Source organism: Ochotona princeps, chromosome 18 (assembly GCF_030435755.1).
Source record: "Ochotona princeps isolate mOchPri1 chromosome 18, mOchPri1.hap1, whole genome shotgun sequence".
Taxonomy (NCBI): domain Eukaryota; kingdom Metazoa; phylum Chordata; class Mammalia; order Lagomorpha; family Ochotonidae; genus Ochotona; species Ochotona princeps.
This window is the reverse complement of record NC_080849.1, coordinates 35,743,341-36,031,698: the sequence shown is the minus strand read 5'-3', so window position 1 is coordinate 36,031,698 and position 288,358 is coordinate 35,743,341. Positions and strand designations below refer to the sequence as shown.

General features: G+C 39.9%; 1 protein-coding gene across 1 annotated transcript; it reads left to right on the top strand.

The window, feature by feature from the left end:
- The first annotated feature begins 46,628 nt into the window (after positions 1-46,628).
- On the top strand, positions 46,629-268,195 carry CDH2 (cadherin 2). Its single transcript, XM_004579582.3, has 16 exons — positions 46,629-47,123; positions 74,701-74,812; positions 208,642-208,868; positions 210,568-210,714; positions 212,390-212,545; positions 213,800-213,944; positions 217,197-217,369; positions 227,196-227,333; positions 227,988-228,173; positions 230,654-230,907; positions 232,840-232,982; positions 235,470-235,703; positions 236,012-236,245; positions 238,100-238,239; positions 256,457-256,621; positions 266,781-268,195. Exons 1-16 carry the CDS (start codon positions 47,064-47,066, stop codon positions 266,985-266,987), a joined length of 2,721 nt encoding a protein of 906 aa, XP_004579639.2. The 5' UTR covers positions 46,629-47,063; the 3' UTR covers positions 266,988-268,195.
- Positions 268,196-288,358: the final 20,163 nt, after the last annotated feature.

Sequence of the window (288,358 nt, the reverse complement as noted above, 5' to 3'; positions counted from 1 at the left end):
ATGGAGTTCTGCAGTAAAGAAATGTAATTTATTCTAACCTAGTGTTTTCCCAAACTAAACTGGAATTGGTATTCTTTTCTTTCTAAGAATATGCATAAAGACTTCCTAATAAATTAATGTGTCATAAAGCATATTTAGAAGGCATGGACTAGGCATGCCAAGATAGGATTTTTATATTTTTATCACAATGGAAATATGATCCAGGTCTAATAACATTTATCAAATGTTTACCTACATCTCTCCTTATAATGAAATATTTTAGAAGCTTCCTTTGCTGTATTCACATTCCTTATAATCTATCTTAATCAAATTGAAGGATGGCAGATAAAAATAACTCTTTAAGCAAAGTCATAAATGTCATACATTTATAAAATGAACATAGCTTCAATACCTAATTTAACTCATTAAACAACCAGTAAACTGTTGTTTTCAGGTTAAAAATTCAAACAGTACACCTATAAAAGCAACCAGGAAGCAGGAGATCTGGAGGGGCCCCCTAGATGTTCTGACACAAGCACAAACATAAAACAGGGCAGGCAGTGGTCTGGGTCAGGCAGCAGCATCCACCAAGAAATGTGAGAAATGGAGCCAGGGGTGGGCTGGAAAGGGAGACCTAGTGTTCATGATGCCACTGAATCACATGAGTACTTTAACCCCACAGGGGATCTCCAGTCCCAGAGAATTTCACATGAACCCATGGTTCAACGGTGGAAAGCATATTGTAGGATTGGGCCACAGCCATTGAGGATACCAGAGAAAGAATGAAAAGCATACCTAGACACACGTAAAAGACAAGACTATCAGATCCTCTAACCCAATAGATCTCAATAGATCTCAAGCATCTCGTTGTAAGAAGGAAAGAATAACAGGTGACACAACACTTCAGGCCAAGTTCACATTAATTCTGCCATGAATTCTAGGTACATTTCCTTGTATTTAGTATTCTTAAATGATACATATTTTATATTTCCACCTTAGATTACTGAGAACTGATACTGTTACGTGATTATTATATATCTAACAACACATTCTTATAGGTGTTATTTCCTTTAACCCTCAGAAATATTTCTAATTCTGTATCACCAGCTGAGGATAGTGAAACTCAGAGTAAATTCAAGACCACACACACACAAACACACATACACACACACACACACACATACACACATCAAGAAACAAAATCAAGCCTCACAATATTGTCTGAGTCCAAAGAGCACATTCTTAGCCAAGCTACCAGCCTGGACAATGTTCTTGACCTTTGTCCTACAGACAATGAAAACAAATTCATCTTGGAATGCAGCTATGCTCATCTTTGCTCATCACCAAAGGACACAATAAATACAACCCTGTACTCATCAGGTATATCGAGCTTTTTGAGAAAAGTTGTCTCAACAGAACCTGATAACTGATCCATTTCTAGACCTTAAGTCTCCCTTGAAAGCAACACTTACTAATTCAATGACTTGCTTAACATCTTCATTAGAACGCCTAATATGCATCTCATTGTTCACAGCAGATTTCATTATATCCTCACCAAAATTTACTTCAGTCTCATCTGCTCTTCTCTGTCTTCATATTACTGTTCTAGTTCATTCGGGCATCACTTCTCTTCATTAATCACCAGATAATATCCGGATAGTGGTGGGAGAAAGGGATTAACAACATTCTTACATTTATTTTAATTGTCTTTATTTATTTCCAAGGAATTCATTAGAAAAGAAAAAAACTACTACTATTTCAAAAGTTTTTCATAGTTTTGAAAGAATGACAGAGAGAGCTTCCATCCCAACAAAACATTAAATCAAATAATTATTTTATTTGGCTTATACCAATTCAAATACTCTCTCCATTGATTACTATGATTGCTTTGCCAGACATACTGAATCAGCTAATTATGTGGAATTACAGTTTTCTAAATTTAGAAATACAGCCTATTCCTGTAGTCTTCTTATTCCTAGTCTCAAGTGCAAAGCAAAAATTTTACTGGGCATTCCATAAATAGCATATTAAACAAAATACCATATTAAAGCAGCTCCTGTCCATTGTTTATAGTCTTACATGTTCTATCCAATCTGATTTATGTGATAGAATATTTTTATTTAAGTGTTTTTGCTAAAGGATGAATGATCTTCAAGGAAAGTAAAGGTTGACACATTTCTGTTTAATCGACTTGGAGGTTAGCGCTGTGGCAAAACATGTAGTCATTGCCCATTATGCTGGCTCCACTTTTGAACCATCTCCCTCCTAATGGCCTGTGTAAAGCAAGTGTGGAAGATGGTCCAATATTTGGGCTCCTGCCACCCACCTGGGAAATCTGAAATTGCCCTAACTCTTGCCGTTGCATTCATCTGGGAAAGATATCTCTCTCTTTGTCTCTCCCTCTCTTTTCCAGCAACTCTGATTTTCAAATAAATAAATAAAGCTTTAAAAACTGAATTTGACAAGAAATTAAATATCTAGTTTCGTCAGATGATTATAATAACACAGATCCTTTGAGGTTTTACAACGAGCAAGATTTTAGAAACATAGGAAACTACTAAGGTGATAACTTTTAAAAATGAAACTCGATAAAGTCACTATACACAATCACTGTAAATGTAACACTCTCTGTTGGGATTAAAAGTAACAATGTCATCAAAATTGTATCATACCCTGTAAAACTGTGTGTCTGTGTGCGTTCAATGACACACTGAAATTTTATTTATTTGAGGACCGTATGTATGGTAAGACATGCCTTTCTATGATTTAATTAAATCAAGTTAACACACTGTGCAAGCAGGTGCGCGTACACACACACACACAGCTGCTGAGATTCCTGTAGTGTCCGAGTGTGTTCTTTCCATCTATAGTACCTCCAGCCCATGACGCACTTTCCACCACCCTCACCCGCCTTCATTACCTAGCACTTACACAAGAGTATGTGTGTCTTCACACTAACAAGAAAATAAATGTCCAAAAGTAAGGCTAGGGCTTATAGGTTTTTATATGCCTAGAATGAAATTATAAGTATTTAGGAAATGAGCTTTAATAAGTAATGAAAGAAGGAAAAATGAGGGAGGAAACAAGCAAGGAAAAAAGAAGGGAGACAGGAAAGGAAGGGAACGAGAGGAGAAGGATAGAAGAAAGGAAAGAAAGAAGCAAGGCAGTTACTGTTTTCACTAAAATTAAAATCAGATTGTTAAAGCAGCTCTTGAGAAGATGACTTTTTAATAAATACTTTCAAATGGCTAGGATCAGTTGAAATATAACAATAATACATTTAGGTAATTAGTGGGGTGAGCTTTATGGTGCAGCAATTAAGTTGCCGTGTGGGCTCTTACACCTCACAACAGAATGCCTACCCTGAGATCCGGTTACTCCACGTCTAATGCCACTGGAATTAGTGATGGCCTCAATGCTTGGAGTCCTGCCACCTCGTTAGAAGACTCGGATGAAGTTCCTGCCTCCTGGTTGCAGACTATAACCAGCCCTAGCTACTAGCAGGCATTAGGAGTCACTGAGTGTTTGAAAGATCTCTCTGTCTCTCTTCTCCTTTCTCTGTCACTGTTTTTGAAATAAATAAAAAAAATCTGTGAAATTAATATGTAATACAAAATAGTCATGTGCCAAACAATCTTATAACCTCTTATAAATATTTAATCTGAAATGTAAAGACTTTAATGTTGACTTTTTAATAGTATCAGATCATGTTGGACAAATGGTAATATTTGTGAAAGCTGAAAAATATTGTTTTGTTATGCTAAACTGATTTCTGAGACCAAAGGAGCTTCAAATAAACACGTGTTCAATTGTCTTTTAATAATGCATGGGACATTTTGTAGTTTGGAAAGATTCTTGAAAATAAGTTCTTATATCTATTTTAGCTTACTAGTAGGCAAAAACATGAAATGCAGTGCTCAATCATTATAGCAAATAATAGTAAATATGAAACTATTATTAATTATAATTTCATTCAGTATTAACAGTGATTAACTGCTAAAATGACAATGACGCATGATCATCAAGCTCTCTTCAATCGAACATAAGGAAAAGATCCTAAAATATGCACGTGAAAAAAATCAATTGAAATATAAAGGAATGCCAATGAAACTCACAGGAGACCTCTCACTGGAAACTCTATAAAGAAGAGAATGGAGTCTCATAGTCCAGATTCTAAAAGAAAAAAATTGTCAGCCTAGGATAACATAGCCAGCAAAGCTTTCTTTTGCCTTTGAAAATGAAATAAAATTCTTCCACAGTAAAGAAAAGTTAAAAGAATTTGCCTCTTCCAAACCTGTCCTACGAATGATACTTCAAGATGTTCTCTTGACAGAGAAGAGAAATAGCAACCAACAAAACCAAAGGCAAATGTGAGGAACATCCCAGTAAAATGACAACAGAAGACTAAATCAATGAACAATCCATTCCTAAAATGAAGCGACCAAATTATCACCCATACATATTAACCCTGAATGTAAATGGCTGAAGCTCAATCAAAGTTCATAGATTAGCAGACTGGATTAAAAAACAAAACCCATCTATTTGTTGTCTAGAAGAGACAATTTCACCAACAAAAGTCAGCGGAACCTGTATCTCATGGATTTTGATGTTTTTGTTTTTGTTAGTTTCATCTCTTCAAAACACTTTCTTCTGATTATATTATTCAATGACTCATAGATCATACAGTAGCATCATTTTCTTCAAGAAGGTTCTTGATTTTCTTTTTCATTTCTTCAGCAACACATTAGTCATTCAGTCGCATGTTATTTAACTTCATGGTGCTGTTAATTTCTTTTTTCTTCCTGTTGTTGATTTTATTGTGTGGCTTTTCATTTAACGGGATGTATAGTAGCTGTGTAATGGAGACTGTCATATCTAGTAACATGTTATTTAACTTCATGGCATTCTAAATTTCTACTTTTCTTCCTATTGTTGATTTTGTATTACAGCTTTTCATTTAAGGTGATGTACAGTAACTATGAAATGGCGACTTACATATCCAGATGTGAAGATACAATGTAGTATGCATTTCTACTTCCAGACAAAGATGGGCTTACAATAAAACTGTTTACAATATCTTGACAATAGGATGCTGGACTCTGCCATTGTCCATGTATGAAGAACTACACTTTAGTAATGATGTAGAGGAACTAGGTGGGGGGGACTGGGGAGGGGGTAAGGGAAATCCCAAGAGCCTATGGAATTGTATCATAAAATGATAATAAATAAATAAATAAATAAATAAATAATTTTTTAAATGACCATAAATAGATATTCTGCTTTGATTATAAACCTAAGAACATAATGACACCATTAAATTTTACATTTTTAACTTATAGGTTACCTTATTAAGAATACTAAATTCAAAAGAACCACTACTTTTTGAAAATGCACAAGTGGGGCCCTGAAGGATGGCTCAATTGGCTAACACTCCACCTTCAAGTACAGCCAACCCATATGCACACTGATTCATGTGCCCACTGCTCCACTCCCCATCCAGCTCCCTGCTATGTCCTAGGGAAGCAATAGAGCATGACCCAAAGCCTTGGGACCCTGTACCTGCATGGGAGACCCAGAAGGAGTTCCTGGCTCCTAGCTTAGGTTTGGCTCAGGTCCAGCCATTGTGGCCCTTTAGGGAATAAACCAGTGGATGGAAGATCTTTCAGTCTGTCTTTGCTTCTCTCTGTAAATCTGCCTTTCCAACAAAAAGAAATAAATATTTTTGGAAAGTGTACATTTGGATAAATTTTTATTTGTGTGTGTGTGTGTGTGTGTGTGTGTGTGTATATATATATATAAAATCATCACAAGTAATGAATTCCACTATAATCCCCAAAAGTTTCCTGCATCTCCTGCGATCCTCCCTTCCCATCCTTTCATGCCACTGTTCTTTTCCTCGTTCCTTTATTTCAGCTATTCTAGTTCTGATTCACATTTCTATCACAAGCCTGCCCCTTCTTCCCCTTTTCCATGCAAGCACCAGGGAATCAGGAGATCTCAAGATTCATTGCCTGCATGCACACGTTCCTTTGCCAAACTCAAAAAAGAAAGAAAATTTTCCATCTCACTTGAGAACTTTGGTGTCTTTATTAGAGCATATTGGTCTATTCTCTTTTACAGAATTTGATACTAGTTATTTGATTTTACTTAAAATGTAATTTAAAACAGGTGATAATTTTGTAATGGTAAGGTTAGGAAGTTTATGGCTGCATTATTGTTACGACTTAATGAAAATTTCTCAACTTCCACCCATGGTAACTTGAAAATACCTGACTTACATAATACAGTTAGAAAATGCCTAAGCATTGATGTATACTTTTCTCTGTGCTGTGCAACAGGACACTAAAAAAAATGTGAGAGAAGCATAGATTTACCACTCCATTGTTTCCCAAGCTATGCAGCATCCCCGTTTTCCATCCAGCTCCCTGCTTGTGGCCTGGGAAAGCAGTTGAGCACAGCCCAAAGCCTTGGGACCCTGCACCTGTGTAGGAGACCCAGAAGAAGCTCCTGGCTCTTGACTTCGAATCAGCTCAGCTCTGACTGCTGCAGTCAGTTGGGAAGTGAATCTGCAGATAGAAGGTCTTCCTCTCTCCTCTCTGTATATCCGACTTCTCAATAAAAATAAATAAGGCTTTTAAAAAAAAGATTGCTCCACAAAACCTATCTCAGAGAAGGCTCTAGGAAGTATTCACATAAGTGAGCCACTCTAGATGTTACAATGCCCAGGTACCTAGATTCGAGTCCTCATTCTGATTCCAGTCTCCAGTTTCCTACTAATGCAAAACCTGGGACATTGAAACCTATGCTGGCTTTCTGGCTCCTGGATTTGGCAATATAATTAGCTTGAAATGTTATTAGAAAAATGTTTCTAGGGGAAACATTTAACTTAGACGTTAAATCAGCCACAGCCTACATCCAAGTAGGTGGGTTCCAGTTCTTGATCTGCTATGGATTCCAGCTTCCTGCTAGTGCAGTATCTTGGAGGGAGCAGTGAAAGTTGCCAGGACCCTACTACCCACAAGATAGATCTGTAATAAACTATCAGTTCCTCACTGGAGTTGAGCTAGGATACCTACACTGGCATTTGGCAAGTGAACCACTAGATGGATGGGTAAACTGCTTGTTCTCTTTCAGCCTCTATCTTTTCTCTACTTTTACCCCATCAATCAATCAATCAATCAATCAATCAATAAGTTTTTGTTAATTCTCCCCAAAGGCAAATCTGGGAGCCATGGAGGATACCAAAAAAGATAATTTCTCACGAAGAATGAATATAGGATCTGAGCAATTAATTTTCTACATGACCACAGTGAGGTTTCCACAATTTCTGACCTATAGAGTATCACTATTACAATGGACCGATGATTTCTTTGTTTCTCTTCAACTGCTATTTTCCTAAGGAATCCTTTTATTGGAAATATTCTTACGACATTTCATCATTCTTTGTTGGCTATGACACTGGAAGTGGAAATATGATTTTGTGTGAGTTGTTGGACACCAGGAAGCCATGCAAATCTGTGGAATGAGAGATTCTTTGGACCTTACACTAAATACAGATACTGCTTGGGACATTGGTCTTTTTTGTTCAGGCTTGGGTTGAATGTGTTCTCCACGGGAAGAATGCTACCTAGGGAAGATTGTGTGTCACAAAGGTGGATTGGAGCACACAAGAGCTGTCTGTTACAGACTCTGTTTCTTTCTGCTTGTGAACAGAGCCAATCCTTAGGTTTGAACTGAGCACAAGATTTTCTAACTTAATCCTGTTTCCTTTATTTTTGCAATTATCGGTTTGCTATACTTAAACATACATTAAGATAGCATTCCTAAAGGACCACCAAAGCACACTGATTAATGTATGAGGCTGTTTACAAGAATGGTAGAATTAACAGCTTATTTGAATGACTCAGACTGAAGTAGGTTTACAGGCAGAACACAATTGCTTTTCTGACAATATACAATGAGTTCTCAGGATAAGTCTCCATTCAGTTTCTCTGTGAAACAAATATTTTAGAAATAGCATTTCATTAGCATTGATAAAAGTGAACACTGGAAGCACTTGTGTAAAAAAAATAGCCACTGAGAAATCTAACAAGGTGGTTATAGGAAGTTTTTCAACATATCTAAATTTTTGGTAAATTTACTGACTGTATATATTTATATACAAGAGCGTTCAAAAGGCTCATGGGAATGTGTAATATGAAAATTTTATGCATTGATTTCATTTTTTTTTCATCAAAATGAAAAATAAATTTTATCAGGACTGGCATTGTGGCATAACAAGTCAATCCACTTTCTGTGACACCAACATTACCTATGGGAGCCAATTTAGTTTTCAGTTGTTCTACTTCCATTCCAACACCCTGCTAATGTGCCTTACAGTGGAAGATGGCTCGATTCCTGAGGTTTTTGCACCCATATAAGAGACCTTGATGAAGTTTCTAGCTCTTAACTTCAACCCAGCCCAGCCATGGTTGTTGGAGCCATTTGGAGGGTGAACCAGCTAACAGAAATCTCTTTCTCCCTGAGTGCTGCTCCCTCTTATTCTCCATCATAAACAAACAAATAAATAAATATTTTTAGAATAATAATGTAGCTTCTAATTCCATTTCCCACAAACATTTAATATCATTTTCTATTAAATACTCTTGCATGTATTATGTACTTTTTAGTATATATATAGACATGATATGTGTATGTATATATGTATGCACACATATATAACATTTTTGAAAACTAGATAAACTTTAACTTGAAAAATTTGACTACAAATAAGTAATCTGTAGGAAAGAGACTCAAATTTACTTAAAATTGATTCATAAGTATATACCAATGAGTAAGATGAAATACTTGCTTCTTTGGAAACACTAAGGAAATAAAATGTCACAACACAAATACAGAAAATATAACCCTCAGAGTTAATGTTACCAATAAAACAATATTAAGAGACTGTCATTTGGCTCAGCAGTTAAGATGCTCACATCTTGTATCAAAGTGCCTGAGTTCACCTTAACCTAAACCCAGAGATCGGGAGTGTTTGGAGAGAGGGGCCAAGGAATGAGACTGCATATGTATTTATACGGTTCTCTTTTTCTCTATTTCTCTGAATGTCAAATAAGTAAATAATATTTTGTGAAAAAAATCCTACAAATGTTATTTAAAAACATTAATATTAAGCAGCTTTAGAGGTAGAACAAAGAAGCTGAAAACAGGGCTTTCTACATTTTTTAAATGATAATGTTGTCTGACAAGTCATTGCAAGCATTGGGCAGTCAAAAATCTATGCCTATACAACTCTGGACAAGTCAGTATTATATATTTAGCATTAGGTGAAATTGCTTATTTATTTGGAATGCAAATATAAAAAAGCCTGGTATATACTATTTTTACAGCTGAATAGAATAACAATTAAAAGAACTAAATATTTATAAGAATAGAGCTAATAGAATGAAGTTTTTGAAAATACATAATTTTATGGTGAAACAAATACAGCATCCTTTCAGTAAATATGGTATGTTCTATTGCTCTTTGAACCCAGATGTAATGAGGAAAGTGTGTTTTAATTTTGATCTTGCTAGATCATTTGTTTCAAGAACAAAGGAAATGATTCAGGATTGTAGAGAGGGTAAACTATTAAAGATACCTATGGTTGAAGAATCCTTTTTATTAAATATCACATTTCATTTATTCTTTTGCAAAAATCCTGGATAGGCTGTGAAGGGCAACATTTCTAAAACTGAATGAGTACTAAATAATTCAAAACCCAAGAGTTGTGATCAAACAGATCTGTAGGCATTTATAAGTACTGCTGAGGTGAAAGTGCCAACCAAAGCAATTAAACTGAAAACTCACGTCTGATGGTAATCAATGGAGGAGCTGGCTCTGGACCTTCATGTCTGCATCATCTTTGTTTATTGCAGTAGTTAGGTAGCAGAGAAAAACCAACCCATTCCTCCAAGACAGATAAAGGATGTTTCCTTCCATTTAGGTTTTCCTAAATTAAATTGAAATCTATAGGAGGTGATCCCACACTCAGAACTTAAGCTGATTTTTATTAATGCTGTTGGCTAATAATGAAGATAAATGGTAGGTACATTTCACTTAAGTTGGGATCTACAAATGTAACATTGTGGGAGACTTGGGAGTGATTAATTATATTCTTTCCACAAAAGTTCATTGAGGGACTTGGGTTACGCTTCCCTCTAATGATGTTCCTTTCCCAGGCATCAGTATCACTGACGTAGGAGTTAAATACTTGGCCTTCTCTTTAGTGCCCACATGTGACTTACAGGCATGACAATGAATGGTTCAAGGAGAGCCTATCTTGAGTGTGTTCTTTATATTATACAATATGTATTATAGTAACTGGTAAAATTTAAAAATTCCAACAGAACTCGTTGTAACAGTCATTTGCATGATAAAAACTTCTGTTCACTGCTCGTTTCTACAATTTTCTATGTAACTAGGGAGTTAAAAAAAACTGTTTTGTTTCAACCACAATGGCTGGGAAAAAAAAGCTTTGCAAAATCCATTAGTCCACTTTACAGCCTTGCTAAGTACAGTGTTTGAAAGCTAGTTTGATATTTCTTCGATGATTGATGACTCTGTAGTGCTTGGGGTCAGTATGAATTTTTCTTGGGGTAATAAGATGTAGTATATCGAATTCTGAATCTGAACTGACCAGATACTGGTTTATATTTCATTGTGTTATGCCTCTTACTCCCTATAACAGAGTATATTCAAAAAATTCACTCACGTTATGGATCTAGTTAAAGCTTTGCTCTATATGTGTCATACATTGTAGATTATAAAGCAAGAGTGGTGTGTAAAACATCAAAATTTCTCGATGTCTGCCCTATTTTCTTGGATGGATGCTTCCACAGCTGTGTTGTTGAATGTGGAAGACTGCTCTCAGCTTCAGTCAGTCGATAGGTACTTCAGTACTTTCATATCCTCTGAAATTGCCATGATTCCAATCACTGTTGAAATATGTACAAAATGTAATTGCACTGTCAGTACTGCCAATGACCCCGCACTCAAATTTCAAGCATGACAACTGTGGTTTGAATCCTGATCTTTTAATAAAGAGATAATGATAACAATTTACAATAAAATCATGCCATCAATATGAAATTCCATCTTCTCTAAAAGAGTTGCCCAGATGTATGTCCGCAGACCTGCACAAAATTTCTTGTCTTATTGGGGGAGCATTATGCAAACACAACATCCAGGATCTTTCCTAGAGCCTCTTTCCTGAGGTCAGGGGAGGGATCCATCACCCTTTTGCTGGTTTTGCTTTGGGATCTTTTCACTTTGTTCAGACAAAGGATCGACAACTCTTGAAAAAAAAAATCCTTGGGGAACAAGTATAGAAACTACATAATGGAATATGACTCCTCAGGAATACTATTTATAACAGCTGAAGGGCCAGTTCTCTCCGTACCATTGAAAATCCAAGACTGGAGAAGCCCGTGGGAAATTAAAGAATGCTACAAGGTAATGGTTATGGGAGATGGGTGAAGGCTTATTCCCAATGATCCCGTAACTTCTCTGACCTAAAGAAACTATTTTGCTATAGTTTCCACAACACAGTACACTGAAAAGTTGTAGAACTTGGGGAAGCACAAAAATAGTGTTCCTTTGTTAGAATCAGGAAGAGAGGACAAAATAATGTTTGAGCATCTCCACTGTGAAAACGTTTGTAGGAGTTGTGTCTGTAACTGAATCTTTTTACTTGTGTGAATTGCTATGAGTGTTTTTACAGATTAAAAAAATCAGGTTTTTATGGTTTTATATAATCTGCTCCCATGTAATAATAATTAAAATAACAGAAACAGTTACCGATAGCCAGTTCATCAAATATCTGGTGTTATGCTAGGCCATTTAGATACATTATATATCTAACTTTTGTTAGAACTACACAAAATAGAATTCACTTTTTACCAAAGCAAAGAATGAGGCTCCCCTCAGGCTCCCCACTGCCTTTGCCAAAAGTTTCAAGTGATTTCCAACATGGAGTAAAATGTTGTTTGGGTTTACATTCAGGTCTGCCTGAACCCAAAGCCTATGTTACTTCCATTCTATCAGATGATTAAATTAAGGAGACTATACAGCTGTGTTCCTACAAGTATGGTTAGCATTGCAAGATCCAGTCATAGTGGTGCTCAATGGGTATCTCTCTATGAAAAATTGGAGTGGGAGTTTCATAATAAATAAAAAATAAATTTAGGCATTATAAAGTAAATCAAGACCTTTACAATGTCTCTCTTCTAAGAATTAATGACTTATAAATTGTCTAATGAAAAGATGAAAAGTGTAGTTTATTATATATAGCAAATAACTTCCAATGGCATATATTTGTGAACACTTACAGGTGCTAGTATTTATTATAATTTTCACATCTATTAATGAATTTATCCTATAGGAAGATAAGAAGGAAATATCATTATAACCCCCTGCCTCCTTCTAGGTAAAGGGAAACTGCAACCTCTTTATAACGTAATCTACAAAGATATTCTGAGGATATCTCCTGGGGAGACTGGTGGAACATTTTAGAAAAGGGTAAAGGAAGAAAGGGTCAAGACTGGGGTGAGGGGCTCACTATGAATAGTGTTTTTCAATAGTGATAAAAATTACACAGAGTGTAATATATCGTTAAGCCCTTCAGTAACAGTTGGAATTTATAGAAAGGAAAAATTTTCATATCCACATATAAAACTGGACAGCGGTAAGTAAACAACAAGCACACATAGCTTGTAAAATTGGTGTGAATGGCATATATTGATATAAAGATCATGGTGAAAATATCACATTTTTGTTTTAAAGAAATTAAGAAACAAATTTTTGGTACGCGTGACTAAGAAGAAAAGAAAAGGCTGTGAGGAAAGAATACAGATGGTGAAAGCTGCTGCAGTGGTGTAGCAAGTTAGGTCTCCACCTGCAGCACCACAGTGCCAGCATCCCACATATGCGTAATTCCCAGGTTTGGCTGCTCCATTTCCAGTCCATCTCTCTGGTAATAGTCTGGTAAAGCACAGGGTGGCTAACTGCATCAGATTTGCCTATCTTGTGGAGCTGCAGCGATTTGGGAAACCATCAGATAGAAGGGGTGTGTGTGTGTGTGTGTGATTTTTTCCGTTGTAACTCTGCCTTTCAAATAAACAAATCATTAAACAAATACAGATAATGAAATACAAAAAAAATTTAGCATATTTCTCCAGATATCCAAAGGAAAGTTTGAAGCAACATCAGAAATTTTATAATTAGAATTGGGCCAGAGGTAAGGGACATGCTAGTTGAAATGACAATGGCAAATGATACTCTCTAAACCCACCCCAACTTTTACTTTAAATGGACCATTTTTTCTCTAGCACTTTGCATGGGCTGAAGTTGGGAATGAGTCAGGATTATTCCACTTTCACTAATTTTTCCATATTTTGTTGGATAAAACCATATTTTATTCACCCAAGAAACCATGGATTGAAAATATACCATTAGTTTAAAAGCCACATGAAATGAAAATTAATTATAACAATCAAACTAAGATAAATATGTTTCACTTACCAATAAAACAAACTTGATTTCCCATGGAGATTAAAATGTAGCCATAATTTAGTATATTATACAGGTGAAATATTACATAATCCAGTACCCAACTAGATGCTAACTTTAGTCACCAAATTACTCTGGATTTCTGAAAATCTGATTATATGAACTGGCATCAAATAAGGATGGAAAAGTCAAATGAATAATATGAAATAATTAGAAAGAAATTGCAAAGTTTTGCAAACAGAGCATAGGTTTTTTTTGTAAGATTTACTTATTTTTATTGGAAAGACAGATTTATGGAGAGAAATAGAGACATAAAGAGCTTTCATTTGTTGATTCATTCCCAAAATGGCTGCAGTAGTTGTAGCTGAGCTGACCTGGAGCCAGGAGCCAGGAACTCCCACCAGGTCTTCCACGCTGGTGCAGAGTGCCAAGATTGGACCATCCTCTTTGGCTTTCCCAGGCTACAAGCAGGGAGCTGGATAGCAAGTGGAGCAGCCTGGAAACGGGAGATTAAGGCGCTTGGAGTTGCAGGATTAGTCAGTTGAGCCATGACATCTGGTATAAAAGAGCATAGGGTTTATACTGAAACATAATTTTATTAGCTTAAACTCTAGCCCTATGTGATGTATGTCACATGATAAAAGCTATTTAATCTTTTCATCTCCAACTGCATACTCCATAAAGTATTAAATGAAGACATATTTGCTGGATCACTAAGGTTCCTGTGAAGACGGAATAAGATGTAGTATGTGTAGTACCTTCCACCCTGTCCACAGGAAATCTTCAGTAGAATAAATAGATGCCTGCCAGCTTCCAGGTAAATCATTAATATTAATATAAAAGTTATAAGATTACTTAAATCTCACAGTAAATTAATTTCCTCTTATTTCCTTAATGATATTACCATCTATGTAGCAATAAGGTGTCAAAGTATGAGAAAAATGGAGGAAAACATTAAAATCATGAGCAAATTTGAGGGTAACCTGCATCTAGGTTAGCTTTAAAAAAGTATGTTGATTACACCAGAAGTAAGGGCTAACATGGTGTATAAAATATTACTCTAATGGGTCAGGAGTTCATGATTCATGGGAAATAGTTGGTGTCATATTCATGCAAAAAAGGAAATATTTGTGGCCACAATTTCAAATATGGTGGTTTTTCTGAGGAATGATGTGATAAGAAAAATGGGTTTCATGCTCTTGCTCTAATTTGTTCTTCATGTCTTTCACTTTTATAATGACATTTAGACTTAGATTTTGTTCCTCCCTAGAGATATAATAAATTGGACTCTTACCCTGCGACTGATTACATTTGCCTACATTAAACTCATTCTCATCTTTGTTGTATTTGACTTTAACTTATAAATGCTCTTGTGGACTATTTTTTTTTTCCTTCAGTAATGTGTGTCACCATGTTAACTTATAGCCAAAATGAGAAATAAAGAAAAAAAAAAGTTTAGGGAAATCAGATGAGCAAAGGTCTGGAAAGTCAAAAGCACATTATACAAACTAATTTCCCTCTCTGAGAAAGTGCTTTTAGGATAATAAGGAAGGCCATTTGTTGAAAAAATGCAGTCTTTAAAACAGCTTATAATTTTAGAGGAATGTCTTGTTTTCAATTGTACCACTGAAACAAAGTTCCAGTATTACACTTTATATCATTAAAAAAGCTAGCACAAACTTGAGCATACTTTTAAGCTTCAATTAGTACTTTCAAGCTACTTTTAGTTCCTACTGCAGTGTCACAAATCATAATACTTTTGGGACCTATGTTTCAGCATAGTGGGTTGGGCCATCACCTGCACCTGGCTGCTCTACTTCTGATGCAGCTTCCTGCCATTGCTCTTAGCAAGGTATTGGAATACAGTCCAAGTGATTGGACCCCTGCATCCATGTGGGAGACCTGGAGAAAGCTCCAAGCTCCTGGCTTTGGGCACGCATAACCCTGGATGTTATTAGCATTTGGGGGGCGGGAACCAGAGCATGGAACCAGTGGATCTCTCTTCCTTTGCATCTTTCTCTCTGCATGTAATTCTGCTTTCAAATAAATAATTTCTCAAAGAAAGAATAATACTTTGTTTATATGCAGTTTGATATATGTTAGAACTAGTTAGTCTTCAGTTTCCTATTTAAACCAGACAATTAATTAGAACAAATCAATATACATCAAATAAAGTGCCTGCTTGAATTAGTTGGCCATTTGGTCTATGTAACAAATCTGTGTTGCATTTCACAACAAAATGAATGGAACTGGAGGCCACTCTGCTTAGTCAAAATAGGCCAGCCTTAAAAACAAATACTATATGTTTTTTTTTCTGAGTTGTGGTAACTGATATAAAAAATACAAAAAATATTAATGTATAAGTGAAACTAACATCTTGAAATTTGATTGTTGTGTATAGCCCTTGTCTATACTTCTGAGGCAGAGTGGTTTTTCTGATTACCACTTATTAATTTCTTTATTTAGTGGAGGATTAAGTTTATGATTATAAATAAATTGGAAGTGTGCCACTGCAATAATCAAAAGGAAAACAAGAAAGGGAGGAGGAAGGATGGTTGGAAGTAAATGAGGGAGTGAGGTTGAGTGCTATTTTGTTCTTAAAATTACACATATGGGGCCCGGTGGCGTGGCCTAGCGGCTAAAGTCCTCACCTTGAACGCCCCGGGATCCCATATGGGCGCCAGTTCTAATCCCGGCAGCGCCACTTCCCATCCAGCTCCCTGCTTGTGGCCTGGGAAAGCAGTCGAGGACAGCCCAAAGCCTTGGGACCCTGCACCCATGTGGGAGACCCGGAGGAGGTTCCAGGTTCCCGGCATCGGATCGGCAGGCACCGGCACGTTGGGACTCACTTGGGGAGTGAATCATCGGACGGAAGATCTTCCTCTCTGTCTCTCCTCTCTGTGTATCTGACTTTGTAATAAAAATAAATAAATCTTTAAAAAAAATTACACATATGAAATACATGCGAAATGCTTCCCTGAAACACGATGATTTTATTGTTTAGAAATGTTTCATACTCATTAAATACTTGACATATACAAGTCAAACTGTTTCAAGCAGATTTTAACCAGTTTTCGAGAGAGGAAAGAGAAAAGATTAAAAAATAATAATAATAGAAGAAAGAAGAAGTGCACACAATTCTTACTTTTGTAGGATGAATGAGATAACCATTGTAATCTAGCAATAGAATTCCAACCAATGGACAGGGGCTTCCTTCCATTTCTCTCACTTTGCACGCTAAAACAAGATAGGAAAATTGCAAGAATCTTCTAATAGTTCCAGAGTTACTGGTTCCAAAAGGACATTCAGAAAATAGAATTGTATAGTTCTATTCTTATACCAAAAAAAAAAAAAAAGACATATAAGCTTTTCTCAAGCATCCAAAATTTACCTTGGTCACCACAGTTTTTTGGAAGTTTATTCATTTTTATTGAAAGGCAGATTTACACAACAAAAGAGGTAGAAAGAGAGAGAGAGAGAGAGAGAGAGAGAGAGAGAGAGAGAGGTTTTCCATCTGCTAGCTCACTCCACACATGGCCACAATGGCCAGGTCACCATGTATTTAAAGTGCTTAAAAACCAAAAGTATTTCTGTATGCTACTACAAGAGAAGAAAATGTAACGATGTTAAATCAGAAGCCCATTTGGGGAGGAAAAGCAGATACGAGATTCTAAATTGAGAAGCCAGATATGAGGAGAAAGGTTTCCAAAATCAACATTTCAAACTTGTTACAGCAGTCAAACACGATCTCAGGGAAGGTATAAAAGAGAATTATTTTTGTGTTATGACATGCATTGCTTCCCAGAGGAAAGAAGGAGAACTCTCTGCTGCTTATTTCAGTCTTGGAGCAGAAAATAAAACAAGAGACTTCAAACAGATCATTGGAAAAAAAAAAAAAAAAACACCTTGATATAAGTACCCTGCAATTGACAGAAACAGGAAACTGTGAGACTCCCACCCATTCCACAAACCTCTGTGAGGTGCAGGACAGACGGATGGCAACACTGGACCAAGGATCCACATTTCTCTTGAGACAAAAGGCAGTCATCACAGAAGAGAGCTGGAGGTGGGGCAGGGTGAATTCATCTTTACGGAGAGAAGCTAACCCAGACGCTCTCAACTTCAAAAGAACAAGTAGTGAGCCAGAGGGGAGAATGAGAATTTCTCAACAACCCTCTGATCAAACAGACTGAGAAGAAATCAAAATTAACAGGCCAGAAGAGGAGGATCTCAAAAATAAAGACTGCTTACTATACCAGCCTTCAACAACAGCACGTGTCCCACTATCACAGGCCAAAGCTGGAGGAGAGAATTTTGATTATTGACGTTTTGAATTTTATGTGAATTCTGGCCTTTCTCTTTTTTAAAATTTTTATTTTTTCTCTTTTAAATTTTTATTGGAAAATCAGATATACAGAAGGTAGAGAGACAGAGAGGAAGATCTTCTATCCATTGATTCACTCCTCAAGCAGCCTCAATGACTGGAGCTGAGCCAATCCAAAGCCAGGAGCCAGGAGACGCTCTAGGATCTCCCACACGGATGCAGGGTCCCAAGGCTTTGGGCCGTCCTCGACTGCTTTCCCAGGCCACAAGCAGGGAGCCAGAAGGGAAACAGGACCACTGGGATTAGAACTGGCACCCATATGCGGTTCTGGTGCATTCAAAGTGAGGACGTTAGCAGTTAGGCTACGGAGTCGGGCCTGAACTCTGGCTTTTCTAATTTCAGATTCTATGGTTATGGACTTTTTTTTTTTAAACCTAAGTGCTTTTGAAATGTCATGAAAATTTTCATTGGCACAAGTTTGAAGAGGGTAATGAAGTCAATATGAAATGGTAATTTTCAATGTTATTAATGCCTTTAAAATGTATTTATGTGATACATCAATGGAGAGGACATCAAATACAAAAAAACTCAACAGAGATGTACATTTTGTAATAGACATATCATTCTTACAGCTGACAGAATTTATGTCTGAGCAGAATGAAGACTCATGGAAATGTTGTTGGTAGATACACAGTCTTCTATACTATCTGGTCATTGCAACTTATTATAGTCTTAAAATATGCTTACAGTAACACAAACAGATTTTAAGAAACTAACTTACCATATACTTTTTTTTATTACTACTACAAAAGTCCAGAATTGTCAATATGGATCATAACTGGGTAAGTGATGTTTCTACAAAAAACTCAAACCAAATAATTATTTCAGGTGTATCTGTGAAGCAAGCAGGAGATTTCCATAAGAAAATAAACCATGTAAATTAGGAATGTCTTCCTCATATTGCCACAATGATGCAATTCATGGCACTAAAATTAATTGCCTCTTTCTTGATTTCTAGCTCAATATTTAAAACAATTTGCTTTCCTTTTTAACATTTTCTTGTAAAATCTCTAAAACATATAATCTGAATTCTTATTCATAAATTTAACAAATATTTATTTGGTCCTTATGTTTCCAGGAACAATGTAAGATGATGTCATTCAGTAGCAAAACAGCTCTCCATATTTCAAATATAGTAATTGAGAAATTTAGCATTGAGTAATTTAATTTTGCTACTAATACAAACATTTCAATTGTTTTTAGAGATGGAAAAAGGAAAAATGGAGGTTACATAATGCCAATAAGAGCTTCATCTCACTAATAATATATGACAAAGTTTACTTCAGATGTTAACACCTTACTGTTTAAATTCACATATTTCTTTATGCCATCATAGTCTTAATTTTTAAAATACCACTAAGCTTTTCAAAACCTTTATTAGTAGTATATTGCTTTTTTGTTTGCAATGTACTGTTCTGCTTTTTACAGTGATGTGATCAAGAGAGATGATTCTTCCAGTTATTTCATTCTTATGATTAAATGATGTTATTAAAAATCAACATTAAAGTGGATATAGATTCTGTTGGCTCTTGTTTGCATTAACTGAAGCACAATTTTTTATCAGTATAAGTATCTGTAATGGTTCCATTTTATATGATGTTATGAAAGCAGTGAAATCCGCAGGCTCCATCATAAAGGTTGTTCATGCTGTAAACATCTAACATAGTACTCTACATTGTATGTGGAGCCAAGCATCACTTCCTCAACTTGCTCTTCTCTGTTCTCAATGACAAGTCATCTGGCTATTGCATCTCTCTGAAATCCATGCTTGCTGGAATCTAGGTTACACTGTGTCATTTGAAAGGTTTGAGAAGACCAAGTAGAATTCATTGCATTTCTCCTACCTTAGTGGTGATTGGAAATGGGGTCTTCAAGCAATTTGAGGTTTTACGGTGACCTCCAAATATTTCATGGTAAACCATCTTCTTCGGTTATATAGATGATGATTATCACTAATTTTTACATTCTGTGGCTTCAGAATCCACATTGCTCAGTAAGCAGTAGTGAACCTGAGAGTTAAGAGATATTCAAACTTTGTTTCCCCAAGCATTTCAGTAGTTAGTAAAATACCTAATTAATGCTTCCTATGAAATGCTTCATGTGTTAAACAACTCTAAGTGTTACGCTTTGACAGGTATGGCCATCTGAGAAAGTGTTTGATGATCACAGTGGTCTAACAGACTTTGAAAATAAGAACTGGGGCAGTTTATCTGCTAATAACATTTAAAAAGATAAAACAAAGTATCAGCACCAGCAGAGAAGAGATATTGATGGTCCCTGATACTCAAATATTTTAAATGAATTAAATTATCAATACAATCGCCTGAAACAAATTGTCTAACAAAGATTCTTTAAAAGAGAGATTGGTATAACAAAAAATTCTGTTGTAAATGATGACCACAAGGACTCAAATGTAGCCTACAAACTTTTGACTATATCACTTCTTTCTATCCAATGAAATTAAAGAGTTCAGAATTTTAAATGCTAAGCTCAAGGCATGAGCTTTCTAATATGTATCTGAATCTTGTAGTCAAATATAAGATTCATATGATTGAAACCTAGGATTAAAGTCTGATGATGCACATTCAAGGCACATTAAATTCATGGCCTTTCTTGGTTATTCTACCTGAGAATTAAGGCATTGGCTGGGAAAAAAAAATAAGTCTATTAAGGGAATCCTAATGGATCTGAACCTCCACATTCAAAAAAACCTGCTTCCAATTAGAAGGACCTCATCTTGTGTTTGAGGAAGTTGTAAGGCCTTCGCTGGAATCAGTTATCTTGCTTGGGGTTACTAATTTTCAACACTCTCATTGCATTATACTCACTTACTAGAACTTAATCTTAGAAGACCAAATATAAAGCTTGATTGGTAGGGCTTTGGGAAAAGGTAAAATGTTTTGCTAGGTTGTATTGGCAGAAACCTGAAAAAAGATACTGGGAATGGATTTTAAGGGTCCTAAACCATGACGACAAAAAGGAATATTGTATGAAACCACAATTGTTAATGTAATTATGCCTTCCAAATACTCAGCATCAAAACCTTAAGTCTTAAGCATTTGTAAGATGTAATTACATTAATAAGAGATTTTGATTCTTAATCATATGATTGCGACTCACAAACTTATTTAAGAGAGTGAAACCAGGACTAAATGGTGGACAAGGCTAAATAAAATTCATGTGCCAGATCCTCCAGTTAAATACAGTGCAGACTGTTTCCCACCTGCTTGCTATGCTACCCAGGAAAAGCCGAGGATACACTCTCCATGTTAGTTCTTGGTCCCAGCTAGCACTAGGAAGGGGTGATTCCCAGCCCCTGTAATTTCTCCCCCTTCTAAATACCGTCTTAACTGAGAATGACTCAAGTTAGTGCCACCAAAAATGTAACTGCTGGGTTCCTATCACATCCACACTTCAACAAATGTCTAAGGCTAAAAAATAGACACTCTTAGAGAAAAAGCAATGGAAGCAAAGGAAGGAAGGAAGAAAAGAACAGAGGGGAGGGAGGGAAAGAAGGAAGAAGGGAGGGAAGGAGTCATAAAACGTGGAACTGGATGAGTGTTTCTTTTAATGTCTACAAGATCTTCTGTTTGTGCTTGTGGCAAAGTGTAAGAATGCAAGACATACAGATGAAACAGCTACAGGTGATAAAGAAAAGCTGTGACTAGCAGCTTAGATAATGAAATGTAGACAATATCGTGCATGGAAACACAAACCCTTGCATGCACTGAAAAATCTTTAGAATTAATAGGAAGCTATTAGTCTGCCAATAATTGCTTGGGATGGAGGTTCAAGTATCAAAGCAATTGTTGACTACAAGAGGCTGAAGGATGTGAGGACACTTGGTACACACACACACACACACACACACACATTTTTAAAAGTACATGGAGGATGGGATTGAATGATAATTTTAGAGTAAAACGTTAAAATCCACACACGTTTCATACTATAAATTTTCCATGAATTTTTCTGGATCTCCTGGATAGTAAGTTCATTTCGGCTAAAGCCCCTAAATGTGTACTCAGCTGGATAAGAATCATACATTACAGACATACAACTTGTCAGCTTGGGGAAAATGCAAAAAGCAAAGGCGCACAGCCTAATCTGTGTCTGAACTACTAGTAAAGAGACAGCCCTACCAGCTGCCCAAGAGTGTCACCTGACAGGCTGGGCCTTTGGAAGGAGAGGACCCTACTCCACTAGAGCCTGCATGCTGTTATTTGCCATGGTTGCCTGAGGCCCCTGAGCAAGTCGTGAATGGGCCACTGAATCTGCTTGTGCAGGGGCCCAGATGGAGAAGAGAGATTATGGGAGCAGTGTTCCCAAACACACAGATGTTCTGGCTTCTTGTAAGCTCTCAGAAGGGCTGTCCACTCAGACCCAGCCTGTATTTCCTCTCTTCTCTGAAAAGGCCCAGAGGATGCATAACCGAATGCTGCTGCTAGGACTATAGAAGCATCTGACTTCCAGGTGATTTAAAAAGCAAAATGCTGTATAACAAAGCTTTACTGCAGCAAAAGACAAAGCCATCCTTTCCGAATGATTCCTTTCCAGGAGGCCTAAACTTTTGCTTAAATTTCAGAGCAATGTTTGTACTAAACACTAGCAGACTGGTACTAATTTCCACAGTAGCAAACCCTAGTTATATGTATTGGTCATCTTCACATTGGTCAACTTGAGGCAGCTACTTTATAAAAAAAATGAGTTTATTTTGCTCATGGTCCTGGGGGTCCATGGCCCAGGATGACAGAAGTTTCCTTGGTGCCTTGGTGATGATGTGTTTGTCAGCAGATCTTCAAGTTGCACTGGGGAACCCAGGGAAGGTAACAGAGGACCTGCCCACATGAGGCATCCGTCTCCATAGGAAACCACCGTGATTCGATCTCAGAGACTGCATTCTAAGGACTAACATAATTAAGTCATTTCCCAAATTCTCCACCTCTACACATCACAGCCAGGTTAAGTTTCTTCCTCTTCATGCATGAGCAAAAGACTGTGGCGTTTAAACTGATATACAAGGTCAGGAGCTAAAATCCAAGCCATAGCAGCGTAAAGTACTACTACTCTGCTGAATTCAGCCAGGATGCCCTGATTTTACTGCTAGTGAGAGATCATGCATGGAAATCAAGGTTCACTGACTCGAATTCATGATTACTTAGTAGAGTATAAACAAAGTCTTTTAGGTAACTTCTTAGCTTTCAGGATATTTCCCCTCCTTCTCTTTCACTTCTCTGCAAGGGTTGTATAAATTCTGGGTATGTGTTGGGGGAGAGCAGTTAGCAGGGTGAATGTACCTTCTTAGAACAAACCAAAGTTCTCAATAAGCAACATCAGTACCACTCGGAAAGTGAGACATGCAGTTGCACTGGCCGCATTAGGCCAAGGCTTAGGGGATCTCGTTCGAACCAGGTTTCCACGTAACTCTATTAACTCTCCCCATGACATAGATTATTTTGCTGTGCTCCTCTCAGTCTCATTCCTTCTCGCTCACAATAAGGAAGCAATTTTGACATTGTTTTCTTTGGCTTTAGCCTGTGTTTTTCGGGCAAGTCTGTGCCCAGTTGGGTTTCAGCCTACCCAGGCTACGGTAAAGACTAGAAGCCTGTGTGGAGCCTTGGCAGATGCTCAGAGATCCTGTGGCACCAGGGTATATCTAGAGATGCCAGCCTCGAATCATGCCTAAAACTCCTGGGACTAAGCATGCTTTGGGTGGTCCTAAGGCCTTGGCACTTACCTAAAGACCCCATAAGCTCGGTGCACAGGTAGAGCCCCCCTTTGGACTTGGCGGACTCCTAAAGGCTGCTTGGACTCTACAGATGCCTGAAGGCCCCCAGCCTCGGCCTAATGCGGTTGGCAGGAGGCCAGGGCCCCCAACGCACTTCCCTCCCCCATCTACCTTTTGTGGTAATTCAGTACTTTCTGGTAATTGGTTCACCTCTTCCTCTCTCCTCCCCCCTACACCTACCCTTACCAAAAGCCTATTTCTTAGAAACAACTTCAGAATGTGAGTGGGTTACATAGTGCCACCCGGAGATATATGTGTCCACCAGACATAAATGTGACATTTAGGCTGATTGGCTAGACTGATAATACGTTATATGTACTCATACCCTACAGAAATACTGTTACAGGGCCCGGCTCAGTGGCCTAGCGGCCAAAGTCCTCACCTTGAACGCACCGGGATCCCATATGGACGCCGGTTCTAATCCCGGCAGCTCCACTTCCCATCCAGCTCCCTGCTTGTGGCCTGGGAAAGCAGTCGAGGACGGCCCAAAGCCTTGGGACCCTGCACCTGCGTGGGAGACCTGGAAGAGGTTCCTGGTTCCCGGCTTCGGATTGGCGCACAAGGTTCTCACGAATTCCACTGAATTTTGACATATGGGTCTGATTGTGTCAGATGAGCTTCTCAGCCTGTCGTGATCATGGGCTTCAGAAGAAGTGTGAGGATGGTCATGGTGCCGAGTAAGCAAGGGATGCCACGCTGGCAGCGGCACCAGCTCAGGAGAAACCATGGATTCTAGCATCCCTGTCCTAATCACCGCATTTTCCCTAAGACCGCTGATGGAAAAGAAGACAGTGAAGTATAGGGATGTGTGGAAAAGCAGACATATTCATTAAAATTTCACCTGAACCGGAAACACTGTAAATGCTTCTCAAATCTACCCTGTGATTCTAATCACTTCACACTAAAATCCTGCTGCTGCTAAAAATAGTTCTTGCAAAACACTCCTTTTATCGTGTGATTTTCCTCTTTAGATACATTCAACTGGTGTCATTTTAACTTAATTTAGGTAACTATTTCAAAATTTATGTTTCCATGTACATGTACAATGCTGGAAAATTAATAGGTTTTAAGCCATCTCTGACCTGAACTCACTTTTTTAAATGAAACATTTTTCCTACACATCACCTACTCCCATTACCCTCATCCTGATTTACATCATAAAAGGGTTCGTGTTAAAAATGAACTTTTACTATAGAATTCTATCTCCTGACCTATATGCTCAGGAGACCTCAATTTGTGAGTTTATCCTGACTCCAGATTCCAGTATCAATTTTATATTTGACAAAGAATACTCAAAGAACATCAGATATGACATCTACCATCAGAAGCAAGCCAGCCTGTGACCCATTAGGATCTGTTGTAATAGGGTTTCTGTGGGGTTGGTACTATGGCATAGGGGATTAAACTTTTGCCTATGCCAGCATTCCATATGAGCAGAGATTCAAGTTTCAGTTGCTCCACTTCTCATCCTATTCCCGCCTGGTGAGCCTGGGAATGCAGCAGCAGATGGCCCAAATAGTTGGGTCCCTGCAACCCATGTGGAAGATCCAGCTGTGTTCTAGGCTCCTGCTTTGGCCTGGCCCAGTCTCTGCTATTGCAGCCACTTGTGAAGTGAGCCAGTGAATGAAAGAGTTGTTTGTTATCAATCAATCAGTCAAAATATTAAAAACAAAAAAAAAGGGGTTTCTGGTTTATTTCCAAAAATCAATCATTACCTCATTCCTAATTGATGTTTTCGTATTTAATTTAGTTTTTTTTCTTTTTGCTAAAATTCAACACGTTTATTAAATATCCAATGATATTGTTTTAATTTATTGAGATCATTTTTCATTCTAACAATGTGTTTCCATTGCCATTTGCGAAAATCAAAATCATTACAGTATTGCTATTATGATATGACCCTGAATGTATTCTATTTGTCATGATTTCATAAGGTTAGAAGACATAATCCTCTTTAATAAATTATTACAGCACCTTGGATATAATTAATCCTATCTAAATTTATAGTATTAAATCATAATTTGTACTTTGTGTAATACAATATTCAGTTAAAAGGTTTTTTTAATTACCAGTGATATATAAAGGTGGCTCCAGGGGAAGACAGGTTTGGAAACAGAACCAACCCAGCAATTGCAACCACCAGCTGACTGGGGTGATGGACTGTGCCGGGCCCTGTACTGGCAAGTGCACACAAGAATTTGGTCTGGGATCACCCCAGAGAAAGTTTCTTTGGGGATCTCCCCAATCAAACTGCCGGACTCAGAACCCCAACCATGGAGAGAAGTGCAGGTTCCATGACCTGCCATGGAGTGCAAATGCCAGAGCCGAGCCTCCTCAGAAGCTCAGATGGAGCAGTGGACAGCACATTCAGTGAAAATCTGGGCAAACGGAGACTCTAAGGTGGACCACATCGTGCTTGGAATGGCAAGATGAGCAGCAATTCAGAACTGCTGAACTACCAAAACCACTTGAGCAAGACCCTCGGAGCATGCCCCACGTCGGGGACCTGGGATGGGTGGGAAGCTGGGTGGGACTTCTCCCTTTATCTCCCTCTTTACTCCAGATACAGAAAAAGAAGAGAATGTGGAAATAATAGTCTTATCCACTTTCCTGTAGCTTTGAACCTTTGTGCCCTAATCAACCATGTAAAGATTGTCAAAAATAAAAATGCAATTTCTATTTTTCATTTTTAGTTTTTGTATTTAGTACTTCACTCTATAAGGAAAATCTAAAAAAAAAATAATAAAAAGGGCATAATAATCATTTAAAATATCTCACACCAGACGTAGTCAAACCTCTTTCAGTTTTAGATGATTTGATTCAAAAACATCACTTCCACCTGCTGTCCCACGTATCACAGAGTATTGACGGTGATATACCCTCTCTGCTCTACAGTAAGCACTTCTCTGTGCATGACTGTAAGGGGACGGGAACAAGACAGTGATGCCCCGGGCTTACTTTCTGGTTTTCTGTGACTCCTTTTGAAACCCTTCTTCTCTCACTCACTCTCCATCCTGGCAGCCTTTCAGATTGTAGAAAGATCCACTTGTTCAGGATTACCCAGATAGCCATGCACTGAATTAGTTATAAAGAAAAGAACCTCTGTGAATAACCAAGGGCCCCCAGATAGCTTCATGGAAAACATCAGATGCAGACTAGCCAAAAACCTTCTATAAATATAATTTATGAAATGTATACATATCTAGGATAACAATGCTAGTTCTTACTAAGTTCTTTTTTAAAAATCTGAAATAAAAAAACTATTGTGCTACTAAAATATAAACAATGCAGATTTCATAATACAGAATAACTATTTTGAGTGTTCATATTTTTAGAGTATTTGTATTCAGTGCATTCGAAAAAGAACCAAGCTTTTTTTAAAGTATTTAAAAATACTACACCTATGGAGAAGCTAACGGTAGTTCATTTTTAACCTACAATGATTTTTTTACAGCCAAATAATAGGGCTTTGAATAACAGAACTACCATAATTAACTCAGTTGTCAATGAAAGCAATTTTTCTAAGGCATCCATTCATAGTTTGAAATATTTCTACATTCTTCATATTTTTGTTTTTACTACAGCACTATCTAAAAGAATACATGTCAGCATCTCAATATTTTTGTTAATCCTCTATTTACGAGACTATTAAAATCATTCCCATGATGGTGGAAAATAACATCATGGAACTACTAGTGGGCAAGAACATTTGCACAAACCAGACCTTAGTATTTGCAACACCAAACAGCACAACTACAACTCCTTCTGTGTCAACAACAACAAAAGATCATTTTCTGACTTAAATTGCTGTCTGAAGAGCAGCTTTCTAACCCAAAGACCTCTTTATCTATTCTGTATTTCATCTCTAAGAAAAAATAATACTGGGCCCGGCGGCGTGGCCTAGCGGCTAAAGTCCTCACCTTGAACGCACCGGGATCCCATATGGGTGCCGATTCTAATCCCGGCAGCTCCACTTCCCATGCAGCTCCCTGCTTGTGGCCTGGGAAGGCGGTTGAGGACGGCCCAAAGCTTTGGGACCCTGCACCCGTGTGGGAGACCCGGAAGAGGTTCCTGGTCCCGGTATCGGATTGGCGCAGCACCAGCCCGTTGCGGCTCACTTGGGGAGTGAAACATCGGACGGAAGATCTTCCTCTCTGTCTCTCCTCCTCTCTGTATATCCAGCTTTCCAATAATAATAAATCTTAAAAAAATCTTAAAAAAAATAATAATAATACTAAAACAAATGAATCCACTTAAATTTAAAACTAACAACCAATGCATTCAGTAGCCGCACTAGTTTCAGAAAAGCTTTTCTTAATGTTGTTAATTATAAATTACCCTCTATGTACACATTTATTTAACAAATCACAGACTAAGGTGTTGATTTTTTTGTTTGCTTCTTTATGAGGAATGTCTCATTTCTTAAATAGTATTTTTTTGAAATTTAGAACATAAACAAATCGAGATAAGATATTTATAGCAATAAACGGAAAGTACATAAGTTCAAAAATACTCTTGGAAGAACACAGTACTTCACATTGAAACTATGTAAGATATCACGTCTTCTACGAAGGCAAAAAGACTGAGGGCCTGGCCAAGATAACACCTCTTCAAATTCTGCTGGGAAGGAAGGGCTGGGTTGTTGTTCAGGAATGGAGCTGGAACTGACTGGGAAAGGCAGACCCAAATGAGCATGTACAGAGGACATGGCAAGAATGCATGCCGCTGGTGCGTGTCATTCCCGACACATCAGCCACCACAGCACTGGCCTTTTAACACCAGAAACAGAGTCGTGGGTGGGTGTGGGTTTTCTCTTGGGAGAAGGGAGGATAAACTCCCAGGTGGGGAATGCTGCCTCAGGAATCAGGAGAGCACAGTTGCACTCCAGGGTAGAAAGAGAAAATGCTGCTAATGTGGCAATCTCCTAAGCCTCTCGCTAACCTGGAAAGCAGTGGGCAGTTCAGACTGCAAAAATAAACCATGGTAAACTGGCTAAAAGCACAACTCTATTAAATGAATGCATGGACATTGCATTGCACCCCAAACGCTTAGCACCCTGTGCAAAGCTGTTGATCAAACGTCTAGCATTATTTTGAAATCAGAAGAGTGTGTCATTTAGGTCCAGAATGTTCCTGAAAGAGAGAATAGTGTCTGGTTAGGAGATCTGACCCCCATAACTTCCCCTTTCTCGTGATGTTTGTGCATAATAGTAGTGGAAATAATTGGGGTTGCTAATTTTTTCCCATCATTACATTCTTAAAAGGAACATCAAATCTTTTTTTTATTTTTATTTTTAACTAGAGTTAAAAATTTATTATTCTTTTCTAACTAAATTCAATGGTCACTGATCCCTGGTTAATCTATAAAGGACATGCTTATCACCATGAGGCCTTCTTTATTGTACAAAAAAATATTAATGATGAAAGACTGCTTGGGGAGATTGGTATTATTCCCTAAACAACCCTCACCATTTTTGCTATAGTGATTTCTACCACTTTATGAAGTATTTGTCCTCTGGGCATCTTAGCTATCAGCAAAATGTCCCATATGTCATACTGCAGACTTGGATCCTTGGGGGAAAAATTTTCCTAATTCACAGAATGTTTATTTATGAAAGGGGTTTCAGTTGACATCAATTGGTACAAACTTTTGGTTTCCCCTGTTTAGGGACCTGGAAAGCCCAGGTTGACAAGAAATCAGATCCAGTGTTCTGTTGCCAGGGAGGGCTCAGGTCTCTCCCGTGAACCCCCCCAAGCACTCCCTCCCTCCTCACCAACTGTTTTGCGTTTGCACTGTTCCTCAAATTGCCCAAGGGCTTCAGTGGACACAGAGGGTCTAGTGCTTGGGTTTAACTTAGCATTGATACAGGTTGATTCTGAGCTAGACACTGCCCAAGGCAGCAACAGTTGCAAGCTAACTAAGAAACCAACTCTGCCACTGAAGTGTATAAGGTAAACAGGGGCAAGTCCAGCTCCACCATTGGAGGCAAAACCAGCCACAGCCAGTGAGGGACCAACTGCTGCCAGACCTATAGGATTGCATCAAGGCTTCAAGACCCTTGAATTAATCTTACAGTACGCAGGCAAGCCATCCGTTTGAGAGGTGGGGATTAAGTTATGGTATAAATGAAGTCCTCAAGTGTTAAAATAACGTGCCCATCCAAAAGCCAGTGTGCTGAAGCTCTAACTTCCAACTCAGTGTTTAGGAGATAAGCAAGTTAAATAAGATCATATAAGATCATGATGGTGAGATCCTAATTTGATAGGATTGGTAGTATAATAAGGAAAGGAAGAGAGAGCAGGTTTCCACACTACCACACCATGAAAAAGCCATGCAATTAAGCAGGCAGAAGGTTGTACTTACAAGATACGAAGACAGCCCTCCAAAGGACCTGACCATGGCAAACCCCTAGAACTATGAGAAGTGACTTTTTGTTTAACTCATCCGGTCTCCCCTTGTCTACAAGGAATATGTGCTCAGACTTCCAATAAGTGCCTTTAAGCAAGGACAGTGCTGACCCCATTTATGAGTGTACTCTATTTTTTCCCATACATACACACTCAAGTTGAAGTTTACAGATGAGCCACAGTAAGAGACTAACAATAAATAATGACAAATTTAACTATTAATATTGTGCTATTACAAAATTATGTTAACATAGTCTCAAAATATTGTATAGAACTGTACTGTCACCTGGATCATCACTGAATACATATAACTGAGATGACAGATAGTAAAACTGCAGATGGGGGAGGGGGACCATTGTAATTTGTTCTGGAAATGCAAGTAAACAATGAAAAACACTCTCATGTGTTTTGCTCACTTGAAAGTCCCTCCAGTAGACTGTAAAGTTGCAACTGGTGGTGGGCAACATGGTAGTGGGGATGTGAGGAAGTAGCAGAAGAGGAAAAGGAAGGAACTGGGAATAGAAACAGGCACCACCCCAATGAAACATTTGGGAAAGAATATCACAAATTTCAGTATCCATGAAGAAAAGCCCTCAGCCTCCCTCCCTTCTCCATCATTCCCTTCAGCTGACCACTCCAATCCTATGGATTCCTGGACATCCCCTAATCCCAGAGCACAAAGACACTGAAAATTTCAGGAGTACCTCCTAGTCTTCAACCTATAACAGTTCCAATAGCTACTGTAAAATATGGCTATAGAGAATGAACTAAATATTCAAAAATCTTCAAATAAACATAGCATGTTAAAAACCCAAATTTGTTAAGAAGAGTAACTGCATAGGTGTATGTTGATAAAATTTATATTAGTTATGTAATTCATTAAGGACAGGAAGCAAGAAATAAGTTGGGAGAAGCAGAACCAACAGACAACAGTCTCTTATTGCTGTCTTGAATAAAAAGCAAATAGCTATGAATATGCCTGCATAATCATGAGATTTAAACAGAATTAAATGCAGGATGTTTACTTTCTAAAGCAAGGAGAGGCAAAAGTAGACAAAATATTGAGCACAAGAGAGGCCAAAAGATGAACAGACAACAAAACAATCTAAGTGAAACCAGCACAATTAATAAATGTAGTTTAAATTCTACTAAAAAGATATAATGTGGTGCTGGCAGCATGACAAAGTGGATTAAAATGCCACTACAATGCCAGCACCCCGTATGGATGCTGGTTCAAGTCCAGGCTGCTCCACTTCTGATCAAGTTCCCTGCTCATGAGCCTGGGAAAGCAGTGAAAGATAACCCGATTTTTTTGGTCCATATCACTCATATGGGATGCCTAGACAGAGTTCAAGGTTCCTGGCTTCAGCCTGATGAGGCCCCAGCTGATGCAGTCTTTTGGGAGGAATGAACCAGTGGATTAAATACTTCTCTATATATAATTCTGACTTTCAAATAAATTATTTATTTTTAAAAAGTGAAATGCATGGCTGAATAAAAAACGATTCAGTGAATTATTTTACTTCTAGGACAGATATCTATATAACAGATGTAGCAACTTCCACAGCTGAGAACTAGAGAATACAGACAAAGAGAGTGCGAGAGAGAGAGAGCGGACAGAGGCATCCTCTATCTGCTTGTAATCAGAGGCACTGTATTTCTGCTACAGACCACCTGGTACGGACACTCGTTTAGAATACTGTCTCGGAGAAAAGACACAATGACCCACTTCTGAGGCAAGCAGCTGGTCAGGGAAACTAGAGCAGCGTCTCTCTCCAGAGCTAAGTTCAGATATGCAAGGGAACCCACCATAATAAAGGTACCTTCTCCTTTCAGAATAAAAGCCACTCATGCTTGCTGCTTCTGACAAAAGAATCAGATTCCCTGTATTTGAAATTCCTTTCCTACACATGCCCACGTGCAGGTGTCGCCTGGTTCTCTTCATCCATCCTATGGGAATCATGATGTGGAAAACTGGGTCAAAAAATGATGCTGTGCTATCTACGAGTGGGTCCATGTCACCCACACAATCAAGAGGTGTCTTGTTACATGAGATAAAACTGCAATCACTCATGGTTGTTGACTTCACCAGAAACTTCCTCCATGTAAACTGCAGAAGAATCGTGTATGGAAATCAGTACCAGACCCAAAGTATAGCAGTAGTCCAAAGAAGCTGGAATTTGTACCAGTGAAACTGACAACCATGGAATGCAAGTTAGGAATTTTCCTGTCATTAGAAACAATATTTAACTACTTGAAAGGGAAAAAAAATCACAAAAAATGTCCAAACTAAAGTGGTACACAAAAGTGAATTATTGGAAAGGCAGAGTTACAGAGAAAGAAGGATAGAGAGAGAGAGAGAGAGAGAGGAGAGAGAGAGAGAGGTAGAGAGAGAGAGATCTTCCACCCACTTGTTTACTCGCTAAATGGTCACAATGGACAGAGATGAGATGATCCAAAGCCAGGAGCCAGGAACTCCCTCCGGGTGTCCCAGGTGTGTGTAAGGACCCAGGGTCTTCAACTGTCTTCCTCCACTGTTTTCCTAGGTTCATTAACAAGGAGCTGAATCAGAAGCGGAGCAGCTGGAACTAAAAACGGGTGCTCACCCACGTGGGAGATCCAGAAGAGGCTCCTGGCTCCTGACTTCAGATCGGCTCAGCTCTGGCCTTTGCGGCCACTTGGGGAGTGAACCATTGTATGGAAGATCTTCCTCTCTGTCTCTCCTCCTCTATGTATATCTGCCTTTCCAATAGAAATAAATAAATGTTAAAAAAAAAAAACCACACACTGGTGCCCATATGGGATGCTAGTATCATCATAGGAGGCCTAGCTTGCTGCACCACTGCTTCAAGACTTAAATCTCTTTCTGTTGTAAAGAATGCCAGAAAACTTTGATTTTAAAAAAAGAAAATAAGATTAATTTGGAGTAAGAGAAATTGAGCAACAAAGTTAGTTCAACAAAAAATTTTAAAATGCATCCAAGTATTTTAAAAAATAGAATAAAAGGAAATATCTAATAGTATGATTAGCAAAGATGAAATAAAACCATAAGTGCTGAAGACAGTATACCAATCTTTTTAGAATACAGTATACCAATATTTCAAAATATGTTCCAATTCTACTGAGCACAACTGTAAAAGAAAAAAAAGCCAACACATTTCATAGCAAGTGTGAATTTTTAAAATCGTAGACTAATGGGGCAGGTGTTTGGGCCAGCCGCTAAGGCAGGTGTTTGGTCCAGCCACTAGGGCAGGTGTTTGGTCCAGCCGCTAAGGCACCACCTGTGATCCTATTTTAAAAGAATAGAGTAAAATTTAACTGTCAAAATTATTTACAACACCAATGAGCACAGACTGTGCCAATACCAAAACTGGAAAATGTACAGCATCATACATTTCAAGCGGTAAAGCCCGATCAAGACAATCATTAAATCTGGAGAAAAGAATCAAACACCCTTATTAAAAGGAATTCACCAATGCTTAAAGACACGACACAAGTAAGAGATATAAATCAAGACAGGAGACACCCTGATTCATTTAACTAAACACAACTTAGCCAATGAAAATTCTTACAAGTTTCTATTGTAAGATAAATTTTTTTAAAACCATGGCCATGTGAACAACTTTAAATGTGGAAATCAAATCTTATTAGGAATTCTAATTCAATGTAACAAAAATGTAGTCTCAAGAATCTATTTCAGTGGGAGGAGGAGAAATCATTGAGTCTATAGAACTGCATCATAAAAATTAAGAAATAGTTTAAATGATCTATTTTTTAAAATGTTCATTAATACGTGTAAAATTACAACTATGTTCCAGAGATTAAAAGTACCTAGTAATAAATATCAATGTTTTACATATATTAATAACCAAATTAATTTGTAGTTTAATGTTATCCAAATGAAAATCAAATATTATTCTAGATAAGCTAAAAAAAAAAGAGTAATCTGATAAGGGTAAAAATGATTTTTAAAAAGTAACAGAAGATGCGGTGAGGGCATTCTAGTACAGTATGTGCATTATAAATCTATAAAAATTAAAATAGCATGAAACTGATGCAAATACAGCAAGACCTTGATCAATGGTCAGAAAAATACAACCCAATCTGGAGAGTTTAATATGTGACCACATAACAAACCCGTGTGTGAGGGCAGAATTACTCACTGAGTGTCCTTGGGACACTATGTTCTTAATTAATGATGGGGCTGAAGGTGGAATTGACTTTCAGTCTTTGCATCTTTTATCATTAATGGCAGACACAGAGTAAGTGCAAACTGGGAATCATTAATTTAAGCCACTAAGTTTTAGGGAGTTTTTTGGACAAAGCATAATTCAGCTTATCCAGACTGACGGCCGTTCTCCATGATAACGTCTCCACTAAAATCTAATGTTATCTCACTTGAATCTATGTAAGCACAGGCTCAGAATAACTGTTTTATTGTTTAGACAGGTTCAGTGTCTTATGGAACTAGGGTGCAAAATCCCATGTGGCCAGTAGGTGTCACCATCCACTTTAGCTGGGCAGGCAGAAACGCCAACCCCAAGGCCTGGACTGGAGATGGAGTGAGTTGGGTACCAACACATGAAGGCAAGACGAACACTTCCTTTCATTAGAAATCGACTTCAAATAATAATTTTTTTAAAGTTGGCTTCCTACTTGCTTGGCTGCGCAATTTTGAAATTGTATGTACTTGTTTCCTGCAATTTGGAATTTTTTAAGTAATATTAAATATGTCATTCATTGTTCCATTAAACTTGATGGCTGTTATAAGATTATTGAAGTCATTACTAAATCGCTTAAGTAGCTCTAGTAGTGTCTAATTTAAGTGGTTGTACAGACATCTACAGTTCAACAATAATTTCTGTTGCAACGAAATAACCTAAAATCCTAACCCATTTCCAAACTGCCTAAAAGGTCAATGGGAACCCAACAAGAATAGGGTTTATTGGCCATTAGTCTTCTTAGTTCTGTATGTGTTCTCACTTGTGCCAAACCCTCACCGATTTAGATTTGTTACAGCAAATAAAAAAGTAATCATGGAGAAAACAGAATGAGTAGTTAACAGTGAGAACGTTTGTGCAATAAACAGCAGAGAGTCTGCTTTATGAAAGTACACTGTACCCTGAGCATGTTGTTGGGATAAAATATGTTTCCTATTTTACAAAATTAAAGCTGGTTCTTGGGAAAACTTCCTGAAAAGCACTTCTTTACACCAAATCACATCAAGCGCATCTCTCCAAAGACAAGGTAGTCAAGGATTTTTTCCAACTCAGATGCATGCGCCTGCTCTAACCCGATAGGTTTGTCTGAGAACCTATCGGTGTTCTGTGATGATAGATCGCTCTAGAAACATTTGCTTGTTGGACGAACTGGAAGGCTTTGGTTCCCAGAGCTGTCAGCTTGACAATTTTTATAAGTGGTAAATTCAAGTGAGATGAAATTTCTAAAATTAAAAATACCTTCTGTCAAACGTAAGCAGTAGGCTTGCAGGAGCCTTGGAGGCCTGAGGAGTATGTTCTGATCCGTGAGCTCCTCCTAACAGCCAGTTCAAGGAGCAAGCCTGCACCAGCTCTCCTCCGGGACGTCCCGGAAGCACAGGGGGACAGCAATGTGCTCGTAAGCATCTTCTTGTCACTTCTGCAACCTGCTCCCTCCGCACGACGTCGTCTTGTTTGTTTTTCAGATATTGTCTGCTGACTCAGAGTAAATGGAGATTTAAAAAAAAAATACATCAGCCAAGGGAGCCCAAACATTATACAAGATTCAAATCAAAGGCAGGTAGAAAGTGTTCGATGAAGAAGACTGTGTTCCAAAACAAATATTGCTTTTTTTTTAAATGTTCGTTTTATTTTTATTTCTTTGGAAGAGAGAATGGGAGAGAACTCTAAGCTACCATTTAAATGACCACAACAGTCAGGGTTAGGCCAGGCTGAAACCAGGACCTTGGGAAATCAATGCTTCATGGTGGCAAAAACCCCAGTCCGTCAGCCAGCCTGTGCGGGTTGCCAGGGCGCACATTAACAGCAGGCCAGTCAGTGAAGTTGGGACTCCAAAGCAGGCATCCTAACCGCTACACCAAAGTGCCTGCCCCCAAAGCAAATATTTCCAAATGAAAACTGAATTTGGGAAAATAATACCTAGGGATGCAAAATAATTTTTATGTTCAGAATTTCACATAAAGACTTAAAGAATTTGATTTTCTGGAAAAAAAAATCTGATAATGGCTGTTTAAACATATATGGATTTTTCCATTAGTGGAAAGTCTAAAACTCTGATTTTAAAAAAAAAACTTTATTTATTTTTATTGGAAAGGCGCATATACAGAGAGGAGGAGACACAGAGAGGAAGATCTTCTGTCTGATGGTTTGCTCCCCAAGTGGCCGCAACGCTGCAGCTGAGTCAATCTGAAGACAGGAGCCTCTTCCGGGTCTCCCACGTGGGTGCAGGGTCCCAAAGCCTCAACTGCTTCCCCAGGGCACAGGCAGGGAGCTGGATGGGAAGTGGAGCTGCTGGGATTAGAACCAGCTCCCATATGGGATTCCGGCACATTCAAGGCGAGGACTTCAACCACTAAGCTTTCACGCTGGGCCCAAAACTCTGATTTTTAAAGCACTCACCTTGAGAACCTAAACAGCAGCAAATCTATTACATTTCTCTGTGACAAATAATGTGACCGTGCTGTATTGGTTGCAGAAGCAGTCGTCAATAGACTAAGCGACAGGAAGGATGACAGGAGGACCCCTGAAAGGTTTGTAGCGAGCACGCAGCTGCACTCACCTCCTGATTTTTAGCCAACAAACACGTTCCGCAGGTGGGAACATCTTTTAAGCTTTAAGCCAGGATCTTGGGTTAATTTGACCATTTTCTGCCAACCAACTGGAAGGATTTCATGATGGTGGAAATCTGAAGAGGCTGCCTTCTTTCAAACAGGAGCTATATGAACTCTTCACCACAGCTGGTGCCAGGAACTTCCTGGTTAAAAACCTGGATGGGGTTTCCCACTGTCTGTGTTCCAACTGGGAAGCGCCACCTCCTCCTCCCGCTGAGCTAAGGTCCCACTGTTTCCTTGGCCATTAGCCCTACAGTCTGTGCTACTCTCGAGTTCCACGGTCCCCTACGTTATGACATTGCTCCCAGATTGTATGCTGATTCTCAGATAATTCTCCAACGTGAACACAATCTCCCCCCCCAAAGAACCTCTTTTTAAGAGAAAGTATTTCTACTTAACTAAAAGCAAGCCTTTCCCTCCTATATGTTTATAAATGTGTTGCTAGCAAGCATCTGGCCTATCCAATTTTACTGGGAGATAAAACTGGATATTCTAAGCAGTGAAGATGGATTTTTTTTTTTTTTTTTGAAATATAACTTCTGGTGCATAGGTAATTCTGATGCATGTGTTATGTGGGTCCTAATAGGCTGATCTGTTGCATGGGTTCCCAGCATTGCAACTTCACCATATGAAATCACCATGTGAAAACAACTTCTGCAAATATCTGTGAGATGAAGTGCATGGTATTTGTAGAAAAACACAAGTGAAGAAATGCAACTTCCTAAGACTTCAAATGAATAATAGAATGCTTCTACTAAGTGAAAGAGAAGAGCAATTAAATATTAAATCATGACTGTCAAGAGCAGAGTATTAGTATTAGTATTAGTGGGAAAGCATTCGTGGGAATGTATTAGAGGTGAAAGCAACAATGACCTTCCCTACAAAGACTTTGTCTTGGGCCAACACTGAGGCACAGCTAGTCAAACCATGGCCTGCAGCACCAGGCATTCCATAGGAGCACTTGCTCGAGGCCTGGCTGCTCCATTTCCAATCCAGTTCTTTGCTAATGCAGCTGGGAAAGCAATGAAAATGTGGCCTAAGTCCCTGCATGCATGTAGGAGGCTAGGAAGAAGTTCTTGGCTTCTGGCTTCAGCCTGGCCCAGCTCTGGTCATTCGGGGAGTGAACCAGCAGATGGAGGACCTCTTTAGAACTCTCTCATGTGCATGCATTCTCTCGTGCCCTCCCTCTCTCTTTGTAACTCTGGCTTTCAAATACATAAACACTTTTTTTTTAAAGGATCCTATCTCAATGTTTGGGGCAAGGGCCAGCGAATTGATTCATATAGAGAATGCACCTCACCCAAATACTGATGATTCTTTCTAGGGCATATTAACAACTACACACAATATGACAGCTCCATTATGCAAAGCTTAAGGCATGTGTGCTAAATCAAACAACTGTAGCTAGTGAAGTATTTCTTAGCTACTAAAAATTCCTAGTTTGGATCAGCAATGCAAGTACATTGTGTTTGGACCACGCAAGTGCAAATGTTGTTTTATAACTGCAAACACATTAGGGTGAGTGTACCCTTGTGGATCACTTCAAAAGAATGTGTAAGATCTTAAAAATGGTTTTCCTAACTAATATGTGAAGGAAAAATCATTTTATTTCAAGGTGAAAAATATGGAAACTGAACAAGAGCTTGGGACCAGGTGATCTGTATAGCTGGCACTTTCTGTCACACAACATGAGAAAAGCACAGTCCTACATGAACTTCAGGAAATGCTGAATGACAGGGAGAACTCCAGCTTGGAATCCCACCTGATGTCTGCCATAGACAAGGACCTCCACTGAGCCCGTGAGTCATCGGGAGGGGTAGATGGCCAGCTCGGACTGCAACAAAGAACCAGCACTTGTCCAGCCTTCAGAAAATGATGCAGGCCTGCAATAAATTACGGATGAAAGCAGAGTTCAAGATGACCTGAGTCGGTTTCAATCCAGGAATTGTGTTGTACCCATGTCAGAGCAGGGGGACAGTTCGAGGGGTACAGACTGGCATGGCGTGCCTGATGTAAGTTCGGGAGTCACTTTCCCCATGGCCTAGAAACATGGGAAAGTGGGCGTTTGGAGAGCTCTGAACTCATGATCGAAGCACGGCTGCCACAACCTGGGACGACTGATTCAAAGCTGGGATGATCAAATGATTCTGCCTGACAGACAAGAGCTTCTCCCCGAGAAAGCCTGGACCACAAAAGAGACCCAAACAAATACTCAAAGAAAAGTAAATGCAAAGAAAATAAGGTAAAACAGAAATTGGCAAAAAAAAAAAAAAACCTTCTGAATAACATGTTACAAGCTAAGAGCAGTCCTTATATTCATGAAACGAGCAAATTTCTATTAAAAACACACACACACAAGGGAAACATCAAAAGCTCTTGGAAATCAAAATATATTCACAAATTCCCAATAGAAAGGTTGGAAGATAGTGCTAAAAAATCTCCCAGAAAATTAATTTAAGAGCAAGAAAGACAGATAGCAGAGGAGGGGGATCACCAGAGAGTGGTAAGCAGGAAAATGAGAAAGATAAGAAAAGTTAAAGACCAATAATTTGGAAAGGCTTACTCCTTAAATAAATCAGGAGTTTTAGGAAGTATGAGAAAGAATATCAAAGAGGCCAATTTCTATGTTGCTCAGTGAAAGTTTATACTATCCAGTAAGATATGAATTGTACTTATTTTGACTCTAAAACAGGCTACAGAATACCAAAAAAAAAAAATTCATATCATATCTACCCTTACAAAAACAAGAGGGGAATTTTTGAAGTACAGTTGGATATATAACGTTTGTCAAAGTAGCAATTTTGGGACTGAAGCCGGCAGCACACATTTCAGCAAGTATTTCATGAGAAACTCTTGCTGTTGAGCTGTCCTTCTCGAGAGCTGTGCGAACGCTGGGGGAGGACAGGCTGAACCATTATTCCATGGCAATGCCCTCCCCCCGGGCGGCTCTTCCTATCAGCATGGATGCCGAAAGGCTGTCCCCACGCTCCTGTCCAAACTCCATATCCTGTTTGCCTGCGTGACTGACTCCTTCACCTGGCAAATATTTATTGAGCAATTATCAATATGATGACCTTGCCCAAATCCTGTCGCTTGTTATAGTCCATGTTCTGTCACTAGACGCAGCCTCTTCTGCTCTTAGATCCCATATGTCCAAGTTTCAGTCCTCCTGGACATCCCATGGATCTGCCTGTTCCTACGTCTGTCCCTCCCTATCCTCCCCGCCTTCAGAAAATTGTGCAGGGCTCCACCGCATTCTCTTACCCAACTTCAGCTGTCCTGCATCCCGGGAGTCTCCAAGAACTTACAATTTCATATACTTGGAAAAATGAACTTGGGAAAGCAAAGTTGCCATGTCTATCATCGGTAACTCTAACAACTTCAGAAAATGAGAATACTCTCATTTCTTGAAAATATGCATTTTGAAAAATTCTCAAAGATGACTGAAAAGAACAGCCCTCCCAAAAATGTAATGCTTATTGGGAATAACAACTCACTCCTCTGAGTTACATGAAAAATGGATCATGGTGACAAATAGTATTAAGTCTGAAGTACATGGAATATTGATTTAAAAAAAAAAACTTTAACAATTTAAAAGGAAACACAAACCACTTCCACCCAGCTAGTACTGCACATCCAGGAGCTAGAAGCATAACCCATGAATGATGAAGGTACACGTTAATAAGATAATTTCCCCAAATATCTACCTTTTCCATGGGAAAGGTGATAATTTAGCAAGCATTTGGCGGTTGGTTGATTATGCCACATCGTTAAAATGTGACTTAAATTTAAATAGTGGACATTTTTTCTCTTTTAGGCTGACCACACAGTCTTAAAGAGGCCACATATTTTTCAAAGCCTTCTCTCTAAAGAGCTCAGCAGGCTTTGCTGACATAGTCCCTCCAGTATTCTTGTGAGAAAGTGGCATTATTTCTGTTCTATCGACGAGAAAACATGTAAAGAAATTAAACAGCAGGCTTGAGATTGTGCATCCGGCTATGGATGACTGGTCCCCAAAGCCCAACCCAGGATTTCAACTGCCTCAATTTTCATGGGAGGGAAGGGCAGAGTTAGTGTAAGCCTAGATACTAAAGAAATTTTACCACGCTCTCACCACTGAGTTGCATTTCACAACTCTGTTGAAGGGGGATCTTGGGTTTTTTTAAAAGCATATGAGAATTAAAAGTTTGGCACAGTAAACACTACCATCATCTTCAGCGTGCTTTATTTTCTCAAGATCTGTTTGCTTTGAGAAATAGGTCTTCTAACTCCTAAGTAATCCAAAGTGTGGCTGTTAACCCACAAGTATTCTTGCTTCTGGAGCAGATTCCTTGGACATCATGCAAGTCACATTTCCCCGAAATATTGTTAGACTTAAAATAGGACTTGTGAAATCAACAATGCCAACTCAATTCTGGGAACGCATATGCGCAAAGTACTTCAAGAAACAACAAATTCCAGCGCACAGGACGGAGGTCCGAGGGAGAATGAGTTTTAGTGTTAGTCTTGCCATTATCAATTTATAATACAACTGTCATAAAACTAGTTTTCATATAAAATCTGTAAATTTATTTTTAATACATTGGTTTTTGTGAATACTTCCATATGTCCAGATTTCTTTTTCTGTTCATGACAGCCACTGAACTTTCATTTCTTTCATCCATGTATAGATTACTTCCTCAACAACTAATGTTTACATTACAGATTAGGGAGTGTGTCAAATGTGAACCATCCACACCAAATTTTAAAAGAACTTTAAAAAAATTCTTTCTGAAAGACAAGGAGACACATACCAGAAGAGGCAAGTGGGGCAGAAGGGAGAAAGGTGGACCCCCATTCCCTGGCTGCCTCAATTCCCAAATGCCAGCAAGGCCCTGGGCTGGGCCCATCTGGTTGAGCTGAATTAGGGGCCAGTCCCTTCCATGGCCCTTCCATGGCTGGAAGGGACCCAGCCATCCGAAGCATCACTGCTGCCTCTCAGGGTCTGTATTGGCAGGAAGTGGCACTCAGAAACCAGTGGGCAGTCCTAGGTTTTTGATATGGTAACACGGTGCCCCAGCTGACTGTTTAACCACGCAGCCAAATCTACGTGTCTCAATGAAATTCTGATTAAAACCCATTATTACCAGAAATGCCCGGTGGGTTCTTTCCTCAGCTCAGTATAGAAATAAAAAGTCAGGAATCTGTTGCAAACAGAAAAGTTTATTTTTGAAGGGACCAGGTGAGCAGGGAAGGGAGGGGGAAGGAGAAGCACCTCCCGAGAGAAAGCCGGGAGGTGGGGTGCCTCTCGAAAGAGGAGGGAGAGAGACACCAAAGGTTTGAGGAAGGGTCTTGGGATTTTAAGCCTTCCTTGACCCCTCCTTGTTGGGCGGGGAACCTACAGGTAAGAAGTTCCCCATTGGTGGTCTTTTAATTAATCAGAAAATGGGTGGGCAATGCTGGTGCCGCCCACCTGAAGGTGTGGCCAAGACCTCAGCAGGCCTGGATGGTCTCACCCATGTTGCACTTTTTTTTCCTTCCCACTGCAGACAGATCTCAGGGAAGTGAGAACATTCACGGAGATTCCTGAGCTACTCTGTTCTGAAACCACTATGGAAATGTGTGAATTCCACATGCAGAGAATGAAAAGCCTAAAGACCCACTGTGGCCCACTGTATTCATCTCAGACTTCACTGAGAGATTCTGCTACCATCCATATTTCAGCAATAAAGGAAAACAGTGACTTGAAGTCACAGCCCTAGCAGAGTCAACGCGCACTGAAAGCTTCAGGTGTCCGTTATAACCTCCTAATGTTCAGACATGGATTCCTTGCTTTTTTCTGAATTGGTAGGGTTTCTTGTAACCTAGGGGCTACTTCTCCCTGCTAAGATGCTCATCAGCCAAATTTATAGTAGGTGCTTCTGGGCTTCAAGTTACTCCACTATTATATTTCCCATGAAAGCATTGAATTTGATTTCAAATATTCATATCCAAATAAAATTGGACTAATTTTTCTAATAGCCAGTTTTCCTGCCTCTAGTTATGGTCTAGGGCAGAGGGCTGCACTGTACTTAGCAGCTAATTGTTTCAAACACGTGGAATTTTACATTTCAGAGTCACACTAAGATGAAACAAAACCTTGGAAAACACAGAATAGGGTCCAAGAAGGTCCTTTCTTTCTTGGAAAGAAGAACCAAGACATGTTTCTGACTCCACACATGCTTTGAAGAGCAAAATACTTGAGAAAACAGTGGGCAAATTCCTAGCTTCATATTTTCTCTCCACACTTTTTTTTAAACCTGTTCATCCCATATACTTAAATGTTCTAAAGTCAAAGGAATACCCCAGAATAAGGAAAATGGCCCAAGTAAGACTGAAAATAAGAATCCCTGGTCCCATCCTGATTCCCTACTTGCAAGCTTTGTATATATTTTTAAAGCCTTGGGGTGCCCCTATCTGTAAAATGAAGGAGTTGCAGTGACCATTACTAAACGTTCCTATAGAACATTCCATCACTCTATGAATGGGCTATGACCCAGGGAAGGTCAACTTTAATGTACGAAAACTAACTGAAGAGAAAAACATGTGAGGCTGCTTGCCAAAGAATAGGTGACAACCTTAGCTTGCCCTTGAGTTGGGAGAGAAGGATGTCGCAGGCCCACCTAGGAGGTGTGGACAGGTGGCTACAGGCGAGGCTGCCACTGTCACATCCTTGTGTGAGGATTCTTTCCACACAAACACCCATGTGATCATTCATACTTCACGCTGTCCTCCAAACACAGAACTAAAAGTCATTAGGATCTTATTGGAAACCAGTGTTTGCAATGGATCACGATATGTATGCGAGTATGAAGATTCGCCACGTGTGCAAGCGCTATCACTGATTGTGCTCAGTGTACCTGCACATGCCGTCTTGCAATGAATCCGCAGCAATGCACAGGGCAGACATCAAGGAGGAAATGGATTTTTGATATATGAGCCCAGCCCTAATTTATATGAATAATTTGTTTTCTCCTTCTACCCTACCCTTCTAACCACCTGGTGGTTTCTCAGTGTAACTGCCAAGCCCCTGTTACCCTTGCCATTCTGTAAGCTGATGGAAAGCCTGACTACAGACAAGCAATGCTTTGGGATCTAGTCACCATCTTGCCAGAGGACTAAGAATGGTATTTTAGGGTGAGAGTTGGAGTTGTAGTTACTTAACACCAACTAAGGCACCAAGTCTCCATCCACCAACTAATGCACCGAGTCTAGGTTAGTTTATTGCTTCTTGACTCAAAGGTGATTTGGCCAACCAGGAGATCATATTCAAAGCAGACATATTCCAAAACAATTCCCCAAATCACTGAATAGTGAGAGGCATGCAAACTGGATTCGAGTCAGTTAGTAAAGCCATAGTTAGTATTTAATTCATAATTGAAATAATGTTCACAAGCCTCTAGTAAATAATATTCAAGCAGTTCATGCTGAATGTTCTTTAGCTTAATGAGAATGGGAATAACACTGACTGCTACTGCTGAGGGCTCCGAGGAGCAACTGAAGGCTCCACGCCCATCAGCACAGCTTCATTCTCCGCCCTTGAGAAGAGGTCTAAAAAACAATCCCACTTTCAAAAACAACATCTTCCCACATAGGTACTATCATCATGCATGACTCCTCATAAATGGAAATTATAAATACCCTACTGCAAAGATAACTTTTACTCTGATTAGCAATAGCATGACAATAATATCTAATAAAAAATGAAGAGAGACAAGCGCCTCTGATTACTATATTAGCCAAGCTTTCAGCTAATCTTTTAAATTAAATTAACATTGCCTTTCTTCTTCTTTTGAGAAGAAAACCCAGGAACATTTTTGAGTTTCATAAAAAAGTGGCTTACAATATTATGTTTTAATTAAAATTGAATAAGCCTTCCTATGAATATTAAATTTTTAAAAGCCTAGTGAGCGATAGGACATTATTAAAAGCTGCATCGGTTATGTCCAAGAAATTAGTACTTGATTTTTCGAGCCTCATAATCAGATTCTCAAACGATCACTACCTTGAAACTCAAACAGCGTTAATATTTTAGCTACTCAAAGCTGAAGAATAAGCACTAGATTATTCACTCAAACTGTAACGAAGTTCACCAGCCTCCCCTCCCCCACCAGGGGTTGAAAACTCATTTTTATTTACCTGTAAAACCTCAAAAGTTCCAGAGAAGAATTTATTACCTCATTAGAAAATCGCTCCCCAGCCCGCCCCTCCATCTGGTTAAAGCTTGTGACCCAAAGTCTCATTCTTGAAACTGCTTGCCAAGTTCGTGCCAGAATAAAAATCCCTTACTTGATGCTCTGTATCAATTATTTTCTTTTGACAATCCCATTTTCACCGCTAATTCCAGCCTCTCTCTCTCTCTATTTCTCTCTCTCTCCTGACTTTGTTTTTTAGGATGGTGGTGCTGAACGGCCTCCAAGTCCCTAAAATTGCCCCAACTTGGGACTAGCATTAACGAGCACTCTTACAAAAACCAGATATCCCCAATGAAACATCAAGCACTCTCAAACTCTCAGCGAGGACAAAAGAAAACTAGACACAAGAACTTGGGTGGCTCCAGTGCATCCTTAACGGTAGGAGCTGGAGAGGCGCGAGCGAGGAGGCCTGGGCGATCCCCGGCCCAGCCCGCAGGTGCTCCGGAGAGCGCCTGGAACAATGGCCAGCCAGGGCTCTGCTGGAGCCGCCAGTTTGCTGTGTGGGTGTCCCTGGCCAGAAAAAATACCCTATCTCGAAAATGCGACAAAATAGAGGAGCGTGCGTTAGGTTACCAACCAAGCCCGCGTTCCCCCATCTGCACCCCCGCCCCAACCCCTGATCTCCAAGATTTCCACCAAACATGAACCTGCCACCAATCAAGTTCCTTCGCAAGTTTATTTTATTTCCCGCAGCCCCTCCACCTGCCGGGGCGGTGCTTTCCGCACCCCAGGATTCCCTCCGGCGGCCCCCCGCGGGCTGCAGCAAAATTAAAAAAAAAGAAAAAAGAAAAAAGAAAAAACGGGGCGCCTTGGGCTGGGCGGGGGCGGGCGGCTGCCGCGGATCCGGCCGGCTACCGCTCAGCTCGGTGGCCTCCGATTGGCCACGACGCGGGCGGGGAGGCTCGGCGGAGGAGAGAGGCGGAGGCGAGGGCGACGGCGAGAGCGGCGCAGCAGCGGCGGCGGCGGCGGGAGGGGACGGAGAGGGGAACGGGCGGCGCAGCCGGGGCAGCGCGTGCGGAGAGCGCGGGAGAGCGGCGGCGGCGACCCCCAGGTCCAGCCGGCTGTGGCCGAGCGGGGAGCGCGAGGGAGAGGCTCGGGGACAGGGCCCCGAGCGGCGGCAGGGCGCAGGGGCGGCCGCCGCGGTCGGTGCGCGGGACGGAGCTCCGCGGTGGCGGTGGTGGCCGCCGCGCCAGCCCCCCTCGCCTGAGCCGCGCGTGGCCGAGGCCGGAGAAGACTCCCAAGTGGCCGTGTCGGCGGCGGGGAGGCGAGGGGGGACGAGAAAAGAGGAGCCGAGAAGCGGCCCTCAGCTCGACCACCCCCCCAAGCCCACGCAGCGGGACCGCTGGCCTTTGTGGGCGCAGCGCGCACCACCCCGAGCGCCCCCTCAGCCTCGTCGTCGTCGTCGTCGTCGCGCCCCGCGGCCGCCCAGAAGCGAGCCCGGGGGTGAGGGGGGTGGGGGGTGGGAAGCAAACACCACTAGCCCGTAACCTGTCGTTGCGGAGCTCCCGAGGAGCGCCACCCGCTCCGCCTCCACCACCGCATCACACACCGGCCAAGGTCCCCGCCGCTGCATCCCTCGCGGCTTCCGCTGCGCTCCGGGCCAGAGCGGGGCCGCCTGCGCGCGCGCGCACACACACAACACACACAACACACACGCTCGCGCCCTCCCCGGCTCCTGGAGCCCTCGCTCTGTGTTATTACTCCTAGTGCGAGTCCCGCGGACTCCGCGGCCCGCTATTTGTCATCAGCTCGCTCTCCATTGGCGGGGAGAGGAGAGCAGCGGAGAAGGGGGTGGGGAGGGGAGGGGAAGGGAAGGGGCTGGAAACTGCCGGGAGCCGTCTCCTCTCCGCGCCGCTGTTGGTGCTGCTGCTGCCGCCGCCGCCTCCGGCTCCTCGCTCGGCTCCTCTCCGCCTCCATGTGCCGGGTAGCGGGAGCGACGCGGACCCTGCTGCCGCTGCTGGCGGCCTTGCTTCAGGTACATGCGGGTCCCCGCGGGCCGGGCTGCGGGCCGGGTGGGGCGGGCGGCGCCGGGTCCCTTTGTTCCCCGCGCCGCTGCGGGGCCGGGCTGCGCACCCGGGAAGGGAGGTGCCGCACGGCGCGGCCGGGGAGCTGCGCAGGCAGGAGGCTCGGGCCAGCCGGGCTCCCGCTCCTCTCCCGGCGGGGCTGAGAGGACCCATCGCGGGCCCTTTCTGCTTCTCCTTTAGGGACCGGGCGAGCTAGGCGATGGGGCAGGAGGGGGAGGCAGGAGGAACCTCGGGTTTCGCAGTTTGCTCAGCTTTTGGCCCTTCGCGTTGCACTTTGCTCCGATTTTTCTGTTGTTTTGTGGATTTCTGCAGGGATGGGTCTCGAGTTTGCTGTAGGAATTCTCACTCTGGTGTCTTAGTTACGGGACTTGCCTTCACCCCACCCCACCCTGGCACCCGCGCGCCTCCCGGCGCCCAAGGGCTCCACAGTCCTATTGTCTTTACCCAGCCTAGAGTTGTCTCTGTTCTTCTGTTAGCCTCACAATTGTCTGTATGGTCCCACCTGAGAAGAAGGCATTGTTTCCCTACACCTCCCCCCCCACGCCCCAACACCCTTTGCCCCGCGGAGTCTGTCGGCCTGCCGCGGGGCACCCCCAGTCGGTGTCTCCTCAGGCCCCGTAGCCCGCGGGCGGGGAGAAGTTCCGTCACACGAGTATTTATTGCTCTCCATCCGGCTGCCGCTACCCTGTGTAAGTCCCCAGGCCGCGTTCGCCTGGAGCCTCCCGCACTTTTCACATCCTCAGGAGAGCTCCAGCAAGCCTTTTCATCCTAGACGCCTGGAAGCACCTGCTCCGGGCGGGTCGCTGCTTCTCTCACCCCGCCGATTGCCCAACTTTCCTTGCTTGTCCGGAGTGGGATGCCCCCAAGGGCCCTCTCGGCCCACTAGCTGGGTCCCCAGAGGTGACACCGTGCAGCCTGGGCCGCGCGATTTTCCATCTGGGCGGGGGCCAAGGCGAGGTCCCGAGCTGGTCCTCGTCAGTGTTTGAGTCCCGGGAAGGCTGCAGGAGAGGGGCGTGCCCACTCTCGCTGCGGGACAGGGAAAGCCAGCGAGATCCCCCACCTCCCTTCCAGGCGCACCGCTTTGGGGGCAGTGATGGGGGGGAAGGGCAGCCGACTGTAGCCCCGAAAAGTGCGGGCTCGCGCGTCTTGGAAGTGCCCACTGCGCTGGGGTGGGAGGGGGAGGTGAGCACAGATGGTGCGTGTCGGACCCCTCCCTGGTCTTCACGGGTCAAGGCTTGGCGCGCTCCGGCCGCAGGGGCTGGGGGCCTGCGGGCGCCGGGGACGGGACGCGGCTTTCGCCCGCTGCCCCCTAGAGGGGTGTGGGCCGCGGCCGCGCCGAGCCCTGTCCATGGTGCGCCGTGGTGCGGCGCGCCCTGCCTGGCTCGCCGATCCCCGCCCCGGGTGGTGTTCTCCTGTCCGGCTCGCCTAAGCTCTGGCTGGATGCTTGGCAGCCCTTGCGCCTCGTCCCTCTCTCCTTTCTTAGGTTTCTCCTTTTGTTCTTAAGTCTCCTGCTGGGCTGGCTTTCTCTCTCCCCTTCCCCCACTCGCCGGTCCCCCCCCCCCCATCTCTCTCCTGATTCTGGGATTTCAAAACTGTTCGTGGGGACGTGTTCGGCCTCTGCAGTTTTGGGGAGTGGATGGAATTTCTTCTAACTTGGAGGAGGAGACCTGCCAGTCACTTGCTAACAAAAGTACCTCCTGTTATAAAACCGCCCTTTATTCTCCCAGCTCGTACTCCTCATTCTTTTGCCTCTCCTCACTTCATGTATTGTTTCTTCTTTCACAGTGGTTTAATAAAAGAAAGAAAAGGTTAGGCTAAGAGGGAAATGGGGAAAAAGCACCACTTGCAGTTTTTGAAGTTAAAAGGAAGGCAAGGCTTGAGAGTTTGGGGCATCTCATGTTTTCTTTTTCAACAAATATATTTTGAGAATATTTAAAGACAAAATGTTTTTCGGCATTTTTTCGACGATCCCGATTCACATTAAAATCTGAGCGTTAGTTATTCCCACTAACTTTCGGATCTAAATTTAAGTTTTAATTGGATGCCGCATCACGGAGTTGGGGGCAGGGGGGAGATATTTTTTGGTCTTTCCTAAACTGTAGGAAGCCCAGATGTGTTAGGGCGGGGGCAGTCTCATTTCCTGTTCGTCATCTGCCTTGAGGTCAGGTGTGGATTTTGGATGTGGTCTTTCTGGCCTTAGCTTTTAACCCAAGTCGTTTAGAGAAGTGAAATCACGGTGCTCATCTGTCCATTGTTCCTGAGCAGTGTCTCCTGTGTGGATTTTTATAACCCTTCCCGAAAGGGGACGTAACTTTGTCATGCAGGCTAATGCCTGAGTGCCAGTCACACCTTGGTACTGAGTGATGGAAAGGTCATTATGAGTGGAAACCGGGCGGTTTGTGCCTCAGGAGCTGTTTGGTTAAGTGCACCCTGTGGATTGTAGTTTAGATTAGACCACTTGGAGCTAACGGGCTGATTTACACCCTAGGGCAACTAAGCTGGATCTGCAAGGTGAACGTGGTTCCTCTGCAGTCGTCTGCTATTGAAAGTCTGTGTGTTCTCGTTCTCTCTCTCTCTCTCTCTCTCTCTGGCTCTCGCCTGCAGTTCCAATCTGGACCAAGCAGCCACGAGTTTTTAGAAAAGGGAATGTGTTGGTTATTAGTGTCGACACAGGGCAACCTTGCTTTCAGAGCAGTCTAGTTAGGTTGTTCTGCTACCTGCATTTGTGTGATTCTGGTTAACCCCTTAGGATGCTCAGCTTCCTTCTCATTTTAATTTAAGGTATTGATATTGTCCTTTACATTGAAAGTCAGTTGTGAACATTAAAATTCACTCGTTAAGGGATTTCCTGTTTTATCATGATGTTAGAATATTTTCCTTTAATTATACAACTGGCATTCAAAGCATTACTTGAGTTGATCATTAGAAAAAAAATATCAGTTACTTTTACCTCTGACCCTGTAATTAATAGCTTACAAACTTGCTTTTCTGTTTCATATCCTCATTGCATAGCCATTGTTCTAATTTAAGTACCTGTGATTGAATTATGACATGCCAAGGGCAGTACCTTGATGTACCTAGCAATTCTTGTTTCTTATTCTGAGCACATAAGTCCTGGCTGAAAATAGGGATGACAACCGTGGGGGAGGGGAAATATATATATATATATATGCCATATCTGTGTTTCAGTTATTACTTGCCAATTTTATGTGTTAACATTCAAGACATAAAACATATAAAAAAAAGGTTTGCTTTAGAATGTCAAAGTCTTGGATTGAATCATTGTCTTTAGCATAAAACATTGATTCTCAGTATTTATAGGACTTCCCTACGTCACATAACGTAAGTTCTTAGGCAAGTAAGAAGTATTAACTTGGTCGCTGCTCCCCGTTAGTCTCTAGCTGCACTGTGATGTCTTGGTCGTGTGGACATGACTGATTTGTAGTACATTACAAACCTACAAGATGTGATCTGAAAAATAATTTTTTATACATTCCAAAATAATTGATGGACATGTTTTACAAAGATGTTAACATTTGCGCACCTACACATTTAGGCCTCAATTGCAAAAATATACTTGGAGAATATATATATACACACTTTTTTTTTTTTACTTTATACTTGTCAAAATTGACCTATGACCACCTTCTGAAAGTTCAGAATTAAAATTTTAGGAGGGAATTATTTTTACATGGCTTTGTTTTTCATGGATGGAAACTGAAGTCTTCTTGGACATTATTTTGGAGATAGTATCCCGTGTTGAATTGTCCTTAATTTCTTTTTCGCTAAAAATTTTCACTTCTGGAATCTGTTGCTCCTCATTAAGCTTTAGGGTTATTAATTGGGAAATGTCAAGACATGCAGCAGCAGTTAATCTCACTTTGAAATGCTTTTTTTGGAAGTCTTAACTAACTCAAAGCCCTATCCTGATTTCAAGGAGATATTCTTAAGTCAGAAGAGTAAATTTTTAAAGAAAAATCAGAGCTGTTATTTAAGAAGTGCAGTGTTTGTGTATACACTGTACCATTTCGCCCAAGTTAGCATTATTCAAATTTGTTCTTTTGGCTCATGTACAAAAAGTAATCAAGTTTAAGTACTGCTTAGAGTTGGCAGTGAATTTTATCAGCCATTTTAAAATATGATAGATTTGGAATTTGGGTTCTGTCATTTGAATAAGTAGTTCATATCTGCCATCAGTACACCTCCTAGAACTTAAATATTTGCAAGATACGAACTGCAAGTTCTGAATACAATTTGTATCAATAAATCACACAACATTTTTTTCCAGTATGAATTTATTTAAACAATTTTTCCAAACACTGTTTCAGTAATTTGAATATATAGTGGTCTGTGTTGAATTCTTCATGTGTGGGAAGAGGTAAATAATGAGCAATGTGCTAGGAAAGAGGTATAGTTTATTTATGCGTTAGTAAGAGCTGTATCTTCCGCATGTATATAGTAATAGGTGTAAAGTTAGGATGGGACTGTTTAAAACACAGGAATTTGAAGGTTATGATATATATGTATATATATATATATACACATATATATCAGATTTTGGAAATTTAAGTTGTATCCAAACTATTTTCAGTTCTTGCTGTTCATTCTTAAGTAGTAGTGCGTTTGATTGCCTGAGCTTCCCTCTGTAAGTTGTAACACCCAAGCCCTGTGTTGTGTGTGCATACACACACATGCACTCTATATGTTGAGGACAGCTATCTGTATGTGTCCCCTACAACCTTCAGTACAGGTTGATGTGAAGTGCCAGTTCCTGGTTGATTGGTTTCTTTCTATGTGGCATGAAAAGTGGGAACGTAACAACTTGTTCTGTGCCAGTGAGTTGCCCTTGTCCACTGTCTAGGACAGAGTAGTGTCAAAGCCAGGAATTTGGGGATTTAGATATGGTCTACTGCTTTTAACTCTCTCATGACCTCACTTTGCTTAGGAGTGAAGATGGTTGAATCAGTTGATCTCAAAGCTTTTTCTATGTGATTTGGGGGATTGCTTGAAAATATCCTCAATATTTCTCCCTTTTCAACAGTTTTGAATCACTTTTTTCAACTTAAAATATAAGAAATTTCAGGTAGTCCATGTTTGAGGGGGATATGGGTGTGTTTATTACTAAGAGCTGTTCAGCTATAATTTGTTGAAAGGCATCCGTACTTTCTATATGCTTGACTTTAAAGTCAAGTTTTGTTCGTTGGCTGTTACTTTTATTAGCAGAAGTAAGCTATTGTGAGGTGAGGAAGGGTAGGCTTAAAGTGTGCTGTTACTGAAAGTAAAAATTGCTTTATTTTGTGACCTCATTTTTTTTTTTTAAAGAAAATAGTCTGTAAGAATCACTGAATTGCGTGATATGGGTCAGCATTGAAAATAGTGCTTTGTCCTAGAAAACATCCACACACACACAAAGATGTTCGTTGGAGCATTGTTTATTCTTGCAGATGATTGGATTAGTTTGTGTTTGGAAGTCCATCAGAAGTGCTTGATATTCAGAACCCCTACTGGATGGAAAAAAAATTGAGTTCTACTTTCAGTTCAAGAATATTATTCAACTGCCCATGTTTTAAAAATAGTTATGCAACAAGCTACAAAGGAAAGCTACAGAGAAGGGCAGGTGAAATCTGTGGGACTTCAGACTGTGGATTGAGGATCAGTTGGACAAAGACTGCAAATAGTAGATGCAGCTGAGGAATAGGATCAAGAAGAGATGAAGATAACCTGAGATAGCACTGGAATATTCTAAAGTTAAATTTGGGACAACCAAAGCTAGACAGGCTGAGCCAGAATTAGGTCCAAAGGACCACATTGTGTTGTTATCTTGTGAATGATAAATCTTACTAGTTGGTTAAACAGTTGTGAAATTACTTGCCTTCTCTTCACTGATTGAATATTTTTTTTTTTTGTCTGTTCTGATTGGAAATGTTGTCTAAAGTGAGCCTTATTAAGATCTGGGACTTAGGCTACAGAAAAAAACATTTAATATCAGAATAAAATGTCCTGGTCTACTGACTGCTTTGATTAAATGAACAATGTAATTTTGTTTTTTGCAAGTAGCACTGAGAAAATTAGTTGTATAGCGCTTTTAAAACATTTTCAGCCACTTAAAAGAAGGCAGTATTATAAATGCAAGAAGTCCTAAGAAGCGCATGGAAAACATGTACTGTTAAAAAGAACTATGCATAAACTTCAAAACTGCACCAAAATAAACCTTTAATTCCATTTTTTCATGAACATTAAATTCCTCTCCTGGCACACCACATCATAGTAAATTGGAGAGATGCTTGACATATGATCTCTCCTTAGGACTTTTTATTCCCCTTAAGAAAGGCCTATTAAATAAATAAATGAGTAAAAGGGGTATGATAGTATACTTTTTTTTTTACTGCTTACACATTGTGATTTAAGGTTGGTTTTTGTTTGAATTTTTAAAAAGTGACTTACCTACAGAATTAGAACATATAACAAGATATACCCATTATGATACATTATTTAATGTTTCGGTGGATTCAATAAGTACTCACCAACGAAAAACAGCTAAGAGGTGTGCAGAAGTTGGAATATTTGTTATTCTGCACATTACTGGAACTACTAATATAACATGTTTTCTTCCAAGTCAGGTTTGAGTTTGTTCGACTTTGTTCTGTTGGATTGTTAGACTTTCATATTCCTGTTTACGGTAAGCATTGTCTTTCAGGAACTGTTCTCACGTTTTCTGTTTTAACAGACATTCCACAATGTGTTTCATATGTAGTAATTGTCATTCGGTATGTAGGAATATGTAACGTGGCGAAGCATGTTAAAAAGAGAAAAGTCATTGCTCTGGGTGTTTGCTGCTCCCTCGAAATCTGTTTTCACACTGGTGTCTCTGCTAGTGGTTAACAGAACCCGCCACCACCCCCCCCTCATGAGTAGGTGTTTTTTTAATTTCAAGGAGAGAAATCATTTTGTATTTTCAGGTCATTATTTCGGTTTGTGTATCCTGTAGATGTGTGGGTTTATTCCCGTTCCAGAGTGGATGAAGCTGGGGCTTGGGCATCGTGTGAGAACCCGGAATAGAGCCGTCTGTGTCATGGCTGAGCGTGGCTTGACGCGAAGCACGTGGTTTTCTGTGTGCTAGGCTGCAGCTCTCCAGTGGACCACACAGAGCAAGGTTAGCAGCTGAGATGCTCTAGTTACTCTTGGTCTTCAATTTTTGCTTAATTTTGTCAGATGAAGCTCAGAGAAGTGTCATGATTAGTTAGGTTTTTCTGTCATTGTTCTGTATGTTACTCTTGGAGAGAGAAGAAAACACTTCGGGAGGTGATTCATAGTCTGCTTTTTAAATTTCTTTAACGGACAATAATTGCTGAGGTGCTCAGAAATATTTGTGTGCGTTTGGATTCTGGAACTTGAGAAACTTGATAAGTATATCTCAGGCTAAGGACTAGGCCTGGTTTTCTTTCTTTCCTCTTTTTTTTTTTAAGTTGTATATTTTTCACATTCTTGACTGTGAAAATAAATGCAAGAGATTCTAGGACCAATTTTTGAAGTGTTTTCATGTTTAATGGCATATTTTCCATGCTTGGCTAGTACAAGTTATTTCCCCCCACAGATGAAGTTATTTGACTTCTCTTAAATCTGTCTGTCCACTTCTCCAGGACACTGAACGTGTGCTTTGGAGTATTTTGTGGAGCTCCGACTGCAGACATGGCTTTGTTTGCCCCTGAGATTGCCTTCAACTGTTTTATTTGTAACTTGACCTATTGTTGGTGGGTGGATACACTTCACTTGACTGTAATCTTGCACAAAATATCTGTTAGCTGATTGGAAAGCTATTAAAGAAAACCTGTAATAAACTGCTAAAAAATCATTAATTTTATTAAGTTTAAAGGGGATTTAATACACTTGCCTGTTTAACATAAATCTTTAGTGAACCAAAGACTGTGACCACATTTTTTTTTTTTTTTTTTTTGCTTTTGTTGTCTTAAAAGCAGAAGTTCAAAGTCTGAAGTTCATTCTTCATGGTTTTCTGGTCCAGTAAGTAAAATAAAGCGTTTTTTTCTTGCAGCCAGAATATTGGCTTTTTGCAGCTCCTCTGGCATCTACCTTTTACAGAATAATTAGTTTCCAGTATCTTGCTTCAGATCATCCAAAATGCAGAAAACAAAAAACATACATCCATCCACTTTATGGATATGTCGCGTGCATACAGGAAATTTCACATCTGAGGGAACAGGCTGCTGAATGTTCCTAAACCAAGCATGATGTTTGATCAGCAGTGCACCGGCACACTGCGTGCCACAGCCCAGGAGTACCCCGACCCAGTTTCAACCATCTGCAATGCTAATTGTTTAGTTGGTTTTTCACAACGTACCCTCTGTTTTGTTTATTGTACTTTATGAAGTCACTTTCCTTTTGTGCCTGGCATCTCCCAGGTAAGCCGTAAAATCTTCCCTGTATTTGTGTCATACATATTTGTTATGTCACAAATTGGGAAAGACTGGTAGATACTATGGAACGGGGAAATCTCTGTGGCTATCAAGCCATATCATGGAAAATTTAAAAAGAAAGGAATGCCTGGGAAGTTAATAAAGTTGAAAAATGATTTTAGCAAAAAGCAAAGATTGTTTCGTTGTAACTAAAGGGTCCTTGAGTGTTTATGGGGTCAAGGCACTCAACACTTGTTGAGGACTTTCCTAGTGTTTTTCTGTTGTCCTGTTCATTGGCAGTCCGGCTTCAGCTGACAGACAGAGGCGTCTGAAATTCTGTAATTTACTGACTCTTGTGCCACTTCTCTAACCAAAAGCAGGTTGGAGGCGAAGAACTCTGTTTGACCTCAAGTTTTCCTACAGTAGATTAGAGTGTTAACGGATCCTAATGTTTTCAGCAATGTTTCTTAATTCTTTCTCTGAGCTTCCCAGTGACCCACTTTTCAGGAAGGCTTTATCCAGTATTTACTTTGGTTTTAATTTCAGAAAGCTTTCATCAAGGGCTGTATAATATCGCAAATTTGTAACTTGCTGGCTTTTCAGCGTTTATTTGGGTACAGTTGACCCTATTGTATAGCCTTTTCAACACCTGAGAGTTTACCATGAAGGATATAGAGTGCTCATACATTAGAAAGACCTGTCAAAAGATTTTTTTCTCTGCTTATATTGATTATTTGGCAAGTTCAGATTGTAGGTGGAAGATTATGCCTAATGATGAAAACCAAGGGCTGCAGCTCAGCAGGAAATCGCCCACCAAGGAATTGTCTGTTTCAGGACCAACTCTGATTTATTTGTGTTTTTACATATGTCATCTTTATTTTATTGTATTTAAATAGATGGTGCTGTTTGTGTGGTCTGCAAAGGTAGAATTGATATATACCTTCCATTTTATTTGCTCTTGCCACAACATTGTTTTTCTTCCATAAAAGTAATTGTTTACACATAGTGATTGTGTTTTGAGCATTAAATTTTACTTGCCCTTCTGTCTTCTTGTTTGACACATAACTGAGAACATTTGGGGAGAATATTATAACCACTTAATTTAATTTATGAATCGATTCAGAGTTCAGTGCCTTGTAAATAGAAGTGAGTTAAATTGGTGACATGGTGTATGACCTTTCCCTTTCCCATCTGGACAGGAACTGTTCTAAAAGGAAGTACAGGTAGATTTACATGTAGGTAGTAATGAATTATGCAGATTGCATGATAACTTCACATGTCAACATGGAAGGTTAGTTTTGCAACATAGATTGCCTTTTCAGTTTTGATCCTGCTTGTAGAAATAGCTAAGATGTCGGTTCCTTATTTTCCTGGGCTTTCACTGTCTTTAATGAAAATACATGGATCCATATCTATAATGTGTATCAGGAATCTTACCACCTTGAGACAGGTATAAATTGAGGCCTGTCATTCTGCATAAACAGCTGTCTCAAACCTCTTGTATATCAGATTTTGCTCAAGTGTTCATATTATCACATTTTTTTTAAAGATTTATTCATTTTATTACAGCCAGATATACAGAGAGGAGGAGAGACAGAGAGGAAGATCTTCCATCCGATAATTCACTCCCCAAGTGAGCCGCAACGGACCAGTACGTGCCAATTCGATGCCGGGACCAGGAACCTCTTCCGGGTCTCCCACGCGGGTGCAGGGTCCCAATGCATTGGGCCGTCCTCAACTGCTTTTCCAGGCCACAAGCAGGGAGCTGGATGGGAAGTGGAGCTGCCGGGATTGGAACCGGCGCCCATATGGGATTCCGGGGCTTTCAAGGGGAGGACTTTAGCCGCTAGGCCACACCTCCGGGCCCTATTATCACATTTTATTTAAAATTTTTACTTACCTGAAATTTATTTTTGTATATGGTGTGAGGTAAGGAGTCTTGTTCTGTTTTTTCTCCTTCAGATATAACTTATGTGCATGGAGTAACACATTAATCAAGTACAAATTTCTGTTTTTTCTGAACTGAACATATAATAAGTGTGGTACTTCCTTCAATCTTCAGTTTCTTTTATCTGAGTTACAGCAGCTTACCAGTCTGGAGATGCAGGAAGGCAGCATGGAGAGTTATTGGGACCTTAGAGCACAACAGTTGGGGTTAGAGTCCTGGCTCTAACATCTGCTTGTTAAGTGGAACTTGGAAATATGTTGTATGTGGTTTTTAGCTCTCAATATGCCATCTGTGAAATGGGAATATTAAATGGCATCTATCATAGGGGTTGTTATGAAGAGTTAAAGTGGATTTGTATATATATTATGTATCTGTTTATATTTGTATGTGTAATATACATGTATATAAACATAATCTTGTTCTTTATGTGTTTTGGGGTAAGATTCTAAATTTATCAAGATTTGGCGGACAACGTATTACCCTGTGTCACATAGTCAAGGGTGTGTAATTCATAATAAGTTTGAGATTTGAATGCACACAAGGTAGTATGTTTTGCATTTTAGTTGGGTAACTTGTAGCCCTCCATGGATTGCCTCCTTCTGGGTTCATTAGACAACTGTTAGTAATCTGGAAGTCTTGGGAGGACTTACATTTTAAGTCTTTGACAGTCCTCCCTAAATCCCAACAAATGTTATTTAGGCTGACAACATCTTTAGCATTAGAGAAAAATAATAATGTACGCTATTTTATTGTACTGGTGATTTGTGGTGGAAGTAACGGGCAATCAGAAGATGTTCTGGTGTGTGTCTCTTGCTTCAGTGCTTTAGTTGTTCAGTTTCTGGATAGGGATGTGAACGTTGTGTGTGTGTGTGTGTGTGTGTGTACACATATGTGCGCGCACACATGTGCTGAGGCCGGCTTTGAAATGGAGTTACTCAGTCCCCTGCTAACTTTTCACATGATACTGAGGACCCAGAAGAGGAGAGAGTTGAAGATATTATATCATACTGGTTGATGACAACATGGTATTTGCAAAAACAAACTGAATAGAGGCTGATGATTTATTGAGAATTAGATGCAGGAAATTTTGCTTTTAGCTTACTATTATTCTTTCCTAATAATAGCTTATAATTTTTGAATAATTACTATGTGTCAGGCATTGTTCTAAGTACCTTGCATATATTAACTCATTTGTTCTCAAAAGCATACACTGTTTTACTTAGGAGAACACCAAACCATGGATAGGTCAACTGATGTGTCCAAACTTATTAGGTATAGTGATGAAGCTGGAATTCATATACAAGCAGCCTGTGTTAGAGGCTATTCTTAGATTTCATACAGATTTCAACTCAGGTTAGAAAAATAAGTAGATTGATACCCCTATTTTCTGGTGTATGTATGATGATCACGTTTTTAAAAAGCCATTTTCAATAAAAGCATGCTACGTGTACATCAGTGTATAAAACATATGTATATACTTTAAAGACTTATAAAATAAGTTTAACAGCCAGCCAGATGAAGAAGTAGAATATCTCCAGTACCGTGGAAATGCCCAGGGTACTGCTTCTATTCCCAAACTGCTATCCTGGTTATCCTATTTATTTATCCATTGCTTTGCTTTGTTTTGTAGCCTCAACATTTATGTATATATTTGTTAAGTACACACACACACACACACACACACGGAGATTTGTGATTTCTCTGTGCATCATGCAGAAAAGTATGATACATTCAGCATGTGTGTAGATACCATAAATGTGTCTGTTATTTGCCTTTATATCTCTAAGATTAATTCAGTTGAATTGTGAGCTGGAATTGGTTCATGCGCACTGCCGTGGAGCACTGTATGCTATGAACATGGCAAAACTCATCTGATGTGTTGTGGATTTGGAGTGGTTTCAGACTTTCACTCTGATCAGCATCACTTTACGTGCCTTGTGGACTAAGTGTCAGACATTCTCTGGGGCCTTTTCCCAAATTTTAAATATGTATGTGAATCACCAGGAAGCCTGTTGAAATGTATAGTTCTGACTCTGTCTCCTGAACTTCTGAGTAAATAAAACCTAAGAACTTCCATGCCTGGGAATCTCCCAGGTGATAGGATGCTGTTTCTCTCTGGGGTATGGAGCATGTGGTAGAATGGATGGGTGCTAATCTGAATATTCATGGTCACTAGCCAATGCAAGAGTGTTTCCCATAGTAGTCTACCAGCACTGGGTACCTATTTTCTTATCCATAATTTAATTTTATTTTTAATTTTTTAAAGATTTATTTATTTTTATTGGAAAGGCGGATATAAAGAGGAGGAGAGATAGAGAGGAAGATCTTCCGTCTGATGGTTCACTCTCCAAGTGACCGCAATAGCTGGAGCTGAGCCAATCCGAAGCCAGGAGCCAGAAGCTGTTCCAGGTACAGGGTCCCAAGGGTTTGGGCTGTCCTCAACTGCTTTCGTAGGCCACAAGCAGGGAGCTAGATGGAAAACGGGGCCGCTGGGAATAGAACCAGCAACCATATGGGATCCCGGCGTGTGCAAGGCGAGGACTTTAATCCCTGCGCTATTGCGCCGGGCCCTACCTATAATTTTATGATACTACTCTAATTAGGCATCCAGGGTTTTACAATGTGGTCGGACTTCAAAGTATCTCTTTTTGGATTACATTTGAATGGTCATAGTTGTGAATGAGTTTGAGAATGTCTTCCAATGTGTGTTGGCCTTTCCTTCTTTGAAGTGTCTGTGCAAACCCCAAGCTATTGCATCAAGCCAGTAAGTTGACTGTAACTCACTCTTGGTGGTTGCTGCCTGTTTCCTTTGCCTGTCATATCCCTGCAGGGTTGTGTGAGGTTGCATTTCCAAGGATTGAGAACCTTTCTGAAAAATGACTGATGTGATCACATCTAGCATTTATTTGGTGTTTACCATGTCACAAGTCAAGTGTTTTGATTGCATTTTCTCAAGCAATCTTCATATCAGTCCACTCTAGGAGGTAGACATTCATGCCAGGATCTGTTTTATCAGTGTTTGAATGTGGCCTTGCTTGAACTGTGCGGTTTGACTAGTAACTCCCTGTTAGCTCTGCTGGTTCCTTGGAAGTCTGTAAAAGCATGGACTTAGTGGGAGTAGGATAAATGTGTTCTAGACCTTGAAGGGTTTCAGCCTGAGGGAGAATTTGCCTTTGGAATCAATACTCAAAGGATGACAGAGTGTTCAGGCAGAAAACTCTGGCTTTAGGATTGGAAAGTTCTAACAGATTGACTCAGGATAAGCTGGCATGGAATCTGGTGATTTTTCTCAGTGCTCACAGAGCTCCTTGGTGTTGGCTTGAAGAAATTGTCTCATTGTGGTTGGTGGTTCTTTCTATGAATAGCCCTGTTTCTCCAGATCTTACACCTGCTTCAGCCAGACCTGTACTAACCCAGTAATACAGGAATATCTGTAGTTTTCTGCTCCCAGCACTTGGATCCTCAAAATACTTAAAGGTCCTCTTGATTGTTTACTCTTAGATATTCAACACTGAGCCATTTCAGTAGGCTTGGAGATCTGATGGTGGTTAGTGACACTGTTTGACCTTCGTTCCTCCCATTCTTTCAGCTTTTGCTTTGGAATGTTACTGAGACAATGACTTATAGATAATTTTGTTGTCCCTGAGTGGACCTAAAAGACTAGTGCTTTCTATGCATCTCAGTGCTGTGAAAATAAGAATCAGCAGTTAAAGACCAAAGTAATCCTTCATTACTGATAAAGACAAAGTTGGATGATGTGACTTAGATGTATCACATCAGAGAACTAGTTGCTCCTTCGTCTGTCTGACAGTGCTGGGTTCAGGACTGACCTCCGGCTGGGAGACAGCATATTAACAGTGCTGATCCTGGCTGGCTTAACCTGGCTTTGGGTAGAAGAAAAGCACTGAAGAGGGAACTGGCCTCTAAGCCCACTTGTTCATCAGACTTACCAGAAGAGTTAACAGAGATATGTTTAACAAGAATTCCACTGTCATAGTCTCCAAATTTTAGATTAACCATCAGCTTTGTCTCTCCAACCAGTCTGTGCTCAACCAGAGAAGTGCTTAGCCCGTCAGAGGTAGATACATATATGTTGGACCACCTTGCTGCCAGCATCATGATGTGTCCATCGATAGCTTGATGCTTTAAACCTAATGGGGCATGTAAGATGAACACAGCAATAGCCAAACAGCTTGTAGATTTAGCAAGTGAAGTCCACCCCTTGGAAGAGTTATTTCAGGAAAATTAGTTTTCCAGAGCTTGTCCTTAGTGTTGCGGAGACCATCATACAGAGTGGGGCTGGCTGAGTGAAGGACTGGGAGGGTAAGGCCTGAGTTCAAAGCTTTTGAACCTGCTGGCTGAGAAAGAAAGGCACTCTCAAAGGCAGAAGCCATCAGACATTTTCAAACCTTGTATTTTGGTGACAGTATCTCAGATGCCAACTTTCTGCTAGGAAGCCCAGTCTGCAGGGTAGATCCCACTCCAGATGGTGAATGCAAAGTGCTAAACTTAATATACCACTGGGAGCCTCTCCCAGTTGAGTTTTGCTTGGTAACCAGCACTTTCAGAACTCATGTTTCTTTGATCTCCTTACAAGGGATGGCCTGGTGTTGTCATTGCATGGTCGTGTGCTGGTGGACACCCTGCCTTAGGAGTGAATGTTTACAGTCTTGTGCCCCAGTGGCTTGCTGTAGCATCACTTTTGTGCAAGAATTCTACTTCAAGGGAATATTTCTTTTTCCTTTGTTTTTGTTTAAAAAAAAAAAAAGAAAAAGCTTTGGAGAGTTTGGTAGAAGTTGACCTTTGAGCTAGTGACCTTGGAGCGTGACCTCTGAGCCATAAAGATCCAAGCTATGCCGTGACCAGAGTAGAATTAGAAGCAGCCAATCCTTTGTAGCTCTCATAGACTTGTCAGTAATGATTTAAAGTGAGATCCTAGCAAAGACTCTTGAACTTGTCACTTAATAATTGCAAATGTTCTACTAACTAATCTTTGGGCAGTAGTGGTTGAAATAATCCTATTTTTCTGTTCCACAGCAGCCTCTGCTCATTTAAGGTGAGACCCACAGATACCTCTGGAAGCTCTGAATTGTCTCAGAGCCTTGCCAGAGCCAGGTGGCAGCAGCCTTTCACCAGAAGTGTTTACCATTTGTCTAAGGTCACTGTGCATCCTCCCTGTCTTCTAAGACCTCTGACCTGTGACCTTTCCTTAGGCTGCTGTCACTCTGGGCTGTGTAACTCCAAACAGCCACTTCCCTACAGAATAAATTCCACTAAGTTTTGGTTGTGCATCAAGATCAAAATGTCCCCTATAGTGTAGGAATTAAAGCCTCTTGACTTTAAAAGTCACCTTCCTAACCAAGTCAGAAATGTGCATGAACAAAGTGAAATGCTTGTTTGCACCTGCCGGATCTCCCTTTCCTCTCTTGATTGTTTCGTCTTTAACATTAGAATTCTTTTTTGTTTCTCAGGTTTTCTAGATAGCTTGCCAAAGGTCAGTCTTCTGGAAGGTCCAGTATGTAGGGCTTCTCTTCCTTGCCTGAATTCTGAACAGGTGACGTGGACGGGAGAGGGGAATGTCACCATGATTCTAGTGGGTCCTGGGATTGAAGATGTGTTCTTTATCTGTGGAATAGGCCCCATTGCTAAATCTGATTCCCAGAATTCCACAAATGTCCTCTCCTCCCCTCCTAAGGGCTGCCAGGGATCTGCCAACTCCCAGAGCGGAAAATGAGATCACCACATTTATTTTCTGTGGGCCTGTGACTCAAGTGGGAGGAAGAGGGGACAGGTTGGGCACCAGCTGCCCTATTTTTTTCAGATGCAACCTTCGGGTAAGTTCAGTCCATCTCTCACTTCTCTAGAGCAGCAGTTCGAAAATGTTTGAGTGTCAGAACTCTTACACTCGGAAAAGAAAATATTGAATACTCCAGGGTGCTTTCCTAATGTGAGTAACAGTAGTAAATGTTGGCCATGAGGAAATTAAGAGAATTGTTTGTTATGTATTTTCCATTTAAAATCGATTGCATGTACAATAATAATAATGTTAATAATCAATATATAAGATAAGTAATTGTAATTTATTATACAAATAATAATAGTTTCTGTTTTTTTGAAACAGAAACAAAAGACAGTGAGCAGAGAACTGTCGTGCTTTTACACTTTTGTCTTTCATATCCAGCTTAATAAAGAAAGCTAGTTTCTCATATATGCATCTGTATTTTCTCTGATAAAATACCACATTGCACTTAGGTCCTGTAAATTTCCACTTCTTATTTGTGAAGGAATGAGAATGAAAAAGTCAAATAATGTATTATGAAAGTAGTTTTGTCTTTAGGGTTGCCTAATTGACCTTGGGGATCATTCCTAGACCTTGAGACCCGCTGTTCAGCATGTGACTGACTGTTAGATTGGCAAGATTTGGAACTGTTAGAGTTAGCAGACTTCCATCAACACCTGGACAGAAGTGAAAGCAGAGAATAAACACTCCCTCTCTACAGATTGCCTGGTGAACCCATCCGGGTGCCAGCTTTGGACCCTGTGTTGTCACCAGAACTGGCTATGATCTCTGGGCAGTCTCTTAGTGAACATGCACGCTTTCTAGGTTTTTCCTTTGATTACTTGTTCTATTAGAATAGTACTGGCCACAGTTTTGAACTCCAGTGGTGTTGACAGTACCTTCCTTTCACCACAGTACATTTTGGAAGCTGTACCACAAATGTTGTTTTCTCACAAGAATAATGTTATTATGGTGATGTGTTTATCTTATCAAGGACTTGGAATTAGGTAAAACAGCACTATGACCAGCTATTCAAATTAGATCAGAGCTACAGGGCTGTAAACAGATGCAGCCGTTTTTAATACGGAAACCACACCCCAGGTTTTATGAAGCAAATCTATTTGTAAACAGATACAAAAGACCCAGAGTCTAGAAAATATACAGAGATTATTACAATCTGTGGTTTAGTCATCCATCAATCTCCATGGCATCCGTGATAGGAATTTACCATCATGTACTCTTTCAGAAGGGTGTAGATGGAGAAGTGAATCATCAATTCAGATGTCTTGAAAAACAAGATGTTTAAGAAAGTTTAAGAAAATTTGCTTTCCATTTTTTCCCCCATGTGAACAGAAGCATTGAAATTTATCGCCATGTATCATCACATGCAAGCAACAATCACATTTTAGGGAAAAAAAAATTTTAAAGCAGCAGGCAGAATTTTCACTTGGTCTCAATTTATATTGAACAGTTTCCAGCCTTCAGTTAGTTACATGTTGTGTTTCAAAGATCATGCATAAATACTGCTGGGTTTTTTGGTGATTGAGCAATAGTTAAAGATTATCACCAAAGCCATTTGCTGCTAGTTTGCACACCCTTCCCTAAACTTACTAGGAAAAAATTCTTTGGACTTTTCTTCTCAGTTGGAATTCTTGCCCAAAGAAGGGCACTGTAAACAGGATCTACCTCTTGGTGTTGTTTTAAGGCATTATTTAGGATATTATGCACAGAAAACATCCTGACACACTTCCTGAACATGGTAATCACGTGACAGGTATTGACCATTACTGGTGCTTAGTGTATTTGGTTGAATGAATTTCCAAGTCAGTTACAAATGCAGTCTAATGCCAAGTACTGTATAATTTAATGGCATTTTGAGTTTATGTATAAGTATATTGCGGTCTATAGTGAGTTTAATGAGTTGATGAGGCAGAATCAATTTAAGTCAGGATTGACCCTCTCTCCTGGAATTGCCTTAAGCACTTCTAGAACTTTTAATGGAAGTTAAATCATGCAGCTGGCTGAGCCACTGTTCAATGATGCTGTACTTTGATCAGCCAACTCAATTCATTGGTATATTGTTGCCCCCCCCCCCAAGATTTTAATAAGTACACATGGTGGTGAGCTCCTGTTTTGAGATTCCACTAAAAGAATTCTGGAGGTCCAACAAGTTTCCTACTTCCGCTTAGTAGACATCCATCAACATGGGTGTCAATGGACATACGTTTGTATGTTGTCATAAGCTTTGATAGGTTCAGTTTCTGGGAGGATTCTAACTCACATTTTGAATACTGGACTCAGTCTTTTGTCCACAAGTTATACTGTGGTGTTGTCTTATGGCTGAGCAGAACTGTGAGGTTGCTGTGTTACTTTCAGTACAATTATGTGCCTATTCTGTTTGTCTTCGCTTGATCGAAATAAATGAGAATCAAAAGATAAAAGACAGAAATACTTAAAAGACACATCCTAAAAATACAGTTGAGTGAAAGGGGGCAAATGTGTGGGCTCAATAAGGTATCTTTTTCACCTAAGCTGGTCCGGAGCATGTCTTAGAGATAACAGTGTTAAGGAAGCCATACTGAATGCCGTGTGCTCACTCTGTAATGGTACATGACAAAACAGAAATATTGAAGTCATCCGGGGTTAAACCTCTGTGACACTGCAATGTGTTTCCAGGGATGTGCAGTTCAGCTTGTCATCCATGACATTACTGACACAGAACATCTTTAGAGTGGCAGTCCTCTTGAATCATCTTAACATAGCCTCCAAGATCATGCGTGGAATCCTGAAAAATGTAGAGAATCTGGCAAATGTAATTGGTTTAAGTTGTACTAAAAAGTAAAACAAAAAGAATAGTCATGCAGAATTTGTCTTGAACATTTTTACTATTCTATTACTATGTATTCAACTAACCGCTTTTTAACAGTTTCTTCACTAATTGTCTTTCTTCTCCTACACTATTTGGAAAAACAAACCACATAATGAAAATACGATTGTGCTCTCTCTTGTCTACAACCGCTCCGTGTTCCTTAACCCACAAACCACGTACTATGAACGTCTTTCAGAGATGACTTTTTTTCTTGAGTTCTTTGCAGTGTCCACACTACAGGACATTTATTCAAAAAACCTTTCTCGGGGGGTGGTCTGGCTGTTAAGACACACTCATTCCACACTGAAGCACCTGGATTCAGTTCGCTGCTCTGAAATGCAGACTTGTGGTGCATCAGATGGTAACTCAAGTGACTGAGTCCTGCCACCTTTGCGGACACATGGACTGAGATCCCAGCTCCTGCCTTGGCTCAGTCCCCTCTCTTGCGGGCATCTGCGGAGTGAACCAGAGTGGCGAGGGGGAGCTATCTTACTTATCTCTCTGTCTCTCTCCCATCATCCTTCCCTTTCTCCCTCCTTCTCTTCCTTCCCCTCACTCTCATTGGAATATGTAAAATTGATAAAGAAAATTTTCTCAGGTACTCACAACACAGAAAGATAAAAATTTTCACAATGAACCAGCCTCAAAATAATAATCCCTTGTCTGATGGTCAAGCAGGCATTGTTTTACAAGCACTGTATTCTCTTTACATGTGGCTGTGACAAAACAGAAGGAGCTGAGGCACAGAGGAGGGTGGATAGCGTGTTGGGGTCACATTGCCATTTGGGGATGGATGCTGGGTTTCAACCCTAGTAGGTTTGCCGTAGAGACTTTAGTTTTAACCACTACACACCTGGATGCCTTATTTCCATCGAGAATAGGGGAAGCAAAGATATTGAGAGGTTGTTTTAGCCCTGTTGACTTTATTTGATAATCTACTGTACAACAATATAATGATAATAGATTATCTGATAGGGAAAAGGGGAGATATAGAGGCCTTGGCCCAGGGAGAGGGGGGAGATGTCCAATTGAGTAAGAGTTTACGATAAACATGATAGACCAGATTTTGCCACCAGTCTGGGTTTGAACTGCTTGCAGATTTGAACTTTTTAGCTAATAATTGGATAGCATTTTAATCAGGAAGAAGTGGAGAGGTGAGCTGAGGAGTCAAACCATCGTGACTCCACATGATGACATATGTAAGAGCTTGGATTTAGGAGTGACTTGGAGGAAATTGGAGAATATCCAGTAACCAAACATGACAGTATAAAAACCATCATTATAGAAGGAAATGGAGAGAGTTGTGGACTCATGGCTTTAACGCTCACTGTATTGAGACTATGGAAAAATTTCAGCAAGAAGAAAAATGACATTGCTGCAAGTTCAGAACTGGAACAGAGAGACTAATACGAACAGGAAGGAGGACTCCTCAACTCCTATTACACTTCTGTCCTTTGTAGACAAGGAGGTCGATCTTGAGCCTGGGAAGAGTAGAGCAAATACTTGTAAGAGGAAATTGAAACTCAAGATAGGTGATCTGATTGTGTAAGAGCATGGAGCGGATCTAAATGAGTTCAGATCCTCTGAACAGCATGAATTTCACCCTGATGAACTGAGAGAACTTGCTGACTGGTTGTAATCTTTGAAGAACTGGAGAAGAGAGTTATGCACTAGTACATTATTGGGGAAGCAGCAGTGTCTCTTATGAAAGGCAAATAAAGACTAAAAAAGGTATAGTTATCAACCAAAAGAAAACACAGCATGATATAGTTAAGTACAGAAAAATAGTTGTTTCCAAATTGCTTTATTGTTTTTTCTAAGCTATGAGAGTTGAAGGGGACAGCCTAGGGCAGGCTGCGGTGTGACAGTGGAATTTGAGAACATTTCTGGAGGTGGAGAAATGGGTTGAGCTGTAGCCATCAAATGCAGCATAGGCTCCCATTAAAAGTACAGATTTGCCCATCATGGCTCTGGAGAATTTTGTTGTAGTGACTCTTGGGTTGGAACTGGGTTGCACTGGAACTGGTTTTTTTTTTTTTTAAGATTTTATTATTATTGGAAAGCCAGATATACAGAGAGGAGGAGAGACAGAGAGGAAGATCTTCCATCCGATGTTTCACTCCCCAAGTGAGCCGCAACGGACCAGTACGCGCCAATCCGATACCGGGACCAGGAACCTCTTCCGGGTCTCCCACGCGGGTGCAGGGTCCCAAAGCTTTGGGCCATCCTCGACTGCTTTCCCAGGCGACAAGCAGGGAGCTGGATGGGAAGTGGAGCTGCCGGGATTAGAATCAGCGCCCATATGGGATTCCGGGCGCGTTCAAGGCGAGGACTTTAGCCGCTAGGCCATGCCACCGGGCCCCAATAACATATTCTTGATACATACATTGGGACTCAAATTCATTGAGACTGGAATTGGAGGCTTTTGGGTACATATCTGCCCAATAAAAGCCCAGCAGCAGCAGCAAAAACGCTGGCTAAGGACTCCATGGTTTGCACTTGTATGGTAGAAAAGATCAGAGTTGTTTTGGGACATGACAAGCTCAACATCAATCAACAGGGGCTTTGTTCAGCTGCACCTTATGCCTGGGATGCCCTTTCCCGTTTCCTCCTCTTTCTCTCAGCAAATTTTTAATCATCTTTAAAGTCAAAACCTAAATGTCACTTCTGCTACGGAGTCCTCTGACATCCACAGGCAGATTCCTCAGCCCCTTCTTTCTGCTGCTTTAGCACTTTGTTTCTGGGATGTTTGTGATTATTCTTAGTAGCGTGTGACACCCCTGTTCACAGTCACCCAGCTGGAAACAGGGGAGGACATCATTTCCTCCTCTCTCCTTCCCACTGTGAGTTCCTGCCCTCCCTCAGCCCTATTGATTTTAATTGTCTGCATATTGATCAAATCTGCCCCTTCTTAGCTCCTGCAGCTTCTCCCCTGATTCTAGTTTGTGTTCTGATTCCACTTGCAGGTGTAATTTGCCCCCATGCCCCACTACCTTCTTCCCATTAACCAGTTAGATAACTCTCTAGCAAATACACCTCACCTGTGCTCCCGTGGCCTTTCCCCAGCCTTCAAGATAATCCCAGGCCCAAACTACCTATGATGGAACCCTGTCCAACTCTGCAGCTCAACTCTTCACTTCCTGCCTTGCTTCTTGGACTCCGGCGTCACAAAACTCATTGTCATTCCTGAGGCACTGTGCTGTTTGTTGCTGCCTTGTTTTAGCTCAAGCAGAGGCTGCTTAGGATGGCTTTCCTGCCATCTTCAGTGCCTGGAGGGCTCTGCTTGGAAAGCCCCCAGACTCCCTGCCCTGGACTTTCTTCCTGTGTATCTCTGCCTCCCACAGTAAGCCTGGAGCTGCCTAAGGCAGGAGCTACATGGTGTTTTCCCTTTGTCTAGCAGTGAATAGGCACTCAGCACTTGGTTCTTGAAAGAAATGCGATTATTCTTCTTGTTTGCAAAGACTTCAAGGGGTTAGAATGTTGCCTCTTCCCCCTCCTGGATGGGAGGGCTCAGATATTTCCTTGCTGTTCTGTGAAAAAATGCATTTCCTCATTTGTAAAAATAGGGATAACCATGCTTGTTTTCTGTGGGCTCTTGTGCGAATTAAGTGGCATAGCAATGCTGTGCAAAACTTATGCGATTCCTGGAATCTTCTCAGTACAGATCTGCTGCCTGCTGGACGGTCAATAGGATGGTCATACCTTTAAATGTATAGGTGCTTTAAAATGAATTATCAACAGGCACATATTTGGTACAGTGGTTAAGTTGCCGCTTGGGGATGGCTATCTCCCGTGTCATATTGTCTGATCTAAGTTCTGGCTTCTCTACTTACAATGCAACCTCCTGGTAATGTGCACGCTGGGAGGCAGCAGGCAATGACTCAGGTGTGGGTCCCTGCCACTCCTGCAGAAATCCTGGATGGATTTCCAACTCGAGATTTCTTTCTGATCCAGACCTGGTAGTTGGGAGTTCCGGGAGTGAGCCAGTGGATGGAAGATCTCTCTGTGTGTTTCCTTATCTCTTTCTCTTTCAAAGAGAAAGAAAGAGAGTTCAGTCAAAGTTAATATATGAGAATAATACTGTTCTTGACCTGTGACAATAAAATTCTAGGTGTCTATACATAAAGTGATATGAGAATGAACTTTGCCAGTCTTACTTTTTTTTATTATAATGGTAGAGCTGAGTGCTTTCAGAAAAGATGCCCAAAATACTTACTCTGTGGCCCTTTACGGAAAAATCTTGGTAACCCCTATCAACAAGAATTTACATGTTTTTTCACAGCCTCCTCCTTTGCTAAGAACCTTGGGAGGCCGGAGTTCCTCTTTCTCTTATTCAGACTTCTAGAGTTTCATCCTGGCCTGAACGAGTTAGGATAAGCCACAGGTGCTTGGTTTTGGGATTGTTTTGGGGAGGAGTTCCAGCAAGAATCTGATGAACCCTTAGGTGATAATGAACCTTTGCTGGTGAGGAATGTTAGATGACAGTTGGACATAGCTTTTTTGTGGACTGCTACAGGATTTCTTAACCTTTCCTCTGCCGACATTTGCCACAGAGTACTTCTTTGCAGTGTATTCTGTCCTGTGATTGGTTGGTATCATGTCTAGTTAGCAACACTCATGGACCTTGCCCACTAGAAGCCAGTAGCACTTCCGTGTCCATGGTGGGACAGCCCAAAATGTGTCCAGAAAGTGCACATGGCTCCTGATTGACAACCACTGTTGCAAATGTTTGTGCTTTAGTGGGGGTTAGAGTACTGAGTTCTCGGTGTCCACAAAGCTACAGCTGTCAAAGCCTTGGGACTGGAAGTTGGCTTCCCTGGATGCACCAGCTCTGTGGCTTTCTGCACCCTCATATCTAGCACCAGACTTGGATTTGTAGTGATGCTGGGAGAATTAAATGAAATTAATTTATTAGCACAGGGCTCAGCATGAAGGAAGCCTGCATCATTGTCTTCAGTTTAAAGATTATACTGATTTGTTGCTTCCTGTTCATTTTTTCAGTATGATAATTTTGTTATTTTGGATTAAAAGGGGGAAAATTAGTCATCAATTAGTATGAGAAATATGTATGTTAGTAGTTTCTGTTTTTAAGGGAACACAATTTAGATTAATAACTGTATTATTAATAATAGCTATCATTTTGTGGGTCTATTTTTTGTCCTGGGAAAAAGGAATTTAGACAATTTTGCTGCTGTTGAACGTGAATAAAGTGATCTGAAACTGATGCATTATCTCCTGGGGTGTTATTAGTAGCCAGTGTTTGTTAGAGATGTACTTCATAAATATAAATACAGTTTCCACAGTGTTCATAGCCAGCCTGAGCAGCTAGAGTGCCCGTTCACAGCACAGAAGGTTAAGTCAGGGTGTAGGCAGCATGTTGAGGACAGAAGGATCTCTTCTGAAATATGCTGGAAACTGCGTATTAGAAGTGAACAGTCACCGTTTCCGATGGCACTGATGCAGCCTTGAAATACCACACTTGTAGCCTCATACCAGATGCCTGTTGCTAATTCCCTGACCCTTAGGGCAGATCCACTGGGCAGCAGACCACTAGTACTGGAATTGAAGAAAAGCTTCCTGTTTTCCTCTGTTCTTTAGAGTTTAAAGGAGCTTTGCTTTAAAACTGCAAGCTGACCGAAGCTCAATGTCCAGGTGGAAGTGTGACTGCTCTGGTGCTGTGCGCTTCTGTTGTTTGCTGCTGGCCGTCACCCTGTTGAACTCTGCTCTGGCCTGGTGAACTCTGCCCTGCCTCCCTGGGCCAATGTCAGCTGCAGCCTGGACTCTGTTAGAGGCCTGGACCAGAGCAGAAGAGGCAGACCCCAACCTGGGCAGTGGGACAGGGTTTATAACACATTTGGCTCTTTCATATGGCAGACTGGGGAGCTGGCTTTATTTGTTTTGTTTAGTGAAAGGCAGAAACTTTCTCATCCTGAATGCCTGCTCTGTGCCAGGTCAGTCTAAGTGCCCAGGTATTTACTGGTGTTAAGTATCACAGTAGCACACAGATTCCCAACTTTAACAGGTGTTAGAAGCTTGCTTCTTCTCCATTTGCTCCTAGTATTTGATCTTTTATTATGAAATATATGGAGCAAGAAAGAAAAAGATAGGGGGCATGATGAAATTGGTACCCGTATGCCTTTGCAATCTCACATTTTGACTTGTTTGCTAAAGATTTTTTTTAAAGAAGTGAATTATTACAGAAAAATTGAAGTCACCATCATTATACATCCTGAGACATTTCTTGTTTACGCCTCCTCTAGGGTGATCACTACTTTAAATTTAGTATTTTTCAGACCAGGTACATTTTTCTACTTTTACTGTGTTTGTGTCCATCTTTTGAGTTTACCTTTCATACAATTTGAACCATCAGTCAAGATTTTGGTTTTGTTTTTGTTTGTTGTACAGTTCATTCTGCTCTGTGCTTTAGTCTGACCTTAGATTGTTACCAAACAGGTATTTGAATTTACTAAAAATAGTACTCATCTCTAGATTGATTTATGATTGAATTTCACTATCTTCCCTTTAGCTTAACTGTTTTGTTTTGTTTGGGCTTTGTTTTTGAGACATAGCAATGGATAGCTATAATTCCACTTCCTTCATTATAATCTTGTTGAGTATTGCTTTGTTTTTTTTAGCTGTGTGAAAATCTGACAGTTTTGTTATTGATGGACGTTGCAGTGATGTGTTCCTGTTGTTACAGTCATGTTTCAGTGAACATCCTGCCCGTGTACATTGGAAACTGTCCCTGAGAATAAGCTTACAAGGTGTGGTAGCCCAACTGCTAACATCCTCGCCTTGCACATGCCGGGATTCCCTACGATCGCTGGTCCCAGCACCTGGCTTCCCATCCAGCTCCCTGCTCATGGCCTGGGAAAACAGTCATCGAGGATGACCCAAAGGCTTGGTACCCTGCACCCATGTGAGAGACCCAGAAGGGTCTCTAGACTGCTGGTTTTAGATTGGCTCAGCTCCAGCTATTGTGGCCAATCAGCGGACAGATCTTGCTCTCTGTCTCTCCTCCTCTCTGTATATCTGACTTTTCCATAAAAATAAATCTTAAAAAAAAAAAGCGTAGGCTACAAGGGTACTTCCTAGAGAAGTGGAATGAAATAAACATTTACTTCATTGCAAACAAATAGAAAAACATGCATTTTTTTAAATAACATGGACTTGCATGAGCTCTTTGAAGGGCGCTTGTATATATATATTTGTTTGCCAGAATTACCCAATTATAACCTAGCGTGATGGTATTAGCTTCCACTCACACCTGTATAAGAGGATTGGTTCCTCTGCATTCTTGCCTCCACAGGCTTTTCTTGCGCAAGACTGAAACCCTTTACCACTTTGATGGGTCTCAGTCTCTCACTATTGTGTCAAGTCATTTTTGAGATTACATTCTGTGATAATTAAGTTTAAGTTTAAGTTTTGTTCTCTATTTTCTCCACTTTGAAAGCACAAGTTTGGGTATTAGTCAAGATTGAGCGGGGGCATTAGTATTGTAGTTTCTCAGGTGTAATCAAACAGGTGGTCCTTGAATGAGGAAGTTGTGTTGCTGAAGACTTCTGGGTTTCCTGACTTTCTGGGGTGTCTCCTGCTCCTTCTCCATCCCTGATTCTCCTCTAGGTTTTAACTGATTATAATGCTGTCCCTGTGGCTACTGAAATTCCTCCCTAGGGAGGCCTTAGGCCTCTCCTCCTCTTCCTGTATTTGGATCCCCATCAGTGTATGGCGGAACCTGACGTCATTGGTGTACGTCCTCCAGGAACTCTGGGCTAATCATCTTGTGACTGTGACAGTAGGGCTGGAAGAAGCAGTGAAAGTAAAGGGACTGCCGCGCTGGCTGTGGCTGAGCTTGAAGCTCGCTGGATCCTTGGCTGTGCATGTGATGCTGCAGTCAAGGCCCAGAGACAGTTACTTTCTGATCTTTCGAAAGAGACAGCTTGATTTCTGTTTACTTGCATATCTTAAAGCAACTCTGCCCTTCACGTTAGAGAAATACATACTTTTCGTTGTTCGATTTTACTTGTACAATACTATGTATTTCTGCAGTAGCTATTTTGTGTTTTTGTTTATTTTTGATGAACAAAGTACATTGAACTACACTTCATTGAGAATCAGAAGAGGTTATGAAAATCTATGCATTTAGACAAATACGCTTACCGTGAGCAGTAGTTAGGAGTGATGATTAATTTTGGGGCCCAGACAATATTCAGTTGCCCGTCAACTCCAGGCCCCCTTGATAGTTTTTCAGTCATATTATCATGGAAATGCTAGGTCCCTACCAGGACCTGGAATATGTATTATTTAGGTTTTTCTGGACTGGACAAATGGGATTTGTTTCTTCTACTCTGATTATCAAAAAGATTAACCCTTTGCCCTCTACATTTTAATTGTAACCATTTGGAAACAAAGGGGTTGTTTGTAGGACAGAGTTGGAAAAATGCAACTTTATCCAAGTGGAATGTTTCTCAGTTGAAGGAGGCAGCAATTGTTACATGCATTTTTTTTTCTTGTGTTGCAGGTGTCTGTGGAGGCTTCTGATGAGATTGAATTATGCAAGACTGGATTTCCTGAAGATGTGTACAGCGCTGTATTACCGAAGGATGTGCACGAAGGACAGCCACTTCTCAACGGTACTGTCCCGTACAGGCTTCTCCATCCAGCACACAAACCACGAGCCAGTCTCTGGGTCAGCTTTCTTCCATCTCAGGCATGAATTTTTCAGTCACTCAGGAGAGTAGAAGCACTATTTCAGATTCCAGAAGAGCTCATAAGTCTGTTATGTACATAATTGGATGGCTCCTGGTCTCTTGAAAAATTCAGGTTTTTTTTCCTTTGTAAATTTACTATGGAAAACTTTACACAGCTTATTTTTCCTGTATGCATCTAGCTTAAGTTGAAGACTAATATTTGCCATAATTTAGTACTAATGTTTCTCAATTTTTTTATGGCAAGCATCTTTTCAGAATCTGAAATTAGAAAAAAGGATTTTATTATAATACTACCTTTGACAAAAATGTGTCAAACTTTAACTAGCTCATAAAGAACAAATTACTCTCAATACAGTTAGTCTGAATATATTGTTTATAGAAATTATGGGATTGCTAATTTTGCTAACTTAGTTGTAACATATGTGAGTTTCAAATATAGTCTCATTCTCCACTTGAATATGGATCAAGTTCATTATAGTTACCATTTGAAATCCCTCACCAGTCAGTCTGGATAAAATGTGAAATAAAACCTGAATATCAAAACAATTAAAATTAAGAGTTCCCCTTCTTGAACTCTGATTGAAAGCAAGTAAAATTTGGGATAGTGATGTCTTCATGAACTTCAGTATTGTACAAAATGTAGAACTAAGAAGACTGATTATTATAAGTTGTATTTAAAAGTTGATTTCCCACTTTTTTTTACATATATCTGAGTGTGCTTTAGAGAACTATTTTGGAAAACCTGTGAACCCTTACTGATTAATTTGTGCGGAGCTGTATCACACTGTCTTGATTGAAGTGGCTCTGCTGCACTCACAAAACATAGTGGCATGATACTTTGGAGCACCTGAGATGGAGGGCTTCAAAATGAAAATGGACTCTTAGTGGTTGAAGTCTTTGCTGTAGCTTACATTTTAATTGCTGTGTGATGGATGGTTTGGTCACACCCATGAAGTTGAAGAATGTTTTTGATTTTTCAAACATTTCCTCCTGCCCCACCTCACTCCGTGGTATTTTCATGACTGAGCATTTGAGTTTGTCCTTCCCAACACTGAACTGCTATCCTGCCTTATGGGTGATGGTGACGTGATGAGAGTCCCCTTTAAGTCACGGGGTGTAGATTTTGTTTAACTTAATGGGAGTCTTAGACTTCTGCATATTCATTGCTTTCTTTACACTTTTGAATGCTTAGGTGGCATCCTAGAACTTGTTTAATATGTAAAATGTGATTTGAATGTGCGGAAAAAATCAGATGAATGAAATACATCAGCATTTGTTGCAGTTTTGCAGTATGTTAAGATTCCTTTGGAAGTGGGTCACTCTTTTTCCTAAAGGTTTGTAATATGTTGGTTGTAAATGAACACATGGTCTGTTGGTAGCTTTGACTTGAGATTAATTACTTTGGCATGTTGAATAGTTTGGAAAATGATAACCTGCTAATTATTAAATCATACTGGTGACAGTAGAAATTGGCCATAGCTTTTCCCAGTGTTTTATTTTTTTTTATTATAGCCTAGAAACTTAAGATTGTTGCTTAACTTGTTTGCATGTGAAAGACTGATTTTTTTTTTTATCTTGTGCTCTATTCATCACTGAGAAGAGTGACGATGGCAGCCCTGTGGTAGAATTTCTAACCATTTTTATTGTTTAGCTTCCCACATGTGCTTCCCACATGACACACCATTACATTTTGTCTTTATCATTTTTAGGATATTTTAAGGAACACTAGTGTTGTGAAGCTTAAAACATGCTGTTTAAAATACTGATAAAGAGAAAAAGCATAATTTTTTGGAAGGAAGAAAATTTACTCAGGATTTTGCTATTTACAAAGGTGTTCTTAGTTAATGTGTCTTTTGGAGAATGGTTGCTTAGAATGAGGTCTCATGCTTTCTGGTGTTTAAGAAGCAGTTGTGCATAAGAGGTAAGTGAAGCGTTCCAAGGCTTCATTACATGTTCTACCATAGCAAGGTTGACTTTAGAGTCCAAGAACCTGTCATAATTATGACTTCTAACTTTCCAAGTTTCCTTTGCTTTGCCGTTGATGACACTTAGGGGGAGGAAAGCTGTAGTAAGTAGCTCATCAGTGTGTACAATGTGGTTTAGTATGATGTGTCCAGCATACCAGATCTTGTACAAAAACATATTTTTGTGTACAGATGGCATGAATGCTGTTTTCAACCAATGAAATAACACTCTTCATGAAAGTCCTTGCAAAATACTAAGCATGAACTTGACACATAAGGCAGTGTTAGTCATGTTAGAGAAGTCATTTGCTAGGACATGAAATGTGAAAAGTGGACTGTTGTTTGGAGAGTACTTCATCTTTCCTCTTCCCACTCATGTTTTCCTTCTGTTGTAATATATTTTATAGGAAAAATACAAGGCAGGGATGGGCATGGTGGTGCAGGGATGGGCGTGGTAGTGTCGCATGCTGCACAGCGTCTTGGGATGCCTGCATTCTGTACTGCATTGTCTATAATCATTTTCCACCAATGATGCTGGCTCCCACTTTGGTGCTTGCCTGGAGGCAGCAGATGACAGCTCAGGTATTTGGGTCTCTTCCAACCTGTGTGAGATATCCAGACATTGGTGTGATCCACACACATCTGTTACAATGGGAAGTGAACCAGCAGATGGAATATTCTGTCTCTGTTTCTCCATTCCTCTCCTTTTATTTTGTTATTCATTAAAAGAAGTTAGAACAGACACACCTAAAAAGAGAAAAAGAAACCCAAAGAACTAGCTTTATCCCTTGGCTTTATAAGTATATGATTTGTGACATTCCAAGGAGGATGAATACATTTTGTGACCAGCCATGCATTTTATCTTAGTTCACAATAATATTTTCAGTCTTCAGAGACATTGTTTTCTTCAACAATGGTTGTGCAAACCTGTGTTCCAATTTGTTATCAAAACACATTGTTCTTAACTGTGCCTCTCTTTTTTAACATACAGGTTGGTTCCAGTTTTCTCTCCTTATGTGTAGTACTGCTGTAGATATTATTTTGGGGGAATTTCTGTGTTTCCTTTAGACTGTTTTGAGGATTTATGTCCTAAAGCAAATTGCAAGGCTAGAGGGTAGATGGAGTTTAAAACTGCTTTACTCTTATTGGCATCCTGTAGGACTCTTTTTTTTCTTTCAAAATTACTTTTCTAAGTTCCATGTGTTTATGGGTTTCAGTATAATTTTGTATAGTGTGCAATGATCATAGTAGGGTAATTAGTGTTTATATCTCCTTAAGCTCTTATCATTTCTTGCTGTATAAAACTTTCACTCTTTTCTTTTAGTCCTTTATAAAGTATGTAATAAATTTTTACCACCTATGGAGTTGGACTTCTTCATAGGGTTAAAAGTAGGTTATTTCATTTTGACACCCTCGTTGCCATTTAATTTCACATTTTTTTCAATTTGATTTTTCCCTCCTGCTGAAAAACGTTCCTTATTTTATCCTGTGTCTTATGTATGTTTGTTTGTTAGGATTAATTCTAGTCTGTTCAGGTAGTCAATTTTATCTTGAATTTTTCCATTCTGTTTTTAAAGCATTTTTTGCCAACCCCCTCATTTTACAGACGAGCAAATTAGAGTTCAGAGAGATTATAGGCTTTTCCCAAGATTATAGATCCCTTGAGGTTGTTAGTAACAGACCTGGAATTAGAGCTCAGGTTTTTTGATTTCCAGTCCAGTTCATGTGATGGTGATGGCAGAAGCCCGTTGTGATATCGCACAGAGAAGGGTGATTGGGAGCTAACCTGAATATGCAAGTGTCTCATGGCGAGTTTCTCTTAGAGATGATCTCCCTTTCTCCACTTACGATCATGCTTGTGTGTTACTAGTTGTATTTGAGAGTTGTATTCTTTAAGGTAAACAATACTCTTTATAATGTCAAAATATACCTCAGTTATTTTAACTATCCATATTGTTGCATGCCTGCTTACAAGCAGAAAAATCTAGGGCGGTGGACGATAATATGCAGTCCTTACTATTTAACACTGTAATGAGCTACAGGGAGGGGACAGAAATAAACTCTTGTGGTAGCACATTAGTTGAAAATAAAATAACTGCAATTATAAATTTTCAGTCTGTCATCAGTAGTGTATCAGACACTATGAAAGAACAACTGCACCGTTACATTGCGGGGAGAATCCTGGGCGGTTTTTAGTGAGAATGTCAAGAGTGATGTTCCTGTGTGTTTTGCATTGGTGGTCTGCCTGCTTAGATGTTTCACCAAGTAAACTCCAAATCTGATCAGCATAAATAGCAACCAGCAATTACCATGGATATTTTCAGTAATCCATTCATACTCACCACCTCTGGGCAGTACATGATGATTATTTTCAACTAGATGGAATTTGATTTAGATTAGTTTGCTTACTGATTAGGCCTTGTCTGCATTAACATGCTTGGAGGAAGCTGCAGTACGGTGTCTTCAGATAACAGTGCTGAAATATTTTTTCATTAGTGTAGGGTGACTAGGCAGCTGTACAACTGCACCATTTTAAATAATAGGAGCACTTTTGTAGGATATGAATTGCTGAATAGCAAAAGAGGCTTACATTAATCTATTGTGAAACACTGGCTTTTGATTTTACTTTCTTTGTTTTAGTCAATTGCTGTTGATGTTGAAAGTGTAAATGTTTAAAAATATTTCAAAGGTAGGTTTACAAACAACTTGTTTACATAGCCAGCAAGAACCTTGTGCTTTACTGATTTCCAATCATTTGTGATAAATGGCATGAATCATAGAGGTGCTTTTGGACCTGAAGTCTAGGGAGAAATGAGTGAGATTGAGCCATGTACATTAGAAGTGAAGAGTATCTGTTTAAACCTTGTGTAGCTTTTTTGTGCCTTGGTCAAGAACAACCAACTACACAAAAAGATCAAAAGGGAGCCAAGAACTTCTTTCAGTTTTTCATTGTAATTTTCTGAGTTTATTTAATACTTGTCCTTTTTCTGTTCCTTCGGATATATTTTAGGCTTAGCTCACTTAGTGTGGTGCAGCAAACTAAGATGAGCTAGTTCAAGCGGTGAAGTCTTCAGAGATGCTCATGGCCTTCGGTAGTATGAATGCCTGAGATTTACTCACTCTCCCACTTGGAGCCAGGAGATAGACATCACAGAAAGCAAGCCACGTTTCTACATCTACCACAAATACAAGCATATTAGCAAGTAGGGACCCAAGTGGTCTAACATCTATTGTTTTAGGATCAGAGGGGTTCTGGGTCACCATTGTTTTATTCTCTTCTAGGTAGACAATGAACACAGTGAATACATAAAATGTACTCTAAGTTAGGTGGTGAGGATAGCTGTGGGGAAACAGTAGAGTAGAAAAGGGACCAATAGGCTACGAGAGGGAAGGTAGACCAATTAGGACGCACCTGATAATCCAGGAGATAGAAATTTGTGATGGACTCAGATTGTAACAATAGGGATTTGAATCTGAATTTTTTAAATGTTAATTTATTGAACTGACATTCACATAATTTAAAATTAGCTACTTTAAAATTTACAGGATGGTGGCACTTAGCAGATTTATAATTTTGTGCCAACACTACCTCTATCCCATTCCAGAACATTTCCATCACTTTAAAGTAAAACTCTTCACCAGAGTATATCTGTACCGTCCACCTTTTCTCAGGCTAACATTTTGTGTCTGACTTCTTTGACTTAGCATAATGTTTTAGAAGTCCATCTATGTTCCAGTTTGTATCAATGTCCTATTCATTTTTATTAACTAACAGATACCCCATTACATACATCTGTGATGTGTCTAACATGGCATTTTTATCCATTCATCTGTTGATGGCATTTGAGTTACAATTTTCACCCTTTGGGTATATATAGGTATACATGTGTATGTCTGTGTGTGTCTACTTTTTTAATAGGAAGTGCTGAATTATTTAGTGCTCTTTAGGAAATACTAAATTATTTTTCCATAGTAACTGAGCCATTTTTCCTTCCCACTGTCAGTGCAAAAAGGTACCAGTTTCAAGCCTGGCACAATGGCTCTGTGGCTAAATCCTTGCCTTCCACGGCACCAGTTCAAGTCCCAGATGCTCCGCTTCCCTCCCAGCTTGCTGTTTGTGGCCTAGGAAAGTAGTAGAGGATGTCTCAAAACCTTGGGACTGTGCACCCAAGTGGAAACCCAGAAAAAGCTCCTAGCACCTGGCTTGGAATCAGCTTAGCTCCGGCTATTGTGGCCTCTTGGGGAGTGAACCAGTGAACAGGAGATCTTTATGTCTTCCCTCTCTGTAAATCTACCTTTTGAATAAAAATAAAATATTTTTTAGGAAAGGCTATCAGTTTCTTAACATATTCACCAACACTTACTATTTTACAGTTATTGATTGTAGCTGTAGTGGGTGTGAAGTACTTCCTTATATACTTGGCTCACCTTCCCTTAACTGTTAATGATATTGGGTTTATTTTCCAATTTATCATTTGTGTATGTACTTTGAAGACAGTGTATGTGCAGTTACTTTGCCCATGCTTAAACTAGGTTTTTTTTTTTTTTTTTTCTTGTTTTATAAATTATAAAGTTACTTTTATTTGGGCTATGAAACTGAATTTTATTCTTTCATTATCCACAAATTTTGGCCATAAGGAATATCTGTATTTCTAGACTTCTCTCTTACAACGCTCTGCTATGGTCTTTTTTTTTTTTTTTTTTAAATATTCATTTATTCATTAATTACATTGCATTACATGACACCATTTCATAGGTACTGGGATTCCCCCCCCTTCACCCCAAACCCTTCCCCCATCATGAATTCCTTCACCTTGATGCATAACCACAGCTCAAGTTCCGTTGAGATTCCCTAATTAAAAGTTTACACCATACAGAGTCCAGCATCCCACTTGTCCAGTTCAAGTTCAACCGTCTCTAGGTTTTTTTAAATGATTTTTTTTTAATTGTAAGAGTTACTTATATATTCTAGGTGCTAGACCGTGATAAGACCTATGATTCATGACTTTTTTTTTTTTCATTCTGTAGGTCTTATCTTAGTCTAAACAGAGTACTATTACAAAATGATGTTCGTAGCTTGGCTTATGAACAGTAGAAATTTACTGCTCAAACTGTAGAGGTTGAGAAGTCCAAGGTCAAGTAGTTTGCCTGTTTGGGGTCTGGTGAGCGCCTGCCTCCTGATTTGGGATCATCTCATCACTATGCTCTCACACAGCAGAAGGGGCAAGGGAGCTCTCTGAAGCCTCCCCAAAGGGCACTAATCCCATTTCTAAGGACAGAGATCCTATGACCTACTTGCCTTCCAATGGCTTTACCTCCTTGTGCCATCACTTTTAACATGTGAAATTGAAAGCACACAGACACACTCATACTGTAATAGCTGTCTTCTCACACTGTTGATAATGATCTTTGATCCACAAAAAGTTTTTATTTGATGAGGTCTAACTTGTTTTCGTGTTGCTGTTGACTTGGTTCAGTTGTTATTTGTATCTGACAGTCCATTGCCAAATTCAAGATCATGAAGATTTACCCCTCTGTTTACTTCTAAGAACTTTATGGTTTCGAAACACTCATGTTTCGAACATTTACTCCGAATTAATTTTTGTCTCTGATGTTAGATGGAAGACTAATTTCATTCTCTGAATATATTTGAAGATACAGGGATTGATGGACTGGATATATCAAAGATAGTTCTCTGGCATTTGGTCTGTGTACTGGGAAGAAGGATACTACTTTGTCATAGAACATATGGAGCTTGACTTTAAGTCTTGAGAAGACCAGAGATGTTAAGGGAACATTTAAATTTTATTGGCATGAAATTCAAACACTATGTTTATTTGAAAGACGAACAGAAAAATAAACTTTCTATAACTGATTCACTTTCAACTGCCCACAACAGCCAGGACTGTACCAAGCCAAACGTTGAACGGAGAGAATTCACAGTGGGTCTTACATGTGAATGCCTGAGATTAACTACTTGGGCCTGCTGCCTCCATGGTGTGCCTTACCAGAGAGCTGCACTTGGGAGAGACTCTGGGACTCAAATCCTGACATTCCACTAGCAGGTGAAGACATCCCAGACTTTAATGCCTGCTCTCAGGAGACATTTACGTGTAAATCTGGGATTTTGATGAAGGTAGTATATAGAGTGAGAATGATTAAGTGAAAAAGCAAGCAAAGCCATATCAGTGTGAAGTCACTCACAAGAGCTGAGTGTGAGGAGGAGACACCAAGGAAAGCAAAGAAAGTCTAAAAACCAAGTTTTTGAGAACTCCAGTGGTGGAACATCAGTGAATAGAGACTGAGAATGACCGATGAGGTAGGGAAGAAATCTGGCCGATTTTAAGCCTTGGAGGACAAGTGCTGAAGTATTTTGAAGGAGTAAAGGAGTTGATCATTTCGCCTGGTGCTACCAAATGGTTGCTTGACACGGGGGCCCAAAATTTACCATTACATTTACCAACATGGAGGAACCTGGTGCATAATAAGGCTCTTGGAGATGTGCATCAGAAGCTTGAGTATATGGAATCCAGGTGTTGGAGACAGAATGTATTTTCCAGGAACAGAAAGTAGAGAACTTGGGTAGTAGTTGGAAAAGGAAGTGGATCCCTCCCAAAAGCCCTTCTTAAAAGATGGAAATGAATATATCTGTATGTTGAGAACAAAGGATCTGGAGGGGAGGCAAGAAGTGAGATTGCAGAAGAGAAATGGACATCACTAGGTCAGTATCATGTAAGAGGAATGATTTCCAGAGAGACTTGAGTATCTGTGTTTGTGACAAGCCCCGCAGAGATTTGTGTGGACCTGTTCTTGGACACTACTGTGATACATTTTTTGTTGAGTCACTCCTAAAACGGTTAAAAATCCTTCATTTCAGCTTGCTGATTGCATGTCAGCAGAAGGTTTTCTCGGCAGAAACGGCAGAGAGGATAAAAATGAAACCCTTGTGGTGTTCAATGATGTAAACAGTATTTTCAATGCTGTAGCATCCTTGACAGATGGTTATCCATTTTCCGCAAGAATACTATTGCAGAATATTCGCTTCCCCCAAACGAGGAGGAGATCACTGCCTTACAAAGTCTGCTCCATCTTTGGAGAGCTCTAACTGTTAAAAGTGATTTCTCACAAAGTTTAGCCGAAGCATATGTTCCTAAAATTTTTACCCACTGCTGCCACTGGCAACCACACTAAGCAAGAGTAGTCTCTTATGCACTGAAATCTTTTATTTCTTTTGTTTGTTTGTTTTCTACTAGTATTTTCGAATCTTTGTCATGTGTAAGTCCTTTTTCAAGGCACCAGGCTAAGGTGAGTAACAGAAAAGCAAAATCCCTGTGGTCAGAACTTGCATTCTAGAGCTGCTTCAAATACCTGGGCATAATCACCTTGTCTCTTTCAGTCTCTGCCCCAGACCAAACATCAGACAGGGATTGAACATTCTGCTTTGCCCTTTCCTTTCAGATAAAGACAACCGCGGTTTCCTCTGCACTGAGCTTCATGTGTGTGGGTGTGCTACTGCATGCTACCAAGGAATGGTAAAGATGCAGCATTTCTAGTGCAGCAGTGTTTATGGCTACATCATTCTGTTGGCTTCTGTAAGACTCTGGTCAACTAGATTTCCTGGGTAGTTTTTACATGAACTGCTTACCATCTTTCACTTATAAAATTGATTTTTGAACACGACTGTTGAACCCATCAGTTGAATTTTTTTAAGTTCTGGAGTTGACACTCTGGAGACCCTTCTGACAACCCAAACATACTAACCCAAGTAAGCAATACTGGTACTGACTTGAAATCCTCACTTGAACAAAGAATTAAAAGTGTGAAATCTGTAGGCTTTAGGTGACATAAAACTCATAGTCACACATACACACTCACACATTCCTTAAATTATTAAGTGAGTAAGAAGCAATCAATGAGTTTCAGCCTCCAGCAACTTCAAAACACATGTTAAGAATATTCAAATGCATATCCAATAGATTTCTTAAAATAGAATTTCTTAATGTCAGAAACTAGAGAAAAGGCCTACTGTAGTTATTTAAGGGTAAAAATACCAGGATTCAGATCATCCCAATTTTGACTGTTTTAACTTCCTAATGAAAACATATTTCATGGACAGGCATTGTAGCACTGTAGAGGAGTGCTTGGTATGTGGCCTTTGTACTGGAGTACATAGGCTTGAATCTTGGCTTTGTTCCTGATGGTGATTTCCTGCTAGAACACACCTCTGGAGGCAGCCGTTGAGTTTTCAGTTGGCTGTGTCTCTGCCACCCACACCAGAGACCTGGATTGAGTTCTTGGTTCCTGGCTTCAGCCGTGGCTCTTACAGGCAGTTGGGAATGAACCAGCAGATGAAAAATCTGTCTGTGTCTCTGTTGGCTTTCAAAGTTAGTAAGATAAATAAAAGAGTTTCTAGTAGGCAAAGTAAAACCAGTTTTCAATGAACATGTATATCTTATTACCACACATCTAGGGTTGTTGAAGCCTCTAATTCATCTTGTGGGCTTCCGGGTCAGTGGTTGCTGGATGGACAGGATATAGAACGAAGATGAACTCCTTTTGGTGCTTCTTGATCTGAGCACATTTTTCCCCACCTTCAATTACCTTATGTTTTAAACTGAGTCTCCTAAGAAGCCTAAAACTTGCTTTTTCATTTGTTCATGGTCTAATCCTTTATATAAATCACTCTGATGGGGGGTTTTTTCACATATAAGGAGAACACTAACAGTTAGATCTTTAAGTATTCTTTCTTCAGGTGGGTTAGGTCCTGTTATCGATGTTTTACTTTACTTTTTAAAGTTTTTTTTTTTTTCTAAGTGGAGTCATCTTTGATGCTTACATTCATATTCTGTGTCATATCAAGAACAAAATAGGAGAATGCTCATTGCTTTTGAAGATGTGTGTCTTTATTCCTCGGGGTGCCATTCCTGTGCTTTTCTTGGAGTTAGTCATGCCTTGGTGACAATGTGGCACTTTACCTGGTTGAAGATTTTTATTAGTGTGAAAAAATGTACCTTTAGCATGAACACACACCAGATTTTAATTATAATATTTTTTTAATGGGCTGTTACGTGCAGTATCCATATGCTTCTATTCTTTTCAGTTCAACATCTCTTTCCAGTGTCTGCAGTTAATATGTCTGTGGCCACTTAACATGTTGCATATCCACATCTGGGTTGAAGTACCAGCTCCATTTCTGATTGCAGTTTCTAATACAGAACCTGGGAGATAACAAGTGATAGCTGAAGTGCTTCTGTCCCTGCCACCCATGGAAGAGACCCAGATGAAATTCCTGGTTCCCAGTTTCAGCACAGTCGTTTGGAGAATGAACCAGCCAGCAGAATATCCCTGTTTGGATCTTGCTCTCATTTTGCTCTTTCTTCCAAATGAGTGAGATAAATAAGATGAATAAATAAAATGTAAACTGAAATAATTCTCCCAGACTTGTTATGGTTTATCTTTTGAACCAGCTAGTGGTCCTGGTGTTCAGGTTTCCATGTGCTTGAGAGTTACCCTATACGAGCATCTTTAAGTGCTGGCTGGGGCTACTCTCCAGGTTTTCAACTCTGGGTCCTAAACAAAGACATTCAAGTGACTTCCACGTGCTTCTGATAAATTTGGTCTCCTCCCATAATTACATAGGTGAGCTGTGTATGTATCTGACATGCTCCAAATCATGTTCGGTAGAGTTGATTCTGTACTCCAAGTCTAGATAGTCAGGTCATATCAATACACATGATGTTTTGGCGAGGTTATACCTTGGACTTAATCAATTTGCTCTATCTTCCTTCATTATTTAGAAACCTAACTGCCAGCATTGTTTAGACAGATATCCCAGCCTTGGTTATCAGAGCATATCTCTATATACTATTATTATACTTTTTCTTTTTTTTTTCCTATGTTTTAAAGATTCATTTATTTAGTTGAAAGATGGAGTGACATGAAGAAACACAGAGAAAGAGGGAGAGATCATCCACTTGCTGCTTGACATCTCAGATGGCCAGAACAGTCACGACCGGGCCCAGCCCACTCCAGGAACCAGGAGCTCCGTCCTGGTTTCCCATGTGGAGGCTAGGGTCCCTGAGTGCTTGGCCATGATCTACTGCCTTCCCGGGTACGTTAGCAGAAAGCTGAATAGGAAGCAGAGCATGTGGAACTGATACCGGGACTCTGCAGTGGGATGCTGACCTTGGCAGGCAGCAGTTTGGGAATTTAATCTGCTGTACCACAGCATTAGCCTAAATTTTGTTCTCAAATATCTGGATGCTGAAAAAAAAAAAAAAGGAAGGGAGGTCTAGTAGCTTCTAATGAAGTGTTACACTGAAACTGGGATTCTTTGCTTCACTTACCAAGAGCTGAAGGCTCCTTTCTGGCAGCTTCATGTATCTATTGAAGTCATGCTCAGACCAAGGACCTTCCTGGCAGAGGAGAAACACCTGTTCATTCTGACGCTGATTTTCTTCTGCCACCTGCTGACCTTCCTCATGTTCTTGTTTCATGTTGGCACTTGATTTTAGTGTGTGTTTTCAAAACCTACAAATCACGGCCTGCTCATTAGTACTTTGTCTTTCATTTCAAAGGTTAGCTTTAAATTAAGTATACCTAAATTTAGCATGCATTATGATTTTAAAGAGGCATAATAAGGAAATTCTTAGGGCCTGGAAAGTGTTTGTTCTGTACATCCATTCAATAAATGTTTGTTTTCTGATGTGGGTAAAGAAAGTCACTGTGCATTACCTTGGAAAATGTCAGTGCCCAGCTAATACTTATTAGTTGTGGTAGCAGGGAAAATAGGAATAATTTGTGGTAATCATTTAAATTATAAATGTTGCTTTGCAGCATTTTCTGTAGTTTTAAAGGGCAAGAAATAATGGGCCACATTAATGAATTGATAGGAGAACATTTTCAGTGGTGGGAAATATTTTTTCTCTTAATTTCTTTGTGAAATCAGGTCCTACAGATTTTCACATTGTGCATATGTGTAATTATTCCTCCCGTATAACCACTTATGTATGCTATAGTATCTTTTGTTGACTTGTTGACTTGTCATCCATTCTAATCCTGTAAAAAGCAAATTTATTCAAGTATCTTGCTGCATTTATATTGTAGGAAAATGGTCCCTTGTGAGGTAACCTCGCACAGACTAGTCCAGCCAATAAAATCTCAGTATGGTATTCTCATTCCACTAATGATTAACCAATTAGTATCACCGTGTGTTCTCAACCTGTGTTAGTTCTCCATTTTATGAGTTCTAATAGCTGTTTATTTACATGTCCTGTTTAGCCTAACTCAAGTAATAATTAATAACATTATTTTTGAAGTCACCACTTAAAAAATGTGGAGAATCGAGAATACATATATCCTTTGGTTGATTGTTGATGATGTCTGCTTGTCATGCGTGGACATTTGAATTAGGTTACATTAAAATGTATGTGAAATGCCTTACCTTTGGCACGGATTGGCTCTTTGTAAATGTATTACATTTGCATAGCATCTTGTACTTGGTAAGCAATTTCATTATTTTATTTTAGCTGTCTGAAACTTCGTGAGCCAGGGGAGAACAGGGCATTTGTGTTTTCACATAATGCTGAGTCCACAGAGTCGAAACGATTCACTTAGAATCAGAAGATGAATAGGCGGCTGAGCATGATCTGTAATTGGACTGGTGTCTGGCCACCGTGTAGGCTCTCTTCCCTACCATCAGTGCTGCCAGTAAGGGTTGACGCTGCCAGACGAGACTGTGGCACTTCTGGTTTTCTCATGGCCCCCATGCTTGTCTGGTTTTTTAAACTAGGTTGTCTGTCAAGCTACACATCTGGATTTTCCATGTATTTTACAAGAATGGTTTTGGAACCTTGCCTTGCTTCCTAGAGGCATCAGCGAGCATGTTCAGGGATCTTCTCAGATCGGGAGTCCTGTTGCTGCATCTCTATAAATGCTGATGGATTCTCAGCAGCAAGTGCGTTCTGGCGTTGGGATGGGGAAACGGAGCAGGTAGTTTCCGCTGTCAGCCATCTGCCTACTATACTTTAAGCCATGAGTGTTTTTTTGTTTAAGAAGGAAAAATTCATTCTGTGTGAGATGACAGAAGACAAATACAGACCTCACAAAGCAGCTTTTTAGCTTTGCAGGATAGTAGCCAGCAATTAGTTGAGCTCAGCAATTCTTTTGTATTCCATAGAATACTTGTTGATAAATGAAATTACAACTATATGAAAACTCTAGAAAACAACAAAAATTGCAGAGCAACAGAAAAGAGTTCATGGGTCATTAGTAACTGATTTTATTTGCCAGGTGACTAGGAATATGCTTAGTCTTTAAAATGGCCATTCAAGTGGCAGTTTTGATGCTCCATTGTGGCATAGCGAGTAAAACCACCTCTTGAGACAACAGTATCCCATTAAGGGCTCTGGTTAGCATCCCTACAACTCCATTTCTGATCCAAACTGTCCTGCTAATGGCTTGGGCAAAGCTGCCAGAGATAGCTCATGTACTTGGACCTCTGCCACCAGTGTGGACGACCTGGATGAAACTTGTGGATCCTGATTTCAGCCTGGCCCAGTCCTGGCCATTGTGACCACATGAAGAATGAACCGATGAATGAATGTTCTTTCTCTTTCTCTCATTCTGTCTTTCTGTTTCTGACTCTTTCAAATAATTACATAAGTTTTTAAAGTTTTGAGTGCACAAAGATTTAAAGTGCTTTGTGAAAAATCATATTATAAAAGGTGACGCTTGGATTTGAATTCATACCTGTATTGTCCGTGTACGATAATAGCCTGGAGAATCTAGCATGCAGTCTGCATACATTATGCCTGAAAATTCAAGGAAGTAAGTGAGCAAGCAAGGCAGGTGTGACTTGCTGGATAAGACCTTTGAGCTGTACTTTGAGATGAATGGCAGTTTGGAGGGAGAAGGGAGTGATCAGATTGATATGGTGGGAAGATTTTTATTGGTGAATACTTTTCTAAAATGCAGACCATTACGGTGGCACCCATTCCTTGAAATGCTTAGGTTCTGAAGTGAAGAATTTGCATTTGCTAGTGAGGTTGAAATCCTCTACCTGTCAAGGAGCATTAAGCAGTCAGGACTGGGGAGAGGGCTATATGGATGAAACTGACCTGAATGACTACAAACAATAGGTACGTAGTATTATGTGTCAACCCAATTCCCCAGGTAAGGCTTGGGTCTCTTTTCTCTGCTGCTCCCATGTCATCCATAAATGTGGGAGATTCTAGGTCCCTCTTCTGAGGACGTGGCACCATAACCCCGTTTCCTGACCACGGTGGAACTCTGTATCAGTGTTATCAGATTTAGGGAAATGCTTCTCCTTCTCAACCTGTCAGTCTTTGTCTTTTGCCTGTCCATATCCTTCCACCTTCCACCTCTTTTCTGTTTCTACCAAGGTTCTTTCCCTCCTGGCTGGAGACGAGAACGTTACTAATCTCAAGAGCCCTTGTCAGTCATCCGCTTCCAGGCAAAATTTCTTTCCAGGAAAGATATCTGGCCCTAAGTGAAATTACTGAACTGCTGAATTAATATAATCCAGAAGCATTTCGTATCCCTAGGCCTCCAGTCATGTTCGCTGATAAGCCCCATCGACTGTGTAAGGCGGCGTGAGATGAGTTTTCTGCTACATGCAGTGAGTTGCATCCAAACGGATAGAGGGGCTCACTGAAGGTCTGTATGAGGATGCGAGCACAGGCTTCCTACGCTGGGAGCATGTGAGGCTGGGGGCTGCTTCGAGAGTCTGTATTACTGTGCTTTTCCGCTATGGGACTGTTTGGCGTGTTTACCCAGTATTCCTAGTGCCCAGCACAATGCCTGTCAAATCAATTGATAGATTAAACCAGTGAGTGTGAACCAAAGCCTGGAGATGCACTGAGAGGTGGGAAATGAGGCCGTGGAGCGTATTATCTGTTGTAGAAAATAGGGTCTTGTTTTATTGTTTTGTTTCTAATGAAGTAGTTAGTGATTTAGAAAGATGGAAATGCATTGCCAGCTTGCAAATGGGTGAAAAGTATTTGAGTACAAGGAAATGTTTAATGGATCTGTAGTGTCACACTGTCAGACAACAACAGCAGCAACAAAAAAATGCTTTGGGAACAATTTCTTCCCTGTCCCTAAATCTCAATTCTGAATGGACTGATATTTTTTTAAGTACTTTACAAAATATTTGAATTTTGTTATAAAAATATATTGCAAGATACAAAGTGCTGGGAAAAATCACAGGCTTTTCTAGATCAAATCTTTTATTATTGTTATTGTTTTCCACAATACATTTTTATAGGTATAGGGATTCATCCCTCCTCCTCAGATTTTAATATAAAATCACCATGATAATATTATAATCTTCATGTAGTAAATCAGTGTCCAAATGTCCAGATGAAGGGAGGGTTGGACCAATGAAGACAGACCTTTAGCGGCAAGCTTTGTGGTGTGGGAAGAGAAGTCATGACTTGGGACACCCCCACATCCTGTGTTACAGCCCCAGGTTGAGTCCTGGCAACTTGGCTTCCAGTGTAGCATTCCCACTAATGTGCCTGGGTAGCAGGGGACATGGGCATGAGTACTTGTGCCTCTGCCACGAGGACTAGGACACCTAGATGGAGGTCCAGGTTCCTTGTTTGGCCTGTCCAAACCCTAGCTTTTATAGGCATTTGGGGAGTGAACCAGCAGATGGATGAAATCTCTCTCTCTCTCTCTCTTTCTCTGTCCCCCCTCTTGGTCTCCCTCTTTCCCTCCTGCCCCTTCTCTCAATCTCTATTGTCACTCTGTCTAAAAAATTTTAAAAAGTAAATAAATCTTTTTAAAAATGTCTGCCCACAAAATGCTAAGGTGCTACCTGCTAATCAAAATTTTAAAAATGGAAGTGTTTAGGTATGAAGGTCTTTCAGAACATTAGAGTCATAAAACCTGACCAAACATTCCTCCCTGAAAACATGTGCTCAGATTTTGAGAATCCATAAGTGTCGCACAATCTAAATTTGTTAAATGATAGGAGAACTTGGAGGAAATGATTACTTTCAAATACTGTTGAACATCATATTTTGTTTTTTTCTTAGTTTTTTGTGATGGGCCTTTAGATGGAGGATGGGCAAGTTATGTGATATTTGTTGCTCGTAAGTGACATTAGCATTCTCGGATCCTTGCATCTGCTTATTGATTATGTCAAGTTAGCTGGGAAAATGCAATTAAGTATTTATCTTAATGTTTTCTTTTCCTTATTTTTAAAGATCTGTTTTTGTTGTGTTTTTGTCCTTATTGTTTTTAAGTAAAAATTCGGTTCAACGGGTAGGTATGTATGCTGGTATATGTGTCTGAGTCTAAATTTTTAGTGAACTCAGTCCTTCAAACGTAATTCACCCAAACTTAGGATTCCCTCATTTACAGTCTCCCGTAGGAGTTAATGCTTTTGCTATTCTAAACCACAGTAACACAGAGGTTACAGCTCTCCAAATCTACCTCTACTTTGGAATGTCTTGGAAGCATTACAGCTCTGTGTGCCCCTGAGGATGTAACACAATTTTCAATTTCAGTCGCTGGGGAGAGCCCAAATCCTCTCCTGCAGGGCTGCCTGGAAGAGGCCTGCTCAGCAGCCATGCACACATCTGGATAGTCTTGGTTTTCTCAGGAACTGTGCCAATTAAATTCTGGCTCCTATGTTCCAGCTTGACTTGGTATGATTACTTAACAGGTGTCTGACTTAGAGTAGGATATACCTATGCGTTTTAGAGTAGTACTTGTCAAATTACTGTGTCAGAAATACATTTGACATCATGACCCTACACTTACATATGTATTTCAAAAGATGTTATGCTTCCTTTTGACTGGCATATTCCAGTTTCCACTCCATTCCTTCCCAAAGTCTACAAATGTTACGCTGCTCTCTGCCCTGTATAAAATGTGACTTCCTCTCTGGTTTTTAAGTTTCAGAGATTACTCCTCTTCAGGGTTTCTCACAAGAGTTGGTGTCTGTCTACCTTCCAGCAGCATGGACCTCTGATGGCCACTCCTGGTCACCAGGCCATATCTGCAGTCCTGCTGTAGGTACCAGTGCAACTACACACTCTGCAGGGCCTTCTGTGCGCTAGATGAGAAAGTGGCTAAAGTCCTCACCTTGCACGTGTCAGGATCCCCTATGGGCAAAGACTCATGTCTCAGTGGCCCCCAGCTTCCCATCCAGCGCCATGCTTATGGCCTGGGAAAGAAGGTGAGGACGGCCCAAAGCTTTGGGACCCTGCACCCGCGTGGGTGACCCGGAAGAAGTTCCTTGTTCCGGGCTTCGGATCGGCGCAGCACCTCCCCGTTGTGGCTCACTTGGGGAGTGAATCATCAGATGGAAGATCTTCCTCTTCTGTCTCTCCTCCCCTGTGTATATGCCTTTCCGATAAAAATGATCTTTAAAAAATAAGGAAATAGGGCCTGGCGCCGTGGCCTAGGGGCTAGGGTCCTCGCCTTGAACGCACTGGGATCCAATATGGGCGCCAGTTCTAATCCTAGCAGCTCCACTTCCCATCCAGCTCCCTGCTTGAGGCTTAGGAAGGCAGTTGAGGACAGCCCAAAGCTTTGGGACCCTGCACCCGTGTGGGAGACCCGGAAGAGGTTCCTGGTTCCCGGCTTCGGATCGGCGCGCACCGGCCTTTGTGGTCACTTGGGGAGTGAATCATCAGATGGAAGATCTTCCTTTCTGTCTCTCTTCCTCTCTGTATATCTGACTTTGTAATGAAAATAAAATAAATCTTTAAAAAGTATAAGGAAATAAATAAAAAGGAAAAATTAAAACATGAAAAATAATTTGATAGAAGTGAATGTTTTTCAGAGAACAGTTAGCTTTAGCAATGCATCAAGTTTTCACTCAGTAATATTTGGGTAGGTAAATTTCAGTGTTCAGCGTATTAGTTATAAATCAAAAGATCACAAGGGCAGTTTGTAGTTTGGTTTAGATATATCAGGAACAAAAACCACTTAATATATGATGTGTAATTATTTTGAACACACTGAGACCCATCTGAAACCTGTATATAAAGGTTCAATGTAAGCAGATATTATGGACATGGTTTATCCATTGGATTTTGCATCTTAAATTAGTTTACAAATCAGCTTTGCAATATAAGCAAAACAGCAATTCAAACAAGCTTTTAGGTTGTGTCACTGGTGTCTGCCGGAATGGATTAGATATGTGCCTGTTGGGTATAGGACAGAGGTCATTCTTCGCATTGTATCTGGTTGGCCTTCTGTTGGAGGTAGTTTTTATTCATACTGGGGTTCATTTTAAATGTAATCTTCACTTAATCTTTAATTCATTTTTGCCTTTGAACAATACTAACTAAAACTTGAGGTGTTAGAGTCTAACAGGCTCCTATGAAAGAGTTGGTAAATTATGAAAAATAAATTTTTATATTTTAGGCATACAAGCACAATTGTATATTGTGTAGAGTTCTGAATAATGAATATTTTTGAGTGACAAGAGTATGAGGTTTAGTGATAATCTAAAAAGTTTTTCAGAACCCGATTATCTTGATATAGCCTATTTGTTTTCATTTTGTGTTTCTTTTCATTACAGAACAGTTAAATGAAAAACAAAGAATTTCACGATAAAAATTTTAAAGAACACTGGCAATGCGATGATGAGTTGCCACAGACTCCATCTAGTTGTTGCTGGTGTAGTGAGTGTATGTTTAGCTATTGCATAGCATCCCATGCCTTGGGCTTCTGTGGGATGGCAAATGGTGAAGACCTTTCCACTGTCCTTTTGGCCATTATCTAAAGTATCAGTCACCCAGAACTCTTTTCAGATTACGCATTAATATTTAATAGCTTAGCTCTGCAAAAAATATTTGACCACTGTCATCTTTTGGCCAGAATTAGCCGTGCACTTTGATGACTAGGTAAATAGTTTCAAAATATTCCAGCCCGACCAAGGACAGAGTTTCTGTGTACATAGAAAATGAAAGAGGAAATGTCACACTTTTTTATCCCTTCATGAAAGATTTTTCTAAAGGCATTTGTTCTGAAGGAGCTGTGAAGGACCTGTGTATTTCAGGGCATCTCTCTCCAACCATGAAAACCTCACTTTTGCACGTCTAGCTATCTTTATCTGTGTTTGTATGGTGGTTTCCTTTTTGTTTTGGCATGCCTTCAATTACTGCATTGTAATTGGCCTTGGTGCTCTGTGAATATTTTCCTGATTAGAAAGTGGAATGGTTATTATTTATATAATGTTGAGTAAGGTCTTAAACGTATTTTTGAATAGGTGAATTGATTTGACCCTTGCTCACTGTGAAGTACTTTCCCTTTGCCTCAAGCCCTGGGCTGAGGACTGCTTTCTAAATTTCAGTTAGAGCTGGAATAAACTTGTCACTATGGCTACCAGAATTTCAATTTGCTGTTATTAGAGAGAAGCTTATAAATTCCCAAGCCACTCAGAGGCAGAATCCATCAACTAAATCCATAACTGCTCCTGTGGGAGCTAAGAGGAAAGCCCTATAGATTTTAGTATTATTTCCTCTACATCAGGTTGGTGAATAGGATGTCTTGACAATTTTTTTTTCTCTCTACAAAAGAAGATTTTGTAAGTACAAAATTCTTACCTTTTAAAAAAATGCACACTTTATGTTCAGATTATCATTCATACAATTGCAGATGCTTTATGTGAACTGGACACCAGGTCTTTTTCCTGCTTGACAACCTAACCTGTAACCCCCAGAGCCTTGAGAGAGTCCAGCTGCCTGGTATAGCAGGCCAGCCTCTGTCTGATCTGGCCCTTCTATAGCTTCTTCACCCATCACCTCGTGGACAGTTGAGTCTCCATCGCATGGAATGCTTGTAGTTGAATCCTTGCTGCACAGGGGATCATGTTACCATATTTTCTCATATGCTAAACTGTTTTTCCTGTCCAGGTCCAAGGTCCCTTTTACTCTCCTGACCAACTGTTCTTACTGGACAGCCCATGGTTCATTCACATTTCTATCTCTTGTGTCAAGCAAACTCAGCAACATTTGGGAAAAAAATGATGGCTTATTTCTGATTTTCCTAATCCAAAAGATTAGAAAATTATAATAATTGACTCGAAATTGTGATTTCTTAATCCAAAAGCAAGTGTGATAAAGGATTGCAAGTCTCTTGACCAAATTTTATGTGTGTGTAAGTGTACCAAGTTTGCTTGAATTCCAAATAATATTTTAGGGTCTCTGGTTGCATTATTTAACTTAATTACAGTGACAACCAGTTGGAGTAGATTGTGTGCATATTTTAAAGGCATGGAATAAACAGATTAAGAAAAGCTAGGGAGTTTGCATAAACATCTAGCTGGCAAACAGAAGGTCCTGCAGTTTTCAGTTGCCTCAAACTACCTTTTGCTAACTGGATAAAGTTATGACTTTATTTTAATTAAATGATTCATTTTGAGTTTTTGAAGATTTTTTTGCATGGCCGTATTAACCCTTCCCCCAGTTATTCTATATAAATGTGATTTTATATATCTGTTTGGTGGCAATGCATAGCAAATATCAGTGGGTTCCTAAGGTCTGTTTTTCTCATGCAGGGTAGCAACAATATTGAAAATAAAGACATTGGCAGAGTTTTTATTCTTACCCATATGGATATTTTGCATACAACAAATAAGTGTGATCTTTTAACAATATCTCATTATGATTAAATATTTACCTGTTTTATATAAACATGAACCATTGCTCTAACAGAACAGTTCAAAGTAGTAGATAATGCAGATGGTAGTCAGTCCTATCTCTTTAAAAATATTATTTAAGGTAAATTTTCATAGTTTTAAATATCTGTGCTACTTTCTATTCAAAACTAAGGAAAATAACACAACCTTTTTGTGTAATTTTAGAAATTATTCGTCTGTGCCTGTGTAATGATGTAACAGAATCATCTTCTACCTGCAGGCACCAGGATTCCATATGGGCACTGGTTTGGATCCTAGCTTTCCAACATCCAATCCAGCTTTCTACTTCTGGCCTGGGAAAATAGTGGCGGATTGCTTTAGTCCTTGGCCCCCTGTACCCACATGGGAAACCTGGAGGAAACTCCTGGTTTCAGATCAGCTCAACCCCAGTCATTATCACCATATGGGAAGTGAACCACTGGATGGAAGATATCTCTTTCTCTCTCTGTGTCTCTCTACCTTCCAAATTAATTAAATAATCTTTAAAAAAATTACTTATTGTGACTGTACTTGAAATCAGAGAGACATAGAAACCTTCTATGAGCTGGTTCACTCTTCAGATGCCTGCAACAGCTGGGGTTTTACGAGGCCAAAAAATGGACTCCAGAACACAGTCTGATTCCTCTACATGGGTGACACAGAGTGGAGTGTTTGCACCATCACCAACAGTCTCCCAGAGGTACATAAGTAGCAAAATAGATCAGAAACGGAGTTGGGACTTGCACTAGGCACTCCCAAGTGGCATGCTAATTGCCAAGCCAAAACTCATACCATTTTGTTCATTTTGTATGCCCTAAAGTATTTCTGAACTGTATTTTGTAATCAGGAGTTGTGATTTCTGAGTCATAAATGCTACCTGAAATTTAATCTTTTCAATTTCCGTATTGAAAATTGAGAATAATAACAATTGCTTACTTCCATGCCTACGAAGATAAGTGTTCAAGTTAATAGCTATAAAGTATTTAGAGCAACTCAACTCAAAATAAATGGTAAATATATTGGTATTTGAAAATGTTCAAGGGCAAATTGAACTAAAATATAAATTTATTTTGATGCAAAAACATTTTGAAATCTGTATTTTTTTATAATATGTCTATTCTGTAAACTTTAAATACTCCCCTCTATGCATGGATTTCAAAAATCTTTTGCATCAAAGTAAACATTTTTCATTTCATTTTCCATGAATTTTTCCATAACCGTTCATTATGATAACTTAGGGTTTTTCTTTTCACAACTCTTCAGCATGAAGCATTTTCAGAAATAAAACTGACATTTACATGTTTGCATGGGTACATGGGTATATTTTGGCTCATACGTACATCCTTGTAAATTTTTTTTTTTTCAGGCCTAGTCTGTCAGTGCTTGTCCTTCCTACTATTTTTCCATTTAATCTTGGCCCCCTTTTTTACAGAAAGTGTATTTAGAAAACACCATTTCCTTGAATTTTATTTCTCCCCATCTGCAGTCTTCCTTGGAACAGCTTCTGACAGATGCTAGTTTTTACTTTCAATATATTAGTTGAGCAGCAGTGGCTCCTTTATTTTTTCTAGGACTTGGTAAATACTGGCTAGATTAATCAATGCCTGAGCAGTAGGAGACGGGATTTCTGGCTTCTTGACCTTCAGGGAAAAGTTTGCTCATATCTCACATACTGGAAAATAAATTATAAAGTAGAATTCTCTCCTGTCCTCCCCCTCGTACAAAGTCTTTAATATCTGCGTGATCTCTTTTGTAATGATAAAGTTGATATAAATAAGCTGGAACCTGTGCAGTTTGTAGAGTCGGTTAAGTCTGTATCTGAAGCAGTTTTAAGTCATTATCTGAGTTTCAGATCCAATGTAATGAATGGCCACTTGCTGCAGAGTCACTGTATAATTGTGTAGAAGCCATACTAACATTTGGATTGCATTCATAGTTTGAATACTGTCGCTGTGCTAAAATTCTATTTCCTAAATCTTGAGCCAGTGATCTGATTTCTTTTAGATTGAGAAGGGTTTAAAAAATATCAGAAAGTTTAATGTGGTGGTTTAATGAAAATTATTGTCTATCAAAACCACTTAAGCAAGTATCTCTGAGCATGCCCCATGTCTGGGATTTGGGTTGGTTGGGAAACTGGGTGGGGCTTCTCCCTCAATAACCCCCTTTACCTCAGATACATGAAGGAAACAATATGGAAATAATAGTCTTACCCATTTTCCTATAGCCCTTGAACCTTTTTACCGTAATTAACTATGTAAAGATTGTCAAAAATATAATAATAATTAAGAAAAAAAAGAAAGTTATTGTCTTTTAAATAACCAAAGAGCAGTAGGAAAGATAGAAGAGAAAGCAGATAGGGTCATGTAAGCTTTGAGTTTAGAAGAAAGAATAGACCACCTTGTGGGCAGTTTTTCTTAGGCTGGTGTTTAGAACACACAGGTGTTCCTTCTGTTTGTTTTAAAATTGACAACTCTTGGAAGGGATAGTGGTGAACACTAATAACCTGGAAGCACATCCTTGGTCTGTCTGCTGACCATCAACACTAAGGAGTGGTGGTGCCCCGGTTCTGAGATGAAAGCACGTTGTAACTTTTGCAGCAATATTTTATTGTGAAGATCAATTCATAGCATATTCAGGCTTATTTTGAATCAGAATTAAGTTTGACTATGGAAAACCATGTCCTTCAAGTGGAAATGAAAATAGGCAGATGTACATAATAAACCTTAAATTAATCTTAAATTTATCTTTCCCTCAACACATCATTTCACCATTGTAATAAAAATGACAAAGTTTAAGGGGGACTTGGGGGCGGGGTTGGAGCCACTGCACAGTTAACAGAAATCCCCATAGACATCTGAGGAGTTGAAGGGAACAGCTGTGTGAAGGGAGACACAACTGCCTTTCTCATTGGGAATGTGCAAAACAAGTACTCTTCTTTTCAAAGTCATTTTACCTTTAATTGATTATTAGCCCATTTTTAAAACTAAGAACTCTTTGAATGCAGTGCAAGTTTTGTTCCCTCACTGAATACTGACTGTTATTTTAATCATGTTAATCTACTACTGAACGTCAAATGCTGCTCTGTGGCTGCCGGAGAACAAAAGTGCTTTCTGTCCCTCCTCCCTCAGGGAGCCAAGCTTCCCATCACGCATGGTCTTGCAAACAGTTAGGGGTTTAGTCTGAGCTGATCGATACATCAGGACCCTTTAGTTAGTGAGATCGATAGAGTGTAATGAAGTCTGTGCTCGAATTCCCTTCCAAGTATCGCTGCTAGGGGAGGACTGCGTCTGTGTTTTGTGTTCTAAAGCCCAGTCAAAATTATGCTTGAGGGTTTTTTTTCCTCATCACCCAGGATGCCTTACTCTGCAAACACGCTCCTTAGAGCTCACTCACTCACTCCTGGGGTTCCTCCAAAGACCAGACTCTAGAATAATGAGGAATGTGTGAGCAGAAACCATTTGACTTGACAAAGAAAAAAAAAAAGAGTGTTAGCTAAAACACCGCTTCAGTTAAGTATCTTTGACTTAATCACATAAAATGATTGCTGCTAAATGGTTTTGAATCAAATCCTTCATTTTCTGAAACTCTGCCCACAGGTTAGCAGCGTGCTTAGGGGATGCATATGGATAATCATAGCATCTGAGTGGTGACATGGCAACTGTAATTTTAGGATAGATATATTTATGAACAGCGTGATACAACAAATTAGAATATGTTAGACTTTCCTGCTGCGTTTTTATGCTTTGATCATGATATTCTTTCAGTGAGACTTCGAAACAGTTTTAATTGTAACTTAAACTGTGTTTGAGACGTTAGTTTTCTAGCACCTGTATCAAAAGGCGTAACTGAGCTTGAAAAATTGATCCCTATAAGTGTTAACGTGCAGTTGATCATTTTTTTGGCTATAATGCCTCAATACATCTCTCACAAACTTTATTTATGGCGTAAATAATTCATATGAAGCCCACTGGACATTTCTGTTTTCTAGTTTCTGTTTTACTAAGTGTTGTAAGGAAATGTTTATATTCATAGGCATTAAATGTTTATATTCGTGGGCATTAAGAATGAAGTGTATCTAGTCTGTGAAAAGTTCTGTTTAAGAAAGTTTGGAGAAATCACCTTATAAGGTGTTGATCTAAAATAGTTTATTTCTCTGTGTTTTATAATTAGACATCGTAATACTAACTCTTCTTCTTTTTCGTTAACCGTGTTTTATATGGTGGAAGGCTAGTAGAATTCCAAACTTGGAAGGGATTTTTCAAATTATTCAGACTTTCCTGCTGCTGTGAAGCCTTAATATTTAATAGTTTTTTGGAAAAAAAACTACTTAGCTACAAATTTGTGTTCACCTTGCTAAGACTGTGAAATTACTCCATTGAGTACACTTCATAGCATGAACCACTATGGTGAACACACAAGAAGGTAAGACCTTCTTGGTGAAAAGCTAGCAGCTTTGGTTACCTGATGAGTGCAAGTACCACAGTGTAGATGTGTACTGAAATTGTTTTGCTTCCCGTGACCTTTTGTTGACTGGTTGTAGCTAGTTGAAGGCAAACCAGATTGTAACATATGTAGTTTTTAAAAAGTCAAGCCTTGGGCCTGGCTCTGTGGCCTAGAGGCTAAAGTCCTCACCTTGAACACGCCAGCATCTCGTATGGGCACCAGTTCTAATTCTGGCAACCCCACTTCCCATACAGATCCCTGCGTGTGGCCTGGGAAAGCAGTCAAGGATGGCCCAAACCCTTGGGACCCTGCACCCACATGGGAGACCCAGAAGAGGATCTGGGCTCTTAACTTCGGATTGGCGCAATACCAGCTGTTGAGGTCACTTGGGGAGTGAACCATTGGATGGAAGAAATTTCTCTCTGTCTCTCCTCCTCTCTCTATATATCTGACTTCCCAATAAAAATAATCTTTAAAAGAAGAAAAGTCAAGCCTTCTGTCTGAGGTGGTGGGTGGGAAAGGTTCACGGCGTTTGAACATGGATATCCGGTTCAATGGAACCAAGGGAGATTTTCTGTTCAGTATTTGTTGGTGCTGGGTTACCAAAGGAAAGGGACCCAGAGACTTCCAGGATTATAATTGTAGGTTTAGATTGGAATAAGCGAATGTCTGGTCCGTGGGCCATGATATCATTTGATCCGGTCCTCCAAGGAGAGTGCAGGCAAGATTCAAAATCAATAAATCCATAACAGACTAACTTAAGATGATAATTTTGTAGGGCCTATGACTGGTGTTATGTGTATCCAGCTGACACCAAGACCAAAGAGGAATAGAAAGCCATTCTCTTTTCCCAGCACCTTTCTAGCTCTACGAAGTGAAGTAGTCATGATTCATACATTGCCACTGCAGTGTACCATTGTTCAAGTTACCATTAGCCTTCTCACCCCTACTACCTGCTAACTTCTCGCTTGTGATATTTACAGAATTCCAGTCAAGTGTCACAGGTCTGTACACAGCCACTGAGACAGGCACTTTCATGTCACCAGTTGAACCATTCATTGTCTGTTACACTAATGTGAGTGTGGTCTTCTTAGACTAGAGTGACCTTGTTTTCCTTGGCAACCCAAATGCTTGGACACAAGTAAAACTCAGATACCTGTCGGATTAATGAAAACATTTTTAAAAAGTGCTGGCTTTTAAAAGAAAGCATAAAAAGAGAGCGTCCATTAGCTTAAGCTTCGAGTTAGGAAAGTATGTTAGGAATCGGATAACTAGGCCGGGTACTTTAAAGCCACTGGATGAAGATAGAGAAGACTGTTGAGGATTGAATTGTGGGTGAAAAGGCAGAGAAACAAGCTGTCTTTAACAAGGAAACTGTAGAGAAACAAGGAATGACCAAAGAGAATATTGCAGGGAAGCAAAGAAATAAGACACATAATGAAATGGTTGTCTTTGGTGAATGACACTCGTTGAGGCATTTGAATGTAGTTTAAAGTGGTTAAGATAAAAATAATGCATTTCTAAGAGAAAACATCTGCAACACATGTCATTTGTAATGACATGTTGGAAGACTTGGTTTGTGTAGGTGTTTTCTACTGACCCCTCACCCCTGGGTGAAAGGCTTAGGATTTCTGGTGCCTGTTGTAGTTGATAGAGAAATTGGGTCAAACATGCTCTAAGTACTAAGTACTAACTAAGCTTGTGCCTGTGACCCAAGGAGAGCTCTCTTGAGAAGGGTTGGAGCAACTGCTGAAAAGTTTCATTTTGAAGTCAGGAAATAATTTTCAAAAGAAATAAAAGCAAGAGAACAACGGTTTGATGATAAAGTGTGTGATATGTGTGTCCAGAGGTAACCCAAGTGTGTTGTATCTGAATATTTCTTCAACATTGTTCTTTTACAAGTAGGCTTGCAGTTCAGGGCAGGATGGATGGGATGGCCATGTTTTCTGTCTTATTTGTGAAAAATACATAACCTTCCTTTTATAGCTGCCTTTTATATATTATTATTCATTTGTCTCCTTTTTTATCATGATGTCTTCACAGACTACTCAGTGATATAACATCGGGCAAAGCAGCAGTTTTCGTGACAGTCAGGTGTATGTTTGTTTTATATCTCTGTGTAAAATCAAAACTTCTGGATAAAACAAAGTGATGTGTATGCAATTTATATGTCAAAATCCATATTCTAACAATTCTATCTCCTGTAATTATTTTGCAGTTTATTCGCTTAGATTCTTCATTAGTCATGGCTTATCACATCCGGCACAGTTGTATGTATTAGGGAGAGGGAGGTTAATAAGTATGTTGTTATGGTAGCCAGTTAGCCAAATAATTGGGATGTTTATATCCCACATTGAAGAAACTGGGTTCAATCAGTGACTCTGGCTATGTCTACAAGCCTTCTGATAAGCCAGGGTTAATGGCTCCAGTACTTGGGCTCCTGCCACCCATGTGGGTGTCCCATATTGCAGTCCTGGCTCGAGGCCTCACCCGTAGCCCCTGACTGGACACTGCGATTATTTGGGAAGACAACTAGCAGAAGAAAGCTCTGTGTCTTTCTTGCTCTCTGTTTCTCAAGTAAATAAAAGTCATTATTAAAAATGTGTTGGGGGCCCGGCGGAGTGGCCTAACGGCTAAAGTCCTCGCCTTGAAAGCCCCAGGATCCCGTATGGGCGCCGGTTCTAGTCCCGGCTGCTCCACTTCCCATCCAGCTCCCTGCTTGAGGCCTGGGAAAGCAGTCGAGGATGGCCCAAAGCTTTGGGACCCTGCACCCGTGTGGGAGACCCGGAAGAGGTTCCTGGTTCCCGGCTTCGGATCGGCGCGCACCGACCCGTTGTGGCTCACTTGGGGAGTGAATCATTGGACGGAAGATCTTCTTCTCTGTCTCTCCTCCTCTCTGTATATCTGGCTTTCCAATAATAATAAAATCTTTAAAAAAAATGTATTGAGTCTGTCAGTATGTTAGTCCTCTATAAACATGATCGGGGCCTTATTTAAGGTGACTCGAGAAAGTTTGGGATTTGCCATTAAAAGATAAAAGTGTAACCATTATTTCTCAACATAAGCTTCATCAACTACAAGACACATTTGTAAGAGATGATGTCAGCCGTTTTGTCCCTTACTCGAGAATTGCATCTCCTGAGCATTTAGCCATGTCAGTGCACCATTTTTTTTTTTTTTGCATTATTGACGAGAGATAGCTGTGCACCCTTTAACTACTAAGATTAGCACACAAAAATAAATCCAAACTAAGGGTGAAAATCAGTACTATAAGGTTTGTAATGATTTTCCCTAAAAAATGCTCACATACAGCCTGACTCAGTGGCCTAGCAGCTAAAGTCCTCTCCTAGAGCACGCCAGGATCACATATGGGTGCCACTTCTAATTCCGGCAACCCCCCACCCCCACCCCATCCAGCTCCCTGCTTGTGGCCTAGGAAAGCAGTCGAGGACAGCCCAAAGCCTTGGGACCCTGTACCTGAGTGGGAGACCCGGAGAAGGATCCAGGCTCCTGGCTTCGGATTGGCACAGTTCCGGCCGTTGCAGCCACTTGGGGAGTGAATCATCAGACGGAAAATCTTCCTTTCTGTCTTTCCTCCTCTTTATATATTTGCCTTTGCAATAAAAATATAATAAATTTTTAAAAAATTACTCCCATATTTGCTCTTATTTGGTAGAAAGAGTAAGCAAGAATGTTGTAGTGGATAAGGACTTGGTTGAAGCTTTCCTGGACTTTTTCTTGGTGAAACTTCAGCTAACTTTCTCAAAACACTTCCTGTAAGCAGATGTTGGCATTCTTAGGCCCTGCAGAAGGTCAACAGGCAAAATGCCTGGAGCCTTCCCAAGACCTTTGCCATGACTGTGGCTCTTGATGAGTCTGCTTTGGCTTTGCCTGAAACCCTTCCATCTCTTGGGAGCCATTGTTTTGATTGTGCCTGGTCTTCGGAATCTTACTGGTAAGAGCTATGTTTTACCTCCTGATGGATTATTTAAAGTAGTTCTTCAAAGAGATGATTCAGGATTGATTCCACTTGTGTAAAATTTCCCGTGGAATCTCACTGTTGAAACTGTTGTTTTGGCATTGTGGGTTAAGCTGCTACCTGCAGTGCTAGCATCTCTTTTTAGCACTGGTTCAATTCTCTGATGCTCCACTTCTAAGCTGCCTTCCATTAGGCCCGGGAAAGCAGCAGATAGCCCAAGTGTCTGAGCCCTCACACCCAAATGGGAGCCTCAGGTAGAGCTTCTGACTCTTAGCTTTCCAACCCCGGGTATTTTTGCAGCCATTTGCGGGGGTGATTCAGTGGATGGAAGAACCTCTCACTCTCTGTGTCTGGCGCTCTCTCTCTCTCTCTCTCTCTCTCGCTCTCTCTCTCTCCTCAGAATTCTGCCTTTCAAATAAATAACAACACCTATTGATTTTTTATACTCAGAAGTGGATAAGCTGAACCGAACCAGTTGAGGTGTCTAAGATGTTGACTATTTCTTCTTCTGTTAATTGTTAGTCTTTTTCCAGTAGGAGACATACAAAATTAATTTTTAAACCCACAAATTGAAATGGATAGTCTTCCTTTTGGCTTTATTTTTAGCATCGTCTTATCCTTTCTTGAAAAATGTGAGTCAGTTGTAATCTGCTGATTTCTTTGGGATATTTGTCCCTGTTAACTTCGTATTACGTATCTCTGTTTTTACTGTCCTTCCACTCAAGCATTGCTGTAAAGTTTGTATTTGTTCTTGCCTCTATTTTTGCAGAATTTATTGAGCTCTGATAAGAATTCTTTCCAAGATGATGTCTTACTCTTTGTAGTGACTCAAACTAATTCCCTTGAAATATGTTACCACAAGTTAATACGGTTTCATTTTAGGGTGAAAAAAAGTTTGAAATAATAAGTGTTTTCCATGGAGTTTCTGAAGAACCCCTTCACATATATTTATACATATATTATGCACAGCTATAATGCACACATATTTTTATTTATGTATATAGTTCCTGTCAGAATGTGCTACCTACCTGTGTGATGTAATTGAATATCAAGGTGTAGTTCTGAAATAGTTTTTCACTTGGATTATGAAGTACATAAGATACCAGATTTGACCTGCGAACTAGATAACAGAGAACTAGAACTAGAGAACTAGAAAAAAACACTCACTGATACAAGAAAGAATTCTCTTTTTCTTACATGTGACCATTTAGAAGGCAGCATTATTGCCCTGCTTCATAAAGTCCTCCAGGGATGGGGTACTTTCTCTGCTGTTGTTCTTCCTTTCTGAAGCATTGCCCTTGTTTTCACACTTGAAGGTGGCTACTAGTAGTCAAGGCCACAGTCCAGGCAGCTGAAAGGCAGAGAATGCCCCTTCTTACCTCCAAGTTGCATATCACACATTGCCATGTTGCCATGTGTCCTGTTGCTTAGAAGGTTTTGTTTTGTTTTGTTCCTTTTTTTTTAATAAGGCAGTACAACTTGATGGGAGGCAGGGAAAGGTGCTTTTTATTCTGAATGGCAACGTGCCCAGTTAAAACTTCTGCTACTGTGGAAGAAGGTGAGAATGACTATTGGGTTACATTTTCTTCCTCAGGGCACAGTAGAAGTGGTGTTATAAATAGCAGACATGTCATTTCTGTTTGCATTATAATTGATCATTTATAGAATTTCTACTCTATACTACTTAACATCAAGGCATTATTTAAAGCTTTACCAATTATGCATATGACACAGCCTTTATTTGGAAACCTGGTTATCTCAAATTCCAGAGCTTTAATCTCTGGGGAATCTGATTAAGTGGTAGAGGGCACTTAATTACTGATGGAGCTCCATTTATTTCCTAGCAGGTTAGAGGTGGGCAGCATCTGATAGTCTCTTTTTTTTTTTTTCAAGATTCTTTTATTTATTTGAATGTCAGGGAGAGAGTGTGTGTGTGAGAGAGAGAGAGAGAGAGATGTTTCATCCAATGTGGTTGTTAGGTCCCAGGTAATTGGGCCAACTTTTACTGCTTTTTCCAGCAACATTAGCAGGGAACTGGATCAGAAAGTAGAGCAACCAGGACCCAAACCAGCACCTAAGTAGGAAGCTGGCTTTGTAGGGGTAGGTTTTGTTTGCTATGCCGTAATGCTGACTCCTGATTGCTCCTTGATTGTTAATCTATTCAGGCCCTGCAGTTCTTTATGAAGCTCTCTTACTGGTGGAGGTACTATTGTAGGCCCTGTGTGGGATACAAAATGAATTAGACACTAACCCTACCATTAAAGTTCCTGTATGTACAACCTTGTGAAAGGCAGGCCTTGATGACAGTACTTGCACTTGATCCAAATCCCAAGAAAAATTGCTCAAAGAATGCTTCCTCCTCATTCACCCAGTGCTGCTTTGTTCCGTATTCTTTGAACATAACCCACATTACACCAGGTTGCTATGTTGAGGAAAATTTTTTGAAGATTCTAGTCCAGTATGTTCCCTGGATTTTTATTCATTTTGAATTTTATAATGGATTAGGAAATTTCCCCTTCGGTGGTCCAATAACTCCAGATATGAATCTGGAGTAAGGAAAATAAGTTTGTTTATATGTGTTTAATTAGAGGGTTTCAAAAAAAAGATTTTGAATGTTCTTCAGGTAATGTAACAATACACGTTTTTTTGAAGACGTATTTTTATTGGGAAGTCCGATACAAAAGGAGGAGAGACAGAGAGGAAGATCTAACATCTGTTGATTCACTTCCCAAGTGGTTGCAATGGCTGGAGCTGAGTCAATCCAAAGCCAGGAGCCAGGAGCCTCCTCTGGGTCTCCCATGTGGGTGCTGGGTCCCAAGGCTTTGGACCATCCCTGACTGCTTTCCCAGGCCGTAAGCAGGGAGCTGGATGGGAAGTCGGGTTGCCTGGATTAGTACTGGCACCCACCTGGGATCCTGGCATGTGCAAGGTGAGGACTCTAGCCACTGTACCAGGCCCACAAAATACACTTTTTTAAAAAAAATTTATTTGTTTTTTATTGGAAAGGCAGATTTATGGCCAGAAGGTAAGACAGAGAGAAAGATCCACTTGGTTCACTCTCCAAGTGGCTGCATTGGCTAGAGCTGAGCTGATCCATAGCCAAAGGCCAGGAATTTCTACTGGGTCTCCCGTGTGGGTACAGGGTCCCAAGACTTTGGAGCTATCCTCTACTGCTTTCCCAGGCCACAGGCAGGGAACTAGATGGGAAGTGGAGAAGCCAGGACATGAACTTTCACACATATGCAAGGATTTAACCAATGAGTCATTGTGCTGGTCCCAACAAAATATTTTGGTCTATGATACTAATTAAAGAAAGAAATTACTCATTGTGGGATTGATGCTGTGGCAAATCAGGTTTAACTGCTTTCAAGAACATGTGCGTTCCTTATCAGAATACTGGGTGAAGTCCCATCTGCTTCACTTCTGAACCATCTGCCTGCTAATGCACCTAGGAAGGCAGTGAATAATGCCCCAAGCACTGGGCACTGGCAACCCACATGGAAATCCCAGAAGGAGTTCCAGACACCTGACTCCAGTTTCAGCCTGGCCAATGCAGCCATCTGGGGAATGAACCAATAGGTAGATGATCTTTTTCTATGTCACCCTGCCTTTCAGATAAATAAGATTATTTTAAATAGTGTTACTTCATTGTTGTAAAAGCAAAAGTCAGAGGAAAAAATGGAAAAGGAAGGTATATAGAGGGGACTGCAGAATGTGTTTGAGATACACTGATCATCTTCAGTTTTCCCACTGAGTTTTTGAAGTACCTTGTATGTTGCCCTAAATTTGTCAGGCGTATAGATCATATTTAAATTAGGATGAAAATATTACCATTGTTTGCCTTCATTTTCAATAAATCACATGACATTCTTAGGTTAATGCTCCATGAGAGCTTTTAAGCTGCTTTCCAGGATTGTGTGTGCTAACTGTATAACTGATGACTACACGCACTCTGAAGAGAAGTAGTTGAGGAGTCAGGAAACCTGGATTTTAGATTGGGCTCAGCTGGTGTGACCTCTCTCTAAAGCTTACTGGAAACCCTTTGTTCATCTGTAAAATGCAGAACTTGCTCAAGATGATTACTGAGATTCTTCTCAGGCCTGCATTTATCATATCACTGGTCACTTTCATCTTAAAACCAACACAACATAAAAGTTCAAAAACCATGTTCTATCAAACAGGATTTGTGTACATGTCTATGGGACTCATCTTACCCTAAAGCTGCATGTCTTCCATGATAGTTTAAATCCTGTATGAATAAATTCGATGACCTAATGCTGGTGGATTCTCGTTCTGATTTACAATGTAGAGTTTCTTTCTAGTAGCACTTAGATCAGTACTCTGAACCGGCTCCCAAGCCTAGCTGTCGGTGTGAGCCTGGTGTGGGCAGCCCCACCACTTGTGTATCCTCATTAGCGTGGGGCCAGCTGGCCAGCCTGGAGCGGATGCCATGCCCTGCTCTGTGTGAACATTTGTCCCATCTTGTGTTTTTCCTTCAACCATGTTCCCCTTGGATCACGTATCTGCTCATGTGGATTTAATAGGAGGTTGGTATTTCCAACCCCAGTTAATCTTAAAATAAATTCAGTATTTTACAAGTAAGCAAAATATGTTTCTCTTATTGTGGCCTCTTTTGGTAGTACCTACTAATCACAACTTGAGAGAATATTAAATATTTGTATGAAAAACATGAAAGTGGAAAGCAAGTCACTTCTCAGCCTCCAAAAGTTAGATTTACTAATGTGTTCTGCTTTATGAGGGCTTGTGATGTTACAAAAATTAAATTGCAGGCATTTTTTGGTAGAAGTTACTGTTGAATAAATCCTACATTGCCTACAAAATTCAAGCTATCTGATTTTTAAACAAGACAGGTACTTGTTACGCAAAACAAGCCATTAGTCCTTTTGAGTATATAAGTATTAATTCTTTCAGGTGTTTTGTTTTATTTATCTTTTGCAAGCCCTAATTCAGCTCATAAATTCCAGAGTTCCTACTTCCACTCATTCAAACATTGAGTGTCCATTCTGTCATGTATTTTTGTGCTCAGGATCAAAGACAAGCAAGGAAATAACAGCTATTGATTGGTTTTATAGGAAAACCTTGAATGTCAGTGACCTCTGGTGTCATCTGATTTGCTTTGGTCTTTTTAGAGTTGTTTCTAAAATAAGCAAGTACATGGTCATTCGCTTTCTACTTAAACTCTGTTTTCCTATTGAAATGATGGTTTGCTTCAGAAACTTTCCCTTTTACTAAGTTAAAATCTATATTGTTTGGTTTTTTCAAAGTGGGTTATAAAGGACATTTCAAAAGAATACACAGAGCTGGATGAATAACCATGATAAAACATCATGTTAAATTTAAAATAATCTTCAAATACATCAACCGTTACCATTTTTATTATGAGAGATGCTTGGGTTTCAAAGTTATCAAGCACAGAAATATAAATATAAATATAAATATAAATATAAATATAAATATAAATATAAATATAAATATAAATAGTCAATTTAATCCTTTCACCCTTACCAGTTAAATTGTTTTAGCCTAGAAATGCCAGGCACAATGGATTGAAAAGTAAGGAAAATTTTCAAAAATGTATGCCTTTGGAGAACATTGATTTTGAATCAGCATTTCTGACCCTTGGTGCCTCTGATATTATGAACCAGATAATTCTTGGATGTCTTGGGATTGTTGTACATGGAGTGTTTAGCAACATCCAAGGCATCTTTCTATTGAATGCCCACATAGTGACAACCAAAAATACCTTCAAAGATTGCCAGATATTTTATGTAAGGCAAAATGTCACTGCCTCATTGAGAACCTTTGCATTAAATAAACAATTATTCTTAATACCAAGAATATTGGAACAATTAATTAAAATATAGCATTAAAATTTTATGAAATGTATGACCCAACTTGTGTTCTTGTTGACAGTTTTATACCAGAGAGTATGAGATGACTTCAGATGTCCCACCTGCTCTATCACTTTAGAAAAAGTAAAAATTTTGATTCACACGGACATATTTGTATAAATGGATGTAATAATTCTACCATCAGTACCTTGACTTGAGAATATATTTGAGAAAATTGGAAAACCAGCCTATCATCCTTAGTTGTGCTGGTTGGGTGGGAGTCTCATAAGAGCTGTAATGATCTCCCCATTTATGCTCAGCCCTGATATCAGAGATTTCTCTGAAAATGTGTCGAAATCTTGTGATCAGCTGGGAGCAAATAGTTGCCCTGCGCTGTTTGTGACTCCTTCAGGGTTGACCTGTCCGATGTCTTCAGTCGCTGCTGACTGTTGAAGGAGTCAGCTACGTAAGAACACAGTGATTCATGCTGGAAGCATTCTTGCACCCTCTGGCATGGAGGACCTGAAAAAATAAGGCAGGAATTAAAATGATGTGACTCATGTCCGCTTCCCACATAGTGTTACTGGTAGAAGTGATCCTTCTAGCACCTCGTGGGCAGGAGAATCATTCCCAGAGAATTCTTCAGCCGTAATTCCCATCCTAGCAGCCAGCCCTGTGAGTAACTCCAGCTCTTTTCAGGATAGGACTTCGGTTTCCATTGAAGGTTGAGGACTCTTGACAACCTGGGTCACTGGTTTTCTGCAAGCACCTTATATGCTTCTCCCTCTTGGAGACCACAGAATCCCATCTAGATACCTGTCATTCAGAGGTTTGTTATATCCCTTAAGTTGTGCTGAGCTGGAAAAAGCTTGAAAATTACCATATACCTAAATATTTTGACAAAACAGAAGCTAATTGTTAATATTGTTCATTGTAAGATTTCCTTCAAGTATTTGTTATTTGTTTTCTGTTCTGAAGGCAGCCTGCAATCTTGATGTAGAGAAATACATTGATTTTTTTGTTTTGTTTTAAGATGATGGACAAGTTGAGCCAAGTGGAGCACAGTGCCAAAGACCCTGGCATATTAATAAAGGCCTTGAAAGGTGTAGACCTGGTATCTAAAATCTCTTATGACATAGTAACCTGAGTATTATACTGACACCTGATTCAGATAATGTCAGCTTTGAACTATAAGCTGGACATGCAAGTCATTATTAAAAACCATCTTTGCAGCTCCATGGCAGAGACTCTCTGGGAAAAGAACTTAATCTAAAGCCTATTTTTTAACTCAACAGTGTCAGTCAAATTTAGGAATAAATTTAAGTAAAAGCTAAAACAACCCAGATATTATATCTTTAATCACGCTTTTCTTATTAAATGTATGTTTCTGTACTGATTTATTAGTGCCAATGGAAGCATAATTTTTTAAAGATTTCTTTATTATTTTTATTGGAAAGGCAGATATACAGAGAGGAGGAGAGACAGAGAGGAAGATCTTCCAACCAATGGTTCACTCCCCAAGTGAGCGCAACAGATGGAGCTGAGCCAGTCTTAAGCCAGCAGGCAGAAACTACTGCCAGGTCTCCCATGCAGGTGCAGGGTCCCTGGGCTTTGGTCCCTCCACAACTTCTTTCCTAGGCCGCAAGCAGGGAGCTGGATGAGAAGCGGGGTTGCCGGGATTAGAACCAGCACTCATATGCGATCCCAGTGTGTGCAAGGCGAGGACTTTAGCCACTAGGCTTTCATGCCAGGCCCAGAAACATAATTGTTAATGTGTGCACACAGATTTGTAATAAATTGGAAATGTTTTAGGACCCAGGTCTTTTCTAACGTAACGTCTTGTTGGAGGATGCCACTCTAATTACTGTGGAATCTGATTTCTTTCCAAATGACTGCTCTTATTTTAGATAATCTTTTTCCTTTCTCCTTTTCCAGAGGCTGTAATTTCCCCTTAGTGTTTCTGAACAGTAAAACACATACCTTCATTATACTTCCATGAAGTTTACACAAATTACTCAGTGTTTTAGGGAGAGTAACTATGTACATGAGGAATTATTAAAAAGTTGAAGGAATGAATAGCAATAGGGTTGCCTGTTCCCTGCCCTTTTCTCAGTACTAATTCTATTGCTTTTAAAATTCAAGCTTAGTTTACATAGTATTCGGAAGAAGGTGATTCCGAGGAAATGCCTACAGCAGACATGTTTTTATCTGATCAGCTATGGAGTTCTTCCTTATGTCTGAGTGATTCTCATTATGCCCAGCCTATCTCACCCTCCCTTTTCAGGCAGTGGGGAATATTTGTGCCAAAGCCTTGATAAACACACTTTTGCCCTTCCTCATCCTCATCTTTCTTTTTCCTGGCTTTCCACAGTATTTTAATATATTTGCGTTGCAGGAACTTTACCTAAATGTTTAAATATTCTGTTCAGTTTGCTAGTCAGTATCTGCCACATGTAAGCTCCAGATTTTGAAGACCAAGTACAAAAAAAGATTATGAGTAGTCTTTCCTTATACATTGACCATAGAAATGGCGTTTTAGGAGGCGGCATTTTAGCTTAACTGGCTGATTTTCCACCTGCAAGCACAGGCATCATATATGAGCACTAGTCATGTCCCGGCTGCCCCGCTTCCCATCCAGCTTCCTGCTTGTGGCCTGGGAAAAAGTGCAGGACAGCCCAAAGCCTTGGGATCCTGTACACACGTAGGAAATCCAGAAGCAACTCCTGGCGTCTGATTTTGGATAGGCTCGGCTTCGGCCTTTGCAGCCATCTGGAGAGTGAACCAACAGATGGAAGATCATTTTCTCTTGTAAATCTGCCTTCTCTCTGTAAATCTGCTTTTCCAGTAAAAATAAACAAATCTTTAAAAAAAATGATACCTTAATGTGTTGAGTTACATTGCACGTATTACTGTGTTTTACCCTTTTGTTCCTTTTTCACTTTTTAATAGAACTGCCGAAAATTTTTGGATTGTATACAGAGCTGAGCTAATACAGAGTTGACCAGCTCTGCCCTCAATATTACGTAGTTTCCTTGCACCTTAGCACCCAGATGTTTTACTCAAGGCCCATGAGTATCAAAAGTGTTGAAAGAGTATTTGGTGTCATCATATTCTGGGAATATTTTCTCGTAAAAATATATGTATATATATTCTCTCTAACATTGTTAGAATTGAGCCAAAAAGATTTATGTATTTTTTCGTTGTTTTGGATCACAGGATTAACCTCTTTGATTTTCTTCCCTCTGTAGTCTCCATGTGGTTGTAACTTTCTTTTCTTCAGAGAATGAATCTATACCTTTTCGGTGGCTCACTGGCTTGTTTGCTTGCCAGGAGGGGGTGATAATGGGTCTTAGTGTAGGCTTTGATCTGCTCCTTGCAGTTGGTCAGTCTGCTGCTTTGAATGTGGGCTGAAATCTCCACAAAGTTTTTCTTTTAAAGTAAGACTTGGGTCACTAATTAGAAGACATAAGAAGCTACATCCTTCATGGAAGAATACGAAAAAATGACCAAATGTGCACTACAATTTGGTTTTCACAAACTTTTTTTTTTTTTTTGGAACCAGTCTCTGGTTTTCTTTCAGAGCTTTTGAAGTTTTAAATGAAATTTTACATAAGCTTCACAGGCTTTTGCTGAATCCATCACCTCCGTGCTTCCTTCAAAGGAATTTGAGTCTGGTCTCTTAACTGGCCATTTGGTGTCATCTCTGCTGAGAGCAGCATGGAATTCTCTCCTGCTCATTAAGATCTCCGTGTGGAATTCTACAGGCGGGGGCATCACTAACCCGTTTTGTTTAGGGCAGGGATTGCAGGAAGTCAGAAGGTTTTATTTTGGTTCAGTGAATTTGTCTGTGACCATGAAGCTGAAATATGAAACACGCCAGCTCTGGAGACATGGAGTCTTGCAGTTATAGTGGAAGTGATTAGATAAGTAGTCTGTTGGTGACATGGACGTGATTCATGCTCTATCTACTGATGACTAAACTTTCCAAATACTTTCAGTGTACTGATAACACATTTCTTAAATGCTAAATATATCCAACTGTTAACAGCTAATTGTCTGTCGGGCGTTCATTGTCGTGAGTCTCAAATGCTAAGGTCAAATCGTCCTTCTGGTTTGTAGATAGAAAATTGCAATGTGTGGCAGAGGCAAGGAAAGAAAATCTATAAAAAGTAAGTGTACACTTGTAAAACTTGTTTAGTTTAAAATTTTGAAGGCAGTCATTTCAGCTGCCATCAAGGAATTTACATTTTTTTTTTATTCTTGTTCATGTTGGAACAGAATCATAAAACTTTGTACTGGTCAGAAAAAAAAATTCTTTTTCAACTCTCCCTCTTTTTGTGTTGCCTATTTTGTAAATTGGATTACGGAAGCTGATGGCTTTGCATCCATGCTGATAACACAGGTTAACCCAAACTTTGCCTTTCCGAAATATGAGTATTGTTTTCTTTCTGACATTATTTGACTCATCACTTGGAAAGTTTCAGGCTGATCAAGACAGAAGAGAAATCACTGTCACTCATTGAAGACACAACACTTCCTTATCCTTCCATTGTTGCTTCATTTATAAATTACAGCCCTTGCTTGAGTGATTTCTGAGATTCTATTTGCTTCTACAAATTATAGCACAGTGTTCTTTTTTTTTTTAAAGATAAACAGTATGAACTCTGTTATATATATATATATATTTCGGTCTTTACAACAAATAAAACACTTCTATTTCAAGGTTACGTGAAGTAGCGTTGAAAATCCAGAAGAAATTCCAGAGCTTGGAGGGTTGGGTGGAGTAGACGCACAGGTGCGTGGCACATGTGCCCTGAGGTGTCTGTGAGGGCCAGGAGGCGAGCTGGTAAAGCTGAGGACTCCTTCCCATGGCTGTGAGGTTTGAGGATGGAAGTCCTGCTCTGTTATTTTCGTCCTTGGCAACGTTTGTTCTGCTTGTTTTTAAGGCTGGTAAGTAGGCCAGGGAGCCTCTGCAGGTCGGCCTCCGAGTCCCTGGGAGAGCTGATAAGAACTCTGTCCCTCGCTGCACTGCACAAGAGGCCCATCCTCTGCGGCTCTGAGTTCGTGGATTACTCGATGGACAAGTTCTTTCTTCCGCCTTTTCTGCTTTTCCCCTGCTGACCTCATGCAGCTTGATCTACGCCCCAGGCTGGGCTTGGTCTGTGAAGTGGGATGTGCACACACTCTGATTCAGCGAAGAAAACCTCTTGATTTTTAAAATGTTTATTTATTTTCAACTACTCGAAAGACAAAATGACAGAGAGAGAGAGAGAGAGAAAGGAGAGAGAGAGAGGAGAATCTTCCATCTGCTCATTCCTTCCCCAAATGTCAGTAAGAGGAGACTTGGAGCTGGGCCAGGCCGAAGCCAGGAGAATGGACCTTCTGGTCTTCCTATGGGTGGCAGGATCCCAAGCATTTAAAGCCTTAAACCATCACTTCCTGCCCCCCACGATACATTAGCAAGAAGCTGCATCAAACGTAGAGTGGCTGGAAGTGGAACAAGAACTCCAGTTTGGGATTTGAGCATCAAAACCAATAGCATAACCTTCTGCACTAGAACCCACAATTTAGAAAACAGCAGTTGGATTCTGCAAACAACTGTGTTACATGCCACTACATTCAAATGTCAGGCATGTTCCCTTTGCCTTCCCCTTGGAGGCTGTCATTTTACTGCTCTGAACTCTTGCGGAGTAAGTGATACTTTGCATTGTGTGCCTATTTCATGTTCACTACTTTTCTTTTTTTTTTAATATGGCGGAAAGACAGCCTAAGCATTACTCTCAAGGGGAATGTATTCTTTAGCTCTTTGTTGAAAATCCCCACTCTGACTGAGGTGCATTGGCCAGCTGGTTTACACAGCAGGTGCATTGTTTCAGGCCTGGCAGGGGGCAAGGCCAAGGATGTTGCAATGGGAAGATTCTCAACCATTCCTGTGAGTCTGTAAGGCTAGCTGCCTGCGTGTGCTTCTGCTCTCAAAATGTAGTTCTTGCAGTGAAAGAAGGTCCCATGGAGGGAAAAGCTTATTATGTCAGTCCTTGGCTGCAACTTAAACAAAGCAGAATTATCCATGAGCTAGGGTAACAAACAGCAGCCAGGGTCCCTGTGCGTAGTTAGAACAGCTTGAGGCTGTTCTTGCTTTGTGTGTTAACATGGGCGACACCAAATTCTTAAGTCAGAAAGGGAATAGACTTACAACTCTGCCAGGTTATAGCTTTTTCTCTCAAGAAAGGACACCGTAGGGCCCTGCTGGTGTATGCTTTTGCCATGAAACTGCTTCCGTCAGAAATGATCTTCTCCAGAGGTATCGTGTGTGTATTCTTAAAGGCCCATTCTTTGAAAAAAGGATAAGGATAGAATTGGGTAATGATCACTTTTTAAGATGATATTTTGGTAGCGGAAAAAGGAATAAAGAATCCCCTGTAAGAATTCAGGATATTTAAGTATTCTTAATTATAACAAAATTACAAAATGTTATAAACAGCAAAGCTTTCTTTTTAATCTTCAGATAATCTTTGTACTGATTTTTAAAGAAGAGTTTTGTAAGTCATAAATTGGGGGAAATGTCAAAAAGATTTGACATCATACTTGTGTGTGCGTGTGTATGAGTGAAATTGTCTTGAAGCTGGCTAAGAATTGGTTCGGCCATGAGTGTTATTGAAATTGATAATAACAAATCATTTCCCAGTTCCTGAGGATAACAGTTCAAAGTTTTATTTGTATGGTGGTTCGATGCCTAACTCCTCATGTTGTCTGTTTATATTTGGTATTGTGATACTTAAGAAAGAGATGTGTGGCCAGTTTTTGATGTAGCACTTAGGATAACCAGAACTATTATTCCATATTCCAACTTCCTGCTAATGCACATGCTGAGACGCAGTAGTTGGGGTAGTTGGGTCCCTACATTCTGTTCCTGGCTCCTGGCTTTGGCCTTCTGAGCATTTGAGGAAAGCACTGATGGATGGGAATTAGTCTCTCTATTTCTCTCTCTGTCTGCATTTTGAATGTATAATAATAAAGTAATTTAAACAAAAAGGTAATACCAAGCAATTCAGCTTTAACTTTTCATTATGCTCAATAAGTCTCCATGTTAAATCCTTCATGGGATGTGTAGGGCAGGGGGGCAGGGCTTCACTCTTTACTTCTAAATGTGTAGTGATACTAGAACTTGTCAAATTGAAATTGGATGATTTTCTGTGTTTGTAATCTGCCAATCTTTGTAAATTGGCAGTGTGTTTTCTGTCATTGCAGTGTTATTTTTTTTAACAGGGAAAAATTACTGTAGGGTCACAGGCCAGTATACCAGAAATATATTTATTTTGCACCATATGTGTTTTGTTTCTGTATAAAGTATTTTTAGTTTGTACTGGGCATTTCAAGAATGAATATTCCCTTTTCCTACTTACAAGCTTAAGTAACAGTTTGTAGATAGAGCATTTTTGTCATTGGCAGTTTAATTATTCTTCCATAACACGATGGCCATGGTTCAGATCCTGGTTTAATAAGTTTAATCAAACTGCTTTTCATCCTGGAGAACGTGCAGTTTTGCTGTTGCAGTATTATTTAACGTTCAGAGTGACAAAGCCCATTGAGTTTCATGATTCTGCTTTTCTTGAATGGCCAGGTAAGTGGAATTCTAAAGAATGGAAGGGACAGAAAGGATGCTTTTTATATGTCTGGATATTACTTCTGCTTTCAGATCAGGTTAGGGGAACCAAATGGGAAATGGTTAGTGAAAACCTTCTGATAAATCAGCTGCCTAATGCAAAAGAACATCATACAATAAGATGTGTACATTCGTAATTCAGATTTAAACGTATTGGGTATGCACACAAGCACTTAAAAAAAGATTCGTTTGTTCGTTTGCTTGTTTGGAAATCAGAGTTAGAGCGGTGGACACACAGGAAGAGATATCTTGACCCACTGTCTGCCTCCCCAGGTCGCTTGAAAGGCCAGTGTTATTCCAGGCTGAAACCAAGAGCCAGGAGCTTTATCCAGGTTTCCCAATGGTGGCAGAGGTCTGAACACTTGGACCATCCTCTGCTGCTTTCCCAGCTCATTAGCAGGAAGCTAGATTGAAAGTGGAGCATCCAGGACAGGAGGAACTGGCTCCTCTATGGGATGCTGGTGCCACAGCAGGCAGCTTTATTCACTATGCCACAGCACTAGCCAGCCAGCCACACACACACACACACACACACACACACACACACACGTGCTTTGAACATGTGGCATCTCCCTGATGTTCTGACAGTTCTCACTGCATGGGTGCTGTGTTTTTGACTGTTACAGGGACATAGATGATTCTTTGAGCAGCTGCTTGATTAAAAGCTGAGCCCCACTCTGTCAGAATAAATTACATTTGTCCAAGGCTCAAGCTTAACTGGTTCTGTTCCCTCTATTATCAAAGAACTAGAGAAACCAGTGATCCCAGATTCCATTGACCAAAAAGAGCTAAGGATGCTCTCCAGTAGGATGTTATGTTTCTAGTAGTGGTTTGTAAATTTATGGATTAAGTAGGCAACTGAGAATCTTCAACATTTTTCCAGATCTTTGCAAGTTGTCTTTGCAGACCAGTCCAAAGATGAGACCCTAGCTGTGTTAATGGGCTAAGAGTCCTTTTCCCTCCTCCAAACCTGCAGGCCTCTGCAAGGAACTTGAAAACAAGGAAAGGTTACTGTTTCCTCTGTCTGCCAGGTTTTATTATGGAAACTGAGCTTAATTTGTAACAGAGAGGAAGATTTGTATTGTAAACAAGAAAGTTCTTTGAAGATAAATCTTGTCAGTAGCTGTTGAAAGGATGCTTGAAGAAACCTTGGCTTTTTTTTTTCTTTTAATGGCCTCAGTTAGGTGGGTGTTATTCTTTCCCTCCCTCTTGCTATTCCCCCCCCCTTTCTTTTCTTGCTAGACTACAAAGTGTTGGGGGGCTAGAAGGTGATAATTAGAAGTCTTCAGCTGATTACTTTTTTTTTCCCTTTTGCAAGTTAGCTAATTGAAATTCATAAACACTTTCACTTTTTGGCCCCCAGGGTGAAGCAGGAGGTTTTTGACATCTGCCGCCTTGCTTGTTTACTTTCTGCACTCTTTCCTGCCACCTTCTTTGTTTTCTTGGCCGCTGCATCAAGAGTTAAAAATTCTCACATGCTTATTTGTAACTGTTAAGTGTTAAGGGAATTAGTGCTTGTAAATATAAGGTTTGTACCCATATTTATCAGTATTTTCAATGTGTATTCATTTTCACTTACTTGAAAGACAGACACTGGTTCACTCCACAGATGCCAGCAACAACCAGAGCTAGGACAATCTGAAGCCAGAAATCAGACACTTGTCCTGGTCTCCCACATGGATGGCAGAGACTCTAGTACTTGAGCCATTATCTCTTGGCTTCCGGGTGCACTTGCTGGCTGTGTTAGGAGCAGAGGCAGGTTGTGGGATACAGGTGTTGCAGCCAGCTTCTCCTGCTGCCCCACAGAAACACTCTTGTGTTTATCAGTACTGTAACATACATGCTATAACCCTTGTAAGTCACTTACTCAGTTGTATGTATTTTCTGCTTTGAGCTTTGAGTGTTTATGCTCATTTAATTTTAATGCCCTTAATAATATCCTTATGGTCTTTTCTGTTACAACATAGCCTCAACATTTTCACTAAAATGCATACCGTCTCTCATTCCATACTTTGCCATCACGTCAAGAATCCATTGGATTTGCAATGTTATAGGTCTAGCTTCAGTTTATTAGTTTTTTTAAAAGATTTATTTTATTGCAAAGTCAGATATACAGAGAGGAAGAGAGACAGAAAGGAAGATCTTCCATCCGATGATTCACTCCCCAAGCCACAATAGCTGGAGCTACGCCAATCTGAAGCCAGGAGCCAGGACCTCCTCTCTGTCTTTTTCTCTGTCTCTCCTTCTCGTTGTATATCTGACTTTTCAATAAAAGAAAAAATAAAATAGGGCCCGGCGGCGTGGTCTAACAGCTAAAGTCCTCGCCTTGGGGGCCCCGGGATCCCATGTGGGCGCCGGTTCTGATCCCGGCGGCTCCACTTCCCATCCAGCTCCCTGCTTGTGGCCTGGGAAAGCAGTCGAGGACGGCCCAATGCTTTGGGACCCTGCACCCGCGTGGGAGACCCGGAAGAGGTTCCAGGTTCCCGGCTTCGGATCGGCGCGCATCGGCCCGTTGCGGCTCACTTGGGGAGTGAATCATCGGATGGAGGGTCTTCCTCTCTGTCTCTCCTCCTCTGTGTATATCTGGCTGTAATAAAATGAATAAATCTTTAAAAGTAAAATAAAATAAAATAAAATAAATCCATAAAAAAAAGAATACCTGAATTAAAACTGTCTAGGAAATGGGACATGTGCTGAAAGTCAGAAACAAGCGAGCAGTTCATCTTTTGGGCCTCCTTACTGTTTAGTAACTGCATGTTACATGATCTTTTTAAAACTTGTAGAAATCTGGAACTCTAGTGGATGTTTTTCCTGCTCTCCTATAAAAGTGAGGTCACACCATCTATCTGGGAGAGAGAGAGAGAGAGAGAGAGAGAGAGAGAGAGAGAGAGAGAGAAACACTTGGCAAATTGATGCCCGTAACGTAGATATAACACTTTCTTGTCCCACATTTGCTAATAGTGACTGACTGCTGACAGGAAATTAAAATTTTCAAGACTCTCACATTCACAATCTCAGAACTGAGAGCTGTGAATAAGCTCTGCGAGTGAAGCAGTACCATGAGGATACTGTGAGAGAGAACACATTGTACTCATTTCCCATCTATGACAATTCTAGTTACTGTTTTTACGGTAAATCCTCAATTACCTAATCCACATAGTGGAGTGAGTTGTTGTTTCTGATTCATTAAATCATGGAGGAGTTCATCAGGAAATTGTGTTAATTTCAAGGTTATTTCTCAGCAGGTGTATGAAATGTAAAAGCATCCTTTGGTGATCATGGTGCTGTTAGTGCTAACATGTATGCGTTGACCTGGGCTGACAATTTTCTGCATGTAAAAGTTTATTTAGAGTTCCATGATACAAGGCATAGACTAGATGTTAGAGGAGAATAAAAAGGGTTTACTGAAATACTGACACAAATATAATCTCTTGTACCTCTGAAGTTTTCTTCTAAGATCTCAATAAATTTTAACATTTCTATGTAATTCACGTATGTTGTCACATTGAGACTTTATTGCTTCTAGTGAAAACCTTATTTTGAAAATGATAGCAGGAATTTGGAAGTATGCCAGAGCTCTCTAAAATTCATAATAATTTCCTTCATTCAGATTTATTTTGATTGGCATATGATCCCTGTGTTGTGTTCTGAAACATTCCAAATCACAACATCTTGATGGAGTCTGCTCTATTTTTGAATTGTTTTAAATAGTAACTTTAACATTTGCATTCATTGAAAGGTACCTTGTCATAACATTTGCTTTGTGTCATGGGAGGTTATCTATATTTGGAAGTAACATTTTGGTAAAAAGGAGATTATAGAATATTTATGAATTTTCTCTCTCGCAGACTCCTAGGTTATTAGCAGCAGGATGGCACTTCAGAGCGGTTCAGCCACAACCTTCTCAAGTTACAGTTTGAAGAAATGAGTTCCTGAACTATCAAATGACTTGCCCAGGGACACACAGCTAAAAAGTAGCTTACGAAGGAGCATTTGCCAGAACATTTAAGGCATCGCATGGGACACCTATAGATCTTTTTAAGAATGTTCAGGCTAGAGTCCAGGCTTAGGTCGAGTTTCCTGCTAACATGGTCTCTGAAGGCAGCCACATGCTAGCTCAAGTACTGGCTCTCCCTCACAGGGGAGACATAGGTTCATTTCCTGCCTCCTGGATTCAGTGTGGTCCATTCTGACTGTTGGGGCATCGGGGAGTGAACTAGCAGATGAGAAATTTGTTTCCATATGCTTTTCAAGTAAGTTTTTATTTTTAAAATAAATATCAAAAGAGGATTTTAAGCCTGACCCCACTGACTGCTACTATGAAACTTCATTCTTCAATAAACGTAATATTGCTAGAAAATCATGATGTGGAGCTGGAAGGGAGTGAATTTGAAATATGCCTTAATGATGTGTATTATCATATTTGCATTTGTACATGTTCATTTTTGTTTATTCATCTTTACATCTATGTATCTAGTCAGAACATTTATTTCTTTGCTTATTGAAACATGTTGAATTCTGTTGTTTATGTATTTATTTATCTGAAATTCATCTGAAAGAGTTACAGAGAGGAAGGGAGAGACAGAAAGATATCTTCTGTCCACTGATTGCTCCCCCGATGGCCACAACAGTCAGGGCTAGGCCCGGCCCGGCCCGGAGCTTCTTTTTTTTTTTTTTTAAAGATTTTTTATTATTATTGGAGAGCCGGATATACAGAGAGGAGGAGAGACAGAGAGGAAGATCTTCCATCCGATGTTTCACTCCCCAAGTGAGCCGCAACAGGCCGGTACGCGCTGATCCAATGCCGGGACCAGGAACCTCCTCCGGGTCTCCCACACGGGTGCAGGGTCCCAAAGCTTTGGGCCATCCTTGACTGCTTTCCCAGGCCACAAGCAGGGAGCTGGATGGGAAGTGGAGCTGCCGGGATTAGAACCGGCGCCCACATGGGATCCCGGGGCTTTCAAGGTGAGGACTTTAGCCGCTAGGCCACGCTGCCGGGCCCGGCCCGGATCTTCTTCCAGATTTCCCACATGGGTGGCAGGGCTCATAACCCTTGGGTTCTTTCACTGCTGTTTTCAGGCTGTCAATGTGGAGCTGGATCTGAAGTGCAGTAACCAGGACATGAACCAGTGCCCATGTGAGATGCAGGTGTTGCAGGCAGCGGCTCTGCTGGCTACGCTTTAATGCTGGCTCCAAATTCTGTGCTTAAATTAAGTGCAAAAATGGTAATATTTACTTGGGGATGAGGATGATTTTACTTATTCTCAAGACCCAATTCCTGCTTCTTAATAATACCTCCATAAAATAAGGGACAGGAATAAGGATTCTGAGTAAAACAGCAATTCTTGGATTGCCTCATGGTTGTAAAAATATTTGAATAAAGATGAAAATTAAGCATTAATTGTGTATGATTTGAAGATAGCAGTAATTGAGATACCAGCATGCTCAGTTTTAATGTAACGTAATTTTAGGATACAAAACAATACCTGTGCTGTTTTATTGTAGTTCATAATCTCAGAAACATGAAGAGTTCAGGTTTGTGATCTAGATGAGTATATTTGATGAGTATCTTCATAGTCATTATGTTTGGTAGAGGATCAACAGAAAATATTGATAGAAAATGTGGTTTGTGGTACTTTTTTAATAACCAGAATCAATAACATGGAATTAACACTGAGTGCTTCGTGGATAGGGAGACGGAGCAAAGTCAAAGCCAGTTGGCATCCGAAAGTGCTGTAAGAGTTCAAGGCCACTGGCCACAACTGGTAGAATTTTCCAGAAAAACTACTGTTCTAACATCTCCCGGGCCCTTGGTATTCAGTGTGCAGTCTGTTCTCAATTACAAAGTCCAAATTTTTTAATTACATTTCTAAATCCCATTTATTTTTTTGTATGTATGTAAGGCAACATTAAGAGATTTGTGCAAAATGATATTAAAGTAAGTTTATTTTAGTCCAGAAAATTTTGAAAGCCATGTATATGAGGGATCTTCTGAAAGCCTATGAGAAATGCTATTATGGGAAAAGAAAGGTTAAATTTCAAAAGTTTTTACACCAAAATAAAATTATCTTAAAGTCCTACTTTTCCATGAGCTCTTTAAATTTACTAACATGTGAAAACCAGTGTTCGACTCGAGACTGTTACTTACATTATTTCATTTATTTCTTATCTGGCAATTGATGAAGTACCTACCTGCTATGAATACTTACAATTAAACAGCTAGTAAAAGCAGGATGGTTTTAATAAATAGTATGTTTTGATTATTATAATCATCTCTGATGTATATGAGAAATGTTTCACCTGACTTCAAATTTACGGTGTAATTTTTTGTTAACAATCAAAGCCACTTTCAATTGCCATGTTTAGGAAGTCTTAGATACTAATAGTGCTCCTCAAAATTACAGCCTGCCTGTTGCCTTTCTGTTTGCTTCTAATTTCCATCTCAGTTTCTAAGAAAAGTATTTTTCAGGCACCACCCACTTCCCTTTACCACTGTTCCCACAAGTAATAAGACCTTCCGCTCCAAACCACAAGTTTTAGGATTGTTTATATTTATAATTTACATTAAATGCCTGAACTCCTGACTTGGAATGGGGACAGTTAATGTATTCATTACAAAATAAACAATCCGCTCAGAAATTGCTATTTGTCAAGTTATCAATCTCAGTCACTCGCTGTAGGATGCTCAATGTAGAAGTGGACCTTATGTTCAGCAAACATTCCATGTCCTTGACCAGGACTGCACATATAGCACAAGAAAGCAAGGATACCGCTTTGTGGTTTTCTCCTTTCTGTTTCCAGTAAAAACCATTGCAACAAGCAATGATTCTGCTGAGAAGAATCTGAATATCCTGAGCAGGCATGGTATTTTCATTTCCCCATTTTGTAAGCATTTTAGAGTCCCTCAATTCTTTTTTTTTTTTAATATGTAGTTATTTTTATTTGAAAGGCAAATATTAGGGTTCACTCCCAGCATGGCCACAGGGGCCAGAGCTAAGGCTGATTCAGCGCTGAGAGACAGGGATCTCTTCTGAGTCTCCTGTGTGGGTGTACGGTCCCAGAGACTTGGGCCATCCCCTGCTGTTTTCCTAGACCTTAGGAAAAGGAGCAGTTGGTATAGGAACCGCCATCCATCTTGGATGCTGGGTGCCTATTGGAGGATAGTTTACTGCACCGGCCTGTGTCCCTCAATCCTAAATTCTTGGAATTTCATTGCTTTGCTCATTTATTATAATAATTTTGTGGGTTTTTGTTTGTTTTTGCAGCTAAAATTGACTCTGATTTTTTAGTATATGAAAACAACCTTTTCCCCAGAGAAAGGGAGGAAGCTCCCTTTTAGCTAGAAAACTGGGACAAGGGTGAATTTCCTAGCAGGCCAGGTTCTGCTCCATGATGAGCTGCTATGACTGTGGTATTTTCTTATAGTTAGCTATGAGAAAAAGGTATGTGCTTTAACTTCCGTCTTGCACATTGCTATGGGTTCGCTGTTAAGCAATTTGAGATGGGAAGAAATGTAAATGGAATTGGAGAGGGCAGAGAAAAAAACTGAAATAGGTGCACAGGCTGTTAATTTTGGCTTTAATAGGATATCCTGTATGGCCCAAGTAATAGCGTGTCTTCTGAAGGTGAAGTATTCTTTCTCTTTTATATTTAGGATTCTCAAGTAATCAAAGAAATTAGAAACCAGTTTATGCTTAGGGCAGACTTTTGTTTTCTGTTGTGTGCTGTGTTAAGCTATGCAATTTTGTTTCCTGTATTCCAAAAAACTTTATACTTCAACCAGATCTTTCTCTTTCCATAACTCAAAATCCCCCAGATCTGCTATTTCAGGCAAACCTAGCATTTTGCTTGCATTGAATTACATATTGGTATTGAGATTAAATTCCCAAATGTATTATGGTGCATTTGTTTATAAATCACAGGTGCGGTTTCAGTTAAATCTCCAGGTGGCTTTTGGAGAAATGTAAGTGAATAAAGTGCTATTAAAGAAATCCATACAGGTGCAGATGACTTTAAAAGGCAGGAACATTCACCACTAACGTCATTATGGTAGATGAAAATTAAGTTGCACTTAGGAAAGTCATAAAAATAGTGACAGGGTCATACAAGACTTACTCAGGAGGTAGAGGTCATTGAGGAACATGGAAAGTTAGCATTCCCTGGAACAAAATTAGGGGGAATAAACTATTTAGTGAGGAGCAGAGGTATTGTAGACTCACTGTGACCAGCAAGTTACTTGAACCATCAGCGTGAACTCTTACTATGAAGGCTGTCTGGGTGAGAGGTAATATTTTATGTCTTATTTTCACACATCATTGTGGTCATTCCTGCAGTGGGGTAATCTGTGTAAGGAGTTATTCGAATATTCCACCCTGGACCCAGATCCATTTCCTCTTCCTTACAGCTGACGGAATTCGTGCTGGTCTAGCCATCCACCAGTCAGATGTAACCCGGCATTCCACCTGAGAATCCCACCCCAAATCTTCCAGCCCATTCCCCAACCCCGCCCACTCACCAATCATCCCTAAGCATTCACCTGCAGGCACCAATCCCCTGGGGCCTGTCCTCAAACCCTCCCAATCCCGCCCTCCACACCTTGCAGGCCTACCTGAACATAAGGGGCCCCAGGTGCCTCCATTTCCCCTTCCTTCCCCATCCTCCCACCCCCGCCGGGCTGATCACCACCTCCACCCCTTTGGTGCCCCACTGGAATAGACCTCCTAAGATACCTCGTTGTCTCTGGTGTTTTCAGCTCACGGTAAAGAATCAGGTTGCGAGAATTAGCTGCGCGTAATAATATCATAATAATATCGTAATATCATATGAACTAGAACTCTTTTTTAAATAACTAATAATCTGGATGTGTGTGTGCTGAGAGAAAATGGAATACTCACAGTAATGCAATTGGGATATACTTGTTAAAGCTTTGCAAAAACCCACTTTTTCAAAGCATGTGTTTGAATGAATTTTAATAAAACATTCTTTATGATGTTGGCCTCACCCACTTGTTTTCACAGCTTTTTGCCAAGTGGGATAGAAAGGTCTAAAGTTTCAGCTGTTGCAGTGCTGTAAGGTGTGAGCTACCTTTTCAAAGATACAATGGGGTGGATTTCTTTAAAAAATTTTTTTTTTTAATTTGGAAGAGTTACACAGAGAGAGGCAGATCTGCCATCTGCTGAGTCATTCTGCAAATGGCTGCAAAAGCAGGAGCTGGATAAGGTCAGAACCAAGAGCTTGGATCTCCTCTGGGTCTCCCCAGGGGTTGCAGGGACCAGAAGACTTGGACAATCTTCTAAGGCTTTCTCAGGTGCACTGGCGGGAAGCTGGATTGACGGTACAGCAGATGGGGCTCTGACTGAGGCTAATTTGGGTGCTGATGTTGCAGGCGGCGCCTTACCTTGCTGTGCCACAATACCTGCCCCTAGGAAGTGGGTGTGTTTAGAAACTTTAAAGAAAGGTCCAGCTTGTGAGGATCCCATAGTCCAGTGGTGGTTTGACTTCTGGCTGCTCCACTTGCAGTCCAACCTTCTGCTAATGCAGTGAAAGATAATCCAAGTTCTTGGGACCCTGCCAGCCTCGTAGGACACTAGGATGGAGTTGTACGTTCCTATACATGATGGAAGATGGCTCTCATCACTCTATCTTGCACCGTCTATCTTTCAAACAAATAATTGAGTAATCTTTTTTAAACTCTGAGGTAAAATTTATAATGAAACCATCAGTATTCTAAAACTGTGTTTTGCAAGTTCCAAAAGAGATTTTCATATTTGTCTTGACAATTTCTTAAAACTTTGGGAATGATATCTGTATCTAGATGAATTTGATTGTCTCATGGCTCAGAAATCTTCCTGACTAGATGGAAGGCCATGAGTAACTTGCTGTGGGCTTGGTCATGTGTGTCCTGATACACTAGCGTGGTAGGATTCACCAGAAAAACAGTGATAGGAAACAGAAAACAGTAAAGAAAGACTCCCACGGTTATGCAACATGACAAGCCACAGGATCTTCCAGCTGTAGGACACCAATGGTGTCATGTTGGTCCAAGCAGAACTGATGCTTGAACCAGGGAGAGCTTGATGTTGAAGTTCAAAGGTTATCAGAAAGCAGACTTTCTCTGTTACTTATACATAGATTAGATTTTGTCTTTTATTAAGGCCCTCAAATGATGGCCTGGGATTCACCAAATTAGGGAAAGAAATGTACTTTGCTCAGTCTACTGGATTAAGTGTTAAACACATTCAAAAACATGCTCATGGAAACACTTAGCATAATGTTTATCTAAATATTTAGGTTCCCATGGACCAGTCAGATTGACACGTGACATTACCAGTTATACATAGCGTCTGCCCAGGGCCCATGACAGCGCTTTACAGAAAAGCATCAGTGCTAAATAAATTATTGTAAGGATACATGCGTGAGTAGACAGAAAGATGAATGGGCAACCAAATGAACATTAATCAAAGAAGTTACAGAATCATAGTTTTGTTTGTGTTTTGCTTTGCTTTATTGTAGGTCCAGAAATACTTGGTGTTTACTGATTAAAAATGCACTGTTTGAAATATACTACTGCTTGATCTCTGTAATTAACATGTTAGCCAACTGATGGGCATATCAGCCTTTGTATTTACTCCAAGACATGGAAAGGGAATCCAAGCAATTTTTTTCTCTGAAATTGTACACCTTCAGATTTGTTATGTGCATCTTTTATTTATTTATTATTATTATTTTTTAAAGATTTATTTTTATTACAAAGTCACATATAGAGAGAGGAGGAGAGAGGAAGATCTTCCGTCCGATGATTCACTCCCCAAGTGAGCGCAACAGCTGGTGCTGCGCCGATCCGAAGTCAGGAGCCAGGAGCCTCCTCCAGGTCTCCCACGCGGGTTCAGGGTCCCAAGGCTTTAGGCTGTCCTCGACTGCTTTCCCAGGCCACAAGCAGGGAGCTGGATGGGAAGTGGAGCTGCTGGGATTAGAACTGGCGCCCATATGGGATCCCAGCATGTGTAAGGCGAGGACTTTTAGCCACTAGGCCACGCAACTAGGCCCTATGTGCATCTTTTAAAATCAATTGTGCTGCTTACCAACATATATTTAATTTTATCTATTTAATATTTATCTTTTATTATTTCTAGCTATGAGTGCCTTTATCATTTTTCAGGTTAATTCTGATAGTTTCTTGCCAGTTGCCTTTGTTTTTTCTGTAAACATAATGAATTTTTAGGTTCTAATTGAATCAAAATATTTGGGAAAACAGTGAAACTGGTAACAGCCTTATCAACATGACAACAAACACTAAAAATGAGGCACAACATCAATGTGTGGAAAATTAATTGCATATACTATGAATAATTTGAGTCTGTTTTTTCCTGTTACTTTCATTGTAGAATTATATAAAGTACTCTAGACTTCAGATTCTTTCATTTCCTACAATAATTGATACTGCCAGTGTTCAGGAGGCCTAGTTAATGTCGAATAACTGCTAGTATCATAAATCCCATGTGTTTCGATGCTTTTTGTTGGCAATTTCACTATTTAAAATGACCTACAGGTATAGTCCTGAAGTGTACTACCTGTTACCAAGTGTAGGAAGGCTTTGACATGTCTTATGGAGAGTGCCTGTGTGCTGGATAAATTTTGTTTAGGTACAAATTATAACACTGCTGACAGAGCGTTCATCTGCATGAGTCAGCATTGTATGATAAGTAAGGTGTCTTTAAACAAAAACACTTGTGAAACAAGGAATTGCTGTTTTGATGAAAATGTGACCAGAAGTGTGCAGGAACCTGTTGTGGCGTTTTCCCTGGGAGCAGTGGTTAGGGGATTGCAAACTCAGTTTCCACAACTGAGTAGATTTCAGCCACCTTGACTAGCAGGAATCACCTATTATTATTTTTTTTTTCTTTCTTTGAACATTGGCTTCCACTGTGCATTTGCATGTTTCCTTATTGGTAGATTTTGAATATTTTCCTGTCATTGAATCTTCTTCAGTATCATTTTAATGTCTGTGTGGTAATATAGTGAAGCGATGAGCTATTAGTTTATTTAACACAAGTCCTTTCATGTAGGTCATTTAGTAGCATCCCCTCCCCCCACTTTCTGCTGTTATGTGCGATTTTGGAATAAACCTCGTTGAAGTTTAAACTTTATCACATCCATGGATATTTCCTTGGGATAAATATTCTGTAAGTGAAATTTTGGAGACAAAATATATGTAAGTAAAAACTCTCATTGTAAGATTCCTTGGTTAGCTTTTTAATATGGCTCTATTTCCTGATTAAAAGGAAATCAACAAAAACTCCATTTTTTTTTAAATCAGAGCTTGGAGAAATGTATAGGACTGTGAAAAGCTGAAATAGCTGTTTCCATTCCTCATGTCAGGGACATAGTAAATATTTTAAGGTATGTACGTTACAGTGCAGTCTACTTTAGACATGGAGAGGATTGCAGTGGGATTATGAATACACTGCAAAACTGTTTTGGCTTTGTAGCCCAGTGTCCTCTGCACAGATTCTTTGGGTTTGACTATTTCATTACATGTTTTTTTAACAGAACAAAGAGTCTTATTTTTTTGTGTAAGCATAGGTGCATAGGAGGACTTAGCTTGTCCATCTCTATTTCCAACCTTTCTTTGGTTTCTTTTTTCTGGCTTTGCTTGTGATACCAAAATTCAAGGCGCACAGATGCTGAAGTGAAGAGCAGGTCCCACTCCCTGCCGTTCAGCAGGTCAGAGCGGGCGCACCCCACATCCTCTGTGGCAAATGAGGTCCTGATTCCTGTGCACGGGGACTCTAAGCAGAGTCCATGCGGAGCCAGAGGTTTGAGAGAATATTCTTTTTTGCTGAGAGGATTGGGAAGCTGAAGGAAGTGGCATCCATGGGAGACATTGAAAGATGACTTAAGATAATCATGGCAGAATTGTCTAGTGCTATGCATGTTTCTATTTCTACTACAGTGGCAGATTTGTGGTTTTCATGTGATCTTTCTCATGTGGGAAAATGTACCCCACTTGTTATTATTCTAAGCATCACTTTTTTTTTTTAAGATTTATTTATTTTAATTGGAAAGGCAGATATAGAGAGAGGAGGAGAGACAGAGAGGAAAAATATGTAGTCTCATGGTTCACTCTCCAAGTGACTGCAACAGCTGGTGCTGCGCCAGTCCGAAGCCAGGAGCCCAGATCCTCTTCCGGGTCTCCCACACAGGTGCAGGGTCCCAAGGCTTTGGGCCATCCTCGACTGCTTTCCCAGGCCACAAGCAGGGAGCTGGATGGGAAGTGGGGCTGCTGGGATTAGAACCGGCGCCCATATGGGATCAGGCGTGTGCAAGGTGAGGACTTTAGCCACCACGCTATCACACTGGGCCCTCTAAGCATCACTTTCATAGGGGAGAGCATGTTGATTTGTACCATTTATTTCTTATTTACAAAGTAAAAGTCACATTTAATATTTTTTACTTATCCTTGTAGCAGATTTTTGGTTTATTTGTGCAATGTCTTTGAGATCAGAAATGATCGAGAACATAGTACTAGATTCTGTCAGTACAGCTTAATATAATGCTTTTAACCTAAATCAGCCATTTTGGACTTTGTAACTTCTTTTGATTGTCATGGATGATAGATTAATATTTATATCTTTCTGTCTTGTGTGGCATTTTGAAGCAAATATATCAGGAGTGAAACTGGGTATTTTTCTGCTGATTTCCAACCATGTGTTTCTTGTTAATAACATTCCCTACAATAGCTATCCTATCCTTGCAAGTTAGGTGTGCTGTTAAAAGCAAAAGGGATCCTCAGGACAGGCATGGTGTATTGCACAGCAGGTGTAAGCCGCCACATGGGAGTCCCACTCCCTGTGTTGGAGTGGCTGGTTCAAGTACCAGCTGCTGCGCACTAAGCTCCAGCAGCCTGCCACTAAACATCCAGCAAGGTGGACGATGATGTTGCACATACTTGGCTGCCTGCACCTAGGAGAAGGACCTGGCTGGAGACCTTGGCTCCATGCTCTGGCCAGGTCCAGTCCTGGCATTTGTGGGTACTGGAAGAATGAACTAGCAGGCAGGAGATCTCTGTTTCTCTCTGTCTCTCTGGTGTGGCTGTGTCTTCCAAATAAACAAAGATGTTTTAAAAATTACATTTCCGTAGCAGTCATTGTATGACATTTCAGGGTTGCTTGAATCTGTTCTTTGTTTGCTAGCAAGGATCACTCCTTTTCTGATAATGTTTGTGAATGCAGTTTTGCCTTGTGTAAAATTGTTCATTATTTTTGAAGAAGCATTTGCCTAATGCAGTCTTTTTTTCCCCCATGTGTAAGACCATTGCTTTCTCCATGGAGTTATTCCAAGTTAAATATTTTTATATATGTAAAACTAAGTGTTTTGTATGTACCTCTATATCCCCAGTGGGGTAGTGGGAATAAAATTTCATGTTATTGGGTTCTCTCATGGCTCCAGACTTCGTGGCATGAAAACATGTCTGACCACCCTCACAATGACATTAGAAGGGGCAGGCAGAGTATAAACCACACAACTTCCTGACCGTTTGTTTTGTAACGATGAAGTGCACCCAGCGACTGACAGCAGTAGCTGACCTCTTACGCTTCGTGCCAATGCCTTCGTTTCCTTTCTGTGTTGCTGTTGTACGCTCTGCTGTTATGAAACCCACAATCAGATTGGTTGGGTTTTTAATTCATTATGCAAAACACCTAGCAGTGTAGTCCTTGGAGCATTCATTCACTTAACAAAAGCATTTATTGGAGGCCGGGGTGCTCTCCCGTTTTACTGGGTGTCGAGTGCATAAAGATGAAACGGTCCTGGGCCGTGAAGTCTGGCAGACCATTTATGGGGAGAAGGAAAATCTTGGGTCCTTCGATAATTGGCAGAGTGTGAAAACTGATATTAGAGCTGAGAATGGTTTAACCATTAAAAAATCAGAGTCAAGACACTTTATTAAAGTTACAAGAATCAGAAGTTACTGGGAAAAAGCATGTTGTAACAAGCTGCAAGTTCTTTATAGTTTATTTTCTCAAACTTTATGGAGTTTCAGTTCTATTACCCTCGCCAAGTAAATCCCTGCTCTTTTTCATTAAGGACTTTAAGTCACAGGAGTATAATATTTAAAGTGGACGGCAATTGTAGTAGTCATCTATTTTAGCTCCTCCCTTTTAAGACTGAGAAAACTGGATTCTTAAGCAGTGAAGTTTTTCAGAAAAATACTATTTCAAAATTGTGGGAGGATGTAGTCTTTTTTGTACATGTGATTAACAATGGTACGCGCATTGTGCACATTTAAGAGTGAGAGCTTTTCATCAGACCCACAAATCTAGACTGCTGTATGCCTGTGCGGCACGTCCAGGTGACATTGGAGTGTCGATGCTGTGATCACTTTCCCTTGCGCTGTGTGTGTCTGAGAATGTCTCCAGAAGCAGAGTGTTGTGGCATGCCTGGCATCGATACACTCTGCTTTCCAAAACCTGAGATTGAAATTGACCTTTCCAATTAGCTATGGCTATCTTTGGAACAGGAACATTTATAAATGAGATGGTGAATTTTCGTGGGATTTTTTTTTTGGTATAATGTATAATATGTAAAGGAATGAGATTGTGCCAAGAAAATGAATTAATCATGCAACTGGCTGGAAGTAATCATGTTTTTCACAGTGTTTTATCTGAACCTTGTAACCAAGTCTGTTCTTTTGGGGAATAACTCACTGTTTTGTTTTTCACTTTGCTTAGACTTTAAAAGATACAGACATATCTCTCTTACTCATTGCAGACAAAGCTATCACAGTAGCCTCCGTGGGGGATTAAGATGATATAAATGGCAGAAGGAAAGCTTTGAAGTACTATGTTATTCATATGTTGAATCTTAAAAGCTTAGTTAAGAAGTCTGACCTTCCTGCTTTATTACACAGGAATCATCTTTCAGTTGAGATGGTGATTTGGGAAAAAGAGACTTTATTCTCTTGTTTTTTTTTTTAAAGATGTATTTATTTATTTATTTTAAAAGAATGTTGCAGAAAGGGGCAGGGCGTGAGGAACAGACGGAGCAAGAGCGCTTTCCTCTGCTAGCTCACTTCCCGAAAGGCTGCACCAGCCAGGGCTTGACCAGGCTGAACTCAGCAGTCAGGAGTTGCATCTGAGGTAGGCCATCTTCTGCTGGCTTCCCGGTTGCGTTAGCAGGAAGTTAGGTAGGAAACAGCAATGGGGATTCACTACCACACTTGGATAAAGAATGCCAGCGCTGCGAGAGAAGGCTGATCCCGTTGTGCCACAGTGCTGGCCCCTGCTTAATATCGTCTAGATTGGGCTCTTGAAAAAATTCTGATTTGGAAGTTTTAATTTTAGAGTACTTCATGGAAGTATTTCAGCTCCCCAGGGTACCAGTTTTTTTATACATACCTACACAAAATGAGGGGACCAAAGTGAAGAGTTTTGTAATTCACTCTAATATTTCCTTCATGTATTGATAACTAAAATCAGAAATAATCTTAACAACATTATTCAATACCACCTCTGAATCACAGACTTTTTCTTGCTGTGGTTCCTCAAAGATTTTTTTATCTTGCGAGATAATATGAAGCTTTTTCAACTCTTGGTTTTTGAGGGGTCGTCTTTACAAGTTTAGAATCTTTTCTTACCTCTGTTTTGCTTTGTCTTCTGATCAGTAGTGTATTGATTGCTTGAAATAGGGGTGATGAAGAAAATTGGATCGTTAAATTGAGTAAAGTTTGATTATATGGGCTTCAGAGGAAGTAAGCATGGCTAGAATTCATATTTCTAGTACTGTTCCTCTATCCCATGTTTCATTTAAGAAATAAACGTTTTGGATTTATACCGATTAGTAATGCAGTCTGTGGTACTAAGGCGGAAGTTGGACCACGCCTGGCACTGTAATGTCTTGGCATCATGTGATTTCTCTGACTTTGCTTCTTCCCGTGCCTGGAAGTAAGATGACACTCAATACCAGAGTATGAAAATTATAGAGTGTGGAACACTCCAAAAGAAAAACCCGATTTTTGATGGAGGCTGTTTTTACATAAATGGTGTAAGTTGAAGCCTTAACTCCCAAGAGCCTTTAGAAAGACCATGAAGTTACAGTGAAGTCCCTGGAGTGGGCTCTAATCTAGCGTGATTGGTGTGTGTCCTTATGAGAAATAGAATTTAGACGCAGATGGCTGAGGGTCGGGCACTGTGAAGACATAGGAGAAGATGAGACCCTGCCTCTCCAAGGTGAAGAGAGAGGCCTCAGAAGAAGCCAAGTCTGTTAACCCCAGCCTCTCAGGCTGCCAACACCTAGAATTGTGACAAATCTTGTGTTTGCTGTTAAAGTCACCAAGCACAAGGTGCTTTGTTAAGCTGTCCTTACAAGTATCTGGAGATTCCTATGAATGAGTCAACATAGGGGAGGATGTTGGTTGTGCTGATTGGTTACGCCCATCCCATGACAGAATGCCTGGTCTGGTATCCTCCTCCATGTCCTGGTTACAGCTTCCTACCAGTGTGCCGCAGGGAAGGCAGTAGTTCTTGGCTGCAGTGTTTGGGTCCCACCCACTTGCCACTCACACGAAGCCTTGGTTTTGAATTCCTAGGGCATCGTTTTGGCCCAGCTCCGTTCTTGTGTTTGCAGACGTTAGAGGAGTGGACCAACTGAGTGCTTTCAGTTGTTCTCTCTGTGTCCTACTCAGTTTCTCTGGCTTTCTGATAAGTTTAAGAAAAATAATTCAGTTAGACAGATAATAAGCTAAACTCATCATTTTTATTTGGAAACAAAACTTCTATCAGTATGACTTGCTTAACTCCTATGAGGATGCTTCAAATCCTTGGTAATTTGTGATAGATTTTCCAGTGCTAGCTGCCGCACACGACTCAGTAGGTTGTGTATGAAGCATCTTCCTTGTTTTGTAAAGTTTTGGGAAACCTGTGTTTTAAAAATTAACCTGACTGAATCAATATAAGTAATTACGCATTTCCCTTCCAAATTTTTTTCACTGCATGTAAGAGAAATGAGGTCTTTTTTTATTTTGTTTTGTTTTTTAGCACCTTACACAAACATATGGAAAGAATTGTGAAATTTGAGTATTTGCAACACACAGTGAAGTGCAGAGTGCTAGCTGACTGAACCAAAGGGAATTAAACCCAATTAGTTACAGAATAGGTGAAAGGAATTCAAGCGTCAGGAAGTGTTTCCCATTTTCTTCCTATTTCTGAAAGTAATATTAAGAACAGTTGGAGGAATGAGTAACGGTGGAGAAAGGAGAATTTTATCACCTCTGCTTCTTTTACCTCGTGATCCCTGGGGTCAATATCTAATAGAAAAACAAAACTTCGCACAGATGTCGGCGTTAGAAAAACCAGCACTGTCAAGGTTCCTTTTTTCTTGTGGCGTCACATCAGAGTGTATCTAGATCCTTTCAGTTTTCACAGTTTATCCTGCAAAATATGGGGAACTCAGCCTATGCAGTTAAATGCAAAATCAGTGCAAACTGCCCAAAGGATGAACATGTTGGGTTTTGGGTTTTACAGACAAATGCTTTTTTCACTTTCTCCTGTAATTCAATCACCTTTGGATATAGAAATTTAAGCCTTAATCTCAATTATCTCATATTCTGGTTGTATCAAAGTGGCAAGAAATACTGGGATTCTTCTTCCCATGACCAGGAGGATACATATTGCATTAGAAATGTGATCCGGGCTCCTGGGTGTCCTTAGGTCATAATGTATACAACTCCCTGCAGTAAAATAAAAGAAAATCTGTCTTTTGCCCTGAAGTTGCATTTTAACTTCTGCTAAGTTCTTATCTACTACCATAAGTTTGGGAAGGGGAAGAACATTTATAGCACTGCAGAGAGTTTGCTAGAATGTGCAGTTACTTTTTTATTCAGTGGCTGAAGGACAACCATGCTCTGTGGGAGGGAGGTTGTGGTGGCACCTGAGCAGATGTTTCTAGATGCTACCTGGGTAGAAGGCCTGACCTTCAGTGTTCTTTTCCGCCAGATGGCTCCGTCATCTCTGGCCTTCAGCTGTGCTTCAGCAGCAACCTGACGGAGATGATGAGGTTTTTAATTCTTGCGACTAAGGGGCTGCGGAGTTACTGCCCAATACACAAATCCATATGTCAACCAATAACACACATTTGTCATTGTTCTTCAAATTAATTTAGATGTTATTGAGATTAATGTGATATGCAGATATTTAAAAGCAGATTGAATTCAAAATAGTTATTTCAGTATGCATTGTTGTAGTCAACAGATGCTAAAAAAAGAAAAAAAAAACAGCACCATAACTACTAGAAGCTGAGTGGAGTGTGAGTATTTTCTTGGCTTTATGCAGTTTTGTTAATAAAATTTGTATTGTACTTCTATTTAAAAAGAAAAGGAGCAGGTTACTTGATTTCTCAGGCCCTTATACTTATAGAATACAATACATTTTAAAAAATGTTTGATAGGTAGAAAGAGAAAAGGAGAGAGAAAGAGAGAGAAATCCATCAGTTAGTAAGTCCATCTGCTAGTTTAGTTTCCAAATGACCACAATGACAAAAACAAGGGTACTGTCACTGGACCACTACCAGAGCAAGGAACTCATTCTAGATTTTTCCTTTTCAGTGTCAGGCACCCAGTTAGCTGCGATCACTGCTGCGTGCTAGCGTCGACAAGGCAGGATGCTGGAGTTTGGAGCTGGAATTCAGATTCTAACCCAGATGCTTTGATGTAGGACAGGGACATCTGAACTGCTAGGCTAAATATCTTTTTTCCTAAGAGTTTTTTCTTAAATGTACTAACTGCACTCTAGTATATTACCATGGAAATCTTAAAAATTGACTAGAAGGATATAATTTGAAAATATTTTTTTAAATGTTGAATATTAAAAATTCTGCAGCTTGGAAAAGTCCTCTGGGAAGGACTCTGGTGGTCTCCTTTCCTGCTTATTTCAGGCAAGTTTCACATATTTTTAGGTAGTAGGTTCTCAATAAATATTTGCTGTCAAATGCAGGCCTCGGACAAAGACCTGATACAATTACTGAGCAGGAATTTGGCTGGCTTTACCTGCTCTGATCTTGCTTTAAGAAAGCCAGCTATACTTAGGACTAATTAGAAAATAAGTAAGTTAGATAAAGTCACTTACTTTAGAAAAAAATTATTGAACTTGAATAAAATTGTGACTGAAATTGCTTTACATTACTGAAACAACTCAAGGACCTTTAAAGAGGGACTCTTTCCGTTAGTTTTATGTTTTTGTAACAGTAGAAATCCCATTCCAATCTCAAAATTCATACCATCCTCACGATGCAAGACTAACTTACTCCCAGATTGCCAAAAGCCTTAACTGGTTTCAACATTAGTTAAAAAAATCTAAAGTCCTAGAATATGTGTGAGACTCAGGACTATTCATCCTGAGGCAAATTCCTTTTCAGTTCTGTGGCTATTAGATGCTTCCAAAATGAAGTGTTGAACCAGGTACAGGGTAGATTCCAATTCTAAGAGGAAGGAGAAACCGATTTCAATTAAGGCCAAATTTCAACCCCAAAATCAGTACATGTTAGAACTGGGGTACACTCTCCTTTGACTCCATGTTCTGCATTCTGAGCACACTGGGTTGAGGGTTGGACCCCCATAGCTTCACGCAGGCCTGCTCCGTGGCTTACACGATTCAGTCCATCTTTCAGTTCCTTAGGATGGAGTCCCTTCAGCTTTCTCAAGCTAACGTTGCATACTCGTGGCACTGCAGTTCTTGCCTACCAGTTGTTAGTCCGATCTCCCTTGTCCTGTCAAGTCCTTGTCCTAGTGGGAATTCTTGCAGTGGCTGCGTCTGTGTATCGTTTCTGCCTGGAGACCCTGCCGTCTGCTTCATCCTTTTATGGATGGAGAAAGCTGTGCCCTCACAGTTGTTGTGTCTACGAGACACAGTTCTTAGTGTCTACATGGACACTGCTCATTCTTTCTGTAACTGCGATGGCGTTGCCTCTGTAGTGGAACATGGAGAGCAGAGACATGATGCAGATTCGTGGAGTGAACCTGTGGAGAGAATCCCAGGACTTCCTTTCAAAACCTTTCTGCATTCCGTAAGTATTGGGTCTGCTGGGGGAAACAGCCACAAAGACCCCTGAAATACCTTTGAGGTCATTCTGCCTGTGTCTTGAGGATCAGATGGTTGTTTGTCCCTACTAATCTCTTTAAAAAAAGGTTCCTGGGACATGCCAAGGGGTTGCTGTCCTCAACAGGTCTTTATCCAAGAGTTTGGAAATCTCTTATCCGTTTATTCTAAAATTCATCCTCACATAATTCCTCTCATTTTATTGTAAGCAGTAAAAAGTGTCCTTGCAGCTCCATTAATATGTTTCTTAGAAATTTCTATCACCTGATATCCTAAATATCATAAATTCCCCCTTCCATTAAGCCCTCAGACATAGACACAATTCGGTCAAGCTCTTGGCCAGTTTATTAGGAGGGTGACCTGTCCTGTGTTTCCAGAGTCGTCGTCTTTTCCATCCTGGGGCCTCATTAGAATTCCCGGACTGTCTAGACTTCTGCGAACAGCGTCTGGTCACAGACACGGAAGTACTTTGTAAGAAGTTTCTTCCCAGTGTTTCTCTTTCCTGGAGTCCTTACCAGCCTCAGCTGTGATGATCTCTTCATGATATTCAAGGTTTGTTCTGGCCTGCTTTTCCAAATTCTGCCAGCTTCTCTCTCTTGCTCCAAACCACTTCCAAATGCTTACGTATTTGTTATAGCAACAACATGATTTCTTGATGCCAATTTTCTGTGTTCATCTATTTTGAGTGACTCAAGCAGAATACCAGAAACTGGGCAATTAGTAAACAATAAAAGTTTATTTGGATCTTGGAAGTCCAGAGCATGGCTGTGGCATCTGGTCAGGGATCCTGGGCTGCCTGATCCCATGACAGAAAACAGAAGGGAAGAATAGCATGGGAGAAGGAGGGTCACAAACTCCAGTTAGGATCAGCCCGCTCTGGCAGCGACTGACCTACTCCCTGGGGATGACTTGATTCTTTCAGGAGGACAGACTTCTCATGACCCGATTATCTGTTGTTGGATCATCTACCTGTGCAGGAGCTGCTGGTGCTAGAAGATCTTGCTCCTCTGTCCGGATCATCTGACTCCTTTAGGATAGGCCTGTACCCCACTGTTCTTGTGGTACCTTCAGGGTCTCCATACCTTTAAGTATGTGAGTCTGCAAGGCACAATTGTAAAGGCTTTCTGCCACTTGGGGAAATCCCAATGATTTCAGTTTACTTTAAATGAAAAGATGTTTGATTTAAGCGACAGATTTATAAATTAACTTTCAAATCCAGTTGTGTGTTTGGGGTGTCTTATTTCTCACATTAGCTTTTCAGTCTCCAGTGGCAAAGAGAGTTCATTAGAAGTGCCTGTAATGCGTTGTTGAAAAGCGAGTTAATTTGCTGCCTAAAGTGCCAGTCTCCCATATGAGTGCTGGTTCCTGTCCCTGCTGCTCCATGTATAATCCAGCTTTCTAATAATGCACCTGGGTTAACAGCAGAAGATGGCCCAAATGCTTGGACCTGCCACCTGCATGGGAGACCTGGAAGAAGCTCCCTGGATTTGGCCCGATTCTGCCTCATCCACTGTGACCACTTGGTGAGTGAACTAGCAGTGGGAATCATCTCCGTCTTCCCCTTGTCTCTGCAACTCTGCCTTACAAAAAATTTTAAGGAAATACCTGTAATGTTTTTTTGGTATGCTTAAAATGTAGGTAATTTCTTTTAATATCAATGTATTCCTCATCCAGACTTCCCTGCCAAAAAAAAAATACACTTTGATGTGAAATAGCCTCTTTTTTCTCTAAGCTATTTTTGTCTGTTTAAATGTTATAAATCATTTGCTCCTCACCCATTAAGCCTAATTAATCAAGGTAGTATTTAATTTTCTTTGACTTGCTGTCTGGTTTAATATTTTCACCAAGCAGCCTAGAGCCAAAGGGCCTTTTTTCCATTTTGACCAAGCAGGTGTCTGTTTGTGGCTTTCTACCCCTCAGAGCAAGAGATGAGAAAATGAGAAGACTGTCACTCGAGTGTCTGCAATCTGATTTGCCTGTCCTGTAGAACATGGTTGTAATTTCCTGGTCCCAGGGCCCTCATCATGAATCTTTGGCTAGCCTTGTGGTGGTGGTGGTGGTGTGTGTGTGTGTGTGAATGGCTAGGCTGGTAAAAATGGGAACAGAGGTGACTTTAAATTACATTAGACTATGATGGCAGCTAAGTAGTCTGGTCACATTCTTTTTTTAATAGAACAGTTTCAGAGCAAAGAAATACATGCATGGATATCGATGTAATTGAGGCAAAAGAAAAGCCTTGTGTTTTTGTTTTGTTTTGTTAATGGTGACAGTTCCAGCACTGCAGATCCAGAGTATCTAGCTGGTGTTTGCAGGAGGGTGAGCTGCCAATGGAGCTCAGAGCTCCAGCTTGTTTGTGTTGGCGTGTCACTGTGTGCAGAGGGCATTTTAAAGCCCTCTGGCATGTGAGAGGACGAGATGATCTGTGGAGCCTTAACCTGGTCACTGTAGCTATTAAAACATGCGTTTGCTTTCAGTAGTATGAGTTGTGTCTCCATCACAGCGTCTTGTCCCGCCTCATGGCTGGGGAAGCTCCACTTTATGCTCCGTCATGCATCTCTATGCATAGAGGCACAGCCCTCATGCATTTTGCATCAAACTTGTGTTTTTTTTTTTTATCCTGTCTTTTTTATCTTTTGCAAGGAAATTGATCTCCTAAAGAATGCTATCAAACTCATCAACTGGCACAAGATATCATTTCAGAGTATAAGTAAGGGACATAAAAGATGCAAACGTAAGCGTGACTGTTTCCGCAGAGCCGGTTAGCAGCAAATATTAAATCAGTCTGCTTGCCGTGCAGTCACTCTGGCCACAGCTCGCCAGTGAATTTCACAATGTGGATAACCTCCAGCCCTCTGACTGTATGCAAAATAGGAGTCCTGAATGAGAGCATTGTGTTCCAAAACCTTTAGCGAGAGCAAGACTAAAAAGCCCAATCTCACTAGTTATTTCGGACATTCAAATACTGTCTAAGAAAAAGAGCTCATTATGACTCAGTTCCGTTAATTAGACGTAAATTACCATCTTTTGTCTGATACAAAAGAAGGTAGAGGGAACTCTGCAAGACCAGAGGATACAGAAATTCTAATGAGATGAGAGCATAGGCTGGGAACTGAGTGAATACAAGAAGCCATTCAACTTGAGGCAAGCCCTGGTGTGTCTTGTGTATGAGCAGAGAGCAAAAACATACATTTGTAATTGTCCACATCCATATACTATTTAGAACCATGGTCAATGTCTCCACAGAGCCCAGAGGGTCCCGATTTTGACAGGATGTGAGACTGACCCAGGAAATACACCCTGAAGATTGCTGTTGTGTGCAGTCCTTCTTAGTAGGAGATGAAAGGCCTCTAACGTGATTCAGTGATAAGTAAATGGACCTTTTACTTGGAAACAATGAAGGCTTAATAAATAAAGAAAATTAGCCAAATTTGACCAGGAGATTTAAGGATCTGAACTAAAGGAGGCATAACAAAAACTGAGGAATGACAGCAATTCAATGCTAGAAGGGATGGTAGGGTGATCCTCCAACTGAAAAGCTGCTTCATTAAGCCAAGAAAATAGTAACCCCATTAATCCCTTCTTTAGAGCTGTCTAAACACACTTTCCTAATTGTATCAACTTTGCAATTACAAACCAGGTTATTCCAGAATAAATTTAGCAGCACCGGTCCTGCCTGCTAGAAAGTTCAAGTTTTCCTTTGTATTAGACAGAAATTCTTGCTATCTCAGAGACCCTATAATCTAGTCACTGAATATCATTAGTGTTTAAAGCAAGTTTACAATCTGCAGTCAGCATGATTCCAGGTAGATATTTTTACTCTCCTTTAGAGAAGATGGGTGCAGAGGGAGTTTTTAATTTGTGTCCTGTGGCATTGTGCTACTAGCTCACATGATCCTAGTACTAATTATAGGAAGTTTTAATAACTGTATTACAAGTAATTAATCAGTTAACCCCTCAGCCATTAAGCAATTGCTAACTCCTCAACACAGCATTATACACTGGGGGCTGGGTGAAGTGATGGAGAATGCAGGACCAGACTTGGGAGGAAATCTGTTTCTAACCGGAAATCTGGCAGACTGAAAAGTGAATGGGCACCAAGCAGGTATTTGACCATGACTTTCTGCAGATAGAAGTGAAGTCTGACTCAGAAGGTCCAGAACTAGAAATAAGCAGCAGGGAGTTGTTGATCCCATGTGGTAATTGGTAAAAACCACAGTAAGAGAATGAAGTGAGAATGGCATCCCAGGGAGTTGAGACTGTAGGGGCAGGTGCAAGATTAGCAACCCAGTGTGGAAGAGCAAGCCTGTGTGGAGGAGCAGTGTGCAGTGCTTGGGACAGTGAGTGCAGAGCTGCCCTCGCTAGGTTGAGGAATGCTGCTTCTCAACAGATTAGAGTTGTGAGGGATTTATGCGCGCACACACACACACACACACACACACACATATATATATATATATATATATATATAGAGAGAGAGAGAGAGAGAGAGAGAGATGGACAAGCAAAAGAGATTCCTTAGAAGAGCTGATATGTACACTCAGACAAAGCCTATGGGTAAATGGCTATTTGTATAAACATGTTTTTGATTGCCTAAAGAAAGGATTAAAGAGAGAAGTTGGCAAAAAGGAAAGAACCCGGAGTTATGTCAGATGCGATCAAGGTCAAGGACACAATATTCAAGTTAGTGTGCAACTGGAGCAGGGCTTCTGTACTGCAAGTCCTGGAGTTCAGGGTGATGTAGCTGATGAGTGGGAAGCTGAATTTTGACACTAGCTGGAGTACTTCATCTTCCCAGAGGAGTAGGCATTGCAGTGTGGGATTTGGCCAGACCCTAGTCAGTGTGTCAGTCATCCTGAGGATAGGAGTGGTAGAAAGAACTAGGAAAAGAATCATGGTTTTGGAGTCCCATGTTTGTGGCACAGGCTGTTAAGCCACCAGCTGAAATGTCAGCATCCCTTAAAAGTGCAGGTTTGGTTCCTGACTGCTCCACTTCCTGTCCCGCTCCTTCATGGAGCTGTCAGGCTAATGGTCCAGGGAAAGCAATGAAATATGACCCAAGTGCTTTGGCACCCTTTCACTCACATGGAAACCCAGATGGAGTTCCAGACTTCTGAATGGCCTGACCCAGCCGTGGATGTTATAGGCATTTGGGGAAGGAGCGCAGCAGTAATCAGCAGATGGAAGATCTCTCTCCCTGTCTCTCTCTGTCTCTGTAACTCTCTTTCAAATAAATGAATAAGTAAATATATACCTATATATGTATATATTTAAAGGGAAGCAGTAGGTGTTTAGCTGGCAAGTGGTTTAGGAAGAAGGAGAAGGGCTGGGATATAGCTGTCAGATTCCTTGAACCATGAGCAGCATTCTGTGTGTGTGTGTTTTTGCTCTGTGTCCCATGTAGCTTGAAGAAGCCAGGTGAGGACAAAGGTCTTTTGGCCACTTCTCATGCTCAGCCACCCATGAAATTACATAAAGTAACTCCTCAAGTGTTGGAGCTTCTAACTGCTCCTCTTATTAGCTTGCTTGAGTCTTCTCATGAAAACAAAGTAAAATTTTAAAAAGACTACCAAATGAGTGAGCATTATTGTCCCGTGTTAGCTTAGACATCATCATAGCCTTTTGTCTTCAGGGCTGAACAGGAATACGCTATAGAAAATTAGGTGAACCAGGTTCCTGTGCCCTGGCTACTGGCACTGAGTCTTATTGATACTTGTTCATTTGAATTTGGCAGACAAAAATCTTCACGGTTGATTTGGTTACTGACTTCCAGGATGGACTTGGGGTCTGTGAACTGAGTCGGGCACAGCTCTCTCAGCCCAGCAAAACAGCTCTCTGCAGAACTCGGCAGGGTGGAAGTGGAACTCAACAAAACCCAGGCTGAATGCAAGATGTTGCTCTCACAATACTGACTGTGGAGCAGTGATTGCCAGGCCTAACTTCCTGCTGTCTCTGTCCGTTTGCATTTCATTTAACTAGAGGGTGTGTATTTGCATTTTCAGTCAGCCTTAAAATTCACCGTACCTTTTATGAATGAGAGCTTTTTCAAGTCAAACTTCAGTAGCATGAGACGAGTTAGTACTATAAACCTGACCCTCAGCATTCAAAACAGAAGTGGCCTCTCTCCCTGTTCTGCTTTGTGACCTTGAGAGAGTGCCTTGTCTCTAAGGTCTCACTTTCCTCACCCTGAAAATGATCACGAAAGTCTTTTCTCGGTGCTTAATAATTCATGGTTTTTAAAGTAGTGCTTGAAAGATTTTTAAGACATTTCTTTTCCTTGCTATTTTCTACTCAGTCCAAAGTGGTCCATCTGTTGTCCCAGTACTCTGGTGCTGACAATCAAACTATAGATTGTCCCCATTTCTGTTAGATGAGAGCCCGTCCTTTTCTTTTTTTTTTTCTCTCCTGTCATCTTGTATTTGCCAAGTGACTTTGACTATTTGTCTATTCTTTAGTACTTCCAGTCCAGGGTGGACTGAGACAATAAAATACAAAATTCAAGAAAGATATGGCTTCATCCTAATGTTGAAAATGAGTTTCTTGGGAGTGTTATCTTTGGTTACTTAATTATACTATCCGTATCTCCAGGAGCTAATTGGGGAATGACTCATGTAAAGAGATCTAAACCAACAAACATGTTTTACCAGGCCTTCTCCCCTAGCAAGTCCACAGGCAGGAAATTTAATATCAGCATTCTTTTCTGCTCAGTTGGCATAAATTGTTACTTGCTTTTAGGCTGCTCACGTGGTATTTTTAGAGCATGTTAGTTTAGTTCATGATAAAGTACGACAAATCCTAACTCGGAGGTCTTAGATCAGGAAGAGAAAGGACCTTCAAGTTGAGACCATTCAGCTGAAATATGGTGCTGTAATCTCTCCGGAAGAGATGTTAGCTCTTATCAATAACAACACTCTTCTTGTTCTTTTTTTGTAGCATCTTAAATAATGAAATATTTTTAAAAATTTACTTTCACTTTATCTTGGAAAGTAAGGTGTACATGCAATTAAGACAACTACTTAAGGAACATCTGTGTGGTCATAAAACCACATGTTTAAAAAAAAGCATGTTTACTGTCCGATTTTATGATCTAGCAAGATCGAATTAATGAGGTCAGGACTGATTTGTGATTCTTTCAGCCAATTTTAGTAAAAAAAGGTAAATTAATTTTGAGATGGGGGTGCCTGTTAATATATCTGATGTGTTGCCATTTTGAATAATTTGAGGAAATCCTATATCAGTTTCAATCTTTATCATATGTAGAATGTGTTTCATTGTGTCCTTTGATCACGGTAAGTTTGTCAGTAGATCATAGCAAGACCACACAGGGTATAAACTTAAATCCTAGCCCTGATAGTGAGATTTTAAAAGCAGATGCTGAAGGAGGTAATAGTCCAGGGAGGAGGCAGGTGCTAATAAACTCTTGCTTCCTTATCTGCTTGTTAATTTTGATCATATAGAACATATTAATGTTCCACATTGGACAAGTACTGTGCAAGTGTATTACTTTAAGTTAATGTTAAGTTATAGGTAACTGTTTAAGCATTTCAGCTTGTTCCTACATTAGTAGCATAGAAAACAGTCAGTATTATAATGCCATGTAATCACTACCCAGCAAGAATGTATAAATGACCTTGAAGTCGTGTGTTCTCCCTATGAAGCATTCCTCTGTACAAGTGAAGTAATACAATTAATATTGTGCTTTATTCACACAATAGGGAAAATGTACCTTTGTGGTATCTATGAGTTTAAAAGTTTATAATATCTTGTCTTGTTAAAACATTGTGAGATAAAGTGTTACAACTAGCTTGCAAAAGAGTATCAGACTAGTTGATTTGAGGGGGATTTCTTGTGATTTTAAAATCTTTTCTTGAAGTTGATGTTGATATCTAACTAGACCATTTCTTCTTTTCTTAAATGCTTTTATTATGCCTTCCACAATAAAAGAATCAGTGACTATTTCAACTACAAGCTACTATGTGTAAGATGGGATGGGTCCCAAGGTTATAAATCATAAGGTAAAATTGCTAATATTATGTAAGCAGTTAAAATGTGATTACATACTACCTTGTCAGGCTTAAATGAATTCAGAAGAGGAGAGTTGATATTGAAATAAGTAAGTGAATCTGTATGTTCCAAGACTACCATAAAGTTCTGTCCTATCAACCGTTTGTACCATAAAGAGATTAAGTGGGCAAACCGATACCATAATAGTAAGTTAAACCTCTGCCTGCAGTGATGGGATTTTCTATGGGTGCTGGTTTGGTTCTAAACTGCTCCACTTCCCATCCAGCTCCCTGTCTATGGCCTGGGGAAGCGGCAGAGGGTGCCTCACCTTGGGCTCCTGCACCCACGGAGGAGACCCTGAGAAGATCCTGTCTCCTGGCCGTTGCAACCATCCAAGCATTGAGCCAGCGAATGGAAGACCTCTGTATCTATCTCTCCATAACTCTGCCTTTCAGTTCACAAATAAAATAAATCTTAAGATGAAAAGACAGTACGTGAAATATGCACTGAAAACCCAACCTGCCAAACACAGCACCCAGCTTAGCTGCACAGCGCACCTGTAGAGTAGGGGTGTCTGACAGCCATCGGGGAGTTGTGTTGTACTGCCTTTACCCAGCATCACAGGAGGGAGTCACACTGTTTATCTGTACCCCCAGCACAGAGCTGAATTCCAGATGGAAGTATGGACTCGACTGGATGTTTACTGCTTTGGATCATCTGCAGAATCCTGGGCTGGATCTTGAATAATGAGACCGTGTATCTAATGCCTGTGGTGTACCAGATGAGAGTGCCTGGCCCTTGAGGTGTGACTGAACCTCATGGCACCCTTTCCTTGGCTGAAGAATCCAGACTCAGAGTTCAGTCTTTCTCTCCTGAACATCTTGCTGCACAGCTGGCCGCTTGCTTCTGGAGGCAGAAGACATTCCAAGTGGCCAGAATGCCTGAAAAAGTCATTGAAGGAGGCATGGCTGTGCTTCTCAGTGGTGAGGAGGAGCAAGGCTTACGGAAAGTCTGTACATTGCAGGGAATCCAGTGTCTTTTTAGGGCAGTGTTCAATGTTTTGGATTAGAACATAGGGCTTGCCCTAGATGTTTATTGATGTTAGCTGATAAGAATCTGCTAATTTTCTTGTAATACATAAATTTAGATACTACTTAAATTTTAGAGCAAACATTATCTCATAAACTTATAAGCATGAAAAATAAGCTTGAACCCTACTAAGGTTTCAGATGATTTGTTGAAGAACATTTTGACAGGCTGCAAGGTTATTATTTTTACAGTATTTCCTTTTCTTATCTAGGACTTCACAAACTCAATTGTTAAGTACATATGTTATCATCTAACAACTTGAAAAAGTAGAAGTGAGCTATCTTCATAGCTTTATGGTACAAACCAATTAGAACTGTGAACTTGTGCTTTTTACAGAATTTATGTGAAATTTTAATTTTTTCCAGCTCATTTACTTTCATCTTTAATTTCTTTTTGACATTTTTAATTTTTAAAATATTCTCATTTGTTTGGGAGAGAGCACTTTGATCTGGCTTATTCCTCAAATATCTGCAACACCCACGCTTGGAGCTGGTCAGCCCTAGGAGCTCTCACCTCAGTCATGGTCTCCAGCCTGTAGGCAGGAGCCCAAGTGCTTGGTCATTGCTGGCTGCCTGCGGGCAGTGGATTCACCAGAGCTGGAACCAGATGTGCCAAGCAGCATCTTACCCTACGTACCAGTCATTCACACCTGAAGTTGATTAGTGAGAAGGAAATGAAAATATATAGTTCTAAGTTCTGTATTTTCTTCTTTTTTAAAAGATTTATTCATTTTTGTTGGAAAGTCAGAAAAACAGAGAGGAGAGGCAGAGAGGAAGATCTCCGGTCCGATAAATAACCCCCCAAGCGGGCGCAATGGCCAGAGTTGCACCGATCTGAAGCCATGAGCCAGGAGCTTCTTCTGGGTCTCCCATGTGGGTTCAGGGTATCAAGGCTTTAGGCAATCTTGTACTGCTTTCCCAGGCCACAAGCAGGGAGCTGGATGGGAAGTGGGTCCACCAGAATTAGAACCAGTGCCCATATGGGATCCTGGCATGTTCAAGGTGAGGATTTTAGCCGCTAGCCTATTGTGTCAGGCCCAAAGTTCTGTATTTCCTTTTAAAAACCTATTTGTAAAAGCAGAGTTGGAGTGAGCAACAGGAACAAAGAGATTCCATCTGCTGCTTCTCTCCCCAGGTGGTCACATTGGCCACAGCCAGACTAGCCCAGGGAAAACCCGCAAGCCCAGTGCTGCTTTCGATCTCCCCGTGGGGGCAGGATCCCAAGCATTTGATCCATCCTGCATTGCTTTCCCAGAGAGCTTAGCAGTGAGCTCAATTGAATTGAAGCAGCCAGGTCTTGAACCAGTGCTCATGTGGGTTCCCAGCATCACAGGCTGCGTCTTAACCCACTAAACCGCAGTGGGCCTGGTTGGTGGTGTTTATGATTCTCAGATTCATTCCTGTGAGTCCTCAAGGCTTGTGTTAGAGTTTGGGTTGGTGACCTTTCCCACTCATTGTTAATTCTTTCTTTCAGCTTGGAGCCAATGTCATTTTCAGGATTTGTTTGTGGATTTTATGTTTTTGCCCTCAGGGTCTTTTCTTTCCTCCACCTTTGGGCAGAGTAATTACCAGAGCATGCTTGACTCTTCTGGATTTCAGCCCTGTGTCCTCTTCCTGAGAGTCTGCCATCAGTCACTGAGAACTCCGCGCAGTGAGTCAGGTTCTGCTAAGGTCTAATATGGGAGTTCAGCTCCTCTGGGAGATGTAGGGAGATGTAAGAAGACATTTTCTGGCCTCATCCTTCCCTTAGCTAAAATTTTATATTGCTGCAGTTTTTTTTTAATTGTACAATACTAGATGAACTTTGAAGAACTAGTTAGGTCCTGAGCATATAAATGCATATTCTGAGGCCAAAAGAGTCCACCTTAAAAAGGATTACCTCCTGCTTGTTCTAGAATAAAGTCTCCCCTTTGCAAGCACCTGTCATCACACTGGGACCTCACGGCGGAGCTGCAGGTGGGGCTCTTCATCCTTTTAAGCCATTGACCAATCTGTGTGTCTATGCTTCGTTTTTGTATTTATTAGTAAATTTATCTTACAAAAGGAAGAAATAATCAGGATTATGAAAAAAAAAGCCATGATCTCTTACAAGGAAGAATAATTTACATCAAGTGAAAGTACAAAGCTGTAAACAAAAAATTATTGCACAGACTTAAATCTAACTTACTGTATCTTGGGTACTTGCAGCCCTTCCTCAGTGCCTCTCTTGTAAAGGACTGCTTTCTGTCTATATATTTGTATTTTAATAATTAAGGAATAATGTAAAAGTTGGGAAAATGATTAGAAAGTAAAAATATTTATAATCCAAAGACAGAGTAACTGCTGTGTGTCCTAATCTACTCATGGTGGTGAGGGAAACTACTTTGTAACTAAAGCTTTATTTTAATAAATGGAGCTAAGCACAGTTGAGAAAGAATTATGAGTAGATGTCAGACTGTTTCGCTTTTCCATTTAGCAAATATTTGTGGAGCTCTTAACTGAATTGCTCGATGCAGAGATAAATAAGAAACATCCCTGCAGATTTGGAAGACCCAGAGTGTGGTGGCGAAACAAGCTGAGCCATCATTACAGCCCAACAGAGCCTGCAGCCTGGTTCAGGAATGAAGCAATGCCATGGTTAGTGTCCAGAGGGAAAGCCCCTTTCTGAATGATCGGGAATTTGATTGTTGAACCCAATGTGAAATCAGCTGCTCACGGAGGAAGAGTGAGCAAGGTGATTTGAATGAATAAAGACCTGGATTAAACCGCTGGAGGAAGGGTACAGAAAGCTTGGTGTATGGAAATGTTTTCCTAGGGTCTAGAAAGAAGAGTAGGTTCTTTTTTTCCTTTTTCCAGGTAGAGGATGGTGTTTCAGGCACAGAAGTTCAATGAGAAATGCCTGGCTGTTTGAAAGAATATTGACACTGAAGGAAGAATTTAGATGTGGTCAGGAATGAAGCAGCAGTATCAAGTGGGTATGGGGGAGTCATGAATGTGCAGCAAGCAGGGAAGGTCATGGAAGGCAACCTTGAATGGCAAGACACTGACTCTCCATCCTCATGTTAGTATAGCATTCATTCCCTCCCTCGTGTCCCAGTCACCCACTGTGGTCCAAGACGCTTGAACCCATCTTTAGTTGGAGTCTTATCCAGCACCATTGTCTGTGTCAGTGAAGATGGCCCTCTTCTCCTAAGGACATTGCAATAAATGAATATCTATTTTCATTCATTTGCGTACATTACTGGTCTCTTTACCGGAATTGTCAGTACAGTGTTTGCCCAAGACAGGGTGCTCATCTAGCAGATCCTGAAAGTAGTGTTGTCTCAAGAGATTCTTAGCCGCATGGGGATGCCCAAGCACAGAATGGGTTCTTGAGAAGCACGTTCCAAGGTTTGAACTTGGGAATTTTGTTTGGATGTCAGGTGAAAATGCAAAGGAAAGTATAGTAAGTTCTATTTGCAAAGAAAATTTGCAGGCAATCAGATGTATGCTGTGAAGTGGAAGTCTTATTATAAAACTTCCATTAAACTGGTGTTCTCACAACAGAAGTTAATCAGCCTTGAACTGACAGAGCAAGTGCTGCCTCTCATGCTGTAACTACAGATTTGATTTGCTGTTTAGGATTTTGCAAGGCTTCCATCTTGTGAAGGAGGATAAATATCACTGTTAACCACACTTCCTTTTGTATGGAAGCAAGGTTAATGTTTTACAATTCCATGGTTTTTTTCCTATTGATTTTTGAAGTGATTCTAGAGTTTAAAAAATTATGACATTTCCAATGTTTCTTACAGTGTTGGAAGAAAGCTTTACTTGAATGTAAGCAAGGATGTCAGAATGTTCTGGTACTGGTGATTCATTTTATTAAAGGATTTCTTTTGAGCTTGCTGAAATTTCAGAAGTAATAATTTCTGCCTTTGTAATTTCTTTTCTAAAGATTTATTTATATTTATTGGAAAGACAGATATACAGAGAGAACAAGATACAGAGATAAAGATCTTCCATCCACTGATTCACTCCCCAAGTGGCAGCAATGGCTATAGCTGAACTGATTTAAAGCAAAGAGCCAGGAGCTCCTCTAGGTCTCCCACGTGGGGTGCAGGACCCCAAGGCTTTGGGCCATCCCCTGCTGCTTCCTCAGGCCACAAGAAGGAGCTGGATGTGAAATGAAGCAGCCAGATCATGAACTGGTGCCCATATGGGATCCTGGTACTTGAAAGGTGGGGATTTAGCCACTGAGCCTTTGTGCCAGCCCCTGTAAATATTATTTTAAGATTTATTGTTGTTCAAGGTGGAGGAATCCACCATGGTGGGAGGGTTTGGGGAGGAGAGGGGAGAATCCAAGTACCTATGAAACTGTGTCACATAATACAATGTAATTAATGAATTAAAAATAATAAATAAATAAATAAAAAGATTTATTGTTGTTTTGAGTAGAAGAGTTACAGAAAAAGTAGGAGAAACAGAGAGAGATCTTTTGCCCCCTGATTTACACCCAAGTGATTGTAATGACCAGGGCTGGGCCAAGCCAAAATCAGGAATCAGGAACTCCACCATGGTGGGTCTCTCAAATGGGGGTGGCGGCCCAAGCAATTGGAACACCTTCCACTGTTTTCCCAGGTGCCTTAGCAGGAAGCTGGATCAAAAGTGGAGCAACCAGGATTTGAACATGTATCCATATAGGATATCAGCACTGCAGGTGGAGGTTTTTGGCAGCTATGCTACAGCTCCATCCTCCCTATGAAAATTTTTATTTTATGCAGTTTGAAGATTCCATAGGTTTCTGATGCAATTCATTCCTGTGCTACAAAAATGTTGACTTCTGCTGACGTAAGCAAACAGAATGGTGTGTTGCTAGTTACTTCTTGGTTGTTAGCAATTTTAGTCCACTTAAACGGCAAGGAATATGACTAGTGAGTCATAAAGCAGTAACTATTTAAAATAAAAGCGATAACTGGGCAATTTGATGTAAGCATGCTTTAGCACCCAGGTTTTATCCTTGAAGTGGAAAAGGAGTCAGCATTTCTGCAGATGGTGATGACTGATGATCAGGATAATCATAATGACAAAGGCAGAATTTTATGGAAGGCAAGTGATGGTTACTATGTAAAGTCCTTCCCATGAGTTACATCTTTTAATTTTCACAATTTTTTTTGCTTTTCTGTTTGCAAGGATTGGCATAGTTGTCTGAGTTTAATTTTGTAATGGGGAGATCTGATAAATCCATCCATACATTTCCTAAAAACAATATTTCTGAAATTTGAGAAATGAAAGTACTTCTTCCACTTAGGATTTAAATGATGTCTTGTTAGTTACAGACACACACAATCTAAAGCCGTTAAATCTATTTAAAAATACGTCCTGTATAATCGCAAGAGCCAAATAATTTTAAACAGATATTACAAAATGAAAGAGTCGTGCCTGGCGGCGTGGCCTAGCGGCTAAAGTCCTCGCCTTGAAAGCGCCAAAATCCCATATGGGCGCCGGTTCTAATCCCGGCAGCTCCACTTCCCATCCAGCTCCCTGCTTGTGGCCTGGGAAAGCAGTCGAGGACGGCCCAATGCATTGGGACACTGCACCCGTGTGGGAGACCCGAAAGAGGTTCCAGGTTCCCGGCTTCGGATCGGCGCGCACCAGCCCGTTGTGGCTCACTTGGGGAGGGAATCATCGGATGGAAGATCTTCCTCTCTGTCTCTCCTCCTCTGGCTGTAATAAAATGAATAAATCTTTGAAAAAAAAAAAAACAAAATGAAAGAGTCATAAATACTGGAATTAGAGAGTTAAGTTAATGTTATGAATAGTGATGCTTGCTGAAACTAACGTGTGCAGGTGTACTGGTAAGATTGACATTCTCATGTGTGTTTGGACTAAATGATTGAATTTCCTCACATTTTTTCTAAGGAATGACATGGCACGATTAACCTTCACTTAACTGGAGTGTATTACCTATATGCTAAATTCATCTTTGCATCATTATTTCTTTGTAGATGTGAATACAAGTGGCTGTTAACTATTTTTGTTAGCTGGAACAATAAAAAGAATTGAAATAAATTGATTGTGAACATTCCCATAGAGCTGGCTTTGTGGTGTAGCAAATTATGCCCTTGCTTGCAACATTGTCCTATACTGGAGTGCCAGTTTAAGTGCTTGCTGTTCCTTTTCCAATTCACCTTCCTGCTACAGAGGTTGGGGAGGCAGTGCCAATTGGTCCAACCCTTCGGCCTCTGCTACCCATGTAGGAGACCTGCGTACTTTCTGGTTCCTTGTTTTGATCTGGGTCTGCCCTGTTACAGTCCTTGGGGTGTGAACCAGTGGCTAGATGCTCGCTCGCTCGCTCTATTCATCTCTGTTTACACTCCTCTCACTTCTCCCTGCCCACCAAGTGCTGCCTTTCAAAGAAGTAAATATATGTAAATATATATTATAAATAAATATTTCCATATTATAGATATTTATATAATGAGTAAATATATTATAAATAAATATGTTATAAAGAAATATTTATATATATTCATGTAATCTGATAGAGTCTTTGCAAATTGTGAGGCCCGTCTCCCTGGCCTCCTTAATTAGTAGAGTGGAAATAGGAATGATGAATGGGCCAGGCACTGGGTTAAGCTCTTTATGTGCAGGAGCTCATGGAATCTTGCTGCTAGGTTGTTGTGGTAAGGAGGGTGAACCTTGGGTATGTTAGGTACATGGCTCCAGGGGTCATGTACCTCCTGGAAAGTGGAACTGGCCTTGAACTCAGGGACCCTCACTCCAGAACCTTTAATCTTCCTGTGCTCGCTCCCCACTGTGGTTGTGCTGCTTTGTCGTTCAACACGTGTGTATGATGTGCTTCTGTGCACCAGGCACCTGCACAGATATGTCCTGCATGTTATTATCTTGAGGATAATCTGCTGACTAGAGCCCGTCCTCTGCTTGCAGTAAGCTGAGAAGCCTCAAGGTCACAGTTGTACTGTTTTTGTGACAGTCTCTTCCTCTCCTTAAAAGATAAAATAATGTGAAGACTCATTTTAAGAGATGTTTTAAAAGCAAAATTTTAAATAGTGAATCTGTTTCCTACAGCCTCAGGATCTGGATTTCTCGTTTTCAAAGAAAAACAGTCAATTAAGATGTGCTATGTTTGAATTGATTTAAAAAAAAAAAAAGAAAAGAAAAAGCGTCATTAGAAAATGGGCCTGTTAAAGCCCTTGGTTGTTTGTGAACCCCGACAAAGGACATGATATAAATGCCTTGTGAAATGAACTTCTCTACATTAAAAACATTTTTGGTCAGCAAATTTTGTGGCAAATTTATCGATGTAGTAAATATTTCATTTCCTAATAGAGCTGTGTGGGAGAAGATTTGTTTATCCTAGAGAAATGTGGAAATGTAATCCAAATTACAGGCATAATGATTCTCATTGATATTCTGGCAGTGTGCTCTGGCTTATGTGCTTCTACAAAATGATTTTTTTTAAAGAAAAAGAGTCACTATATAAATAATTTATATGACATTTTTGACAGTTGACATACTGATATGCAAGCCAGTGGAGATGACTCTGTCTGTGACTGAATTTGTTTCTGTATATGTGAGTAAACTGGTTGAATGTCCCTTCTCAGAAGTGCTTGGAAACAAAAGTGTTTTAAAATCTTGAAGTTTTCCAGATTTGGGAATATTTGCCTGTACTTCACCAATTGAGCTTGGATAGTGTAGTAGTCAGCTATTTTGTTACTAAAAACAAAATACCAGAGACAGGCTACCTTAGAAGGGGAAAGAAGCTTCTGTTGGATTGTGGTTTGGGAGTTCTAAGATCCAAGCAGCCTTCTGCAGGTTCGACTGAGGGCACCCTGGACTGCCTCGTGTCATCGTAGGAGAGGGTGCACCTCTCATCTGTAGTCAGCATCCCTGGCATGCAGAGCTGCTAGGGTTCAGTCTTGAGCACGCTTGTGAATGGCTTAATCGAATCTAGCCACTCTCCAAACCTTAGCAGCTGGTCAAAAGACCTTTCATATCTTTCAAACAAGGTACAGTCAGGGAGCCATGGAAAAGGAGTAAGGAAAGAGACTGTTAGGGAAAAAACGAAAAGACAGCAGAAAGATTGGGGTGAGAACTTGAGAGCTGGGGTAAGGAGCAGTAAGTTTGAAGACAGAGAACTGGCTCAGTGTCAACTTGATGTACTTAGAAAACTCTAGAGAATCATCGAGTCTTTCAACTAAGCAGTCATTGGTGACCTTGTCAAGAACAGTATCATTCTCCCTGTTGTATGTTGAATTTTTAGGATCTGAGTCTGAACAACCTTCTCCGCTCTACTGACATTTGAACCATTGTGGGCATGCCATTGCCCCTGTGGGATTAGTAGTGCAGTCAATGAGTAGAAAAGCAACCACCCTGGAGCAAGAAGGGGACCAGTGAGGGCAGAGAGCATTATGCAAGCCATTCAAGGAAATGGGCGGTGGCAGTGGACTCCTCTAGGAAATGCAAATGACAGTATTTATCTGAAATAACTTGGAAACAAAATTACTTGAGTTGCTGATTAAGAAAATGCATGCCAGTAGTTTGTTAATTATTTAGCGGTAAAATGGGTTTAATTCTTTCCCTGCTTCCTGGCTAATGGCAAGGTAAAAGATGGAGGAGGAGAGGGAAGGGCAGAGTCTTTCAGGCCCAAGAAGACGGAGGACTGCCTCCTGTCTTAAGTGCTCCAAGGAAGGAGTGACAATTTTTGAGCAGCTTGTCCCTCCCACCTGCCTCCTCCCTCGCCCTCACACTCACTCACACTTTCCCTGCTTGACTTCCTGCTCCATCTCCAAGGAGCAGAGTGACCTTTCCACGGGTGCACACCTGCAGTTTTGCTCAGTTGCACTTTGCATCTTCCCCTGTAGGAACAGCACATCTGCATTTTCCCAACTTCTTCCTCTCTCTGTTAAAGGACGGAAACAAAGAGGCTGGGGGAGGAAGGGAGCAAAAATTGGCAGAAAACCCTGAAAGAAAATGAGTTTGACAGATCAGTTCTGGATTCCTGTTCCCTAAATCTGTCAGGAAAACGAGGCCCTGCCCCACAGTGAATAAAATCCCGTAGGCCACTGTCTGAACAGCGGGGAGGTGCACATCATTTTTCTCTCCAAATTATCAGAGGGACAGGCAGAATCGAGACAGACATCATCATCTTGAAATTATTGGCGGGAAATCAAATCAATGCTGGAGGTTTTCAAATGGGTGGGCTAAATGTGAAAGAGGGTAAAAAATGCAATCTAAAAAACAGAAATTCTGAATAATCAGCCAGTCAAATCTAGTTGTAATTTTATCCATGTTCTACCCTTAATGGATTGTCCATGATGCATTGTACTTAAAAAAAAAAAGCCATGACCTGAAGTTTCCACCTCTGTTGCCTCTCTGTGCTTCCGTCTCGTCCCACATTTATTTGCTTGTGCTTTGTGGTGTCCAGTTAGACTATGGGATTTGTGAGGACTGGAAGCAGGCACACCGCAGTCCCAGTCCTGCTGCAAAGTGGTGTTCCAGAAAGCCTCTGTGTCTTGGAGGAAATCAGACACTTGTCTTTTCCAGAGGTTGTTTGATCCAGGCAATGCACCAGCCCTGAAGGGAGGCTGGAGGATAAGGGTTCCTGTTTCTGATGCATTGATCAGGCACTTGCCATCATGGTCTCACTGGCTCCCTGGATGGCTGTGGGTCAGTGGCGGGGAGACAACCTAATGCTCTGAAGGAGTGCTGGATTTGCAATCAGGGAGACCCCAGGGCAAATCCTACCTCTGTTCCTTTAACATTTTTCATCCTTTTCCAAACTTCAGCAATTAAGAGAGCAATCATGGTATCTAGCTCATAGGGAAAATAACTGTGAAAGCATCTTTTACAAAAATATTTATCTATCTATTTATTTATTTTGAGAGAGAGAGAGCGAGAGTGAGAAGGAGAAGATCTTCCATCCACTGATTTGCTCAACAGTTAGCTGCAACAGCCACGGCTAGGCCAGGTACAAACCAGAAACCTGAAGCTTCTTCCAGGTGTCTAATGTGGGTGGCAGAGACCCAAGCATTTGGACCATCCTCCACTGTTTTCTCAGGCTCATTAGCATTGAGTTGGACTGGAAGTGAGGCAGTTGGGATGAACAGGTCCTCTTGTGGGAGGCCGGCATTGCAGAAGGTAGCTTTCCCTGTGTTACAACACTAGCCATGAAAGTACTTTTTGAATTATGATGACAGTAGTTATACTTGGGCTAGATGTTAGAACAGTAACTGAAAATACTATAACACTTTTTCTTTTAACTAAGTGCTTTGTGGAGAAAGGTAGTGTATCTATAATTTAGCTTGCATTTTCTTGGCACACAGAATTCCAGTCTTCTCCAAAGTCATGTTCTCAAACTGTTCCACAGTTTTCACCTTATCTGTGATTCTTTTAAGATGGATTGAACTACCTTGTTGATTTGTCACCATGATTCTTATTCCCTTTACCAACCCCTGCCTCGGATTCTGGTGGGTAATGCTGCAGTAGAGGCCTGAGGAATGATTTTGAATAGAGGGCTTTAGACACGGTGGCTAAGTCATTACTTGGGACCTGTTTCCCTGTGTTCAAGTTTGGCTTTGATTTCAAGTCTAACTTCCTACTGATGTTCACCCTGGGAGACAACAAGTGATGGCTCTTTGGGTCTTGGCCAGCTATTTGGGAGACATTGACAGAGTTCCTTTCAGTGACGATAGGTGAAGTGAACCAGGGAATAAAAGATCCATGCTTTTCTGTGAATCTGTCTGTCGATTGTGTTTGGGCACTAGGTTTTTGAACTCCCGGGGAAATGGTACTTACAGGGTTGGATGGAGGTCTAGGTAACTCTTTTCCCGGGCTATTAAACTGGTGACTGATGACTTCACCTGCCACATGCAATATGATTGATGGGTTCATAGGTCTCTATTTTTTTTTTTGGTGTACATAATTCTCTGTGTGCTAATAATTGAACCAGATAAACCTGTGAAAGCCCAAGTGCTAAGTTTGGTGGTCTGTTAATGAGATAACAGGTGTTATGTTATGTTTGCAAGACCTCATAGAGGAGGTACTTGCCATTTCAAAGATGCCAGGGTACTTATAAGGCAACGTGAAAGTGAGTAGATACTGACTGGTTCTATTGATTCTGGTTATTTGTATGTCAGAATGGAGAAACGTGGGCCACTATTATAGAAAAGGTATAGAATCAAAAGAAGAGTTTCTTTGAAAGACAGAAGTTCAGTACCCATTGAGTGAGAGTAGTAATGGAGGCTCAAAATATAAAGTATACTTTTTCTCACAAAAGAATTACTCTATAGATCTGTTCCGACTGTTGCCTTAAAAGAATTTTGATGAGGCTTGTCAGGTTCCACCTAAACAAGCTAAAGGAAAGGTTTAGCATTATACTATGATCAGATTTCCAAAGTTGAAGTTACTGTCATTAATGTATAGTTTGTGCATGTATTATGTATGAAATCATATGAATCTCCCCAAATGAAAAATGTGCCAAGATTATTGACATATGGTTGAGAAGAACTAATTTTCCTGGTAGTTCTACTTCAGGGTAAACAGCAATATCCTTTCTCCTTTGTCATGTTTTGTCTTGAATTAAGGAAGAATTCCAGGAATTTGTCCCTTGGATAATACAAGACAGCATCATGCATTTCTACTCTCAAAAAAAAACCAACAAAGAGACAGAAAAAAAAAAACAGTGTGTGTGTGTGTGTGTGTGTGAGACAGAGAGAGAGAGAGAGAATGAAATAAAGATGTTTTATTCTATATTAGAGAGTAACCTGATATATAATATATAAAATGACCTTTTCTTTCCTAGTATAGAACTTGTATGTTATTAAATAGATTTAAGATAGACTATCTGAGCCTTTCGCCAGTATCGTAGCCATCAGATTGTGTCAGGTTAATCACCAGTTAATGAAACAGCATGGGATCTAGTTGGCCATGAGTTGGTTCTTGACTCTACAGCTATTTGTTAGCAGATGGCATTTCTTGTCAGCCTTACTAAGACCACAATGCTCTTAAATATCTTTCTGCTTTTGTCCCAAAGTTCAGAGTGCTGATTGAAGTGGCTGCACAGGGAGATTTTTTTTTCTTGTCCTTTCTACAATTACTCTCCATTCCAGGAGCCTGGCCTGTGTGGATTCCTAATGGATCCCTTTGCCCTCTCGTTCTACATGGATTTAACTAAGGGGATAAGGGTGGGGGGAATCAGGGTATTTATTTGGTTACCCTTCTGGCAATGAGGCTTTAGACCAGGACAACCACTTCATATTTGGGGTATTATTCGGTTTGATTTTATTCATGTTTTCCACTGCATTATGAGCTAATCTTATGGCTACACAATCTGTCATTTTAAAACTGAGAAGATTGGGAACCAAGTAAGAGAGAGGACCTGAGTTATGAATATTTAAACTTGTGTCTCTGGGACATTTAAAACTTTTGATCATGAAATTAAAAAGGAAGTAAATTATTTTATTTTTGGGAGAGAATGCTGTAAAGAGGTTCATGTGATTAATATCTTTAGTCAAGAAAGCAAAACTAGATAAATATTGTTTGAAAATTTAGTCAGTTGGAAATCACCCAAATGTCTAGCAGGTAGAGTTTATTTTCTCCTCAAGTTTATAAAGTTTAATTTTTATAGGTTTGCTTGTTTATGAGAATATACAAGTAAGAAACCAAATTTCCATGATGTTCTTATTTTAGGGCTTTTATTTTGAGTTTCACTTAAAATTTACTTTTGGTCTTTATGTTTTGTGAATTCTTTCATGTGGAAGTGGTAGATCTATAAAATCTCCAATAGTGAAGTCTTCTGAATACTAATTGTGCTCATGCTGTGGATTTCAGATTCTGACCAAAAATATTTTTGTAATTTATAGTAAATCTTTTTTTCTGGCTGATCCATTGGTAGATGTCACCCTTTGTATTTTAGATGCAGCTTGATTATTTCAGAAATCAGAATTCAAACAGTAGAGTAGGACAAGTTTTTCAGGACATCCATACTAAAAAGAGAATTAGTAAAATGGTTTTAATTACATGCTTGTCTGTTTGATAGGCAGTAAGAAAAGGAAAGTTTTGCCTTTGAAAACGGAAAGGGGTCTGTTCAGAAAAGGTAGTGGTCAATACAATTCCATGCATTCTTATCAAGAATTATTCTGGAAATTCTTGATGCATTAAACATAAGAAGCTTTGTTCGAACTCTTGTTCTAAAGGTGGCAACCTTAAAATCTAAAAATACTCTGTGTAGGAACCCAAGTTTTATCTTAATAGTGTCAAAGCACTATTCTCTTATGAAATGACTGCATTTTACAGTTTACTTGTAATTAATTTTAAAGCCAAAATTGTTTTATATTTAGTATGTTGGAGCTCGGCTAGTCTTTCTCTTCTGTGAGTTGAAATAGGCCATCCAACTCATCCAGTTGAATTATAGCTTTTCAGATGAATGCTTTGCATTTAAGAACAATTTTCCAAAAGCCAGTAGTTAAGTACTTTTGAAATGGTTGTCAGAGAGTGTTATGACATAAATTGACATGTAAATTCTAAAGTATAGCACACTCTCCAATGCATGGAAGAGAGAGCGTATTTGACTGAAGTCAGTGCTATCATTACCCACCCACCCTCTTTTTTAACTGGAAGGCTTTGTCAGATCTAATACAAATCTAAGTGGAAAATCATCAGAGCCTAGGGTGAGTACGATTTAATGTTATGATTATCTCCGGACCCCTAGCATTTAAGTCTAAAATTGCCTGTGTGAAATAAAGGGTGGTGATTGTTTTGTTTTTCTGAATCATTAATCACTTTGTAACTTTGGAGATTACAAGATCTTCCTAAACCTCTCAGATAGGTTCTGATGTGACCTTGTGTGGAATTCAAGATTGGCGAAGTGGACTGCATGATGAAGTTGGTGATAATGATGCTAATGCTATGGAGAAGATAATGATGCAAGGCTTCTTATAATGAGGACACACTTGGCAAACAAGAACCCAATTCTGCACTAGTGACTGTGGATTTCCTTGGAGGTTGACAATGACTGGATTATCAGTGCAGCCAGCATTCTTGGCACTTGAGCCAGCGTCTGAGAATGTCAAACAGCAATCCCCTTTCCATATTAGGAGATAGAAGCATATATAGTTCAAACTGCCAGTCCTTTTGTAATAGGTTGTTCTATTACTATTGCCTCTAGAATGAATTCTCCAGAAAAGCTATTTTATTTGCAATACAGAGTGACAATGACACACATGCGCACACACACACACACCCCTTCTGTCCACCAACTCACACCCAAGATGCTCACAACACCCACAGTAGAGTCGTGTCAGAGTTAGGAACCAGGAACTCCATACAGGTCTCTCATGTGGGTGGCAGAAACACAAATTGAGGGGCCATCCCAAACTGTTTCCCTGGAACATTGCCAGGAAACTGAATGGAGGAAAAAAAAAAAGCCTGTACTTCAACCAGCACTCAGATAGAAGAAGTGGGCATCCCAGGTGTGTCACAAAAATCTACTCCTAGAATGTATTCTTTTCAGCATGTAGTAAGCCAAGAGCCTTATTTCCTAAGACAGCTTTGATGATTAATTCTGTTTTGGCTGCTCCATAATCAGCTTGGTACCTGCATCCTTATGTCTGGGTACTATCAGTTGTGAAGCTAAAGAGATTTGGGACTCTGGCTCAAATCTTGGTTTAGATCTCCTCGCCTCTGTGAACAGTGAGGTGTAAGCAGCAGATAAAAAGCTTTGGTGATTGAGTGTTTGGCTCAACTCCCAAGAGTTGCCCTTCATGAAAGAGAATGAAGAAGTTTGAAGTAAGCAGCAAACAGGGATGGTCCATATGAACTGATAGATTTTTAGTAGCCATGGAGCATAGTAACAAAGCAATGTAATAAAAGTTCATCTGAATCCATCTTCCATGGGTATGAGGAATCATATTATGGTGTCTGACTGCTGGAAATGAAGAAAGCTAGACAGTTCATGGTTGTTGGACAGGATAAGCTGAGTGAGTAGGTTAGCATGCAGCACAGCTGGGTTCCCATACAGCATAGGTAAGTTAATATGTAGACAGACATACAGCACGGGAAGGTTAATATGCAGCAGAAATGGGTTAATCAGAAGCAGAGTTAGGTTAAGACAAGACATGGTTAGGCTTACGTGCGGCACATGAAGCCACTCTCAGCCCTGAATATCAGCATCTCCTTGGAGATGTTTCTGCATACTTTCAAAAGGAGTAGAGTTTCCAGGTAGTAATCTGCAAACATTTCTGACTAGTTGTCCAAGGAAACCCAAGAGTCTCAAAGGACATGAAATCTCTCAGGGGTGCAGGGACTTTGATGATTTAATTTCTCATTTGAAGTCAATACTCATTAATTTTATATTTTGTGCTTTGATCAAATAAAGCCTTAAGTTTCTGAATAAATTTAATTTTTCCTTAAGCCATCTCAGACCTGGGCAGATATGTAGACCCATGCTTCCTCATCTGTTTCAGTTTCTTTGTTTTCTTTCATTCATTTTTTCAGCCTATTTTTTTCTTCTCACTACCTGATTTGTCCTATTCTGCAGCTAGTTGTCATGGAAAAATTAACTGTAGGATACCAGAGAAAGAAAAGGGGTGGGAAAACTGTGTTAATTCCCAAGGGGTTTATTCCCTGCAAATATCATACTTAAGAGGTGGGATTCCTTTCGTGATAAAAGAGAGAAAGCCTCCCTCCTAATACCCATGCCTGCCTGCATTGCAGAATTTATGCTTTAGGAGATTTCCAGGTGTTTCTCATTACAGATATGTTTGGAGCAGTAAATGAGAACAGCATATATTTTAAAATGGCCTAGTTGTAAACGCCTCTTAGACAACCAATGAATATTGTATTACCTTTCCCTGTGCTTAAGTTAATATTAACAATCATATAAGTTGGGGCTGGTTGTATGTAAAACTCTGTGCCGCTGGTAATTTTTGAAGATTTTAGGATCTAGATGGTAACCTATAATGTGAAACTCCTTCCTGAAGACTATGTAGAAAGACGCTGTGAGTAGTTTCTGAAGTGTGAGAGAAGGTGCTTTTGTCTACAGATGTCAGGGAATGTAGCTGAATTTTACAGTTATACTGGCAGATCCGGCCTACCTAAGGCAGTCTGTCTCTTTAGACACCCTGCTGCCAATCATTACTGCCTCTAAGTTTCCCTTTATAGCTTCCTGAAGCTGTAGGTCTCCTGCTGACATTGAGTTTTGCATGCAGAGTCCCTGTGAAAAGTTTTTATTATCATGTGTTAATGATGTTTGAGGGTTGTGTACAATGGCTGAGGGACCGGCTGAAGTGGTTGGGTGTGTGCCAGTTTAAATAACTCAGAACTCCCCTTTTCCTTTGCTGCATCTGAGCAAGTTCTAAAGAGCTTTCTCCTCTCCTATCCCCAAAACCTTGGTGGCCTCCCACCCCTCCAGAAGGTTCCTTCTGAGTTGTTGATTGTTGACTTCTCTGTCGATGGTGGTTGCTTCTTAAACGTGTTAGGTTATGGTAGAAATGACACTGAGGCTTCAGGCTACAGGACCATAATATAAACATTGCAGCCTGGCATCTTTTTTTTTTTTCACTGATTTTAATGAAACAAATAGCAAATAGGAGTTGACAAGCTGTGTATTTTCATTTTTTCTTTTTAAGTCACTATAATGATGACATTAAAAGGCCTTGAAACACTGCTTAAACTCAACATTTAAGTAGCTGCTTTTAAAGTGGTTTGGTTGTTTGTTAATCTATGATTTAAACAGCCTGAGAATTTTGAGGCTTTTGTAAAATACTCATTTTTCAGTTTGTGATCATTTATTCTGATTTTCTTAATGTTTTATCAATAACGTTTGTAAAGTTTTCATATTTGCAATAGCTAATTTCATGTCCATTTGGTTGGTATTTTATATCATGAGCTCAGTTTAAAATGTGGATCATGTGATATGCAGTGTTAGCCTATGATAAAAACAAGTTTAGAAAGAATAACAGAATTTATTTATAAAAGCCTTACAAATTATGACAGAGGTAAAACCAAGGCTCTATTGTTAACTCAACATGATTAGATTTGGGATGATTGACTAAGTGTGTTATTTTTTTCCATTGGGAAAATTGATAGATACTAACATTTTTTTGTCAGTTGCATCATTCTCAACTTTTTGAAATAATTCTCACCATTTTGATTTTTAAGGAGAAACTAATAGATGACTATGAAAACTGCAATATTGTACCAGTTTCTTGCAGTAAAGCAAGACTTTTAGTTGCAGATGTATGTGAAATTTTTTTAAAGATTTTTAAATTTTTATTGGAAAGGCAGATATATAGAGAAGAGGAGAGACAGGGAGGAAGATCTTCTGTCTGATGGTTTACTCCCCAAGCCGCCACAACAGCTGGAGCTGAGCCAATCCCAAGCCAGGAGCCAGGAACCTGGAGCTTCTTCCCCATCTCCTATGCAAGTGAAGGGTCCCAAGGCTTTGGGCCATCCTGGACTGCTTTCCCAGGCCACAAGCAGGGAGCTGGATGGGAAGTGGGGCTGCTGGGATTAGAACCTGCGCCCATATGGGATCCCGGCTCGCTATCATGCTGGGCCCAGATGTATGTAAAATTTAAAGACTGGAGCAGACAAAAGAATGGGCTTCACAGAGTATGCACACATTTTGTGTAAGTATAAAAAATGAAGATGATCACTAAACATGTCGTAAATACACGTTGTAGTATATCCAATTGCTTGCAGCCCATCAAACTGATAAATATTTGAATTGTATTAAGTCAGAAAAGTGTACATTCTTAGTGAGATAAATAACCTGACACAAGGGCAAGTCCAATTTTTAGTGGTTTGGGTTTTAGGAAATGGTATGTGTGCTGTGGGATAATGAAAGTGAATAGATGTTCCTGTTTGGAAGAAGGGATGAAGGAATGTAACATTTGTATGACTGAGTAAAAATTCTAAAGTCCTGAATTTGTATGGGAAGTGTTAAAATGTAAGTTTTCAAAAAATACTTATTTCAGTGTTGGCATTGTGGTATAGCAGGGAAAGCCACTGCCTGCAATGTTGGCATCCGGTCGGGGTACTGGTTGGAGTCCCAACTACCTCACTTCTGATCCAGCTCCTTGCTACGGTGCCTGGGACAGCAGCAGGAGATGTCCAGATTCTCTGAAGCCATGTCGGAGACTGTGGGAAGCTCTTGGCTCTTGGCTGATCTGTGCTAGTGTCGTTACAGCCATTTGAGGGTGGACAATCTCTCTGTGTCGTTCTCTGTATGCTGTCAACTAAAAATTAGTTTTCAACAAAAACATGAAACAAAATGAAAATTTTAAAAAAATGCTGCATGAATTTTTCCTTTGGAAATGCCTAAAAGCTGTGACCATCTAACAGCAATAAATACCATTAGAATTCATTCTGAAGCTCACCAGAAGGATGGAACACTTCAGATAAAGCACAGATCCTGCCACTCAATTAAGTATCTGGGATACACTGGAATGTCCTGTTTTCCTCCCAGGCAGTGAGGGATTGTCAATGATTACTGGTCTTATCATAAAGTCTTCCCAAGTTGGACCAGCTTGGTCATTAATAAGGTTAATAATAACTATGGTGTGGAAAGAAAAATATATTCCATTTTGGTTAATTTTGAAACTTGCCACATAGAATCAAGTCCTTGGATTTTTGTACAGTGACTGTACTTTATAATAAGTATGTGATATGCAAGTCTCCATTTTATTTTTTGGAAACTTTATTTGAGAGAGAACCTTTATCTGTTTACTCCACAAATATCCACAGTGACCAAGGCTGAGCCAAGCTGAAGCTGGGAGCTGAGTGCTTCATCCAATGCCCCTTTTTGGTTACACTTACCCAGTTAGTTCACCATCGCTACTGCCTTTCCGTGTACACATTGGCAGGAAGCTGGTGTGCAGAGCTGAAGCCAGGAATAGAGCCAGATGCTCAGATAGAGGGTATGGGGGTCTTACTCACTAGGCTGAAAGCCCACTGCACGTTTCTTTAGCAAAATATTGTATAAAGTCAAAGAAGAAAAAATTTCAGAAATTGATCAGCACCATGTTGCATCTCCTATTAAAACAAGGGTCTTGGCAGGGATGACCAATGAATACAGGAATGCTGATCAATCCTCAGTGCCTTTCCCACAGGAATATGCAGCGTCATCTGTAAACAATTGTCTCATAAAAGAAAAAAAAAAGAACCTAGATCAGAGCAAACTTCTGTATCTGTCATTAAGAACTGGAGAGCAAAGAACATGCCATCTAACATTACAGAATTTCAGTCTCCAAACTGCAGAACGCAAGGAAATGCTGTAGAATAAGTGATGCAATCTTTTCACCAAAAGCAGGGGCTGAGGGTGGACGGATGAAGACCCATCAACCAGCAGCATTAGAGCTTCGTTCAGGCAGCTCTGTGGGATCAAGTGAGTGCAAAGTGTACATGAAATATACACATGAACACAAAAATTATGTGCACGGTATGTGTATCTTCTGTACTTGAAGTAAGGAAATGATCAACTGAATATTTTATTTTGATGAATTACAGTGATATTTTTAGGTCTAACGTGTGTTTCCTTTGAACGTTAAGATTAGGGGCAGTGTTTTGCGTTCCGGGGTCAGTAGCTGGGTTCAGCATCTCTGTGTGTATGCATTTTTGTTTCCACATGTCTTCTTCTAATAGGTACTATTGAGTTCATGCTTCATTGGGGCCCACCTCTCTTACCTCACATCTTTGCAAGCATCAGCTCCAAATATATTTTGAGACACTAGAGTTTAAGATTTTTTTTGAAAGATTGATTTATTTTTATTGCAAAGTCAGATATACAGAAAGGAGTAGAAACAGAGAGGAAGATCTTCTGTTTGATGATTCATTCCCCAAGTGGCTACAACGGCTGGAGCTGAGCCAATCCTAAACCAGGAGACAGGAACTTCTCTCAGGTCTCCCACATGGGTGCAGGGTCCCAAGGCTTTGGGCCTTCCTGGACTGCTTTCCCAGGCCACAAGCAGGGAGCTAGATGGGAAGCAGGGCAGCCAGGATTAGAACCGGTGCCCATATGGGATCCCGGGGCTTTCAAGGTGAGAATTCTAGCCCCTAGGCCACCACGCCGGGCCTAGGGTTTAATATTTTAACGCATCAATTCTAAGGAGACACAAATCAGTCTGCAATGCAGAGAATATATATTTTTGTAATAATTTAAAGGGGAGAGATTGATTTCTCAAACTTTCAAAAATGAGGGAGTCAACAAATTCTTTCCATGCTTTGTTGGTATTGAGATGTTGGCTGCAGCAGGAACCTTGTCATTATGTGTCAAGACATGCATTTTCATTTGTGTTCTTAATCTGTTCCCTGATGCTCTGTTTTCTCCAGGATGGACACTTTCGATGCATTGGCAACCCTGAAGTTTGAGCATTTTTAATAAAATTAAAACATTTCTCTATTATCTTCAATACTTCTTTGCTTTTCCAAACAGACTTGAGTAAGACCTGACACAGAAATATATCATTGAATTAACCTTATGTAGGAGGGACTTCAGAGTTTGGTTTCATGGATTCTTTAATGACCAAAAGATAATGAAAAGTTTAAGTTTAGGTTTTCGTTTGTTCTTATTGCTATTGTGGCTTGCATATAAGCTAAAACTCAACTAGGAATTTCTCTTCTTGCATGTGCTTATCTCTAACTTTGGTATTTAGACAAATTAGGTGTATTCTTCCTGTTCTGCTCTGACATACAGATTTCTTCCCATGTGTAAAAAGTTGAAAATTGAAAGTATGAATCTTCTAATTTTCATATCTCTTCATTTTTATTCCTGAAAAAAAAAAAGATACGGAGCTGGGAAATTCAAGTAATTTAACTTGTAAAATGTGTATTGGGTGGGGGAAAATTGCTTTAACTTCATAGAATAGTTATCTTTGGTGCCAAGCTATTGTATTTAGATGCGTTGGGTCTTTAATGGCATTGTGGTTCTCAAGAAAAGTGTTCATGGTTTTAGGGATGCAAGCCAATGGCATCTGAGATTTGATTAAAATACTTAAGCAACTAAAATAAAAGGAACAAATTAAACACAGTTGGCAAAATTCTGATTACTGTCTAATCTGGATGACTGGTATGTGTTTATTGTACTACTGTTTTTATATTTTACAAACATTTCCAGTTAATGAGTGACATAATTATCAAATTTGCAGTGTCTTTTGTGCAAAAGAAAAAGTAATTAATGGAAACACTTGCAACCCCTAAGAGGTGGGTTTGCACATTTGCCTCTGTATGTAGAGGCATTTCTCAATGCTCATGGGATAAATCATGGGAACTTTGCCATGAACACCGTTGTATCCAGAGCAGGACAGTTTTGGTAGTTGGAGGACAGCATGATTTGAATAGATGCATTTGGATCAAATAATTGTTTTATGTTAAAAATATTTTTTCTCTTAATAGCATACCTTTTTAAAACTCAGCCACTCCTGATAATAATCAGAGTCAGTCTTCCGAATCTGTTGTCTAATATGCAAATCCCTTTTTTTGGCCTTATGTTCTTGTTCTTCATCTGTTAGGATAAGCAGACATTCTCCCTTGTAAGTCTGTGTTACTGCTTGGGTGTAATGTCATCTGAAGAATTAGGCAGGGTTTCCTTTTTAGTGCGTCTTTTACTTTCCCATGCTCATTGATACTAATACCAGATGAGCTATATCAGAGCAGTTAAGGTCATTACTGAGAAAAACTCAATTAGAAGATGTTTGTTGTGGTGCCCCAAATTTCTTTTCTCTGTTTAATAGAATTATTTATTTATCTGAAAGTTAGCAGTAACACACATAGACACACACATAGGGAGAAGCAGAGAGAGAATGAGAAAGTTTCCATCTGTTGGTTCATTCTACAACAGCCAGGGCTGTAATCCTAGGAGCCAGGAGCTTCATCGAGATAGCCCACTGCTGTGGCCTGGGCCCAGGTGCTTGGGACACCTTTCACCGCTTCTTCCAGGCCACTGGATTGGAAGTTGAACAGCCAGGAGAGAAACTAGTGTTGTATACATGGTTGTGTCACAGATGATGGTTTTAGCTGCTATAGCATAACACTGACTCCACCCCCAAATTTTTAGAGTTATACTAATTTTTCTCATCATGGGTATATACTACCCAAGAACTTTTGCAAACACTTTGAGTGTGTGGATTTAAAAAATTTACATCAAATAATCTTATCCTTAAATTCCATTTCCTATGATATTTTTGAAATACACAAATAGAACAAATTTAAATACCTGAAAGTATTAGAAAATATAGATTAAAGCATGTGAAAGCAGCAGAATCATAGTTTAATATAATGCTTAGAAGGACTTAATCCCTGTATCAGTACTTTTTCAAAACCTGTCCTAATAAAAATGTTCATTTTTTTTAAAGATTTATTTATTTTTATTGGAAAGGCAGATATACAGAAAGGAGGAGAGACAGAGAGGAAGATCTTCCATCCGAAGATTCAATCCCCAAGCGGCTGCAGTGGTTGGAGCTGAGCCAATCCATAGCCAGGAGCTTCCTCTGGGTCTCCTACGTGGGTGCAGTGTCCCAAAGCATTGGGCCGTCCTCAACTGCTTTCCCAGGCCACAAGCAGGGAGCTGGATGGGAAGTGGGGCTTCTGGGATTAGAACAGGCACCCATATGGGATCCTGGCTCGTTTAAGGCAAGGACTTTAACCACTACGCTGTCATGCCGGGCCCAAACATGTTCATTTTTAATAATATGCATGAGGATTAGAACTGGGAAGAAGTGCGCATTACAAGTGCCTTCTTGGTTTGGGTTAATCAGGAATGTGACTGGTTGGGGAAGTATATGATTTTTTTAATAAAATCAATTATTCCTGTGCATAATCATTATCAAGACTGAAGTATCTTAATGTGTATAGATGAAAAAAAACATTTTTTTAAGAATCCTCATGAGCTAAAACTTACAGCTGTCATAGGACCTTTCTGGGCTGTCCTTCTTTGCAAGAAGAGTTTTCAGGCCTCCCCAGGGGCTCTGCTTGTCCAGTGGGCCATCTGGGAGTGGAATGGGAGAGCTGTTTCAGTGCTGGATGAGTCCCTGCAGAGCCACAAAAATGAACAAGATGTGTCAGTGCTGTGGAGACTGCATACTCTCCTGCTAAGCAGTTCTGAGTGGGAATAAACCTTACCAGGGTATTAGGCGTGCGGAGGAATCACCATCCTGAGCTGTAGCCCGTTATTGGCCCCGAGATCTGCCCTATGTTGCTTAACTTCCGTGAGTCTCGCTCTGCTCGCTGGGAAAGCAGGATGGCATTTATTCTGCAGGAATTGTTATTCAGAATAAATTGATTGGAAAATGACGACTTTAGTACCTGAAATATTTTAGAATGTCAGAAAGGGTGTAGAGCCAAGAAAGTTCAATTGTCCTGAGCCTATCATAACTGTTCAGTACTGTCAGCAAGACTGGGATGTCTGATTTGACCCTATGCCATTTAGCTAATATATAAGCACTATATATAATGATGTTTGTTAGGTCATTATTAGTACTGGTATCACAGTTATCAGTTGCTACAGTGATGTTGCATAGCAAACCATCCTAAAACTTGATGGCTTCAGGCAGCACTCATCATTCTTACTTCTGCATGTGTGAGCTGACTAGGGCTCAGCTGATTGAGTCTGGGCTTCGATCCAGGCTGCAGACTGTGCATAACCCTGCTCTACATCCATTTGTCCTTTTAACCCAGGACGTTAGCAGAGTGTGCTCCTTTGCATGGTGATGGGATTCTCTAAGAAGTCAGGTTATGTCACATTCACCAACATCCCAGCATCCAAGGCAGGATAGCTGGCCACAACCAACATCCATGGAACAGGAAAACTGTATTCCCATCATGAGAAGGGGGTAGTGAACATTTGCTGTGCAATAAGTCAGGCTATTGAAATGACTGTCACCATAGTTATTAATTTCATCCAGTTGAGAAGGTACTGAAAATCCCCCCGAACAGTGCCTGCACCTGAAGGATGTGACTGACATGTTTAGGCTGGGTGTTGTTTGGTTGATTGTTGGTACTAACGTGCAAGCATTAGTTACGTTTTCAATACTACAATAAAAGAACCATGATTACTTATGAGGAGAGGTTTGTTTACCTCACGGACCTGAAGGGTGAAGGGCAGACATTGGCACTGAGTCTCATCATGGCAAGTGGCAGTGGTAGGACAGTGAAAAGGGACAAGAGATCATATCCCAAACAGAAAACCAGAGAAAGAGTGGCTCGAATAGGCTCAGACTTCTGTAACAGTCCTCTCATGGTAACTAACAAGGGTCCCAGGAAAAATACCTTAATCCCTTTGTAAAAATCATAGCCCTAACATACATATTACCGCTCAGGAGTCCTCATTTTCCAAGATTAAGGCTGTCTTCCAACTCTGCCATCCTGGAAACTAAGCCTATTGGAAATGAACCTTCTGGTAATATTCAGATCATATCTGTATAGTGTCTTGGGGCTTTGCATTTGATACTATCGATAAATTAATCCAAATGACTCTGCCTTTTGGTTGTCATGCCACTCTTGTTGAATAAATGCATATGAAAGTTTGCAGGCACATTGTTGCTTCTCTGGTATTGGTAATAATCTAGTCTGGTTGAAGCTGCCTTCCACTTGTTTTAGTAATCTACTTTATTAAGGCTAAACTTCCTTCAGTGCTATCACAGTGTGTATCTGTACCATTCTTTTTATCTCTGCATGTGAGCTTCTTCTCAAAGAAATCAGAGTTTCAAGAGGCTGTTTAGCATGGTAACAGGTGAACTGGAAGAAGCTCTATAGCAACTAGCAGCTGTTGTTGTGGTGCAAGTACTGTGTTCCCATAGCACGTGTCCGTATAGCCATTGCAGAGGAGGCTCTTGAAACGCATTCACCTTGCTGGTTGGATTTGCCACTCACCACTTTTAAGTGCTTATTTTTTTCTAGCTTTTCTTTTCACCTCCACATGACCCCAAACAAATCAATCAGCAGTCTTCTGGTTGAAAAGTGTTCCAATGGATGATGTGGCACCAGTAGAATCTTTCAAAGCATCACTGTGTATTCCTGTGCATGTACAATAACTGGGAGTAACAGTGCAGTTTGGGGAATGGAAGAGAACTCAAGTCGCAATGTGAGGCTGCTGCTGATTTCCTGCAGGGGTTTAGCAAGGGCACTGGCAGGGTTTATCCTCCTGTTTTCATGCAGCTAGTGTTGCCTTTTTCCCCCCTTACAGGAGAGGGAGGAGAGGGCCGTTTGAGCTGCCATTGATGAAAATCGAACTCCCAATGTCTGATGGCAGCCTGCTATTTCACGCTCTGCCGTTTTTGTTTCAACAGAAATTTAGTTTGTTGTTTTTGCTGGCAGAGTTTGCCTGTTCTGAACTAGAAAGACTGCTGCATTTAGTTAAGAGTTTAGCATTCTTTGCTTACATTCAAATTCATGTCATGGTTATGGTGCTACAGATTTATTAAGTAGAAACACCTTCCAGTAGACTGGGAAATAGCACCATGAATAACACTGTAGTGTTGAGGGAATGCCAAAAAACTGTAATGCAAGTCTCTGGGTACCTGCTTTGTATGCTTTGGGGGCATTTGACCCACATTACATATCAAACACGGCTATTTTTACAACAACCAGAATCATTTATCACCTGAGTGGGATACATTTCTGCAAGGTTAGTTGTTGCTATTTGTACATTTAACATAATAAGATCCCTGCCTATAATTTCAAGTGAAAAGCAGATAGGTGAGGTAAAAGTGTAATGGAAAAGTTTATTTCAGGTCTTCTTTCTCTCTCTCTCTCTCTCTCTCTCTATATATATATATATATATATATATATATATATATAGCATTAAACACTAAAGAGAAATAAAAGCAGATCGTATTCAAACTCAAGTCTTTATCCAGCATATGGAAATGATTTATGTCAAATCTAAAGTTTTACAAGATCCATATTTGAATGATCAGATAAAAATCCCATTTCCTCCCTTGGCAATATCTAACTGAACTGAAGTCTAGGATGCCTTAAGAATGCAGCTTGTTCACCTTTTCTTAAAGTGTAAAAACATAAGTACCGCAATCTATTTGCTCAGCACTTGGCAAGCCAGTCTGACCCTCTGGGCTTAAGGAAATATCTTAAATGGTGGAAGGAAGAGGGATTTTATTGGAGGGTGAAGGGAGGATGTGCGTATGTTTTCTTACTCAGCCGTAAATATAAGAGGGTCAAGACTTTCTGTGAGGGAAGTCTCACTTTTGTCAGTTACCTCATTTCTTCATGCCTCCCAGCAAGCTTCTAGATATTTAAATCCGCTAGAGTGTGTGTGTGTGTGTGAGAGAGAGAGAGAGAGAGAGAGAGACACATAGCTGCTTCTGCTGGAGCTAAGAATCCACTTTCTGTGGAATTGCTGGTAATTGGTGAGCAGCCTGAAGCCTGGCAGACCGCAAGGCTGTAGAGGATTTGAAGTGTGAAGGAATCCCTCCAGGAGTCACATCCAATGCAGTCATTTGTTTCTTGCACATCCCAGTAATACATGGTCTTGAAATGCAGAGAGCCTCTCTTTTCTACTTCCCTGCTAAATTCTATAAAGGTAATGTTGTGTACCTGCCTTCAGCTTGCCTGGAAAGGAGACATTTTTTTTTAAAGATTTATTTATTTTATTACAAAGTCAGATATACAGAGAGGAGGAGAGACAGAGAGGAAGATCTTCCGTCCGATGATTCACTCCCCAAGTGAACCGCAACGGGCCGGTGTGTGCCGATCCGATGCCGGGAACCTGGAACCTCTTCCGGGTCTCCCACGCGGGTGCAGGGTCCCAAAGCTTTGGGCCATCCTCGACTGCTTTCCCAGGCCACAAGCAGGGAGCTGGATGGGAAGTGGAGCTGCCGGGATTAGAACCGGCGCCCATATGGGATCCCGGGGCTTTCAAGGTGAGGACTTTAGCCGCTAGGCCACGCCGCCGGGCCCGGAAAGGAGACATTTCCTTCTGCTTAGTCACTTTCATCCATGCTGCCACTTCGGTGTAAGTGAAATCTGAAATGCAAAGTCATGGATTTTTCTCTGAGTGAAGTTCATCAGAAAGTGTTCAGATTATTTTTAAAGACAATTTACTGAAGTTTAAATAAATATTGCATCTGATGCCTATCAAATTTCCAAAGCATTTTTAAGTTTTTAATCCATTAGGTTGAATTGTGGTAAATTGTATCAATTTAATTCAGGTTTTTGACAAAATTTCATAGATGCACTACCTAGGATGTATTCTGTACATTTGCAAAAAGTTCCTCAGAAGTGATTTTAAGATTTTAGTTTAATTTGGCTTAATATTATGGAGTTGTCCTACAGAATGCAAGTTATGTTTTCACCTCCTCCCACCTAAGATTACGTTTGGTCAAAATCTCTCTTTTTGTGTGATCACATGGTTTTTTATGTGCTTTAAATGTTTCCTTGTGGCATAGCTGCATCATTTTTTTAAAGATGCATTTCTTTATTTCATTCAAGTGATAAAAATATTCACCCAGTGTACTTTTTATCTTTAGTTTCTTTTAAACATACTATATTGGACCCAGCGTGATGGTGTAGTGGTTGAAGTCCTCTCCTTGAATGTGCCGGGATCCCATGCAGTCACTGGTTCTAATCCCACCAGGCCCCGCTTCCCATCCAGCTCCCTGCTTATGGCCTGGGAAAGCAGTCGAGGATGGCCCAATGCCTTGGGACCCTGCACCTGCATGAGAGACCCGGAAGAGGCTCCTGGATTTTGGCTTTGGATTGGCTCAGCTCCAGCTTTTGCGGCCACTTGGGGAGTGGACCATTGGACAGAAGATCTTCCTCTCTGTCTCTCCTCTGTGTATCTGCCTTTCCAATAAAACTAAATAAATCTTTTAAAAATAAAATAAACATACTATGTTAAAATATTTATTACATGTTTATGTAGTATTTGTAATTACTATGACATTTAGAAGCAGTAGCCATTTTATAAAAAGGAATGCTTGACTTTTTATTATTATAAAGTTATACAACAGGGCTTGATAAATTGTATGTTTTTTCTTAACTTTGTTTTGAGAGACAGAGAAAGATCTGCATTCCACTAGTTCACTCTGCAAATATGTGAACATCCTGGGCTGAGCTGTGGATGGATGCTGGAACTCACAACTTGTCCATTCACTGCTGCCTTGCTTGAGTCTACATTAGCAAGAAGCGAATCAAACCACAGACAGGAAATTAACCCAAGTACTGAGTTAAGGACTGTGTGTTCCTTACTGACATCTTAATCATGAAACACTTGTAGTGTTTGCTTAATTAGTAGAAAGTGTAACCATCCACACATACTGTATTTCCTATTAGTGTGGACCCTGTGACACTAAATGTCTGCAGACCGCAGAGTCTAGTCTGCACATGTGTTTTAATTATTTAATTCCCTTAATTGTCTTCTGGTTTTCATCTTTCATATTTAGCTTTGGGTTAGGTGAAGCAGTTAAGCACGAGAATCCCTGAAGAGCTAAGATAAGCCTGCCCTTCGGTTTAGGGACATATGTAAACAAGCACTTAGGAGACTACCTCAGCAGCATGATGGTGATACTGACAGGTGCAATTGGGAGGCCCTGGGGAGAAGCTTTCGTTTGGTGCTTCGCAGAGGACATGACCCTTAAAAGCTCAACAGCTGCTTGTCAGGGTGCTTAGAGGAATCAGGTCCACTCCCAGGCACCAAGCATGTGCTGGGTGTAGAGACCCAAAAGGGCTGAACACGTTCCAGAAATTTTAAACCAGTGAATTTGATTGGAGTGGAATTCACTAGTAAGGTTTGGTGAGAGACTACACTGTTAAGGAACATGTAGAAAAGTAAAAAGAAAAAAAAAAGTAGTGGATTTTGGTTTTGTGCTTTTGTAGTTGTTATTGGTGTTATATCTTTTTTTGTTTGTGTTTAGAGACTCAGCAAGACAGAAAAAACCTCCAGTCTGCTGGTTCACTCCTTTGGTGTGGCCAGGCTAGGACGGGAGCCCGGCACTGAGAGTCTGAGCGTGCAGCCCTCCCATACGGTTGTTAGGAACTCCTATTTCAGCAGTCCTTGCTGTCTCTCGGGTGGGATTGGCAGGAAGCTGGACATCAAACCCAGGCACTTGATGTGGGATGCAGGCGGCTTAATTGCTAGGATAGCTGCTTCCCCCCGGCCCTAAAGTTAGAACTTTGTGTTATTATATAGGGAAGAGCTTTGAATAGATTTCGGCCTTACAAACTTTGAATTTTAGAAAGACTTATTCATTAAATATTGGAAGGGCAATTTTGGTAAAGTATCCTGTAGGAGACTATTACCAGAGACCTTTATATGCAAGAGAAGCAGAAAGGATAGATGCAGGACTTGTAAGAGAGTAACATCTACTAAACTTAAAGGTAGTTGAAGGAGTCCAAAATGTAGGGTTGTCATTCCTGGGCTGGGTGATGGGTAGGGTTAGTGTCATCCCTCAAGGCAAAGGATGTAGGAGGAACTGGGCTGGTAGGAGGAGGAGATAATGTTTCCTTTGGAATTTAGAGTTTGAGGTGTATCCACAAGAAAGATTAGATACAGGCTGAAATCTATCACTCTGAATCTGAAGAATAGAGTTCTGGGTTATACATAGGGGTTTAACTCAAAATAGATAATAATGGCTCTCATTTATCGAAAATATTCCATGTAACAGGCCTTGCTTATTATGTATTATACATATAATAAAAGATCATCTGTGTTTAGATTGAGTATACTATTTCTAAAATCCTGAAACTAGAAGTATTTGTTAAGTTTCATGTGCAATCATACATATAACCTGAACATAAATTTACTTAGTATTTTAGTGTGCTGTGTTTGGGCTACAAACGTCATGTGAAATCATGAATTTTCCACTTGTGGCTTAGTGTTGGTGCCCAAAACATATCATATTTTTAAGCATTTAGTATTTCAGATTTTCCAATGATTAACATGAATAGTGTTCTATATGTTTGTGTGTATGTAGCATATGTATATGCTACATATATATAATACATACATGTGTGCTACATACGTATATATGCACACACATATATGTTCATAATATCCATGTTATATCTATAGTACTTTAAAATCTTGTACTGTTCTGAGAACAAGGTATTACATTTACTAAGGCTTAAAAATGTTCAACAACTATGCAGGCTTCGACATAATAATTATTAGCTACAACATTGAAATCCAAACATAATATTAAAATAATGTTCACTGACGTGTCCAAACTGTACTGGTGTTTTAGGAAGAATGGGAAGCGTTGCCATATATACACTTTGCACAAAAATAATTAATCGGACCCAGAGTTGAAAGCCTGTAAGAACATCCTAACAGAGAATATTGTTAGACTTGATTTTATGTTACTGATGGTAAGAAATGTTGAAAAATTTTCATAGGATGAATAGAAGAAAGTATACAAATCTAAATAAAACATTACAAAATTAAAGAGTTGGAGAGGCTTTGATACTAATAGTGTTTTCATAGTAAATAACAAATCCCAACTAAGCAAAAGTGATTGTTTATCAGAAGAATAACAGAGAACCTTGGCAAAGCAAAAAGATTAATGGGCAAGAGTTGGAGTAGTTTGTTGAATTTCACCTCTAGGGTGCAACCAGCAAATTAACACACCTCCAACAGATTCCTGTCTTTCTTTATCTCTGTTCAGAAGTGTAAGAGCTGAGGAAATTAAGGCAGCCGAGAAGGATGCTCACGGCTGCACCAGTCAGTAGGAAACACAGCATCTCTAATTCCTTCAGGATTCTTGTCCAAATCTGGACCTTACAGAAATCACATTTCTTCTCTTTTTTATTGCTAATGATGAATGAAAATGTTTCAAAGGTAGCAATCGTAAGAAATAATGCTGGGGAGATATTTATTTCGTTGAAGAAATGCCATGAAGTTTGGAGTGAAATCTGACAAGATGATAATTGGGTGCCATCAACCACTGAAGATCTTGTTAGGGACTGTTAAAACAAGTCTGTCTCCATCTTTACAGCACACCTGCTGCCTGCTCCTTAGGAGAGAGCTCTGTCTCCCCTCCATCTCTGTGCCATGTGATTCTGGTGTGGTGGGGTGTGGTGTGGTGTGTGGGGGGTGTGTGTGTGTGTGTGTTCCTCAAAGCAGTTATCCTGCGTTTTCTTTTTCTTTAATGGAAAATAATAAGATCCCTTTATTTCATAGACTTCAAACATAAAGGAAGCCAAAACTGAGCCTTTAGGGCCCAGCGCAATAGCATAGTGGTTAAAGTCCTCGCCTTGAACACACTGGGATCCCGTATGAGTGCCAGTTCTAACCATGGCAGTCTCGCTTCCCATCCAGCTTCCTGCTTGTGGCCTGGGAAAGCAGCTGAGGACAGACTGAACCTGGGGGACCCTGCACCCGCGTGGGAGATCCGGAAGAAGCTCTGGGATCCTGACTTGGGATTGGCTCAGCTCCAGCCATTGCGGGTGCTTGGGGAGTGAATCAGCGGATGGAAGATCTTACTCTCCTCTCTGTATATCTGACTTTGCAATAAAAATAAAATAAATTTCTGTCTTCTAAGCCAGGTTAGTCATTGAATTACTGAAGAGCCTCTAACCTTGAATTTTTTTTTAAAGATTTATTCTAGCTTTATTGCAAAGTCAGATATACAGAGAGGAGGAGAAACAGAGGAAAATCTTCCATCCGATGATTCACTCCCCAAGTGGCCCCAACAGCTGCAGCTGAGCTAATCTGAAGCCAGGAGCCAGGAATCTCTTCTGGGTCTCCCACGCAGGTGCAGGGTCCCAAGGTTTTGGGCCATCCTCAGCTGCTTTCTCAGGCCACAAGCAGGGAGCTGGATGGGAAGCGGGGCTTCTGGGATTAGAACCAGTGACCACATGGGATCCTGGCACATGCAAGGTGAGGAGGACTCTAGCCACTAGGCTTCCACGCTAGGTCCCAACTTTGAAGGCTTTTAAAGAGAATTGACAAAGCATTATTCCAACAGTTTCAGTGTTGCATTATTGGGCTTTATAAAAGCAGAAAGCAGGTGTATGAATAAACATGAAAAAAGGTTCTAAATATAGTACGCAGGTTTCTTAATGTCTTATATTCAGACTGTCAGATCCTTAAGAATAAAGTGTTAGCAAAAATAAAATCACGTATAGTGCTAAGAAAATGCTTCTTAATAGTTCAGTATTTCAGACGTATGAATTCCAACTTTCATAGTTGATTTTTTTTCCAAGCTCTCTTTATTTGTTTGAAAAACTTAATTGCAGAGAGTGGAGGCAGCTTCCATCTGTTGGATAACTTCGCAGATGACCACGATGGCCAAGGCTGAGCCGGACTCAGCCATCTTGTGCTTCGTTCCCATGTGGAGTTGCCGGGAGCGGAGTCAAAAGTGGAACAGCCGGGACATTAATCGTGCTCATATCAGTTGCTGGGGTCACAGGTGGTAGCTCACTTACCCTGTTGTGCGGCCATACCAGCTCCCACACTTAAGTGGTCATTACTAAAGGCATAATAAAAATTGAAGAAAGCTATTTAGGGAAAATGATTTCTTAATATCAATTGTTTCATAAATAAATTCTATTTTATTTCAAGGTAAAATTCTCAACAGGATTGGAAACATTTCATTGGAATGGTGTATTGTAGATTCACATTTAGAAGACAGGTTTATATTGTCATCCATTCTTAGTCTTATTGGGAACACCGTGAATTGTTTATGAGTTTCAAAGAAGTGTTTAAGGTGTAGGATTGCTAAAGAGTAGCAGCATGGAGAGTGATCACAGCCTGCTGTCAGTTCAGCCTTGCTATAACAATGATGCTGAGGGAGGCCGATGGTTCCTGCAAGGCTTCTTAATTTTGCTAAGAATGATTCATCTCCAAAAAGGAAGGGAATGAGGAAAATTGATCGCTAGGCTAATTCTGTTCCTAATCTCTTTGAGTCTGCTAACAGTGTGGCTTGCACTGCTGTGGCATTTTTTCCTGTTGTCATGGACACTTATCCGCTAAAAACACAGACGCCTGCTGATTGTCCATCTTTACACATCGCCTGGTGAGACTTGAGTCTGATTTCAAGCTTTGATTAAAGTAGAAAGTATGCTGTAGTGATCCTTTCTTCTTTTGTATACAGCTTGATGTGTGATTCCAGTGAGAAATTAAATGCACTCTGATTTTTTTAGTAAAGTTAAAAATATTTAAGTAGTCTAGGGACATGTGAATATTAGACTTTAAAGTGAAATGAACAAGTTTGCATTTCAGAAACCCTCTTTTGCAAAAATGCCAATTAAAATAGATTAATAATGCATCGTATGATATGGTTTCCATTATTTTGTAAATTTATATGTGTTCCTAAGAAAGTTATGTGGAAGATATTGGCATGTGTTTGCTCTCAAGAGATACCCATTGAAGAATCCTCTTATTAGTGACAAGGCAGGGGAGCCCTGCCTTGGAAACACAGGCCAGGTTTTGGAACCACGTGGCAGTGTTGCAGTATTAATGCTACCCTACCTAAAACTGATACTCTATAATGCAAGTGTGTTTTCCTCTCCATAATACTGTCTACTTTATGGAATTGTTCTCAGAAATCAGTGTGATGATGCCTGTAGCCTGGTTGCCTAGGATAATAACTGAAATTAAAGGACGGAGCATCTCCCCATGCGTGAATAATGAACTAGCTTCCTAGTATGTGTTGCTCTGTGACTACACTGCATGCCCCATGGCCTAGCACTGGGATTCTCTGTTCTGACAGTCCGCATTTGGTAGGAATACCATTACATTTAGTAGGGCAGTTCTCGTTGCAAGAAGGTTTGCAGACTGGCATGGACGCTGTACTGAATTCTGGAAAATTTTGCTCCCACAACTTCCATTGATGAGTTGAAAGCTAAAGTTATTGTATGAAATGTGTACACAGGAACACAATATTTGTCAGGATGCTGACCTTAGAAAATTAACATTCTCTGTTGGTCACAGAATTTTGGTTACTTGGAAGTTATGTGTCATAACACTGGCATCCAATTTTTTTAATACTCCATATCAGGAATCATAATTTGCCTCTGTTTATACGAGGACAGTCCTGTTCCTATGTCAGTGCCATATAGCTGATTGATAAGGATACAATCGCTATATTGATCAAAAAGTAAAATTCTGTGGCTCTTGTTTTACTAAAATCCAGTATCTTAACTATGAAGCAAAGCAAGAAGTAAGGACAGTTGTGTGCCACTCATGCTTGCATGCCTGAACTCTACAGCGATCTGCACAAATGCTTGTGTTTCTGTAAGCAGCACTGACCTCAACTAAACAATTAACTTTTTTTCTTCAGTAAGTCTAATGTGTCATCATCATTAATATTGTTTACAGGTTTTGGGTTCAAGTAGTTAAAGAGATTTGCTTTTATGTTGGCATTGTCCCTGAGTTGTTTCTAGTACTAAGGTAGACATTGTCACTAATGTACAGTTCAAAAGAAATTAACTGTTCCTTGGTTGTCCAGTCCTCTTGAACTCTCCATGTCAACTGACCCAAACTTTACTTTCTGTGTGTTTATACTGCTGCTTTAAAATGTTGAGATCCACTTCACATCTATGTAACACTTGTAATTGCCTGATCCCATGTCTGGTAAGATTGATGGAAATTCTTATAAATCAGTAGTGATAGAATGCAACTTGACAGCAGAACTTGGAGTACAGACTCAAATCCTGACTTGACACTGGTAGAACAGAAAGAAAAAGGTGGTTATGGTAAGTTGTAAACTGAGTGTGAGCTGGAATCCTGCTGTTGCTTGCAATTCAGCTGATTGCTAATAATGGCAGTATGTTCTGTTGGACCGTTTTGGGGCTTATTCTCACCAAGCTATGACTAATTCATTTATAAAATGAAACTGCAATTGTTGTTTAGTCAGCCTGGAGTTGTAAAGATCAAATATGTTCTTATATGTGAAATAACTGAAATATTATAATATCAGTCCCTTAAACTCAAGGTCAGATTGGAAAGGGCCACTGGAAGACACTATATGAACAAAACATGCCCAGATGTACTAGTGGCTCCTGTCCTCAAACATGGGATGTGTCATGTATGATGTATCACAATCCAGTGTGGCAGAGCATTTGATTGTCAGAAATGTGGATTAACACATCTGGTCAGATAGAATAGATTATGAACTTTATAGAAAACAATTTCCAGTGTCTGTGGAAAATAGGAAAGTGAAAAGGATTGTGCAAGATAGTAGAATGAATCTGATACAGCGTTCAGCAAGGGACCAGAGTCTAAAAGAGACATGGGGCAGCCACTGCCTTCTGTATATTCATAACGCTGTGACGTGGAATGCTCACGTCACAGCACTGCAAAGGCTTGTAAGCTCACTGAAAACTGCCGAGTCTTCATGGGAATCATAGAAACCAAAAAAATATTTCATGTTCAGTTGATGCCTGAAGATGGCAGTGATTTACACCAACAGCTGTACTGTTGAGGACTTCAGTTTTATTACATTTAAAAATGTAATAGTATATGTAGAGCATGATTTAGAGGAAAGAAAAAACAGAGAAGCAAAAGCCCATGAGTGAAAAAGCTAATAATTTTGGGCCTGGTGTGGTAGTCTAGCGGCTAAAGTCCTCTCCATGCATGCGCTGGGATCCCATGTGGTCACTGGTTCTAATCCCGGCAGCCCCACTTCCCATCCAGCTCCCTGCTTGTGGCCTGGGAAAAGCAGTCAAGGACAGCCCAAAGACTTGGAACTCTGCACCTGCGTGGGAGACCTGGAAGAGACTCCTGGCTCCTGGCTTGGGATCTGCACAGGTCCGGCCGTTGTGTTTCTCCTCTCTGTATATCTGACTTTGCAATAAAAATAAAATAAATCTTTTTTAAAAAAGCTAATAAATTCAGTGAAGATAGAATCCAGAGGAAAGGCTGGCATCGGTACATTATTTCCATCTTTTTGAAGAGTTGTCTGCAGAGTAGGTGGCTGTCAGATGTTTCTGTCAATAAGATAACTAAACAAGATAATCTCAGCAAGCAAATGTTAAATTAGATATCAGAGTATTTCCTGAGAGGTTTCACCTCGTTCCAAGAACTTTACCTGCATGGATAATTTGTGTGTCTGCCTCTGTAATTGGACCGATCGAGCTCCCACAGTGAGGTCTGAGTGATGGCCTATGAATCCTCTGTGCTCACCAATGTAAGACACTCAGAAGATGTGTGTCCTCTGTATGTTTATAATGCTGGATTAAACCAGCAGTTCCAAAAATCAGTGTCTTGTGAAATGATCCCCTCCTTCACATAATACTTATGTCCATATATCTTTCTGCTTCTCAACTGGTGGATGCAAACATTGAAATTCTTTTGTACTCCCTACTTTTCTTCCAGAGCCATTCCTCTTCCCTACATCTAATTAGTTATGGATTTCCATGAATTCCTTCTTGACCACCTCTTTGTGCGAAGATACCTTCTTTGGAGAGTTCCTAGTTCCATCACTGTGGCTCACATCCTTAGTTCATGTTCAAAGACTAACTACTTGGGTGCTCTGCCAGTGTCTGGATTTGTCTTCATAATTTCAGCCTGTATCTGTGTTTAAATTTGGTTGCTTACTTTAAAACAATACTTTCTCTTCTCCTGCCCAAGAATTTTCAGCACTTGTCTTCCCTAAGTTTTTCTAGTCCTCTGTGGTTTGTCTACACTCAACTTACGTGTTCCAATTTATCCTCAAAAGAAATCTGGATTTTAAGCAGTGGCTGGCTTTGCTTTTTCTGAACATGTCATTGCAGCTTCTGCTCTGTGTTATTTCTGCTACTTACCAGGACTCCCTTTGTTCCTAGACTCACCTTTCAAAACCCTAAGGCTTAGCATTGTCCAAAAGTACTGCTGTGGGCTTTCTCACAGCTACCCGCAATACTCCTAGGCTGTGCCAGGCAAGGTAGCATATGGTGTGAACCAGAAAGCTGATTGTGCAGAGAGGGATATTGAAAACAAGACATCCGGGAAGCTGTTGTTGAAAGCAGCTCTGCCTTCACGTTGGCAGCCTGAAGATCTGAAATCTCATGGCATGCATAACATCTCTAAAAACCTGGAAGAAAAGGTACTTTTAGAATCTTTTCTCCACTCATTATGAAAGCTATGTGTTGGGCATGGGTTGTAAATACAGCATCTTCCATTTAATCTGGATTATATTTCTTTAAATGTGAAATTTTGTATTTTTATCAAGTGTTCTCAGGTATGTTCTTTTTGACAGTTAAGCTTACATCTATGTCCAATTTAGTGCAAAACTAATGACTCCTTCCCAGTATTAATTATCTTAGAAGCACTTTGAGTGCTTGCTGAGTACATGAAGCACATTTATTATTGATTCTTCACCCAAGTTGCCTTTCTTTAGAGAAAGCCAGATGCACAGATAGCTTTAGTCAACATATTGTTAGATAACTAGTGACAAAGAGCTACCAGCTGAAAAAGCTAGATGGAGTATGCATCTGATGTAACGCAAAGGGAGATTTGTCCAAATATGAGATATGAAAATTCAGTTTTACCCTGTCAATTTATTCTTGAGTTGTATTTTGTTTTGCAAACAGACAAAAGAACTGGCAGAGCTCAGGAAGGTTTTGTGTTGGGCCAAAGGTTGGAGGCAAGCATTTCAAAGGGATCAGTGAATCAGATGTAATGTGGGCTCTGTTTGAGCCACCCAATCTGTTTTGCTGACGGTCAGGATCCCAGTTACACAAAGCCGCGCAGGCATTTCCGTCAGCTCTAAGGGACTTTATCCTGTTTTCATTCTCATGTGCCTATTATGACTTTGTGCACTAAGCAGAAGGAATTATGGGAAATGGAAACTCAAAGAACCAAGCAAAATTCTGTGTGTTTTTCTCTCAGGTAACAAAAATTAACAAATTCCTTCCCTTCAATAATGATTTCGTTAACTTGGAAAGCAACGTGGGTTGATGAGAAGGCCTATGCACCAAGCGTATTTTATCTTTTAAACAAGGAACTCAATGAACCTATAAATTGCAGTTATTCTAACAGCAAGTTAAAACATAATCACAGAAAAACTGCAATTTTTTTTTTTTCTGTGCGGGTGGGGAAGTGATGGTTCAAGAAAGCAGTGTGAAAACCTGTGATTCTCTCTAGCCTTCCTGAGGTGCAGGTGTGGAGGGTACAGAGAGTTGCATGTCTGTATTTCCAAACTAGGTATGTTTTCACATTTAAATGGTCATTGTACATTTTTATTTCTTTCAAAATAAAGCAGATATCAGCAAAGGCAGGTGCAGTAAAATATTATGAACTAAGTATTTTTGCAATAGTTTCTGAAATAGTCTATTGAAGTATGATACTGAGTATCAAATTCTGTTTCTGCATCTCTTAGCCCACTGTAGTTAAGCCACACTAAGTAAATCTTCATCTGAATTCACATGATGCACAGGAGAAGTTACAGATAAGATTTGGACTTTCTTGATGCTACAATACATATGCCACTCACAGTGTCTGACTTGTAGTGGGGAATGTACAAGAGGATCAGAAAGTTCAAGAACAAATAGAATTGAAAGGTAGTGATGGTTTTTCTGAACTTTTCCATGCCCCTTCTTAGAGACTCACTCTAAGATGAAAGTGAGAAGGCTCACTTGGGACTGTGCAAAAGGATAAACATTCCTAATAGGTTTTTTCAGTTCAGAAATCTTGATTTTTTTTGAAGTGCAATGTAGGTGGGATTAACATGTTGATTTGTTTAATATGAGAAAAAATTGCATTTGTTTAGTATTTGCTTTGAGTTTGGTAAATTTTCTTTTCTTAAAAAAAGGCAAACTTAAAAGCCTTTGAATGTGAGTCATTAAATCAGAGGTCTATGTTAGCACAACTTTGAAAGTCTAGAAACTGTTAATATCATATAACCTCATTAATTTTGTAAAAATTTGCCAAACATCAAGGGGTTTGAAACAGCCTAGAGAAACAATGAGGGACTCGGTTAAGTTGCTTGTTTTAAAGTCTTAAATGCAGTCCATAAAAGAATTATCAAAAGGTAGTGTGTGCACACAAGGCAGGCTGTTAAAAAGTGTCTTTGAACATGAGAAAACAGAATGCTACTCGTTAGGAACCAATATTTGCACTAGTGTGGATGTGTAGCCATTATGTTAAGAAAGCTGAATATAGAATAGATATTTTGTAACAATTTATTTTGTTAGAAGCTTAAAAATGTTACATAAAAGGCAAAGGAAAAACTTTCTGTCTTAAACTTGAAATATATCAATTTTTTAAAGATTTATTTTTATTGGAAAGTCAGATATACAGAGAGGAGGAGAGACAGAGAGCAAGATCTTCCATGCTTTGATTTACTCCCCAAGCAGCCACAATGGCTGAAGCTGAGCCAATCTGAAGCCAGGAGCCAGGAACCTCCTGCAGGTCTCCCACGTGGGTGCAGGGTCCCAAAGCTTTGGGCCGTCCTTGACTGCTTTCCCAGGCCATAAGCAGGAACCTGGATAGGAAATGGAACTGCTGACATTAGAACTGGTGCCCATATGGGATCCTGGCACTAGCCAATAGGCTACCCTGCCAGGCCCATAGCATTTAATTTGTTGCTAGAAATCTCTTGTTTTTTCTTTTCTGAATAACTCCTTTACTGAAAGTATTCTCAGGAAGTGTTCCTGTTGACATGCAGTGCTTTTAAGAGGAATGAAGCATAGAATTTGCAACTTGAGGTGTGTGTGTGTATCATGTCATCTTCAAAGATGAATACCTGTTGTGACACCTTAAGGCCCAAGTGATTAAAATCTGTCTCAAGCCATAAAGATGACTGGGCTGTTCCAGGAAGAGTTTTGTTTCATGTAGACTAGCTTTTTGTGGTGACATGGATTTTATTAGAAGATCTGAAGAGGTTACATTTTAATTTCATTAATACCTGAGTGATTTTTTAACCTATGGATAGGAACAGTAAAAGCAGATATTTACCACTCCAGTTATTCTGCCTGTAGAGTTTTCTGTTTCTGTCCCAGAAAAACCGTTATTTTTTTTTTTTTTGTATTGTCTGCTTAGCAACAATCAAAACAAAGTACAACTTTGAGTGCAACATCAGCTTTCACTCAGGGACTCAAGATTATGAAATTTTACATTGCAGGCTATACCTATTTTGCATACTGAAAGCAATACTTTAGAAATTGCCTAGAAATCAAACGGAAGGATAAGTTTGGTTTGGTGCAACGTTTTTTAAATCTATGCATAGATTTTCCTAACTTGGATTTCCATGAATCTGTTTAAGACCCGTTATATACATGAATTTCGGGAATGTTTTGCACTACAGTAAATTTACCTTAATTCTATCTTTATGTAGATTTTTGAAAGTCCTCTTGCATTAGCAGGGTCATATTTCAGGGAGACTCACTCATGTTATAACTGAAGCAAGAAGGCTCTAAAGCCATCTGGAGATTATTCCTGTGTCACTGGAGCCACACCCAGAACCAAGTTCACTGTCTTGCAGTCCACTGTTGTTTTATATTCATATAAATTTATATATATATAAATATATATATTTGCATCTGACTGAATGAAATAAAAATAGCTTTACCAATTCGACTTATTCCATTTTAATGCAGAGCTCCTATATCAGATCTAGTTGAGGTATGGTTCAATTGGGTACAAAATGATAATGGCTTATTGAAGATTACTTGCAAAATACATGAGATTAGAGTTGGCCTTTATAGAAGCAGGGACTTTTTTTAGTGTCTCTCAGAATTTATTAATAATTCATCTCATTAAATACTGAGGTTTCTTTTCTTCTCTACTCCAAATTAAAATGCACTTTTAGTACCCATGTCAGTTAAACTCTAACTTACGCAAAGCATGACTATTATGTAATGAATTTAATTTTTTTGGTGTGACTTATGGAATCAATCTCATTTCTGTATAATCACATCTTGCATATTACTTATGTATTTTTTAATAATTCCTGCGTTTAAAAGGTGCTGCTGCCACTGTTGCTCTCATTAATAGGTCATATCTATGGGAACAAGTAAAGGGGTAATGCTGAACCTTTTTATAAAATGTTCACACTCCCTTCTGTTGGCTGATAACACGTGGCGCACCCACTTAACACATACACGCAGCCACCTGGAGTCTGGGAGCCAATTCATGTGTATCCTTAATGATGTTTTTATTTTGTGCCTATGTTGACACTTCTTTCAGCCTAATGGATTTTAGTCTACCTGGCTTACATTTTGTTTTTCAGTAAAAGGCTTTCATCCATAGAAATTCCTTCCTTACAAAGATAATATGGCCTAAAAACACCTTGCCAAGTAAATTTGCTCCAGAAAAAAATATTGTAAAAAATTTAAGTACCCGTTAATATAGCATTGAGCAAGCAGCGGTTGTATTGCTTCTAGTAAGTGTGGAGTGTAGATGCACTGCCTGGCTTCTACACCCTGTTGATGCTGAAGCAGCCAACATGTTCCTGTCTCCTACTGGAAACATGCTTATTCTATGCACAGATCAAAAGCCTGGTCCAGTTTTTTTTAAGACTTATTTATTTTTTTTGCAAAATCAGATATATAGAGAGGAGGAGAGACAGAGAGGAAGACCCTCTGTCCAATGATTCACTCTCCAAGTGACCACAATGGCTAGAGCTGTGCCAATCTGAAGCCAGGAGCCATGCCAGACCACAAGCAGGGTGCTGGTTGGGAAGCAGGGCTGCAGGGATATGAACCAACTCCGATATGGGAACCCAGGCCATTCAAGGCGAGGACTTCAACCTCTAGGCCACAGTGCTGGGACCCGATCCTGTTTTTATGGCAACTAAAGGAATCCATTCCTCCCTTTTAAGGTAATTGTCAGGCTTTTTGGTTTTGTTCATTGTGCTGTGCGTTGTCCATTTTGTTCTTGGTTGGTGCCAGCCTTTTTCTAAATTTAAACATCTGATCAAAGAACTTGCTGTATCTGTCCCTGTGTTGACATTTAATGTTAGATTAAGAGACCTTTGATGTGGGCAGTTCAGTAAGAAATGGTCCTAACTGGCAGTATGTGCTTCCTAGGTTGTCTGTCAAGAGTTTCAGGCTTCAGTGCCATTCAGTACTTTCAGGTCACTTACACTCTGTGGCCTGTTGTTTTCCTGCATGTGAAAGGGGAAGATCATTGTATGAACAGAAGAAAAGAAACAGCATGTGAAAATGTTTGGGTCATTGTAGTAACTGCCCGAAAGTGACATTATATCTTGAACATTCTGAACACAGCTCATTACAAAGGAATTATATAGATGAGACTAATGGTGACTCACTTGCTGTGTTCCAAATGTAATACCAAATCCTTCAGGTTCTTAGAATCTCTTTTGTTCTTTACCTGGTTTAACTGACCTAAGTCAACTTTGAAACAAAGGAAGAGGGACTGGATTTGTGGTGCAATGATTTAAATCACTGCTTGTGTGCTGGCATTCCATACCTGAATGCTGATCTGAGTCCTGGCTGCTCCACTTCTCATCAAGATTCCTGCTGATGACCCTTTGAAAGCAGCAAGTGGCCCAAGTACTTGGACTCCTGCTGCCCTTGCTTGGAGTTCCAGGTTCCCACCTTCAGCCTGACCCAGCCCTGGTTGTTTCTGTCATGAGAAGTAAACCAAAGGATGGAATGTTTGGGTCCCTCTCTCTCTGTCACACTGATTTCAACTAAATAAAATAATTCTTTTTTTTTCAGCTTTATTTTTATTGAAATGTCAGATATACAGAGAAGAGGAGAGACAGCAGGGAGATCTTCTGTCCATTGGTTCACTTCCCAAGAGGCCGCAACAGCTGGAGCTGCACCTGTGTGACGCTAGGAGCCCAGAACCTCTTCTGGGTCTCCCATGCAGTTGCAGGATCCCAGTTGGGCCAACCTCAACTGCTTTCCCAGGTCACAAGCAGGAAGCTGGATGGGAAGCAGGTCTACCAGAATTAAAACTGGAGCTCATATAGGATCCTGGCACATATAAAGTGAGGACTTTAGCTGCTAGGCTACCATGCCAGGCCCAAATAGAATAATTCTTAAGAAAAATAAGTAGGGGACCAGCATTATGGAGTAGCAGGTGAAGCCACCTCCCGTACTTCCCGTATGAGCACTGGTTTGGAGTCTGGCTACTCCGCTTATGATACAGCTCCCTGCTGATGTGCCTGAGAAAGCAGTGGAAGATGATCCAAGTGGTTGGGCCCCTGCCATCCATATGGGAGATCTAGAAGAATCTCCTAACTGCTGGCTTCAGCCCGAACTAGCCCAGTGCTGCTTGTGACCATTTGGGGGAGGAGGGGTGAACCAGTGGATGGAAGGTATCATCACCCCCATCCTTAGTAACTCGGTCCTTCAAATAAGTAAATAAATTTTAAATAGATAAAAGAATGCTGGAAAAAAATAAAGATAATTAGCAATATACCCTGTATGAGAAAGCAGTAGCCGTAATACTTTTCTATGCCTAAACAGTGGATTTCGTCTGCCTGATTTTCCAAGTATTCTTGTATCATCTGTCCTGTCATCTTTTCTGTAGTCCACCGTGCAGTATTGCAGACATGCAGATGCAGATCCGAGGCCAGGGTCCACTGGGTCTGTTAGAGACATTACAACAAAGTTGATGAAACGGGCAATCCAGTAGGTATGCACAATAGAAGCCTTTGGGCGTGTTCCAGTTTCTGTTTCTGTAAGGTCACTGTGGACAGCATGAACTGTGGACTGGGAGGTCAGCTAGAGGCTCTGTGACTTAGCCCAAACAGGGATAGACAGCAGGATGGTAGCTGTGGTGGTGACAAGGAGGGGCTATGTTGGGCATAGGTTTTAAAAGTGGAATTGACCAGATTTTCAATAAATCTGTAATGAAGCAGAAGTTGTACTAAACTGCTGAAACTGTTGTCTGAGTCTTTGGGTGAGGAGTGAAGCTGTCCACCATATTTGGGGAGGAAAGAGGTTAATCAAGGACTGTCTTAAGCCTCTGTTCAGTTTGAATTTCCTGGTAGATTCAAAGTGGTTGTGCCAAGTGGGCCATTCAGTATAGGACTGTAGATCTCAGTGGGATGCATAGCATTTCCACATGTATATTTAAGGCTTTTCGTATGTATATGTATATATAGATGATTTTTAAACCTTATGTCTAGTTGAAGTTACATAGGGTGGAAATACAGAAAAGTGCAAGTTTCGGCACAAACCCTTAGCCACTGAAGGAGATAGAGAGGCATTGATTTCAAATGGGGCGGGGCAGCCTTTTCCAGGAATTAATTTTATTCTGGGTCTGATACATCTGCACTTTCAGTTTTGTGTATTGTGCTTAGTGGGAGATATTTTCGATATCTCATGATTTGGTAATTTCAGGTTCATTGGTTAGTGAGATATTTATTTTCAACTTTTCTCTTTTCACTCTGAACTTGCCCAGACTCGGACACAGCTGCAGCCCAAGCTCCCTCCCTGGGAGTCCAGTTAGACCCTGCTTCTGGTCAACCTCACCCACTTGACCTGGCACTGGCTGAACTTCAGTTGCCTTGACTTCCTCTCCACGTGGCAGTTTGTACTCGTTCTTTCACACCTAGGCTTATCTTGCTTTTGAGTCTGGCAGTCAAGTTTTTAACTCTGTGACCTGCATTATGTAGGTTGTGCATTTGGAGCGCTTCGGCACTTTAAAATCAGGGACCTATTTTGCCGTGCTGTGTTGCTCAGAGGTCTCCATACCTCTAGTGTCTGTTTGACCCTTGAGTTTCATGTACCTCCTTTAAGAAAATGTCCTTTTATTTTCAGGGAAAATTCTTCCTTTTAGTCGGTGCTATCAATTCCAGTATTTTGTGCTTGGTGTTCCTTCCTCCCCCCTTGGTGTTTTTGGTTTTTTTGTTGTTGTTTTTGTTGTTATTGTCCAAACTTAACCATATGTGTTGTTTTCTTTCAAATTTGTGCTTTGAGAAGTCAAATGCTATTGAAATTTAATTTCTAACAAAAAATATATTATTGTAAATATATCCTGCAAAAGCATTTGGATTTTGAGATTTGTATACAAAAGAATGCAATTTAGTCTGTTTAAAGCATCTACTTATCAGGACAAGATAAGCTATTATTTTAGCCTAACTTGATATGTTGTAGCTAGTCATACGTATTGGGAAGTGGTATCTTGGAAGCAAATAACAACGTGCACAGAATACTGGCCTTGATATCATTTTAGTTAACAAATGAAAATCCTTGGATTGTTGCTTATGTGTATACGTATGGTAAATTAAATGTGGAAAATATTTACCTCTAAAATTTAAAGACACCTGAACCTTTCGTGTAACTACATCTAATGGCTGAACTAAAATGCTGTAGTGACCTTTGCAGAGGGGCAGGGAAGGATTCATTCTGTAAGAGCATTAGTGCACCTCAGATGTTTTCCGGATAAATCATGCATTGTGGAACTGAACTGGACATGAGCTGGCCATAATCTTACAATATGTGACAATTAATCCCATTCACTTTGATATAATTAATGAGAATGGTGAACTACAAGGGCAGTCCTTTTTCTCAGAGGAAATATCAGCCCCTTAATGAGGATAAGGCTTAGTATTGTCAGTTGAACCAGCAGATATCTGAAGCAGCATCTAATCAGATTGCTGAGCTAGTGTTTTCAGAGGTAGATTTTTGCTTTAGGCAAACGCAATGGGAAGGAACAGTTTTAAAGAGAATTTTTGTTCTCTCTCTCTGTCTCTTTTATCTCCTTTAAGCCAATAATGCCAGGGCAATTCTAGACCCTATAATAAACTTTTAGTGAATGTAAAATGTAAGATCTCAATGTAAGTAACTGGAATTTAAAAATACTATTACACTACTTAAGCATTAATAAATGTGTGTAAAATCAGAAATGATTGAAGTAGTCTTTTATTACTGTTGTGTAAATGCATGAAAGTTTTGTGTGTGGATTATTTGCATTTGTCCTCATAACGACTGTGCTAAACTACATGGAATTGAGTTCGGTCTAGTAATTCCATTAAGGTAATTGGAACACCTGCTGCTGTTAGGGCAGCTTTCTAGAGTTTATGCAATAGTTTGTCAAGAATTTTGAAGGTGGTAAACTGTGATAACCATAAAACAGTGGACTGAGAGGATGGTTTTTTTTTTTTCCTAAGCTAATTGATGACACTTCCTGAAAAATAATTTTCTATTATTAATGCATCATTGAGTTAATAGTAGAATTTGTTCTTTGTTTTTACTACTTAACTGATTTTGGCAATTTATCAATCCTACATAATTTCTTGGAATACCTTCATTGCCTCTGTGAAAGATAGCAGTCTACTGACATTTTAATGAAATCCCACATATGAGGATTTCATGAAAAAAAGTCCATGAAAAATACTTGCTACAAAAAAAAAAAAAAAAAAAAACAATGGGGGCCAGTGATGTGGCTTTGCAGGGTGATCCTCTGCCCTGCATGTTGGGCATCCCATTTGGGTGCTGGTTCAAGCCCTAGGTGCTCCACTTCCAATCCAGCTCCCTGCTTTATGGCCTGGGAAATCGGTGGAGAATGGCTCAAAGCCTTGGGCACCTATACCCACTTTGGAGACCCAAAAGAAGCTCCTGGCTCCCAGCTTTCGACTGACCCAGCTCTGGCTATTGCAATCATCTAGGGAGTGATCCAACAGACATGTCTCTCTGTGTTGTTGTTAATAATAGTAGTAGTAGTAGTAGTAGTAGTAGTAGTAGTAGTAGTAAGTATATACAAATGAGAAATATAATATATATGGATAGATTTTATTTTTGCAGAAAAATGGATATATGTTTTATTTCCATTTTCCATATAGCTTCTATAAATACCCTCATTAAATAGTAAGTACATATGATGTCTCTGAAGTTCAGAAGAGTAGGCAGCGTTGAGAAATGGCAGGTTTGGGGGATAGCTTCTGTGTGAGTTTTGTACTTGGCTTTCCGTGGCAAGTCTAACTTTGGTATTTACAAGATTCTTTCTTTTGATGGAACGACAATAAGAACTGGGGGTTGAGGTTTTGATTTCTGGAGTTGGGATTATGACATGTTTTCATGAGCTGCTGAGAAGGTTTTTTTCATGCACAATCATGCTCTTTTTCTCTTAGCAAGCAAAGGAATAAACACTTCTTAAATTGTTTAAGTGCATAAGACATAATCTTATCACTTTGTTCATTTTGCAACTTGCCAGCAAATGATGAATTAAATAGTTTAATAGTTGAATGAACTTTACTTTCCGTTAATGTGATATCATGTCGTACCATAGGACTACTTTGTTTAATGAACATTATAGGCTCTGTATTTGCTGTTTTTAGCAGCTTGCATAAAATGCACACCATTCTCACTTATCCTTTCTGTGTCCATGAGTTCAGTAGCTTGGGACATATCAGCTCTTACTAACAATTCTGGTACATTTTGAGGTAACATTCCTGAAACTAAAACAAAGATATAGCTTTGTTTTGTTTTGTTTTGCTTTCCTTTCTAGTAATGGTTTTTGTACACTAGCTGGTAAGAATTTCTGTTTCACGCAAAGTATGGTTTGAAAACTGTTCTCCTTAAAAATTAACGAAACCTCTTATTCAAAATTAGGAATTTGAATAAAAGCCAGAATATGAAAAAAAAATTAGAAATTAAGATTTCTTCTTAGTTGACAGAAGTAACTTGGAATGTGGAGCTGACTAAATTGTATCAAATATCTGAGATTAATAACTGTACAGCGGGGGGAGGGAACTCCTACACCATCTGGACTCTTGAAAGTGATTTAATTAGCAGCAGTGATCTTTCAATGTAATTTGTTAATGGGTATATTGTATGAGAGGAAAAAGAGAACAATTCTGCCTGAACCCTGATAATTATATATATTTCCAGCTGGATTCTGTCAAAAATAGGTGGAAAGTGGAGTTTCATTGAATTTCATGGAATAGAGATGCCTGAAGGAAGAATATCAATGAAGTGAAGAACAGGTTACGATTTTTGAGTTATTAGGTTGTATACAAGAAAGAATGCAATAATCTTACTGTGCTTCCAGTAATTTAATATAAAATTCTGTGCCTAACATATTAGACTCTTGAAAATCTAAATTTCATATTTTTGATGTCATAATCGTTCTGCTATATCATTGCTACCTGCTTGCTGTCTTGATCTTTTTCAACTTTAATTTGAAGAAGAATATCATATTCCTCTTTTATTTGTGGCTACTGGTGTACAGATGCTGACTAAATATTACCTGACTTGTCAGAAAGAAAGGAAATAACGGTTTATCCGAGTTCATAACATTTTCAGGTAATATTGCAGTAAAAGCCTTTGGAATTAAAAATACTTTGGTTTTTACAACTTGAACCTCTAGTAAATTTGTTGGTGATTTATTTCATTTTGTAGGCATTTCAGCTCGATTTTGCTGTGTGGAGAGTGCTTGGTGTTACCCAGGGTGAGGACTTATTGGACACGATAGCTGGGATGTGTTGCATGAACAGTTACCAGTTTACTTACCACAAAACCATTGATACTTCATGCATGAAAAGTGCATTGTGAGTGCAGCTAACGCTCAAGCCTGCTTTCTGTGGAGTGCCTCCCACTCCTTGGGTTGGTTCTTGTATTGTTTCCATCTAACATGTTCTTTTGTGATTGCTGCTATTGATAAAGAGGACAGCAAATTGTTGATGCATCTGCTGCGAAGTGATGTATGTCACTTCGATTGCCAGATTTTATTGATGACATCACCGTATCTAATATCAGGATAGATGAAAAATATCATCTTTGTGAATATCTAAGAAAACACAGCAAAGCATTGCTTAGGCTTCAGTAACATCTAGTATTTCCAGAACGGGAAAATAATGTTTTCTTTCCAGAATGCCATGAATGGATACAGATGCGCTGCTGATACATATTTTCAACTGTATTGTTTTAAAGATTTTTTTATTTCATGTGTTTAAAAAGCAGAGTTAGAGAAAAAGAGAGAGATGGAGATCTGCCATCTGCAGGTTCACTTCCAAATGTCTACAAAAACCAGGACTGGGCCAGCCAGGCTGAGAATAGAGGCCTGGAATTCCAACCAGGTCTCCCATGTGCATGGCAGATGCCCAAAAGTTTGGGCTCTCCTGCACTGCTTCCCCATGTTCATTAGGAGGGAGCTGGAATGCAAGTGGAATAGATGAGACTCTAGGATGCCAGCACTGCAGGTGCTGCAATGGTGGCCAGTCTAAGTTTTTAATGTGGCTTGTAGTAGAATAGGCAAAATAACACAGGCATCAATCACATTATGTTCCTGTTGAGCAGTTCAGTTTGGACATCTAGGCTGTTACCTGGCACAGGCAATTTCCCAGTATCGGGAGGATTAACTCAAAGATACACAAAGAATGACAATCTCAGGATGTAGGTGCTCTCACAAGGACGAGGCATGCCTGCCCTGTTGTTTCTGTCACTCTGATATGATCCCACACCCCACCTCCACTGAAGTTTCAAAAGACAGTACTGATTCAGACCACCATTGTATTTGGATCCAGTCTTTATCTTGTTGACAGACTAGAAGTAGAGGTAGATAATTGAAAGCAAGATTATACTAGAAAAAGGTTTTGGCTAGCACTTCAGTAGTCTCATTTTCTGAGCAAATTAGAGCCTGCGTTTTATCATCTGGCCTCCCAGGGGAGGTCGAAGAATGAGAACATGAAATTACTTTGTTGAAAAAGCTGCACGAGTAAAACAGGGCATGTCTTTAAACTGTGCTGAACTGGCTAATGTGACCTTTTCTCTACAAGGAAAGTTTCGCAGAAAAGTTCATGTTTCTGGCTTTTCAGTAAAACTGTTTATTGGTCAACAACAGTTGTTGAACAGGCAGATCTAAGGACTCATAGACACCTTGCCCTTGCAAATGATTGTGACACAAATTCACCAATAAAGTGATTCCCTTGTATTGTAATTTACAAACAGTGAATTTTTATATTAAGCAGTTGAAATTATACTTTTGAATGCTCTTTTTGTAGCTCTGTCTTAAAACTGCTTAAAACGGGTAACATTCATTTCATCTTTTCTCTTACCTGGGTGGGACTTGAGAGAGACATCTCTATGCAGCATCTCCCCAGATCGTCTCCTTGAGGACTCACACAAAATGTCCTGACTTTGCCACTGCATACCCCAGTTAACCAGATTATGACATTTATGTCAATGGATTTATACTTAGGGAAGAGAAGACCTTTTTCCATCCACTGGTTCACCCCCCCCCCAAGTGGCCCCAATGGCCAGAACAGAACCAATCTGAAGCCAGGAGCTTCCCAGGTGTAGGATCCCAAGGTTTTGGGCCATCCACTGCTTCCCGGGCCACAAGCAGGGAGCTGGATGGGAAGTGGAACAGCTGGGACATGAACTGGTGCCCATATGGGATCTTCGGCTTGCAAAGCAATTATTTAGCCAACAAGCTATCATGCCAGGTCCTCCTTTCGGATTTTAACAGTTACTAAAAAGGGTTATTGCTGATGGAACTCAATAATTAATTGTTCTGTGATCTCCAGTTGAAGAGTTTCTGTCGTGTTAAATTTCTCCCCTTTTTTAAAAAAGTACATTGCCAGTGGATTTCCCAGGCCAAAAAGTTTGCTGCATTATTAAAAGGAAAAGTTAAGTAACAGAAATTGTTTTCAAAATACATTTGATTATCCAGAAATCTAAAAATAACTACCTCGGACTGGACAGGGTCTCCCCAGGAAGCTGAGGAACTAGATTGGACTATAAGATGTTGGACTCTATGTTTAGTTTATGCTTGCAAAGAGGGAATCTCAACTGTACTTGATCAGTGGATATGCAACAAGGTGGAACATTCCACATGGGGGGAGGGCGGAGGGAGGGGTAGGATGATTCCCAGTTCCAATGAAACTGTATCACATAATACAATGTAATCAATGAATAAAAAAATAATAAAATATAAAAAAATAAATAAAAATAAAAATAAGTAAGGACAGAAGTCTGGCACCTTTAGGATACCAGCTGGAACTGACCCCAGCATCTTGTGACTTAGTACTAAGTTTGAGTAGCAGCCATGTTCCTAAGATCCGCTTCCTGCTGAGGCACACCTGAGCAGGCAGCAGGTGTCGGCTTCAGAAGCCACCCAGATGGAATGCGGAGATGATGCTCTAGGCTCCTCACTTGGGCCTGACCAGCTCTGGTTGTTGCACGAGCTTTACAGTGAGCCACAAAATGGGAGACTCCTCTTCGTCTCTTTTTCTGTGCCTTTCAAGCAAAATGAAAGAAAATTTTAAAGGAATGTGTTATAGTTTATGTTATAATAGTTTGCTTTATCTCACATGAAAATTATGCAGTAATTCTGTTTTGTTACTCTGTATTGAACTTTCAAGCTTTTGATATGATTTATTTTCAGTCATTTGTTTTAAGTCTTATATTTGTAAAGTCCATATTGTGTTATTTTAATTTTAATATTTCAGATTATTTACATGTAGTTTCCTGGAATTTGTATATGCCTGCAGTCTGGTTTATGTTTAGTTGTCATTTTCAGATATGCTAGTGTTCCCAACATGGTGAACAATTTGAAATGACTTTAGGGTCATGAGAATCTATCCCCAATGTGATTAAGATAATAATTTGGAACAAAAGTGATCACCTCAAATTAGGATTTGTATGCCCTCCTAATTATGTGACATTCTGTTTGCATGCAGAAGTGATCAAGTGAAGCTTCTTGTATGGCAGGTTGTTCTGGTACAGTACTCCCAAGCAGATGTTTTACATAATTTTTCAGTGTCTCAAATAGTAAATAAGAAAGCGTTTCTATTAGATTGAGTATAGTATGCTAATATCAAGCTTGAAAAGCCATTAACAAGGCTTCATGTCCAATTTGGTATTTTTAAGGCAATGTGCTTTTTACATCTGCAGAGTTACTTCTTTTATCAGCCTGTTATACTTATTCAGTAGTGAACTGGGAATCAGTAAAACAGAAGGTGTGGAAAAGGAGCTGTGTATAGCTAACACTGCCAGGGCAGACAGTAATGGCAGGCACACATCACAGTAACATAGAGTCAGACATTATTAAATAAAAAGCTTATGATTTTAAGGTGTTAATAAATATGTTAATAGAGCAGTAAGATTCATTACAGATTGTTATTTATTCCAAAAAAAATAAAAAACTTCCTTTAATAAGTGAGGGGGCAAATGGATGCTTTAAAAGATAAACATTTCCTTTTTGCTTTTTTTTTTTTTTAGTTTATTTTTTGGGGGGGAGGCAAAGAAAGAAAAAGAACTCCCACCTGCTGGCTCACTCCCCATGTGCCCACAGTGATTCCAAACAAGGTGGGGACCAAACCTGGGAAGCAGTAACTCCACCCAAGCCTCCCGTGTAGGTGTCAGGAACCCAGTCCTATGAACCACATAACAGCTGCTTTCCGGAAAAAGAGCAGAAGAAGAGTGGGGAGATGGAGCCTGGTCACTGAACGCAGGCACTCCAATGAAGGTCAGCTGGTGTTAAGCAGATGTTACCAGAGGCCCTGAATATAGTGGCATGTCGCTATAAAGACTGTAGATGCCATGGGAATACAATCACTGAATCTGAGAGCCTACTGTATTTGTAAAGCTTTTGTGAATAGAGTAGAAAGTTTTGTGAATAAAAGTTTCTCATAAAACAATTCCATGTCAATAGCTATGAAAATACAAATCTAGACAAATGGCTTCGGCTTTAGGCAAAGTTAAAGGATCAAAATGGTACATCCACTGCCACAGAGCGAGTCTTCAAAAAGTTGATTGTGGGAGACAGGTGGAACAGCACCGTTTCATATCCGAGCACCTAACTTTGATAACCTGGATCTAACTCTTGACTCCGAATTTTTGCTACTGTAGACCCTGCGAGGCAGCTGTGATGGCTCAAGTGGTTGGGTTCCTGACAGGCACTGGGAGACCAGATTTGATCCCAGCCAACTGTGGCCCCACCTGGCTAGAAGCTCTTGTGGACATTTGGGGAATTAACCAACAAACTAAATTCTCCCTCTCTGCCTCTCAAATAATTAAAAATATGTAATAATTTTTTTAAAGGGGAGATTTCATGGGAAAGGTGCATTATGAAAAAAATATATAAAATGAAAGGATTTAAAATTGTTTTGTATCAAAATACCTATCTTTTAATTCCACTTTCCCTTGAATGTTTGAAGTACCTTTGTATGCCAAGGTTTACAGGCAGTTCAGAAGATACGTTATTCCCCAAGAACGCATTTGCTAATATAAAAATGAATTGGAAGTGTGCTTGAATACTACTTACTATAGTGTATGTTCAAAGAGAACTATTCACTTGAAAAAATAGCTTAGTTACCTGACATTAGGGAGGATCTGAATTAGCTTAATTGAAAACTGCAGAGGGCATGTTAAAAAGAAATACAAAAGAGTTTAAAGATTTGAAGCAAAAATTCAAATTTGGATATGAATGATTCACTTTTGATACTTGGTACTCTTTTAATTTCTTCAAGAAAAATTATAGCTATGAGAGCTGTACCTGCGAATGTGTGAAATTAAGTCCAGTTTTACTCTTTATTGTGAAATACTTAATAGGAAGAAATTGAAAAACAACATTTCCTCAAGGAATATCAACATTATGTTTGTCAATCTACAAAGGGGATAGAACAGGAAATATCTAATAAGTTTAACATCATGGCTCATGATAAGAGCTCTATGAATATTGCACTGTAAAGTTTTTCACTGTTTTCCAAATTACCAGGATTTCATGTTTCAACCATAGAACTTTTATAACAAGTCATCTAATTGATCAGTAAAATCTTAATTGGCATTTACATATTAAGATAAGTCATGTTCCCTAAAGCTCCTTTTTTTTTAAAGATTTATTTATTTTATTACAAAGTCAGATATACAGAGAGGAGGAGAGACAGAGAGGAAGATCCTCCGTCCGATGATTCACTCCCCAAGTGACCGCAACGGCCGGTGCGCGCCGATCCGATGCCGAGAACCCGGAACCTCCTCCACGCCGGTGCAGGGTCCCAAATCTTTGGGCCGTCCTCGACTGCCTTCCCAGGCCACAAGCAGGGAAAGCTCCTTTTTTTTTTTTTTAAAAGCAAGATAGCCTTGCTTTTAAAAAAGATTTATTATTTTTTTTATTTCTGTGAAACTCAGAATTACAGAGAGAAATTCTTCCATGTGCTGATTGTTCTGTGAAACTCAGAATTACAGAGAGAAATTCTTCCATGTGCTGATTGACTCCCCAGATGGAGGGGTAGAACAGGCCAAGGCAGAAGCCAGAAGCTTCGTCCGTGCAGGTGGCAGGAACCCAAGGACCTGGGCCATCTTCTGCCGCTTTCCTAGAGCATTAGCAAGGAGCTGGAACTGAAGTGCAGCAGCTCCCATATAGGCTTTACCTGTGGTGTCACAATGCTGGCCCTGTCTGTTAAGTTTAATGTATGAAGAGTTGTTACGGCCTGGAATTGCTGCTAAATGTTTCTAGGGGAAAAAAAAGTGTTCTTCAGGTTGAAACTTGAAGAGATCTGGGCTGGTATAGGAAAGCCTGAGCAGATCACTTAGACTCTGCGTTGGAACTGACATGTAAAACAACTGGGAGAGCCTACGCTTGAGACAGCTGCCTCTCTCCCTCCTACGATTGTTCATTCATAAAAATGTACCTCTTAAAAGGGAACTTCTGTTAACATTTTGGAAAAGTTTGTTTTCCAAATATGCCTTCAAAAAGTCATTAAAGCAGAAATAAAATAATACAAAGTCTAAGTCATATTTAGATGTGAAAATATTTTAGTGTTGTCTTTAATTGTTTCTAAATATGTTTAGTTGAATACAAATTATAAACCATATGTATTGGCACATTTATATCCATATGGTTTATGTAGTGTTATTAACTGCTAAAATATTATATATATATGTGTGTGTGTGTACATATATATATATATATATAAGATCTGTGGTTTCCTCTTAACACTTTATAAGGATATTATGGTTTTATCATAAACGTCAATCTGAAGTACTGGTTTAAGAAGAACTAAGTACCTTAAAATAATTATTTCTCTGATGGTTAATTTTGTATTCATCATTTTAACAAAATTTTATGTATGCTAGAACACAATAGCTGCATATTTTTTATGTAAACTATGCAAGAGCTGCATGAAATTTCTTGTTTAATATGATTCTTTTAGCCAGAAACTTTTAACTGTGTGTAGGCTTCAGCTGTTTTTGAATTTGTATTCATTTCTATGGCAGGAAAAGAAACAGAGATAGATAATACAATTACTGGTTCATTCCCCAAATGGTTGCAACAGCTGGACCAGCCCGAAGCTGGGGAGCTGGGAACCGAGTCCAGGTCTTGCACTTGAGTATCAGGGATGCAATTATTTGAGCCATGAGGACTGCATCCCAGAGTCCACAGTAACTGCAAACTAGAGCCAGCAGCAGTGTATCAGATCCCAAAACGGCTATCTAATAGCAGAGATTACATGGTCATCTGTGAGGAAATAGTGCTGTTTAACTTCACTTATCCAGTCCAGTTTTATGTTTACTGAAAAGTCAAGTGGAAATTGCAGTTACTTGTTTCTCCTGTCTAGCAGAACCAATCATCAGACATTACTAACACCCAGATTTTAAAGTAAATTGTTACATAGTTCTGTATGTTTTGCCAAAAACATAATTTTATGTATCAACCATTAGTGTGTCATACCAAATAGTTTTACTTCTCAGGGTGTGTTTTAAGATAAATGTGTTGTTGTTTTTCTTAAACCTATATGTTTAAAATTGTTAAGCCACTTAATGTTTTGAAAAGCTTAAAAGTTAAAAATCATGTTTGTTATTGCACAGAGAAATCTCTATCTACTTTTCATAAGATAGATGTTTTAATAGCAGAAAAAAAGTCAGTGAATTTTATAGTTTTCTTTAGAAGAGGTAAATATCCATGTGGTGTGCCTGATTTTCATCTTCAAATTTACGTTATAATATTATTAATTAAATTATATGCTTTTTATATTCTGCTCCTTTCCCTGTGGTTTATGTCTAGTCTCATTTTTACTTTTAATCTGAAAACTAGTTTCGAAGTCTACAAGCTATAAATCAGTATAACATAAGTTGGGAATGTATATTGGTGGGGTAACAGTATTTTATAACAGCAGTTTTGTAGTCTTTTCTCATTGACTTCTAAGTTTCTAGGGAATAAAAATTGTCACCAGTGCTCAGTCCTAGAACAGAAGTGAGGCCTATCACGGAGAAGCTCTCCATAGCTACCTCGAGGTCACAGATGAACCAGCCAGTAGTCACCCACCTGCAGGGGCGACTTAAGAACATGTGATACTCCCAGCAGTCTGGATTTGACTTTATTCTCTTCCCAAGCACGTGTTAGGTCTCTTTCTTATGTCTTTAATTTTACTGTTGCAGTAGGGGTTTGGATGTCAGTAACTTAAAACCCATGAGTTTCATTAGATTGATTTGCTTTTTTGTGGAAGAGAAACTGAAATATGAGTCACATAGCCACAAGCTTAGCTGGCTCTGTTTTCCCATCAGTCAAAGGGAAGTCATGATTCCTGCCTCAGGAAGCTGATGTTGAGATTTCAGTATGTAACGTAATCTTAAGTGGCTTCTGCAATGTCTGATCATCAACAAACAGTCATTCACCACAAGAACCTAAGAGAGTCAAAGGTTTTGATGTGTCTATATTGTTTGTTTCTGTTGTTGGAAGTTGCTATAGCAGATTGTGCATACATCTTAGTTTCAAATCTGATTTTTGAAATCCCAGACAATACAAATGGATATTTAATCAACATTTGTAATGCCCACATCACAGTTAGGTATCATAGGAAAAACTATCAGAAAGCCAAAAGGTAGGGAAAGAGAATCCCGTTACATGAAATTATCAATGATAAGCAGGGGAAGGGGTGTGGTGCCATGAAGGCCCTCATTTGCCACACTAGAAGACCACTCTAGGAGTGCCACTTTAAGTGCTAGCTACTCCACGTCCAGTCCAGGCTCCTACTAATGCACATGGAAAGGCAGTGGAGGAGACCCAAGTACTTGAGCCCCTACCATCCATGTGAGAGACATGGGTGGAGTTTCTGGTTCCTGACTTTAGTGAAGCCCACATGTGGCTGTTATAGCAATTTGTTGAGTGAACCAGAGGACTGGAGGGTCTCTTGCTAACTCGCTCACTCTTCTACCCTCAGTGATATTATGCATTTTCAGTAAATACATAGTCTTTTAAAAATGATGGGCAATTTTTGTGTATGTTGTTTTAATAAAATATGAATGTATTTCCATAGGCAGGAAATAGAGAAGAATTTTACCAAAACAATCATGATCCATCTCAGATAAGGGCTTACGCTCATATTTCCTCAAGATTACTTCGATTGACTCCTCTCCTAGGGCAGTGCAAGGGTAGCCTGAACAAGTGCAGTGGCATTGGCTGTGGACAACAATGAAAAGAGGTGAGGGAGACCTAAGAAATCTGACTGGCAGGATATACTTTATGCAATCGTTTTAATAAAACCAATAAGATCAAGAGACTGGAAATTTAAACAGCAGTTTTATACCATCCATATAAGCCTGATGGATCCTACCTCTGAGGGCCTGGATTCCACCCCCAGATTGGCCCCTAATGACAGCTTCCCAATGCACATGGTGGAAGCTGTAGGAATGACTCGAGTGCTTGGTTCCCTGCTGCCATGTGGGAAGTAGCAATTGTGTCCCAGGCTCCTGGCTTCCATCTGGTCTGACTTTGACCATTGTGGTTATCTGGGGAGTTGAACCGACAGATGAACATTTGCCTTTGCTCTCTGTCTGTCTCTCAAATAAATACAGTATATTAATTTAAAAAAGACTTAATGTGATGTTATACATATTAAACAGGGAGGAGAAAATCATAGTCGAGTTCTGATGTCGCGGTCATTGTGTGCTGATCTGAAGCTGGGAGAAGCCCGCACCCGGGAGATAGTGAAAAACTAGAGATGTGAATTTTTGAGGACTAATGCTAGTGAGAAAAAAGTGAACAGTGTGAATACTGTTTCTGATCCAGATAATGTATTTTTATATATGAGTTTTTTTTGGATCATAAAAGGTACTTTTATATAAAAAGAGAGCCTCTGATTTTGATTTCTCAACAGGGTTCCAAAAAACAATTTTACTTTATGTTTTGTTTTTAATAAAAGGTGAGAAGCAGATAGCAGTATTTGCTTTTAAAAGAATCATTTTTTTTTAAATTTTAAATCATGTGGCATAGAAGATGGGCTAATTAGATATCTTTTGGTATACTTTATCTGAAAGACAAATATTTTGATTAAATGTAATTTAGCTGGAGAAACAACTTCTATTTTAGTTTTGAAATGATGGAAATAAGGATAATATGCAATATTATGTGAGAAATAACATATTTAGTAGTTAAAATATTTAATTACTTCTATCAAAGATTTTATGTTACTAAAGGAAATAAGTATGCATTCAACTGCTTTTGCACACATCTCTGAATGTATATTAATGAAAGCAAAATAATTGTTAGTTTTTTGTGGAGTGAGGGAGTTTGTAAAAACTTTGGATCCTTGAGAGATGTGAAAGGTGTATATGATTATATTTACAATGGTCATCTAATAAATTGAATTTTAAAATGTATCCTGTGTAATTTTAGTGAGGATATAATATTAAATGTTTACAGACATGAAAATATGCTTTTTACTCATCCCTTTCCATGCTATGTTCTCATAGAATTTTTCTGCAAAGAATATAAGCAAAGACTTCAAAAGAAAAGTCTTCCTGTGAGAATGTTTTTATTAATTTATTTTGCCTCAAAAATAATTATTATAATGTTCATAAGTATATGGTTTTGTCTTCGTTTTATTATCCATTGAGATACAAACCAGTTGTTACTGCACTCAGGAAAGAAATTTTAAGTATTTGTTCTTCATTTGAGGCATCGAGATAAAGGATATGAGGTAGGGTTAGAGGTCCCGTCTGCTAATCAATTTCCACAGTATCTACAACAGTCAGGGTTGTGCTGGACTGGATCTGAAAGCTGAGAACTCATTCCAAGTCTCCTGACTGGGTCACAGGAATCTCCGGGACTTAGGGTCTTAGGGTCTTCACTAGCATGAAGCTGAAACCAGCACCAGAGCTACAACTCAAATCCAGAGATTCTGATGGCAACATGGGCACCCCCTAGTCACCTTGATAGCAGTGCCAAGTGCCCATCTAGTTCTCTTCCATTTTAAGCATGTAAGATCAAGATAAAACACCGAATTTTTAAATTCTTCTACTCTTAGGGTATCAATTTTTTTCATTTAAAATCTGTTGTACTTTTCATCTTTCTTCATTTGAGAATTTATAGAACTGCCACTGCTTAATAGAAGTTACAAATTATTCACCTTTTGATTACCATTTGATCTTTCAATTCTAGAGCATAGCAAGCAGTCAACATCAATACATGTTTTGTTTTCTCCCTTTAAGCTTTTGCTCAAAAATTACTTTCTCCATTTGTTTTTTATTACTGCAGTGGACTACTGGAGGTGGATTATTTAGTGGAGAAAAGCTGCTTATCGAGCTCAGTTTTGCAGGTTCAGGAGTGTGATGCTAGTCTCATCAGGCACTGAGAATGACTCCATGAGCTATGTGAATCATGGGAGCATGTGGAGATCACAGGACCGTGCTGAGAGCTGGATGGAGTCAGCTTTCCCTGGCAGAACTCACTGGAGTCCCAGAAGTGCTAGCAAGCCCTCCAAGTGAAGTGCCCCCAGGGTCTTACCAGGAGGCTGCACCTGTTAAAGTCCCCAGCACCTTGCCACTGAAGGAATCTTGGGTCAGACTACAGGCAGACAGTAACAATTATCTGTTAGGACTGTGTGCCATGAAATGCATAGACAGCTAAGCGTATGGGGTTCTTCGTGTGAGTGTCTGCTATGGCTGTGAAACTGGTGGTAGAGCTCAGATTGACACACACAAGCTCAGACTGAGGACTCTGCCCTCTCTTCAGTGAGTTTGAAGTGGGCTGATGGATGAGTGGGAGTCTATAGGAGGAGGAAGGTAACATCAGTGAGAAGAATCCAGGAGAATGTGAGGGGAAGGGGGAGACTTTATAACAAGGAGGTTTCAGAGAATGATTCAAAACTGCAGTGTGAGAATGCCTGTAAAAATGCTAAACCCTTTACATTTAATCCTATTGTATTTGGTCATTTGACTTAAGCAGGATATAAGCTGAGATACTATTTTTGCCTTTGTAGTATCATTAGACATATACTTTTTACTATTTTTTTTTCCAGTGAAATTTAGCAACTGCAATGGAAAAAGAAAAGTACAGTACGAAAGCAGTGAACCAGCAGATTTCAAGGTGGACGAAGATGGCATGGTGTATGCTATGAGAAGCTTTCCACTCTCTTCTGAGCAGGCCAAGTTCCTGATATATGCCCGAGATAAAGAGACCCAGGAGAAGTGGCAAGTGGCAGTTAAACTGAGCCTCAAACCAGCCTTAACTGAGGATTCAGTGAAGGTACAGTATCCAGATGTGTCTTAAAAATCAGATTTCCACCATCTGAACTAAGAGGGTGCTTGTTTATGGAAAATAGAATTCAAAGATAGCATACATACTATGAAACAAATATACACAGCTTTCAAATTTTATTCTGTCTCTGTATTTCATATCAACCACTTTAATAGTATTTTGTTCTGCTTTTATTCTTATACAATACTTAAAGATACTTTAAGCAACTATAAGCTGTATTTGAAAGGTTTGTTTTTACTTTTAAATTTATTTTAATTCAAAGTAGCTGTTTGGATTTTCTTAGGAGCTTTATAAGCTGTTAAATACAACCACATAATAAATAATTCTTTGTAAGATGTCATCAGTCACATTTAGTGGATGGGAAGTCCAGATTTACAGTGGTAACAGAAAAACATTGCTGGCAATAAGGGTTGTTTTTTTTTTTTGTCTTGTCCCTTAAAAAATAATCAAATTGGCGAGTATGAATTATTCATTCTACTGATAGGACTTTTAGGAATGATTGACTCCCTCTGGTGGAAGCTGCTGTGAGCCTAGATCAAATAAATGAGACCCATCTCCAACAGAGCACCATACAGTTCAATTCAACAAACATTTATTGGGTACTTATTTTGTATACATCACTGATTAGGAATTTTAAATAAGGCACAGTAACTTTTTTCAGCAAAGTTATGATAATGTTGTTTCCTGAATATTGTGCTTGCACTTAATTCAAAATAGATATGAGGGGCATACCCACATGTATTAAAGTCCTAGTTTTATGAGCTGTGACTACTACATTTTGTATGATACTTACACTGTGAGAAATGGGGCACACACATTCATACCTAGTATTTAGTTGTACATGTGCTGTATGTACCCAGATCAAGTAAGAATAACTGTTTCATTTTTTTCCTTATGGCAGTGTTGGGGTTCTTTATGTGCAGTTTAATTTGTTAATCTATTCAGTATTCAGGGAAGTCATGTCATTTGGGTAGTATGAAGTGAGAAACGGGCAACTAATGGACTGAAAGATGTTTTTGTTTTTGTTGTTGATTCTCCGCATTCCAGCAGACTAACCTGTGTATTTGCACTGAAGCAGCAAGGGCTAATGCCTGCTGTTATAGGAAGAAACAGAAGAAAATGTTGACATCCTGCAGAGATTAATACCTAGTGTGCAAAGTGGGTCATTTACAGCATCCATCATGGCTGACATAGGTTTAGAATAATTACAGCATTAATTCTGTGGGATTTAATAGGGTCATAAATATTTGAGACATTCCTTAGCGGTATGTATTAAACTCCTCTCGGAATTCAAATTATATTTTAGCACATCAAGATCTAAATTTAATGTACAGTAGCACATTACCTGAACTGTGGTTTAAACTAATGAGAAATATATAAAAGGGTACTATTAAATTTTGATCAATATTAACTACAATCTAAGGTAGTTTATAGAAACTGCAAATAGTTTACATAGCTGAACTGTATAATAAATTGGAATTCAATTATTTCAATGAATAGCATAACCTTTTTTTTTTGTTTAGTTTTTTTCTATGGTTTTAATAGGGGAGCAAGGGAAGGGCCCCCTGACTCAATTTTGATCATAATAAACTTGAATTCGCATATTTTCAGACATCCGTTAATATTGATGTTTTTTCAGAAAATGTTTTTCCTAGCACTTAGGAATGTCTTGTATTTTCATACAAAGGAATCACAAGAAGTTGAAGAAATAGTATTTCCAAGACAGCTCACTAAGCACAATGGCTACCTACAAAGGCAGAAGAGAGACTGGGTCATCCCGCCAATCAACTTGCCAGAGAACTCCAGAGGACCTTTTCCCCAAGAGCTTGTCAGGGTAGGGAGCTGCAGTTCTGATGGTTTCCATGGCATGTGGGAAGAGTATGTAAAGAACGGTTTTGTCATTTTTTTAAAAGTAAAAAGTAGAATTGCGACATCTGTGTATACACTGAAAATTGTTCTTTGTTTTGTTTTGTTTTCATATATGCAGAAAGTATAGTTGGGATATCTAACAGTGCAATAGAATGTCTCTTATTTTCTTTTTCTGTCTCTTGGATCGTTTCTAATTAGAGCTCTCTGTGGGGCCTGGACACTGGCTGGCAAGGCTTGTTCCACTTGGACTTTTTGAGTTCTGATACCTATCAGTGCCATGCCCACTGTCCCAACAAGGGACCCCAGCAACCCATCTGACAGTTGGGTTGTCCATGCTAATCTCTGCCTTCCTAAAAATTTAAGGACAACCGCTGCTGAAAATGTCAGCACCAGGTGCATTGGGAAGATTTATAAAGAAGGAAAAACCATGACCTTTGATACCATTAACAGAATCCCTGCTCTAAGACAAAACTGTAAGCTTTCAAATGAGAGAAGTAAATTTCTTTTAGTCACTCCAGATGCACATTATCAGATACAGGAAAATAAATTACAGCTATTTTATACAGATCTAGTAAAATTATTGGGCCATTGTTTATTACAAAAGGACAGTAAGACAAGTTTTAGATGTTTGTGTATTTGATTATTTTAACATTCCAATGCATTCCAATACTGAAAACATTTTCCCCAATAATCCACTTTTTAAAATGATGTATAATTTGTCCCTATGCATATTCTAATTCAGTTTAACAATGAGCATATCCCCCAATAAAGGTGCTCTCTTTGCTCTGTCTTAATGGAATATGAAAAAGAGAGTTTTGCTTTAGCTTACAAAACAAAACCCAACAAAATCCTGAGGGATGAAGAAATCTCTCCGTATAACCTCTCAGTATCCTTATTCAACTCGCCCCTTCTATATGCCTGTTTTCCTTTTTACCTTCTCCTAATAGTTGTCTGCCTCCTGTTACTACTTACACCTTTACTTAACTTTCTTAGGACTATAATTGTAAAGGGAGGAGAAAGTGATTCTATAAGGAGTATAACATTTAAGAATATATCATGTATTTTAAATCATTTTTCATATGTTTTGTTGTTAATAAAGAAGTGTAGTGATGATGCCACTTTCAAATGACCCACAAAGCTTTGGTTGAAATGAATAGTATTAGTGCAGGTAAAGCAACAAGATGCCCAACCTCAGTCATCTCAGAGTTCCATTGTAGTAGAGATCTTTCACACTGTGACTAAACAATTGTGTCTTTGAATAACTGATGCAAAAGGGCAAATAAATTATTTAAAAATCGAATGGGTCATGTGTTACTGTATTCAGTAGCTTCACCAGAAACTCCCAGAGAAGAATTTGCTATTTAAAAAGCTGACACTCCTAAATTTTGACTTTTTGCACCGCTTTTAGTAGAAGTTCTTTTAGATGTTAATGTCACCCCCAGTCTTTCTGGGGATAGGTGACATCTCTTTTTGAAGCCAATCACCAAGAAGAAAAGAGGAGGATTCGACACAGGGAAGTGGTTTTCTGGGAGGACGTGGTCTAAGATTGTAACTGAAAAAGGGCGTGAAGTGTGGCTGCCCTGTCTCATAATGAGCTCATTTAGCCTCTCGTGTAATGGGATTGTTTTCTTGATCCTCAGATCAGGTCTGATAGAGACAAAAACCTTTCCCTGCGGTACAGCGTAACGGGGCCAGGAGCTGACCAGCCTCCGACGGGCATCTTCATTATCAACCCCATCTCAGGTCAGCTGTCAGTGACGAAGCCTCTGGATCGAGAGCTGATAGCCCGGTTTCATGTAAGGTTCCAGCCAGCTGACAAGCCTGTGTATTCATGCTTTACTGAATGTGTGCACAGTTCACCAGTCCCTCCAATCAGTTTTGAAGACTTGATACTCGGCTTTGACACCAAAAATATATTTGTAGCCTTTTGATTATTTTAATGACTTTTATAGAAGTGATGAACACTCTTGAGAAAAAAACAAATAACACCAAGGAAGAACAAAGAAGAAAGCAAAATGACCTGAAATCTCATTACTCTTCACAGGTTGATACGTGTCTTCAGATGTGTGGCTAAAAGCTTACAACAACAAATTTATACAAATAGAGCCAAAACTGTTTGTGTATAAGATATACAGAAAGCACATTATTAGTGGATGCATACTATTGCAATTAAAGCTCATTTTCTGTTCTTGCCTTATGGATTTTCTTTTCTTTTTTTGGGTTGTCTTTTTTTTTAGATTTTCTTTTGGATTATCATTCCCTCTTACTAAGAACATCAACATTGCTGTTTTGATTTCTTCGTTTTGTTGCTTGTCTCTGAACACGGCTTATACTTTTTGCCATAGTATACTATAGTTTTTGCATTATACAATTTATATTTTTAAATTTATTGTATATAATGACTTTACAGAGATGTAATAAAGGCGTCCCATGCTCCAGGATGCTAAACTTCCCAATTGTTATCTGTAGCATTTACTTTCTGCATTTAAGTTTTTAATCTCTGTGGAGTTATGTAAAAGAAGAGAAGGTGCATACCAGCCGTGTTTTTCTTTTAGGGCCAGCCAGGATTTTCCCAAAACTCTCTCTTGAGCTAGTTCCATGTTACTTTCTCATTGACATTTAGTCATAAGAACTTTTTGTTTTTAGACTCTTATTTTACTCCTGATACATGTATTGTCTTCTTGCACAAGTGTAGTCTTGGAAATTATTTGAGTTTTGAAAATATAGTAGACTTTCCTAGATCTACAAGAAAGGCAAACATATGAAATAAGAGATTCTTTAAGTACTATTTCCTCTTCCCAAAGACCTTGTTTGTTTTATCAGCCTAGTCTTGAAATTACTGAAGAAACAGATTATTCAAGCGCTTTTCTGTATTGTTCTAAAACTTGGAGAAGGAATTGAAACTAACCATTGTACAAACTGACATAACTTTCACGGGGAAGCTTAGTAAAGAGTGTGTGATAGGCTCGCCTGTTTGTATTGATTGTGTGTTTTATCCCTTCGCAGATATAAATCTGCTGAGTGGTTTTGTTTTCTAACTATTTTTGCAGTTGAGGGCACATGCGGTAGACATTAATGGAAATCAAGTGGAGAATCCCATTGACATTGTCATCAATGTTATTGATATGAATGATAACCGACCCGAATTTCTGCACCAAGTTTGGAATGGGACTGTTCCTGAAGGGTCAAAGCCTGGTAAGTGTGAAGATCAAATTTCGAGGTGAGGGAGTGAATGATGTGACACAGCTGGTTTAGCTGCCCCTTGAGATTCCCATATCCTTTACAGAAGTGCCTGCAGTGGAGCCCAGCCTCTGCTACTGATCCAGTTTCCTATATCAGCACACGCTGGGAGGCAGCATGGTTCGTGCACTTGGGAGCCTGCTCCCCTTTTGGGAGAACAAGCTGGGACAGTTCCTTGCTGCGGGCTTCCTTTAGCCTGGCCCAGCCATGGTCATTGCATGTACCTGGGGAGTGAGTCATTGATTAAAAGATACCTCTCTTTCTCTCTCTCTCTACACTTGAAATAAGCAGAAATAAATAAAAAAAATTAGAGATGACTTGAGAAATATAGTACATTCAGCACTGTTAACTCAGCAAGAAAAACATGAAAGGCAAGTGATTCTTATGCTGTACTATTCTTCTGGACACAGGTTTTAGGGGAAATGGAAGTAACTTAAAGAAAAATCAGTTAATGAATGAAAACTATGTCTTGCTGTTTACTCAATTTTCCCATCTTTGAAAAAAATATATATTTTCACTATGTCCTCTAAAATTTGTGGGATCCCTTTTTCCTTATTTTTTAAAGATATATTTTTATTATTATTATATTTTTGAGATTAGATTTACAGAGAGAGAACAAAGAGATTTTCAATCCTCTCCAAGTGGCTGCAATAGCCAGAGCTAAGCTGAGCTAATCTGGATCAGGATCCATTAACCAGGAGCTTCTTCCAAGTCCCTGACGTAGGTACAGGTTTCCAAGGACTTGAGCCATCTTCTGCTGCCTTCCCAGGCCAGAGACAGGGAGCTGGATTGGAGGTGGAACAGGCAGGACTCAAACAGAACCCATATGGGATGCCGGTGCTATAGAAAGTGTAGCTTGAAAGTGAACACAAGATTAGATACAAGAAGATTAGTGACTATTACAAGACCTTACAAGACTTTACCTCCACAAAAATGCAGTTGGAAAAACTTAACAGGCAACTAAGGGTTTGAGGTGCAGGTGGTGAAATGAAACCAAAAGCAAAGGGCATGACAGGTGTGATGACTGCCTGCTACCTACCATGGATTTTGACTTTGAGAGCAGCCCTGGCATCCTCTGCGGTCACATGTTTTCAACTTCATCACAAGTGGCCTGGTCTGAAACAGCACTTGCCCAATCGCTCTCACCGCTGTCAAGTAGTGTTGGATGAGAATAGATTCTTATAAAGAAGGCACTGCAGACTTCGTCACAGTGGAACAGCCAAGCAAGAAATAGCTTATTTAGTCTAAGAAATGAATATACCAGAACATCCATTGGTATAGTGATGGTAAAGGTAGCCATTTGGCCAACCATCCCAAGACAAATTGGAGTTTACGAAGAATTAATTAGCTATGTTACAGGGTTTTTAAATATTAAAAGAAGCTTCAACATGTAAAATTTTATAGAATAATAATTCCTTTTTCATCTGCGGTAGTATATGAAGCTCTCTTACATATAAGCCAATGTGTAGATCAAAGCAGCTGTGCTTAAACATGTCCTTTTTGGTGCAAGCGAGTTTCCAAGCATCCTCAAAAAGGAACTGTTGAATGTCATGGTGGCTGGAGGAAGGACAGGGCCTGGGCAGGAATTCAACCATCAGTGACTCCTTTGAGTGATGGTTTCCAAAGCAGTTTACTTTCATGTTTAGAATGTAACACAATTGAAGCATGTTAAGAATACCCGTAATAAAGCACTACTTTTAAACAAATATTCCAATGATAAATAAACATTAGTTGTTTTGGCTGCAGAATTTTGCTTTGTAATCATTTATTTTCTTTTTGCCTGTATTATTTCAACCTTTTAAAAAAAAAAACACTGCTTTACCAAAATAGTTCAAAATAAAGCACTACGGTTATGTATTTTATGCATGGACCATGAATTTCCATATTAGTCTTAAATAAATAAAAGACTCTGTGGTCACTAGAGATGAGGACTTTGATCATTTTATTTCCCATGGTTCTTCTATAAGTTTCAAAGCGTCTTTGCAGGACAAGTGTACTAATGTAACAGATCTTGTGTTAAATTGCCTCATCAGTATTTTGGTTCAAGGTTCTGAAAACTTTGTTTGTTTGTTTGTTTGTTTGTTTGTTTTTGACCATCCAATCATCCATTCATTCATCCAAACAGTGTTTGCAAAGTGTGTGCTGTGGGCTAGGCCATATTCTGGCACTGTGGTTACAACAATGTAACCAAGTTCTTGCCCTTTTCAGCTTTAGTTTTAGCAAGTTAGAGAAATAAAAACAAGCAAACAAATATAACTTTCTGTAAAAAAAAAAAAAAAAAGGACATAGAGAAGAGACATCATCTAGAGTGTCTGGTTTAAATAATTGAGCTTTGAAAAGAGATTAAAAAAAGACTGAACCACAGTCAATTCTTGAATAAAATTGTGCCATGTAGGGAAAATTACAGAGAGGGGATTTTTCCACATTTCTGAAGTGAATTGGCCTAGAGTATGCAAGAAGCGAGGCTAGATACAGGAACATTTTATGATTTGATTGTTGAAAGTTTCCATAGAACAGATCATCCTACATAGTAGTTTTCTGTTATAAATTATTTGTCTAGCCCATTTGAATTTATTTGATCATATGCTTTGTAGATTGCTGTGCCAGTATACCTAACACATTGAAATCCCTAAGTTAGTTACAATGTTCTTCTAATCTCTGAAGAAATAATGAACCACAATGCCAAATCTCTAGTCAGTGTCCCCAAACAGTAATGCATGGAATGATTCCTTATGACCGGGTAAATGGAGTGTGCCTGGTGGTGCACAAAGCCTGCTTTCAGAAAGTGACCCCAGCACTGGGGACTCTCTACTCAGCATGACGTTGCAGCTGCATAACAGAAACAAGATGGATCAGCAGCCATAAAATACGTTTCTAATGATATCTGTATATTATCATTTGTGTTTTATATGTTAATGTAAGTTATTTAATATCAAGTCATGTGCCCCCTTTAGGATTCATAGAGTGAATTTACCTGGATGATGGCAGATTTACTCTGTAGAAATATGTATACTTCATCAGTTCTCTTTCAAGTATGTAAACTGGCCGCATGTGTTTTGAGATGACTACTGTTCTCATCAGTAGTGTTTTCAGTAAATCTGAATGACTAAACATGTTGGTTTTGAAAAAGTGAAGAAAGGATGTATAAAAAAGGGAGCTTGCGTTGCTTTCCCTGGGCCCTGAGATGCGCCTCTGCACTCTCCCTAGGAACGTATGTGATGACAGTGACTGCCATTGACGCTGATGATGAGCACGCGCTAAACGGGATGTTGAGGTACAGGATCCTGTCTCAGGCTCCGAGCACGCCTTCTCCCAACATGTTCACAATCAACAATGAGACTGGGGACATTATCACCGTGGCAGCGGGGCTGGATCGAGAAGTAAGTCACCCAAAATTGTGTTTGAAGTTGTTTTTCATCTTAAAAGTATGTACTGTCAACATATGCTTTATTTCCAGATAATCATGTACCCCAATCATTCCAAATACTCAGTTTTTGTTATGGAAAATTGTTGACCTGGTAAACAGTTTTCTGTTAGAGCTTCAGACTGGTTCAAAGAGATGTGTGTGAGGCATTCGCAATAAGTTCATACGCAAAATACATGCAATTTTAAAAGTATACATGGATTTCACAATCTTCTGCACCAAAATAAATTTACCTTTTATTGTCACTTTTCTCAGTTTTAAGTGCCATAGTAATACTGGGTAAAAATTGGGTACCCTGTTTATTATCAAATCTCCTTTAAAGTCAAAGGTTTTATATGAAATTAGGTTTTAAAAAACTAATGACCATGACCACATTTGAATGTAATATCTACAAAATTTGATTTCTCAGAAGTTAGAGCAGAATGGCGGCTGCCAGAGGTTGGGGAGAAAAGGAAGGAAGAATGGATGAGGAAAAGGGGAATAACCAAAACCATGTTAGACAGGAATAAGTTTCCAGTGTCCTATTGGATAGAGAGAGACTGTATGTAATGAGTTCTGTATGCTTTCCTAAAAATCCTAGGAGAGGTTTGAAATGTATCACCTTAAAGATAGTGAAATTTCACCAAAAAATAGTAAACATTTGCCATAATAGATGGGTCAACTGATTAGATATTACATGATACATACGTGTATGGAAATGTCACATAGTATCCTGTAAGTATACAATTTGCTTGTCAATTAAATACCTAAAATTCATGGTTGAATACTGTGTGCAGAAATTTAGGATAATTTTTTTTAACACTTGTATTTCTTAAGAAGATATATTTATTTGTTTGAAAGGCAGAGTTACAGGGAGAAAAATAGATCTTCCAGCTACTAGTTCATGCTCCACATACCCACAGTGGCTGTGGCTGGGCTAGGTCAGAACCAGGAAGCCAGAAATTCCATCCAGGTCTCACATTTGTGAAGTAGGGATCTAAGTATTCGGGCCATGCTCTCTTACTTTCCCAGGGAGCACTAACAGGGAGCTGGATTAGAAGTGAAGAAGCGAAGTGGTGCTAATATTGGATACTGGTGCTTCAGACAGTGGCCTAACCCACCTGCTCCAACACTAGCAGTTTTCAGAGATATAAATGATACTAAGTGATTATTTTTTATGGTCTCTCTAGGCTGATTTAACACCAATAATGATGTCTCCTTTATTGAAAATTACCACTTATTTCTGATGTTAATGTATATAACAGTTTTGAATATTGGTGATTGCATTCATTTGTTAAGTACTAAAAGCTACAGATGCAGAGATACACACTTCGAGGATAGTGATTTTTGAAAAGTCAGGCAAATGTTGAAGCTATTGTGACACTACACGTTTAATTCCAAGCACATTGGTCACGTGCCCCTTATACCTATGTGGTTTTGTTTGTGTGATCACTTGTGCCAGGAATGCTTTATATATTTTTCTGGATATTCAGCATTTTGGTTTTTGAGTTCTGACTCTAACCCTACTTAAATACTTCTCTGAAAATGCCAGCACCAGTGAAACTTTATTTTTCCTCTGTTCTCTTGACCATTTTCTTATAATTTCTCAAGGTTACTACTTGACCATCCATAATTGCTGTTTGAGTGGATTAGTGAAGTTCCATCTCGTAGAAATTTGTATTTTGTAAATGTCCGGCTGAGCCATCATTTACTGTAATAATGCCTCAGATTGTATCCTGCAAAAGGAAACATTTTACCAGCACAATAAATATTATTGACAAGGATTTTAGGAAAGGTGTGTGCGTGTGGTTTATTTGCCACAGTGGCATTCACTTGAACTGCATCAAGGAAAACATAACTGTTGCAATTAATAAGCTATAGCAGATAATGCTGAAAGCATTACAGTGCTGGAAGCAGTATAATGGCGTAATATGAGCCAGTGAACATTTACAACTGGACTGAGAACCTTACTTAAAAGTTGGCTCTATGATATTGTGTCTAACCACATCCAGGTTTCCGCCATTCTTTTTCTAGGAATGCGTTGCATCAGAGATTGGTGCAGTCTGCTTGCTTTGTGCAGTAGTACTTTAGTTCAGTGATATTCAGAAAAAGTATGTGTTTTTCACTTCTTCAATTACTGTATGAAGTACTGTCATTTTATGCCAGCAAACTCAGCATGGATCCCATAGTTTATGTGAAGACATGGGGAATTTTTCAATATTCCCTCTTGAGTACAAGATTGCTCATTTCACAACCCTGATATTTCTCTTTCATTCACACTGGCATTTGGGGGATACAGAGATGTAGCTTCATTCTGTTTTCATTCAGTTGCGTTCTTTTCCCACGTAGCCTGGATGTTTGTCACAACAAAGAGACATGTATAATTAAAGATAGTTTTGCTAGAGTAGACAAACCACGTTGTCAAAAGAGATTGCGTTAAATGTAAAGGATAAAACCTGAAGCAATACTCTCATCATGGCTGAGTATTTCTGCCATTGGACCAGTGGACAGAAGAGCCAGTCGCAAATCCTGTGCGAAGCCAAGGCAGTAAATGGACCCTAGATCGGTATCACAGTGTGAGAAATACCTTCGCATAGAGAAATTATTAAACACAACAATAAGTTACTGGGAAAAGTTACAGAAAACCTTCTTTTTCTGAGAGTCATTTAGTATAGAAAAATGTATCTATCTTAGATGGTTTATGGTAATTCTGCCTGAGGCCAGGGATAAATTACTTTGACTTTTTCAGGCCTTGTGTAGGGATGAAATTCTTTTATTTCTATTAGAATTCATAGTTTCCATTCTGTCAAAACTAATTTCAGTTGTCTTTCTGCCAAGACGTGTGACACCTGCAAGTGATTGAACTCCAAATCATGTCAATACTTCCTGGGACTCAGCTTTTTTATTTTTCTTTAATCTGTAAGTTTTAAAAGTTCAGAAATAGGGAAGGAGGAGAGGTGGAGTGGGAGGCATCGGTGCTTCTAAATCTGTATCATGGAATATGTGGAATTTGTTCACTTATACACCTAAATAGAATTAAAAATAATTTTAAAGAATCGGTTGATGAGGTTCTGTAATCCTCTCACTGTACCTGCCACATTGCCTTGACTTTGTTTGTCTGACTTCTTGCTACTTTGCGGGGTGGCTGTTCCTGGCATTTACTGGCTTTTTCCCCAGTGTTTTTGTGTACATGCTCTGCCCTTCTTACACAGACTGAGCATGATTCACTCTTGCTTCATGAGACTTGGGTTCTGACCCTTCCTCTGAGGGGCTGTTTGACCTTCAGTACATGAAAACGCAGCCTCTACTCCCATATCTGGAAATGCGATTGATAATATCCTGTCCCTTACATGGCAGTTGTAAGGGTGATGTGACATCCTTCAGGAACCGTTCGGTGTAGGACACTATAAATGTTAGGTCTTGTTTTCCTCACTGGCATCCTAACTCTTGCAGGAGCATGTGCAGGTTAAACACTGTCATTTCTACCCTTGCCCATATTTTTTCTCATGCCAAAAAAAAAAATCCTGTTTTCCAAGCCTAGTAATCTTTTAAATATATTTATTTATTTATTTGAAAGACAGAGTAATGCACAATGAGAGAGAGATGTGCAGAGAGATAAAATGTCCTCCCACTCGCTCACTTTCCAAATGGTGACAGTGGCTGGGGCTGAACTATGTCAAATCCAGGAGCCTGGATCCTCCATCTGGGTCTCCCACATGGGGGAGGGCTGGGATCCTATTACCCTGGCCATCTTCCGCTGCCTTCCCACGCTCTTAGCAAGCAGCTGGATGGGAAGTGGAGCAGCCAGCGCTCAAGCCAACATGTGCATGGGGTGCTAGTATTGCAGGGAGCAGTTTAAACACTGTTGCACAACGCTGGCCCCTGCCCTTTATTTTATGATCTCAATTGCTTGTTTTAGTCCTGAAAGTGTGTTCTGTTGTTTTACATGGCATATGCAGGTTTTCCTTCTTTGCAGGCTGCTTCGTCATCTTCAAACACCCTGAGTGGCTCTTATATTGAAATGGCCATCCATACCTCCCAGAGGACATGGAGCTCTTAATTATTACATTCCAGAGCCTCCAGGATCTTGGTCCCCAAACTTTCCTTAGCCTACTCCCCGCCCCCTGAACTCTTCCTCCCACTTAAGAAGAAATGATGCCCAACCATTCACTGAACTACATGCACATATTTACTTATACAAATAGTAAGTTTCCTGTTTTTTCTGTTCCTATTTACCTAAATGCCCCTTTCCCAGTGTGTAAATAGCAGGCTGTTTCTCATTCTCTGAGTCAGCCCTCAGTGCCTGTCTCAGGACAACAGATGTAGTCTCTGCCTGTCTCTTTCTTTGCAAAGACCGTGTTACATAGAAGTTATATCTAGATGTCTATTGTCAGCAGTCAGCCAGGCACATCTGCATTGTGTCTTACCCTGGACAAAAATCTTAAAGAAACTTTTGAGTTCTTAGACCGGCTACTTGAACACCAGTTCCTATTTACTGCTCAGCCCCCAGTCCTTGCTCATCCCACTTGAAATCTCTGCCATATTCCCTTACTCAGGATGTGGACATACTGCAAAGTGTTCCAACTTTTCTGGAGGACACATAACCTTGTAACAAAAACCTACCTGCCTTACAGGATTATTGTGAGGACTAAGTGAGATCATGTGTAATACATAGAATGGTGCCTTGCACCAAGAGCTTAAACTCAGTCAACATCATTGCTGTATACTGTCAAGGCCCTTAAAACTGGGAGAGTGGAAAAACAAAAGACTCTAGCCTAAAAATTTGTAAGGCACAATCCTACTTTGCAGATAATAGAACCTACAGTTTATCAGGTAAGAATTTGTACAGGATCACAAACCTGTATTTCCTTCCTGCTTCACTGTCCATCGCCTTACCCAGTCCATCCAAATGGAGATGAATCATCTCCTGTAATCTATGCTGGATTTTCTACTATGGATTACCAGTACCTTCTGCGCAGTCTCCGCAGGTCACTTTGACTTCCTGTTGCAATGCAGTGGTGTCCAGCCACCTAGTATATATAGTCATCTTCTTGATTACCACCAAAACACCTCTTGTGCTTCTTTTATTTTCTCCAGGCTTTGAGAACTAGTTGGGACCCTTCTAACAAATGTTCCTTGCATTCGTTCTTACCTGGACTGTTATCTGTCTTCATCACTTTATAAAGCAGTATTTATCTGCTTGTGTTCGCTATTTTATCCAAGTAAATAGTACATTAACTCGCATCTATTACATATTTAGTGAATGTCGGCCACATGAGAGATTAAGTGTCCTCACCTCCTCTTTCACTCTAGTTGTGCTTTGAAAGTATGTGGCACATGTGTGTAATTTCATCAGCACATGAATAAGATCCTCCAGGGGCATGAGTTCACAAGCCTTTTACAACCAGTGTGTCAAATAGAGACACCAGAATGGAAACATTTTGTTATGTGCAACTTGTATTTACGACAAGTGATGCCCATTTTCCATTTGTGGTTCTTTCATCATAAATTAATTTAAGCTTTAAAAAGAGAGTTAATGCCAAAGTAAATGGGAAATGACTCTTGGTATAGAAATATGAGGACATGGCAGAATCGGGAACATTTTGTATCAATCACTGTAGTTTGGGAAAAGTGAGCTAGTGCATGTTCCTGGTTTATGTGTTAGTAAATAAATTATAGTACCCAGATAAATAAAAAAAGAAGATTTTCCTGTAACTTGAAATGATTTTATAAGGTAGTGTGAAGCCTGAGGTTTTTCATCCAGCCAGCCACAAACTCAGAAACCTCTGCTGCTTGCTCATTACTTGTCGGTTATCGTGCTGGGTACTAGTGACATAAAAGTGAACCAAGGCCCTGAGAGGGGTGTGTGTTCCTGCTTGCCTAGTGAGATGCCAACAGAACTGCAGCTTGTAACAGACAAAGGTTGTGTTGTGGCGTCTCAGTCCTGAGGACTCAAGCCACTGGGCCTCCGAGACTTTCAGAAATCACTTCCAAGGAGACTCCTAAGCTCTGCCTTGGAAAGGATGGGTTTTCTGCCCTGCCCCAGAGTTGCTCAGAAACGGCACACAAGCCTTCTGAGCCAGATCTCCTCGACTGTAGGGCTCCCTCTGTGCATCCCTTCCCTGTGGTGCAGCTTCCCTGGCTCCTGCACTTGGATGTCAACAACATCCGTGACAACCAAAAACGTCCCTTGATGGCGAAACAACCTTGGTTGAAAACCACTGGCTGAGGCGGAGGGTACTGTCAGCTACAGTGGCGTAGAATCGTGAAAGTCGTTTGACAATAAATACAGAACAAATAAAATATATAAACATATCAATTTTTATCAGCAGGTGAATCAGAGAGGGGAGGATTAAGAGGAAGCAAATGAGTGGAGGTTTTACTGCATGCAGAGAGGAAGTCTTTAAGCAAGAATATTCCTGATCAGATGTGGAGCCATGGGTATTGAAACAATCTTAGGAAATCTAAATGTCAGTCATTTAGAACCAGATGCCCAAGGATGAAATCAGTCAAGATGTTCTGGAGAGCTTGGTTTTCCAAAATAAAGGCTGTTGAGTCTTCCATACTAAATGTAAGAATGTTTTACCAACCAGGAATTTAAAAATGAAGGTCATTTGGTTTACAAAGTGGACATATATTTAAAGAGACATTCCAGTTTAGAAATAACTTTTTTTTTGTAACCTAAACTTTTTTTTTTTAAGATTTATGTTATTCTACATGAAAGCCAGGGAAAGAGGAGTGGGAAAGATAGGTCTTCCTTCTGCTGGTTCACTACTCAAATGGCCACTTCAAGTAGACCTGGGCCAGTCCAAAGCTGGGAGCCAGGTCTCCCATGGGAGTGCAGGAACCCAACATCTCAGGCCATCCTTCACTGCTTTCCCAAGCCATCAGCAGAGAGTTGGATTTTTTTTTTTATTGATTACATTGCATTATGTGACACAGTTTTACAGGCACAGGGATTCCCCCACCCCTCCCCAACCCCCCCCCCCCCATGGTGGATTCCTCCGCCTTGTTGCTTTACCACAGTTCAGATTCAGTTGAGATTCTTTCATTGCAAGCAGTTACCAAGCATAAAGTCCAGCATCTTATTGCCCAGGTAAGTTCAACGGTTTCTTGGGGAGACCGTCTCTGGTCTGAACGTAGAGCTGGCAGAGTATCATCCCAATCAATTAAAAGCCCCGACATAACATCAATCACAATTTATAATTTATGGAATTAATTGACATGGTATTGAGTAACCAATATGTTAAAAAAAATGCAAGTTCTGAGCCACATCCAGTGACTTCTTCATTGACATTTCAACTATTAGTTTATATACAACTGGGTTCTATACACCTTAAAATGGCTATAGATTACTATCCAACTGTCTCGTGTCTATTTTAATTTTAGTATTTAGCAGTTTATAGTGTTGAAGCATGATTTTGCTGAACCTGGCTATTTTTCAGGTAGTCTAACTCTATAACTCTAACAAGACATGTGTCAGCAGTTTAGGTGAACAGTTTTAGGAGGGGTGTGCAGAGAAATCTTCAACACCCTAGTGAGGAGTAACTAATCTTTGTGTCCCACCTAGTGAAGTATAAGTTGGAGTGGAATAGCCGGGACTTAAGTTGATGCTGGTGCTGCGGGCGTATGGGATACGGTGCTGAGGGTGGATGATTAGTTATGCTACCATGTAAACCCCCCACTGACCTAAAAATTTTGAGACCAGAGTGAAGCAGTAGGGACTTTCAACTATCAGTTACTGCTGATCCCAGTATCTCAATTCACTGGAAAATTATATTACTTCAGCATAGGCTGATGTAATTTTAACTATGTGGAACAGAAATTGGGAAGAACCGTATCTCTGTATAATATCTGTGTTACTATTATATCTTCTTGAAAAATAAACTGCAATTTTCCTTTCCTTTAGAGATTATTATCTGGATCTGTTAACAGCAGCTCACAAAAATGACAGTTGAAAAGAAATAGCAAATTTTTATTTCTGTGGTTTTGAACTGGAGGACTAAAATAGTGCCCTACCAATAATTCCCCTCACTAGGCGTGAAGGCATTAAGCTGAAGTGACAATCTTGGTTGGAAAAGGAAACCATTGAGAAATTGTAGACTACTGTAGACATCACAGTGAGGTTTGAGGAATGAAGAAAAATGTAAATGACTCCACCAGCTCTGTTCCTGTGTGGTTTGTTTTTCACTGAAAACAGCGTGGGATTTTTCTCTTTTAGGAAGGCAAAAATAAGTAAAATAACTGCAAATGATTGACGCTTGCGTAGACAGAATGAAGGTCTAAAATGTGAGATCTGACTTTCCCTCCTACTCCTTTCTGTCCCTGCCCTTCTCTCTAACAGCTAAATCAAAAGCTATAATTTGTGTCTATTCTATCCAAGCTCCCGAAATCCCTTCAGAATGACCATTCATAAGGCTAGCTATATTTAGAATCAGGGAAAAACCACACTCTCTCCAGTGACAGTTTATTTTCATAGGAAGAAGTGAGTTTGTTCAGAACATTTTAACATTTTTGAAAATGGCCTATATTTTTCATGTGTGCCAGTTTCAACACACATTCCCAGGGATTTTAGATATTATTTGTGATTAGTTTTTCCTAGTGGAAAACTTGGTTAGTGCCTCTGCAGCTACCTAGACAGTATCAAGATTTTCATATAGGAGTGCTACAGTATAATTTGGTTCACTTTACAATAGTTTGGAATTTGGACGTAAGTGGTATCTGCCTGATGCTAATGATGTACATGGGAATGTGCCCATATCTGTGTCCATTGTAGACTTGTGTACAAAGCTCGAACTCTGTGTCACAACTGATTACCAGACTGTCAGTGGTGCAATTATGTAATAGCTACTCTGTTTTTCAGGATACATAGTTATAACAATAAACTTTTTAATTCGTTTTTGAATTTGTTTAAGAATACATATCTTTGAGCCTGGCACGGTAGCCTTGCAACCAAAGTTCTCATCTTGAACGTGCCGGGATTCCATATTGGTGCTAGTTCTACTCCCGGCAGCCCTACTTCCCATCCAGCTCCCTGCTTGTGGCCTGGGAAAGCAGTCAAGGATGGCCCAAAGCCTCAGGACCCTGCACCTGCATAGGAGACCCGGAAGAGGCTCCGTGCTCCTAGCTTCACATTGGCGCCTCTCCAGGCATTGCGCCCACTTGGAGAGTGAATCAAAGGAGGAAAGATCTTTGTCTCTGTTTCTTCTCCTCTCTATATATCTGACTTTACAATAAAAAAATAAATCTTTTAAAAAAATATATCTCTTTGTAAAAACAAACCATTTAATTAGTTTTTGATTTGAAGAATATATCCTTTTATATACTTTTAATAGTACATAATAATAGGAATTGCTATGGAGTATTGTGTGTTACTGTGAATTCTATGACAAAGAATAAGTTGTGAATATGTAAAAACAAAACATATATGCTTGGGGAATTGTATGTACTTTCCTCTCCCTCTCTTAAGGTTTTCCAGCTGTCTTCAGTATCCTAATACAATGGGTAGAAATGAACATACGAGAGAATAAATCAAACAAGTGCTTGATCAGTTTGTGAATATCAAAGGCTGGGGGAGGGTTGGTTCAGGGCAATTGTGAATTCCCTGTCTCCATGTGTGTGTCTCTGCCAACCAGAATAAAGGTACACAGGATGACCAGACCTGTGTCTCCTGTTAGTGCAAATTCCACTTGGGGAGTTTCAAGATGTGTTCATCAGAACGAACGGTCCTATGCTCTCAGTATGTGATGAAGAACTGCAGACTGGAGGAATCACTAATGCAGCTATCATGATATCTCTTTTAGAAAGTGCAGCAGTATACATTAATAATTCAAGCTACAGACATGGAAGGCAATCCCACATATGGCCTTTCCAACACAGCCACTGCCGTCATCACCGTGACAGATGTCAATGACAATCCTCCTGAGTTTACGGCCATGACGGTAAGTGCAGCCTGTCACTCACAGAACCGTAGGTCAGTGGCGTTTTACAGAGAAGTTTTGTTGTGAATAATGAATGTATTTGGTGGAGGTGCAACTTGCATAACTGAACAGCTACTTGACTTGGACAGTTCTGTCCCCAAGCCTTAACATGACATGTCCGACTAATTTATTTCTCTTGGTGTCCAAATTACTGAAACAGTTATTAAAATACATTGCCTGGAAATATGTCCTAAAATACTTTATGCTGGTACAACAAAATACTTACAAATATTTTCAGGTACATGAGCCACTCACCTGATTTATGTGTGCATTTTCGTCAGCATATAATTACCTCTATTGCAGGTAAATTATTTCCAACAGCCAAGTCCTTTCTCTTAACTCCCCCATTCATCACCCAGATCTTCACAAATGGATGCTAATTTTAATATTAATGAAACTGTAACATAATTTGGGGGGAAATGGGCTACTGGAAAATGTTATAATATTTTTAAAGTCCAGCATAAATGCTGTGATGACCTGCATTACCGATCTCCTCATTTAGTGGGGATAATAAAGATTTAATGGGGCAGTAAAATGAGAGCCAGGTAGTCCTCTAAACAAATGTCCTTCCGTGGTCCACGGCACTCCTGTGACTGAGTTTTGCCTTCCTCGTAGTTCTATGGCGAAGTCCCCGAGAACAGGGTAGATGTCATTGTAGCCAATCTGACTGTGACCGACAAGGACCAGCCCCATACACCAGCCTGGAATGCAGCGTACAGAATCAGTGGTGGAGATCCAACTGGCCGGTTTGCCATTCAGACTGACCCGAACAGCAACGATGGACTGGTCACTGTGGTGAAAGTGAGTATCTCTGAGAGCACTGATGCATTGTCAGAGCATTGTGACAGCTGCTCAACAACCGCCTCATTCACTGTTAAATCTCAGGGCTTATTTTCCTCCATCTAAGAAATTATTCATTTACTTGAAAGGTATGTGGAGAGAGAAATCCGTTGGTTCACTCTCTGAGTGCCTCTGACAGGTCTGAGTCAGCTTCTAAGCTCAGAATCTGAACACTGCATCCAGCACCCCCTTGTGTGGCAAAGGCCCAGACACTGGGGCCATCCACCCTTGTTTCCTTCCCATTTGCATTAGCAAAGCTGTGGGTCAAAGGCAGTGTGTCATGGATTCAAACCAGAGCTCCATTTAGGGGCCACTGGCTTCACAGACCCAACACACTGCACCACAATAGCAGCCGGGCACTTGCTTCTGTCAGTAAATGTAGCATCCTATCTAAGGGGGCGAGGCAGTATTTGCCAATGTTTAGTTTACATTGATGCTCACATAGGTCATCTTCTATTACCACTAGAATAACATTGTTTTTTTAATAAGTGCAAGGAATGGATCAGTCCTGAGCAAGGACTGGCCTCAGCAGTGCCAGCTGCTAAGACAGTTGACATCCTAATATTGCACCACATTGTCAAGTTTCTACCTCCAGTTGGGAGCTGTGGGGAATGAAGCAGTGCATCTACTGTCCTGTGTTCACAGCTGTTGAAGTATTGGCAGACGGTGAACAAACCAGAAATTATCACAGAAATGAAATGGAATAAGTAGGTAAAAAGAGGGTCTTCATTTTTGAAAAGCTTTGCAGTTGCATCACTCTCTGAAGTGCTGCTTTCAAGATTTTAAGAAATTGGTTCTTTGATCTTTAATTTTCAAAGAAAAGAACCAAGCAAAACAATTGAAGGCTAGAAACAAAGGAGATGTTCTTCAGTTATAATAAATGCAAAACTATGTCAGTAAAAGTCCTTTAAAGCAAACGTCCCTGCATTTGAAGTGCTGTGTGGGGAAACCCAACTTTGCCTCCCACACAAACCCTCTTGATGTGTAAGTGAGCTGAAGTTAGCCATTCACAGAAAGGTACACACAGGTGCCGGTTGCCAAGAATTCTGTATATGCATGAGTGGAGTGAGATGAGGGTTGGAAACTCTGAACAGATACGACATTGTGGTTAAGAGCACCAGCCCCAGAGCCTGGCTGTCTGCGTTTGGACACCAGCTCTGTCCTAAAACTGCTCAAGCAGACACTGAGGTTGATTATTGCTCTGGTCATAGAGTGGTTGCCAGATAAGTGAGGGCCACATCCATTAAAGGACTCCGAATTCATGTACTGTATAGCATATAGACATGCTGCACGGTGGAGAGGTGCTTATTGCATGTGACCGGTGAAAGCACCCAAAAGCATACAATATTGCAGTTTTCCTTTCTGGCTTCTTTCCCATCTTATTTTAAATGCTTGAGAAAAGGAAGTTGAGTGAAGGCACTGAGGAAGAGCTGTGTGTGAGGAGGTATGGTCTAGCTCAGGAAACTGATGTCTTGGGTGCTCCTTATGTGACTTTAGTGCTTGATTGTTCTTGGGCTGAGGGTGAGGGCAGGAGAGCTCAGCTTTTTGTTCCTGTTATGTCCTAGTGGCCACATTGCATCTCCCGTGGAAGGTGATCAGTAGAAAGTGAGAGTGAAAGTCCAGGCTGGTTCCATGACTCCTGTGACATTCTAGTGACAGAGTTCTTCAAAGAACATTGGAAGTTAGTGTTTGCATGAAGAGGTATTCATGCATTGCATGAATCCAGGTTGTTCTTCTTAGGATTGGAATTGTTACAAACCCGTAAAATATATACAATTATTTTAGAAAACAGGCCGTTTTACTCAAAGTAAGAGAAAGGATCAGAAAACACTTAGACACATTAAAGGTTGATGTGTGTGCATGTACATGCTAATAATCCAAGTTTCATAATCAGATTATGAAAGATACTTTTCAGTCAATTAAGTTTGACTTTCTGGAAAAAATGTGACATGCCGGTTTTCTATTTTGTTTTGTTTTATTTTTTTATTCTTGATTTTCTAATTCATCAGAGACTGGTAAGAGCTTTTCTTTTTACTTGGAGAGAATAGTCTAGACTATCCTCTCATCGTATCTCACAATATTTAGCGTTTTAGGCCAATGGGCTTATTTTTAAGAATAGTCAACTTTTCAGTTGTGCCTAAATCAACAGATCTGTGTAGAGGACAACTGCATTATTTTGTGAACATAGCTCTTAAAAGTACCCTCCCCTCCCCCAAAATAGGCTAACTTAGGATAAATCTTTTAGTCATTGACCGTAATAATGCATGTTTTCCAGGAATTTGAAGGAAACATTGTGGTGTAGGGAACAAAAAAAAATTAATACATTGAAAATAACTTATTAAGAATAAATGGAGTTAAATAAAGTTGGACAATGAACTACAGAATACAAGCTTTCCTATTTTCAGCAAAAAAAATATGATTTCTTCCCTTTTCTGTTTCAGCCGATTGACTTTGAAACAAATAGGATGTTTGTCCTCACTGTTGCTGCAGAAAACCAAGTGCCGTTAGCCAAGGGAATCCAGCACCCACCCCAGTCAACTGCAACTGTGTCTGTTACAGTTATTGATGTAAACGAAAACCCTTATTTTGCCCCAAATCCTAAGATCATTCGCCAAGAGGAAGGCCTTCATGCAAGTACAATGTTGACAACGTTCACTGCTCAAGACCCAGATCGATACATGCAGCAAAATATTAGGTAGGACACATCATTTATGGTATTGTGTCTTTTATGTTGCATTCTATACTGTGCTATCAAGTTGTTTGAGTTGTCATTTCAATAAGAAATTTTGATTTGAACCAAAGCTATGCATTACAAGATGCTTTTACTTTAGATTTGTTAATTATGTTTGAATCTTTTCAAATCTTACATGTAGTAGCCAAATTCTTAAGGAAACAAATAATGGATGAGAGAGAGAAATCTTCCATCTATTGGTTTACTCCCCAAATGCCCACGCCAGCTGCGGCCTAAAGTGTGCTGAAGTCAAGTCTGGCCTGGAACCTGGGCAGGGACACTCTTACGGGCAACAGACACCCAACCACGTGACTCATCACCTGCTGTTCCCACTAACAGGAGGCTAGAATCCGAACCAAGCACTCCAACACAAGAAGCAGACATTCCAAGCTGTATCTTAAATCTTGTGCCACTCTGCCCGTATTTCTTTTTCAAAAATGCTTCTTCACTTTTTCAAGACTTACAGAAAAATCTCATAAAGTTGTGAACATTTTCCAAGATATTATATATTTCTCTGATGAAATGCCTTCCTCATAAACTAATGATAAGTAGCAAATGTAAGAATAGACCTACTCATGCATAATTTGATGAAAATTTATTTTATGACACAGTTCCATAGGCTGTGGGATTTCCCCTCCCCAAATTCCCTCTTCCCACCTGCTGATTTCCCCTCTAGTATTACAATAAATAATCTTTCATGAACAGTCCTAAGTCCATCATGCTGCTGTTGAAGTGTTTCCTGACATTTTAGGCATGGGCAATGATGGAGAGTCCAGCATCCTATTGTCATGATATCTTCAACAGCTGATGAAGCATCCTTTGCTTCTGCCTTCTCTCCTTTAAAAATAAATTGAATAATGATTTTGCATTAGCGTTTATACTAAACACCCAGAAAAGCTTCCACAGTGAATAAATAGAGGACATTCACAAACCTAACATTTCTGTTTTGCACAGCTCAGGTAGAAAGGAAAATGCATTCAAAACCTAAGAGCTAATTATTTTTATCTTTGACCTATGCAGTAATTACAGAATTTGTAAGATGTATCTGCAAAGATTTCCAACCTCAGCACAACCTAATTTATCCTTCATGATGAGAGAGTAGGTGGCTAGCCGAGCATACTCAATATGACTGTTATCCATAGTTGGTGATGATAATTTTTAAAATTAATTCAGAACTGCAATGCACAGATAACTGCACTCATTCACCTTTTCTCCGCACATTAAAGTCAAAATCAAAATTGTTCAGTGGCTCCCTGTCAGAACAACATCTTTTGTTCAGTCCATGTGTTGTCCTACCTTGAGAAGTACAGCCACACCCCAAAGGAGTTGAGCTGATGAACATGTTGACAAGGGCTCACGAGGATGGGGCTTCTGTGGAAAGGAGACTGAATGCTTGGTCAAATACAGGAAATCTTAGCGAGATTCTGAAAGTTCTCCAGTTTGACTTCCTCTCTGCCGTGAGAAGAAAGTAGAAGTTTTAGGAGTACTCTATGAAGCAGAATTCGACTTCTCTTGTGGCTTAACATTGTGTCCTATCTGTCAGAGTGACTGCTTATTTAGAAGTTATGTTTGAGCTGTTTTATTATTTGTTCAGGTGGATAAGAGCCTCTAATGAGATGTGCTCAGTCTGCTAAAGCCCACGGAAGATTGCTTTTTATGTCACCCCATAAACACCTGTGGAATGTTTGCTACATGACTGACCAAGCATGGCCTCTGTGTGACTCCAAAAATCACTATCACAAAAATGCTTTTCCTCATTAACGCTGTATTTTAAATATCTTCAGCAAAGATACAAGTTAATGAGCTGGTTGCATTTTGAATTAAGCCTATACAATGTGCTCTGTTTTTAAAGTTTTGGATCAAAATATTTAAGTTTACTGAACTTAATTTTTATAGATACACAAAATTATCTGATCCTGCCAATTGGCTTAAGATAGATCCTGTGAATGGACAGATAACTACAATCGCTGTTTTGGACAGAGAATCACCACATGTGAAGAACAATATATATAATGCTACTTTCCTTGCATCTGACAATGGTATGTAATTCAATATATTCTGTGCACTAGCCTGCATACTGGTTTCTGACACTACAGCCTCATCATACTGTCATGGTTTGCTATAAGATTGAATTGCTTTTTATCTTCCAATTATAAGAGGCTTGCAATGACATGCTTCCTTTATTTCTCTAATGTGTGTCCTCCATGTCCATACACCATCCTTGGACATTTCATACTGTGATAATGAACTTTGATGCTTCAAGAATCAAGTCTATCTCAGTGACCGCAGACTGTGGGTTTCTAATCCAACCACATTTGGACCTATTTTTGAGGTGGGACTGGGAATATTAGCATTTAAGAAAAATAGCAGGCTTCAATTTGGTGATCAGGATAGACACTTTGAAAAAGTTGCCTGTGAACACTGTTAATTGGAAGAGTTTTATTGAACCCTTCCAACTCCTGCATAGTAAGACACTGTCTTACTGAAACATAAGCTTAGGTGACCTGCTCAATGTCATGCAGCTAGAAAGATTCATATTCTCTCTCTCTCTCTCTCTCTCTCTCTCTCTCTCTCTCTCTCTCTCTCTCTCTGTCACACCCACCCCCCCACACACACACCTGAAAAAGGGAGCACAAATCTCTGCTACCCTCTGTGAGGAATAGGATGTGATCTATAGAAAATCCATGTAATGACAAGGATGCAGCAGTATTTCATATTCTTGCTGATACCAGACCTGCTATTCATGTTCAGTGACAGAACCTCATAGACCAGTCTGTGCAGCCTTATGTCAAAGCATAACATGAGCGTATGTCTTTTTTCCTTGTATAACAATAGCTTCCCTCTATGCAGGAGCTTACGAGTAATATATCCTGAATTATGATGTTAAGATTTGAAGAACTGTGAAATTATATGTATGCATACTAGTGATGAGTTACAGCCAAGTTTTTCAGGCACCCAAGGGAATTGTGGGGTGTGTGTGTGTGTGTGTGTGTGTGTTTGTGTGTTTCCTTTTAAGATTATTTACTTGGAAAGCAGTTATGGGGAGCTAGACCTTCCAATGGATGAGTCATTTCCTAAATGGCCTCAGTAGCTGGAGTTGTGCAAGGCCAAAGCCAAGAACAGGTCTCCCTAAGAGTGGCAGGGCCCCAAGCACTTGGGCCATCTTCTGCTGCTTTGCCAGGCACATTAACGCAGAGCTGAATGACTGGGAATTGAATCAGTGCCCCTAGGGAATTTCTGCCTCACAGACAGAGGCTTACCCCATTGTGCCCACAGTGCAGTCTCGGGGGATTATATTCTAACTGAAAAGGCATTTGATAGGAGAGGGAAGTGAATCGTTAAATCTATGTAGCTATGATTCTTTGTAAATGCACTAGAATCTATAAGATTGAATTTGGAGCCTTGGTTCTAAATTCACTGAGCAAGTAGTGAAACTCTGTGTGCCTTAGCTTCATTATTGATCAATTGTTTGGCCACTTTCCTATTCTAGCATTGTCATAAGAATCAGATAATTTTAAATATTCTGATAAATGTGAAAGCATCTCCAATTATCAGGTATCCTGGTGGAGTTAGAGTATCCTAAGAGGCACGTAACCTTCGCTTTGCCTGCCTTCTCTGAGACATCCTGTCATAGCGGCGGCAGACATTTGTGCTCCTTTTTCTAGGAGTATGTGTGTACCTCCCTAGGTGCATGGTCTTCAGCGGGTCACTTAAACCTGTGTTTCAGTATACAATATAATTTTTGAATATATTACACATATATTTGGCTTATATTGTATAAGAATTTGTAATGTGGCGAAAACCAAAGACTGCATTATGATATTCCATGGTACTGACAGCATTTTACAGTGCAGTGAGAATAGATTTAGGTCATGAAAATCAGTCTTCAGTAGCAACTCTTTGTCCAGGAATATGTAATTATCAGTAGTTCACAGCTGCTTCAATTCCTCATCATTTAAACCTACTTCTTGGGGTTGCAATGAAACGACATCCACAGAGAAACCTCCTGCTTTCTCAAGCAGAGCTGACGGATCTGCACTCATCAGTTTTTCTGTGGTATGCCTTCTGACATGAGGTCTTTGATTCTCTGTCATTTGTCTGTAGGCTCTGTTAACAGAATCCTGGCTGTGTTTGAGCCTTAAATGCATTCTTAGGTGCTTGCCTACACACATCCTGATTTGCCACCCTAAGAGAAGGGGCCACAGGATAGTGAGCCTGTGTCTGCCTCTCTAACCTTCCCCACAGTGCCTGGGAAAATATGCTGTGCGTGGCCCCAGGTAACAGACAGCAAGGACAGGGAAAGCATCATCACTACCCTGAGCTCTGCAGGGTGTTGGAGTGGCAGGAAGGGCTGACCTTGGAGGAAGCAGGAAGTGGACTTGCTCCAAAAACACTCTTCCTATGTTAACAAGGTTGCTTGGTGATAAGGGAATGACGGTTGGAAATTTTTGAAAATTTCATTGTGATTGGGGCTAGTCAAGAAGAGTCTTACTCCATGCTAATGTGTGACTTTTCTCCCTTTTAAGGAATCCCTCCTATGAGTGGAACAGGAACACTACAGATCTATTTACTTGATATTAATGACAATGCCCCCCAAGTGCTACCTCAAGAGGCAGAGACTTGTGAAACTCCAGACCCCAATTCAATTAACATCACAGCACTTGATTATGACATCGATCCAAATGCTGGACCATTTGCGTTTGATCTTCCTCTGTCTCCAGTGACTATTAAGAGAAATTGGACCATCACTCGGCTTAATGGTAAGAACAGGTTAATTATTTGGATATATGTGCTGTTAAGAGGTTTTGAAGCCTAATATGAAAAGTTAACTTTAAGTGCTTCATCATCTTCTCATTAAACATCTTTTAAAAGCTACTTGAAAGTTTAAGATGTTAAACATCCCCAACTCTTACCCTCCCCCACAAAAACCAGTTTCCCAATGAATGCAGTTGTAATCTTCATGGATACAATTAAACAGTTAATACATTTTAGAAAATGCTAAGCATTTTTAATTCCTGTAGGTACTAATTATTACATTGTGAGGTTCTGATTTTCTTTTTTCACATAGGTGATTTTGCTCAGCTGAATTTAAAGATAAAATTTCTTGAGGCTGGTATCTATGAGGTTCCCATCGTGATCACAGATTCGGGTAATCCTCCCAAATCCAACACGTCCATTCTGCGTGTGAAGGTGTGCCAGTGTGACTCCAACGGGGACTGCACGGATGTGGACAGGATTGTGGGTGCAGGGCTGGGCACCGGAGCCATCATTGCCATCCTCCTCTGCATAATTATCCTGCTGAGTGAGTGCCTTCATTGTCTCCTGAACGTTAATGCCTTTCATCCAGGGGTGATCAACCAAGTCACCTCTTATCATTGCCCGGAAAAGTTATGTAGCAACTGTCTTTGACCGATAGTACAGGGGACAATCAGATCCAAGTTAAAATTGTAATAGTAATGAGAACCCAGAGCACTGTCTGGAGCACTTGCATATTTGCCAAAAGCATCACCCAAATACTTCTTCGTGGCCCCTTAGTGTTTTCTGATGCCGGGGAGTTCTAGCAAATACTTTTCATGGAAAAACGTTAAACAGTCCTAAGTTTGAGCACGTATGATGGGAGTATGAATTTATGGCATGTAGTTGATGATTTGGGAAAATAAGTATATTGCTTTCTTTCACAAAAAGCATAGTCAGCAACTTGCTGCAGTCATGCGAGGATTCAGGTATTTGTTTCTAAAGGGCTGAGCAAAATAGAGATTGTACTTCACATTTGATAATAGAAATGATTACACAGCTCAATAAATTGTCTGTCTTTAGAATAAGTGTAGATTAAGGACTTGCTCCTTTCTAAGATATTTTGCAATCTTTGGTTCAATGGAATGCAAGAAATTAACCACTGGAAAGTACTTAGGAACCACTTCTGAGTATGTAGGTTAGAAGAATAAATTGCCTGGGCCCTGCAGTTTATTGTGAAATAGCAGCAGGACTTAGTTTATTGTGCGATCATGCTATGCACCAATCACTTTCTTGAAAATGTTGGCCATTTCTTTTATGTTTCCTCCATTTACAAGTGTTCTGGTAATTTAGAATTCTGTCCCTTTATTCTAAGCAATTACCACAGAAGCCTAAGCATTTTTTACTTCCTGTGTGGAGACTACTTTGGCCATAATTTGAAACCTGCGTGCTGCACTAATAATCCACTTGCTAGATTTAGCCCTGGAACAATGGCAAATGAGATCATGTATCTGGTTTTAAAAGGAGGATATTTACTTTTACGGCCAATAATAAAAAATGTGCTCCAATAGGAGTCATTAAATCTTTTGTTTCAGAGTGTAAATGGATACCCCTAGACTTTAGAGAGGATCGGTTCCTAGATAGGCATTGAAGTCCTTGTTTTCATTTCTATGGAAATGTGGCACATATGTCAACCGATCAAGAAGGACTTAGGTCTGATGGATTATGATGAGAAGAAGGGAAGCTGACATTTTGAAGCACGGTGAATTGGTACTGATGTTAACATCCACTCTCTGGGACATACATGGTTCTAGCCCTCACACGTAAATGTGAAGCACAGAAGCCTAATGTTATTGGCTCTCCACCTAATTTCTTAGACGTCTTACTTGAAGCGTTCAGTTTGATAGTGAAGGAAATGCAAAACAGTGTAGTGGAAGTGCTTCAGTTTCTGAGAGTCAGACTCAGAACTCAAATGCCAGGTCACCTGGGTAGGCCTGTGTTCCCCGGGAGAGCTACCATCCTCTGTGAATTGGAGAGTCTGGTGGTGACTCACCAACCTGAATAAAACAGTGGCTAACTGTCCAAGTTCCTGCTGCTTGCTGTCTGTAACCGTCCTTCCTCTATGGAGCCCAAGTACACATAGAAAGAAGTTATTAGTGTAGATGATAAAACTGAGCACAGAGACAATCCCCCATGAACTCACAGGTGCCAGAACCTGGAGACTGGGTCTTCACTCTGTGCCAGTACTCAAGCAAGCTTTCTCTCGCCTCTGTTGATGTGAGGTTAGAAATGGACAGTAGGATAAAAAAAGAGTATGAGCATTTGACCTGTTTCAGTATAAATTATTTAAGACTACAGATCAGGTTTTCCAAATGAAGTCTGATGGGGTGTTTTTGTTTGCTTTTCATATCGTCCTGCCTAGTCCTTGTTCTGATGTTTGTGGTGTGGATGAAACGCCGGGATAAAGAACGCCAGGCCAAACAACTTTTAATCGATCCAGAAGATGATGTAAGAGATAATATTCTAAAATACGATGAAGAAGGTGGAGGAGAAGAAGACCAGGTGAGCAATCATTTAGATCTTTGAAGGAAAATTTTAGTATGACCATACAAATGAAATGATTGGAAGAATGTTAGTATACATAATAAGAAATGGTGTTGGGTACCTTTCGTGTTATGCTGTCATTCACTTGATAAGTCCTATCCTGTACGTGTTGCACTTTGTTTTTCAAGATGTTACATGTAATTGTGTTTATCATGTTTAAAAAAATAACTTGGATTAGAGACTAGTGTTGTGCAGTGGATTAAGTTGCCACCTGCAGCGCCAGCATCCCACATAGACACTAGTGTAAGTCCCACCTGCTCCACTTCCAGTCTAGCTTTCTGCTAATGCACCTGGGAGAGCAGTGGAACATGGCTTGAGTGCTCGGACCTTTCACCCATTTGGGTTACCTGGATGAAGTCACCTGGTTACCACGGCTTCAGCATGGTCCAACCCTGGACAGTGTGGCCAATTGAGAAGTGACTCAGAAGACAGAAAATCTTTCTCTTCCTGTATGTGGGTGTTTGTGTGCATATGTGTGTATTTGACTGTCTGCCTGTCTCTCCCTCTCTGAAACCCTGCTTTTCAGAAAATAAATTTTTAATAACAGTAATAAAAATCAGTTGGGACAGATCTTGGGCAGTAAGAATGAAGATGAAAAGCTTCTAAGCACACCTGTGTGCTGTCTCCAAGCCGCAGCTCCAACTCTGCTCCCGTGTATAAGCTGCCTCTGGGCAGTAGTGGATGAGGCATAAGGCAGAATGATCAAGTACTTAGATCTGTGACACTCAAATGGGAGACTTTATTGTAAAAAAAAAAAGGTTTTATTTACTTTCTGTATTTGAAAGTGAAAGAAAGAAACAGACACAGTGGAGATTTCCTGTCTGCTGGTTCATTCTCCGCATGCTGGACTGAGCCAACTAAAAGTGCTAGGAACTCAATCAATGTTAGTGATTCTTGGACTAACAATATTTGTAATATTTTTGCAACAATAATAAATACTTTGTAAATAATAACTCTCTATTAATACTTTTGATTATATATTTTCTCCCAAAATAAGAATTTAACTGTTTTATACACTGGAATCTGTATGTTGATTTACAAAAATGGTAAAAAAGTGTTCATGATACTGTTTTAACCCCTAACAGAATTGAACAGAATTAACAAATACCTGCCCTGGGGAATCTCACAGTAATTGGATTCTAGGGAGTCAAATATCCAGGAAATAATAGATGTGGATTTTAATACAGCTCTGTCTGTTATTACAACTTAATTCAATGTGATACAGTTCTCCTCAAAATTACCTGTGTTTCTGTAATCCATAAGATACTACTATGTAGTATTACTATGGGAGACATTCCTTAAACATGTCTAGATACCAATATTAAAAGTGGGTATAGAAGTTTGAAAAAAGAACCCAGGGCTCTTGGGTTTGCTATTTATAACTAAGTGCATTAATAAATTAAAACACATTTACTTGTAAAATAATTTATAAATGAAAATTTTATATTTTGGGCCCAGCATGATAGCCGTTAGCGCCTAAAGTCTTCACCTTGAATGTGCTGGGATCCCATATGGGTGCCAGTTTGTATCTTGGTGGCCACCCTTCCCATCCTGCTCCCTGCTTGTTGCCTGGGAAAGTAGTTGAGGATGACCCATAGCCTTGAGACCCTGTACCTGAGTGAGAGACCCGGAAGAGGCTCCTGGCTTCAGATTGGCGCAGCTCTGGCTATTGCAGCCATGTGGGAAGATCTTCCTCTCTGTCTCTCCTTCTCTCTGTATATCTGCCTTTCCAATAAATCTTTAAAAATTATATTCATAAAATTTATATTTTTTGGAAATGTATGGATTAATATTTCTATTTATAAACTTATAAATAGATGTGTGTGTGCATGTGTGTGTGTGCGTGCGCGCACATACCAGTGACAGGGCTGCTAACATGAGTAAAAGCAAGTTTTGTGGACATGGCTTTCCCCTTGACTCCCTCAAGCAAATGACAGATCACATTGCAGTTCACAAAGCACATTCCATCCATTGTTGTGTTTAAATCCTTGCAGCAACCCATTCCGGTTTTCAATTTGGCTTTTACAGAATGCCATGTAGTTTTCTTTGGCATTGTAACTAGCAAAGCCAGGACTCAAACCCTTCTGATGCGGGTTCCAAGTGTAGTTTACATTACCTAAATCATCGTTTGTAAGAGACATGTATTTAAAACATGTCGAAAATTTGACTCAAGTGTGTAAAGCCGTTTGAATACCGACTAATTAAAGTGTTTCTATAAATATACCCCAGGATTTCTTACTTAAATTTCTCATAACTACCTGAATATTAAAAACTCATGTTTGGCTTAATCCTTAATTAACCTGTCCTTTCACTTCCTTAAGCTCTGTTTAGGATCAACACAAGTGTGTTGATCACATATTCTCGTAAATCTTCCACTCCTGTTATTTATGTTTCATTTAATTCTTTTTAATATTTTCCTTTTTTTTTCTTAAAGATTTATTTTTATTACAGAGTCAGATATACAGAGAGGAGGAGAGACAGAGAGGAAGATCTTCCAATGATTCACTCCCCAAGTGAGCCGCAACGGCCTGTGCACGCCGATCCGAAGCCAGGAACCAGAACCTCTTCCGGGTCTCCCACGCGGGTGCAGTGTCCCAATGCATTGGGCCGTCCTCGACTGCTTTCCCAGGCCACAAGCAGGGAGCTGGATGGGAAGTGGAGCTGCCGGGATTAGAACCGGCGCCCATATGGGATTTTGGCGCTTTCAAGGCGAGGACTTTAGCCGCTAGGCCACGCTGCTGGGCCCTTCCTTTTTTTTTTTAATGATACAGTTCCATAGGCTCTAGGATTTCCCTTCCCCCCTCCCCAAGTCCCCTCAGCTCCGTTGATTCCCTTCATGTTATTATGGTAGCATAGCCTTCATAAACAGTCTTAAGCACATCATCCTGCCATTTTAGTGTATGAACAATGGCAGAGAGTCCATCCTATTGTCAGGATGTATTGAACAGTTTCATTGGGACTCCATCTTTGATTTGGAAGTAGAGATCCATACTGCATTGTATCTCCACTTCTGGATATGATAATCTCTATTAAACAGTTCCCATACATCCTATTAAATGAAAAACCATAAAACAAAATCAACAACAGGAAGAAAAATAGGAAATTTAGAACAGTATCAAGTTAAATAACATCATCCTGCATAATTTTGAGGGCATAAGCCTGTACCTTATTTAGTGAAGCTTCAGTAAGCATAGTGATAACTGGAAGATCATTGGTATAATAGGGTTCTGCAATCAATCAATCAATCAATAAAATGGAGGTCCAGAGAGCAGAATGAGGTAGTTCTCTCGGTGTCTTCGAGTTTGGACCAAAGACACTCTCCTCCTTCCCAGTCCCTTGAAGGATAGTTTCCTTTCTGTAGTTTCTTTAGTACAGACTTTATTTATCAATCTCATCCACTTCAACGCTTGAGACCAAAGGCTAAAACTTAGTTATTGTATTATTTCCTCAAATTATCATTGTATATGTCTTTAGCCTGTTTCTCCCCCCCACCACAGCCGCTGAGGAATTCTAGGCCCCCAGGTGAATTCAGCATGAATGTGTTGCTTCTCACCCACGTGGCAGGCTGCCTGAGGTTTTTTCCTGTATTTTTGCTGGTCTTTCTGTGATCTTTTTGTAATCTCTTAGTTCTTGGTTCTAGACTAGATTTTAGTTCAGGTCAAGACTGTATATCTCTGATCCTCTGATGCAATTTTCATGTGTGGTTTTATTAATAAAAAAGTATGACAAAATGACATAATGAATTCATTCCAGATTTTCCTTCATTAATGGAGCAAAACACGTGGCGTAGGAATTCTCCAGCAAGGGGCTCTGTTTTCTCTATCTCTTAAGTGGTTTTTGACATCCGTTTACTTACCTTGGTCTCCAAGGCCATGAATAAATAAAGTCTTTTCGTTGTAGTTAAATAAAGAGGTCAGCATTATCTCAATCTGCCCACAGCATCCAAATGAGTGTCCTGTCGATGGGTAACATGCCATCCACTCTCTGAAACTTGTCAAATCCAACTTCTTCCTAGTATGCCAGCTGCTCCAGCCTGCACACAGCCTTTGGTATACACCCTCATACTCTGGGAAAAGCCCTTGGGCAGAGTGAGTGATGGGTACATTCTAACCGCAGGATACAAATCTATCGGTCCCAGGCACTCATGGCTGCTGAACTTTCCTTCAGAGTTTTGGGTGATTTCCCTCTTACAGCAGATTCCTTTCTCCTAATAATGAGTTGTCCATTTCTGTATCTTTGTTCAGTGGGATATCGTTTTCTTCTCAGTTATGTTATGCATTGTAGAAACTGTGATTTGGTCATTTATGAGATTTGTTTTTGACAGTGTGAGGATAATAAACAGTCTCCTGACTTTCTGTTTCACAGCAAGCAAAGACACCTTCTTGGGGTTTCCCCACGTAACTACCTCTCATATCGGCAGCATTTCCAAAACCCTAGGAACTTGCTTCTACCCACAACTAGACCATAGGACTTCTGCCAAGAGTAATCATTTTTCACTGTTTCTGTCACCATAGACTAGCATTGCTTGTTTTTGAATTGTTTTGTGATAGCTAACATACTATAGGTCCTTTTTTATTTGTAGTTTCCATTATACTTACGAGATACATTCATTTGTATCTAGAAGTAATTCATTCTTTCCATCATTGTATACTGTTCAGTTTCAAGAGTTAGCCATATTTTACTAATCTTCTTCTATTATAGAATTTCTCTAGCTGGTCTGTTTTTCATAAAACTGCTATGAATATTCATGTGTGTGTGTGTGTGTTGGTGCATTTCTGTTGCTCTGTGAATAGGAATTGAATGGCTAGATTACAGAATGAACACATACGTGACTAAAGTACCCATCCTGTCACTGTCGTTCTATAGTTTTCACCTACCTTCTTAGAGTGATGTATTGATTGCCCCCTCACGGCCATTCTCATTAGTTGGATGTTTTAGCCGTTTAATCTGCTACTCTGGTAATGTGTCTGTTCCACTACAACTGCTAGCCTGTTTACCACCTGGATATCTCTCTTCATGTTGTTTATGTCAGCTTGTGTCTACTTTTTATTGGGATGTCTTTTTCTTTTGACTTGCGGAGATCTTTATGTATTATAGAAATGAGTTCTTATCAATGCAGTGTCGTGTGTCCTCCATTGCTTTTTAGTGATGCATTGCGCTGAGCAGTTACTGATTTTCAATGAAGTCCAGCTTGTCATTTCTTTTCTTTTTCCTGTTGTAGCTCTCCCTTTTGTAGCTTATTGAAGAAAACTTTGTCTGCTACAGGGTGAAAAGGAATGTTCCAACCACCTCCCCCTCCCCCCAAATGTGTCTCCATATGACCGTTTGAATTTTTGTTATTTGACTCATCCCGGTAAAGCTGTGATCTATCTGTAACGTTTTGTTTTTCACTTGGTATGAGATATAAATCTAGATATAGGTCAAAGTTTGTTTGTTTTTTCCTTTATGGATATTCAGTAACATTTATTTAAGGGAAGATGCGCCTTCAGCCCTGCATGGCAATGTCGCATTGTGTGAAGACAGATCGCTGCATGCGTGCAGGCCTGTGCATGCACTTCGTGATGCTGCTGAGCTGCTTCTGGGTCCATTCTGGGGCCATTTGCAACAGGTCTGAACTGCTGTCTGTCTTTCTTCTTGATAGCCCTTTGCTTTTTGATTTATTTGATGATGATTGTGCAAATAGATTTATCATTTATTTAATGATCTTACTTTCTAAGTGTACTTAAGCCATCACTGTACTTCATTTTTTTATTATATTTTGGCAATCTTTACATTGTAAATTAGGGTAAAAAGGTACAAGGGCTATAGTATATTTCATTCTTTAAATGGTGGTTGTTATAAGCCTTAAAACTAGGGTTAGTTCCTGAAAAATTCAGTGTTGTGAAATCGACTGTATTCTGTTTCCATAATTCACATGTGGCTTCCTGTTAGAAAGTAAATTCCTTTGGAGTGTACATGAAGCCTTTTTGGCAAAAGAACATGATTCATAATTTTTTTAAGTTTTTGTAAAGGATATTATTTCTTTACAGAAATAGGGCATGGAAATGGGATCAGTACCATGTCTTATTCTAGACAAAGGTATAGTGATTTGTACTATCCATGGCTGCTCTTTAGTGCAGTGTGTGTGTGTGTGTGTGTGTGTGTTATCCCAAAGTATGGATGGGGTACATACGCTGTCGTAACTGGATGTATCTTTTTTTTTTTTAAAGATTTATTCATTTTATTACAGCCAGATAGACACAGAGGAGGAGAGACAGAGGAAGATCTTCCATCCGATTCACTCCCCAAGTGAGCCGCAACGGGCTGGTGCGTGCCAATCTGATGCCGGGAACCTGGAACCTCTTCCGGGTCTCCCACGCGGGTACAGGGTCCCAATGCATTGGGCCGTCCTCGACTGCTTTCCCAGGCCACAAGCAGGGAGCTGGATGGGAAGTGGAGCTGCCGGGATTAGAACCGGCGCCCATATGGGATCCCGGGGCTTTCAAGGCGAGGACTTTAGCCGCTAGGCCACACTGCCGGGCCCGTAACTAGATATATCTTGAGACAATCGGGCACTGGTCTGTTTGCTCAGTGTCTCTACTGGACAGCCTTTTAAAAGGTTACCTTATTTATCATCTTATTTATCTGAAACAATGAGAAGGAGAGACTGAGGTGGTGGCTGGGAACCAGAAACTCCATGCGGGTTTCCCGTGTGAGTGGCAGGGACCCGAATCCTAGGGCCATCCTCTGCTTCCTTCCCAGAGGCATTAGCGGGAATCTGGATGAGAAGCCGAGCAGCTGGGTCTGGAGCCACCACTCTGGTGTGGAAGCTCACCTCGACCTGCTGTGCCACACCTTCCCCTCAAGGCCAACACTGTTAAAGATCATTTTTGCAGTCATTAAACCGTATTTTGTCCTAAACATTCACCACAGTGCCTTTATCCAGCTTTAATAGATGGCTGATTAGCAGCTGACCTTGGGGCACTGGGCAGGTCAGAAGCAGCAGAAAAGATAAGCCAAAGCTGGTTCAGCCAAAATGCTTATTCTCCCTACCTTGACAAAATACCCTTCCTATTGGCAGATTAGAAAGAAAACAAAGGGAAAACAGTCCTCCAGAGCAGTTGTTCTTATCATTCTTGTCTTGATTATCCTCTCTATTTAAGTTCTTCCGCCAAGGTGCAGAGTGTTAATTTCTTTAACAGAAGAAGAGCGCCTAAGAAAAGAACAAAAGTAGAAAACACCCACCTCTGTGGCTTCTGCAGTCCTGGGAGGAGTATTTGTCTGAGCTTGTGGATATTCTGTTCTGTTGAGATTGTCAGGGTAGGGAGAGGCTGGCCCTGTAGGTGATAAAGTACCATGAGATGTGTCCTGACAGGAGTGTTATCTGTGTGCAGCGCTGTTGGCTGCTGGACAGGCACTCTGAGTATTATGTCCAGTCTATTTTCAGAGGGTCAGGTTCCTTTATCTGCTCTGCTGCTATTATCAGCAGGGCTTTTGCTGCTTACCAAGGCACGTTTCATTACCCTCATTAGTAAATGTCCTTCAGTGCCCTTTAGGCCAGTGGGCTGGTTACAGATAAATTGCATTGCCTTCTATTATCTGTGCATCTACTTCCCTCTGTATCTGCAACACTAATAAAATCAGGGTGAATGGACAAAACAGCCAATAGCTCTCTTTCCTAGGAAACATCACCTCCCAGCTCCTTGGGTTAGAAGCAGAAACAACCAGCTTCTTGCTGTTTAAAACTTAGGTGTGCAAGTGGGTGTCCTGACACAGAGGCTTACGCCCTACTAGGAATCCCCTTTCCATATAGGAGTAATAGTTTAAATCTCAGCTGTTCCACTTCCTAATATACCTGGGGTGCTCCAACAGTGACACAGCATGTGAGGTCCTGCACCCGTGCTGGCTTTAGCCTGGCCAAACCCTAGCTGTTGTAGGCAGAGATTGAGCCAATAGATGTGGATGGGGATGGGAAATAGCTGTTCTTTCTCTCTCTCTCTCTTTCTCTCTCTCTCCATTTAAAAAAAATAGCCATTTTACAAAGTAAAGGTTACACATAGTTAAGAGTGGCTGATATGTTTATAATACTCACTTGTGAGTGCTGTTCGTGAACATCTTTCCCTACATCACCCAAAAGTATGCTTCATTCTTTATCACCAATCACTAGCCAGCATTGTCAGACACCATAGTAAACGCTCTATATGTATGTCTCATCTGGTGCTCATGAAAGAGTAGCCAGGTGGGCACACGATTTTAGAGAAAGCAGCACAATAGGGATTTACTCCATGTACCTGTGTCTGGTAAAGGTGGTGATTTTATCATCAGCTGGGCAGTTACAACATAGCCTTTCATTGTATTGTTTGAGTCCATCAAAATGCTGTCCGACTGTTGAGATTGGCTCTGGGACGTCTTGCAGCTTGGAACATTGACCATCTCCAGGGTTTTTCACTGTGTGAGTCAATATTATTCTAAATGACCAACAGCAGCAGCAGCTCAACCCCTTTGGATTGTGAGCAGGAGGCTCAAGGAGCAGAGGCCATGTTCGGGAAGCAGGGCTGGTCATCACCACAGCAGAGCTAAGCCGTTGGTGCTGAGAGTCCCTGCCAGTCAGCTCTCCGCACCAGCTTTCTCTGGATCATTGTGAATTCCTGACCAGATTTCTCCATGGCATTCTAGATCTGTCTTTTCATTTGCATTGCTTCTCTCTCTCCATCTCTGCCCCGCCTCTGCAGGCCCAGCAGCTCTCAGCTCAATAAGTACTACCAACCTCACAACCCAGGACTTTGTATAGGACACTGTGACCGAATTCCCAAATTCGGCAGGGTCTGAACTCTGAGAACAGGTGGCACCCACCTTGTGTGAGGGAGCACGTCTGTGTCCAGGGAAGTAGTTCCTGCACTAGGGCCCTGTTTATACGTCGCCTGAAAAATTCAAGAATTGAAAGAAAAAAAACATACCAATTTCTTACTTCTCAATCCTAAAATGAGAAGATCTGGAAATGTAGTCTGTATTTTGAGATGACAACAATTATTGGAAACTACAGGAAGTTTTTCCTCTTTAGGCAAGGCAAGCATATTCCAGAAATTATGTTTCCTTTTTTGGTACCAGACCAACTTTATTGGTTTATGTTGTCAGCCTGTGCTTCATAGATACTTATTTTTGCAGATCTTGATTAAATTATGTCATGGTGATTAGGCTTGAGCTTAATAAAAGCCGATATCTATAAAGAAGATGTACTGTGGCGTTCTGCAATCATGGGGAATATTTCTGTAGTAAATAAAGGAAGAAAAGATGGAAAAGGAGGACAATGCGCAGGGGAGAAAATTGACACAAAAAGATGTGTCACTGTATGTTTTAGTTAAAATAAATGAGTTTCTTAAAAAAAAATTCAGAGCCCTTTGCTTACTTGAAATGATTTCTTTCCTTAGTAGTAATTAGGTTGAAGGTCTTTAAGTGTTTGAGATAGGCGCGGTGTGCTGTACAGCACTCAGAGACCCTGTGCGCCTGTGGCTCTGCCGTCCTCCAGATGTGGCTGCCAGGCCCACCTAGCATACATACATTCGTGGTAACAGAACACAGAGGATGAGTTATGGGGTATTTTGTGTATCACACATAGAAAGTGACACAGTAAATTCCACTGGGAAATATCCCTTAACTGAGTGCCTGAAGAAAATATAAAATATGATGGACTTAAGATTTGGTTTTGTGCTTTAAAAAAAAAGATGTATTTTATTTATTTGAAAAACTGAGTAACAGAAAGGGGTAGACAGAGAAGGAGATCCTCAAAATGGCGCAGCAGTTTGGGTGGTCCAGACTGAAGCCTCGAACCTGGATCCCCCGTAAGGATAGCAGGGACCCACGTGCTGGAGTCACCTGCCTCTGCTTTCCCAAGCCGTGAACAGTGGGAGCTGTCAGCGGCATAGTCAGGACTTGACCAGAAGATCTGCTCATGGAATGCTGGCATCGCAGGCAGCAGATAAACCCTTGATGCTTCCTCACCAGCCCCAAGAGCCGAATCTGAACCAAAGTACACTGACTTCGTAATCTCTTTTTTAAGAAGTCAAATACAAGGGGCTTTCAGTTTATGGAACGTAAACTGCAAAAGTTGATTATTATTTTTTTTTTTAAGATTTTATTGTTATTAGAAAGCCGGATATACAGAGAGGAGGAGAGACAGAGAGGAAGATCTTCCATCCGATGTTTCACTCCCCAAGTGAGCCGCAACGGGCCGATGCGCGCCGATCCGATGCCGGGACCAGGAACCTCTTCCGGGTCTCCCACGCGGGTGCAGTGTCCCAAAGCTTTGGGCCGTCCTCGACTGCTTCCCCAGGCCACAAGCAGGGAGCTGGATGGGAAGTGGAGCTGCCGGGATTAGAACCGGCGCCCATATGGGATCCCGGGGCTTTCAAGGCGAGGACTTTAGCCACTAGGCCACGCCGCCGGGCCCAAAAGTTGATTATTTTAAAGCAAAAAAAAAAACCCATTTTGAAATCTATAACTACATTTTTTATAATACACAATTTTCATGAATTTTTGAAGACTCCGTATATTATGTGTAAATTTATTTGAACAATAATGTAGTTTTTAAGAAATCCTAAAACGATGTTTCAGAAATTAGTAAGGGATGTTTTGGTGCCTTCCTTTCATATTCACAATCAGTTGTCGTCTTTCCTTTATTACATATGTGTATGTTTCCTCCACAATCAAGTAATGCTCCATTCCAGGATCCAAGGACTTGGGTTCTTTATTCGACTGGTGGTGTTTTAACAGAAAGATGTAGCTAATGGTAACAGTCTTGAACTGAAAGTGCATTTAGATGACTGTACGTTTGTCTTCTAAGACAGGCAGTTCTTGGAAAGATTAAGAAATATGTTCATCTTTATTCATCTAAAACGAGTTATAAGAAAAGAGTGGAAATCACAAACATTAGGAAATGGAAATTTCAGACTCTGGGAGATCGGTGGAGTCTCTGAATGCCTGATCCTCTGCCAGCTACTGACCACTCAGCCCTGCCCAGCTGCGTCCCTGCTCCCTGCAGCAAGCCCTATGCCAAGGCTGCTTACACATGCACTGCCCTATTTTTTAAACAGTTACACTACTGCGTTTCCTTGACTTTTTTTGTATATGTCCTTTTAAAGGGCATTATTCTAAACAGTGAGATCAATAACCAGGTCTGTGCTCTAAGAGACACAAAAGTACTTGTGGAATGATACCAAATACAATTGCCTGGTCGCTTCATTTTCCCAAGAAGATTATGCCATAGTTTTGCAGTGGCAAGAGTGTTGGAGTTAAAGGTCAGCACCTTCTGTCTTTGAAGAAGAACCATGGTTTTGCACCAGAGAAGGAAGTTTCATCTCCTTTGTATTTCTGAGGTCAGTTTACAAGGGGCTGGGACAGGACTTCGTGTGGAAGCACTCACAGGGGCAGGCTCCTTTCCAGTTGGAAGCAGCAGGCTGTCCCCTGAGATTAAAAATGTGGAGGAAAATCCAGGGGGAGATCCATCCCCTGTGTGTTTCAAGTACCCCGGTTATTTTCTCTCTATTAGGTTTACAGTTGAATCCAAGAAAGCTTTTAGCAAATCTTTGAATTGGTGGGACTTTAATAATCCGTAGAATCTACTTAGTTTCTCACATCGTTTCACCTGAGCAGAGTTACCATCATAACTTGGCTTCACTGGGGAAGAAAATCAGGCCTAACATAATTTACATAAAGACTTGTAAGGGTATTTGACTTACTTGTCAGCAGTTGCATGGTAATGTGTTGACACCTTATCACTATTTTATTCAATTATTTTAATGCCAGGAGCTATAGAGGGTGAGATAATAATGTTCTTCTCTTCTAGTGTTCGCTCCTTTCTGTGTCTTTGTGAAGAATTTCTTGCCTGTGCCACAGTCGGCTTTCTTTTCAGATCTTTTTCCCCCTTCCCCTTCTAATTTTTTTTTCCTATGTACTTTCATGTCAATATTTTTATTTCTCATAGGCCCTCAGTCTTGAAACATTAAAACTGTTTACCTGATCCGTATGGGAATTCGAAAGTTACTTGCCTTTGCTGCTATAAAAGGAAAGTGTTGCAGTGGTACCAGTCCCTGCCTGGCTCTGTTGTGTGTTGTCACTGGTTCTTCCAGGGAGTATGATAAAGGGCCATAAACTTTGAGTACTTATCCCACTTGCCAGAAGATCAGAGCCGTGTGGGACCTTTCTGAAAGAATCTGCCTCAACAGAAGGTCTTGCTTTTACCAACTGTGTACAAAAATAAGACTCATTGCATCCTCTCTGGTGTGCTGGAACCCAGTGTTTTGTTAGTATAACCACCTGGAATTCTTCCTTGCAACTAAAAATCTCTCAGGGATTTTGCCCCCTTGGCACCTGTTTGGTGTGCTTCCTCACTGGCAAGTGACAAAAAAAAACTGTACCATTGCAGCACTTATATTTTGTTTTGTTATGTTATATTTTGTTTTGTTAACATAACCAAGTACTCTAAGGAAGATTCATGCTATCAATTTCTGAAGCCATTATCAATCAGTACAAGAACAGCCAGATCTAAAGCGTCAGCTGCTGGTTAACTTTTTACTAAAATGCTCACCCTTAAATCACCCTAAGACATTTTAGCTCATAGGCAAAATATTTTAAGTTATTTAAAATACTAGTATTCTAAAATCTCTAACTCCATGCCTACTTTTCATGATCATTGCCAATTAACATTCCAAACATCAGTTAAAATGTTTTCCTCAGCCTTCTTGAAAACTAACTTACTTTAGATGTTAATAATGTAAAGTTTGAAAATCGTAAGAAAGTTTTCAGATCTACTCTTTGTCTTGAGGTTTACAAACCAAAGAAAAATTTCTTTGGGGATTTTTGTAACCTTCAGAAGTAAGGCCATGAATCCAGTGCTCTTGAGAAAATTTTTGCTCCCTGTAATTCTCTCTGTAATCCTCATCCTACATGTTGTAATTTGTGTATTTAAGTAAAGTGGTATTGGAGTGTGAAGGTGTATAATTTAGGATGTCCACATAGGGTGTTCCTCTAACAAAAGCTCTAAAATCAGACCTTCAGAGCAGAACTTCTTCCATCTGACAAAGATGGGCGTTAGCAGCAAAAGCCCACCCTGGTGACTAGAGGACACTTGTATGTTCTGTCTGCAACCAAGGTTCTGCAATAGACAATGAGAATCCATCATAGAAAGATCTCTAGGTTATCTATTTTTAACCAATTTCCGGTTTTCTGTAAGTCCGTGATTTTTCTACCTCATTTTAAAAACCATCAAAACTGGGGGATTTAATAGGCTTCCATTGTTATGGGTGATCTCAGCATGGTCATGACTTAACATTGAAACCAAGGCCATTTCTCTTCTTTCATTGTGAATTATTGCTTCTAGAGTATGATGCAATGTAAGTGAAGTGTGTTTACTTGGCTGCTTTTTTGATATATAGAATGAAGATCATCACTGAGGTTATAATCAATACCTTAAAAAATGATCTATTTAAGTTATAGAGATAGAGAGAACTCCTGTGTGTTAATTCAGTCCCCAGATATTTGCAATAGCAAAGTCTAGGCCATGCTGAAGCCATGGGCAAGAAATTCCATCCAGATCTCCTAATTGAACATCAAGGACCCAACTGTTTGAACCATCACCTTCTGCATACCAGGGTGCATGTTACAAGAAATTAAAATTGAAGGGAGAGCCAGGGCCAAAACCCATGCACTCCAGAATGTGTTCCAGATGTCTTGGTTGCTACACCAAACACCTTTCTTAGCAATCTTTTAGGTTAAAGGACTTTCTGTGGGCCAGATGCAGTGATGATCAAAAGAACTGAGCAATACCCAAGATTTTAAAGCTAATGCTGTGTTCTGGTTCTTTAAGGTAGTAAGTAGTAGGAAAGGCTATCAAATGAAAGGCAAAACAATACACATTGATATGCTGTGATGTAAGTGTGTACTACGAAAGGTCTTCAAAATATTTATAGAAATGTGTGCTATGAAAAAATTCTGCCTGAGTTTTAAATTTTTTTCATCAAAATAAACTCATGTTCCAATTCCATGTTGCACAAACTTTCTGAAGTGCCCATTTATACACACTGATCAGTAGAGCAAGCTGGGAAGAGACGGCCATCTTCGACCAGAGGACAGTTGACAGAGTATGAGTTCTCTTGCCAGATTTTCCGATTTTTAGTAAAATGTAACCATATCTAAGTGTTGGTCACTTTTGAGTGTTTTAATAGCAGTCTTTATTTGCATTTACAACCTTTGAAATTGTCTGTGAAGCCAAGCTAGAAAGATTCTTCTTAGGTAAAGGAATTAGCGTGAGTAAAGGTCACATTTGTTTTTGTCCCTTATACTAAAGAAACCCCGTTGTACTGTTGCAGTTGTTACCCAGAAATGCTGTCTCATATATCCAGTACTACCTTGGGATATGTCACTAGATAAAAGGCAGTCATTAGGCATAAGGTTCAGGTACCTGCCTTGTGTAATTCAGACCTCTAATGAAGCATTGCCAGAGTCCAGCTCCAGCCGAGTTCGGAGCTCGGGAAGGGTGCGTGGAGTCGGCGATAAAGAAAGACACAGACACTGACACTTGGCGTGTTCTCACACCAGCCCAAGAAAAAGCTGACCTTCTTATTTACTCAAAACCTCACAAGCTTCTGCACAAGCAACTAATTGTTCTGTTTTTTACTTCAAGACTAAGGGGGCATGTACAGACATTCGGTCATTCCGTCTGCACTTCAGGGCTAAGCAGGTGCCCCTAGAGATAATTCTTTAAAACACTGTATTCATATTCTTCAAAGCAAGCCATTATTCATTCTTCAACAGTAGCCATGGAGCGGCAGCCAGGATTCCAAGGCCAAGGCACATGCGATTACCTGCTAATCAGTAGTACATTCCTACCACATTTCTATTTCTACAATTTGTCCATTATTTAATGGGAAAATAGGTTACAAGGGAAAAAATATAAAATCTAAAAACAAAAGTTTCAAATGTTAAATCCCCCTACAACTATAGACTCTACAACCCTATAAACAATGAAGCAATAATCAAAAGCATTTTTCTTTAATAAAAGCATCCTTAATTCCTCTAGCTAAAAATTATCAAAGCAGCTAAAACAGTTACATTTTCTATGCTCCAAAAAATTGCAAAGACAGGCTAGCCTTTGAGATAACAGTAACTATATTTATTGCCATAGCAGTTGCAGCTCTCACTCCCATCACTTGCATTAATATTTAGAATATGTTCAAGCCCCCTCCCAGAAGGAGTGCTACATGTCTGGACCAAATTCTGAGGCAATGGTTAAGTACCCAATAAGGTGTCCAAAATTGGCATGGGCTTAATTGTACTCCTGTGCACAGTTAAAGGCCCACTCACCAAGACATAATCAATAACATTAACTCTGAAGCTCACGTTGGTGGCAAAAGCCATCTCACAGGGGCAAACAATGCCTCAATAGATTACAGAATTCTTAGTGGGGTGCTTGAGTGTCCATGCCAAAAGGTGGTGAGACTGCATCAAGGTGGTCAGAGAGAAATCCGCCGGGCCCTGCCAAACAGCTGGAAGCTCCCCCAGGCCCTGCCAAGCGGGGGAGCTGTTTTCTTCACACCTTCGTGCCATCCACATCTACTGCACGGACCCCAGCAAAGCGTTTGTCACCCTCAGGATAGAAACACATCTGGGCGGTCATCAATACGCTTAGTAGCCGTTTTCCACTTTCTAGGAAAGCTTTTGTCATTGTTAGAATGCACGTGTATTCGTGGTTTACCTCACTCCACTTTGCTTGTTAGTTACATAATTAAACATGACCCAGATAACCCTGCTTCTTAGAATGAAGGCATTCAAAATTATCCATATCAGTCTCTTTGGTAGCATTTTAGCATTTCAAAGCATTTCACATCTGTTATATATGCTTAAGCTTTTAAGAAATTCTGTAAATAATTTCTAATCATATATTCTATAAATTTTAAATGGTGGAATGTTTTACACTTTGTAGGGATGGTTTGAAACACTCTGTCCTGATGTGAGAAATCAGTGGCCTGTGCTTTAGTCATATTGATCGTCCTGGCATAGTGTGTGTTCCCTAGCCCAGGTGTGAGTCAAGCGTCAAACCTAAAACCAGTTTCTCACTGAACATATGTTCAACATTTGTTTTGTTTATTTCAAAGGCAGAGTGATAAGAAGAGTATAAAGAAGGACGTCTCCCATCTGCTGCTTCATTCCTACCAAAGTGGCCCACAGTAGCCAGGAGTTCCACCTGGCTTCCCACATTGAGTGCCAGAGGTTCAAGCACTCGGGCCATCTTCTGCTGTTTTCCCAGTTGGATTAGCAGGGAGCACAACAGAACCCTCCAGACAGCCAGGACTTGAACTGGTTCTCTGATACGGGATGCCTGTGTTGTGCCGCATCACAGTGCCAGCCCCATCTCCAACCATTTTGTACTGATGTATCAAGTTTACATGCCACTCTGCCTTTCTCTGCTCTTTGTGTACTTCCAGTAACTTCCACACTCTGAGGAGGAGCTTTTCCATAGCAGTACCACCACATCCTTACCTGTTAGACCAACCTGTTGGAAAGAAATTTTTCAGGTACCAGTTTCATGAGCAAGAATAGTGTTCAGTTTTAGATGAGGGATTTCAGTATCAGACACACCTAGGTTTGATTCCCATCTGAATCACAGGCTGGTTAACATTCGTTTGGGCAAATTATTCAAAAGATGATAATAAAATATTCCTTGCAGATTGCTTAGGAAGTATTGATAATGAGGACACACTTAGATATGATGAGTTGTGGTGAATGTCAAGGTTCGCGGCCTTTGTGTTTCTTCTCTCTTGTGTTATTTTAACCATCTTGTTCCTCCATACTCCTCTCTCCTTTCCTCTCAGGGCTCAGAGTTGACTCACTCTCATAGTCAGCTGTGAGCTGAGCCAGGATTTGGAGTCTGTTCCATTCGGAGTCAGTCTGCGTCTGTGGCTTAGTACTCTGCAGTCGTAGGTACATCACTTAGCTTATTTGAAATGCAGTATCCCCATCTTATAAATGGGGATTATAAAATTTAATATCGTATACATTGTTAAGAGGATTAAGTAAGTGAACATATGAGTATGTAAAACACCTACAACATTGCCAAAATATGGAAAATGTTCAACTGTAGAATAAATCAAAATTGCTCTGAGACTCAGCACTCCAAATGGTTTTAAAAGAGAGAAGAAACCTCAACTAAGAAAAGTACCAAAAAACCTGTACTTTCTGTAAATCACAATGTTGAATTGGGGAATTTTGGTTAATCTGGGGTAGGACATTTTATATCACCAGAGCTTGGAGGTTTGAAAACGACAAAACATTTGACCTACCCTAAAATTTTGATTCACTTCCCCATTATAGTCAGTTCCTTTTATATCCCTGCCCAGCTAGTTGAAGCTTTCACTGAAAATAGCTCTAAGGGTTCAAGCTCTGCCCAGAGCACCCATCTTCACAAGTGCTGCCCCACCTCCCTGCACGTGGATGGGGTCTTCTTCAAGACCTGCTTGCAAGATTGCCTTTGGGAGAAAAACCACACTTTCCCTGAACCACAAGACAGCACAGTGTTTCTGGAAAGGATCAGAGTTGAAAGAGTATATATTTCAGGGGCCTCCCATAGTGTCTAGAGCATATCTTTCTTTGTTGTTGTTATTTTAAGGAACATTTCAAAATGGAACAACCATCCTCAGAGCAAAATAGGCCAGGGATCAGTCAGGACCCAGAGTCCGTGTGATGCAAATTCCCATATAAGGGAAGGAGGAAAGAGGGTTGTTTTCTAAACCCAGATGCACTCATGCCCTTCTTAGAGAAAACAGCACCAACCTCTTTTTTTTTTAACGCTAGATGCATTAATACTAAGTAAGTTTAGTTCTTCTACCACTGTGATCCAGCTCTATCTTCTTGTCAGTATTTTTGTCACTTTGTAGGGAGACCTCGGCACACTGCTGTTTCCCATCGGAAACTGATGAGGAAGATTGTAAAGCAGATGGGGCCCAGACTGCAGACACGAGAAACAGAAGAAAGAACTGTGTGAAAGAAATATTGAATCATAACAGGAAAAACTCCGAGTGGCAACTTTTCCATTATGTTAAATCTCACTCATTTCTATGCGTTCAGAATGTGTGTGTGAAAACAAAGGTTGTCATTTTCCATCTCCGTGCCCATCAACCATAGGTTTTCATTTTCTCTTCTGCAGGACTATGACTTGAGCCAGCTCCAGCAGCCTGACACCGTGGAGCCTGATGCCATCAAGCCCGTAGGGATCCGCCGACTGGATGAGAGGCCCATCCACGCAGAGCCCCAGTACCCGGTCCGCTCTGCAGCCCCGCATCCTGGAGACATCGGGGACTTCATTAACGAGGTGCGAAGAACAACTTATTCTACGTCTAGGGTTTTTGTTTTCTGCTCCTGGTTAGATCTTTGTAGACCATGCATTGCTCAAACGGTAACTGAACATACTTGTTTTTCTGAAGTATATGTAAAAACAAGTAGTCGAGAACAAATTCAGTTGTTCTAACCAACCCCGAAGAGATTCCATCAATGAATATTCCGCATTTTTAAAATACAAAATTGTATCAATTATTATTAGTTTTACTCACACTAGCTACAAGAAAGACTTTTTCTGCTATACCATAGTTAATGAATAGACCTAATGAATAGGTTGCTTAAAATTTTTATTCTTATTTTATATATTTACTTTATAGTTATATGTTTTTATTATATATTATATTTTTATTATATTTAGATCAATTTTATGTATTTTATATTGATTTTATATAATTAAATATATAACAATTTGCATTACTTTTATAATTTTATTTTTATTTCAGACACTTTATGTATTTTATGTTATTACACATTTTATTTTATATAATTTAACTATATTTATATATCAATAGTTTGCTTTAATTTTCTCACACTGTACCCTTTAAGTCCTATACAAGAGGAGAATTGAGTTACCTACACAATGACTCTTTCCAAAGAACCAGGTTGGAAGAGCAATTAAATTGAATCTTCTGTACCTAATTTAAATTCTTGCCTAGTTGAGGAGTTTTAAGAGCTTTTATGGAAGAATCTAATTGTCTGTTGAATATAACAGATATGGTTCAATGTCCAAAGTATTATGGCATTCTTTTATTTCATTACCCACCAAAAGGTCTGCTATATTGAATACTTACATTTTGAAGTAAATTGCTTCGTGTTACTTCTTTTGGTCATGTCTGTGGCTCTACAGTGATGTTTCTATATTTGTCCCTTTGAATTTTTACGATAAAGGTAAAAGAATAGTACTTACCAATGTAATTGTGAATCTGTGGCGCAGTTCCTGTTGTCTTGCCTTGTTTTCAGAATCTTGAAATCACAAGAGTTGGTCTCAGGAACCTGTTGAATTTGGCCTTCAGTCACAGCCTAATACCCTTCCCCTTGCTTGGATTTCCTGGAAGTAGCAGAACAATTTTAAATGCTGTCAACCCACCTTAAATTTTTAGATGCATTTATAACTTCTAGAGAAAGTTTTGAACCAAGTTGGGAGGCTTATCCATCCCCATAACTGTCTGTCCCTGACTATTCCGTTAGTATATACTGCCTCTGACCATGCGTTCCTACGTGTCTCTGTTAAGTATCAGGTTAATTTGTAGTAGGCATAGTTTAAAAGCAAATGAAGTACATAAAGCAGAATCCCAGTACCTCCCTTTAGCTACAGAAATGTGGCCTGCTTTTTCCAGCTCAGGTATATATAAACTAGATTACTGATATTTTCAGAAATTTATGTATATGTCTATGTCTTTGGAAATATGGAAGGGTCCCTGGTGGTTTTATTTTTAGTTTCATGAACATTGTCATGAGAAACCAGTGAGTTATTCCTGTGGTATCTGGGTTTCCAAACATAGTACAACTTTTGATTTTAGACAGAGTAACCAGATTGTTTCAAAGTAAGAATTCAGATGTGAATATAATTGAGGAGCCTTATCTGGGCACGGTGGATTTAGCCACTGGCTAGGACACAGTGGGTGGGTGGAGTTCCAGCTTCTCCGCTTCCTATCCAGCTCCCTGAGAATGCACAGAAAGAAAGAAAAAAGATCAAGACACTCGCTGAATGATTATGAGTGTCAGTGTTGTGTAGGGCTTCCTTCGTTCCCGACACTCTTCACTTCCTACTCTGTCACCATCCTCCTCGGTTGTGCTGCGGCTACACCGCACTGTCCACAGTTACTCAAAAAGCCACACTATTAAACGTGCAGTACCTTGGCCAAATAAATTTTTAAACGATTTACTTATTCTTATTGGAAAGTCAGTTTTACAGACAAGAGAGACAGACAGAAAAATCTTCCATCCGCTGATTCACTCCCCAAGTGGCTACAACAGCCAGAGCTGACCTGATCTGAAGCCAGAAGCCAGGAGCTCTTCTGGGTCTCCCACATGGGTGCAGAGTTCCCAAGGCTTTGGGCTGTCCTTGACTGCTTTCCCAGGCCACAAGCAGGGAGCTGGATGGGAAGCGGGGCAGCTGGGATTAGAACTGGCGCACATATGGGATCCTTGCATGTGCAAGGTGAGGACTTTGCCCATTAGGCTACTGCGCTGGGCACTGCCCAACTAAATTTGTACCTTTGTCACCACGTTCCAGACCACTACCCCTGTGTTAGTATTCCCTAAGTCGGGAAGCCCTGCTTGAATTCACCAGGAGGCACCAACAAGATACTGCCTCTGTCTTGTTCCTCATCTGTCAGGGCAAAGCTTGCATGAGAGTTTTCCCCAGGAAAGGAACTGTTTCTTGTTTGTGATGTTATAACCTAAGATTATATTATATTGATGAGCGCTTAGATTGCATTGCTTGCAGGAATTCCAGTATGGTAGCAGAAGTATAGCATGAAGCAATGGGCACCACTCAATTTGCATTTGATTGGCGTTTAATGGAAAGTTAACATTGGGATCTTCTTCTACTGCTGCTTATTACATCCAGAACACAAGGAGATAGGTTATTGTATAGAAATGTTTAGCACGTGTGTTCCATGTGTTGGGAAAGAGACTGTTTGAGGCATGTTTTTTTTTTTTTCTGCATGGTGTCTTCATTGTCTTTAGTTGACAGAACAAAGGAGATTGTTAATCGGGCTAATCCTTTTAATGCCACAGGAGAAACAATTACAACAGAGATCGTCGTTTGTAATTTGTTCCCTCTAAAAACAATGCTCAGGTGCACAGGCTAAAAAGTGGCTTTAGATCATAACAGATCTATGAAAAACTTTGTTCCAAAGAACCGACTGCAAATTCTAAAATACAGTGAATTCATACTTGGTTTAGGTTCATCCGTTTAGCAAATCCTAACTATTGAATATCTCCTGTGGTGTTCTACGGCTGTATCAATAATGTGGGGGTAGAACATAAGTTGCACATGGATTTTCTCTACGCATGCTTGCTACTGTGTGCCATCACAACCTTTAAAATGCACATGTTTTGGCATTTGAAACCTCGCTTCAATAGAAGCATGTTGTAGGTGCTTCTTTCTTGGCTTTCCAAGTTAATCTTCCCAGCCTGCACTCACAGGCCAGTGACAGAACTCTGCTTGTAGTTTGCAGCCTTCAGCTTGTAAGTTCAGGCCTCATGCTGCTCATCCTGCTTTTGGAATTCTCTAGAGAGTAGTTGCTTGATTAGGTCTTTCCCACCCCAGGAAGGCTCAGGCATAGATGGTGGGTGTTGGGTACCATTCAGGGCCCCCCCATCATGCTTAAAGCTCACCTCCATTCAGACTATGTTTTATCACAGTTTTGTTCTGCTTCACTTGTCTAGAGAAGAGGTCGTTTTTTTGCTTGCTTGCTTGCTGGGGTGAGGTGAGGGGAGGGCAGGCAGGCAGTGCCCTGGGGCACACTGATTTGGTGAATGAATGAATGAAAGGGTCCAATTTGGCAATTAAAGATAAGAATAGAAAAGTTTTGGAGGAGGAGGACCAGAACTCTCTACCTGGAAGTGCCTGTGCAGTTGGAAATGAGAGTCCAGGGAGGCTGAAGTGTCACAGGAAACAACCTGAAGTAGCTTCAGGCCTGGGGCATCAGTTCTACTTGAAAGCTTTGGCAGGCGAAAGTTCTCAAAGTATCCAAGTGTGAATCACCCTCAAAGCACTGTGCAGATTCTTCCATCCAGAGTATCCACTAAGACTTAATCGATCTTTTTCATTAACTGGGATGACAAAAACAGATGTGTGCAAAGTTCTTTAACATTTGAAGGCACAGTCTACGGCCATACTACCCTGAACACGCCCAATCTCGTCTGATCTCGGAAGCTAAACAGGGTCGGGCCTGGTTAGTACTTGGATGGGAGAACATTTGAAGGCACACATTTTATAAGTTTAAGATAGAGACGAATTTCTTTATCTCCAGGTCTGACTTTATATGGCAGAGTACTAACTGTTCCCAGATTGAAGTGTTTTTATGGATGGAAGAAATAGGAAAGCTCATGAGAATGTTTTCTAGTTTGTTTACATAAATAATATATGAATGTTTTCTTCAACCTCATAGTCTAATTTGTAGTCTGGTAAGGAGAATGAAGCAAGTCATATTGTTTTTGAGTTTCAGCTGCAGATTTTCATTCTATTTTGAGTTTTTAAATATGACCTTCGCTGGGTGTAAAGTAGAAACATTAATTTAATCTCAACCTAAAGGCAGATATTATCTAATAACTTAGCATCATCATACATGGCTTTATCACACAAAATGTAAAATTAAGTGCACATTGCTGCTGAAAGGCAGTTTTGATTCCTTTCTTAAAAACAGATGGTTTTTCAAGAAGAATTTTCTTGAAACTAAAAGTCTATAAACATTTTCCTTTTTCCCCTGTAATTAAATTTGATTATCCTTTTTTAAAAATAGCTCCTTCTGTTCCTATAGGGCATTTGTTTGCATTTAAACACTTACTATTATAGTAGGCAAGGTCAAAATGCTTGTGTTTAACTTCCTGGATTTCCAATTGTCTTATATGCAGAAAGGCTGTAGTAATAGAACTACCTTTAAAGGCTGCACTGAAAACTAAACCAAATGCTACTATCTATGTAAAGAGGGGGCTTCAAAACGTTCTTGGAAAATGCATATAATGCAAAATCAATGGATGGGTTTAAAAAATCTTTGCACTAAAATAAACTTCCGATTTGTCTTTCCACAGATTTTTGACCTCCTACTTGATATAGTGCCAGTCACAACATTTCTTAGTTATTACTAATATTATATTAATATCTATTTAGACTAATTACCATTTAGGAACAAAAGATTTCAGGATGCCCTCTAATTAAAATAAGCCAATCAAAATTCTATCCTTCTTTTTTTTTTTAAAGATTTATTCATTTTTATTACAGCCAGATATACAGAGAGGAGGAGAGACAGAGAGGAAGATCTTCCGTCCGATGATTCACTCCCCAAGTGAGCCGCAACGGGCTGATGCGCGCTGATCCGAAGCCGGGAACCTGGAACCTCTTCCGGGTCTCCCACGCGGGTGCAGTGTCCCAAAGCATTGGGCCGTCCTCAACTGCCCTCCCAGGCCACAAGCAGGGAGCTGGACGGGAAGTGGAGCTGCCGGGACTAGAACCGGCGCCCACATGGGATCCCGGGGCTTTCAAGGCGAGGACTTTAGCCGCTAGGCCATGCCGCCGAACCCAAAATTCTATCCTTCTTAAAAAAAAAAAAACTTTAGGTAATATTCGGAAGCCGGGTTCTGGAAGCCCTGTCTTGGTCTCCCCTGTGGATGACAGGAACCCAAGGACCTGAGCCATCTTCTGCTTTCCAGACCACACACTATCAGGAAACTGTGTCTCAAGAGTAGCCAGGGCTCAATCCTAGGCTCTCCTGTGTGGGATATAGACTTCCTATGTAATAACTAAACTCACTTTGCCATAATAGTTTCCCTCCAGATTATTTTAAAGTACCGTGTTTGTTTTTAAAAAAAGAATTTCTTCTTGCATACTCCGGAAGGAACTTTTCCCTTATTTGGGAAATACTTAGAGGACTGACATCAAATAACATTTGAGAGAGAAACCAATAGTTTGTATGAAAGAAACAGGAATAGTACCTAGGACAGGAAGATCCATGAGAGAGGATTTTGCTCTGATTCAGGAAAGGAATAGTGAGGATCTAAACCAAAGAAGTGTTTCTGAGACTATAGAAGACAGAATCAATAGACCTCTTTCCTTTTGGACCCTTCATGTGTTCCTCACTGAAGAGTGCGTGTTTTTATAGTCTCCACAAAAGCCTGTCTCCACCCGTAAAGCAGCGAACAGAAGTCCATAAATATAAGCTCAGCAAGAAGGCAGTCATGGCCCTTAACGCAAAGGAGCATTCAGCTACTGAGAATAGTTGAGATTTGTCCAGATCTGCCTTTTTAGATTTGGAAGGGAGAAATTCACACACTTGGTGGAATTAATCAAACCTAGAGAAACACATGCATTGGTTTAGGCACTTGGTAGCAGTGCATTGAACATCACATGAAGTGGTGTCCACATTCAGGAGTGAAAGAAGCTCCGTCTGAGAGCACCGGAAGGCTCTGTTGCCCCCAGAATGCACTTATTCATCTGATTGCGTGCCTGTGACTGTCAGTTTCTCAGAATTGGATATGATCTCTCTAGAATTATCAAAATATTATGCAGAATTTATGTAATGTCTCATTCGCAAGAGTCATATTTTATTTTCAGAGAAAAAAAATCAGTTCTAGCCAAGTGGAAAGGATGTACTTATCCTTCTTCATAGAAATAAGGCTTGCCTAAAAGTTCTTGAACAGTTCAGTGGCTTTGCCCTTTTGTAATGATTAAATCGTAAGACAGTGTGCCTTGCTCCATCCGTGGGTTTTATGACTTAACCTCTTTCACAAGAAAACAAGAAACAAAGGATTTAGATACTTATCCATAAGCCAATATAGAAGCCAAAGAAAAATCACAAAGATTTTTTTCTTTAAGATTTATTTATTTTCACTGGAAAGGCAGATGAACAGAGAGAAGGAGAGACAGAAAGATAGATCTGCCATCCACTAGAGCCAAGCCGGTTTAAAGCTAGGAGCTCCTTCAGGGTTCCCCATGTGGGCAGACCATTCTCTCCTACATTCCCAGGCCACCAGCAGGGAGCTGCGTGCGAAGTGGAGCATCTGGGAGTTTAACTGGCACCCATGTGGATACTGGTGTATGCAAGGAGAGGTGTTAGAGGATTTAGCCACTAGGGTACTGTGTCCCGCCTGAACAAATATTTTTGAGAATCTCAGTAGTGGGTATGGAATAAGTTATCACTAGTATCATGTGTATATATATATATATATATATATATATATATATATATATATACTTAAGGAATCCAGCTAGTTGGCTTAGACATTTGATGAAGGATCCCAGGGTCCTTAAACACAAGCCAGCATTTTCTCACTGCTGAATCCAGAAGCACTGAAGGCCCTTTCATTGATCTCTTGGAGCTAATTTTAGTATTACCCTTTCCATTTTTCCCATTTGGTGCTCACACTGTAAGGATTGGGCAGTGCTATATGTATTTTCACCTGAAAATGAAAATGCAACAAAGCAGATGACTTTGGAAAGTAGCCTTAGTCATTATACTTGTCTGTATTATAAATCATCCACAAAAATTAAAATTTGTCTCTGGACACCCATTCTGCTTGTCAAAAATTTCCTACATTTTCTTGATTTTTTCCTTTAGATCTTCCCTTAGACCTGTTTAATTGCTCTGTTTGCAGGGGAAAGCAAAGAGGGGCACATGCTAATTTGTGACTCCAAACTCCAGCAGGGCAACCAGTAGATCTAACTATCAGTGTTGTCTCCATCACTAAGCTGAAATCATAATAACCTCAGATACTCAACAAATATGTCTAAGATTGAATGAGTACTTGTAAATGAAAAGCGAAGGGTGGTGCTTTCCTAAGCTTGTGCCAGTTGAGGCTACAGTAACAACTCCCAGGCTGGGCTGGCTTGTAATAACCGAGGTTTACTTCTTCACTGAAGTCTACCAGTAGCCCAGTTTCTGTTCCACATTCTTCATTTTAAGATCCAAGTCAAAGCAAACTTTCCATATAGGTCGGGTCAGAAGGGAAAGGAGAAGGAACTCATGGAAACATAAAAGATAGACCTTTTAAACCCTCGACTTTTCACTGCTACCAACAATTACTGATTAAAGCTAGTCCCCTTGCCAGTTGAATTGCAGAAGTAAACTCTTATTCTAAAGAGGCATTTGGAGTGTTGGGACCCCCCCCCCATGCAGGGAGGATAGTAAGTCACTAAGGGCATCATCAAAATTGAGCACAAGAGGAGCCTGTGAATTTGGGGAACTTGCAGGTGTGATTCTCCATCTTAGCAGAATTGCCTACACCTTATTCTAAACATAAGCTAAAGAAAACCCTATCTAAAATTAACAGATACACATTGAAGTGGTTTGCTGAGGACTTGCTTTATTATTTTACTTCAGGCAGACTTTTCTGAGCTATGTAACATGACATGAGGAAAACAGAAATGGTTAGGAAAATTGGTTGGAGATACCTGGAGATGTGAAACTGGTTGTGTGTAGATTTCTGCTTTGTTTCCCATTGGAGTGAACAGGTGTTATTTTGTTTCTCAAAGTATTTTACCTTCACTTTTTTTTTCAGTTTCCAAAGCAGGAAGTTTTTGTATAATGTAATGTTTTTCTTTTTAAACTGTTTCCTGATGAGGCCTGTACGGTGGCATAATGAGCTAAGTGTCTGCCTGTGGCACTGTTATCACGCATGGTCACCTGTTCCAGTCCTAGCTCCTCTGCTGCTGATCCAGCTTGCTACTGATGGCCTGTGAAAACAGTGGAGGACAGCACAAGGCCTTGGGTCCCCAAACCCAGGAGGGAGACCAGGAGGAAGCTCCTGGCCTCAACTGGCCCAGCTCTGGTCATTGTGGTCATTTGGAGAGTGAACCAGCAGATAGAATATTGCTGTGTCTCTCCTCTGTGATTTAACCTTTCAAATAAAAATAAATGTGAATCTTCAAAAAGATATTTATGGAGGAGTAATCATTTGGCCTAGTAGTCACAACACTATTTCAGATATTGTGTCCTATTATCTAAAATCTCTGGCTTGTAACTGTACACCCTGTGTACTGAAGACACTAAAAGCGCTGTGGTAGCTCCATTAATTGTATTCCCACCACCCGTATTGGAAATCTGGATTGGATTGCTGGCTGCTGGCTTCAGCTAGCTCAGTCCACGCCTGTCTGGACATTCAGGAGAGCAAAAACAAGACATTGATGGAGTCGGTGTCAGGGAGTACTGCGGAGGATTGCGAGAATACCACAGAAAGATCCTGAAAGATCTTGTGGATCGTAATGGAAGCATGTGCAGATACTTCGTGAATAGATTGAAATCATCTATTTACAAGAGTTGAGAATATAGGTGGTACTTCCTTTCTTCATAATTTTACATTTCTTTTTCTTAGACAGTTATGCACTGTATTTCGGGTTGCCAGGATTCTTCTTGCTGTCCTCAGTATTGATTTTGTACAGAGACTGAATCATGACATTTTGGGGGACAATGGGAACTAGAAGTTATTATATATGTGTTATTGTATATATGTAAAAGTTATATATGTAAAGTTATATATATACATTACATACACACAAATGTGTGTGTATAATACTTGTTCACGTTGTGTTCGTTAATAGCATAAATGATCTAACGAGCAACTTTGCTCAAATAATAATCACATATTCCTACCTTTATTCTTGCAATTCTTTATTAGATCAATTAAATTATTTTCACCTCCTAGCTTTCCATGCTAGTCTGAATTTTCTTCAGAATCATGAAAATGTTTGCTTAGACTTCAGAGTCGTGTTGCTTACGTGGCATTGGCCTCGTATTGCAGTAGTACTTGTTCCACTGGACTGCAGCCTGCCGTAGGGGCACGTGACACTCCATGCTTTCCCTTCTCTCCCTTACACATTGCTCTTCTTCATTGAAACAGTTATTGAACGCCTCAACCCTAATTCTGTCATGTGCTTTGGTAACCCTCTGTATCATTTTTGTGTAACGTATGTCACCAGCAAATTACTAATTCAACACGGGTCTTACACAGTGGGCTGTCACATAGTCATCCCTGCCTTTAGACCTCCTGACAAGTGCTGTTCCATAAAAATGTTGGTTGAGTGGATGGATGTATTGATTTATGGTAAGCATCATGATATAACTTTGATCAATGAGGTTTTTCTTTCAAAATGATCTAGCAGGCCTGTTGTGTACATCATAGTATTTCATATTTCTCCCTCATTGCTTAGAGCGTTCGGCTGTTCACTTCTGCCATCTGTCACACATTTTCTCCAATTAGGTCCTTCCAATTTCAACTTTTAGCCTCACTAGCTAGGGTTCCCTCCACTTTTCCAGAAAACCCCCATTTCTGTTGTCGTAAGTGTTGCGGTCTGCAAATGAAAATGTACTAACAAGTGTTTGATCCTGTGAAATCACCAGGGTCTGCTTGTGGTCTGGTGAAAGGGCAAGCCTCATTTAACCCTTTTCTTTCTTTGTCCTTGGGTCCTGCAGGGCCTTAAAGCTGCTGACAATGACCCCACAGCCCCACCGTACGACTCCCTCTTGGTCTTTGACTATGAAGGCAGTGGCTCCACCGCTGGGTCCTTGAGCTCCCTGAATTCCTCCAGCAGTGGCGGTGAGCAGGACTATGATTACCTCAACGACTGGGGACCACGGTTCAAGAAACTCGCTGACATGTATGGAGGAGGTGATGACTGAACTTCAGGGTGAACTTGGTTTTCGGACAAGTACAAACAATTTCAACTGATATTCCCAAAAAAGCATACAGAAGCTAGGCTTTAACTTTGTAGTCTACTAGCACGGTGCTTGCTGGAGGCTTTGGCATAGGCTGCAAACCCATTTGGGCTCAGAGGGAATATCGGTGATCCAATGCTGTTTGGAAAAACACTGAGCTCAGTTACACTTGAATTTTACAGTACAGAAGCACTGGGATTTTATGTGCCTTTTTGTACCTTTTCCAGATTGGGATTAGTTTTATGTTTAAGGCTTTAATGGTACTGATTTCTGAAACGATAAGTAAAAAACAAAATATTTTGTGGTGGGAGCAGTAAGTTAAACCATGATATGCTTCAACACGCTTTTGTTACATTGCATTTGCTTTTATTAAAATACGGAATTAAACAAACAAAAAGAACTCATGGAGCGATTTTATTATCTTGGGGGATGAGACCATGAGATTGGAAAATGTACATTGCTTCTAGTTTTAGACTTTAGTTTTTTTTTTTTTCACTAAAATCTTAAAACTTACGCAGCTGGTTGCAAATAAAGGGAGTTTTCATATCACCAATTTGTAGCAAAATTGAATTTTTCATAAACTAGAATGTTAGACACATTTTGGTCTTAATCCATGTACACTTTTTTATTTACTGTATTTTTTCCACTTCACTGTAAAAATGGTATGTGTACATAATGTTTTATCAGCATAGTCTATGGAGAAGTGCAGAAACTTCAGAACATGTGTATGTATTATTTGGATTACGGATTCAGGTTTTTTGCATGTTTATATCTTTCGTTATGGATAAAGTATTTACAAAACAGTGACATTTGATTCAATTGTTGAGCTGTAGTTAGAATACTCAATTTTTAATTTTTAATTTTTTTTTTAATTTTTTATTTTCTTTTTCTGTTTGGGGAGGGAGAAAAGTTCTTAGCACAAATGTTTTACATAATTTGTACCAAAAAACAAAAAACAACAAAAAAAAAAGAAAAAGGAAAGGAAAGGTGGGGTGACCCAACACTGGTGGCACTACTAAATGTGTGTTTTTTTTTTAAGAAAAATTGAAAAATGAAAGCTTTTAAACTGGAGAGACTTCTGACAACAGCTTTGCCTCTGTATTGTGTACCAGAATATAAATGATACACCTCTGACCCCAGCGTTCTGAATAAAATGCTAATTTTGGATCTGGTGACTGGTTTGAACTTTTTCTTTTCTACATGAGCTGCTTTGAATGTTGTAAAATTCCCAAATATTGGAGTTTTGTGGAGAATTGCAGTACTGAAAAGTATGTATTTGTTCTTGCACCATTCAGCATTGAAGCACGTAGCATGGCAACCACGTACGGTAGCAACAGAGAGAATCGGTCTGCATCTTGTCTTCCTAGCGGAAGAGCAGCAGGGACTCAGCAGCACCTGCTAGTGGTGATACGAAAACCACATCCTCTAACGTCACTGAGCTGTGGTGTCACTCTTACTATAACTGAGGTTTTGACTCGTTTTTGCTCAAGCTCATGGTTATGTTGGCTCCTAACAGGCTTCTCCCATTAGGGCACTAGAGTAAGGACCTCCTCCATGCAATGGGTTGTACTCCTGGGACTGAATCTGCAGGACACCTGGAATTCTCAAGCAGTTCATTGAAGCCATTGTTTAACGTATCGAAGGAAATACTTGGCTGGTTGACTTGTACTTATTGATTTGACCTTTCATTCACTGAAGTTTAATGTAGCCTAAGGGACCAAAAGAAAGAAGATAAGCCAATACATTTTATAAAATAGTTTGTGTGTCTGACTGTGATCCATCAGTAAAATATAAAAAACTGAAAGAAATTTTACTATATTTTTCTATTGCTTCACAATTATAACATTTTCTTATATTGTACACTATGTTTACAAAGTGTATCTTTAACTGATTCCATATTATTAGGCGTAACATAACAGTTATTCAGTATGAGGTAGTGAAATTTACTTTTCTGTTGATTCACTCTGGAGACAATATTTTCTTTTTCCGTTTCTAATCATTATATGCTAGAGCTTGCCACTGGGAATTTCCTTAATCAAAGTTGCTAAATTTGCTAGTTGCAGCAGTGTTTTCTAAGAAGATTCAGACTATGCCACTGTGCCAGTATTTACACAAATGAATATTGAGCTATCCTTACCAACTCAAACCTCGCAACATTGACAGCACACCTCCTTAGGTAAACAGTCACTATTCAGATTATTTTCTTGATGGTTCAGATAGAAACAGACAGTATATCCTGTGAATGTGTGTGAATATGAATCAACTTTAAGCATTCATAGTAAAATCTTTTATATATACAATTGTGTAAGTTAAACATCTATGTATTTCCGATTGTCTTTTTTTGGTAGATGTCATAATATATAACTATATTTCCTTGGTCAGAAACAAAATGGGAGAGTCCAGTGTTAATAGCACAGTGGGTTAAGTATTTGGTTAAGATGCTGGTGTCCAATTTGGGTGCCAGTTTATGTCCCAGCTACTCCACTTCCCCTCCACCTCCCTGCTAATGTGCCTGGGAAAGCAGTGAAGGATGGCCCAAGTGCTTGGGGACATGCACCTGGCTTCCATCTGACCCAGCTCTAGCTATTGGGCCATTTGGGAAGTGAATAAGTAGATGGAAAAGATGGAAGATCTCTCTCTCTCACTTCACTCTTTCTCTCTGAAACTCTGCCTTTTGAATAAGTAAATAAATCTCTGGGGAGCAAAAGAATGGGGAACTAATAAAAAATGGAATTCGCCATCTTTATACAGGTGGTATACCTGCTTAACTAGCTGAGAAGTTCTGGTTCTTTGAGTATAAACCACTCTTATAAACCATTTCCATCATGGTTTGTTTTCATGAAAATGGAATTGTTTAACATAGATTTTTATGTTTCGTGTCCTTTTCACTAAGAGTATCTTGGGTATTTTTCCAAATCCATATAAATGTTCACCTACCTCATTCTTTTCAAACGATAACTTAGTATTCTCTAACACAAACACGGGCATAATAGTTTTATTGAACCATATCCCCATTTATTTGTTGTTTTCAATTTTCTCTCTGTTAAAAACAATGCCATAATAACTGTCCTGTGTAGGTTCCTTTGCATGGGACATTTCTCTAAATTATACGTTAGGAGATGGAATTGCAGGATTAAAGAGTGTAGAGAGAAGTTAACTAAACATAGCTGAAATTATAAATTTTGTAGCATTACAGCAAAGTGCCTTTCGGCGGAAAAGATCAGGCTTTCTAAAACCCATCAACTTCTTCCTCTGGCAAAGGATTTTATGTAGCTTAAAATAGTAACCACAAAAAGCAAGCTAACTAGCCAAGGCTGTCCACTTCTTTGGAAGTGAACCTTTGAGTCAGGCCATAGCTCTAGTTTCAAGTTTGCTGACATGACTGTAACTGGGAATATAATAAAACCTCTAAAACTATATTTATAAACATAGTTTATGGGCCCTATCCAGAAACATGTTTTCCTAAACTATTCATGATTTGGATTTCTTCTGCAGTATTGCCAGTAAAAAACACAAAAGTTCTAGAATCTATAAAATCAGTTATCTTCTGTGAGAAAAGTGTATGTATTTAATTTGAAGTTTTTATGACACTGCTAGATTTCCCTAATTAAAGACTATACAGGATCCGGCACAATAGCCTAGCAGCTAAAATCCTCGCCTTAAATGCACAGGGATCCAATATAGGCACTGGTTCTAATCCCGAGGCATTATTTCCCATCCAGCTCCCTGCTTGTGGCCTGGGAAAGTAGTCAAGAACGGCTCAAAGCCTTGGGACCCTGCACCCATGTGGGAGACCTGGATGAAGCTCCAGGCTCCTGGCTTCAGATCAGCGCAGCTCTGGCCATTGTGGCCGCTTGGGGAGTGAATCAGCAGGTGCAAGATCTTCCTCTCTGTCTCTCCCCTCTGTATATCTGACTTTGCAATAAAAATAAATAAATCTTTTTTAAAAAAACTACACAAATTTAAACACTTTGTTGCATTCTTTATTTAGTGCAGCATTAAGGTTTTGACTATAACACAATTTAAAATGTTATTTAAAACATGTTAGAAACACTACCCAATACTGTTTACAAAAATTAAAACTAAATCTTCATCTTCAGCAATCCTGGAATTACACATTTAAAAGTTTTGCCATTATGACAGGCAAAATCTCATGTTGGTGATTAGACTAATGTTTTTTTCTTATTTTCGTTTACCCATTTGGGTTTCTTTGAAGTTTTCATTTTTCTATCCAGTTATTTACTTTGCTCCCAGTGCTGAGCTGTGTGTTTGCAGTCCCACCTCCTCCCCTCCCCAACCCCAATCTTTTCTACTCCTGTAGTCCTGTGGTGATTTTGTCTTAATAGGATTTTAGTTTCAGCTTTCGATTGCAAATTTTTGAGATGATCTTTCCACTCCAAGTTATAAAACTAGTAACTGCTGTTTTCTATTTTCTGTTATCTTGAACTTTTATCTGTTTCATTCACATAGAAATTCTTATGTGTGATGTAGAAAGCTAACTTTTAAAGTAATTTCAAGGGGGCCAGTGTTGCAGCACAGCAAGTTAAGCTTCCACTTGGTGATGCCGGCACCTTTTGCAAACCACATGCTCTGTTTCTCATTCAGCATCTTGTGCTTGCGCTTACCAAGGCAGGAGATGATGACCCAAATACCCGGGCACCTGTTTCCCCTATAAGAAGTACAGATGAAGGCCTGGGTTCCTGGTTTCAACCTGGCCCAGCCCTCGCCATTTGGGAAATGAATCAACAGATGAAAGATGACTTCTATGTCTCTCCCTCTTTCTCTCTGTCCTTCAAGTGAATGAATAGATCCTTAATAACACAAGAGATAAATTCATTTAAAAAATCCTACATGTATATTCTGTTTTGCAAACAAGATAGAGTGGAAAGTATTACTAGACTCGTAAATCCATATTGTGAAACACAAGTCATCTATTCACCTTGTATAAGCAAGTTTTTAAAAACGCAAAGATCTCAAAGCATCAAAATAGAAAAAATTTCAAGACATCTGCGTTGGCCACATCAGATTAAAATAACCATTATATACATAGTTCTCATGTAAGTATCCAGTTTGTTTCATTGATCTTTATTTAACTTACACACAATACCAGCTTCTTGTTACTTCAGTTTTGGTAAGCTATTCTTAATAAGTTCTTAGTCAAAACTGTGTTTTCCACATGTTCCCTTACATATACATTTCAGAATCATTTTTGTCAAATTCCAAAACAAATTGTATCCCAAGGTTTATTGAGTTATGCAGGTTGAGTCTCACCTAATTTCATCCAATGACATTCTGAGTGTTTTCTACTCTTTATGACACTTCTTACAGTTATTTGGTTCTGTTGGAAATTTGTCAACCTTTATTTTCTTTCTGTCTTCTTTTAATCTTTGGTTCTAATAGTTTTTTTGGTGATTCTTTTGCTCTTTTCTGGTGGATAATTATCACTACAATTCATAACAGAGGTGTATTTTCCTCTTTTCGTGTCTTCTATCTCCTACACATCTAATATCAGTGATATTGCCCACTATTGTTGGAAGGCTGTGTAGATTTCACTTTAAATAATCTTTATTGTAGGTATTGTAAGTATGAGTCTGTGACTACTTTCCCTTGACATTTTGAATGTTCATCTTGAATCTTGTAAAAATATGTCCTCTTAATCTACATAGACGAGTCTATATTATCCTACTAGTATGATGAGTAATGCCATCCATGACACTGTATTTTCAAAGATTGAATCAGGCCATTGGAATAAGGCCTTCTTGACCATTATGTTATTCTTTTAATAGGCTACTGGTTTTGTGTGTGTGTGTGTGGTTTAAAGAATTTTCAAAAGATTTTCATTAGCATAATGAAATGGCCACTTTTAATTCTGATTTTTAAAAAGCAACTTTTGAGGGATGGTCATTAGAGAGTGGTTAGGGCCCGAATTGGGACGTGCGCATCTGGGCTCAGGGCTTGCTGTGCTCCTGCTCTCGCTTCCTGCTGCTGTGCGGCACGGGAGGCAGCAGGTGGATGCTTACTGCCTTCGTGTGAGAGACCTGCCATCATTCTCCCAGCTTCAGGCTGGCCCGATTGTGGGCATTGTAGGCAACTGGGTGGATGAATCAGAAGACGAGAGCTTGCATTCTGTCCAGTATTAATACAGCCACACTTGGGCATATGTTTAACTTTCTTTTGGTTCCCGTGTGTGTGTGTGTGTGTGTGTGTGTGTGTGTGTAATATATATATATTGATATATATAATATAACTTGGTTCATGTCATTACTGCTAAAAACCTACAGTTTTGCTTTCTATGTAGGAAGCAAAGCATACCATTTAAAGCTTCAGTTAGGTGCTATCTTTGAGCAAGCACTAGAACCATAGATTGGTGCAAATGCCAGTCTTGACAATGATTTGGTTTTGACACTTCACCCCCTTTGAGAACACTGGTCTCTACTTTCGTATTTTCGCATGTGACTCCTCTAAGCCAGGCTGTGACGGACGATCTCGGGGATGGAGCCCACGGGCCCGCACACTGCCGCTCAGCCACCAGCGTGCAGGCTGACATCGGGTGTAGAAACAAAGACACGGAAAATAATCCAGGCCTCACTCCTCTCATGTTCACCTCATTCTAGCTTCACTTGCTCACTTACAATTTTCCTCTTTGGCGTGGGGGTAACAGGAAGATCAGTTTTTTATTGGAGAGAACAATTAGAAGTTCAACCCCTCAGGAAACCTGGAAGACTTCAGAGATTCATACTGGCCTCAGCTGCCGCTTTGACTCACACGAAAAGATTCTGAGAAGAAAAAATTACCAAGTATTTAACTATGTATTACTACTTTGCCCTCAATAAGCAACAAACAGAAATCTTCCTTTGCATTGCGTCAACACTTAACATTGGAAACATTCAAAATGCACTTTTCTAGCTATCATAGAATATATGTAAGTTATACACTATATTTACCCTACTGTGCTGTAGAAACAATTTAAAAACTGATTAGGGCCCAATGTGATAGCCTAGTGCCTGAAGTCCTCGCCTTGAATGCTTAGGGATTCCATATTGGTGCCGGTGGCCCCACTGCCCATCCAGCTCCCTGCTTGTGGCCTGAGAAAGCAGTCGAGGACGTCCCAAACCCTTGGGACCCTGCAGCCATGTGGGAGACCCAGAAGAAGCCCCTGGCTACTGGCTTGGGATTGGCTCAGCTCCAGCCATTATGGCTGCTTGGGGAGTGAATCATCGGACGGTAGATCTTCCTCTCTGTCTTGCCTCCTCTCTGTATATCTGACTTTGTAATAAAAATAAATAAATCTTAAAAAAAAAATCCAGGGCAGGGGAGAGAATGACTGTGCTGGATAAGTTTTAAATTCAGTGTATTTTCATTTTAAATGTCTTCCTTCTTTGAGGCTGTATGGGACTATTTAAATGTTTTTTCTTGTTTCCTTAGTTTTCTTCTCTTCCTTTTAAAGTAATGTCTTAATCATTAAGCATCAAAATAGTAACAGCCATGGAATCTGCTCCCCTTTGCTCAGCTGCCACACACTGAATGAAAAACGAGCCGGTCTTCTCCCACCCCATACCAACATGATGAGCATAATTACTTCTTTTCTAATCAGAGAACACATGGCCTTATAAACGAAGTTACACTTCTGACTTGTCTTGTACAAGGCTATGTACATTCGCAACTCAGGTGGATTTCAGTAACTCCAAATTTCTTCATGTGCATAGACAGCTACTCAGTGCCGTTGGCATAGTAACTCATTTAATCTTTGCAGCAATTACCTTTCCCTATCACCTCTAATAAAGTGATCATTGTTTCCCACATTCTAGCAATTCTAAGATCAAGAAGTGTCAGGTGATTAACTTAGCATTGCAGCGAGGTGGTATCCTGCTGTGATGGTGTGAAAACCACGTTGATGTTATTTCAGTGACACACAGATGGGTGTTAGTAATAGAGGGTCTTTGAGTCTATGAAATACATATTACAATAAATAAGACCAGTTTTACTTTCCCTAGTTTCTTTAGATGGAGCGGCTCTATCAGGGAAAGTTAGATGGCTTGTCCACTGACGCTGGGCTTACTAACAGCACAGCCATGATTGAAGCCCAATTACGTGACTCTATAGCCCAAAAATAGGACCGCAGACACCGAGACAAAAATAAGGCTGAGTTAATAAAACAGTAGCCCTGTTGCACAGTCTGCTCTGTGTCTTAGCTTGAAGCATAGCTGATTGCCGTGATTGCTGTCCTAGCACTCTTACTCATTAGTCTCTGTGCAGCCCAGAAAGCGGCTTCATGCATTGTTCTGCTGGACAGTTCCTTTAATACATGCAACAGGAGAGATCTGACATCTTTGCCCCAAACCTTTCATTCTCCAGTTGTAAGATGAAGAACTTTGGAAGTCAAAGTAGCATTTCCCGGCTCTGAGGGAGCATTTAGTTATCAATAGAAACCTGTTTCTTCACTAAAAAAGATGAAGGCCTTTATCCTGCTACTTTATACAGCATAGCTGGGTTTGGTTTTTCTTCCAGGATGCTACAACATACTCCAATGCTTTGAAGAGAAGCCTATTGTTACTAGTACAGACACAAGTTTCCCTAGTTCATATCCCACGTCCACCTTTTAAAAGCTACAGAGCTTCCAAGTAATTGTGTCGAGCCTGTCTTATATTAGAAGATAGGTACATCGCAGGGCTGTTGTAAGGACAAAGTTTGTCACCTGGAATGAACAAGTACACCATCACTGTCTTTTGTGAAAGAGCCATGGGCAGATTTTTCTCAATGTCCATAGTTACTTGTAATGTAGAAGCAAAACATTTTTACCTTTGGGGAACTTTTAAGTTAAAATGTGGTCTGAGTTTTCTCAAACATTACTAATAGAATTTTAGACAGAACTTCCATAGAAACCTCACAATTCTGAAACATCCTCTTGGCTCTTTCAGAGCATTCCGTAAAGTTGACAAAAGCTTATAATTTCTGTATATTTTTTAAAATTCATTTATTTGTATTTGAAATGCAGCGTTACAGAGAGAGGAAGAGAGGGAAAGAGACAGTGATTTTCCATCTACTGGTCCTTTCTCCACAAGGCTTCAAAATCCAGGGCTGGGCTAGGTCAGAGACAATAACCTGGGCTTCATTTCTCTCTCTCTCAATATGGTACAGGTCCCAAAGACCAGACCATCTTCCACAGCTTCTCCAAGTACATTTACAGGAAGCTGGACTGGAAGCAGAGCATCCAGAACTTGAGCCAGTGCCTGCATGAGATGTGAGCGTTGCATGTAGCGGCTTAAAAACTTTGTCATAAACCAGTTCATTGTTACATATCTTAAACTCAACGAAAGCCTAAGTATTCGGAATTTGCTTTCTCATACTCCTCTATCATTATTTTAAAAAGCATTTCATGTATTTTATATAATTTATTTGACCTTCAGGATCAACTTTGTTGAGGTAAAATTGTGCATGATTTCATGTTCCACCGTTCAGAATGCTTCAATACCTAGCAGTTTTGCTTTCTTAATTTGCCTATTCCGAAAGCATATCCAACTACATCCAGGAAACGAAAAACCACAGAAATACTAAAAAGTTGATTAAATTTTCTGGAAGTAATAAATCCTAAAGAGATCAAACTGTATTGCTTTGGAAATTTTCCTTGTGGGTTTGAATATGAAGAAATGCAGGCTTAATAACTCAAGCATGTTCACAAAATCACCCATATTAACCTAGATCACCTACTTCTATATCCCCTCTCTAGTATTTCATTTTTTTTAGTAGTTAACATCATTCTTCTTAGACATTTTGACTACATGTGTAGTAATCTTGCAAAAAATGAGGTCATTATGCAATATTAAAATGTAATAACTGGATGGACTGGAAATAGTAACACATAGAACAAACTGCTTTTGTTAGGCATAATCGTACTTTTTGCATGATATTGATGCCAGTATCAACCAGCTTATTAAATCACTTTGGAATTGGGGTTGGTGCACCTGTGCAGTGAGATAAACTGCCTTCTGTGAGCATGATATTTCTTATCAGAGCAAACAGCCTGGCTTCCTTGCTTGTGATCCAGCTCTATGCGAATGCATCTGAGAAAGCAGTACACAGTGGGCCAAGTACGTCCGTCTCTGCCACCCCACGGGGAGAGACCCAAATGGAATGCTTGGCTTCTGGCTTTAGCCTGGCCCATTCATGACTATCATGGCCATTTGAGATATGAACCAGCAGATGAAAGATCCCTTTCTCTATCACAGCATTTTTCAAATAAATTAATCTTTAACATAAATAAATTAATTGGCTAGTTCTCCACCTTGCAAGTGCTGGGATCCCGTGTGGGTATTGTTTTGGATCCTGGTTGCTCCACTTCTCATCCAGCTCCTTCCTTATGACCTGGGAAATCAGTGGAGGATGGCCCAAAACCTTGGAACCCTGAACTCACATGGGAGACTCAGAAGAAACTCGTGGCTTCAGATCGACTTAGCTCTAGCCATTCAGCTATTTGGCAAGTGAATCAGTGATGGAAGATCTTTCTCTCTGTCTCTCTATAAAATCTGCCTTTCCAATAAAAGCAAAGCAATCTGGAAAAATAAATTGCCTAACCAAAATAAATAAAGAAATGAAGTAAGCTGAAGAATGTGAAATGAGAAATGCTATAAAGGCATTTTATGGAGTATGTAGTGCTGCATCAATGTTAGATTTTAAGTATTAAAATGGTTAACTTGGATAAAAGAACGGCATGTGTTATAAAATGGTGCTATGTGTCCTAAAACTTCAATGACATATCTGTCTTACGTACTGAAGATTAAAGTTAGCTCTTCAAGAACATCCTGTCACACTCTAGTGAAATAAAATGGAAAGGGTGATACTAGTTTGTCCAATTATTTTAGAAATTTTTTTGCTTGCTGATTCTATTTTTCTGAAATAATTTATTGTAGCTATGACTACCTAATGATGGGCTAAGATGATTAAATGTTTTAAAGATTCTACATGTTGTGTTGATCTTTCTGTTGTCAAATCATAATTCTAACATCACTAGTCCTCTAGAGAGGGGCAGCATAGTAATAAACAAATTTCAGTCATCTTGAACAAGGTGGGAATGACAGCCTCGTCAAACGAGCTCAAGCCACTCACTGAGATTAGAAGGAAAAGCATGGCTCGTCCAATGTGTATGAATGAAACTTGCCCAGATCATTAATAAGAAAGAATGACAAACAGATAGGAAGTTTCACCAGGGGAAGACACCAAGGGCACTCAGTGGGAGGGTTTATGAATTGGTGGTTCCAAAAGTGCCTATGCATTAGATTTGCTGGGCATCTTTAAAAATCACTGATATTTGTTCCTGTGCTAATAAATCCCAAGACCACCATATGAGCTGAACTTGCAATGTAGAATTGCCCAAGAAAAAAACATGTCTGAATTTTTGTGTCTTTAGGGTTTCATCTGACTTAGACAGCTGATAACTGTATCAGAGGAACACTAATTAAGAACAGATCTCACGATAGATAATAAAGGAAGCTTACTAAGATGGAGATGGGAGTGTTGTTATGATCAGGTTTGTGGAAGGGAAGATAAATAAGTCAAAATTGTTCAGACAAGTTGGTCCCATGTGCTATCTAGCCAAGGCCCTTACTGATCATCGGGTCATTGTGGGTTGTTCCCAGTTGAAATCTGTGTGCAGCCCTGGGAAGATTTTGGCCTTGGCAGATAAACCAGGAAGGGAACTGACTCCAGACAACTGTATGCTTGCAGCATTCTCATAACTGGGGAAGCATATTCTTTAGGATTCTAGAAGGTTCTGAGAGGGACACTCCTAGTGAATGCTGAATTATTTGGGTTTAGCCCAGGTAATTTGGTCTTTCATTGGGTACACTCAGAATGAGAATTTGTCTTCCAGGAAGGACATTTCTGCCAGAGAAGGCAACTTCTCTGGATTCAGGGCAGAAAGAGGTGACTGCAAAGTGCTTCATTTCAATTCACAGGAAGAATGTGGATGGGCACAGGAGTGAGGACACTGTTTCTGGTCCTTTGTGAAAATCAAGGGAAGATTTGGTAAAAATGTTAATGTAATGAAGAATGGCATATGAAGTGAAGATCTTGCAGCTTGTAAAGTCATCATGACCACAAGGGATTACTCTTACAAGGCCCGGTGTTTCCCCACAGTGATGAGTTCACGAGTGAAACAGAATACTTGCTTTGGTGACTCCAGGAATCACTAAGCATTCGACTATGGCCAAGTTGAGAGGGTAAAAATCTCCAGAAATAGAAGAGATAGAAATGCATAAATGCAGCAAAAAAGAGGAGCCATCTTCTGCAAACATTCTCTTGAAAAATGGAGATAACCTCCTGCGTATGTCCCTTGGAAAGTATTTCTGCAATTTAACCAAGTTCTTCCTACCTCAATTACAAATATTATACCGTTTCAGCATTTGATTTGCTTGCTAAAAATATTTTTGCTTGCCTTAAAATATCCCAATTTGGCAGATACAATTTGCATATGCTTGCATGTCACTAGACCAATTAATTGGTATGCATTGCCTTAAAGTTTCTTCCAGATTATACCTACAAGTATAGAGGCTTAGACCTCACACTACATTGTGCTGCTCAATTGTTCATAAAAAGCTACGTTTTTTAAGCTGGAGGTTTTGGTTCTTTAAAATAAAATAAATACCTGAAACAAATATATAGATTGCTTTATAAAAATAGAAGAATGTCACCAATAACTATCAATAAGTAGCATGTTTTAAAGCTAATTAAAAAAATCTTACTTTGGTCATAGATCTTTGAAACATGCTTTTGACTGAAAATAGATAATCCAGGGTTTGGTGTTGTAGTGCGGCAGGATAGGCCTTCAGCTACGTTGCCAGCATCCTAAGGAGGGCAGCTATGAGTTCCAGCTGCTTTTTTCCAACACAGCATCTTGCTTCATGCACCTTGGAAAGCAGCAAAAGATGGTCCAAATACTTGGCCCTCTCCCACACATGTCTGACACCTTGATGGAATTCCTGGCTTGCCCTGGTCGTTGTACCCATTTGGGGAATGAATTACCTTATCAAAGTTCTCTCTTCTCTCTCTGCCAATCAAATAAAAAAGCATATATTTTTCAAAACAAATCAAAGGTTGATGTTATTAAATTTTTGTACCTTAATGTTGATAGCAAAGATAAAAATTGTCCACTCTAAAATTAGGAACAACTATATGAGAATGAACATGGTCTTCAAATAGTACTCACAGAGTTAAGTAACACATCAAATGAGTGAATAGAATGTATGATTTTCAGAATGTATACCTTGGCACCAACCTTGTGGTGCAGTGGGTGAGGCGGCCAATGACAATCATCTTGACATGTCAGGACACCAGTTTGTATCTGGGTTCCTACACTTCCAATCCGGTTCTCTGTTAATGAGATGGCCTGAGTATGTGGGCCTCTGCTGCCTTTGTGGGCAATCAGGCTAGAGGTCGTGGCACCAGCTTTGGACTGGTCCAGCCCCTGTCATTGTAGGGAGTGAACTAGCAGATGAAAATCTCTTTCTGTCTCTCCCTTTTATCAACTTTTTCCCCCAAAATAGAACAGTTTTCTTTCCATTTTAAAAAACTATTTCTATTTCTTTTTCTTAATTAATTTATTTTAATTGGAAAGGCAGATATACAGAGAGGAAGAGAGACAGAGAGGAGGAGAGACAGAGAGAAAGATCTTCCGTCCAATGGTTCACTCCCCAAGTGAGTGCAAGGGCTGGTACCACGCCAGTCTGAAGCCAGGAGCCAGGAGCTGTTCTAGGTCTCCCACGCAGGTGCAGGGTCCCAAGGCTTTGGGCAGTCCTCAACTGCTTTCCCAGGCCACAAGCAGGGAGCTGGATGGGAAGGAGGGTCGCCGGGATTAGAATCGGTGCCCACATGGGATCCCAGTGTGTGCAAGGCAAGGACTTTTCTACACTATTGTGTTGGGCCCAAGTATTTCTATTTCTTAAAAGGTAAATGAAAGTATTGGTGTTTCCAAATTAAAATGCAAGTGATAACTCAGCACTTATAGCAGAAACGTTTCTGACTATTGGATATGCATAAAGTATTCTTTAAGCAAAGAAGAAGCTATATATTTTCTTGGTTACCTGAAGTATCTGACTACAAGTTCAATTTATGTCAAGAAAGTTTAAAATGTAGTTGCTACGTCCTTCACTTGCTTCTGAGCCTACTGTCGTATCATGTTCTCAGCGGTATTTTAGGCAAATATTGGGAAGAAAATGAGAGGAAGTTAGATCAGAAGCTGAATGTGTGGATTGATTTCATGCTATTCAGTGGTAATCATAAAAGATTATTAAGATGTAACTCAGATAAAGTAGCTAATGTTATAAAAGTAATACTAATGTTTTCTACTGCATATATCTTATCCTTATTCATGCTTTCAATAAACTGACTTACTTGATCCAAACATCAACCCATTTTAGAAGTGATAAAACCAAGATTCAAAACAAAAAAATCACACGAAAGATGAGAGACTTGAAAGGTAAATTCAGGCATGACTGTTTCCAAAGGTGTAGTTTATTTATTTTAGTTTATTTGATTTTTGTTAAATTTTTATTTTGAATTTTTGAATTTTATGGTACAATTTCACAGAGACTGGGAGTCCCCCCACAAACTCCCACCTCCCCTAAATAGTTTCCCCATGTTGCTACAGTAGTATAGTCCTTCGTAAGCAGTCAGGATTCCATCAGTGTGTTATTTAAGTGTGCCCGGACATCGCTAGTATGGATAATGGAAGACAGTCCAGCATCCCATTGTCTATGCATTTCCAACAGTTTTATTGGGAGTCCATATTTGATTTGGAAGCAGGGATGCATATTGCATTGTATCCCATATTCTCGCTTTTTAAAAAATTTATTTATTTTTATTGGAAAGGCAGATTTAAGGAAATAAGAAAAGATCTTCCATCTGTCAGTTCACTCCACAAGTGGCATGTTGTGCCCTAAAGTGAGCCTTCATTAAAAGAGCATGTAGTGTTGAGCCTGGCATGATGGCTCAGTGGCTAAATCCTCACCTTGCAAATGCCAGGATTTGGCATCCTATCTAGATGTTCCACTTCCCATCCAGCTCCCTGCTTGTGGCCTGGAAAAGCAGTAGACGATGGCCTACAGTCTTGGGACCTTGCACCCACATGGAGGACCCAAAATAAGCTCCTGATTTTTGCATTGGATGGGCTCAGCTCCTGCTGTTGCAGCCACTTGGGGAATGAAGCAGAGGATGAACAATTTTTCTCTTTCTCTTTACTCCCCTCTATAAATCTGCTTTTCCAATAAAAATAAATAAATCTTTAAAAAGAGGGCTCACTTTAATTATGGTAAAATACTCAGAAATTTCATTTTACCTCCAATGTTAGGAGGTTTTAGAATTTGCTTATAAATTTTACACATTAGATAAGATTTCATCCTTTTATCATATTTGAAAATTGGCCTTACAGTTTTGGCCATCGGTTCTGCTAATGTCCCTAACAAAAAAGAAATCAAATATGGGATTTCAGGATGTTATCAATCCTGACATAAAATTTAATGTGTATTTTTAATTTGAATGAATATAGCTGTTATACTTCTATTTTTCTCTGTAGCAGTACAATAACTTGGTATTAATGAGGGTTTCCTTTTGTACTAGAATATATTTTAATAATGAGGTTTTTACTGAGGAATGAAATTGTTTTATGACTTGGAGGAAAATTAATATGTCAGTCTCCTACTGCTCATTCTCAAGAGAAAACTGAAGTAATTCCAAAGGAAAAAAAGGAAACTATTAAAGATGCAAAAGATTTCATTTGTTGATTAACATGAGTTTTCAGATAACCAGTCTGGACAGGGTCGTGGATGGCATCGCTGTGGTGGAAAGAGCTGGATTTTTATAGTCAAGAGTTCACTTTTCAGCATTGCTGCTTAGGAACAAAGTGACCACATGCTCATCTGTACCAAAGACATCTTACAATGCCTGCAGCACTAAAGTTAAAGGGCTATTATGATAGAAAAAAATAACAGGTGTATGAAAGACTTCAGTGAAATGTAAATGTATGTGAATATTAATTTTGGTCTTGTAACCTTCACTGGTGATTATCACAGCAGTGGTTCATTATATACAAACCTATGAATTGATTTTATAATTTCAGCTCAGTCTTCCATGGTCAAAAGAAATGATATAAAAAAACTAACTATATCAGAACTGCCCCAAGCAATCTATTTTTCTGCCAACATTATACATGTGATTACAAGGCAAGGGAATAATACATCTGTTCACTTAACTTGGAGTTCAGGTTTTTAGTGAAGTTTCCATAAAATGATTTGGTTAAGTTTGATATTTTGTGAAGTGAAAACATTCCTTTTTAATCTCTAAGATATATACTCTGGTTTCTCTTCAGATCATATAAATCTTTCGCCTTTTAATCTTTAAGATATATTGTATGGTGCAAGAAACTACAAAGAACTATATGCATTCCATTTTGTACTTCAGGCCAAAAAGATAGATGGTCACTGGAAGACGTTGATTGACTGTACTGTTCCATGTGTCATGCCAAACATGGATCTGTAGAGACAATTGAGAGTTGTGGTCTGCCTTCAAGGACTCTCTGATCTAATATAAAGTTAAGCTGCATGATCAGCTATTTGTGATACCACAGTAAAGATGAGCCAAATGCCACTGAAGTGATTAGAAGAACCATGTAACTTCTTCTGGCTTCCTTCATCATTAGCAATACTTACTAGGCGTGAGACTATCCAAGTTTCCAATATTGTTGCCTGGTTCTTTAAATGAGATTTTAGTTTAGAAAGTAAATGAACTTTAGAGCAGAAAAGGAGCATAGTGCTTAAAATAGAAGAAAAAAAAACCCAAACTTCCTGAAAGAAAATCCAGCACTATCTAACAGACAATAGATCCCTCTGATTCTGGTAGAAAAAGAAATCCATTCCTCCTAGCTTCAGTAATGGAACCTTCACTGGCTTGAAAGAAATCTGTGCATCAAAGCAGTAGTGGCACTCCGGTGTCTCTCAGAATCATGTCAGAAGGCAATACGGAGTTAGCCGACACAGCCTACTGGCTTGTGTGCAGGACATCGGTGCAGACGGCGGCATAGACAGTTCTGAAACTGCAATCGGAGCCAGGAAGGGAGCAGGCCCTTAGACAGTGTGCGTGTGTGTGTTAGGACAGTTGGTGTATATAGAAGAAGAGAGCGTTGAATCAAGGACTCACAACATTATTTGGCATATTTTGCCCTTTGTGTATTTATTAATTAATTTATTAAACTTCAGAGCACATAGCCAGTTTAGGCTCATCATCTTTTTATACTGTGTGAGAAATACTTCATATTTGTTAGCTGAAAATACCCCTTCTTTAAAAAATTACATTATTTCGGTTAGACTCTTCACGAGGATCTCAAAAAAGTTAAGGGCTTTGATCAAAGGAATTAAAGTTTCTTGCTTCTTCCTAATACACTATGATATCAAAGTCAAGTTCTGACAAATTCCTACTGGATATGGGAAGCCTTAATTAAGAATAATTCAAATTTCTTTGAAAGGATGCTCTGAGAGATCATGCTACTTCCTTTCAATTCCAAAAATATGCCTGGCTTGCTTTCTCTGAAACATTGATTGATTCATCAGTCAGTATCAAAACTTAGCTGACTTTGGGCATCCCAAGGAACAGAGTTGCAAGGTGCTTAGCCTTTCAAAGTAAAATCTATTGTATTGGGCCTCAAGACCCATTATTCTCCCAAGATAATCTCTCTCTCTTTGCAGTCTTTTCTTTAAACCTCTATTCTTCCCCTTTCCTCTCTTTTTCCTTCCCATACTATCTCCCCCAACCCACACAATCTTGATTAATTAATTAGCCAAACTAAGAACTGGAATCTAACAGACAACTAGTTCCTGCTCCAAAAATACAGAATTAGAAATTCGGGAATAGCATACATTTTATGTTGTTTATGTGGATAGTTAAATAATGCAGAATATACGTACATTTTTCAGATAAGTAGTTGCAAGTAAAGAGCACTTGTTTCCAAAAAAAATCCAGAATCTATGCACTGTCTGAGTTTGTGTTGGAACTTGACTAAATAAATCCCCAGAATACATGTAGTTGGTATTGATAACAACCTCAGTACAGGATGAATACATATATTTCATTAAGTATCCATAATATCATCATCAGTTTTCCAAAAAGTTAATGGTATGATGAGTTATGGGATGCTAGCTTTTCATTTTCTCTTGACAGACTTCCTCAGCTGTACAGAGCTGGTATGCATGACCCTGTGTTCATCAGCACCATGATCCCAGCAATTCGTCTGTCATCCCTGCCTTTTGACCTCATGAGTGTTAGTCACATTGCATCAGAGGAGGGGTCCAGGATCAATAATTAATATTTTGGAGTTGCAACTACATATGAATCTGCGTGCCTGAATTTTTAGCAGTATTGCGGTATAGTATTATTTATTTCTAAAATAGAAAGGAAGTAAATATATGATGGGGTTATCTACCAAATGCAATTCTATATGTACATATATTGTTAAAACCTTGAGACAATAAGTACGAGGATTCAACTGGTATGGTTACAAATTAAAGCCAATTTTAACTTGCCTTTTAATAATGAAACTCTACACGTGTTTAATCATACCTCATTGATCATTGATAAACACTGATGATCAATAAGTAGAAAAGTCTAACTTCATATTCTACTTGTCTATTTCTGGTGAGTAATTTAAGTAATCTGAGAGTAAAATCAAGATTTCTGGGTTGCCTTTAAGCTACACCTAGTCCTGCTCCACTGCTTGTATGTTTTTGCCACAGGGGCAGCCATGTCTGTGTGACAGGATTTAGCGTTCAGGCAAGATAGATGTGGTTAACCCTAGTTTATCCCGAAAAACAAGTTATTGCAAAAGGAACATGAGCTCCAACTTGCCCATCTCTCAACTGAAGCAATGTAAACACCAAATTCAATAGTCATTTTCTATCCAAGGGACTGAACAAAGAAATCTGGACTACAACATGAGATTAAGCAAGCACACAGTTCCAGGGGAATGAGTGAAGACACCTGGGCTCCTTCTGCTAGGCAGCCGGTGCCTTCTGTGACATCCTGTGGCTCTGGTTTCATTACTGCATGTAGGTTCCAAAGGGGGCTCCTAAATACTTGCACTGAATTTGACACTATGCTTAAAGCAATAGTGTGGATTGCATTTATTTCAGTGATTGAGTTCTTACTTGGAACGCCCATATTCCATTTCAGAATGTGTAGTTTACATCCTGTCTACTCCTCTTCCACACCAGCTTCCTGCTAAAGGGATCCTGACAAACAGCAGCTGATAGCTCATGGACAGGGTCCCTGCCTCCTACATGGGAAACCTGGTTGGAGTTTGTAGCTCCTGACCATGTCCTTTTGCAGGTATTTGATGAGTGAGTTAGTGTCTGGAAAACCTTTTTCTGTTTTTTTTTTCTCTGTACTCTTTCAAATACAATTAAAATAAAATTTTCCAAAATCCCTATGATTTTCTTTACCTAAGACCGATGAAATCCAAAGAAATATAAAGGGGGAATCAGGAGATCTCAAAGACAAATCAAAGAATGTTAATTGGTTTCTAAATGCGCAAGAATCTGACCTCAGAATTTCTCACAAATAGAAAAGCAAATTTTATTTAAGTGTTTTGTGTGTGTGTGTGTGTATATATATATATATAGTCAGTAAATTGTCTTAAAGAGGTAATTGAAAAATTTCTAGAAAGCCTAGTCTCTCCTGTACACAGATGTAAAAAAAAAATAGACACGTCATTTCAAGAAGGACTGTTATTACGTTAACAATTCACCCAAACAAGGGCGTGTCATTCCGCATGTCAGGCATTAATTTCTTAAGATAAACAGATTAAAATGAAATATAAATTTGATTCTAGCTCAATTTTGGAAAGAAAAGATAGTGCTTTGTTTGGGATGGCGGCACCAATGGAGATAAGTACAGGCAGTGAGAAAAAAAGAGACACTAAGACGTATCACCAAATATGATGAATTTTAATCTGCTTACTAGTAGCATTCCAGATACCTCTAAAGCCCTTTACTTTTTACCTCTGAGTTTTTAGGCTATAAAAAAATGACTATGTATAAAGGGGAAAAATGATTCAGCTAAAATTTATTCTGCTGGCTAAGAGAGAGCAGGAGGCAATTTCATATTTGCATTTTTATCATCACTTGCTTAAATAAGATTACATAAATTCCAAATTATTTTCAGAATTTTTTAGTATCAATTTTGAATTACAATTTATATTTTCAGTAATTAAAAATTTTAATTTTATACTATTTTAACAGTAGTGTGAATATTGTGATTCCTAAATTGAATACCTGTGGTTGGTTACTAGCAGAAATTTTTAAAATTTGAAGTAATTCAAACATATAATCAAAAATTCAATGAAATAAGACATCTTGATCCTTAAGTTATCTTGGATAGTTGAAACACTCTTACGTTTCTGAAATGCTATTCATTAATACATGCACGAGTATCAGTCTTCACTACTTCCTTACTTCATGGAACAGCAGTGTCCAGAAATCATTAGCCATTAGACATCTTGAACGTGTGAACTGTGGTTTGGAAACAATAGTTTGAGAGTCACAAAATGTTTTCAATTCTTAGTGTCTTTGAGAAATTATATTTCAGCTGCCCATTTCATAATACTCCTAGTAACAAAAAGAAATGGCTATTTTTTGTTTACTTATAGGATGTGCTTTAGAGATTGAATAAGACGTATGAATCAGAACTTTAGAAAAATGTAAATTTGGTAAGCCGCTTCAAGAGTTACTTCCTACTGGGAAGGAGATCATGAGACTTAATGGTTAGGATGCTGTTTGGGCTACTGTGTCCCATACCGAAGTGCCGGAGTTAGAGTCGGGCTTCACGTTAGATTCCAGTCACTTTCTAATGTACTCCCTTGGAGGTCGCAGATGATGGGCCAAGAACATAAGCCCATGTTACCCATGGGGGAGTCTCAGATTGAGTTCTGAGTGTCTGGGTCTGACCTGATCCCACCTCATCTCCTGCAAGCGTTTGGGGGTGAACACATTGATGGAAGACTGCTATCTGTTTCTGTTTCTCTGCCTTTCAAATAAAATGGAATTAAGTGCATTAATCTTTTTTTTTTTAAAGAGTACTTTTGGCCATTTTTTTCCCCTCACAATGCAAATGACAAGCTCCTACAATTGTTAACAGTAGTTTCCCAAATAGACATCTCAGAAAGAGAAACCATTTTCTTCTTATTGGTTGCCATTTCCATGCTTCTGAGTTAGTGCCAGCTCTCTTGGCAGTTTCAACTAAAAATACAAGCTTAAATTTAACTAAAATACTGGTTTATATATATCCTGAATCTCTCCATA

Coding starts and splice junctions, on each gene's coding strand:
- CDH2 (XM_004579582.3), top strand. CDS start 47,064: ATGTGCCGGGTAGCGGGAGCGACGCGGACCCTGCTGCCGCTGCTGGCG. Junction 208,869..210,567: donor TAACTGAGGATTCAGTGAAG/GTACAGTATCCA, acceptor TTTCATACAAAG/GAATCACAAGAAGTTGAAGA. Junction 232,983..235,469: donor TTTCCTTGCATCTGACAATG/GTATGTAATTCA, acceptor CTCCCTTTTAAG/GAATCCCTCCTATGAGTGGA.